Source organism: Leptinotarsa decemlineata, unplaced genomic scaffold, assembly GCF_025532065.1.
Source record: "Leptinotarsa decemlineata unplaced genomic scaffold, Ldec_3_MD MMD2_P_RNA_scaffold_2, whole genome shotgun sequence".
NCBI lineage: Eukaryota > Metazoa > Arthropoda > Insecta > Coleoptera > Chrysomelidae > Leptinotarsa > Leptinotarsa decemlineata.
Window position 1 is genome coordinate 7,830,571 of NW_027412529.1, and position 288,358 is coordinate 8,118,928.

Genomic DNA, 288,358 nt, shown 5'->3' on the forward strand with positions numbered 1-288,358 from the left:
CAAAGTCGGTGAAAATGCATAAAATAAATTTTGGCAAATATTAATGTACGGGAAAATCTGTTTTTCCACGCACTTACAACTTTTTCACCCTTACAGGGGGGCACCAGAGCGTTGCTTCCCAAAATTTAGAACGAAAGCTAATATCGATATGTACATTTTGATGAACTTGAAGAAAAAAATATTTCTGTACAAACTATAGGTCTGTACGATAATCCGTTTCCAAATGAAAACAATTTCAAGTAGTCCAACGAAAAATGTTTCTTTATCGAACGTGACAGAAGAAAATATAATTTTCATATGGTTTTTTTCATTATCTCGATTTGAGTCTCTAGCCTACTCGTTGATTCATTTTTTTGGTGATATACATTTTGTGATTTCATTCCTTTCGATATCCAAGGGACTACTCCTTTGACTACTCATTCTAAGGATATTTTGTCTTTTGATGATTTTTGATAGGACGCTTTGTTTCGAAGATAAGAAGCGAAAAAAAATTTCATCAATAACAATTTATTGCCAGAAATTACATGTAATGTTTTTTAATCTACTAAAACTGTTGAAAATGACTACTCCCTGCTCGAATGCGAGAATTCAATTTTGTCCTCATCGACTAACGAAATCTTTCAAAAACACCAGGATCGTTTCTGATTGCAAATTGAATGTCTGCAGCCGTTTGTAGTAATCGGAATGTTGTTGATAGGTACCAAGGAAATTGTTAGATTTTTTATTACTTGGTATATCCAGTGTTACCTATACTTTTATTTCGGCTACATTAAGGTTAGGTGGGATAAAAGCAACCCCATTTTCGATAAATTGAAGTTTTTGGTTATCTCCAAAATTAGTAAAAATTAAGATCAAATTCTCACTATGATTTTATAAGTACCTGATACCTTTGGCAATATATCAGAGTATTTGGGAAGCAAAATATTTCAATTTGGTTAAAATATTTGAGTTTTTTTAAAACAATGTGTAGGTATGCTCTCACCCCATTGAATTGGGACAAGTGCATACTTTTGTGCGATTAATGACTGCATTCTTATTATAGGATTTTGTGGGTAAGTGCGTTTTATTCCATTTTTCACGAACATTTTTATATAAGCAAGATTGAATTTAGATAATTTTCAAGGGAGTTACAAGCTTTTTTGGATAAGATGTCGGTAAAGTGAAAAGTCAGAAGATGTTAAATTTTATGCCAGACACTTTTATTTGGCTTTAAACAACTTAAAACTTGAACAAATCAACACATATGATCTTCCTGAACTAACATAAGAAAATATTAACCTCTAATGAGAAATTGTACTTTTTGGCACGCAGTCACATCAAATTTTTGATTCCACTGAACTTTATTGAAAAAATAAGTCTTCCACGTCGATCAGTTGTGGGTTGAGGCAGAATTCTAACGATGTTCTCCTCTGCGATTGTATCAATGTCTTCTCCTTGAGGCCATATAAATGCCCCCTTGTATGACCTGAGAAATTTTATCGTCCATTCTTCCCCAGATTTTTCAATGATTTGTCCAATATAATGTCTTTCTTTGGGAAAGAAAGTTTTTGGCTTTCTACTACTCCATCTGATACAAAAAAAGGGGATGAGAGAATCTTCCAAAGAAAGGAAGGAAGTAATCAATTTGAAACTCTATACATGAATGTGTAGATCATGCAAAGAAGTAACTTTCAGATACAAACTGAAAGAAAGTCCTCCTGAAACAGCTACTTCCATATAAACATTGAATTACACGAAAGAAAATAATTCTTTCGAAACAAAGAATCAGATATCATTCACATGAGTTCTACTTTGAATGAATGGTAGAACTCATGTGAATGATATCTGATTCTTATTCCACAACAAATGTTTGAAATACAAACTGAGTAGAGAAAAGTATCTTCTGTATAATTCAGTGTTCATATAGAAGTATTTGTTTCGAAAGAATTATTTTCTTTCGTGTAATTCAATGTTTATATGAAAGTAGCTGTTTCAGGAGGACTTTCTTTCAGTTTGTATCTGAAAGTTACTTCTTTGCATGATCTACACATTCATGTATAGAGTTTCAAATTGATTACTTCCTTCCTTTCTTTGGAAGACTCTCTCATCCCCTTTTTTTGTATCAGATGGAGTAGTAGACAGCCAAAAACTTTCTTTCCCAAAAAATTTATCACTCCTAAAAATATAACCCCTTCAATTCAATGTCTTTGTGTTTTTTAGTATTATATTGTACTAGCACCCATTTACCTATTGCTAAGAAACAGTCTTGCTCCTCGTCAGAAACATCAGAAAAGACTTCCGCATCCAGATCGTCCTCGGAATCAATATAATCTATGGAGGCTTCATCAGATTCGCTTGTTTCAGGTGCCACCTCGGTTTTCTTTTTACATGACTTCTTTGCCACCTCTTCCATTTTTGTTTTAGCCTGTTTGGAGGTAATGAACCGGGGGCGATACGCTTACGTTTAGTGATCGGGTCTTTTTTGGATTGTTTGATAGTTTCCAACAAAAGCTGCTCAAATGAAACGTTTGGTGGTTGATGAACTTTACCGTTTGGAAGATTTGGCTCTGCAGAAGTACTCGCTACAGGCTCAATATTTTCTACTCGAGGAGGGGTTTCTTGAGTTGTTTCTTGTTTCGTTTCTTGAGGTGTTTCCTCCTGCGTTTCTTGAGGTGTTTCCTCCTGCGTCCTTTTTCAACGTTTAAGGCTTTCGGGATCAAACACGTTTTCAGATATCACGTTCGGATTGTACGGGAAAATACCTGCCTTTTAAAAACCATTTGAGATTGTTTCCAAGGAGTTCTAGCCATGAGCTTTGGACCATGGTGGAAAATGTAGCCTTTGGTACCTTAACACCTATATTGTGTCTCTGCCATGTAACTAATTTTGCGTCCCATTTATCTTTCAAAGGTTTAAACACTGATAGATCTAGCGGTTGTAATAAATGGGACGTATAGGGAGGCAATTTAAGGATTGTAATATTTTCTTGAATGGCAAGTTCGATCACTTTCCCAGTCACATATGTGCTGTGGCCATCGTATATCAGTAGTTGAGGTCTTTCCGCGCCTATTGTTGGAATAAGTGTTTTTGCTAAATAATTGTAAAAAACATCAGCTTCCATCCATCCGTTTTTGGTAGCGCCATGAGCGGTACCAGGAAAAATTTCATTTTCGGGAATCCAAGAATTCCAAAGATGTTTTGCTTAAAATAATATCAATGGCGGTGCTTTTTTTCCTGCAGCATTTACAGCTGCCAATATGGTTGTATTCTACCTTCCAGGACTGCTCACAGTTCTCGAAGCAGTCTTTCCAATTCCACCCACTACTTTAGTTTTGCTGGGATCAAGACATAAACTTGACTCGTCCAGATTCCAGATTTTATCTGTCTGATTCATTAACTCGAGATCTTGATGCGTTTGTTTAAGCAAGTTGAAGTAGGGATATATAATAAAAGGATCTGTCATATTTTTCCGTGCATATTCGATACTCTGAGGTTTTTTATCGATAGTGAATGCCGCTTTTTAAAGTTAATAAACCAGTCTTCTCCAGGCTTGTTGAATTTAAATGGTGTTTTTAGATTATTTTTGTCAACATATTGGTTTACAATATCAAGCAACTCCAACCGGCTCAAGCCAAATCCCCACGTCTCCATTTGTTTTAAACAATTTGCCAATTTTCGTTCATGTTCTTCTGGAAGTGCAGGCGGTCTACCAAATGATGAAATTTTTGTTCCACGTCTTCCTTTTAGGTGATCTCGAATGGTTGATAATGGAATTCTGTATAACGCTGCAGCTCGTTTTGGTCTTATTACACCATTACGAATTTCTTCCACGGCACGTCTCAAGGTTTCTTGGGTGTACGATTGTCCTCGCTGTGAAGTTCTCACGTAAACTCGTGGCATTTAAAAAAAAAACTACAAAATGAAATAAAGAAAATGTAATGGGGTGAGAGCACACTCCATGTGCTCCAGTAGTCCATCCAGCCTCTCTCTCCACGAAAATGTAAAAAAGAGGTTGATCTAAAGGGAACTCAATGACTGCTGACAGTGTGGCAGTGACAAACCTGTCTCTGTAAGCTCTGTAAGCTCTGTAAGCTGTTTCGTTTTCTGCTAATAGGCAATTGCTCCATGAGTGATCATTGGTATGACAATCATAACACAAATCCAATGATTGGGACCTAATCCCTAAGTTTTACCACAAATCCTTGGACATGTTGATAGGGGCAGTTAAAATTTGTCTGAAACTTTTTTAAAGTGAACGTTCCAGATGATTTTTTCATCAAGGACACTTCCAAGATATTTCACCTCCATTCTAAATAAAATGATCCCACCATTGAGAAAAAGCGACGTTGAATCGTTCAATGTTCTCCTCCTGATGAAGGGGATCATCACAGTATTGCTGGGGTTGACAGACATCTGCTTCCTCAGGCACCAACTGTGAACAACGTCCATCGTGCTCACAAGGTACCCTTCCCGACGTGGACCTTGCCAAGATAACGGGGTCATCTGCATAAGCTTGCAGATCTACTTTTCTTTCGTCGAGGGCACCAAGCAGACTATCCATCACGAGCGACCACTGTAGAGGAGATAGTTCCGCACCTTGAGGGCAGCTCCTGGTGATCCTGAACCTAATGCCCTCACCTTGAAGAGTCGTAGTTGCAGTTTTGTTTCCAATTATGGAATATATTCAGCCAGTTATGGTCGATTCTATACCAAACTGGGAGTTTGAAAATGTAGAAACTCTAGTTTGATATTTTTATGAAATATTCAACAAAAATTTCAACAGAATGTTGACTGTAGCCTATTAGTAGCCTGGCAGATAATGTATTGAAGAAATGGAAAATACGTTTTGGGATGTTTCATTTTTTTATTGCATAAATACGGCCCCCATACGTGAAAAAGACAGGAGAGATTCATTGTTACAAATTGAATGAGAAATTCAAAAATGATCATAAGTTTGAAATATCTCAGTAGCGTATCACTTTTATCTTTGAAAACTTTGAGATTACCCGTATGCGCACCAATGATGAACAAGAAATTTCGATTGCGTTTCGTTTTCTAAGAAGATGTGATTATTACGAAATGTTGAACTTCATAGTGATATTTTCACTAAAAAGTTACACATAAATGCAACACGTATTTCGCCATACAATGGCTTCTGCAGGTGTGTCTCCACTAACTGAATCTTCATATTCAATACTTTATATGTATTTTTAATTGAAGAGGTTATATTTTTTAGGAGTGAATAATTTTTGGGAAAGAAAGTTTTTGGCTTTCTACTACTCCATCTTGATACAAAAAAAGGAGGATGAGGGAGTCTTCCAAAGAAAGGAAGGAAGTAACTCTATACATGGATGTGTAGATCATGCAAAGAAGTAACTTTCAGACACAAACTGAAAGAAAATCCTTCTGAAACAGCTACTTTCATATAAACATTGAATTAAACGAAAGAAACAAATACTTCTATATGAACACTGAATTAAACAGAAGATACTTTTCTCTACTCAGTTTGTATTTCAAACATTCATTGTGGAATGAAAATCAAATATCATTCACATGAGTTCTACTTTAAATGAATGGTAAAAATTGCACTTACATAGAACACTGCCATCCTCACTGGTATACACCGTGTTTCGCCTTGAGACACTTACCCTAAGGCTCTTCAGTACCAAGTTGGATAACATTATAGAAAATACACACACTTCATTCATGAATTACGATTTTTTAATGTCACGGAATAAGCTTGATCTGCTTATGTCATCGATGACATCGTAATGACATTCATTCACCTATTTGATTTAATCCCAGCCAAGAGGAATCTTATTTGAATTGAAGGGGTTATATTTTGGGAGAGAAAGTTTTTGGCTTTCTACTACTCCATCTTGATACAAAAAAAAAGGATGAGGGAGTCTTCCAAAGAAAGGAAGAAAGTAACTCTATACATGGATGTGTAGATCATGCAGTTTGTGTCTGAAAGTTACTTCTTTGCATGATCTACACATCCATGTATGGAGTTACTTCCTTCCTTTCTTTGGAAGACTCCCTCATCCTTCTTTTTTTATATCAAGATGGAGTAGTAGAAAGCCAAAAACTTTCTTTCCCAAAAATGTATTTTTACAATTTGAAGTACGTTAATTTCAAGTACCTGACTTTTATCTAACCAGATTTTGTTGGATGTGTACCTTAATTTGTACAGTTTCTTGTACTGGTACATATACGTAGATTTCTTATTATGTTTTACCGGTACAGCTAGGCAATTGAGTGAATTTGTCGAATATATAAATTCCATTCCCGTCAATAAAATTCACCACTGAAAGTGAAGTAAATAATTGAATGAACTACCTTACTTGATTATCACTTGGGACAATAAATGCTGAGTGAATTTACAGTTACATCAAAAAAAGACGCAATTTATAGTAGATTTATTTCTTTTTCAGCTATAGACACATTTAAGGGCGCCCTTGAATGTTTCGACTGGAGTATTTTCGAAAACACGGATCGTTCTCCGGATGCTTGGGGCGAACTTCTTGTGAAGGTCTTGACTGGCTATGTGGTCGAGATGTTTTCTTTGAGGAAAGCGAGACATCATCGCGATCAAAGACCTCCAGTCAGTTGGTTCGGTCATGAATTGCGCTATAAGAGGGAAATCCTCTCGAACATTAGGGTTGTCCAAAACGCCAGGAAAGATTTGGTAACCGAAAAAACTTCAAAACATTACGCAAAGATTACAAAAAGTCTATACAACTGGCAAAACGAGAATCGTATGAAAGTTTTTTGGCATATTCTCCAAATATCAGTAGAGATACTTGGAGAATCATCAATTATGAATGTAATAGGAGACCTTCAAGGGAGGTTGATACACCGCATTCGGAGAACGGCTTCTATGATTATTTTGTTGACATTGTAGACTGTCTTATTTCATCTCTTCCTGAAGTGAATTATGAAGCGACAGATTTCTTGAAAAATTTTAAAACACCAGTTAACTCCTTCGTATTGTTCCCCACGACACCGAGGGAAGTAATGGAAAGTATCCAGTCTCTCAAGGACTCCAATTGTTCGGACTATTTTGAGCTTAACAGTGGGATCATCAAAAGTATTGCCAATATGATTGCGTACCCATTATCCCTATTAATAAATGAATGTTTTTCACATGAAGTTTTTCCTGCAATATTAAAAAAATCTGTAGTCCTACCTTTTTTTAAAAAAGGAGACCCTCATATTATTGACAACTTTCGACCTATTTCGACCTATACTTGGAAAAGTTAATGAGGTAATTGTCAAAAGCAGATTAATAGCATACTTAGAAACTGAGAAGCTAATTATTCCTTCTGCCCTGGACAATTTGTGTATAGAAAGGGTAAGTCCACAATCGATGCTCTTTTGAATATCATATCCAGTATAGTGATAGGTTTTGAGGAGGGCAGACATTCATTCATAACGTTGTGCGATCTATCGAAGGCATTTGATTGTGTTTCGCATAATATTCTGCTTGAAAAAATTTCCTATTATGGTATCCGTGGACTGTCCCTTAAATTCTTTGAATCCTATTTGCACAATAGATCACAGTGTGTATCATACATGGGATTGAATAGAATGTGAAATCTGTCAAACATGGTGTGTCCCAGGGTTCTGTACTGGGACCAGTCTTATTTATACTATATATAAATGACCTATACTACCATATACTTCCTAAAAAAATTTTTCTTTTTGCGTATGATACCACTTTGATGGACTGTCACGTTAGTGTTGATGATTTGAGTGTTTCTGCCAACGCCACCATGAAGTCTGCAAGTAACTGGTTTGTTTCAAATAGACTTGTCCTCAATGAGGCTAAAAATCAAAATCTTTTAATTTCCACAAATACGTATTTAACCTCGTGTAAAAGTGTTAAGCTACTGGGGATTCATATAGACAACAGATTTTACTGGTCATGTCTTGTTGACAAACTGGCCAAGAAATTATCAAGTGTAATATTTATGATTCGTAAACTGAAGGAATTCGCCGGTATCAGAGCGGTCAAATCTTCGTACTTCGGACTCTTCCATAGTCACATGGTATATGGCATAGTGTTGGGGGAGATTCTTGTCATTCCAAAAAAAAATTATATTGCAAAAAAGAGTTATACGTCTAATATCTAATGCCAACTTTAAAGATAATTGTCGCCCACTTTTTATTCATCTCAAAATTATGCCGCTTCCTACAGTTTTTGTATGTGAAACATTGGTTGAAATTCATAAAAATAAATCAAAATACATTTTACAATCGCAACAACATGAATATCCTACAAGATCAGAAAATCTGATAAGAACTGAGAGATTCAGACTGAGCACCTCACAAAATAAGTCATTGAATTTGAAATTCTATAATAAGTTACCATGTCACATAAAACAACTCAGTTTCTACTGTTTCAAGCAAAAACTGAAATAATTTTTTTTGAATCACTGTTTTTATTCTACAGATGAATACATGCTATGAAACATAGATAATTCATGTGACTTTTGGTCAGTAACAATTGTTCTCATTTTTAACATTAGTTGATTGATTGTTTTTATTATTATGTGCACTGTTCTATTATAGAAGCATTGTGATAGTTCTATTTGTATATATAACGTCATATTCATAAATTTTGACTTGCTAAAAATCATTGTTCAAATGTATCACGTAGCCAATACTTAAACTATCTATTTTATTCTAATCTATTCTATTCTGTTCTGTTCTGTTCTGTTCTGTCCTATCCTATCCTGCCCTGCCCTGCCCTGCCCTGCCCTGCCCTGCCCTGCCCTGCCCTGCCCTGCCCTGCCCTGCCCTGTCCTGCCCTGCCCTGCCCTGCCCTGCCCTGCCCTGCCCTGCCCTGCCCTGCCCTGCCCTGCCCTGCCCTGCCCTGCCCTGCCCTGCCCTGCCCTGCCCTGCCCTGCCCTGCCCTGCCCTGCCCTGCCCTGCCCTGCCCTGCCCTGCCCTGCCCTGCCCTGCCCTGCCCTGCCCTGCCCTGCCCTGCCCTGCCCTGCCCTGCCCTGCCCTGCCCTGCCCTGCCCTGCCCTGCCCTGCCCTGCCCTGCCCTGCCCTGCCCTGCCCTGCCCTGCCCTGCCCTGCCCTGCCCTGCCCTGCCCTGCCCTGCCCTGCCCTGCCCTGCCCTGCCCTGCCCTGCCCTGCCCTGCCCTGCCCTGCCCTGCCCTGCCCTGCCCTGCCCTGCCCTGCCCTGCCCTGTCCTATCCTATCCTATCCTATCCTATCCTATCCTATCCTATCCTATCCTATTCTATTATATTCTATTACGAATTGCAATTATCCACAAAACATCTTATACAGTCATTTTCTTATATAATTCCTCCACACCCCCCTACCAGTCTGAAGTAGATGCATTGAATAGTATATTATGTTTCAAATAATATACTAGCACTCTCGGGAAGTGATTTCCAGATAGAGCTGAGTTTCATCAAAGAAATCGCTGTCAACAACAGTTTTGAGACAAATATTATCGACTCCATTCTTTCCAAACAACTACAAAAACAACCCATGAACCAGGTCTGCCCAAATTCAAGAAACCCCCAATAATAATGCTTGGACGTGGCTTACACAACGAACAATAGTTTAGATAAATTCATTGAAAACAATCAGGACATAACTTCAGTGTCGGATAGATCAGGAGTCTATGAGTTGACTTGTGGTTTTTGTCCAACAGAAAGAACTTTTTTCCAAAGAATTGAAGGGTATTGAAATAATTTTTTGAATGGAAAGACCAATTCTAAATTTGTAAACCATCTTCCAGTAGAAGCATGTGAGTTCAATCATGAATATGTCACAAATCATATTTGAATATTTGATTTTATTGGTTCAAGTTAATTAGGATAGTGACATTAGATTGAAATTGTGGGACTAATGCATAAGTAGGGCCTGAGCGTCTCGTATAATTCGAGAGTGATGACAACTAGATGTAAATTTCATGGTTATCAGTGTTTTTGCTGCCAGTTTCATCGCTGTTGGAAAATAGTGCTTTTTTCATCGATTTCCAGAAAATAATTAAAGTAGTAGTAGTTTCATTTCATTATTATATTACGTTTAGTTTCCAATTGATATTTTGTGACTTGTTATTCTAATTGGGAGCTGACACATTCCTGGAGGTAACTATTAGTGAAACTGGAAATAGTGATATATTCCATTGAAAAAATGGTGCATTGTTACGAGAAGGTGACTCACACATATTATTATTTTGAACAGTAGTTAATCAAAAATCTACCTATTTTTGGGTTTTCAACCTATCATATTTCTTTTTAATGATTCATGCGATATGGTGTTGGTTTATATGGTAGTAGAATCAATTATTTATTTGATCGTTTATTCGAAATATTCCTCAAACGTTTCATAGTTCTTGTTTCATTTCATTATTCAACTAGATCTCATTAGGGAAATGAATAGATTCCTTTCCATCTACCTAATGGAGCTGACGTGGCTTTTGAGACAATCGTTCAATAAAATTCAGGTGTCGAAAAGAAGTTTCGTACCCCAACACTTCATTATTCAGTCAGTTCCATCATGTTGAAGACTAATATGCCATATGTTAAATCAAGTTTCGCACTATGCTGTTTCTTGTTCATATTTCCACCTAATAGAAATATAAACATCTTTCGGATATACGTCGTGTTTTTGAGTTTATTGTGGTTATGTATAGCGATTTATTCATTTCATAAAAAGATAACGACTTTCACCACAGGAAAATATTTGATTCTCAAAACTATAGAGATATCAAAATACTTATTCCAAGTTATCGCTAATGTTGGTGTAACTATAAAATTTGTTTTCGTTTTTCCAAGAAGAATGAATCACATTTACAGTTCTCTAGCAGACTTCGACAAAAAAAGTCCTGGAAGTTTGAAGAATGTAAAAAAGTACTTTTGGTTTGGATTTTTCTTCAGTAACATCACCTGTTTAGCTTTTATAGCCCTGAAGCGAATATACTGGTTCTTTAATCCATTCGATCCACTTTATTATGAAGACGACTTTCTCCAATATCGATTCGATGTTGGTATATTTTTTTACTTTTGGCTTGCACTAGAACTTGCGCGAAGACATGGAGTTCTGAATGAATCTCTGAGAAAACTATTTGGAGACTTGCTCAGAGATTCGTTAGAGAATGTAACTCCCGTTGAAATAAACACAATTCAGAGGACCAAAAAAATCGCTAATCTCCAACATTACCTCGTAGATATTGTGCAAGATGTTAATGATTCCTTCGGATTCTTCATCCTATTATATTTGCTTTTTGCTGGCAGCTTTGTTATTGAAGATCTCATCTTGGCCATCTGGTACACCGACTCTCATGTGACTTCATTTGAATGGATGGACGTTGCTGTTTTACGTTGGGTGTATTTTTATGGAATTCTGGAAGTTACCGTGAGTTTTGTTTGTTTGATTCCTTATCAAGTATCGATGTTTGTGATGAACAGCAAACTGAAAGTGACTATTATTATTCGGGTTTAAAGGTCATCAATTTTTGTATTTTTTTCCTGACATATCTCAGAGGTTTTTACATCCAGAGTTAATAGCTTCGATGACTGGATATTACGGCTGCGAACCACGTATTTGAGTTGACTCCTCAGGTAGTTTGTTGTGCTAATTACTTTATATGGATTTGTCAGAAAGGGATTCTATATTCGATTAAGGTTTACAGCTCCTTCTTTCCTCTTGAAATTATCCGGGTGTTGGTGGATTTCAATTGCCTCCCGTAATATTCGACCAAGGTGTTCCTGGATGGGGGTAATGTGTTACGTGTTTTCAAAAAGAATCCTTCGGTTTCATTCATTGAGTGCGTGTTCCGACACAGCTGACTTGTTCGTTTGGTCTAGTCTGCAGTTGCTTCATTACTGCTTCAGCCTTGTTCCCGTGGATCTTTTAGTGGTTCCGATGTATACCTCCCCACAAGTACAAATCTGCTGCTGATACTGGATCTCTTTTGTCTTCAGTCGACAAGAAGCTTTTTAGTATTTTCTTAGTTGGTTCAAAACTACCAGCAAGGAACAGTAATTATCACAGTGGCACCTACGGCCTGACGACTTCGACAACTATATGTACTGAAACTACTTTTCATTCATACGAATTTTCATTCATTTGGAGTTGGATGCTTGAACACAATATCGTTGTAACTGTCTTTCAATGAAAATATACTGCTCATTTTTGGTAATGATTTTGATATGTTTCACATATGCAAATTCTTGTTGAGTGATGAAATAGGTTAGGTTAGGTCAAAAGTGAGTGGGTCTATTCGACCTTCCACCGTAACCCGCAAGGGTTCATTGTGGCTAACACCTATTCATATTCGACAAATAAACCCAGCGATTAGTTCATATGGTAGTGATTTATCAAATCAGATAGTGAGAGTGAGGCTCTGAAAATCTGGTTCAGTCCACAGCGGGGCAGGCACAAATTATGTGCTCTGTTGTTCCATCATTTTCCAAACAGAGGCGACAAACACTGTCTTTCGAGAGTCCGAGTCTCTACATATGATGATTCAGACGACAGTGACCTGAGAAAAGGCCTGTTGGACATCGTAGTTCATCCCTACTGTAGTCCAACAACTGTTCAGTTTTGAGCTTCAAAGGGTGAATGAATGTCTTTGTGTGAGCCAATGCTGGAATATTGCCATCCAGGTGTTCAATGTTTGCTTGATAAAGGTTAAAGCGATGCCATTGACATATTTTAGCCAATGAAGCTGCTTGTAGCACCCTCCTTTGCAAAGGAGAGAGCAGCCTCATTGCCTTCCAGACCAGTTTGACCAGGAATCCAGACCGCAGCTAATTCAGCTGAAATGTTTAGTCAGCATGTTAGCAATCATCTATCGCGATTCCTAAGTCAACCCTAGAGTGTTAGTCGAAGCTTCATATTCGAGTTCCTTTCTCATATTTTCTTGGGAAATATCATACAAGGTGGGATGAAAAAACTGATTGCATAAGTGCAGCATATCACCCTCTCATTAGATATCTGTTCTGCACTTGTTAGCCTTCAGTGGCTGACATTTTTTGGGCTCCTGGATAGTTACGAGACCAGAGAATATGAATTGGATATGATCCGAAGCTGTGAACTTTCATTATTTCTCACGATTGTGTTAGGTACATCAGAAACCCACACATATTGAATTCTGAATTCTATCTATTCTGAATAGATTATCTCGATATAAAACTTTGGTATGGTATAAATTGCTTCTCATTTCCACTTTTGGAGTGTTTCACATTCGAATATTGAAGCTAATTTAATTGAGAGAAAAAGTTCAAATGAAAGACTTTCATGTCATATTTGCAATTTATCGACCCCCATCTACAGACCCTTACGACTTCAGTAGGGACTTATATACATATTTACAAACTTGTTCTTCTGATACAGCTTCTTATTCCATATTTTTAGGCGACATCAACATTGATATTTTGAGAAATAACGATGTGACTGATGAATATTTGAATATCCTGAGTGAGTTTGGCTATGTTTCCGCTATCAATAACCCGACTCGAATGCAAGGAGATAACGGATCTTGTATCGATCACATCTTTATCAGAGCAGTTCCCCTACTGCTTGAAAGAGTTATTGCTATGGTAATTCGAACTGATATCACCGATCATTTTTCAACTGCAATTCGAATGATATTTGATACTCCTCAATGCAATAAAAAAATCAGTCAAAAGACGATGACGCACATTAAACAATCCGAGTTAAGAAAAAATATGGAAAACATATCATGGGAGGTTGTCTTTAATGCACCCTCAGCAGATTATGCTATGAACAGTTTCCTCAATATCATCAATAATGCCATAAAACTATGTACAGTTCAAATAAGACCTAATAGAAAAAACACAAAGAACGCCATGGATTACAAATGGTTTAGTGAAATCGGTTAATACAAAAAATGAACTTTTCAAACGCGTACGTTCGAATCCGATGAATATGCAGTTGAGGAATGATCTTATAGTATATCAGAATAAACCAACAAATTTAATAAGAAGAGCAAAGTATGACTATTATCAGAAAAAAATTTAAATGAACTCGACAGACTCTAAAAGCTTATGGGAAGTTGTAAAAGAAGTAAGCAACACACATAAAACGAAACGCCCCATTACTCAAATAAAAACTGAAGAGGATGGTACTGTAACAGATAAACATGCAATCGTCAACGAATTCAACTTTATATATTCCACCTTAGGAAAAAAAATGGCAGATAAGATAAAAAAAAACCCAAATTTCCTATATTTCCCTGAAACTGTACCAAATTCTTTTGTTCTTCTTCCTACCAACAGAAATGAGATCAAAGAGGTTATCAAAGATCTAAAGCCAAAAAAAATCCATTGGAATTGACGGTATCAGTTCTGAAACGTTGAAATCCATTTCCTTGTATATCGAGGAGCCTTTGGCATTCATTTTCAATATGTGTATGGATACAGGTTTCTGGCCAACAGCACTAAAAAAAACAATAGTTATTCCTTTATTCAAGAACGGCGATGAGACAGTGGTTACAAATTACAGACCCATTTCCCTTACTACACACCTGAACTAAGTTTTTGAAAAAATCCTTAGAAAAAGGTTAACATCGTACGTCTCGAAATATAACATAATATCTAATCGTCAGTTTGGGTTTCGCGAAAAAGTATCCACTCAGGACGCAATCATAGCTCTCATCACAGATATATCATCAGCTCTTAATGAAAATAAACCATGCCTATGCGTATTCATCGACTTGTCGAAGGCATTCGACACAGTTGACTATGACCTTCTATTGAAATCCTTGGAGGATATTGGTATAAGAGGCAAAACTTTGAATTTGTTCAGAAGTTACCTCACTGATAGATTCCAGTGTGTGAGAATTGATGACGTGTTGAGTGACACACGAAAAACTGTTATTGGGGTTCCCCAAGGCACGGTTTTAGGACCAATCCTTTTCAACATATATGTGAATGGACTGTACTCTATCGAAAGCAAAGGTAAATATTAGGTTTTGCAGACGATACGGCTATTTTCTACAAGGCGAATGGCTGGTAGGAACTGAAAAATATTGTTGAAACTGATCTCGGATCAATAAAAAATTGGCTTGAACATCGATTGTTGACAGTAAATTTCGATAAAACTCATTATCTACCCTTCAGTTGCAATAATTTCAGTAATCCTTCTTTTTCACAATTGAAGATTGGACAACATGTTATACTTCCCGAATCAAAAGTGAAATATCTAGGTGTGATAATTGACTCACATCTCAAGTGGAAGGAACATATTCAATATACCTGTAATAAGTTACGTTGTATACTATACAAATTCAAATATTTGTTGAAAATACTGACATACTCTGATCTCAAAATTCTATATCACGCACTCGTGGCGAGTCATCTGAGCTATGGAATCGCTTGCTGGGGTGGAACATTCCATATACACCTTCGTCCACTTGAGGTGCTCCAAAACAGGTTCCTGAAATTGATGCTATCAAAACCACCACATTATTCAACAGAATCATTGTATTCCGAAGCTAAAGTTTTCGATATCCGCCAACTGTTTTACTATAATATTGTCATAGCTTACTACAAGAACAGATGTTTCACTCTTCCGACTCACTTATACAACACCCGTAAAAAAAATAACCACGTTATTCCTCAAACGCAAAAATCAATTTTTCAGCATTCATACAATTACCTTGCTCCTAAGCTGTTCAATAGTATTCCCGACGAAATGCGCAGTGTCACAATTATTCATTTGTTCAAGAAAAAATTAAGATTATTCATATTATCTCAACCAAGAAATTTTTTTGCTGAACTTGTTGACAAAAAAAATATTTGAAATTTGTGTGTTATGTTTGTTATATACCTGAACCCATATGATGCATATGTTTGCATGTACATCATTAACATCAATTCATTTAAGTATAAAGCAGTTTCATAATATAATGTATAATGCGCGTTATTATTTTTTGAATTTTTTTACAACGGTACCTATTATGAAATGAAAAATATCACCCTTCTGATCGTTCACCTTCTAGGTTTACAATTTGGTCATTTTATAGCCCTAATACTATTTTAAAAAAAGTGTCTGTATGTATTTGTGTGTGTATGTGTTAAGTTTTCTTTTTTAGGCGAAACAAGTGCTTCTGCACTTATTGCCATTTTACTTTATTCAACATAGCTATTATTTGTTTGTATGATTATAATTATTCTTTTCTATGAATAAAGTCATTATTATTATTTATATTATTATATTTGTATTCAATTGCATATGATTGAAAAATCACCTACAATATCATATCTATTCATATTGTTCCACAAGGTACCGTCCTTAGACCTACCCTCTTCAACATATATTTGAACGACCAATTCGAATTGAATTCAGTAGGAAATGTGATGAGCTTTGCTGATGACACAGCAGTATTCTACAAAGTCAAAACTTGGAAAGAATTGAAAACTATAGTAGAACGGAACTTCCTAGAATTGTTTTTTTTAGGCAGCTACTAACAGTAAATACAGACAAACCATACTTGATTCTGCCTCATTTTGACACCATAAAGCGTACTGATGAAGTTGTTAGTATCAAAAGAGCATATAGCTTCAGATACTCACCTCGATTGTGATTTAAAATGGATAGTACACATGAATTATGTAGTGAAGAAATTCAGAAGTAGGTATTCTATACCTATATTCCAAAATACTCACCACAAGTCAAATGCAATAACTATATTATGCGCTGATCTAGAGTCATTTCAATCATAAAAAATCTCAGATATTCGATAATTATATTTTATGAGCGCTATAGTCGCCAACTTACATACTAAGTAAATTCAGAAACCAGAATCTAAACCTTTCCAAACGGAAAATCAAGTTATTGGTTCTCCGAATCCCCCACCTCCAAATCCATCGATATGTTGACGTAAAAAATATTTATTACTTCTGAAAATTATTCAGTTTTTTAAGACGTTTCACTCTGATACATAAATTTCAATCTGATTGAGAAAAGTATTATTCCTTTTGTGTTTATTGCATATGTGTATAAATGTCTAGCTTGTAGTTAAGCATTTCACGCTTAAGGTACCTTTTGTGAGTTACCTGAACTTATTTGCAACACATTACTTTTCATAACACTCTTGTGAATGAATTATTATTATTTCAGGTGAGAATTTTAGCTATTGCTGCTGTGGGAAGTTACATGACCAAGGAATCCAATAACACTATAGCGATTTGCTACAACATCATCCATTCCTTGGAACATGACACAACAATCAACGCGCAATTACTCAAAGAAGAATTGAGACATCTGGCAAATCAGGTGATGCACAGAAGGCCATATTTATCAGCAGCAGGATTTTTTGATATCGATTTCACCATGATGGGCTCCATTGCATACAGTATCACCTCGTACATCATTGTTGCTATACAATTTTTACGAGAATGATGATTATATTTGAGTACAGTAGGATATATATTGAATGTAAAAATAATACTAGCCAACAGATAACAAAAAAAAAGTGCGACTAATATTATAATCGCTATACCTACATGAGAGTTTAAAGCATTCTGACTGCGACTTCAACATCAAAAATTTTCCATCACGTGAAGATTTTGAATTATTGTTAATTTTTATTTTATACAAAAATGTTCACATATTATAGGGGAATATAAGATGGAACCAAGAAAAAAACAATATATTTTGAGGATGACGGACTTTACTTACAATGTATATGAAAAAACATTCAAATGAAGTCTTTTGTGCATCACCTTTTTGCAAATGTTGAATTTCGTTTATATGTTTCTCCGTTTTGCCTCATGAGGAACCAATAATAATCCCCCATCATTGCTGCATCCCATCTGCCTTGGTAACGTTGCTCGTCAGTAAGTATGTCTTGGTGAAACCTTTCCTCTTGTTCGTCACTGACAGCACCCAAATTTTCTGGGAAAAAATTCAAATGAGAGTGCAAGAAATGGATTTTGAGAGACATGCGACATCCCATTCTGCTGTAATTTTCAAGTAGTTCTTCTACAAGTGTTTCGTAATTTTCTACTTTTTCGTTCCCTAAAAACTCCGAAACAATTCTTTTGAAAAAACTCCACGCAGCTAATTCAACATTACTTAACTTTTTATCAAACTGTTGATCACTTATCCAAAATACCTTTGGTAAGCTACTTTAGTCATTTGATTAATTGGCCGTTTCTGCGATTTTGAAGTGAACTGATCACATATATAGTAAAACTATCTGCGGGATTAACGCAGCCACGTTCGTGTACCTACTTTGGACATTTTTGTACTGGTGCGTAAGTCGAGTTCAAATATGTGATACTGCGTTTACAGGAGTCAACTTATTTTTTTCACAAAGATAATACTCGCGTGTTTGCTCACCTCGCTTCTCTAAAGCCGGTCCCAGACGCTATGTCCTACACTTCGCATAGGGTCTGGGAAGGTCACTTCGGCCAACGTTCGTACTTCGCTATAGTACATACCCAACTAGCAATTTCGTATTTTATAATAGTTGCGGAAATGTTTCGGAGAAACAAATTATAAAACGACATTTCTCCCAGAAATGTTTTCAATGTGTTTATAAAACTGCTATAAATAGGAAATTGGCACCATTTTATGAAACATTGTAGTTATTATCAATATTTTGTAAGGCTTTTCACAAACACTACAAAACAGTTTTATAAACATTTTGGCAGTTACTATAAAATTTGTCTAACACTCTTAAAAAATAGTTTTGTAAAGACTGCTCTTACTGCACTTGTGCAACATATTCAAGCGATACTTATAAAATAATCAGAAGACAGTTTTATAAGAGTTTTTTAGTAGTTCCAAGTAGGCGTTATAAGATATAATACAGACGAAAACGATAACAATAAAATAAAAAACTGTTGAAAATGTTTTATTGAAGGCACAAGAAGTAATTTTGTATTGGAAAATATAATAGATATGTCACCAACTGAAAAATAACAAATAGGAAGGTTGAAGCCATTTTACAATTTCACTTTTGCACACATTAAACTGTTAAAGACATTGTGTTTCGAAGATTGATATTTTTACTGCAAATGAAATTTTATTGACAAATATATATTATTAGCAAAATTTAAACGCGCGCCACTCATTTGTAAATATTTTCGGTAAAATTTTTAATTATACAGAAATTCAAGCTGTCGACATATTAATTTTCTAGTCGCAAATTTAACTCACTTTATTCTAAATAATATAATGTTATAATATTCATGAACTTTTCAGCTGTAAATATCACTATATGTGCGGTATTTCATATTTTCAACTCATCTAATTTCAGTATCCCGGATCGCTATCATTTAAAATGGCGTCGTTCTATAAAATAAATTGGTATCAGTAGCAAGCATTTCAACGTATTTCAGCTACTATGTTACCCCTTTGAAACTGTTAAGAAAACACTTAGTTCTGGGAGAGTTGGTATTGCGGCAGAGTCGGACTACTTTTAAATCTGTTTCTACAAAAGTGTTTGTATGAATAAAGGATTTCTCACACATAATTTGGATAAATATTATCTGTCGGGATGTTTTGGCTAAAAAGTTCCTCACATCGATTATAAAGGCTAAACGACGGGCTTTAACCATTATAATAACCTTTTCCTGTTTTTCGCAAAAACAAATTGAAGCACTAGGTTAGGTGGGATAGTTCAAAGTGTTTTTTTAGTATTTACAATATACAGGGCGACTTAAAGCTTCCAGAAAGTTTTTTTTATGGAACACCAAGTCATTTCTTCGTCTATTTGAAGCACCTCGAACTGAATCTAAAACTATTATATACCCCTCAATAAATGTTCAAAATGGCCGCCATTGAGTTATTATTTATAGTTTTATAACTATCATAAAAATCACGCAGAAAAGTATTATAAAACTGCCACATAACAATTTACTTTTATAGGAAAATAAGTTTTATGAGTTAGTTGCAAAAACGTTTCTGTAATAATTTGTTGACTATTTTATAATGGTTTTTTAATTTTATTTCATAAACGTTTCTATGACACTTTTATTGCCTACAACTGTATTGTGTTCACCGATCATCTAATATAATCAATTAGCATTTTGGAAGTAATTATAAAATACTAATAAAATAAAACTGTTGCAACACCATGGAAATATAAAACAACTTTGCTGGTTGGGAAGTGGTACGTAGGTGCAAAATAGTTGGGAACCCCTACTGTATACCATATGGTGAACATGTTACACGATTTTTGTTAAAAATGAAAGAGCTGAATGTGAGGTACAGAGTACAATATTTGATAAAAATGTTTTCGTTAAGTTAAGTAAAACACCTAGTTATCTATATAGTTTATTGAGCAGGCATTCTGACATATATATGGTCAATTTAAGAATTAACTCATTCAACATACCTAGGCACCGTACTTCCAAATTTCAAGAATGTTTTTCTCATACAGCCCCTTCTCATCTGTATGAAATTTTACCCCTTTCAAATCATAATATTCATCAATTTAAGAAAGAAATAAAATCACAGATGCTTACTGCTCAGTGATAATTTAAAAAATTCAATGTATGTTAGTGTAATGAAATTGTTAAATTGACCGAAATGATTTTAAGAATATTAAGATTCATTAGCAACTATGAGATTTTTTTTCTTTTCTCTATCAATGTTATGATAGTAAATAAGTATTTTTATAATTATTTCCTTACACTTACTGTATCTTTTTGGGAGAGGTGGAAGATGGCTTTCGGCTAACCCTTTTCCTTTTATATATAAATGTATTTTTTAAGCATAATAAACGATATTATCATTATCATTATAAATAAATTTCTTTTTATGAACAAAGTGAAATATTTTTGATTTGAGTGGACATTTCGTAATGATGTAATAAAGAAATATACAGGTGATGTGTTAACATTTCTTGTGTTAACATAACTTGTTAACATTTCAGAGTTTCCGCCCGGATCACTCATATAAATGGATTACCAAGAATATAATTGATTGTTGTTTATCAATCTTGTGATGAAGTTTTCCAGGAAACCTTGGATACGTGTTGGTATACACACATACCACCCTTTAATAATCTTAGATGAGTATTGTTGTGCCCAGCAGTTGACACTTCACATCACGCTGCCATAATGTCGATTGCAGAAAATCTGCTTCACCTTAAATTCACCTTGCGAGTTTGTTACATTCTGGGAATCGCTGTTCCACAAGAGAAAACTAGGATTTTAAAGATATACGCATTTTTTCTACAACTCGTCTCGCTGATAGGTTATATACTTTCATCTTACGGAAAACTGTCCTATTTCAGTAACATTGGAAATTTCTACGTGATCCGGATAACAGAAAATATATCCGATTTGTGCTTAACATTGACGTGTGTGATATCTTGTGTTCAATGTGTTTTTCTGCACCCACAGAAAATCCAAAAATTCATGGCTTCCATAAGCGAATTTGATAAGGAAACGGAAAACCCTTGCGGGACGATAAAAAAGTCTTTTTGGTTTTCACTAGTGCTGCTCTCATTCACCACTATTTTTTCACCAGCGCTGAATGTCTGGACTTGGTCAAAAACTCAGTCATATTCCAAAAACTACTATGTAAAGTTTCTTCAGTACCCCCAACATTCTGCGATGATATTTTTGTGGTTTTGGATCGTCTTCGAGATTTACCGGAGGTTCAAATTTCTTAACCACTTGTTGCTGGAGATCGTATACGCCAAAAAACAGACCATAAAGACTACTCCACGAAGCTTTGAAGTTGGAATTACACCAACGAAAGTGACTACCAGTCAGAAATTGAAAACAATTTCAACACATTACGACTACTTGTGCGATTTGGTGGATGAAGTCAACAAATTATTTGGGGGTATTTTATTGTTTCATGTTCTCTTTGCTAAAGCTTGTATTATCTACAAAATGAGTGTCCTCATTCATTTAACCATTTTGAATGCAACAGTTGACGGAGTTCCGTATAACGGAGACGCAAGGTTCTCCTTTTCTTTTGTCACTTTGGATGTACTGGTGAGTATTTTGATAGTAAATTTCAATTATGTGATTACAATAAGTATATTTTTTTCCTAATAGTGGATGGTAATACATGCTTATTATAAATACAGAACCCTAACAGAGTAGTCAAACAAAATTTTGTGATTTGGTTATAATTTGCCAAGTATCAGTTTATGATACTTAACCAGATTCACCCTATTTTTGTTAACCAAAAGGATAACAATAATAATAATAATAATGCTATCGGTATGAAATTCGGGATAGACAAATGTGCAATGGTCCATCTCAAAAGAGGACGATGCGGGGACTACAGAGAGGATGTGCAGCTCGTAGATGGGAGCATCCTACACCATTTGCATGCCGGAGAGACGTATACTAACCTCGGGGTGGAACAACGTCACTCACAAGAGGTAACAGCAGTGAAAAACTCTCTCCGCGGCAAGTATCAGCACAAACTTCGACAGATCTGGTCATCGGAACTGTCGGGAAAGAACAAAGTTGCTGCAACAAATATGCTTGCCGTTCCAATCTTACTCTACTCGTTTGGAGTAGTGAAGTGGACTCGGGAGGAGCTGTATCAACTCGACGTGGAAACCCGAAAAATGATGCATCTCTATAGGAGTTTGCATCCCAAATCATCTGTTCCACGGTTGTACTTCTCCCGACAACAGGGAGGCCGTGGACTTTTGAGTCTGGAGTGTCTACATGACAGAATGGTACTGGATACAGGCTGTAAAGTCGTTATGAGTTCGGATCCCCTTCTCTGCATGGTCTGTACCATGTGAGAGCAGAAATTGGAGCATTTCTCCTTAGGGAGAGGTGACTCCTTAGGGTGACTCCTTAGGGCTCTGAACGAGGTGACCACAACTCTGTCACCGAGTTGGAACCCGTTCAGCAATAAGCTCAGATAAAAAGCGCAAAGATCACCCTACTTCTGCAGAGACACAAGCTTAAGCCACTGCATGGGGTCTTCTTCAATAACATTGGAGACCTTGGCTTATCAAAGCGCCTGACGTTTGCTTTTCTCAGGTCGAGTGGGCTGAAGTCGAAAATTGGTGGGTTCATCATGGCTTGCCAGGATGGTGTCTTCAACACCTTAGTCTACCGCAGTCGCGTATTGAGGTTCCTGACACAAGGTGCAGGGCCTGCCGCGAGGCGCCCGAGACTCTAATGCACTTGCTGTCAGCATGTCCAGCATATGCGGTCTCGGCCTATATCCATCGACATAACGCGGCCTCAAGAGTGCTATATTACCATCTACGGCACTCCTACGGTATTGACGAGACACCGGTATTGCCCTACGCTCCGGGGGATATTGAATCCGTTGTGGGAAACGAGAAGTGCCAAATTTATTGGAACTATTCGTTCCCCACCCTCAGGCTCATACAAGCTAATGAGCCTGATGTAGTCCTTCTCGATCACCAGAGCAAAACGATATTTGTCGTGGAGTTTTCAGCTCCTGGCGAGACGAATATCGTCAGAAAAGAGGAGGAAAAACGGATAAAATATCGAGATCTTTCCTGCGAACTCCGCAGACATACCGGCTTGCCGCACTAAGGCAGAAATCTTAGCCGCACAGATGCAGAAGGCTGTCATTCTTGGCTCACTGCGTTTGCTCAGGTCACATGATTCTCGGCCCAATGATCACTTACCCCACGGTGTGGGGAGTGGTCATTGGTTGATAATGCTGGCGCGCCCACCCGAATATATCGGGGCTTCAGGGGATAGGTCCTGACCAGCGCATACTACGTTGAAAAAAAAATAATAATCTTTATTTTACATTAGACATATACATGTATAGGAATCTTTCACATATAGTCAGTGGGCATACTTGAAGACTGGCTATAAATCAAATTATCTAAGAACAATTCGTTCAGGCCAGTCTCAACTTCCTAGACAGTAGGTTAATGGAGTGACACCTATCAGAAAATAACTACTCCCCTGGCTAATACCTCGAAGTGCGTTGGATTATATCCGACAGGTGTCAGTACAGGATTCTTCACAGAAGATATTGACTGCATATGCTGTTGGCGATACAACTGCCGCAATTTCAGTTATTGAACACACTTGCGGACTGATTTTGGGCTGTTTGGCCACTGACGAGTGGCCAGTCCAGTGTATATCATCATGCAGTAGTGTATATCATCAACATAAAGTCGATGATTTCCGATAATTGAAAATCGAATTCCGTTCAGAGTATCATTCCTCGAACTAAGCTGCAGCATACAACAAACAACAGATTTGTCGTCGCCCCATCTGCCTGTGCCTATTGAGGCAGTTGTATCGCCAACAGCATATGCAGGAATATCTTCTGTGAAGAATCCTGCACTGACACCTGTCGGATATAGTCCAATCCTTCGTGGTATTAGCCAGGGGAGTAGTTGTTTTCTGATAGGTGTCACTCCATTAACCTACTGTGTAGGAAGTTGAGACTAGCCTGAACGAATTGTTCTTGAATAATTTGATGTATAGGAATCGTCAAATTTCACACATTAAATCATAAGCACATAAATGTACATTGATACATATAAATTATCAATAAAATAAGGATACATAAACAAGATCATAAGTAACAACAGATCATGAGTGAAAAGTATCAATCGTAAAAATACATTTACAATCGTCATAAATTAAAAAAAAAAAAAACTTTGCCAAACTATAATAATATTCTTGAATTGAAAATCTTTTCGACTCTCTATTGAATTCATCAACGGTGCGTGCCTCCTTTATGTATTCTGGCAGCTTATTAAAAATAATTTTCCACATCACAGATGGCGAGTCTGATGAAATTTTGTACTTGCAGTACGGAATATGAAAATTTGATTTTTGCCTCGTATTCACATTATGGACATTTGAGTTCAGTAAGAACTTATCTTCATACTTAAAAGTATATAAAGATAATTAAAAAATATGAAGACTTGCAAGAGTCATAACCCTGAACTGCCTGAATAAACTCCTACAAGAAAAAGTGCTGTTAACTTCAGCCAGTATTCGCAAAATCCGTTTCTGTACTATGAATACTTCAGATGCCAATGTAGAGTTACCCCACATGCATATGCCGTATATCAGCCTGTATGTAACTTGTGAGTGATATAAAGAAAGTAGTTGTTGTTTCGTCAAGAAATTCCTTATATTTCTGAAAAGATAATACAAGGAATTCAATTTACCAATTAGGAATTCCCAGTGTTTCCTCCAATTCAGGCACGAATCGATAGTGACACCTGAAAATTTTGTTTCTTCTGAATTTTCGAGTATTTTCTGATTCACATATTAGGGCATTGTTTTTGGCGATTGTGGAATCTTATCAATTGCGTTTCATCGGCGTTGAGAAATAAAGAATTCATTCCACACCAATTGGTAATTTTCTGTACCACATTTTCACATTTGTCAGCTAAAACTTCTTCTGACTCGTCGCACACGATCAGTGAAGTATCGTCAGCATACATCTTCACAAAAGTATCTCTCATGACTGTGTCCATTTCATTTATGTACAGCAAAAACAGTACTGGATCTAATACCGATCCTTGTGGCATACCCATGAAAATCTCCGCATAATCGGAGTAATGTATAAGAGTTGTATTTTCATTGTTATGTGTTATACTCACATATTGTTTTCTGCTTTCTTAAAACGATTGAATCCAATAATATGCTACCCCTCTTATACCATAAGGATACAATTTCGATAAGAGATTTATTTGGTTAACATTATCGAAGCCCTGCTTAGGTCGCAAAAAATGCCTACAGGATATTCTCCTGCCTCTATATAATATATAAAACGCTTGACAAAATTAATTACTGCTGTATTCGTAGATTTATCTAATCGAAAACCATGTTGCTGGTCAGTTAGAATTTTATTCTTACTCAAAAAGTTAATGAGCCTATCCAAGTAAGAATATTCGAATATTTTTGAAAAACTAGAAGTTATTGTTACTGGTTTATAATTTTCCAGTTTTTCTTGCTTCTGCTTTTTATGTATTAGAACTACCTTTCCAATTCTTTCGGAAATAATCCTGTTACAAATGATAGATTGATCAAGTACATTAGAGGTTGTATTATACTGGTAAGACATTTACTTATGAGGAAAGAAGGAACCTCATCATGACCAGAAAAATGTTTGTTCATGAGCTTTTTTCTCAATAGAGGGAGTAGTTCTTCCGGTCGAAAATAAAGGATTATATAAGCGTTTAGGTCATCTTTTTCCCACAGTGGTGTGCTTGTGGCTATTCAATCGAAAATAGATGATATGTTCATTCATTCATATACAATTATGAATGTTATAACATTTCGATCCAAAATATTTGCATAATGATAGATAAGTATGCTCATTTAAGAAGATATTGGTTATAAGTAAAAATGATGGAGTGTCATCATCAGGTAAATCCGATAAATCTTCTTTGAATGTTATGTTTGAACACCAAGTGAGCACTTGGTGATCAAAACACGTGTCCAACACCAAATAACGTTTTGGTGTTGGACTATGAAACCTGATAAACTTTAGGTAGTTTTTCTAGAATATTCTGAAAATTATAAATTAGAATGAACGGACAACCGATTTATGATATTATCAATTAAAAGTATTCAAAACTCATTGGTGAAAACTGCCATTTGTGACAGTTGTCTGTTTACGGCATTTTTTAAATGGAGTTAGTTTACCAGAATAAATCTCACTCAATCGAAAATTTCAACAGTATTTGAAAAACTGGTGGGTGAAACGTGTTCAGAAATGCTTTGCTAGTAGGATATCATTCCAAAATAGTTATTTTTGAAATCAGTCAATATTAGTTACTAAGTTGACAAAAGGTTAATATCCGTGCTTGCCTCCTTTCAGTATTATTATTCTCTACCTCACGCAAAAGTAGGGAAACTGAAGTTGTATCATACTATGATTATTATAATTGGAAAGTGTTCATCAGTCTTTTCCCGGAATTCTTGGATACTTATTGGTATATTCTAGGCCACCCGTTAATTATCTTAAGTGGTGTTGCTAATGTAAACACTCCTAATATTCCATTACACGTTTGCTTGAAAGTGCTGACAATGTTCATAGATGGATGTTACGAGTTTGAACTCCAAATGTTCAAAAAAGAAATATATGGAGAAAAAAAATTAAAAAGAAATGAATAAAATGCTACAACTGATTGAAAATACCAAAAGTTACTGTAGCAAAATATTTGTATGAGTAAATTTAGGTAGAGAAAAATGAGCAGTACTGATTTCACTCATTTTGCAATTGTCATTACATCATATTTGATTGTACTATGGAGATGAAACTTATTGTTTTTGAGGTTGACCATGTCACAATTGATGTTGAAAGGTATTTGATGAAGGTGAAGCCTCAAGATAAAATTCGTTGAAATAAAACCATATACATGGAACGTGCCCTAAGGTATATATTGGTCAAACGGGCAGAACATTTAGGAATCGAATCCAGGATCATCATACGTGTTATGTAAATAATAAAACAAATTCAACATATTCAAATCATCTTCTAGAAGAAAATCATATCTTTGATGAAGAGTTTTAAATTTGGCACATAGAAAATAAAGGTTTGAGACTGAATCATTTGGAAGCAATGGAAATTATTAAACTAAAAATTCAAACATTCTAATGAATGACCAACTGGATTTGAATAGATCACCATTATCAAACTTGTTTTCTCAAAATCCGAGAAAAAATTATTATTGATGTAGATGTTAGGTGATATGCTTTAGGTAATCATAATTCAACAGGTACCTTAGGTAGAGGTACAGAGGATAATTTTTTGGAGGTAGTCTCAATTATGGTTACCTGTACTATGTAAATATTAATGTAAGAATAATTTAAAGTATTCATACACTTGAAAAAGCTACTGTGTTTGCCAAACATGTTGTGATTATATATTTTTTCAAATAAAGTTTGTGGAGATCAAATCGTGAGGTGTAGTTTTAAAAAAAGCATATATTTCACTGAGGTCCTTCTGTTAAGGCAATCCTTAGTCATGAACCCATACTGGAACGTCATATATGAATGCAGTTGGAAAAACATGTGTTTCATTCAATAAAACAGAATTATTAGGAGTAATCAAGTTGCTTTGGAACTTTGTTGAAATACTACTTGTCAAATATTCTCAAGATAATGTCAAGAATTATTGTAACTCTCAACTACTTTTCGAATATTTTTTGAAATGCCGTTTTCCCATCAAGAAAATTGTGGTTTGTTAGAATCCTACTTGGTTAGCCAGAAAAATAGCGTAAGACACTACAGTAATTACCAAATCGGCGTTTTTTTTTGTGCTTCATCGTTGATTCAGGAATAATGAAAAAGTTTTTGAGAAGAGGAGAACTAAAAGAATGTTTTTTAATATCTGAAGATATAGAAATTGAAGTTTTAGCCTTCTTTGAGGTAAATCCAAATAATTCCATCAGAGATTTATCTAGAAAATAGCTGTTCTACCGTCTGTGAAGTAGTGCAAATACTTGAACCTGGTGACCCTGAAAGACGATTGGAGTTTTGTCGGTGATTTATAATAATAGGGGAGCCCAAGCGGGAATTTCGGGATTTACTGAAGCGCGGCAGATTAATATTCAGGGGGATACCTTGTACCCGGTAAAGAACCTCCATCAAATATGAGCCCCATATATAAGGCAGCCCGTGAAGGATAAAGGATCAGATTAGTAAAAAAAAATTGATCATCAGAAATTCTCGAGCGCGTCAGATTGAGGAAGGATGAGTTAATTACCTGCTAAAAAGTGTATATTCCAGTAATCTGACAATTTGAGAGTGACGTAAAGAAATGGGAGGGCAGCAAAGTTGTAAAAACAAAGTCATTCCGACATTCTCGAGCGTAGCTTCTTTTTCATTTTGAAGGGAGTAATTCAAGGATAACGAAAAATATATAATCTGACGATTTCCGCAAGCCGAAATAACAAAAATTCGTCGATAAAGTTTAATGCTTGCAGCTGTATGATACCTATATTTCCCTCTTCATGTTTCTATTCCTCTTTCACTTTCTCTCTATATATTACTGATTCACTCCGTCCCCACTCTGAATTCTGTTGCCATGACGCCATCACAGCTGATCACAGAGACTCGTTCGTGATGAAAATGAAGATGATGATCAATCAATCAATTGATTATGAAAATTTGAATTTTTTGAGCATTTTTTAAATATTACGTTCTTATAAATACAAGTACCTATTCTACTTAAGAAACATACACTTATTTATTTGCATGCTATTTCCTGGGCTTTTCAATTATTTAAGTTCAATGATTCGAAAATAATTAGGCGAATCCCTCGAGATAATCGTCAGATTATGAGACAGCACGTCCAGAACATAAAGATGAACCATTTATATTTTAATCTGACGTTCTTGAGTATTTCAAAATGGCGAATTTTTTTCGAACATTACAATAATGGCCGCAAGTTTGCGTCAGATCGAAATCGTCAGATTATTGAGTGAGAGCTTTTTTTTTTGTTGCACTCAACACCCCCTTAGAAAATCTGAAGCGCTCGATTGAATTTTTTTTCTTTTCACTTCAAACCCTTACATACAACCACCTGCATCATGCAAACGATTAGATTAACATACGAACATTATTAAAAATACACTGACGCGCTCGAGTATCTCCATGCAACAGTATTTTCTTACATATTAAAAAATCTATAGCCGCTTCTTCCACCGATAAAAAGTTATATATTATTTAACATTTTTTTCTTATTATCATCTAAGCTTTGCAACCTGATATGTCTCTATGACGCTTCAGTAAATCCCCATTTTGCATCGTGGGCTCCCCTACTATAAATAAATGCACACAAGATCCAACCTCTAATAGAAATATTATATGGAGCGAAAATGCTAATTTTTTAAATTGTGTGATGTATAATAAGAAGAATGTTCATTATTGGAGTAGACATAATCCATTTCTAGTCCATCCGCACAATACGCAAAGACGAGTTAATATCAATTTTTGCTGCGTTCTATTTAGAGGCAGAATTATCAGTCCATTTTTCTATCATGGCTATTTGAACGGACCCACTTACATTAATTCATTAAGAGTGGAAGAGTTTTTCAATGATCTTGATCTGAAGGCTCGTCAGATGATCTGTTTTCAGCAGGATGGAGCACCAGCACATAATTTCAGTGGCGTGAAAATATTGTTGCGAGACTTGGAAACAGACGAATTGCTATAAATTGTCATGTTAAGTAGCCACCAGAAAGTTCAACAGACAAGACACCTCTAGATTTTCTTTTTTGGTCATTTCTGAAAAATGAGGTGTACAAAATGAAACATAATAATGTAGATGAACTGAAAAATTATATTGAAACTATAATTATTGGAATTGATGACAAAATTGTGTTGAAAGCAACAGGTAGTGTCAAGAGAAAGGCCCGAATATGTGTTCAATAAGAAGGCGGTGCTTTTGAATATTCACTCGATATTTTATAGCTCTTTATTCACCAAACAATAGAAATTTTTTGTACTAGTGAAAGAAATAAATATTTCCACACGACCAAATTCGTAGCATCAAAATAACGGAGTTAGCCGTACAAGGTTTCAAGCTACAGTTGACTATCCTATTCAACCATAGGTAATAGCTTATGTTTCAAGAATATGAAATAATTCAAAATAATAAGTGATTTACAATGTATGATTGAGGAAGGCTATTGTATAAATGAAATGATGAAATGAAATGAAATGCTTTATTCAAATAGGACACATCCTAATATATACAACAATGATAGTAATGTTAACATTAATATACAATAAATACAATAATACAAAAAAACCTGAATTACTATTTTGTTACCCTGCATAGTAAAAATCACACAGTGAATCGTGTTTATTATAATCTTTCTCCTTGAAGAATTGAAAATCACGAAAATACGGAAATATATCAATTTATTTCAGTTCAGCGTTTTTGCAATGGCAACCATAGGACACCTGTTATCGAAAGAAGCACAACACACTATCACAATATGCCACAGAATCATCGATGAATCGGACATCGAAAACCATTTGGGAACAATCGCTCTCAAGAAAAATCTAGCTCATTTCATCCAAAAAATTGCCAACCGGAAACCAACAATATCAGCGGTAGGATTTTTTGTCGTTGACCTGAATATGGTAGGCTTCATTATATCCAGCATCACTTCGTATATGATAGTGGCTGTTCAGTTTTTGAAAGATCATTAAGCAGGTGGGTATCATTAATTCATGTTTGAATTCAATTTATTAGGATAAATATTTTTTTATCATTTTCGTATATTAAAAAAATACAGAGCAAATAATTCCATTCAACAATATAAAAATGCAGCGGACAGTGCACTTTGTGAAAGCTATTTTCCGAGTTTTTTGACCATGGTCTGCAGATGTTTATGCCTAAAGTTTCGTCTACTACTGCAGTACACATTATCCAAGGCGATGTGCTAACAGTCGCAGTGCCCAAGATGGTGCTTGAGTTACTGTTCTTGTTGTTTCGAACGCAGTAACTACTACAATCTAAAGGTATCTGTATCAGTAGAGTAGGGAGGGTAAGTGTAGGCCCACAGCACCTAGGCCACATGTGACTCATTGTACATTCTCCCGAGGAGTTGCCCTCCTAGGTCATCGTCCATCCTGTCCTTTCCAGGAAGGTGGACAGGTCGCTGGGAGACATTTCCTTTATATCGGCAGGTGTAGGCCAAGACTCGCCGAACACACACTCTCTTATTGACGATAACTCCGGGCACTCGCTTAGGACATACCTGACAGTCTCATCTTCCTATTCACACATTCTGCATAGAGGTGTTTCCACTAGCCCTATATCGTGGAGGCGTTTCCTTAGTTGACAGTGGCCAGTCAGAAATCCTACTGTAAAGCGTAGATTTTTCCTGGTCATCGCCAGATATTTCTTTGGCGCCAGCTTCCCAGGGTCGCCCAGGGTGATCCTGGCAAGATTGCATCCTTTGAACCCACCCCATCTCTTTAGGAATCGATCATGGGTGTAACATTTGGCTAGTTCCGCAATTTTCGAAGTCATCAGGCCGTAGGTATCACTGGGTCCTGAAATTCTCAGTCCAGCCGCTTCCTTGGCTAAAGAGTAGGCAATGCAATTACCTTTACTACTGTCGTGGCCTTTAACCCACCTCAGAATAACGTTATTATCTACCGAGGCTTTGGATAAATCTTGGTGGCACTCTAGTACTAGCCCTGAGGTAATACGTTGTCTGTTCAAGGCTAATAGGGCTTATCTGCTGTCAGTGCAAATTCCTTTCCCGGTTATTTTTTTTGTGGTGATTGAGATAGCAGCCAGTTCTGTTTTTCTGGTATTTTTTCCCATGCCCCACTTAATCCTTGAGCTTAGTGATCGGGAGTACGATCCACATCCTGAGCATTCTTTGATTATTGAGCTGTCATTATATATGCATATTGCATTTGTAGCATCTGCCTCTGTGTTCTGTACCATTTGTATTTTGTAGGGTTTATTAAACACAAACCTGGGTTCGATTGCATCACTGGTTCCCTGCAGCAGAAGTTGCGCAGTAAGCGCTCCTCGCCATAGGCTCAGCCTCAATTGACCGATTCCTACTTCGAGGTTTACACCAGGCGTGCGCAATCGTAACATGGGCATTAACGCAACCTCCTTAATGTACAGGTCCAGAGGGGTCAGACCTGTAATTAATTCCGTTGCCGCGGTTGGTGTTGTTCTCATGGCTCCTGTGATGTTTAAACAACCCAGTAGCTGTATTTGATATAATTTTTGCATATTATTGAAGTGTAGATCCAGGTGACCACACGGGGTGAAAGACCCCATGTGCGTTTCACTGTCCTCCGACATTGCTCATAAGCCACATATGCTCTTTTTGCTCTACTCTGTAAGTGAGAGTTCCATGTTAGCTTTCTGTCGAGGATGGTACCAATGTATTTCACCTCTTCAGAGAAGTTTAATTTGCTTTTAAAGATTTCGGGAGGTTTTGAGCCCGATAAACTTCTTTTCCTAGTGAAAAGGACCATCCCAGTCTTCTTGGGAATTATTGACAGTGAGTGTTCCTCACACCATGTTTCTATTAATTTGAGCTCATCCCGCGCTCTATCGCACGATCTATTCAAACGTTTTGAAACTATCTTACTTCTCTTCATTTCTTCTTTTTTATTTCTCTTTATTTCATGTCGATATTTCAGCAAATGTAGGATACATAGATTACTGTCATCAACACTTAATTCCCCTCGGTACTTAAATTTGTATAATATTCTCGATAAATCAGTGAAACTATTGGAATTTAACAAATTCAAAACAGTTATCAAAAAGTGTCTCCTCTAGAAATGGTTCCACAATACAGTGAGTTTCGAAAAGTTTGCACCATATGGGAAAAATTTTTGATTATCCATTCGTCAGAAAATTCTATTCCTCATGAAAATTGGTATATTGCGGGAAACCTGGATCTGAGTTGTGAAAATATTAAATTTTCGAACGGTGTACAGGGGAGAACAAAAATTGAAATTTTGATCACGAGTAAACTACCCATATTTTCGACATTATCACAAAAGTTTATGCAGAAAAGTTTTTTAAATTTGGAAACAATATTCAGATTCAAAATCACTTAAAAAACAAAAAAAAACATTTTTTTTATGGTTTTAGCCTCATAAAGAGTACTGTTATCTCATATACACCTGGCGCCTCCCTCATATTACTATAATAATATTTCAATGCGAAATTCAGTCCCTTTTTTTATTCGAATTAGTATATCGATGTTTGTTGAAAATGGTTTGAATTTTGACTAGTTCAAAATTGATATTTCACTCTGTATAAAATACCCATAATATATTATCTGTGAGCATCAAATGATTATTTGGTCATCCAATAATTAATTTTCAAATAATTATTTTGATGTATTATTCACATGTATTCCTTTCATGTGTTTAACAATTTATTATTATTGCAATAGTTTTTATGTATTGTGAACTGTCATAAATTTATTCAATTGTTAACTCTAATGTTATTTTGTGAAATTCTTCCAGTCTTTTTGAAAATCATTGAAAAAATGTTGTGGTTGATAAAATCTGACTACCTCATTATACACCATCAACATTCAAAACCTGAAATTATGTTATAACTTGACTTGTTAAAGATAGTTCTGAATTTTGACAGCAGTTTTAGGTCGATGCAAATAGTGTAAACAATACATTCAGTCCAAAAAGTATTTGATAATTACACCTATAAAGAGAAATAATTGTTAGACAAAAATTAATTGCTGAGTGGGCATCAGACTTTCCATTTCTTCAAATGTCAAAAATGCCGAATGTTTGGAGACTGATATTCTTCTAATAAAGTTGACGTTTTTCTCATATAAAATTCGAATCATATTCACCTTGGTTATCGGTTTTGAAAAAAATATCACTAGAAGTTGTTCTCAAGGTGAACCAATTAAAATTCAGTTAACATCTAGGTAACATCTAACACAGAAAAATCTTACAGATGAGAGAAATACAACTTATACAGAAGCATGTCCAGGGCTCGACTGATTTCATTATCACCGACAGCATAAACGAAATCTCTGTCTGAGACAAAATCTATTCAATTTGCAGTGAAGTAGTAGCACTTTCATCTCATGAATGAAGCCCCAAGCAAAACAAAAAACATTCCGTGTCTGATCTATAGCTCATAAATCTATTGATTCCAGAGAGATACTACTGCAGAATGAACAACAATCAACTGCAAAAATTCCATGTGTGAGAAAACCTACATGAGTGTATATAGTTTGTATTTCAATGTGCGTCAGTTACTAGTCAGGGTATTAGTTGATTTCCGACAGACATTTTTCATATACTGTTGAAACGTTCAGACAGATACAGATGAATGTTTCGAATTTTGAATTCGACTTTATTCACGTTGTTTTTTTTCAGATATCAGTTCTCTCTATTGCTGCTGTTGACGACTCCTTCAAAAAGGAAACCAATGACTCCGATGGAAATAAAGCCAACCTATTGAAGATAGAACTCAGATAATATGTGGTGTTCAAATAACACATATCAGTCTCACTTCGTTGGCAGCAGGATTTTTTGCCGTAAATTTTACTATCAGGGGTTTCATTATGCAAAGGCCCACAAACTCAATTTTTTTGTGTATCTTCAGTTTTCACAGCCAATATAATGTATAAAATTTATTTGAAACGAATTAGTGAACGTTTTCTCCTTGAACAAGGTTTTAACAGTTAAATTCACACGAGGAAAGAAGAATATCACAATGTGACTTGACATTTGAATATTAAATATTTCAAATATTTTTTAGTAGTACTTCTGACTTCAGTTAACTAGTTTAGTGATCCAATAATTTTTCTGAAAAAAGGTTGGTTGGGTAACAGGATCAATTTTTTTTTTAAAACAATTGTTTTTTGCCGACATTCCGAATTTCATTGACTTCTTCTTCAGGGCTCTGTTACAATGAATTTTCATAAACATACCTTCCATAAAACTTACACGATTATTTTTGTTCAATTTCACAAGAAATAATGAGTAATTCAATTAAGAACTTCCGGAGTCCTAAAAGGCTCCATCAGGGACCTCTCCTCTTCAACATTTATATCAACGATATATCTAGTTGTTCCTTTTACTGGGATTTCTTAACGTATGCTGACGATTCGAAAGTATTCCATACTGTGACATGTTCCCACGATTTACTCTTCATTCAGAACGACATCAATAATCTTGTGAAATTCTGAGAGGAAACCTCTTCATTCCTCAATCCTAAAAAATGCCCGTCTATCACATTCACAAGAAACAAAATACCACCACCAATATCACATAAACAGACAGCAACTAAAAAAATATCTGGGAGTAGCATATAACTCTAAGCTATTATTTGACTCGCATATTAACTATATTGCAAAAAAAGCCAGCAAAGCTCGTTGATTTCTGATCAAGACTTGTCACGACTTCCGTAATACTAACTCTGTTCGTACACTTTACATGACTTATGTAGATAGCCAGCTCAGTTCTGCTTCAGTTATTTGAAACCCCCTGTATATCACGTATATTGAAAGACTTGAATGTATACAAATCAAATTCGTCACCTAGATCAATAGAAAATTATTTTATGATTTCAAAGATTCATTAAAAATCAAAATACAACTCAGTCTGATATCTTTGGCGAATAGACGCCAAATAGCTGATATTAACTTCCTGTATAAAATAATGAATAATTGTTTCGACAGCAGTTCTATATTGAACCAACTTTTGATTCTTGTACCTCTGTATAATACCACAGGATTATGTTCATTTCAAACAAATCGAAGTAACCATTTGAATTCTCCCCTAAAGAGGTGTTGTAAATCCTACAACTCTATATATCCAAATCAATAGAAATTGACATCTTTTTAAATTTTCTCGCAACTTTCACCACGTCTCTCAAACGTTCATACAATTCCCATTTTCATATCTAACTATTGTAATTTGCACTGCACTGCACTGTTCACAACACGATATTGCATATTATTTATAAACATCGAATCAGTTATTGTTATTTCCACCTCATCATTTGTGAATACTCTTTTTGGATTGGTCCTGTTTTGTATTTTACTGAAAATAAATAAATAAATCAGAACTCACCAGAAACTCTCCAGAAGTTCACGAATTCAGCAACAAAAGAAATGGATTACATAACAAAAACACTGGACAATATTGAAGAAAATACGCCTGAATTTGTAAGTCATATAATCAATTTCATAGTTTAATTTTTATTTTTTCGTTCATCAACTGTTTTACTTATCAGCTGGAAAAAACCAAACAAGAATGATAAATTACTCACTACAGCATTCAATGGAACAGTTTGAAAAAAGCATCTTTCAAGTTTTTCATGTCGCTTGCAAATGGATATTATCTCACTCGAGATTCTTCTCAAAAGATGAGGCTGGACATCCAAAATATCCACGATTTTTCCCGTACCGTACAGTATTCCATTGGAACTGTTGAACTTTTGGCATTTGTTTTTTTCACCTATCGATTTCATATTTCAACAGTCATGTTTGAGATAACTCCTTGTTTGACCTACGCAGCACTTTGGGCAGAAACCACTTCAAGGGAACCAATTATCTTTACATACTTTACATTTACAGGATGGCCCAAATGCAGAAATCCAAAAATGCTCTTAAATAGGACACCTCAAGGCCTACCAGAATCATCTCCGTGTATATTTTAAGATTTTTAATAGTTTCAGGGCTATGAATTTTTCAATATTTTTGTTTGTGTCAACGGCATCGACTACTCTGGTCATTAGACTCGTATCCTGGTTATGCAATGGTAATAGCTACCCAAGCCACCTAGGGAGCATTGCGGTTATTCGCAGTTCGTCGGCCATATAACGTTCTCGTTGTTTTATTTTTGATTGGTTGTTTTTTTCTCGATTCAGGGTTGATCAACAACATTGAAAGTGAGTACTGAGAGTGATAGAACATATTGAAAAAACAGTAATCGAGAATATTTTTTATTCACATCACCACACAGCACAGCATCACCAAAGCATCATGACACTCTTAGATATAGATGCACCATTTGTTACTTACAGAACCACCAAACCATATGCCCCTTGGTTCACAGATACAACTAAACTCATGATGAAGGATAGAGATAAGGCACAAGTGTTGTTGAAAAAATCAGGAAAGTCAACTGACTTCAATCATTACAAGCAAATGAGGAATATGGTAACCTTAGCTGTAAAAAGAGATAAAGAGGCTTATTTTTCCAACAAACTGAGTACCTCCCAGACAAATAAAATTTGGCCCACCCTCAGAAATTTGATGGGTTTTGCACAAAATGATATGTGTTTACCGGAACAGTTGAATGATATTGATACCATAAATGATCATTTCATTAACAATATTCCCAATCTCGAACCTGATGAGGATACTATTAAATATTATGAAAATAATCTGAAAAATTCAATATTTTCCTCTTTGGATTTTGAACAAGTCAATGAAACAGAAATATTTAATATAATAAAAAATTTGAAAAGCAGAGCAACAGGTACGGATGGCGTTAATATTCTAACGTTACATCTTTGTACTCCATTTCTACTGCCACACGTTACCCATCTTATAAATTACTGTCTGAAAAATTCTGTTTTTCCAAAAGCATGGAAACAAGCTCACATTATACCTCTGCCCAAGAATTCTAATCCTACCAGCTTAAATGGTATACTTCCCACTTTATCAAAAATTTTGGAGAATGTCATTGAAAACCAACCATCGAAAACATTTATCGAAAAACGATATTATTCAAAATAACCAATCTGGTTTTAGGCCAGGTCATAGCTGCACTTCGGCTGCACTTCGGTCATTGCTGATGATATAATTGAGGCTACGGATAAAGGAAAAGTATCCGTTTTGATATTACTAGATTATTACAAGCCATTTATATCTTTGTAGGGATCAGCAGAAAAGCTACCAAACTTCTATCCTGCTATTTGAGCGATAGAACTTAGGCAGTACTATATGGTGGAAAAGTTTCGGAATTTTTAAAAATTGATAAAGGAGTACCACAAGGATGAGGGGAGTAGGGGACCCAATCCCCTACTCTTCAGTCTATATACTTGCAATCTTCCTAAGTTCTTCCTATCATGCACGCATCACTATTATGCTGATGATACACAATTATATTTGTCATTCAAACCTGAGGAATACTCTCAGGCTATTAGTGCTTTGAATTTTGATCTATATAATCTTGAGCAATTTTCTAATAATCATTGCCTGAAACTGAATTCAAATAAAACTGTTGCAATCGTTTTTGGTAGAAAGAATGCAAGAAAAGAATTTACTGCAAACCACTTCAGATTGAAGGGGGGCCTTTGACACTTTCTAATAAAGTTAAGAATCTGGGTTTGTGTATCGACGAAGATATGAGATTTTCTTATGATATCAGTTCAAGTATACAAAAAGCATTCTGTAATCCCAAACTGATTTATCAAAGTAGACCGTTATTTAATAAGAAATTTAAAAGTTTGCTATGTGACTCTTTAGTGTTATCTGAGTTAAATTACTGCGATGTTATTTACGCTCCTTGTATAAACTCCATTGATATCAAATAAATCCAAAAGCTCCAAACGAGTTGCTTGAGGTTAATCTATGTCATCGAAAAATATGATAGTATTTCATACACGTTGAAAACAAACAAATGGCTTAATATGAGTGATCGAAGGTTCCTTCACTCTGCCTGCTTCTTTTACAAAGTTTTGAAATACCGAAACCCCCCCCTATTTGTACAATAAGATAACATTTCGCTCAGATGTACATAATATTTACATTAGACGAAAAAGTTCGCTTTCTTCCCCAATGTTTCACACATAATTTTACAGACGTTCATTTTCCTATCACATCACCAAATGTATGAATAAAAAACCACCAGAGTTGAAAGAACTATTTATTTTTTAAATTCTGTTCATTTTTCCCACTCTTCATCTTCAGTGCGATCTGAGAATTATTAATTAGTTCGATCTGAGAATTATTAGTATACCACTTACAATGTTTAAAAAAAAAATGTATGTTTCTTTGACTAATCTTTATCTTCAATTTGAACTGTGATTCATTTATTAATTTAGCAATGGCAATGTTTATATTTCTTGTAAAGTAGGTACATTTGAAAGTAATCACTGTTTTTTTTTGTATTTGTTCTGATTTGCCATTTAGTAGTCTGTTTTGGGTTAGGTGAAAGAACATGTCAGTCTGTACCTTCCGGTGCCGATTGCCATACTGAATCTCGCCCGTTTACTTTTTTTAGTTCACATGTATGAATATAACTGAGAATTAATAAAAGACCTTTATTATTATTATTATTATTTTTTCACCGTAGTGTGCGCTGGTCAGGCCCAGCCCCAATACATTCGGGAGGGCGCGCCAGTATTATCAACCAATGACCACTCCCCACACCGTGGGATGAGTGATCATTGGGCCGAGAATCATGTGACCTGAGCAAGCGCAGTGAGCCAAGAATGACAGCTTTCTGCATCTGTGCGGCTAAGATTTCTGCCTTAGTGCAGCAAGCCGGTATGATTTCGAGATTTGAGAGTAGAGAGGACATCATTCCACCAAGGACTCCAATAATCAGAACAACCATCTTATTATTATTATTATCATTATTGTTATATTTCAAAGAGCCCCAAAAATCGAATATACTTCGAAATGTGTTTCCAATTATACCTCCTAATGAAAATTATCAATTGGATCACCAGTCCATGTAAACACGGATGAATATTGTATGTGGTATGATATGAAAAATTTTGAGAATTCTCTCAATATTTTCAGTCGATGAATAGTATTCATATCACGTGCAAGTTTTGATGCCAAAAATATTTGACATCGAAACATTATCATCAAAATCATCAATGAAAATCAAACTATAGTTATATTCTGGAAATCATAGAATGAAATTCTGTGAAATTCACCTGATGAAAAAAATTGAATCACATTTCACTCGTGAGTTTGTCTTGTTTTTTCCCTTTTATCTAAAATTTTGGTTTGGCAACAAAATTTTAAAACGAGGTATTTATTTTGTAATATCATAATATCAAAGAGTTTGTCATTGGTTATTTTTGAGATGCTACAAGAATTTCAGTTCGAATAATTCAACTTTGTCCACTCATAATGAGTTTTTGGTTTATTTTTTGTTCTTATGAAATCATTCCCATTTTTCTGCTCAACATTGGTCCCCCTCATCTGTGGTTCTAATGGTTAACGATTTTTCTTCAACTATTATCATTCACGGGTAGGGGTGGTAATAAACACGATATCATTTTGGAAGAAGAGAAGATCATGAATGAATGTCGGTTAACTTTGAGAACTATTGAAAATGATTCATCTCAGAATTGAAATTTTGTTTCTATAGTAATCTATTTTATGGTTCATTTACCACCTTTTATTAGAATTACAAAATACTTTATACCGAATGCTGCTTCAGGTCAGTGCATTGAAAAAACATTAGAAAAATGTGTTCATATAACTCACTTTGAATATCCTCAAGACTCAAGTCTTCAATCGGGGAAGTAGGGGTACCGCCCATGACTCTTATTTCTGCTCCTCCATAGCACCCTTCGATCGGCGATAGGATTATTTGTACCTGAAAATATTCGATGGTTAATTGGTATGTAGAAATATAATTCGATTAAAACTTTCGACATGAATTGATTACGCAGACGGTTCATCTGAAAAGAGTAGTGCAACAAGTTTGAGTGGTGGTGAGACTAGATTTTTGAACCAGGAGTGTCAGGATTATCTTTTCATGAGGTGGGAGCATGAAAGTTGTGGTATCAGTTCAAAAATGGTATGTTATTCTACCAGCCAGTAAGTCGTAATTCACATCAGATTTGAAACGCTGGAGATTGAATCCATTTGGAAAAACGTACACGGGAAATTTATTCCACATAAACACCGTTTTCCAATGAAGTTCGAGGTTTAGGGAGTTGAATCTCAAAACGATGAGCAGCCACAGTCCGTCACGTATTTCTGATATGTACCACTCTTTGTGGAATAAAATGTGCCAAGTCACTTGAACACACACACATTTCCAACTTTTATTCGATGTTTCGATGTTCCAGACTATATGCACGTGATGTTCGCGTCTCCAATCAGGTAGACGGATCTTTTCTGGATCAGTTTCAGGGTATGTTTGGGGGCGGAGCTGCATACATGAGAAAAACAATCCAAAGAGAGTCCCGACGTTATTGTATACCGTTCGAAAACGTTTATTTCTCTGGAGAAAACCAATGCCTGGGTGTTTGTGACATTGAATTGAACTTGGTTGATTTCACCCCTATTCGAAATTACTTCTAGATTCTCATCAATATATTCAACCTCCTACTGCAGCTGAAGATGTCCATCCGCAGCCAATGTCTTGGAATCCAAATGTTATTTATTTATTCACGGATAACTCCCATTTAATATAAGTTATACAAATATCAGATTGTTAACACTAATCTTATCTAATTTAATTATAATTAATAACAATTTGATCAGTTATAGTAGAGAATTGAAATGAAGCGAGAATAAAAGTAAATGACAGATACTTGCAATTTAAGAATAAGTATATCTTAACTTATTTCTAAGAATATCCTCGGAAATATGAAAGAGATCGAATTTTGTATTATTCCCGTTTGTGACTAATCTTGATAAAGGAGAATGCATTCCATAGTTACACCTATGATAATCTATTGCAAAGGTTAGATTATTTCGTGTTTTTCTAGAGGGAACATGAAGATTTACTTGGACAAGAAGAGTTGAACAATTAATTCTAAAATCAAGCAATTTATGAAGGAATATAATATCTATATGACCTCTGCGTGAAATAAGTTTCGGTAAACTAGTTACAGACCGTATTTCTAAAAAAGAGTGATCACTGAGAGGTATAGACAACTTAAAGGCAATATATTTTATAAATTTGTTTCGTACTTTTTCTATAGTGTACTTATGAATTTCATAAGTTGGTGACCAAACACAGCTACAATATTCTGTAATCGATCTAATCAAAGCGAAATACAATAACTTATTAGAATTCATGTTGGTGAAGTCTTTTGTAGTCCTGCATACAAAGCTTAACATTTTCATTGCTTTGCTAGAGATCTGTTCATACTGCAGGTGAAAATACATTTTGTCATCCACCACCACACCAAGATCTCGTATGGATTTTACCGATTCTAATAGTGTGCCTGCTATAGTATACATATTGTTGTAATGAATAAGTGATCTAGAAAAAGACATACGTTTGCATTTAGACACATTCACATCCATATCATTATCTACACACCATTCAGTAACAGATGTAATGTCATTCTGAATATGTTCGTAGTCAACTGTGGATACAATGATTTTGAATATTTTCAAGTCATCAGCAAACATTAATACTTTCGAATGACTAATTTTGGTTTTGATATCGTTGACAAAGATATTAAATAGAAATGGCCCTAAATGGCTTCCTTGTGGAACTCCTGGGCTAACAGAACTCCTACAACTTGTGTTCTGTTACATAGATAATTTGTGAGCCATTTCAATAAATTCCCAAAGAAACCGATTGCCTCCAATTTTGCACAGAGAATCCTGTGATTAACTGTGTCAAATGCTTTGGAAAAATCTGTGTATATCACATACACTTGCTGTTTTTTCTCCAAAGCATTTAAGATATACTAAGAGTAGAGCAACAAATTAGTATTGGTCGATTTGCCCTGGCAAAAACCATGTTGCTCGTCGATTATAACCTGATTCAGAGGGGTCTTTATATTATCGCATATGATGCTTTCCATCAATTTAGGTATATCACTCAATATGCTAACGGGGCGAAAAATTTTTATGTTTGCTCTGTCTCCAGATTTATATATAGGCGTTATGTAACTCGATTTTCATACAAGAGGGACCTCACCTAGACTGAGTGAAGCTGTAAAAAGCAAAAATAGTGGTTTTGTCAGAGTAAATCTACAATTTTTCAATAACATTGTTGTGACACCGTCAGGTCCTGGACCTTTATATGGATTCAATTGCGATAGTTTATTACAAATAATTTCCAAACTAATTGCACAACTATTCATTTCCACAGTCTTATCAGTGGTGAAGGTTGGAATTTCATCAACAGTATCAGGCTTATCACAATACATAGTGTCAGGTGAGCCATTATTTTTCCGTTTGGTATTCACAAAGTTCCAAAAATATTTAGTGCTGGATGCTATGTTATTTTCAACTGTTTTAATGTAATTTTCATAACCTACTTTGCATGCTGATTTGCACTGAGCTCTAATATTGGAAAATATCAGATAGTCATCCCAACTTTTGCTAGTTTCGTATGCTTTCTGGGCTTTTTTCTTCTCCATAGTAAGCACCTTCAAATCAATGTCAAACCAACGGGGAAATCTTGGCTTTGAGAGGCGGATGGCAGGAACAAAATTATGTATCCCGTTATACAAAATATCATGAAAACTTTCAGTAACTTGGTTAATGTCAGTTATGTTGCCAAGATATGAGTCCCAATCAATGGCAGCTAGATAGTAATTCAAGCCAACATAATTCGCATTTTTGAAGTCAAAAAGAAAATCTTCATATTCTAACTCTTTAAAATCATTAGGATTTGATATTGTTATTGCTAGCGCTGGATGGTGGGTATCACATGACAACAAACAGTCAGTAGACCCTTCTACAATACAGTCATTGAGTTCATTTGAAAATAAAAGATGTAACATAACACCATAACAATTGTTAATATTATTTAATTGAAAGAGATTATGAAAAAAAACAGTCTACCATTGTTTGAGCTGCAATATTGTTATTGTTAAGGGCAGATATACCCAGCTCATCATTAAACCAGTCAATATTCGGCAAGTTATAATCTCATAATGAAAAAAATTCATGCTGAGGAAACCTATCTAATACACTTTCAACACTAGCACAGTGGTTTATGTACAAATCAAGATTGGAAGCTGGAGGTAAGTAAACAGCACCGATGATGATTTCCAAGCCATGGACCGTTGTACAGACAAAGATTTGTTCTACATTCTGCACTTCAACAACAATGGATCTTGAGGAATGATTTTTTTTATTGCCACAAGGACTATCCTCCACCTCTAGATTTGGAACTGGTTTGAGGCGATCGATCTTTCCTAAATACCGTATGAATTGATAACCCTATTTCTTCAGTTTCAATGTCATCATTCAACCAAGTTTCTGTAAGTACTAAGATGTCATGGTTACTATTTAATACATTTTGTTCAAGATTTTTGAGTTTAGTTCTGATACCACGAACATTTTGATAATACAACTCTACTTCTTTCATTGTTTCAACTGGAGAGTTACCCTCAGTTAGTTTTTTTTGTACAATTTCAGGTATCCCATCGATATACCTTATCGTGAGATTGGTATCTCCCTTGGCAACTCTGGTGTTGAGTTGTTCTCTCAGATCTCTCAAATAATTGCGCTGAGTTATGGTTAAGTCAGAACTAACTTTTATATTATGTTGAATTTTATTTTTGTTTTTCAAGATATTCACAACATCATCACTATTTTTTAGCAAAACTTCAATTGGTCTAGCAGTGTTACTAGATTTGCCGACCCGGATTACTTTTATGACTTCAATATTGAAGCCCAATTCTTCAATAAATTCTCAAACTTTATTAGTATCGTGAACTATTTTCTCCTTAACAATGGTTGAAGAGGATTCTGGGATATTATACACCATTAAATTGTTAGCCCTTCTGCGACGTTCTTCCAGTTCGAATATCATCGTTTCCAAGTTTATAGAAGAGTTTTCAGAGGTTCGGATTAGAATTTATTTTAGTGACCAAGTCATTGACCTTTTTCTCCAGGACCTCAATCTGTCTTTTCATTACTGGAACCAATTTGATACCTTCCAAGCATTCATCATAGAAAAACTTGAGAACTGAAAGAAAAGTATGCTGTCATCAGCAATATATTGGATTCTTGTTTTTTTCCAATAAATCGTTGATATACAATACAAAGAGGGTTGGAGGCAATGTGGATCCCTGTGTAACACCAGCGTTTATGATGAAAGTATTCGAGAGGTATCCATCGACGGCCACTTGCAGGGAACGTTTTTCAGGAAGCTGAAGAGCCATACACAAAAGTGATCCGAAAAGCCATAGCATCGAAGTTTGACTAGCAAATCCTCATGTCACAAGGTCAAAGGCCTTAAAAATATCAAGAGCAATAGCTCTTGACTCTCCATATTCAATGAGTGCGTTATTCCAAATATGGGTGACATAACACAGAAGGTCGCCTGTTGATCGCTTAAGATGTTAAAGCCTTCCAAATATCTGAGGATATGGTGGTTTCGGCATTCCCTACGATTGTTGATATCAGTGATAGCAGAGCGACTAGTCTATAGTTATTTGGAAGGGTTTTTTGCCCTGTTTGGGAATATACTGAACTCTTTGTTACCTCTGTTGATACATCAAGAAGAGTACTTCGACCACGCTACTGAAGATGAATGCCGCAGTTGGAATGTTTCTAGATTGTAACTGAAGAAGATCACGGCCAATCCCGGAAACTAACCAAAACATAGGCGTTAACCGTTAAAAACTACATTCCAATATAACAGGAACATATCAGAATGATATTTATTTGTGAAAGTTATCTAGAATCAGAGCAATTCTGATGAATTCCATAGCATGAAAAAGCAACCCAAAAAGAACATTCGAGTATATTTTGTTTTTTTTAATTATTTTAAAATGGGAAAATGGGAAATACTGCAGTTGATGGGACTTGAACCTACGACTACTGTCAATCACATCTGCTGTGCAACTAAGTACTTCTGACTCACGAATTGAAGTTACCAAGATTCATAAAATATCACTTGTCTGAAGTATTTTTCAAAAAAAAAAATAATGAAAGAAGTACTCAGCTCCTCTTTCACAGAGGCGTGCTTTTTTGGAATTGGTTTTCCTTGGCTCTCCCATTGAGAATTTGGACTCTAGTTCAATGTCATAACCATATACCCATAATTTGTTATCAATTAGGAACCTTTTGAGTAAATCTGGTTCGCAGTTATTCAATAATTTCTGAGCGATGCTCATGCGACGATTTTTTGGTCAAAATTTTGCAATTTTGGAACGAACTCCACTGCCACACGCTTCATGCCCAAAATTTCCAAAAAAAAAATGAATGGAATGAGCCAACCGATATGCCGACATCGAACTTTGACGAATCTCCCCAACAATTTTCATCGGTTGTTGATGCGTTGGGGCTTAGAAAGCAGACGTCATCACTCACATCTTCTCTCTTTTCTGTGAAAAGCTTGTACCACTTGTAAACATTTCTCTGACTCAGAGCACAATCACCGTATGCCTCTGTCAAAATTTCGAGTGAGTTTGAGTACTTAAGTCTAACTCTCACCAACAAAATGAACATGCTAAATAGCTGAAATTGTGAATATGTTCGAGACCAGTGTACCAACGTAAAATTTAAAAAAAACAGCTAATCGAATGTCAGTAGCCCGTGAAATTTGAACAACAATCCACATAATGAAATGATCTCACTCAGTTGTAAGGATTCAGCTCTGGTCATCTCCTGATGATTGTACGTTGGTTAGCGAAACGCACGTCGATAGGCAATACTTTAGTTCTAGTGTAAGAAGAGAGTTTTACCGAATTCTACTGATCACCATGTTCTCACTCTTCACAAATTAACGAAAAAATGACTTCGAGTTCCCCCAATGGCCTGCAGTTATTCACACGCAAACTTTCTTACTTGAAATGGAGGATCCGCGTCACTTGAACGGTGGCCGCCTTCTCCATCGACATCAGACGGAACGTGGGAACGGTTCGGAGTGCACATTTCTTCGCCTCTTTGGATTACACTGTTTGCCTATTCAATTATTACTCATTTCTTGAGGATTGTTCGTGACAGCAGTAATTGTGTCCTCGATCATAAAGAAAATTGGCGGATATGTATGCAATTTGTTATAGTTGGGGTGATGCAAATTGTTCTAAATTGTTGCAATTGTTTCTGGCTTGCTTTCGGAAAACGTAGTTTGTAAGTATGTGAGAACATATTTTCTCCGGATTCCATGCTTTTGTTTTGTGATAATTAGTTATATGTTCATTGAGACAGCAACAATTAGTCACATTCTGTAGCACAAGAAATGTGCGGTGTGTCGCTTTGAAGATGAATAAAAATGATAATGTTCATTTTCACACATACAAACAATTTATAAACGAACCCATACAGTCTGCTTTTTTCATTCATTTATGCCTCAAGCGTTTTCTGGTGCTTCACTGTCTAAAAATATTACTAATAATCATCGATGTATCAGGAAAGGATACTTTTGTATCACGAAATTTATTTTAGCCAGAATGACCTGAAGGAAATACCCGAGAAAGTTAATAATAGCACCTGGAAATCTTATCTTGGCGATCATATCAATTCTCACTCCTTATAACAACACAATCGTTCTATTAGGGCAGTTCGTTAATAATAGCGACACATTCAAACCCAGAAGAGGGAGATTGATCACGATGTTAATACGTTTACTGATATCATCTGCTGTTTTGGCAGTCAAAAAGCAATTTACTTCGTTTCCAATTAGAATAAAACTTTTGAGGCAACACGGATTTTCATGCCACGAAAAATATTTTTCTTTATATAAGAAAATAAGTTTCTCGAAATAATATCTCGGACTATTTATTTCTCTCAACTACACATTAGGTTCTGGTAAATGCCTGCTGAAAAACAACTACTTCCCCACCCACCCAGCACCAGATATTCATGGAATATCCCATCAATATCATAAAACAAACGTATTATTATTATTATTATTATTTATTAACTTCAGGTACAATATAAAATATAGAATATAGACATAGAAAAAACAAGTTAAGTTGATAAACTAAGAAGTCACATAAACTGTTTCCAGTTTGTGTGTGACTGTGAAAATTACAATCAAAGTTAAAATCACTTAAAGAAAACTAATAATATAATAAAAATACAACATTCATATTCAACCCTAGATATATCCTTACTTACACTTACATTAGCTGAAATACATATATACTCATATATATATACACATACATATACACACATATACACATATACATACATACATACACATATACACATACATATGGTATATACTATACTATTTGAGGTTAATAACTATATATGTATAAACACAGAAATATTATCAATACACTATTTTATGTATCTCTGTACGTGGCAAACTGGTAATGTAGTCATTTAATCGTTTTTTAAATTCATTTTGGTTTTTTGAACTTTTTACTTGATTGGGTAGCGAATTAAAAAATTTGAGGTTGAGCTATCTGTAGCTTTTTTGTCCTACAACTTTGTTCATAAACGGCATTTTGAAGTTAAGTTGTTTTGTTCGAGTGTTTATTCGTGTTCTATTCTGGGGTGTTTTTGTTTCGATTTGAAGCATTTTATATTAGTAATCAGAAAGAAGAGCTGCACGGGATCAAATATATTTGTTTCGTGATAAAGGACATCTGTTGGGTGATTCCTCTTTTTTTGAAAATTATTTTAAGGATTCTTTTTTGTGTTATTATCAGTTTATTCATAGTAGTCTTTCCAGCTGATCCCCATGCCAGTATCCCGTAAGTTATATGCGTTTGGATGAGAGCGAAATATAACGTTTTGAGTGTTTTGTTGTCTAATATGTCTCTTAGGACCTTGAAACGGTGCATTAGAAATTGGACTTTTTTTATTAGGTACATAGATTATGTGGGATTCCCATTTGAGTTGGTTATCTATAACAATCCCGAGATATTTAAACTGTTTAACAGGATAGAATATATCCTCAGATATATTCTAAACGCTGTAAAATAAGAAGAAATCCAGGTTTTCTAAGTCGAATATTGTTTACAGATGAAGCTTGCTTTTCTCGCAATTCAATTATTAACTTCCACAACAATCACATTTGGGCCGAAAACAATCCACACGCCTTGATAGAAAATAATTTTCAAGAACAGTTTTCTTTTAATATTTGGGTTGGAATTGTCGGTGACCATCTCATTGGGCCTCACTTCCTTCCACCTAGATTTAATGGGGAAGAATACCGAAGCTTTCTAGAATTTGTTTTACCTGGACTTTTAGAAGAAATTCCAGTCATGGGAAGATTCCGTATGAGGTACATGCACGATGGTGCTCCACCACACTTTAGTGTAGTAGCATGGCAATTTTTGGATGAAAATTACCATAATCGCTGGATTGGGAGAGCAGGCCCACACCCATGGCCACCTCGCTCGCCCGCAATGAATCCCTTAGATTATTTTCTCTGGGGACACCTTAAAGTGTTGGTATACAAAACTGTTATTGAAAGTGAAGAGGATTTACGGAATAAAATCATTAATTCATGTGAAATAATGAAAAATATGCCAGATATTTTCAGAAGACTGCGAAATTCAATGATTAGACGTATAGACGGTTGTATTGAAGCCGAAGGAGGCCATTTCCAACCCTCAATTTAGTGCAATTCGTTAGTCTAGATGTTATTGTTATTTAATATTTGTTGTTATTGTTACATAAGTAATTAGTAATGAAAAATTGTAAAAATAATAATTTCCAAAAGAAACATTTAATTCCCCATATTATTTCTTTTGAGGTCTAGGGATATGCAATCAGGTCGACTTTTTTTCTTGAAACCTAAGCAATATACGAAAAAAAATTAGGATGCTAAAACGTTGTATTTCTAATTGCTGAATCCAAAGAAATAATAAAAATTGCACAAAAGTCAGTGGCGTACATTTTTGAGTCAAAAATATTCGTTCAAATCCCGCTCGAGACGCCACTGGACTCAATAAATTGAATCACGTTCGGGCTAAATTAGCTCCCTGATGTTATAAATACCATTGCCAAATTACAACAAAATTACGTAAAGGATATTTAAGATACATACGAATAATTTTTTTTTATTTCAACACCCAGTATCTTGAGAACGAAGGATTTGCGGACCCTTGTTTATATGAACATTTCGTCTTAAAATTACCTAAAGAATCGTCTGTTGAATATATGGTACATACTCAATTAACACCCTGTATATTTATGTGTATAGATAAAACAAATTCTAGTTATATTAATGTATTACATAAGTTTTTAGTATATTAATACATATAGAGATCATAACATGGAATACTAGACAAATGAAACCCTATGAGCAATCTATGATTCTAGTGGGTAACTCGTTTATTCTACACCAACAATGGAAGTAACTGTTGTAATATGTATTTGTATATTTTCTCAGTGTAAATAAACGTTTATAAACTCAATTATTTAGAATCCTTGGAAATTCACAAGCATGAACATTGCGGGTGCAACCTGTTAAATGATTAAATCGATTCAGTTTACTCACCGGTTTTCAAATTGGCACATCCGCATTTTGAATTGTAAATTCAGGTACTCAATCAAGCCAAGTACCTCTATTATTACCTACAAAGTGGTATATGAGGGCTAATGTAATGTACTATTGTTAGTTTAATGTATAAATTTGAAAATGTCTTTATAGGACGAAACTGCAGTAACGTTAGTTACAAATAAAAGTGGTAACAAACATAGAAAGTTTCAATTCTTTTTTCTTCACTATTACATAGTGTTATTAGAACGTTCGAAAGACAAAAACTACAGTGCTGGTTACTCAAGACGATGCACCGTGTCACAAACATATGAAAACGAGGGCAAAATTACATGATTGGGCTTCGATTTGCTTCCGCATCCACCGTACTCTCCAGACTTGGCCCCCAGTGACTTTTTTTTCTCAGACCCCAAAGGAGTGCTCTCTGGGAAAAAATTCTGCCCCGATGAAAAAGTAATGATGGCCTATTTTGAGGCTACAGACAAATCTTAGTATAAAAATGGGATCGAAAAAATGTATGAACGCTGCTATAATCATTGTAAAGCCCTTAAAGGCAACTGATCAATTTTTATCGAATTTTTTTTATGTTATCGTACGAACATTCCAGCCCAACTCATTTCATCAACCATTTGTGTAAATCTGAAACTACGAGTTGAAAGTCAAAATCTCGATATTAGATTCGAAATATCGAGACCGAAATTTCCAAATCATAGTGGAAATTTTGATTTCTCAGTCGAAATTCCCAACAACCAAGTAAACACAATAATATGTGGCATTCTGCGCTTCCAACCTGCCAAAGAATGACAGCCTGTCAAAGCGTTTTCTAATGATCTCTGACCACGTGCGAAGCGTAAAGCCCATCGCGCCGGATCAATAAAAACACGCTTTTCAAGGAGGAGCGGCTCGTTCTCTTTCGATTCGGATCGTAACCGCGTGCTGATTTCACGGCGCGACCTTATATAAGTGTTTACCGCTATTCTGTACATTAGTCACAGCATATCGTGAATATTCGCTGCCAGGCAGTGCGTCTCTATCGAATAACAACGTGCGAAAGATCGTCTCCTCCTGGGAGGTAACCGGGTAGCGACTTCGAGGTGACAAACTTTTTCTTTTACTTGTGACAGGATGTGACATTTGTGTGTTTTTCGTGTGATGGGAAATGACAGCGGCAACTAGAACTATGTCGCCGATTCGCAAACGAAACTGCTTTCTAGTCTTCACCCTTTTTATTCTTTTACCATTTTGTTTGTTTGTGCTTCTGTCGCAACCAGGTGAGACCTTATCATAGTTCTTTGTAGTAGTGGGTTGTTGAAATGTTGCGTTTTCAAATTGTCATGAGTCGCGTATTTATCTAATTAGAGAGAATTGCTGCCTTGAAACCGATAGTGGTCAGGAAATTACAATGAATATACCTGCGGAATATTCCCCGTATTACGAGTTCAATTGAAAAAATACCAGTGTTTTACTCTAATATCCATTCAAAAGTGACACTAAAGTTTTTCCAACTTCCTGGCCGTTTTATTCATTAACATTGAATTCTAATTTCAGATCAGAATACTAATGACGCGAATCATTCACTTTAATCTAATCTACATATCACATCCACTCGAAAGATAATACAGTGATTTCACATATAGTATGGGAGCATACTTGAAGACTGGCTCAAAATCAAAATATCTAAATGAACAATGCGTTAATGTCGGTCTCAACTGACCTACACTGTAGTTTAATAGACTGACACCAGTCAAAAAACAACTACACCCCTGGCTAATACCACGAATAGGGTTGGATTATATCTGACAGGTGTCAGTTCTGGATTATTCACAGAAGTAATTCCTACATATGCTGTTGGCAGTTGTATCGCAAACGGCACATGCAGGAATTACTTATGTGAAGAATCCTGCACTGACACCTATCGGATATAATCTAACGTCCTTCGTGGTATTACAGCCATTACAACTACAGTGGGTAAAAACATAATGGCTATTACCTGAATATTGTTTATCTGTGACAATGTGGATTAGGTTAGGTTAGGTCCAGAGTAAGTGGGTCTATTCAACTCTCCACTGCAACCCGCAAGGGTTTACTGTGGCTTACACCTATTCACATTCGACCAAATAAACCCAGCTTCTTAACAAAGCCGATTAGTTTGTATGGTGAGTGGTCTTTCAGGTCAGATGGTAAGTGTACGGCTCTGCCGAACTCCAAAAACCTGATTCGGTCCCCAGCGGGGCAGGCACAAAGTATATGCTCTGCTGTTTCATCGTTAATGAGGTAGTTGGATAGTCAAGGTGTAAGATTCGCACTTTGATACCCGCGACAACCTTCTCATATGAGGGTTTTTGCATGTTAGCTACACCTGACGATGCCTTCGATTCAACCGTGCAGGGCTTTTCCGCCTCTGGTTTTGGTGAATCATCATCATGCTACGACGAGAGGGCGCCCGGTATCTCGAAGGTTCCGTTAGAGACAGCTGATAGTCGCAGTGTCATTCATCCTCTCGGCACGGATACACACACCTTAGGATTAAGCCATCGTTGGGATGCGATTCTGTTAGGGAATAACAGAACCACAAGTGATTCTGTCATTCCCGTATCCAGCGGGGGTACGTGGAAGCAGGCATCCTATGGACGCTGGGTACGCCAATTTGAAAACCGGCGGGTACACCAGGTCAATTTGGTCATTTAGTAGGTTACATGCAATGCTTATGTTTATGAATTTTCAAGTATTCCGATGGTGCAAAATTTCTTTATCGCTTAGACTCGGGAACTTGTGGTTGCATCTTCCTTTTTTGAAGTCGGAAACCTTTTGGGACGGAATTATTATATTGCTCAAACAACATATATGATATTTATATGAAATAATTGATGTTTTTTATGACTACTGAAAAGAACATCAGTCATAAGATTGTTATACAGGGCCCGGTATATATATTTGTAAATGTCATACTTGACAGTTCTCTCTAAGAAGAAAAGAGATGAATTATTCCTTTGTTTTGTAAAAAAGAAGAATGAAACATTTTCAATTCTATTTTCAATTAAGTATTTAATTTCATTACAATATGACGCAGTCGGAAAAGCAGATTCTTCAAATCGATTATAGTAAAAACAGTGGAGAAGCACAAAGTAATTCGAGAAATACTGAACGAAAATTATTGATAAGAAATAGTGAACAGTGTCAAAATTGCGACTCAATATTCTGATGAATCCGTTAAGATACATCCTTTTGACATCGAGATTGATAATCCTCATACATGTATGAGAAATTTGGAAACTTTGACAATATCCTATGAATGGACTTTAGATTCAAAGAAAATTCAATTTATCTGGTATCGCTTTGTAATGGTATGACCAAAACAAGGGTAAGTCGAGTACATTGTTATGGTCAGATTGGAAGGACTCATTCATAGAAACATTCGATGAAGACAATATTACTAAATGGGAGAAAAATGCCCTTTCTTTCATAGAATAGAATGTAGGGTGTCTCCAGAGGCTCCAGAAGCTTCAAGATATCGCCAGAATACTGAATGACACGACTATCGTCAAACTTGAACCAGTCCGTTTCGTCTTCGAACAATGCGTAATAATGATCAGATTCAATGCCAGAACTACAGTGAACAATAGCTGCATGAAGATTATTATAGTGGTCTGCTAGATTGAAGTGTTCATCTATTTCGAAATCTCGTAAGAGTTTGGTGCTTCCGTCAGAGGTTGTCATGTTTGAAGTTCATCGGTGTTATTATCAGATTGACTGGAGCCTCAGCTATACTTGTTGTCTTATAATAGTCATTTAGTTTGGCGCATGTTTGGCAATACATTTGATCATCATTTGTCAAAAGTTCTATTTATAGATGATTCAACAATAAGCTTTGCACGGATTGATTATGAACCATATTAGGAAACACTTATTGAAGTTCCGAAAAATCACATACGTTTTGCTACCTCTTGAACATGTACTACAGAGTGAACTAGTGGGAATTTTCCAGCAAAAGATCAACAAGCACAAGACTAGATAGATCCAGAGCGGTCAGGAGTATTGGTTCTGCTATTCCTCAATTCTGAAGTACAACTATACATATAAAATAATTCATATTATGTAATTCATTCTGAATGAGTAAATGACACCTAAGCATACAAATGTTAGTATTGTGCTTATTCACTCATTCATAATCAAAATTTGAAGTGTACAGTAAATATTAATTTGACATTTTCTGATTAGTACACGCTAGTAGAAAATAGATGAATACATAAAAAACATGTGTATTCAACAAGAAACCTAAGAAGTCGGAAGTCCTCTAGGAAATCGGTTGGTGGAAAAGGTGATACATTCTTACGAAACTGCAGCTGCATGAACAGGTGTTCGAGTTTGGTAAATAAGTAGGAAACATTCACGTTCTTGTTCATCGTTAAAACCTCATTCATGAAATTATCCGTCATGAACAACACTTGTAAAATGGTATTCATGTAGCAAGTGTTTCCTAAATTATCTAATCCAATTTTATTCGCAAGATTCTCAGTACAACTGTCTTCTGTTTCGTAAGGTAGAACATGTTCCACTGCATCTGCATCAGAACCATTTTCCAAGTGATGAAGGGTTTTGTTGAAGGATGGATTCGTCTCTTGCTCCATGAAGCTCTTCCACTGAAAGGGAACCAGAACCACGAGGACTGCATCTCATATTTGGGGGCCAAGAATGACTTATGTCCATTGACCACACTGAAAAAGAAGAAGGTGGATCAATCTCTTGCGAATTAACTTCGATAGGAGACTGAGGAATATACACATGTTTCGACTTGTTTTGAAGAGATTTTAGTTCCGTACTGAAATAAGGGCAATGCATGATCTTATCAAAATTATGTGAAGAAGGAATAGTTCCAAAGATCGAAGCAGAATTACCACGTTGGATAGTAATACTAATTCTTTCTATAAAAAAAGAGGTAGAACGGAAATCTTTTGTTGCTTGGCCTAATCTCCTTCCGAGTTCATGAAAGAATAACAGAGACTCCATGCCATAAACATCAGAAGTTTCAACCGCTACTGGATGGAACAAATAGTTGTTACCAAGAGATTGGTATTTTTTTCGTTTAAATTTTTCGGCAGACAATGCTGAAGTTCCAACAGAATTCAAACTCAAGGCTAGATGACAAGCCGCGACCATGTCAAAATATATCTCTTTCAATTTGAATGTTTAGGAATCAACCAATCCAGCTAAAAAATTGAATCTAAATTTTTAACTTATTTTCGTGCAGTTTTTTTGGTTTATGCTACTCACTATTCTATAGAAAGAAGTTATGATCATGCCATTATGATTTTGAAATTGAATGCAATTAGATTGAAATAAATTATGAGACTTTCTATAAAACTGAAATACAACTTTTCATCAGATGTGAGGAACTTAAAATCTCTGATATATCGATATGAAATGTAATAAAAACTGTATACCTCTCATAATCCAAAGCTCATCATTGTATTCCCACTGCCACATAATGCCATATCAACTTTCTGTTCAAAGCCGGGTACACCAGCTAGTTAAAAAATGAAATTTGAAGCAGAAATTTCAGCAAACCGAGCAACCGAGCAAGTTATCCAGATGTTCTCATACATGTATTATTGAATGAAAAGGGTGAAGAGTGAAACAGGCTCCAACGGTGTTCTTTTATTCATGAAGGATTGGCCTGCTGTAATATTAAACCAAAAAACCCGGTATCACGAATTGTAAACCGATATGTCCGGAAGTGACGTAGTCCAGTCATTACAACACCTTCTTTAATATCATGTAACAACACTACAGCCTATACGTTACCGATTTCATTTGTTATATCAAGGTCTTGAAAACAATTATAGGATCACTTTTTTATCAGCTTGCGATTTTTCAACAGTGAAAAAAACTCATTATATGTTATATTATTTTGAAAGGCTAAGAAATCCATGCAGAATTATTGAATGATTTTTTGTGTTGGTTAAACGTAGGAAAAGTAACGAACTATCAAAATCTAAATGAAAACCCTTCAATTATTGAAATCAAAAGTAAACAAAAAGTCGTTTTTGTGGCCCGATATCTTGTGTTTTCTCCTCGGACGAAAGTCACAACTGGGATTTGCCGGGGCATGGTTCTCAAGAGCCTCGTGAGGTTTTCTTGAGGCAAACAATCCCACTCTTCTCGAAGACCGATTTCCAGCTCATCCGGAGTATTGGGTTGGTTTTTACGGTTTCGGATACTTCTTCTCAGTTGATCCCAGACATGTTTGATGAGATTCAGGTCCGGGCTGCAAGCGGGCCACCCAAAGTGGTGATTTTGCGGACTTGTAAGAACTGACGTACGATCCCTGCAGCGTGGTGACGGGCCCCGTCGTACGTAAATATGAAATTGTGCCCTCCTGCTGCTGCTAGGTGACGTATTTGAACATCCATCCATCACCTCATTAACATATCTTTGAGCGGTCAGGGATCCGTTGCGGATGACTACAGGGTATGTAAGATATTGTGTGTTATTCCACCCCACACCATTATTGATCCATATCCAAATGGGACCCTTGAAGATGAACAACAGGCAATAAAATGTTCATTCCTGGGACTCTTAAGCTGCAGAATATGGATTTTTTTTTTACTGAGTGTCATAAAATTCTGCCCTATCACAAGTGCTAGCATTATTGTTCCTGATACGCCTGACATTATGAGGAAAGAATAAGAATAGTTCCCATTCACTAATAGGGGTGTGGAAGTCAATTGTATCGAATTTTTACCAAATTCTTAGCATCACATCAAAACTATACTCATTTGTTGACTCCTGTGTAAACGAGTTTTCAGAATTCCAAAACTCAGAATTGATTGTAAAAGTTAGATTATGAACAAATATTGTTTTTACCGATGGGACCCTTGAAGATAAACAGCAGGAAATAAAACATTCATTCGTCCTTTTGTATACTCTGGCCCGACCCTCATTATCGAAAATAGTAAATGCCAAAGGTCACATTATTATATTCATCATAAAACCCATTCTTGTACACGGTCGTTACAAAGTAGTGATCCTTATATTCCTTTGAGTAGTATACATTCTATGTCGGTTCTAGGTCGGTCGGTAACCACCGCAGGCTAAACGCTCGATTATCACTTGCTATCGTCCAACCCGTGTTAGGAATCACATGTTAAAAAGTAAGACCTCGTTGAACAGATTTTAAGTGTTGAACATATATTAACCGAAAGCATTCTATACCATTATAGTTTAATATTGCTCGTTTACTCAAAGAGAAAATTTTAATACTGTTACATGTTACACCTAATATAGCACTATCATACTTGTAACACTGAACCTACGCTAATAACCCTACGTGATTGAAGCGTATTTGTTTAAATGAAACAAATCTTTCGAGAAAACCTAATAATAATGGTCAATTCGTTGTTCATGAACATATCGCTTGACTTGAAATGTTTGTTTCAAAAATGTTATTCATGTAAAATTGGAACAAAGTGTAAAAAATTTCTTATCTCGGAAATTACCATATCTATGAAATTGTTTATTAGGTAGGTATGGAATGGAATTAAAAACTAATGGTCTGATAATCTCAAACGTAACATATCACAACTAGTGCATGAAAATATTGCTTCATATGATTGTACTGAGTGGAGATTATGAATTATATGGAAGAATTAACCGTTGAATTTCTTCAATCAAATAGTGATACGCGATTCATTGCATGTGAATAATGTTGCCGTATCAACGGAAGACAGGTTATTATTTTGTTTTATATACTATAGCAGGGGAGCCCACGATGCAGAATGGCGATTTACTCGAGCGTCATTGAGACATATTAGGTTGAAATGCTCAAATGATAAGAAGAAGAAAATGTTATATAATATTCAGTGTGTCCAAGATAAGGATCCTAAGCATGGGAATCTCAGTACCTGTTGGAGATACAGCTTAGGTTAAATTAAAAAGTTGTGTTCTTTAAAGCTTATTTACATGCCGTTTAGAAACTTGAAGAATTTTCATGGCCTGCTGAGATATTTGGGAAAAACGAGAATTTGACAATATCAATTTTATTTTTTTCTGACTTTATTTGAAAAGATATCAAAAAACGAATAACACTTTTTCATTGGCACCTTCAAGGTACTACACGATGGTATTTTTAGTTTTTATATCCGACGTTTCGTTTTCAAAAAACCATCATCAACTTTATTTTTTTAAATAGCCCGAAAAAAAAGTACACCCTGTATCTGATTCCATTTTTTTGTTACGAATTCAACGATTTAACACATGCCATTGTTTTCTTTTTAGTTTAAGGGAAAATTGCATTTTTTCTATTTTTAAAAAGTATTTTTAAGTAGGTTAATTATGATTTTTTTAAAGTAATGAAAACAACAAAGAAATTAACGCATTTTTTATTTAATTCAAAGGAGGTGTTCAAACAGGTTTCCGTTATTTTCCAAACATAAGTATGATCTTCTAACTGTAGAACTTAAAACATCACGTAACATCTCTGGTGTAATACTGTTAAATGCGACAGTTACACATTCTCGTAACTGCTGTTCAGTTTCAAAAGAATGTTGGTGAACCCGGTTTTTAACAAAACCCCATATGAAGAAGTCCAGAGGAGTTAAGTCAGGGGATCGCGCTGGCCAAGACACTTCACTAAAAGTTCCAATCCACCTTCCAATTTCCAATTTCCTTCCAGGAAATCGCTGCGAAAGATACTCTCGAACTTGTCTAGAATTATGTGCAGGAGCACCGTCTTGTTGAAACCAACCGTTATTGACCTGTGCCAGAGGTAAATTATCTAAACAGTCTTCTACATAGTTTTGCAATAAATGATGGTATCGTTCGGCGGTCAAAGAATTATAGTAAAAAAACTGACCTAGTATTTTAGTTCCTAAAATTGCACACCACATATTAAACCCAAAACGTTCTTGATGTCTTGATATTTTCTTAACACGCGGATTTTGCTGAGCCCAGTAATGCGTATTGCGGCGGTTGAAGATACCATTATTAGTGACCATACTTTCGTAGGACCATATTATTTTTGAAGGGAAATTATAATCTTCTTCACACGCGCGTGTATACCATTCGCAAAAATTTCGGCGCCGTTCGAAATCCCTTGGTTTAAGTCCTTGGCAAATCCTAAATTTATAGGGGTGATATCTATTTTTACGCAAAATAAATTGAGCTGTGGATTTGGCTACTGCTACATTATTTTCAATTTGCCTAGTTGATATTTCAGGGTTCTCAACAACTGCTTGTAAAACATTATTTTGGGCTTCTTCTGAAAATTCCTTTTTTCGAGATAAAACAGGCTTTTTAAATGAACCACATTCTTTTAAATTTCGAGCCAGCTCTAAGAAAATGGACTTACATGGCTGCTTTCTTTCTGGATATGTATTAAGATACATTGCTGCTATATTTACAGTATTTTTGTGGCACAAAATGTAGCACGTTAGCATGTCAAACTTTTCTTCATGGCTATAATGCTCACCCGGCATATTCGACGATAATAACACAATATTATCTATTCAACAATAAACAATAATAACGACAACAGTAACAATAATTCTAAAAACAACAACTCGACAAACAGGCTAACAACAACGACAATTACTATTTTATCGTGTAATTAAATAATATTTGACAGGCTCGGTGACAGGTATTTACGTCAAAGCATTTGTTTGCAACGCCTACTTAAAGATTTTTTTAAAAATAGAAAACATGTAATTTTCCTTTAAACTGAAAAGAAAACAATGGCTTGTGATACATCGTTGAATTCGTAATAAAAAATGGAATCAGATATAGGGTGTACTTTTGTTTCGGGTCATATAAAAAAATAAAGTTGATGATGGTTTCTTGAAAACGAAACGTCGGATATAAAATCTAAAAATACCATCGTGTAGTACCTTAAAAGTGCCAAGGAAAAAGTGTTATTTGTTTTTTAATATCTTTTCAAATAAAGTCAGAAAAAAATTAAATTGATATTGTCAAATTCTCGTTTTTCCCAAATATCTCAGCAGGCCATGAAAATTCTTCAAGTTTCTAAACGGCATGTAAATAAGCTTTGAAGAACACAACTTTTTCCTAATTTAACCTAAGCTGTATCTCCAACAGGTACTGAGATTCCCATGCTTAGGATCCTTATCTTGGACACACTGTATACCTTTTCATCGGTGGGGGACGCGGCTATAGATTTTGTAAATATGTAAAAAAATACTGTTGCATGAACATACTCGAGCGCGTCAGATATTGATAGCATCAATGTCCTACGTATTTTTAATGATGTTGGTATGTTAATCTGATCGTTTGCATGATGTGGGTGGTTGTACGTAAGGGTTAAAAGTGAAAAGAAAACAAATTGAATCAGTCAGATTTTCTAAGGGGGTGTTAAGTGCAACAAAAAAAAGTTCTCATTCAATAATCTGACTGTTTCGATCTGACGCAAACCCGCGGCCATTATTATAATATGCAAATAAAATGCCATTTTGAAGTGCCATAAGTAAGCGCGTCAGATTAAGATATGGTTCATCTTTATGTTTCAGACGGATAATCTGACAATTATCTAGAGGGATTCGCTTAATCTGACAAAAACATTTTTTTTTTTATTTTTTTTAATTCATTGAACTTAATTCATTGAAAAGCTCAGGAAATATCATGCAAATAAATAAGTATGTTTTTCAAGTAGAATACTTGTATTTGTAAGAAAATACATTTTAAAACATGCTCAAAAAAATTAAATTTTTTATGATCAATTGATTACTTAATGAAGAAGAGAGAAATTGAACTTTCTATCTTTTCTACCACTTTTATTTGTAAATAACATTACAACATATGAGGACATTTTCAAACTTATGCAATATATAAGTTTGAAAATTTCCTTATAGGACGAAACTGCAGTAAAGTTAGTTACAAATGAAAGTGGTAAAAATCATAGAAAGTTTAATTTCTCTTCTCTTCATTATGATTTCCTACCACGTAGTAACGGCTACATCCATCAATTAATTGATTAATAAATCATCATCTTCATCACGAACGAGTCTCTGTGATCAGCTGTGATGGCGTCATGGCAACATAATTCAGAGTGGGGACGGAGTGAGAGAGTAATAGATAGAGAAAAAGTGAATAGAGAATAGAGGAATAGAAACTCGGAGAGGGAAATATAGGTATCACACAGCTGCACGCATTAAAATTTATCGACGAATTTTTGTAATTTCGGCTTGCGAAAATTGTCAGATTATATATTTTTCGTTATCCTTGAATTATTTCCTTCAAAATGAAAAAAAAATTGCTACAGTCGAGAATGTCGAAATGACGTTATTTTTTTACAACTTTGCTGCTCTCCTATTTACGTCACTCTCAAATTGTCAGATTACTGGAATATACACTTTTCATCAGGTAATTAACTCACCCTATCTTAATCTGACGCGCTCGAGAATTTCTGATGATCATTTTTTTTATTAATCTGATCCTTTATATATGGGGCTCATATTTGGTGGAGGTACTTAACCGGGTACAAGGTATCTCCCTGTATATTAATCTGCTGCGCTTTAGTAAATCCCGAAATCCCTGCTTGGGCTCCCCTATTACTAGGCTGTTCCTTTTGATATATCGCTAATATAATAATAATTAATTTCATTTTCTTTTCTGGCAAACATATTTTGTTTCATGGTAAATTTTACTAGTTCGTACTTCCATTGTCTAATATCAAATCAAATCAATGTGTACTTTATTGTCGAAGATGAAATCTCATTGACAAAGTGTTACTATTCTAAGAAATATAAGATGCACAACTTGAAAGATATTGTCGAAGATAAAATAACATTGTCAAAGTGTTATTATTTCATAGAATATAATTTCTACAAATTAAAAGTAATATTTGAACATTTGGTGATTTCAGAATTTTGGGGTGAAAAAGTAGTCATAAAGTAATAATATATGTGCTACATATTGAAATAAATAATAATAATGATGAATATTATCATGCAACAGATAAATGTAAGGATAAGAATATAAAAACTATAAAGCATAAAAATATAAAAGTGAATGCATAGAAAATAAAAGTGAGTATCAACTCCGTAATAGGATTCTAATCTGATTTGAAATCTCTGAAAGAACAAATAAAATAAAATTCAAATGAATTGCTGAATATATCAATTATATTAGGCAATAAAATGTGGAATGAACTAACACAAAAATAAAAATAGGGGTCAATAAAAGTTCTCATTGCCGAGCACAAGAGAAACACACAGCGAAGAGAAACCATCAAATCGGGAATGGCAGAGCATATTTTCACTCATCAACGTACCTCAAGTGGCCCCAAGCAGAGGTGAAACACCGCTTGGAAGCCCAGTTCTACCGTCATCTCAAGTATCCTTTGTGATGGGTCACTCTCCATCAAGGTCGTCAAATCCTCATCCAAATTACCTAGGTCGACCACTTGGGGGCTTATCTTCGAAGCTAACATCCTCGGAAATTTCGCAAACCAACGTCTAATCCCTGTTTCATTTTTGGGCTGTTTCTGCAGCGCTTTGGTTCAATTCAAATTAAAGGGCAAAACACAAGCACTACAGAAAATTTCTCGAGGCGCTCTAACAGTGGTGCGTGTGCGAAAGTAGCTATTCACATTGGATTTGAATCGCTGGAGATCAAATCGATTTGGGAAAACGTTCTCAGGAAGTTTATTTCACAGAAACACAGTTCTCCAAATGAAAGAATTGTTGAACAGTTTGAGGTGTCCTGAGTTGAACTTCCAAACGATGAGCAGCCATCGTCCATCGCGTATTTTTGATATGTACCGCTCTTGGTGGAATCAAATGTGCCAAGTCACTTGAACACTTTCCGTGAAAGTATCAATAGAAGAGAGACACATCTCCAACCTTTCTTCGATGTTCCAGACTATCAAGGTTGCAAGTGATGTTGGTTGGTGTCTCCAATCAGGCGGATAGCTCTTTCCTGCTGTTCCAAACTTTTAAGAAGCAGCCTTTTCAATTCCAGCGACATGATTATGCCAAGACATATTGGTGTTCATTTTAACCCCCCAACAAACTTATCGTAGTAAAAAGGAGAATTGTCTACCTGGATATTATTGAATCCGGTTCGGGGATATATATCTTTTTGAAGAAAATCGATGCCTAGGTATTTGTGGCATTGATATCAACAGAGGACAAAATTTGTGCAGCTTCACAAGAAAATCCCAGTTATCCCAAAATGAGCCATAGCACAGTTTGGAAAATTTCAAAACGAGTGGGTTTCAAATTTATTTATTTATTTATTTATTTCATAATGGATGAATCATCGAAATGTTTGGCTGTTTTTCTTGATTTAGCAAAATCTTTTGACACCGTGTCACATGATGTCTTGTTGGAAAACTTTTTGGGTACGGAATACAAGAGTAAAATTTGAAATTGATTCAGAATTATTTGTCACAGAGAACACAGAAGGTTAAGATAGGGAAAGAACTCAGCAGATCAGCGAATATATCTGTTGGTGTACTCCAGGGTACAGTTCTGGACCCAATTCTGTTCTTGATATACATCAACAGTGTATCACAAATCAGTGGTTTTCATGGGCACATTATTTGTTATGCAGATGACACAGCGTTGATTTTCAGAGGCGAAACCTGGAATACGTCTATAAAACTGCTGAAAACGAACTTGGAAAAATACTAATTTGGCTGAATAATAACCTGCTGAGCTTGAATATTAGTAAGACCAAATTCATGATATTCTCACTAAGTACTCGAGATAATCCTCAGATCGATACCCTAAAAATACACAAGTCACTATGCAATGATAAAACTACATGTAGCTGTTCGTCAATAGATGAAACATCATCGGTTAAGTATTTGGGAGTTATTATCGACCAATACATCAGATAGGACGACCACGTTGCAAATGTCATGAAAAGACTGAGGCTTCTAATGTATAAGTTTTATATGCTCAGAGACATTCTGTCACAGAAAAACCTGTTCCTGGTATACACCTCACTGGCAGAAAGTATATTACGTTACTGTATAACTGTATGGGGGAAACTTTGATAAAGCCATGCAGAATTCCTTCCTTAAAATAATATTAAAGAAAGGTTAACGATTTTCGACCCAAAAACTGTATGAAGTAACCAAATTACTGAATATTAGAGCACACTACTGCTATTAGTGTTTGATTTGGATGTTTTCAAATTAAAAAAAATATACAACGACAACTTTTAAAAAAACTAGATTTACTGATAATCAAAATGTTAGAACCCCCCATTGCCGAAAATCCCATACGCAAATATTCGTCTTTTTTTCGGGCCAAAATTATATGGATTTTAAAACAATATGAAAAATTGAAAAATTCAAATCTGCTATCAAAAATTATATATCAGAAAATTCTAAAGTACTTGACATATTCTGAAAATATATTGGAATGAATTACCAACAACTCATTATTTAGTGCATTGTAATTTCAATTTACTGCCACTTTTATGTTTCTTTTGTTGTAAATTGACAATAAAAAATAAATAATTTTTGTTTGAATTATGTAAGCATGTACTGTTAAATGATATTCCAATTATGAATGGAATGAAACAGCACAAACAGGCATTCTGATGCCTAGGTGTATTTCACCTATTTGTGACTAAATTTCACATATTTGTACTGAAAAATTGAAATGATTTTGATTTGAAAAAAAAAATAATACAGTATTCTACAGGATGAACCCAATTACAGAATAGGGAGTAACAGTGGCATTCACAAATATGCACTTACATACTTAATATAATTTGTGAATCTATATATAAAAAATAAAAATAAAAACAGAACTGTCAGATAGCTAAGAAATGTCTTTTGATTTGTATAATCTGGCAGTTGAATATATCTAGGACATGACTAACAGAATTAGAGGTATCGTACATTGTATGAATGTGAGATTTTTTCATTATATTTGTACGCGGAGTGTTGAGATAAAGTGTGACACAAAATTCCAACATGTGTAACGGTTGAGAGCAGATGATGATATTGTTTATGACCTTGAATATAAAATGAAATGAATAATATTTACGCCTTACCTCGAGACTACAAAAATTGTGAGTTACAAGCAATTCATTATAGGGTATTCCTGCAGTAGGATACATGCCTTCAAGTTTAAAAGACATATATTTTAGAAAGCGCCTCTGTAGGGCTTCTAGTTGATTTATATGAACCTGATAGTAGGGACTCCACACGACAGATGCATATTCCAGCCTACATCGAACAAAAGTGAAATAATGTAATTTCAATGTTGAAGCTTTTTCGAAGTCTTTTGTATTTCTAACTAACAATCCATACATGCGATAAGCTGCTGTTAGAGTAGTGCTGTTAGTGTTTATTGAAAGAGAGGGATGAATCAAAAGTTACACCTAGATCAGTGAGTGTGTCAGGACGCTCCAGAACTTGATTGTTTATGACGTAGTTGTGTGAATTCAGGTTGGTTTTCAGTGAGTAAGACATTACATTACATTTGGATATGTTGAGAGATAGATTATTCTTTCGACACCATGTAGCAACGCGATTTAAATTCAGGACGAGACGTTCGCAATCATTAGAACATGTTATATTGTGACAGAGTTTCAAGTCGTCTGCGTATAAAACGAAATTGACATCAATCTCAGCTCCGATATCATTATTGAACATGTTGAATAGTAGGGGTCCTAGATTTGATCCTTATAGTACACCAGATGTGGCTATATATTCGATAGACTTGAGGCCATTGAGTTGGACGTACTGCTTACGGTTGTAAAAATACGATTTGAAGAGGGTAATTAATTCATTGGATAATCCAAAAGTCGAAAGCTTGTTGAGCAGGATACTATGGTCAAGTCTGTCAAACGTGTAGATGACATCAGTCTGAGACTGACAATCAATACCCTCTGCGATCCGCTGAGTGATTGTTACAAGATTCGTGGTGGTTGAACGTCCTTTCATGAAACCATGTTGATTGGAGCTAATAATGTTGCTGACATGACAATTGATTGTTGGATGTAGCCGTTACTACGGTAGGAGATCACGATGAAAAGAGAAATGAAAATTTCTATGTTTTTTACCACTTTTATTTGTAACTAACGTTACTGCAGTTTCGTCCTATATGGACATTTTCAAACTTGAACAATAAACTAACAATGATTCGTGATATTCGCTAATATATACCATTCAGGTACTTGATTGAGTACCTGAATTTACAGTTCACAATGCGCATGTGCCAATAGTGTTTATGTGGGACAATGCGGACGAAATTTCCATGAAAGGTCTTTCAGACTAGGAAAAAATTATTCGACGTTTTCAAATAATTCCTTGGCATGCAACCACAAGTTTCCGAATCTAAACGATACGGAAATTCTGCACTATGCAAGGAAGGGTTGCAAACTCAACTGGTTTTACTACTACACTCTCAGGGAAAAAAATGACCATATAATCATGCATATGGAAAATTTTTGAGGATTTATTGAAGGTGACCTCTTTACTTTGATTTTCAAGTGAAGATAAGACTACCATGAAGACATTACTGCCAACGCTTCGATGAATGTATCTCGAATTGAATCCAAGAGATTGTGAAAAACAAAGCATTTTTCTACCATTTTTTTACAGGAGAAACTGTCAAAAATAGTCAGCGCCAAAATGACAATTTCATTTTAAAAAGATACTAGTTCCAGACAACTTGTCTAAAAAAAATTGACAGATTTGAATTATATGGAAAAAAATAAAAATGCATAAAATATAAAATTGATTAAATTGCAGGAAATGACCAGAATATTCAGATGAGTTATTCAAGAATGAATAATATCAAAATTGAACGAAATAAAAAATTTATTACAACGTGAAAATAAATTGATAAATGGGTTGAATATCAATTATAATAAAACAATAAACATAAACCTATCGATACATCAATGCACAATAATCGAGAATCATGACGAAAAAATGCAAAAAATTAAAAGTTTTAAAAAATAGAGGAAATATTTGAACCAAACTACTTTTTGAGGTTAATGATGTTAGTGATAACTAATGACAGTGATCACTAACATTGAAAACATTTATCACTAACAAGATTGTGAATACTAACAATCAAAACATCTTCAATTAGTTCATTTTTCAATTATTTCGTTTTCATTGTTTAATCAAAAGTTCACCTAAGTTCAACCCATTCTTCAACTTTTTTCATTTCAAGTCACAATTATTTGTTTTACATAATTAGCGTTCTCATATATATTTTTTGAATTCTATAATAATTGTATATATATTGTTTAAAATTTATTATTTATTCAATTGCTTCTTTCAAACAGCTAATCCGATTATTTTGATCCTATCAATTTTAGTATTAGTATTATTTAGTTTCACACTGTTTTCTGGGTATACAGTAACATAAGTACAATAAAATATTCAGGTGACATATTCCTGAGACAATTAATAAAAAATCTATACAAACTTGTGTTCGGAAATTCTTTGTTTCGGAAATACAAGGTGTTGAAATTGTATTTTCTGTTCGTTTTGAAAAAAATAACTTTTGCAGAAAATAAGTTATTTGACGAAATTTGGTACCGGGGTTTTTTTGATGTAAGAAATTTCGTATTAATTTTCTAGAGGGCACTGCTTATATAAGCTGTTCAAATTTCCCCAGCTTTTTTGAGAGTACTTCTTATGAAAAACCCCAATTCCCACATCTTTTTCAAGTAAAAAAGGTACACTTCCTCAAAAACGCTGGAGGTGATCGTTTTCGAGATATTTACAATTTTCTATATCGATACATATTACTGAGCTCCTAGGGCGCTAAATGAAGTGATTGAGAACATTACAAAAATTAAGTATGTGGTGAATCTCGTCAAAATAAACAACTTTTTTTTCTACTTTTTGAGATACACGTTGTTGAAATTTTTCAAAACATGGTTGGTTTTGGTTATTTGCAATTTTAATTATTTGTATCCCAAAAGCGAATGATTTTTCGATAAACATTTTATCGGAAAAATTTGTTTATTGTGACGATATCCAACACATACTTAGTTTTTGAAATGTTTTCAGCAACTTCATTCAACACCCTAGGAGCCAAGTAATATGCATGAATATTGAGGAAGTGCACCTGTTTTTGCTTGGGAGAGGTGTGGGAATTGAGTTTTTTCATGAAAAGTGTCAAAAGTTTACTGTGAAAAAATTTAGGGCATTTTGAAATAAAAAATTCTATTTCAACACCCTGTAGGTACATCTGAAACAGATCATTTTTTTTTCTCAAAATTGTCTCAGGAATACGTCACTTGAATATTTTAACGTACTTATCTCACAACCTGTATATATAAAAATGAACAAAGCTAAATCAGTAGAGAATCTACTGAAGTGTAAGAAAGAACAAACTGAAAAGTTCACGTTAGTCATATTCCCTATCGATTCAGCTTTGTTTATTTTTCAGATTTTGGAAGGTTGTATACCCAAAAAACAGTGAGAAATATTGATTCTTCCACAAAAAATATTCATTAATATTTCCTTAATTTTAATTTCATTTTTTAGTAGATTCCAAACCTTTCCATACAATTGAATTGCATACCTTAGACATTCATAAATTATATTTTACGAATGGGCGAGTATGTCTTTATATATTTCTTTACTGACAAAGAAGTTTCAATAGTGAATTCTGAACATTTTGAAAAACTTGTTCAATCAATTTCCAATTTTTTATGAGCTACTAGAAGAGCTAATCACCATCATATAACAGAAAATTGTCTCTCTCCCATTATTTTGTTAGATGTTTCATTTTCACTTGATATTTGAGTTTTTATGACTACGTTGGATTCGATTTTCACGTATTGCCATGTTGTCTAAGATGCCAACAACAATTCTTTCGTTTCCTCTGAAAGAAGACTACACCACTGAATACTTTGTGAATCACATTCAGACAAATATGATTCCATAATTGCACTTTCAGCATTTTGTCCATCTTTTCAAGATGAAATGGAATTATTAACATTATTACCCAACTTCCGATGAATAATGCAATACATTTATTCATCCAACCGTGTAGCTAGCTCAAAGCTATAAATAAAATAGTGTAAGGATTTAATATAATGCTGGTCACATTTCACGAACGATCAGCATTCTAAATATATCCTGTTTGTGTATAGTAGAAAGACTGTCGACAATATCGAACTTGAGTCTATATTATCGAAATACGTGGAAAACAAACAATTCAGTTTTCTTGGAAGTTTCTATGTGACGGATGTCAACTGAACGAGTTGGTAGGAAATGGACAGACACATCGTCCGGTACTGAAAAGAAAATAATGTCTGTTAATTAAAGAGAAATATCGTAATCACGAAGTAACGGTAATGGTTCCTTTAAAAAAACCTTATAATTTCCTGAATCAACAGTGGAGGATCACTTACAGTTCATATATGTGTGACTGAAAATGGTTCTTATTAATTCTGATACGTGGTTTGTCTCACGAAAGTTAATTGTTAAGTTAATTGATGAATCCGCAAATTAGAAAAAATATTCGTCTACGAAATTTCCAATGGACATACATTTTTTTTTGTTTATTTACACACAGTAAAAATCTCAAAGTGAAGAACATTATCTCGATTTAAAGAAATTTTGCTCTCCTATATTCATGAAGAAATATTTTTTTAAACTGAGAAACATTCTCTCAAGTTGAATTTGAATCCAATGGACTGAATAAACGCTTCTTTTAAGTAAAAAAAATATACCACCAAGATTGTGCATACATTTCAATAGAAATCATCACATTAGCGAAGTAAGTATGCATTCTTTAGTCTGAGCAAAATTAATCTCGAAGCAAAACTGTTTTGGGTTTTGAAAGAATGATAAGTTTACTTGGAACATTATTTGAATGTCTCCGAATGAGAAATTAATTGTTTTCCTTTAAAGCATTTTTCATTGAAACGCTTCTATTTGTATAAATCAAAGATGAACTTATGCTTCTGTTTATAAATTGTACCTCTCATTTGAATGTATTCAGTTACTTGAATCTAAAGTATCTCATCTGTAATATGAACAGCTATAAGTGGTAAGGAAAGAAACTAAATAATACATTACATATTATGATTGGTTTATTTGAAGCAATAGTAAATCATAAATATTATCCTGAAAAAGCATGTGATAAAAAACAAAACTTAATAGAGAACTAAAATTTCTTTGTTAATCTTTGCTTAAATATCATATTCCAACTGCACACTTTTGAGAGATCATACAGTTTTACAAATAACATAAAAAAATATTCAATACGAAAACATATATAAAAAAGGGACATAAAATGAAATCGAAGCCTATAAACAACATTACAACTCGGACAAGAAAATTAATTTATTAGTAATTTTATACAAATGAATTTTTTAAAACTAGATGCCATTCTGGTAAATAACATTAAAGAGATCACTATCTCGATCAAGTTCTGCATTCTGCTTTTGTTTATCCACAATTGCCGGAAGATCACTTGGATTCAGAAACGAAAGAAGAAATCAGCCACTATTTCAAATATATAGAAATATATAGAAATAAAACACTGTTTAAGTGGGTTTATTCCGTTAACCAACCCAATTGTTGTTCGGTTGTTGACCCATTAAGAGAGTCATAGTTACGACCGCAACGGGGGGCCTGGGGGGCCGGTTAGGCCCCCCAGACGCACCCTGGCGTTGAATGCGATCGGGTGTGGAGGGGTGTATTTTCGGGAAATCCTTGCGGGTACCGCCCCTCACCCCACACCAACAGGATTTCGCAGGGCTTCCTCCCGCTCACCGAACTCGGAATTGCTTCCTTACATCTACTTAGTGTGGCTAACCAAGAGACAGGACCATCGGCAGCGTTCGACCGAACGTTCGTACAAGTTAACTAAGCTCTTCTTTCGCCAGAGAGTGCTCGCGTCGCACACCTGCCCCCGCCAACCATGCCAAATCAATTGGGAATATGGTCCCGGAAGTGGCCGGTCGGGGTACTAAGCTCGGATACTAGTAGCTCCGTCCAACCGGGGTCCGACACCTCAAGCGTCTGCCTCGGTGCCCTCCAAGACTAGACTCGGATACTAGAGCCCGGAAGGACCGCGATCCCCGACACCTCGAACGCTCGGATCCGTACAGAAGCAGGCGAGGATCACGGAACAGCATAAGCCGTCCAGTGCCTCAGTATGGGGCTGCAATACACCCATGAATGGATTACCGCAACCCTGTATCCCTTTACCCGCTAGCGGAGCCGCTGCCCCTAAGAGGCCTCCCCCCTAGAACTTATGTTAGGAAAGTTCCCTTTCCAACGTTTGATGAGTAACCGTCGAGGACTCTTTCGAGCATCCTCTACCACACATCATATGTCGAAGATGTCGCGCCTATTACCCGTGTAGGTGCGGGATAGGGCGGTTCATCAACAACTTTTGGGTGTACGCCGTGTGGTCTGCACCGCATACCCTTACGTTACCCCGAGGGGCACTCATGTTAGGAAAGTTACCTTTCCAGCGTTGGATGAGTAACCGCCGAGGGCTCTTGCGAGACACCTCTCCCACACATCTAACTTGAAACCGGCCAACGCCTGTTACCCGCAGGTGCGGGATTGGGTGGTTGACCGATAACTTTACTGGGTGAGTGCCGTGTGGTCTGCACCGGGGGACTGTCAAACACCCATAAGAGAGAGACAGTGATCCCCCGCCACTCACCCCTCAAAATTTTGAACTTGTCTGAGGTCTTATTATTCAACATACGATTCTTAGCAAGTTAAAACGTGCTTAAACATTATTTGATCAGAAATAAATAATCAAGTCAAAAGATGTACATCAAATCCCTCTGGAACAGAAGTCTATACAGAAAAACTACCTTTCAAAATAATAGTTTTGGAACCGTTATAGGAATTCAAAGTATCGAGTGAGTATTATTAGAGGATCAATGAAAAATATAAAATGTTTCATCGAAAAAATGTAACTCATGATCATACAAACATACCTAAAGGAATATGTTTCGCTATTCAAATAACAGCATTCACTGTTTTCACGATTTTGGAAATTCATATTTCATCTCTAGTGAGTTTGGTGATATTTCTACCTATTTTTTTACATTCCTAAAGGAAATCTATCAAATAATTCCAATGAATAACATAAAAACATTCCTGAAGTGATTACAGAAATCAAAGATGTTTCGGAATTCAACAAACATTTACATGTTGAAATCAGAAGGTGGCTGTCACATATAGAAGCTTTTTATACCTACTGGTGCCTATTTTGGTATTTTTTATTGTCGTATAATTTATTGTCGAAACTATAAGTACCTCTTTCAATATAAAATGAATTTGGTCTAAGAGAAAATCAAATTTTATTTAAAGAAAATGCTCTTATTTGAAACAAGATAAAATTTTTGTTCAAAACAAGAGATTGGCAAATTTGAATCAACGTGGAGGATTTTCCAGTTCAAATTAATATACACTTGCAGAGCTCGGCAAATGTAATAATGCATGTGTGAAAAATTACGGAGCATTGGTATAATTTTCGCAAAATGAAGGCAAAATTGAGAGTTGCCGTCAAAGTGTACCACTTTCTCTTCGTTACTACGTATACAACGCGGTACTTACTGATATAGCGGAGTTTTATCCAATTATAATACTATGAAAATATCTTTCAACTGTGCAAGACCCCAGTCTTATAAAATTTGTTCCATTATGGTAGATACAAAATAATCGGAAAGAAATTGCACTGCCTACAGACACGTAAAACACCTCATCAAAATCGCAACATACCAACATCACTTTCCAACACATACTGGCGCGTACGCGATGCTTACAACAGAATTCCCCGCTCCCCTCTCACTTAAGAGGGTCATAGAAAGACCAGAGCACCACAGGTTTTTTCAAACTGAAATGAATGAAATACTTCTTTAAAAGAAACTCTGTTCATTCTATACAAAATTCCTGTTATTTTCAGTCGATCATAATATAGTTTTGTATGTAGATTCACAAAACTCTTGTTATGAACGAATAGAGTTATTTGAAGAGATACAGTATTAAATTCAAAAAAACATTGTGTGTTCAGATCAAGTTGATGTTTCTCTCCATTTGAAACAGTTTATTTTTACCTTCAAATAGGTAGTGGATTTTGAGATGATACTATACTTTCTTGATTCAAAATAGTTCATCTTCGCAAGTATATAATCAAACATCAATGATGTCGTTGAAAGGCCAAGAAATTTGTTGAAAAAAGTGTGATTTTCTGGTGGAACATGGCGATGTTGGCATAAAGTAATAGTTTTTGCAATAGAGATGAAAATTTCAAAGCAACCTATGATCTCCTTTTAAAGAAATTTACTGTGCATCTTTCGATATTTTTTCTTCAAATAAGTTTAAATAAGATCTGATTATTTTTTTCACATGATTCGCTAATTTCAACAACACTTTCATAGGTATAAATTGAATTACCCTTGTCGTTAACCCATGTTAAAGAATAGTTAGAGTTGGTTTCATCAGAAAGCAAGCTTCCAATGCACTGATGACAATGTAAGGGTTTTGAAAGACTTTTATTGCAAATTCCACTATGTAATTAATAACTTGCCAATTTCAGACAAACTGTCAAGAACGGGCAATTCAAATCAACTAGATTCTTTTGTGTCTAAATCATATTTGATATTATCTGTAGGTTTTATTTATTCGTTGAATGGCAGATGAACAATTCAATGAAGCATTTTGTTGAAAAGTTTTTTTCAAGGGCAAAACACAAGCACTACAGAGCGGTGCCTGTGCGAAAGACTATATTAATTTGGAAAAACGTTCTCTGGAAGATTATTTCACATAAACGCAGTGAATAAAATGTGCCAAGTCACTTGAACCCGTCCCGTGAAAGTATCTGTAGAAGAGAGATAAATCTCCAACATTTCTTCGATGTTCCAGGCTATCAAGGTTGTACGCAACTTCAGGGTAAGTTTGGGGGCAGAGAACGTTCTTTTAGGAAGCTGAAGAGCCATACACAAAAATGATTCGACAAGACATAGCATCGAAGTTTGACCTGCAAACTCTCATGTCACACACGGTCGAAGGCCTTAGAAATATCAAGCGCAACAGCTTTTTATTCTTCATGTTTCACGATTGCGTTATTCCAAACATGAGTGACATACGATAGAAGGTCGCATGTTGATCTTTGTTCCCAAAAGCCATATTGATGATCGCTCAAGTTGTTAAAGCCTTCTGAGTATTCGAGAATATGGTGGTTTACGACTTTCTTCATGATTTTTTATATCACTGATAACAAAACGACTCGTCTATAGTTATTTGAAAGATTTGTCTTGCGCTTTTTGGGAACAGCTTGAACGCGAGCAATCTTTCTAGCTCCTTTCTTGTATCTTGATTTTCACCCCTCCAGACGACCCGGAGAACTGAGAGGTGAAGTTCATATTGTTCAATTGATCAACAGGAATAACATGTCTCAATCTTGTAGATGTATAAGGTCAATTTTTTATGCTACGAATTTTCAAAATGTTTCCACTCTATTTTCAATCCTTCACACTTTTCCCCTAATTTTACCCCGACGTACGCCTGTACTGTGCCAGTACCGCGTTTCTGGGTCGCAAACACTGTTGCCAATGCATAATAATTGATGTCAAATCGGAATTATCATCGTTTTGATGCAGTGTCCTGAATCTCTATTTCGTTTACTACCTACTGTGTCCACTGTAAAGCCTGACACGTACCTGAAATTTTCCCAGATTGGCTTTCTAATGAAATAAACCCACATATCTCTAATCAATATTTAGATGTAAACATGAGATCGAGCGGCAACATCGTAAGGAAGTTTACGTCGTTCGTTCTGCAATTCTCGTTTCGTGATTGTTCGTTGTTCTATCGTTATAAACAGTAACTTTCCGAGTGAGAATGAATAGTGTAATTTTAGTTAGGTTATGTGGGAAATATCAGAGAAAGAAATTGTGTTGATGGATTTGTTTCTTGATGAGAACTTGAATAATCACTTTTATGAACCAGGAAAATACTGACTCACTGTTCGTGTTCAGTATTAATATCCATAATAGTTTTCTATTATCAGCAAAGGTAAGTCGGACTCTTATGAATAACAAATAACATAGGCGTACTTAGAATTTTTATGTAGGTGAAGGAAGTGTAACATACGTTTCAGTAGGAATTGTGAAAGATTAGTTGAAGCTGCACATTTTTTTGAAAAGAGTCTTTCGACAAGGCAGTAAAAATTTTCAATTGAATTTAATCATTATATAAAAATATAAATGATTTTACATTCATGGATGCTTTTCTTGGATTATTTGTTTGGAAACAGTTTGATTTTATTGAAATTAGTAGGAGACGTTTGCAAATTTCATAAAAAATACAATTTTTGTTGTCCATGAGCTGACGACGAATTTATATAAAGTGTTTTAGGCAACCCTAAAAAACATGCTACCTATATCAATTTCATTACATCGTAAAATCAGGTTCTGAAAGGAGACGCTTGCGGTTATTGTGCAGCAAATATTTCGAAAAATACCTGTTGTGATACCCATTATATTTTTTGACCAAATAAGTAACGTATTATTGTAAAATTTTCACTGAAAAGTTTGCAATACCCCCACACGTGTTTTAATATACAGTAGGTCCTTCAGGCGTATTCAATAACACTAAGTAAACAACTTTATTCAATTCGAATTGTTTCTGCATTCAATAATGATTTCTTATGTATTTCTTGGTACCAAGTATTATTTTGAATGTTTCTTCATAGGATTGCTTTGGTATTCCATCGTCTAAAAAAGTATTAACAAATTTGAAATCTCAGAGAAGACTAATTAATGAAATATTAAAAATGCTGGGATCGGCACTTAGTAAAGTAGTTCAAAAAAATTTAAATGATATCCAAAAAGAGTTTGAAATATGAAAGTATAAAAACTTTAATTGTTAAAGACAGCAAATTTTTGACACCTGAAATGAAAAATTATTATCAAAATGTGTTATATTATTATTAACGGAAAAACAGACAGACATATTTCTCAATGAAATGTTTCTGAACCAATCAGGCATGACCTCAAGTGTGTTTCAGTAATTTTGGGAAAAGTGAAATTAATTAAAACCGTCGATTCATTTTGGAACACGTTCGTTTTCGCCTCATCAAATAATTTTTTAATAAATTTTCAGGATCTGAATTATCTAATCAGTTTTAAATATGTTGTTCATGTCAATATCTGTATCTGTACCATATCATTTGTATTACTAGTTGCACTAGAATAACTCTTTGTCAATCCAAATTGTGTAATGTATTGTTATAGGAATATTCTGATCAGGAATTACGATGGATGACTTGAATAAGAAATCTTTTCCGTCGTCCCTCATCAAAGTAAGCCGTGAGAGTACCCGGGACAATACAAAGAAACTAGTTTCGACAAGTGAAGACGTAAATGAAACAATAGATATCACATTCAAGGAAGAAGTAATTCACAGAACTGATTCTGAGACTGATACGAATAGTGAAAATGAGCAAGGATCTGCAAAACGTAGTACACGGTAAATATATAAATATAGGATGACTTGTATTTTAGAATTATTAAAAACATTTCAATTTGACGATATTGGAATCCAAAGTAAAATAATGATGGGCAATACTGTTTACAGTAGCACTACAATTTGAGATTTTTCAAGTTATGAACTCTATTATTGCCTACTGTGAACATGTTTGAACTTGATTTCGCTTGACAGTGTTACAGTACTGAACACAACTGTTTCCTTTTCTTTCATTCATGCCCGTCATCATACTTTGTTATAGCCAACTTTTAAAGTACACATTTTGGTATGCATATAAAAAATAGTTCGAATATTTCGAATCATCTAAAAGAACAATTCGTTCAGGCCAGTCTCAACACCCTACACAGTAGGTTAATGGACTGACACCTATCAGAAAACAACTACTCCCCTGGCTAATACCACGAAGGGCGTTGGATTATATCCGACAGGTGTCAGTGCAGGATTCTTCACTGAAGTTATTCGTGCATATGCTGTTGGCGATATAACTGCCGCAATAGATTTTCAATTATTGGAACACACTTGCAGACCGGTTTCGGGCTGTTTGGCCACTCGTCAGTGCAAGGTAGTGTATATCATCGACATAAAGTCGATGATTTCCGATAATTGAAAATCGAATTCCGTCAGAGTATCATTCCCCGAACTAAGATGAAGACTACAACAAACAACAGGTTTGTCGTCGCCCCATCTGCCTGTGAACGAGGTAACCAACTGTATTTCCGAAATTTTCCCAATTTCTCGTATAAGGAAAGAAATCTTTCACGTATAGTCAGTGGCTATACTATACTACTGACTATACGTGAAAGATTTCTACATCTACACATTATATATGGACGTACAAAACTACGCTCAGTAGAATATGACGAACATCCAACACGGAACCTGTACAAACTAGTACAGGGAACGAGACTGATGGAATGGATGTCAAGAGAAGATGGGAGTATAAACGCAACAAGCCCAAGAGGCTGCAGTGTTTTCTGAAGACTTGGACTAAATGGACATGTCAGACAGCTCCCAAGATACAAACAAAAATTATTTGGAGTATACGTATTCCCTACAAACATTCATTTCATAAATTGATCATATGATCGGCTTACCACCACAATAATTCCTGTTCTTCGAATCCTCGTCTACGGATTTGTCTTTTTCTTTCATTGTGGAATGTCGAGTTTCCATGTTATTGATATTGTCATTGACGATAGTATATACTTTCTATCAATTCCTAGTGTTTAACGAAAATATGTTTCGAAGCTAAAAAAAACTACTGTTGTCTGGATAACACTTTGTTGCGTTTTGAATACCACTTTTGATAGCACTTCCTAGGTATCCACTCATAACTAATACAAATCGTATATATATATATATATATATATATATATATATATATATATATATATATATATATATATACATATTTTGAAGTTTCTAAGAAGAGTTCATTAGACAAACTGGTTTCCATAGAACTGTTTATAACATAAGAGAGTCTAATCATTCCTGGATGCCTAAGCGTCCTTTGACATGGGGATCTTTACGTCTCTCGCTCCCGATAGAGAGGAAGGCTCGAGCCACGGCGCCACGTCTCCTCCTCAACATGCAAATGGTGAATGGAAGTTTCCACACGAGGCGTGATAACGGCTCTCTCTTGATGACGCTTCACATTTTTTATCGTGGCGGATTACGATGTGGAGCTGTTAAATAGTGGTTTCCAACCGACTCGCTCTTTGGGCTAAAAGTCTCGACATTTATAAGGACCCAAATGAAGTCGTGAAAAGTTGGATGAAAGTCTGTAAGGTGCTCAACATAGATTTTGCAACTTTATCCATCCTATTCTTGATCGTTGACGTTTCTGTCGACGAGATTTGTGTCGACCTCAAGGGACCAGGAGCTAAAAAGGCTCCCGGTCTGAATGGGCGATAGGTAGGAGTGATAAACGCTCCCATATTGGATCGAGAGACGCGAAGCTCTCCGTGTGAAAGAGTCCCAACTGGCACCCGATATTTTTTTGTTGTTTTTATTTTTTCCCAGATAAATGAAGTGTAAAAAGTAAAAAAGGTTGAACTAATAAATTTCGCTCAGAAAGTATTATAATCACTCTGTAACTGTTAGAATTCATAAATGTAGCTCTCAAAATGAGATGAAACTAATGAAAAAATAATTTCACTCAGCTTTTGTCTGAAAATTGGTTGACGTTTTGGAAAGCTGAAATCATGCTTATTGGAAAGTTTCAGAATATTTTTTACAATTTTTGAAGAATGTAAATTTCTGTAAACACTGAATTTAGGTTCAGAAAGAATTCAGTATATATAGTTTGTTTTCATTACATCGAGATCCTCAGTTGATTTGTTTGCCTTTGCTTTTTTTTAGGGGTTTTCTAGATGGAGTGAATAGTCCTGAAATTGAACCCTACTCTATTGAAACTGTTTCTCAGACGCAGCTGGTTGAGTTGGAGTCGACGAATCATGTATAATACACATATCAGTTTCTTATTTTATGTGATTCCAGAGTGTTCTCACATCCAGTATACAGGAGTCTCCTTTAGTACACTTATCCTTTCAAACCTTCATATTTCAAAGGCATTCTCGATATCACTTATTTTTTCAAGCCCCTAAATTATTGTTTCTTAGATTATTGCAGGATTACGACTACTTCCGTTCGAAAGATAATTATATTTCGAAACTTTCGGCCCATATTCAATTTTTATCTGTTTGTATTTCTGGTATACAATTTCTCTGGATCTCACTTCACTGTTTGGGATTTTGGCCGTCAAGTTTGGATCGCAAGCATACTTCAGTATCAAGTGAACCTCCATAGCCTGAATTACCCATTTTTTTACATTCAGGTATATTCAAGATTGTCTTCATGCGGCTATTGGTGAAATCTCTATGCTACTGTTACTCGAAAATGAAAAGTGTTCGCACTCCTACTTAGTTTGTTGATAAGAAGTCATTCATTTACCTTTGCTCTCCAAACCAAAGATACATGAGTGATCATGGGGTCAACCACCAACCAGACATGTAGCTTGCCACTCGATATTTTTTTATCAATTCTAGATATTGGCTACAGGTCAGTCTGGGATGTTAAGGCATTTTCATATATTTGATCTCGCCAATTGTAACTCTCCGCCTGGAAGTTCCCAGGTCTCCCGTTAAGCTCTTCTTCCTTTGCCTGTCTTGTTGAAATGTTCAAGATCTGCTGCATGCCGCTGAATTTGCCCAACACTAGAATTACTAGATCTACATATGTTGGTATTTTGTGCCCAATCATTTCTCGTTCCTCAATCAATTATAAAAAGTTAGAAGCACAATGCTGTTCAGAAAATATCAAATCCTCTATAGGAAAATTTGAATTGACGGTTCTAGATATTGTTCATAGCTTAAATCAGTCAATTTAATTTTTTTTTCTTCAGGGATATTTCTGGAATGAGACGTTACATTGGAGATTTTCAAATAAAGGATATGGAAGATCCCGCCAAAGCTAAACAATATTGGTTCATTTCTCGTAAACGTATGAAAGAATATAGGAAAAAAGTTCGAATGCTAAGTCAGTACTCTAGAAGACTCAGCAACAAAATTGCTTACCAAAAAACTCTGCTGGATATGGCGAAAGACGAGGACGAAAGCAATTTGCCTTATTTGCTTCCTGAGGCAATGGAAGCGGCGAAAAAGAAGACGATATGGGTGATTAAAAGTGGAGTTTGATTTTGAAGAATTGTAGAATAGTCATACACAATACGAATGTAAATTTTGAAACAGTGTTTTAAATAAATTAAAAAACTTCTAAGAATTTTATTTTCTGTTGGAGGATACTAAAGTGTTTACTATATGGTTCTTTATTCTTGAGAATAATTTTCTTGGAGGAAACAAGATATTCACTTAGTGATTGAGTTTAAATACTTAAATACTTTCTTTACTTGAGCTTTAGGTCAGTTTAGCAGATGCTCAAAATGGTTGCCTTGAACTCATTGACATATGAACAGCCTATCTGAGATTTCACATTTTCAAACGGAGAACCCTGAATATCTCTACAAATATTTATTATTCTCTGCCGTAAATCCAATTTTGAAGCAGGTTCAGTTTCGTACACCTTTTGCTTCAACCAGCCCCATAAAAAAGTCCAAAGGTGTCAAATCTGGCGAGTGGGCTGGCCATACTGTAGGTCCTCGACGGCCAATCCAACGACCGGGAAAAGTAGTATCCAAATTGTTTCTTACTTGTCTGGAGTAATGTGGTGGTGCTCCATCTTTTTGGAATACAATATCCATATCGAATTCATTGGGAGCCTCTTCGAGTGTGAGTCCGTCACTAAAAAATAAATATAAATTTGGAAAGGCAGTAGTCATAAGGACTGGCGTTGCATTTCCTCAACGCTCTTAACTGCGCAACAAAATCACATGACTATTGAATTTTGAAGTTTTTAAATGATCACTAATGAATAATTGAATCAATTGCCTATTGAATACAAATGAAAGATCATTAATTCTTATTAAAAACAATGGAAAAATTCTACTTACACAAAATGGAAGTCCATAGCGAGAAGACAAATTTAGAACACTAACACAGAACGATCAACTGTCTGAGAAAAACTCCAGTTCTAGACCAAACATTCATACCAACCTACAATTAGTGCATTTACCACCTACACTGTTGCCATTTTTCGAAACAATATTGATATATTAGGTTACAATATTCCTTTGAACTATTACAGTTATGAGTTGCGTTTTCGCAACGCTAGTTGCAGAATTTATGTAAAGTTTCATCGAAATTCGTTCAGTGGCTTTATCCAATTGTCTTACGGATTCGTGCTTTCTTGGTGCTTATTGTTCTCATGATATTCCTAAATAACAAATTTTTGTTAAGAAATACAAAATTATCGAAGAATATTGAGATCTTGCGGTATAAATTTCGAATGAACTTGGTTCACTTGGAATATAACCCATGATAAAATTAAGCAAAAGCCTTCTGAATCACTTTTGTTTACAACCTTTGATGTTTACTCGAATCAGTTTGAACTTTATCTCCACGAAAATGGGAATATTAATACCAGGCACAACCTTATTTGAATTGTTTCAGCAACGAAGTGGTAAAAGAATTTAAATTGCAAATAGGACTATTGTAATTTTGTAGGTAGAGAACAGGTTTAAACACTTTTATATAACGGAAGTAAACAATAAGGAGTTTATGTTTGTTGACTTTTGCTGTGTTGTTTGCTGTGATAATATTTCCGTACAAGGAAAATTTATTCAGTTTCAACATAGCTTTGTGATGTTTCCATACTGAAAATTAGTGGAAACAGTTTTTAACAAAAACTGTGTTATTTAGCAATATCATGAGAACAACAAGCATGATAAAAGGCTGAATCCGTAAAACGAGTGAATAAAACGACTGAACGGATTTTAATGAAACTTTACATAAATACGGCTTACAGTGGCGTAGCCTGGGTATCGGCTGCTCGCTCTCTCAATTAGAATTAGATATTTTAACTCTGAATACTACACATTATATATATTAATTCTAGAGAACTTTTTGGCAAGAATAGTCATCATTATTTTGCATTATACTGGTTAGATTTTAAATAAAAATTTTTATTTGTTTCACAATCACGTTTATTAATACAAAAATTTTTACTTCAACCATTGATATAACAGGCACATAGGTATTATTTAATCGACATAATTAAATAATTAGCGAATTGAATATAAAACAAAAAAAAATTTAATTAGAACTAGGATAATATTATTGAGTAATATTTATATCTTTTTGAAAAATAATATGAGTAGGTACTTGTTAGAGTTGAAAACAAAACCTTCGACTTTAGTTAAAAATGTATACGTCCACTTTTTTTTAAGAGCAAAGTCTTTCATTGCACCATCAATGTCTATAGCATCACACACCTCTTGTTCAATAGACAAGATAGCCAAATTTGTTATTCTTAGAGTAGTCATTGTCGACCTTAAATAATTTTTAAATAATTTCAATTTTGAAAAACTTCTCTCACATATGGCATTGCTTATGGCAACTGTAAAAAATATTCCCAGCTTATATTTTACAATGAACTTCAATGATTCAAGTGAGTCTGCATTAATTGATTCATTTTCGTTGCCTATAACGAAAGTCCGCAGTCAAAGTTGTTCCAGCTTGAAATCCTGCTCGTCAATTCCAACAGATGCGTCGTCTAGATTACATTTAGTGCTGTCTGAATTGTCAAAGCATCACGTACTTTCTTAAAGTGACGTAATAAACAATATTGAACTTAATATACAGGGCCATTCAAATTCGTTTATGTACATTGGGATCTCGTAAACGATAAGAGATAGAGTGTCGGTTAACTTGTGGCAAAGTTGCGTATTTTGGAGACCTATTGAATAATGTAAAAAAATCGAATATAGCTCTTTTGGTTCTAGAGATATACAGGAAAAACCAAAAAATCCCAAATTATTTTTTTGCCTATCTCTTCTTTATTGAGAAGATATAGACATATTGAAAATCTGTCCACATTTTGCTATTGGCACTTGATGTGGGCTCTCAGAATACATCCATGAATCTCTTATACAGGGTGTCATCTAACTTGGGCCACCCCCATCTTTGAATTTTTAAATACGGACCTGTATTTTTTGTTGTAGTTTTTGGATCATAGACGTTTACTTCATACTGAGAAATTAAATTCAATTTTATATTTCGGGATTTTTCGGTAATATTTGATTATAATTGTGTGAGTTATTCCCTTTTAAATTACGGCCTTGGAAATATGTTGACTGAGTTGAATAAAAACACTATAGCAACTTTCACGTCTCCCTATGTACCGTAGAGTTTTTCGAAAGTTTTTTTCCATCTTTGAGTACCTATTAATATTTCTTCCATTGCTCTGAGCGTTTTCTACAATGAACTTCGAATAAGAAAACCTTTTATGATTATTTGAAACATATCTACATCAAAAATATATTATATGTGTTTCAATAAGCAGAAAAAGAAATGATAGCAATAATAACATCCGAAACGAACACTATAATTGTAATGAAAATAGAAATGAAGTAATTTATGTAGGTACCCAAAACATTTTTTGTCACAATAAATGTTCGAATTGGAGTCCTTCCATTTCGAGACTTTTTCAAACTCGGTTTTTCATATTATTTATTGCCCTTATAACACTTATTTACTCGAAATGGAAGGACTTCAATTCGAACATTTATTGCACAATTAATATTTTTCTGTATATAAATTACACTTACTTCATTTTTCTTCTGCTCATCAAAACACATAATATATTTTTGTTGTAGATATATTTCAGATAATCATAAAAGGTTTTCTTATTCGCAGTTCATTGTAGAAAACGCTCAGAGCAATGGAAAAAATATGAATAGGTACCTAAAAATAAAAAAAAATCGAAAAACTCTACGGTACATAGGGAGACGTGAAAGTTGCTATTGCGTTTTTATTAAACTCAGTTGACCAATTTCCAAGGCCGTAATTCAAAAGGGAATAATTCACACAATTATAATCGAATATTACCGAAAAATCCCGAAATATAAAATTGAATTTAGTTTCTCAGTATGAAATGAACGTCTATGATCCAAAAACTACAATAAAAAATACAGGTCCGAATTTAAAAATTCAAAGATAGGGGTGGCCCAAGTCAGATGACACCCTGTATAAAATATTCATGGATATATTCTGAGAGCCTACATCAAGTCCCAATAGAAAAATGTGAACATATTTTTAATATGTCTGCGAATAAAGAAGATATAGGCAAAGAAATAATTTGGGATTTTTTGGTTTTTCCTGTATATCTCCAGAACCAAAAGAGCTATATTAGATTTCTTTTCATCATTGACTAGGTCTTTAAAATACGTAACTTTGCCATAATTCAACCGACACTCTTTCTCTTATCGTTTACGAGATCCCCATGTACAGACACGAATTTGAATAGCCCTGTATATGTAATAGATCATTCTCGCTGATTATTTCTCGCCGTTGAACATTTTTTTTTGGGTCTGCGAATAGAAAAAAGTCGCTGGAGGCCAGACCAAATCTGGATAACATTATAAAATGAAGCACTCAATTAATTCATAAAATTACGACTTCATTTCAGTTCTACCTTAAAAGTTATTGGTCTATTCGCAGGCGTCTCACAAACATGTTCATATGATCGATATTTTGTATATACAATGTTAACCGGGTAAATATTCAAAATATTTTTCTTTGCAGATGTTACTTCAGAGGAACTTCTCGCTCAACGTCTTGCGGAACTTCAAGCACGGACCCAGTACTTGGATTCAATGTACCGATCCCGTCAAGAAGAAATTCAGCAACTTGTGCAACATTTCGACCAAATATACTACTCAGATAACACGTCTGCTGCATCATCTTCAGATATTACCCTTAAGCCTGAGATCAAACAGATGATAAAGAACATGTCAGGTAAGTATTCGATAAGTACTATTTCACCTGAACTTCCTACAAAATCATATGTTTTATACGAATTGAATGACTTTGGTCTCCAAGGAACATGTTCATGATGATTTTGTGAAGTACATTTCCCAATTTACATAGCTGAAGTTGAAAGCCTTCTTCTTGTTGATTGATTGATAGGTTTGGAGTAGCTTTTTGAAAAGAAAATCATCTGTGAAAATGAGACGCTTCAGTGTGACTTAACTACTCATTGGCTGAATAGACCCGTTCCTTCAATCATACAATTGATCTATTTCAACTTCCAATTCATCTCAGTTATAAATTTCTCTCGTTCCTGTTTAAATTGTGACCATTATAATCATTTTATATGTGGGTGCTTACCTTCACCTGTTTCACCAGGTTTCTTGTGTGAGCCATATTTTCGTCCATTTTGAATTGGTATATTTGCATATAGTTTGGATCTCACAGGTCAGTTACTCAGTTATAGTTGGCTTCAGTTCATTGGTCGTTGTCAACATTTTCTTGCTATCTTTTTGCTCGTTTTCTTATTCATTACCCATTTTCCTTCATGCTTCACTCTCACCAATATTTTTGCAGATTTTCGTGACCTGTGGTGAGATGGGTGTCCCTTCAGTTCTGGTGTATCGGAAAAGTATTTTCTCAAGTCAATCGATCTAAATCTATACCCTGTGAGGAATTAATTTAATTTATCTCTTGATGCTAACTCAGCGAAGCGCGCGTCAAAAAAAAGTACTTTAGTTCTGCTCTGAATAAATATGTGGAAATGTTACGCACTTTCGAATTGTCCCCACACTGACCCTTGACCTGGAAACTATTTCTTCATATTTTGTCGGGTTCAATCAATATCTGATCAGGCTTCTGTTATCATCTTCATGAAAACATTTCTGGGGATTTTGTTGAAACAAATTCAGTATTGAAAGTTCCAAATTATTGGGTATGATTATATTCCTGAAAGCCAATGGTTCTGCTCTGAATGAATACATAAAAATAATATCCATTTTTGAATTGTTACAACAGTGACTCTCAACTCATCGCTTGATGTTTCGTCATGTTCAACCAGAATCTGATCAGGCTTATCATCTACATGAGATCTAAACTTCTCACTGGCTACATCATCTTATGTTATTTCTTCAATTATTCTCCAATTCATCTCTATTTTGAATTTTTCTTATTTCTGGGATCGATCTGTAAAGACGTTATTTATCTAATTTGTGTTTGTTATAATCATTTCAAGTTTTTATTCTCAGTTTCAACTGTTCCATCAGAAACAGGATGCATTCTTTTTCTTTTTAATACCCATCACTCAGTTTATTGGTGTGAACCATATTATCTTCTATCTTTCAGTTCGGTACTCTGTTATGGTTGTTTTTAGTCACTTGGTCTTCGTCAACGTTTTCTCGATATCTTCTTCCCTAATTCAGTTGCCTTTTTTATCACCCACTTTTATTTCTTGCCCACTGTTAATCATATTTTTGTGAGTCTCTGTGACCTGACCTGTAGGGAGACTTGTAACCGTGTGTGAGAGAGTAAATCTTTCCCCAGATACATTTACATTATGTTCTTGTGTTCTTTTTTTTCTGCATATCTATATTGTAGGCCATGGTAATGCTTAGTCACTTTTTTTTGGAACCAGTGGATAAATGATTCATTTTTCTCGCATCAACTGCTTCATTGCTAATTACATTGCATTTATTCGACAAAATGCCCTTTCTAGTACTTGTTTCATCATTACCGTCAGGACGGTGATTACATTTTTCATTCAAATCCAGCGGTTTTTGGTTCATCTATCCTTCCACCATATTGTTTTTCTATCTTCAAAGTTATTCGAATCTTCTCTTTTATTCCACTTATATGAAATGAAAAACCCTGTAATGTCTGAACACCTACCAACTACTCAGAAATTCTGGAGATCCGCACAACTTGTGTTGTAACTATCTGTTAGACGAAAACTTTGTCAAATCATTACACCAATTTCCATGTTACAATTTTCCAACCAAACTATTTAAACTATTTATGAACACTTATTCACTCTCCAGGTTTGCATGCAGCAGCGGGAGTTAACCCTTCAGAGAGCGTGAAGTTTCCGTCGACCTACTACTTCCTTCCTCACTTGCTGGACGACCCGAATAGCTTAAAGTTGGGTTACTTGATGTCCAGAAACCGAAACGGAGTTTCCCTAGTGATGGGTGTTCCTACGGTTCGAAGGGAGAAGCAAAGTTACCTCATGGACACACTGCAGAATCTCGTAGATGGTCTCACTGAAGAAGAAGCTAATGATTCTCTCATAGTTGTTTTTGTTGGAGAGGTAGGACTCATTTTCAGACTTAACAACTTCATGATATCTCACATTGTCCTATGAAAAGTATCTGCAGCTATTTTGAGATTCCAGTAGAAGTTTTCCAAACATACAATGTAATCGGAATCCAACACTAGGCAGCACTGTTTCAACTAACCATAGATCTTACTAGTAGTAATGCATTGCAATGGTAGTCTCAAATATCCTTGAAAGGAAAGCTCGAGTAAATGAAGGCCACAAAAATGCTACCTATAGAATCGACAGAAGCTTCATTTCACGAATGTCTAAGGTAAACGAGGCTCTCCAAGACGATCCATTTGAAGAGCCTCCTTAATTTTTGACATTTGTCACCTCAGGAATGCTTTGTTTCTTGGTCCTTCTTCGAACTGGTTGCCTTGCAATGGAAGCTGCACCGAAGGACAAAGGAATAATCTTGTTCGACAGTTGATGTCGAAGTTCGTAGATTGAGTCTTTTGTCGATCCTATAAATGACGGATCACCTTCATTTGTTTTTCTTAATCAGTATACATTCATTCGACGTCAATTTTATGTAACTCTATTCATGTTAATTATCATAAATGTTCACAGTATAGTTTATATTCCTGAAACGCGTGTCAGTTCAACAGAGGAAACTATAGAGTCTTCCAATAGACACTTCCGAACTTTGACATTTGATAACGGCCCTCTTGTTGAAGTTACATCTGTTAAATTGGTTGTCACTAATTCAGTCTATTTTGTCGAATCACCATGAATGAATATATCATTCAGCAACTCGTGCATATAAAAAAATTTTCACATATAGTCAGTGGGCATACTTGAAGACTGGCTATAAATCAAATTATCTATGAACGATTCGTTCAGGCCAGTCTCAACTCTCTACACAGTAGGTTAATGGACTGACACACCTACTCCCCTGGCTAATACCAGGAAGGGCGTTCGATTATATCCGACAGGTGTCACTTCTGTGAAGAGATTCTTCACAGAAGTTATTCCTGCATACTGTTGGCGATACAACTACCGCAATAGATTTTTAATTATTGGAACACACTTGCAGACCGGTTTCGGGCTGTTTGGCCACTCGTCAGTGCAAGGTAGTGTATATCATCAACATAAAATCGATGATTTCCGATAATTGAAAATCCTGCATATGCAGGAATAACTTTTGTGAAGAATCCTGGCCTAAACGAATTGTTCATAGATAATTTGATTTATAGCCAGTCTTCAAGTATGCCCACTGACTATATGTGAAAGTTTTCTTTCCTTATACGAGGAATTGGGCAAATTTCGGATATGCAGTTGGTTACCTCGTTCACAGGCAGATGGGGCGACGACAAACCTGTTGTTTGTTGTAACCTTCAGTTTAGTTCGAGGAATGATACTCTGAAAGAATTCCAATTTTCAATTATGGAATATCATTGGCACATTGACCTTAAGTCGAGTGGCTAATGAGCCCGAAACCGGTCTGCAACTGTGCCCGTTCCAAAACTGAAGGTCGGTTCTTTCAGTTGTTTTGCCAATTGCATATGCAGGAAATTTTCTGTGAAGATTCCTGCACTGACGCCTGTCGGATATAATCCAACGCCCTTCGTGGTATTAGCCAGGGGAGTAGTTCTTTTCTGATAGGTGTCAGTCCAATAACCTACTGTGTAGGGAGTTGAGACTGACCTGAACGAATTGTTCATAGATAATTTGGTATAATAAAATTGTTTTATCTAAATGGGTGTTTTGTTCGGGCAACGTCCGCGCGCATTTTATATTCGATATAATCGTCCTACCAAAAGGGCTACGATTACCTTTTATATTTCGGGATTAGAGAACAAAAAACAAATATTAATCATCGAATATTACTTTATTGTTTTTCAAAATATTCCCCATGAAGATCTATACACTTTTGCATGCGTTTGAACCAATTGTTGAAGCATCTTAGCCACTCTGATTGAGGTATCTCCAAAACATGCATTCTGAATGCATTCTTCAGGTGTCGAAAAACGTTGACCTCTCAGTTTGTTTTTTACGTGCGGGAATAAAAAGAAGTTTATACGTTTAGCTTATACGTGCAGTTGTTTGAGCCAATGTGTGAGAGCTCTCATTGTCGTGGTGAAGCGTGATCCGTTTTCTGCGGTTGGTTTTCCTGATTTCTTGGAAGACAATTGGCAAACAAATGGTTGTGTACTACTCAGAATTGACAGTTCTGCGCTGTTCTAGTGGTACGGTTGCGACATGTCTAGTTTTTCCGAAAAAACGTGCGCGAAAAACTTTTGTTGCATTTTGTTTCGAAGCACCGCGATCGTATTTTTTGAGCATTTCCTTCGACCAATCGACACGAGGCATTTTTTGAGCGATTGACAAATTGTGTGGGATCCAACGCGATCAAATTTTTTTGACAGTCAAATATTCATGCAATATTGAATGTATGCTGCTTCCACTAAAACATAACACTTTGAGAAACATAACAAAAAATGAAATCGAAGAAGTTTGCTGCTCATTCAGAATGAAACCTTTAACTGAATTTCGAAAAGTAATTGAGAATACATTCAATTTATGTTGAGGTCAGAATGAAAGATTGCCTGTTTTTCCAACAAAAATCGTTATTACTTTGATTTAACAACATTTTCATACTTCCTTCAAGAAATAGATACATTCTGGTAGGTCCTTGTTCACAGTGTGTTCTATATGGAAAAACTTATTCCTTGAATTAAAACTCATTATTCTTTCAATTATTTTATCTGTTTTTTTAATTTTGACATTCACAAACGTATCAAATGAGATTGTTTAATAAAAATATTATATTATAAACCTTAAATGAGCTGATTTCGATCGGGACAACCAGTTGATTTCAAATAATATTTAATCTGCGCTCACGCTGCCCTCTATCTTAAAAACGATACAACGTATGAAAAAATGTTCGAAACAAAATTTGTAGAGAATTTAATTCTCTACAATATTGATAACAAATACAATTAGCTTAAAACCCATTGGAAACGAGATATTGGCAAAAAACTTGCAAAAAGTCGTTTTTTTTTTTTTATTTTTGATGCCCAATTTTTGAAGTTGCGGCCGTCGAATCATATGTGAATTTTGAGAATACTTTTATGATGCATAATACAAAGTGTATACAAATTTACAGCTGGGTATGTCAACTTTCCGAAATACAGGCCTAAATCGACCTAAAATGACTGGACAATTACGATATATCTCGCGCTACACAAAGTTCGGATATCTATACTGTATACAGTTGTGTTCACTACAGTATACATAACCTGTGTTTTACTAAATGAATAATTGAAAAAAATAAATGAAAATAAAATATGTGTGGCAGTGATAATTTAGAAAGCAAAATAACACAACGACATTCTATCAAGTCATCAGTAAGTAATTATATTTTCATATTTTATAATTAAATTGTGCATTCATCTGTGTTAGGAATCACACGCTAAAAGATATTATCTCGTTAGTCCTTGGCTCGCACAAGTTTCGACTTCTGCGACTTCTGTCTCAAGGGTCAGTAAATGGGAAATCTAATATCTTGGTGGATTGAAATTTACACAATTTTAATGGCGTATAATAGTTTTAAATTCATTAATCAATAATTTTGATTTCATTTTTATAAAAAATAATGGACTGAATCAGGTGCTTGAAAAATAAATGTCATAAAGACTGACAAAATTATATTTGAAAATTAGCTGATAGCAAGTAGAGTAGGAATATTTTTCACAGGAATTCATATTGAAATGTTTATTATTGATATTTATAATTCAAGATCATCAGTAATATATTGCAATAACTAGTTAAAATTCTTGAGTTTCCCTACTAGTTTATTGAAGCCACATTACATTTTTTTATGTATGTTGATTACATATTTTTTATAAATATTTCAGTACCTAACAGTCACCACAGGGGCCACAAAATATTATTATTGATGTTTCACATCTGCCAGGCGTCCCGTGACGGCTCACAATTTTTAAAAGAAACCAGAAAGTTTTTTTTCCTCATATATTATTTCTTTCTTGATTTGGTTGTTCTAGAAGAGAGTATATTTTCCTAAAACTAGTTTTTATTCCTATCGGTGTAAACCGGATTTTTTTAAAGTATAAAACGAAGTATGTCCACATTGAAATTTTCATATACACGTTATAAACAACGTAAACAAATTAAGCGTGTAAAATATTCAAATGGTAGTCTCAATGGGTCACGTAAAAGCAATTTCGACCTTAATACAAGGTTACCTCAGTTTTAACACCTCCGCCATAATTGGATGATTTTCAAGGAACTATTTATTACCTCATTTGACTAAATCAGCAATTATTAAGTCGCAGTTCAGTGATGTAAATCAGCACGAATTGTTTTTTTGTTGATTGAAACAGTAATTGAACGAAAATAAGTTATTTGTTGTTGTTATTCATAATAATTGGGATCTTTGTAGTGAATGTTGGATTTAGAATACTGAGAAATTTCACAAATGAGAATGGAATGTGTTCTCGTGAAAGGGTATCTTTCGAATATTTGTTGAAGGGCATTTTTTGTGTTGAAGTCAATTTTTCCTACTGTTGTTTGGGTTTATAACCTTCCACAATCCGAAAAATGAAGAAAGCTTAATCAATAGAGTATTTAACTTTGTTCATTTTTGAGATTGTGGAAAATTATAAACATAAAAAACTGTGAGAACCGGTTTCTTTCAATGTTTAAAATTATTATTATTTTATGACCCTTGCTATGTGTCAAAACAATGTATGAGGGCGATAGCTGATTAATGGAAAAACATATTTTAAACAGATTAAACAGAATGTAGCAAAAAATCGAATCTCTTTCCCAAAAATGTCAAAAATGTTCCATTCAAGTTTTTGAGTGAAAATTTCATTCCTTCAACTGAGTGGAAGGGATAACTTTCAAAAAATAAGCAAACAAAAGAAAACAAAAGTCTACCAAACAGAAGTCTACGAAACGGAGGTTTTTTATAATCGGGAGCTATGAAGATTAGCTTTATTTCTTTCCAACTGTCTAACTCTATATTTTTCTATCAAAGTTTTCACCTTTTGAACTGAACAAGACATCAACATCAGACAAAACTTATGTACAAAGGTATTATTTTTAGCTTTCGATTAAAAAAAATATAGTTCAGGGTCACTCGCAAGATGGCACTATATATTTTTTCAAATAAGGGGTCTATAAATGTTTCTATATAACCCTGGTAAGTAACTGAAAATCGACGTAAGGCATTTGGCTGTGTCGATCAATCACTTCTAATGACAAAGCTAAAGAAATACGGAGTAAGAGGTATCCCACACCAGTGGCTGTCAAGTTTCCAATACGTCGCTCTTTAAGACTTCCTCGGTACATAAGGTTACAATTGGAATTCCGCAAGGGTCGGTTTTAGAACCGATGTTTTTTATTTTATACATGAATGATTTGGACAAATTTAAAGTTCAGTCCTGTTTTACTATGTACTCTGATGACACTTCTATCATTATTTCTGATAATTCCGACGGAACAGCTGTTCTACTATCATTTCGAATGTCAATGACTGGTTCAGAGCAAATCACGTAAATTTGAACTTCGTGAAAACTTGTTCACTTCGATTCCACAAATGTCAGAAACACTATGAACACATAATCATTTCTAATCACCTTAATAAAAATATCAATACTGTCTCTCAAGTCAAGTTCTTAGGTCTCCACGTGGATGAGTGTCTTACATGACGTTGTTCACTATCATATGCTACAGTCCAAACAGAATAGCTACTCGAATCAATTCAGAAATCTTAGACTGGCTTTGAACATCAATCAACTTTTGAAATTATGCGCAGATAGACTCCAGACTGAGATATGTTTCTGGGGCTTATCTAGTTCATCAGCAAGTGTTTTCATTACCCAGAAGCGAGTTATTCGTATTTCAGCATGGTATATCAAAAAGGTCATCTTACAGGTTTCATTTCAAGAATCTAAGGATTTTAACTTTACCGTCATTGGTTATTTTGAGTTATGTTTGTATTTATTTAAAAATTAGAGTGATTCCGCTGAAATTAATTGTTTTCATAGATTCGACACACGCCAAAAATGACTTTCATATTCCACTCAGTAAAACACAATTACATTATAATTCATATACAGATATGGCTCCTCAACTGTTCAATTTACTTCCGAAAGAGATAAAAAGTTCTGAAACAACTTACAGTTTCAAAAAACATTCAAAAGAATTTCTAGTGAACATACATGTTTCTATACCATAGATGAATTTTTCTGAAACTGATTTTTTATTTAGGTCGGTTTTTTTGCACAATGTATTTGTTTGTTTGTCGAGTCCTAGTGTTTAGCTTTCTTAATTCTGCTTTCAGTTTGCCTCTTTAGACAAATCCTATACAAATCATCTAAAAGAACAATTCGTTCAGGCCAGTCTCATCTCCCTACATTGTAGGTTAATGGACTGACACCTATCAGAAAACAACTACTCCCCTGGCTAATACCACGAAGGGCGTTGAATTATATCCGACAGGTGTCAGTGCAGGATTCTTCACAGAAGTTATTCCGGCATATGCTGTTGGTGATACAACTGCCGCAATAGATTTTCAATTATTGGAACACACTTGCAGACCGGTTTCGGGCTGTTTAGCCACTCGTTAGTGCAAGGTAGTGTATATCATCAACATAAAGTCGATGATTTCCGATAATTGAAAATCAAATTCCTTCAGAGTATCATTCCTCGAACTAAGCTGAAGCATACAACAAACAACAGGTTTGTCGCTGCCCCATCTGCCTGTGAACGAGGTAACCAACTGCATATCCAAAATTTGCCCAATTCCTCGTACAAGGAAAGAACACTTTTCACCTTCAGGAATGATTCTAGATGATGGTAGGAATTGGTAGGATGATGGTAGGAATTCAGAACACTTTTTATTTTTTGTCGGATTCAATTAGTTTTTGAGATGTAGCCTGTCAAAGTTTGTATGACGTCAAGCAATAAACGATTGCAATTCACATATTTTTTTATTCAACACAACTTTTTCCATATCATCGCACCTTTTTCTAACCCGTTTCAATCACTTATTGCCGAGTTTCCTGAAATTAGAATAAAATTCCATAATTTGTCAGGTGCACACATCGACATAACCTTATAGTAATGTCGGTGTGTGCACACAAATCACTTTTTATAAATTACATTAAGTTTCACTATTCGAAAATATGTTTAGAATTCGGAGGTCAGGTTAGATGTTGAGAAAACATAGTTTTTACAAAAATAAATATTCGAAAATACGTTCCTTTTAGAGTTTGGAGGTCAGGTTAAATGTTGAGGATATATAATTTTTTTTAAATTCTAAAGTAAGGTCAGACTGAGTTAGGTTAGGTCGAGTTAGGTTAGGTTGAGTTAGCATGTGACAAATTATGGAATTTCAATCTAATTTCAAGAAACTTGGCAATAAGTGAATGAAAAGGGATAGGAAAAAGTGTGATGATATGGATGTGTTGAATAAAAAAAAAAGTGAATTGCAATCGTTAATTGCTCAATAAAAAAAGGTAAAATATGACATCACACTTTGACAGGCTATATCTCGAAAACTAATTGGGTCCGACAAAAAATAAAAAGTGTGCTGTATTCCTACAATCACGTAGTATCATCACAGAAAAAATCGCGAAAATCCGTAAGTATTGCATAAAGTAAAATTTTCCCAATATTTGCTTGTATTAATACCATTTTCAACGAGCGCACTTGACTCATTGAAAACTTGCTCCACAAAGAAGACGAGTCTGAGCCAATTTTTTGGTAACAATTCAATTGAAGCTCTTTTTGCTCTTCAATATCGTCAAGAACACACAATTCCTCACTTGTTCTTCATTATGCAAGACATTAAACATCGGCAAAAGCTTTAAATGTTATTTTAAATAAAACACCTGAGCTGTGAACAATACTGTTTGTTGGTAACCAAGTGATTCGGCGTCACCTGACACGGCCACGGCAAATACAATAACATGAAAATAGTTAACTGATATATTTTATTATGAAAACAGGACAATTTCACGAAAAACTTTGTATGATATTTGTGTTGAAAGTAATTTTTATTTCGTTCGTGAAAACCTTTTCACTCACAAAATAAAACCTTACTTTTAACACTAATAGGTATCATAAATAGCTATTTCTCGGCGCGTCTTACTGAGTTTAATTATTATTTGAATTTCAAAGTTTATAAACACGTTCTGTGAGAAATTTCGTCTACTTTGATTCCGTCCAAAACGTGATTCTTCAAACTTGCCAAGTTCAATGGTCGGAAAACTTAAAAATTGCCACCATTCTAAAGTCATTCTGATTTTCGAAGTGAGGCCGATATTTTGCAACAGCACAAAGCTGAAAATTGGATTTGGCATACCAGGAAACAAAGATCGGATGAGAAATCTACTACTATAGTTTTTCCTGCTAACACCGTTTTCGAACCTTGGTTGATTGGACCTCTGCACGAGTATGCAGATACTTCCTGAACAAACCGGCAGAATATATTAATGATTTATTTGCATCATGTAGGATTTTGTCTCTTCCCAGACTAGTCTCGTCGTCCACGCTAGATCAATTTTACCCGAATAAAAGTTGGCGTATATACTGTTACTATAAATTACTTAATGATCGACGATTGCGGAGCTAAAAATAACCTCAACGAGTGATATCCGTTATAGTTAGGTAGCTAGTGATATACACGTATTCTATTAATTATGTCATTATGGATATTTCACGGTCGGGCAGTCAAAATTCATCCCTTCAGTCCCATTCTTAGATCGTGACCCCTTTCAAATAAATCTCACTCAATTTTTCTTTTCAATGTGGAATATCATCATTTGAAAAAACTCCTGAGTCAAAATTTCAAAGAGGCATTGTTGTTATCGATTATGTTATTTTGAAGTTCATGTTAACGAAGGTTTTTGCAAATTGCAGTTTATCCAAAATTGCAATTTGCGATGTTTTACCAGCAATTTAGTGCAACTTATGACTACGAGATGTGAATTCCATTTATAAGCTCATTCATAAAGTGATTCTAAGCATTGGATTCCATATGGTACCCTGCAAGATTGTCCTAGAAATCGGTTTCCAGGTGAAAAAAATGTGTTAGGAAGAAAACTAGTTTTAATATAATTGAATAATAATAGGGGAGTCCAAGCGGGGATTTCGGGATTTACTTAAGCGCGGCAGATTATTATACAGGGGGATAACTTGTACCCGGTTAAGTACCTCCACCAAATATGAGCCCCATATACACTGTGTCCGTAAAGTATGGAACAAATTCATTTTTAGCTAAACAGGTCATTTTAAGAAATAATCCTGAAACAAGTCGATTTTTTATGTTAATTTACCGTATTTTAAAATAATAATCTAATATACAGGGTGAATTACGTTCGAGTAATGACGTCACCGTCATTTTTTTTAAAGGAACACCCCCATTTTGTCTCAATTTTCGGATTACTCTAGCTGAGCTGATTCCAAAAAGGTATCACATGTTGATTCCAATTGGTACAGGGTGGACAAAACTACAGTAGTTGTGTGTGTGCTAATAAAGTAACGCGTAACATTCTTTATTAGGTAAATTAACAATATTATCAAAAATACTTATTGTCTAGCGGCAATTGGTTTAAATGTAACACCCCGTAGTTTGCAACATGTTTAGAATAATAAAAATGAGCTGTTTCCAAACATGTTTGGTACTTGTGGTCTAGCAGACAGAATATGAAAGAAATTATTTCTTATCTACATTTATAAAAAACATAGTCGTCTAGTTTTTTGAGAGATATTATTTGTTTAGTAATTTATTGATGTTCAGTGACAGTTTAGTACTACAATATTTCTGGTATTCGTGAATATTCGAATGATTGCTTAGATTTAATTGGAAGTAGAAATGGAGTTAAGTGTAAAACAAAGAATTGAAATACTTATGATGATTTGGTATGGAGACAGGTCGCGAACTCAGATGGAAGTGTGCAATTTGTTTAATGATAAATATCCAGAAAGACCTATAACGCATTCAACAGTCAGTAAGCTGGAAACGAAATTTCGAGAAACTGGTACGGTTGCAAATGTACGCAAATCAGGTCGTCCCCCTGCAAATGCTGATACAGCATTAGATGTTTTACTTAGTTTTGAAGAAGATGTGCACACTTCTGTTCGTAAAGTTAGTCGCGAAATCGGTGTTGGCAAAACAACGGTACACAAACTATTGAAGCTTGAAAAAAGGCATCCTTATAAAATCAAACTTGTGCAAAAATTAAACCAATATGATCCCGATAGACGACTCCAATTTTGCGAAGAAATGATGGATAAATGTCACCGAGACCCTCTATTGATACAAAACATTATTTTTTCTGATGAGTCCACTTTCACGTTAAATGGTGAGGTTAACCGTCCGAATTGTAGATACTGGGCAAAAGAAAACCCCCACTGGATGCGTGAGCATCATACACAATACTTTCAAAAGGTAAATGTATGGGCTGGAATTGTACGAAATCGAATCATTGGACCCTACTTTATCGAAGGTAATTTAAACGGGGCAAAGTACCTTGAGTTTTTAAGGGGGTATCTCGTACCTACTTTACGTAATTTATTTCCCAGCAGACGTAATCCTGGAGGTTTTGATGAAAGTTTATGGTTTCAACAGGATGGTGCACCTGTAGATGTTAGAAGGTACGTAGATGAAATTTTTCCGAACAGGTGTATTGGTAGACGTGGACCCACTGAATGGCCAGCGAGGTCGCCAGATTCAAATCCTTTGGATTATTTTCTGTGGGGCCATCTGAAGAATGTTATTTATAAAACGAAACCAGCAAATATTGAAGATGTACAAGTGAAAATTCGAACAGAAATAAACAATATTACGCAAGAAACCATACACAAGGTTCAACAAAAATTTGTTCACCGTTTGGGTTACTGTCAAATACAGCAAGGGCTGCAGTTCGAACATTTAATATAAAGTCATGTATTCCAGCATATTCTGTCCGCTAGACAATAAGTACTTTTGATAATATTGTTAATTTACCTAATAAAGAATGTTACGCGTTACTTTATTAGCACACACACAACTACTGTATTTTTGTCCACCCTGTACCAATTGGAATCAACATGTGATACATTTTTGGAATCAGCTCAGCTAGAGTAATCCGAAAATTGAGACAAAATTGGGGTGTTCCATTAAAAAATAATGACGGTGACGTCATTACTCGAACGTAATTCACCCTGTATATTAGATTATTATTTTAAAATACGGTAAATTAACATCAAAAATCGACGTGTTTCAGGATTATTTCTCAAAATGACCTGTTTAGCTAAAAATGAATTTGTTCCATACTTTACGGACACAGTGTATAAGGCCGCCTGTGAGGGATAAAGGATCAGATTAGTAAAAAAAAAATTGATCATCAGAAATTCTCGAGCGCGTCAGATTAAGGTAGGGTTAGTTAATTACCTGCTAAAAAGTGTATATTACGGTAATCTGACAATTTGAAAGTGACATAAAGAAAGAGGAGGGCAGCAAAGTTGTAAAAAAATAAGTGAGGAACTACACTAATGTCATTCATATGCATATGCAATACCAATATCCAATGCTTTTCAACAGTCAATTGTCAGGAAACAAAATTTCATTGTATTTTGCTATTCATTATTTGAGTATAAAACCAAATAAGATTTACTGAAATCTCACTGAAACTCTTTTTTATCGAATTTTTTTATCATAATTGGTATTTCATTTCAATCAAAGAATATCTTGTTCTCATGGAAAATTGCAATAAAAATTTTTTTTGTGGAAGAACATACAAATCTTCACCTCCACCTTAAATATTTGTGAAAAGTCAACAAACAAACAAAATCATTTCCCGAGTTACATCATATGCGTCGATTTGATATAATGGCTCCTTGACTAGCGTCGATTAAAGTTGATTTGATATAGTGGAGGCCGATAAAAACATTTTCTTTAGTTCGATTAATAAGCCCGTTCAGATTTATCGCAAATTCTTCAACTACCAATGGCAATAACAATAAATAAACTCATTATCTTCAACCAATTACAATCATGGTTGCCAGGCATATATCAGATAAACATTCTTCCGGTTTGCGGAAGATAGAGAATCGTTTGAACCAATGAAAAAATAAATATTTGTTGTATAACAAGCGTTCAACTTCATTAATGGAAAGGAAATGCCTATGAATTCTTGTATTGCGAGAATAGATAGTTGACGAGCATGTATTGTATATATCACTAGTTCATCGCCCATGATATGCCCAGACAAAGATATATTCAGTGTTGGGCTATTTATCTCAAATATTCATTCCAATTATTCTGAAAACATTGTATCGTTCAGGTTATCATACTATTATTTTCTTTAAATCCTTTGAATGAATTCTAATGTTATAGGCCAGGCGTACTATATTTTTTTGAGGAAAAAATTCCTTACAGGGCAAACTTAACGGGAATGGGTTGGAAAGATAGTCAGTAATATTGAGGCAAAAATTCAACAGCTGAATGTTTGCAGGGGCAGAGGGGTAGGGGTGAAACGGGGTGAAAAACGGTTTTTCGCGGTTTGCGGCCAAAGTAATTGTTTTAGAGAAAAAACTCAAATAGGAAAGTTGTAAATAATAAAAAAATCTATAACTTCAGTATCGATACTTGTTTCACATAACCTCAAAATTTTCGAATAAAACGTGAAAAACCACTTTTTTCGTTTTTCATTTTTCGTTTCACGAAAAAAAAAGCGTATCACTATGAAAATTTGAGCAATTGTACTATTTTTCATCACAAATAAGTAACATTTTTTTTGCGGTAAGTTAATTATTTTCTGGGAAATTCGCGTTTTTCGAAAAAAAAAAGCATTTTTTTTTCAAGTTAGTCAAAAAGGTTTTTTTTTGGCCTAGACAACTTTAACACCGCTGATTTTTTTCGTAATTACATCAGCTTTCAGATGGAAAAATGAAAATATACTACTTTAAGCAAAAAAATCGTTTAAAATGCAAAAAACTGAAAAATTGTGCTTTTTTTCTTGATTTGTTTCATATTATGTAATTAAACGGTTTTTAAACTGAAATACAGTTGAAACATTTTCATTATAGAATATTTAGGATGCTTTGAATTAATTATCAAGGTTTTATAGTGGCAAATTGAACAAATAAAGCTTCAAATGAAATGTTTATTCAACAAAGATGCAGGTAACCATACATTATACATAAGATAATAAGATAAAAATTGTCCTAATTTAATTAATTCTCGCTCTTTTACTTTGCGGCCCTGGTTGTTGATCTTGTTGTTATTGTTGTTCTTCTTCTTCTTCTCCTTCGTCTTGTACATTTTTATCGGATTCTTCTTGAAGATAAGTTGCTCAGCAAAAACATCATCCGTGCCGTCAATTTGGGTACTTTGCATCTCAATATTAGAACACTCATTCGAACTGTCAGGAATCAACTGTTCATCAGTGTAGTTTGGCAGGAGGATGCCGTCGCTAGACATCTTCCAACCCCAATCCGCTGCATTAATTGAATTTCCGAACCATGAGTGAAGCTGGTGATACACACGTAAAATGTGCTGCTTTGCAGCTCCTTCCGTCGGTGGTAATTTTTCCAATTTGAATGTAGATTTGACCGATGCTGTTTGGTACAGATCAAATCCTAATTCGTTCAACGACATACTTTTTTTTCTGTACATTGCTGCAATCAATTTGCAGCCATTTTTATCAACAAATCTCTATCAGCATTTACATTATAAAAATATCAGCCAAATCCATAAAATTTGTTATTGCTAACAAAGACTTTATCGCAGTTCTTCTACCTTTTCCAGTGAAACCGGAGGTTATGTATATATATGTATATATATATATATATATATATATATATATATATATATATATATATATATATATATATATATATATATATATATATATATATATATATATATACGAAAATGAAAGTTATTGAGTGTCTTGATATAGAAACAGAAGTTAATATCGGACATAGCACTCAACAAAGTGGCAAACCATAGACACGTGTTTCGGGCTTTTGGCCCATCATCAGTACGGTGCAGCCAAGCCATATGTATATGTATAAATGTATATGTATATATATATATATATGTATATATATATATATATATATATATATATATATATATATATATATATATACATATATATATATACAAATTAACATTTGTAGGTAAAGGAGAGTGAATTAAAACCAACGACAGTTTAATCGTGTACATTAGGTAGTGTACATACATTAACAAGCACAATTTTTCAGTTTTTTGCATTTTAAACGATTTTTTTTTGCTTAAAGTAGTATATTTTTATTTTTTCATCTGAAAGCTGATGTAATTACGAAAGAAATGAGCGGTGTGAAAATTGTCTAGGCCAAAAAAAAAACCTTTTTGACTAAATTGAAAGAAATGGTTTTTTTTTTTTCGAAAAACGCGAATTTCTCAGAAACTAATTAACTTATTGCTGTTCAATTGTGATAAAAAATAGTACAATTACTTAAATTTTCATAGTGATACGCCTTTTTTTTCGTCAAATGAAAAATAAAAATCGAAAAAAGTGTTTTTTTTGCATTTTACTCGAAAATTTTGAGGTTATGTGAAAAAAGTATGAATACAAAAGTTATAGATTTTTTCATTATCTACAACTTTCTCATTCAACTTTTTTTTTCTAAAACAATTATTTTGTCCGCAGACCCCGAAAAATTGAATTTTTGCCCCAACATTACTGACTACCTTCCCAACTCATTCTCGTTGAGTTTACCCTGCAAGGAATTTTTCTGAAAAATCAGTATTTTTCAACATAGTACGCCTGGCCTATTAACCTCATACAGGATACCATTCCAACACTTTTGTGTATCGTTTGTTTGAAGGTGGTTGACAATGTTTCATGGTGCATTTCATTAGTTTGGACTTTCATTGTCTAATATCATATTAATGCTTTGAAATTTTTCTTAGTCAGTGGGCTATGGTTGAAGACAGGAAGTAAACAAATCTAAAGAAATGAACTTTCAATGTTCAAGCCTGTCTCAGATATACCTACACTGAATGGACAGACGCCTATCAGAAAACAACTACTCCACTGGCTAATATCACAAATGGCGTTGGATTATATCCGACAAGCGTCAATGCAGGAATCTTGACAGAAAATTTCCTGCATATGCAATTGACAATACAACTGAAAGAGTTGACCTTCAATTTTGGAACGGGCACACTTGCAGACCGGTTTCAGGCTTCTTAGCCACTCGTCAGTGCAAGATAGTGACCATCATCGACCTGAAGTCAATAATAATATTCCATAATTGAAAATCGAAATTCTTCCAGGGTATTTCATTCCACGTCCGAAGTTGGAGCGAACAACAAAAATGTCACCCCATCTACTGGACGAGGTATTAACCAACTGCATATCCGAAATTTGTCCGATTCGTCTGAATAAGGAAGAAAAACTTTCTTATTAGTCAGTGGGCTATGTTTGAAGACAGGCAGTAAACAAATCTAAAGAAATGAACTATAAATGTTCAAGCCTGTCTCAGATATATCTACACAGTAGATTGAATAGACTGACGCCTATCAGAAAACAACTACTCCACTGGGTAATACCACGAATACCAGGAATCTTCACAGAAAATTTTCTGCCTGTCGGATATAATCCAACGCCATTCGTGATATTAGCCAGTGGAGTAGTTGTTTCCTGATAGGCATCAGTCCATTCAACCTACTGTTTAGGTATATCTGAAACAGGCTTAAATATTTAAAGTTCATTTCTTTACATATGATTTGAAATCCCTGAAAGAATCAATTAAATTTAAAAGAATAACTGAAAATAACAAGCCAAAATATCAAGCCAAAAAACAACGCTGAACTGAAACTGCAATAAAATGAAATGCAAGCAACAATTGAAAATCAAAAGATTTCAAGCCAAGTTTCTTCACGACGTTTCGATTGTTGGTATCCAAAATCATCTTCGGGTGATGACTGAACTTATTCGTCCAATGGATGACTATTTGGAGGTCATTCGGGTGCCTCCACCTATCCCCTCTTCCCTCCCACCGCTTCAACGGTTTAGCGGGAGCTGCCCGTCTGGCGGGAATTTTATTATCCTCTAGATAGTTCTTGTTATGCCAGGTTCGCTTTTATTAAAACATATTTTCAGGGTTGTAGAATGACATCAGATGAATAGGGAGTTTATTTTGGAGAAAGTAAAACTATTCACCTCACTATCGCATAGGCTAATAATTCCAACTCGCCTAGAAGTACAGATTAAGAAACATCTTTGGTTGTATTCAGCTGGATAGTATAACACGTGGGCTGAAAAGTTCCGGAAGAAAACGCGTTTTTTTTTGTTCAATGTCGGCTTTATTCATCAACGCAATCTCCATCAAGAGCCACACATTTTTTTGAGGTCTGCAATTAGCCAGTAGTCTCTGGAAGCCAAGTCTGGCGAATACGTTGGATGTGGAAGGAATTTGAAGTTCAATTAATGTATGTTTTAATTGACTTGTGAAACGATGCGTTGTCTTGATGAAACAAAATTTTTCCCTTTGCCATCTGCGGTTGTTTCTTTGCTATTTCGGCCTTTGATTGATCCAATAACGCTATATGATATTCACTGTTGATGGTATTTCTCTTGTCAAGATAATTGATGATTATTTCACCACGCACATTTCAAAATATCGAGGCCATTACCTATCCAGCCGATTGATGTGCTTTCGAGCACTTTGGACGAGGTTCACCAGTTGCTCTCCACTCAGATGACGATCGTTTTGATTCCGGAGTGAAGTGATGAGTCCATGTTTTATCCATTGTTATGATATATCGACTCAAAAATTCCGATTTGTCATGTTTAATCTTGGCCAAACACTGGCCAAACATCAAGACGTTGTTATTGGTCAATAGTGAGTTCGCGCGACACCCACTTTGAACAGAGCTTTCTCATAACCAAATGCCTATGCAATACAGAGTCAACACGCTATTGACTAAGTCTTAGGCATCTCCTGATGATGTTCACTTGGTTATTATCATGAACATAGTAGACTAAGAATAAGATTGAGTCCTAGTCATCAGGAGATTACTGAGACTAAAACTAAGTCTAAGCCTCAGTAATCACTAAGGTCAAGTCTTAGTCTTGCTAAAGACTCCTGGTGAAGCCTACTTGCTTAGCGTTGAAGACAGCATTTTTGTCTGCTATGGAAAAATAGTGTCCTATAGATTCATTTCAGAGGTTTCAATCATAACTATCAAACCAGCTTCCAGTACTAATCTTCATCATCAAGAAAAGGTTGTATATCCTAACGAGGATCTGGAAAAATTTTTGATTCAGGCTAACATAACCAAGTGAAATTCAATGCTGTGTAAACCCATAAATCAGTTTTCTCTAATAGGGGAGCCCAAGCGGGGATTTCGGGATTTACTAAAGCGCGGCAGATTAATATACAGGGGGATACCTTGTACCCGGTTAAGTACCTCCACCAAATATGACCCCCATATATAAGGTCGCCTGTGAGAGATAAAGGATCAGATTAGTAAAAAAAGTTGATCATCAGAAATTCTCGAGCGCTTCAGATTAAGATAGGGTGAGTTGATTACCTGCTAAAAAGTGTATATTTCAGTAATCTGACAATTTGAGAGTGACGTAAGGAAAGGGGAGGGCAGCAAAGTTGTAAAAAATAACGTCATTTCGATATTTTCGAGCGTAGATTTTTTTTTTATTTTGAAGGAAATAATTCAAGGATAACGAAAAATATATAATCTGACGATTTCCGCAAGCCGAAATAACAAAAATTCTTCAAAAAAGTTCAATGCATGCAGCTGTGTGATATCTATATTTTCCTCTCCGACTTTCTATTCCTCTATTCTCTATTCAATTTTTCCCTATCATTACTCTCTCACTACGTTCCCACTCTGAATTCTGTTGCCATGACGCCATCACAGCTGATCACAGAGACTCGTTCGTAACGAAGATGAAGATTATGATCAATTGATCAATCAGTTGATTGAGGTAGCCGTTACTTAGTCGATTGATCATAAAAAATTATTTTATTTAAATATTTTTTCAAAATTATTCCCTCATAAATACAAGTATATTCTACTTAAAAAACATACACTTATTTACTTGCATGCTATTTCCTGAGCTTTTCAACTAATTGAGTTCAATGAATTGAAAAAACTAAAAAAAAAAGTATTGTTTTTGTCAGATTAAGCAAATCCTTCTAGCAAATCGTCAGATTATGAGACAGCACGTCTAAAACATGAAGATGATCCATATATATCTTAATCTGATGCGCTTGAGCATTTCAAAATGGCGAATTTTTTTGCACATTATAATAATGGCCGCGAGTTTGCGTCAGATCGAAATCGTCAGATTATTGAATGCGAGCTTTTTTTGTTGCAATCAACACCCCTTTAGAAAATCTGACGCGCTTGATTAATTTTTTTCATTTCACTTTCAACACTTACGTACAACCACCCACACCATGCAAACGATCAGAATAACATACCAACATTATTAAAAATACGTAGGACATTGATGGTATCAATATCTGATGCGCTCGAGTATGTCCATGCAATAGTATTTTTTTACATTTCTAAAAATCTATAGCCGCTTTCCCCACCGATGAAAAGGTATATATTATATAACATTTTTTCTTCTTATTATTTGAGCTTTGAAACCTAATATGTCTGAATGACGCTCGAGTAAATCCCCATTTTGCATCGTGGACTTCCCTGCTATGAGAAGATGAATGGTGGAACCGGACATCATATTGGGAGGGTAACAATTTCGCTAGTTGCGTCGATTGTCTTGTACAATTGGTTACCAATAGGGTTTGGAACAATTCCATTACTGGATAGAGGAATCGGCACCGAAAATTGTGCACCAAACTATATCCATCCCACAAAAAAGCAACTCAAACAAGGATAGATGCATGATCAAAGCTTGATCACGACGCACACTGCATCTATTGGGTAAAATCAACAGGCCTACCTATGCTGGCCAATCAGATCCAACTGCAATCGGCTGGTGGAATTCATTGTTAGAGAGTCGGAGTGGTCAGTTACGTTTAAACGCCTGTGGTGTGTACATTTACGGTACGCACAAGTTTCTCAACTTCTGAGAGTTGTCGTTCGTATGGGGGTGACAGCTGATTAACGGAAAAACAAATTTAACAGATAGATTTTGAAGTTTGAAATTTTCAAAAGTTCAAGTACTTATACGGCTGGAGAAACTGCTAATTCGCATATTATTGAAACAAAAAAATTCGGTCGTTCCTCTATGCGACACTGTACAAGCAGCCTTGTCTGGGAGATCACGTACACTAAGCATGATAATGTTTTGAAGCACGCTGTTGCTTGGTTAGACAGAGTATACAAAGTTGTAATTCAGCAAATGATTTGAATTGAAGGGGTTATATTTTTAGGAGTGATTAATTTTTTTGGGAAAGAAAGTTTTTGGCTTTCTACTACTCCATAGAAAGCCAAAAACTTTCTTTCTCAGCAAATGATCTTCAAAGCTCAATTCAGATCTTCTATGAAATATTGCTCTGCGCATCAGCATAGCCTTCACATACTTCACAAGTGCGTCCTATACTTACATACTAAGGACGTATTTAAAAAAGTATTGTAAATACTAAAGACGTACGGATTAGATCGAATGTACGTCTTATGGACACAATGAGTATGTCCTGATTCTTCACAGTACTTCCACATCGTACCTGTCTAATTTTCCGATAACCATCTGTCGCCCCCTTATGAACGACAACTCTCAGAAGTTGAAACTTGTGTGAGCTAAGGAATAACGAAGTCTTACCTTTTAACGTGTGATTCTTAACGCCTGGAATTAAGACTTATGGGATATATTCAGGATGTAGCCCAAAAAGCAGTTTCGTGAGTGATGAGCTTTAATATGGTGGAATTGAAACCTCTGGCGTAAAATGGATTGAAAAAACACTACTCACATTCGCGATTTGATAATCTAGTTAGCATGATTAGAAAAAAATTCAATTGAGAAGGAAATATTTCCAAGGGAGATTTGCTGTTAACAAAAATATTGTTAGGCTGATAAACAAGAATTTTTGCTACTATTGTTGAATAACAAATGCGTATAGCTCATATTTTCATTTGTTATGTTCTCAAACTGGAAAAATATATTTTTTCAAAATGTAAGTATTGTATAACTACATTATCTAGTATGAAATTTTTTCATAATAATAATAAAAATAATAATAATAAATGATTTTATTGAAAGGTTACTCAGTACAAAAGTACAATCTAACCTAACAAATGGCAGAATTCAACGTCTGCGCATGATAAATCAAGGCAGAAATTGCTCTTCCATCCAACCAGTAATGGATAACTTATATTAATACACATTATTTGCTATCGAACTTAATGAAAAATAGAAAAAAAAGGAGGGAGAGAAGCACCATAAATATCGTTGAAATCTGATAAAGTAATTTTTGTGTATTCAAAAATTTTGCAAAATAATTTGTTTCGAGGCGAATGAATTTGAAACATTATTTATGATACCCTAAAAACCAATAATTTTTTCTGTTTTATGCAAAATCTCTCATTGCAATGGTTTGACAATCACTTTATCCAATGTAACAAACATTACATCTATGGTCCTCAAATATTTCAACAGAAAATTTTTCGATTTAAAAAAAAATTCAAGCAGTCAATTTGAAAATGATTCAATTCAATCACCGTTTTCCTGGCTTACTTCTTCGCATTGTCTGAAAATTAATGATCTAATAAAAAAATATCATTGCTAATTTTTAATATTTCAACACGTGGGTATTTTAGGATGAAAATGCTGTATATATTTTTTGAGTATATATAAAAATAACAGTATTCTCAGGAGTCTAAAAGTATTAATCTATGAAATATCGTCAAAAACGAATCATTTTTTCAGAAGAAAAAATTAAAAAGGAAACATTTCGATTTTCAAAAATTGTCTGCAAAATTTCAGGAGGGTAATGTGGAAAATGTTCCATACAAAACAAAAATAGATCTTATTATGTATCCTACAGATTTTATATTCAACTGTTTTCATCAGGAAATCTAGTTTCGGTGGAAATCACGAAAATTCAATTTTCCACCCTTGAAATACATCCCATTTCATCCCCCGTACCTTGTATGTACTCTACTTTATTGTTTCCATGAATTTCTATCTACATTTTCACAAGAACAAGCATATGTATGACACAAAGTAATAAACCTTTCACACAGAATTGGTTTTTATGTTTTAATTTCTCTCAAATACTTTTTTTTCAGACTGACTTGGAGCAAGTCCTTCAAATTGCCAAAGATGTTGAAATGAAGTGAGTATGTAGCAACTTAATTAAACATACAGCGAGAGCATTGACCTACGTAAACTGGCAAAGAAACAATTACGTAATCATTGTTAAAATATTCAACCTTACAGAACGGCGATTTGTTTTCTCAGCACATTAACAGGTTGATATGGATCACTCAAAATAGAATAAACGTTTTTTTTTTGTGAACAGAATATATGGCACACATTGGTCTAAGTTCTGTTAAATATATTGTCAACCATATGATAGCAGAAAAATTTCAAAATATATCATTCAAAGTCTAGAACAACTTATCAATCAAAAACATATAGAAATTCAAACAATCGCAAAAAAATATTCACTCAAACATCTGCTCATCGATGATTGGCCTAGAGGTTATGCGTTATGAACCTGGTCAATAGTCATTGGTTGAAAGGTGTGATTTATGAAACATTTTCGCCACTTAACAATAACGGTAGAATAATTCATACTTTCAACAGACAAATTGAAAAATCAATTTGTTTCATAGGCGTAGTAAACAAAACTGCATATATCTGTGTGTTTTATTTTTTGTTTTCTGACAAGCATGTCTAGGGTCAGTTAAGATGAAATTATATAACACATGTACGATCAAGTTTATCACAGAAGTGGTTTGGTCATCATGAATCAGCATTGTTGTCTAATATAACTACTATACATGTTATATCTCATTTTGGAAATATAAGTTTTGAAAAAAAATTTTTTTTGGAAAAAAAGAAAACAGTACTGTATTCCGTTGAGTTGAAGAATGTAAACTATAATGTACTTTAATGTGACCTACAACTCATTCCGCCACGTAGAACGTTATTTATAGAAAATAACTAATCACTTATTCTAAAATGGAACAAGTGGTGAAGAACAGCGTATTGCCGGATGTCGATTCAGTATAAGTCAGCATTGACATTGATCTCGTTTTATTAACGTGACCTTGGGTATGAATAGAGAAGGTCAATAAACAACATAACATACCAATATCACTTCATTGAATATTTTTTCATTTTTTCATACGCACAAAATAATGCAATCATCATTTGACATTTTCAGGTTTCCTGTACAAGTTGATTCTGGTTTGATTGAGGTGGTTGCTCCCTCTCCAGGTTACTACCCAAATTTCGATAAACTTCAGCCGTCACTAGGAGATCCTCCAGAAAGAGTGCGTTGGAGATCGAAACAAAATTTGGATTTTGCCTTTCTGATGTCTTATTGCCAACCAAAAGGTCAGTATGCATTTTTTAAAGTCACCCAAATGACTGCAAATGAGTTTTGAGAACATTTCACTTGTTTGTTGTCTTGTACTGAAAGGTTTGCCAGTCAATATAAATGCAAGTTGTTATGCAGTGTGGATGTAAAAAATTCCTAATTTTCGAAAGGGGCAAGATATCAAAGTCGTATAAAGTTTATGTTTAAAGGTATGTACTTTTTGGAAAAGGGCGTTGTAGTTTTTTCTGCCAAATGGAAAGAGTTTTAATGATCGACGTTTCTGGGAATTTTCATCTCAGATCATCTGAAAAAAGTTTAAATTGTCATGGAGAACTTCATAAAGGTGTAGCTAGCGTAAACTGTTCAGTTTCCTTCGATTAATCACTACGTTAATTCAAAGTGCACACATCGCCAAAATTCTTGGACCCCCTTTTTGTTGTCTAAGTGAGACACTATTAGCATAAGTCAAGAAGTGTATTACAAAGTACATTTAATCTGGTTATGTAACCAACGCAAATTGCCTGAATTTAATTTTAACTGAACAAGAACAAAAATACAAACAAAAAGTAGTGCATAATAAAATGATTTCCAGAATCTGAAATGTAGAAGAAAACCAGTTTAGAGCGAAATCAAAAGTGCATTAATATTTGGTGTGTCCTCCCCTATTCTGTACTGAGGTATTAACTCGCCTGTGCATGGAAACAATAATGGCGTTATTGGTATCCATTGGGATGTTGTTCCATTCTTCTTGTGCCACAAGTGTGAGTTCCGGGAGGGTGCTAGGAGGATTGATTCTGTTTGAGATTGTTCGTTCAATGAAATTTCACATGTGCTCAATGGGATTCATGTCTGGTGAATTTGCTGGCCACGTTAATGTTTGAATATTCTCAATATCTAGTGCATTTTGTACTATTCTCGTGTGATGGGGCCTAGCATTGTCATCCATGACAATGAAATTAGCTCCAATTTCATTTCAGAGAGAATATATAATGAGTTCAATATGGTTTCGAACATATATATCCCCTCATAGTATGTGGAATGTGAATAAGATGCGTACGACGACCATGCACTGTGCCTCCCCAAAACATTACTGATCCCCCTTGGTATGAAATTACTTGTCTAGCAATAGATAGTATTTCTTGTCGCCCTGGTCCTCTCCAAACTCTGTGTCGCCGACTATGATTAACTATACCATATCTGGTTTCGTTCGAAATAAAAGGACATTTTTCCACTGAGCTAGAATCCAGTCTCTGTGTTCCTGTGCCCACTGTAGACGAATGGCTATGTGTCAGGAAAATAGCCTAGGTACTCTTAATGACCTCCTGGATTGAAAATTGGCTCTAGCAAGTCTTCGCTGCATTGTGGTACTGAAAATTAATCGACCAAACGTTCTTCCCAAATGAGTTCCGACTGCAGAGACTGTTATGGTTCGATTCCGACGTACATATCCTGCTAGATAGTTAGTTACCGTAGGACGCCCAGTTTAAGTCTCCAGTCAACGCTGTATGCGGTCTCGGCCTATATCCATCGACATAACGCGGCCCTAAGAGTGCTATATTAACATCTACGGCACTCTCACGGTATTGACGAGACACTGGTGTTGCCCTACGCTCCGGGGGATATTGAATCTGTTGGGGGGAACGAGAAGTGCAGAATTTATTGGAACTATTCGTTCCCCACCCTCAGGCCCAAGCTAATAAGCCTGATGTAGTTCTTCTCGACCACCAGACCAAAACGATATTTGTCGTGGAGTTTTCAGCTCCTGGCGAGACGAATATCGTCAGAAAAGAGGAAGGAAAACGGATAAAAAATCGAGATTTTCTCTTCGAACTCCGCAGACTCTATCCGGATCACTCTGTCAAGATGGTTGTTCTGATTATTGGAGTCCTTAGTGGAATGATGTCCTCTCTACTCTCGAATCTTAAAATCACACCGGCTTGCCGCATTAAGGCAGAAATCTTATCCGCACAGATGCAGAAGGCTGTCATTCTTGGCTCACTGTTATGGTTCGATTCCGACGTACATATCCTGCTAGATAGTTAGTTACCGTAGGACGCCCAGTTTAAGTCTCCAGTCAACGCTGTTAGTTTCCTGGTACAAATGCACTATTCGGATAACTGAAGCGCAGGGAATCCTCAGTCTATCCGCGATTTGATGATTCGGCAGATCCTCATCATGCAAAACCACTATTCTTGCTCTATGGAACACTGAAATTTTATTGCCAGGCATAATTGCATAAGGAACTCAACAATCATTTAATCACGCTAAATCGATATGAACCACTTTTTAAACAATGGCATCTAAAATTAGAGGTAATTGTTTTTGTAAACATTTTTGCATGCCCAGCTAGCACAGGTGAAAGAAATAAAGATGAAATGTAGAAAAAACCAGCCATAATAGATATTTTGTTTTACAATTTACGAGGGGGGTTCAAGAATTTTGGCGATGTGTGTATTTTCCGTCTCTGTTCTCTTGCTCAGAATTCAAAGAAATGAAATGAATCTTGCAATGTTCATCTTTAATTTATTTTCTTTCCGAACAGATGTCAAAGAAGTTATGCAATGTGTCAATATTTTTAATAAACTTTTGAAACATTCAATGTAGAAGGTTCAAGGTGTTTTCTGATAGTTAACCTTTCGCCACTATTTCCATACCTTTTTTCGAGTTGGGTAGCCAAGTACCAAGTAGGTACGAATAATTTCTAAAAAACTATTTCAGATATACGTCTCTCCAGATTCTCGTCGTGTTACATTTCACTCGTTGTCCACCGTTTGATTTCGAAATGTGTTCTGACAATTCTGATGCTATTAATTGTCTACTTCTGATGTAATCTCGATGTTCATTCTCTCTCACTTTTAATGGTGTACGGTTGATTTATGTTCATGAATAAACGCTCCGGCAGTATATTAAATTATTCTCAGATAAATATTTATTTCATGAATAAACAGTCCAATAGTATAACTCACTAAATTATCCCAGAATAAGTCTGAAATTTATGAATTTGTAAACATATTCCATTATTATCAGGATGTAGACGGTGAATATTTTAAAAATTTATTGGGATGAAATGCAGAAGGCTCAACAAAGTTTTATTGAGATTGTTATTTGTTGTTTGTTTGCAAACTTTTGAAAAATACGACTGCAGGAACGTGAGATTTGTTTTTCAAAAATGAAACTGCATTGGATAGGGAACTGGAAGGGAATTCCTTTGTGTAATCACTATAAATGTTGAGTATCAATGTAAGTGGCCTGTATTTCCTGTCACATGAATTCAAGTATGGTCCTTTTGCGTGATTTTGGTAAATGGAGTTATCAAATATTTCAAATTGAACCGAACTATTAGGTTAGGCTGGTGAATGGGTTTATTTGACCCTCCATCGCAACCTGCAAGGGTTTTTTGTGGCTCACACCTATTCACACTCGAACAAATAAACTCATTTTCTCAAAGTAGCCGATTTATTTGTATGTTGAGTGGTCTTTCAGGTCAGATGGTAAAAGAACGGCTCTGTCGAACTCTAAAAACCTGATTGGGCCCCAGCGGAGCAGGCACGAAATATGTGCTTTGATGTTTCATCATTTTCCACACAGACAGTGCGAGTCTCTGTATAAGATGATTCAAATGACAGTGACCTGTAAAAAGGCCTGTTAGACATCTGCACCAGAACCGGAAGTTGTTTTTGATCCATCTGTGAACCAACAACTATTTGCTCCTAATATTTCCTTCTCCCGAAGGATTCAGTCCTCTACTCGGGAACAATACTTCATAAGGCACTTCGTAGTTTACAGTTGGAGGCATGAAGTCAGAGGTCATTTCTAGAATGCTGTGACTTCCAGTGTCAACCAACAGTCTGTTGCACTCTGCATTGAATTGATTCGTGCAATTGGCAATGTGCACAAGTCTATATGCATTCCATATAGCCTCTCTCTTCCGAAAAATGTGGAGAGGAGATAGATCTAGAAGGATCTTCATTGCCGCTGGCGGTGTGGTACTGATGGCACCACTAATGGCCAGACAAGCCTGTTTCTGTAAGCCATAGATCTTCGCCTGGGCCGTTTTCTGTATAGCCTTCGGCCACCAGGCAATTGCACCGTAAGTGATTATTGATCTAACAATCATAACATAGATCCAATGGATTTGTTTGGGACCTCAACTACAAGTTCAACCACAAATCCTTCGACATGTCCATAGGAACAGACTAGCTTTTTGTAAAAATTTTCTCAAATGGGCGTTCCAGGTGAGTTTTTTATCAAAGACAATGCCAAGATATTTCACCTCCATTCCAAAAGGAATGATCTCACCATTGAGGGAAAGTGGCGTTAGATCGTCCTCCCTGATGAAGGAGATTATCATAGTTTTATTGGGGTTAACAGATCTGCTCCCTCAGGTACCAACTGTGAACAACGTCCATCGAGCTTTGGAGGATATTACCGAGCTGTGCTCACCTTGAGAAATTCGAATATCGTATGTTTTCTAGTCACACATCCTGCTAGGCAATAATGTTACTCTCAAGACATTTCACAGCAACCGCCATCTCATGCATCACTTGGACCGTTTGCCGGAATATTGTATACGAGGGGTGCGCGATATAGTCACAAATGGAGGCGAGCACAGTAATATCGCGATCCGGATATTGTTAATCGAATACAAAGAAAAAATCTTTCAGAAAACACCGTGGTGAGGAAATGACTATGATGATGATAAATAATTGAAATTAAATTCAAAACAGGGGTGAAGACGGAGAAAAATGTTGCTTTGACAAAATTTTTGTCTAATTAAAATAGAAAAAAATTTTCACGTCCGCACTGTATGAGAACACTAGTCCCAAATAGCAGAATTGTAACACTCTTCTCGACGTGTGTTTCTCTACGAACGCCAAAAGTTAGACAGTCACTCAAAAGCCACGTTCAGTTACCGAAAGTTTGTTTTAAGGTACGTTCTACGTTCAGCTAGAGGATGATATTTTAGCCAAACCGTCTTATGTTACCATCATGAAGAAGTTCGCAATCGAGAAAATTGCTAGACAAGAGCCATGGTTTGTTTTGGATTTTTGTCAGCTTGGATTCATTGGTAAGTTCATAGAATCAGCGCTTGCTATATGTTTGACGCTCCGCAGCTATTTGAAAAAATGTTTGGGAAAAGAAGTTTTTGGCCTTCTTCTTCTCTATCTTGATACACAACATGTGGGAATCTTTCAAAGGAAAAAAGAACGCAATTAATCTCAAAATACACTCTTTACAAAGATGTGTGGATCATGCAAAGCAGTAACTTTCAGACACAAACTGAAAAAAAAAGCCTTTCGAAACAGCTATTTCTAAACAAATATTGAATTATACGAAAAAAAAACTTTCGAAACAAATACTTCTATATGAACGCTCAATTATACGAAAGACACTTTTCTCCAATCATTTTGTATTACAAACATTTGTGGAATCGAATCAGATATCATTGACATATATCATTCACATATATCAAGATGGAGAAGTAGAAAGCCAAAAACTTTCCCAATAATTATCTCTCCTATAAAATATACCCTTTCAAGTGAAAACTAAATGTTGAAATGTGTCGTTGTGTATTTGAGGATTTGGTTCAATTCACTATGTCTATATAGTTAGTTTTCTTCACTGAGTGCATTTTTTGCCACAGCTGACTTCTCTGTTCGACCCAGTCTGCTATTTCTTTCAGCCTTGTTCCCATGGATAATTTGGTGGTTTCGATGTATACCTTCCCACAAGTGCACGGTATGAGATAAACCCCTGCTGCTGATAGTGGGTCCCTTTTGTCTTCAGCCGACCTGAGGCTTTGTTGTATCTTCTTGGTATGTTTGAAAACAGTTTTAATGTTGTGTTTTTCCAAGAGTTTTCCAATTCTCTTTGTGACCCTGGCGATATAAGGTAGAACACGCATGCAACCATCTGAGCCTTCTCCTCGTTTTAAGCCGTAGGACTCTTCAGTTTCAAGGCTTTGTTGATCTTGGGTACACTATTCGATCTCAAGGTCACTTGAAGACATTCCAGTTCTTCCTCTAGATTCTCTGGTCCACATATTATTTGAGCTCGTTCCGTTAGAGTGGAGCTGACTCCAAAAATCCACGGCCTTCAAACCCGAAGAATAGTGACAATGAAAACTTCGGCTGTCTTAACCATTTTGTTAATACTTACAAATGATTTCTTTGAGTATGAAATCCTCATGATGCTAGGAATCCTCACACATGATAACACTGCGACTAACGCAATGAAAATTCCGAAGAAAATATATATTCAACTTCAATGATACATAGTATTCAAAATAAAATTTCAGACAGTAGTGGCAAGTAAAATAATATTATATAAAAATATATTTTGTGCTAACTGTAAAGTGACCGACAATAAAATTCATTTAGTCTGAATAATACAGGTGTTTTTTATGAAAGATTTGCCACAATAATGTTATTATTCCACACAAATAACTTTTTCGATAATTATTGAATATGTGCTGGACTTGACCGATAATGGATAAGATTGCATAACGTATTCAATAAATACTTCAGTTTACAAAACCGTCACACGTGTTTCTCAATACAACAGCTTTCTCAGTTGTATTAATTACCTCAGGCATGTTCATACAATTACAAACATGCCTGAAAAAGCTATTGTATGGCAAAACACGCGTTGCGGTTTTGTCCAAAGAACTGTCCAAAGAAAATCTCACAATGAAGTGTTACTTGATTATGAAAAATGAGAAATATAACTTTCTATGTTTTTTTACCACTTTTATTTGTAACTGTAAATGTTCTTTAAGGACATTTTCAAACTTATACAATAGTTTATTGTACATCATTCAATTTATTGTTACTTGATTTGTTATTAAATGAAAATTGTGTTTTCCATCAATATATTTATGGTAAATAACTAGTTTATCTGAACTATTTTGCTTCATGTATCATCAACAGATGTCATTATTTGTTGGTGTTCCATAAAAAATTCAAAGATTGAAATGTTATTTGAAATTGAGTTATATAATTTTCAGGAAAAATGTTTAAAAGTGCAGAATTACCGTGGCTGATTCAATTCTTCCAAATGTTTTTCAACGATAAACCAGTGGACTGGCTGTTGGACCATTTGATCACCACAAAAATTTGCAACTGGAATAAGAAGGTGAGTATATTAATTTTTATACATTTTTGAAGATCTGTATCATTGTATTCAGAATTTGGGATGAACAAAGTCGGTTGTCGAAAAACTGCCTTTTCATGAAGACTCGCCAATCAATTAGAATCCCAACATTTTCCCAAATGGTGCACAATCTAAAAACATCACTTTATTTCGATAATTTTTCTAGGACAACTGTAAAGCAGATAAGGCAAAAGTATGGATCCATTTTAAGCCTTCCCTCTTCCAACATATAGGTACACATTCATCTTTGAAGGGCAAAGTTCAAAAACTCAAGGTAAGTTGCACGATATTAAAAATGTATCGTTCAGTGGTTTATTGTTAGTTAGTAGCTGGAAATATCCACATCTGCAAATACTAAATGGTTTTTCAATAAGTATATATACATTCGTTTAACACGTTTCAACTTTATGTCTGCATTTCAAAAAATCCCTTTGCAGCAAAAATGTTTTCAAGTTTTTAATAAATACCAATAAAAAACCTATGTAAGTCACTTCTTCAACATTTTATTCCTAGCATTAATCGGTTGAATGAAGAAGTTCACTTTTCCACCATCGATGTATGAATCCCTCTATTCACTTCAAGACTTCTGATATAGTATCAATCAATGTTACATCTTCAAGTACGTTGGACTCAGAACATACCTCAAACATAATTTTATCATTTTGAAAGATTTAGTGCAAGAATAATCACCTGTAGGTATTACAAATATTAACTCCACTTGTCATATGCGAGTTCCTTCCAGCTGAAGAGACTGATTTATCTATTAATGTTTTATATACACAGGTCCGGCATCGGGTTCCGAGCGTTAAATACGGATCCTTCTGCGAAACATCCTGTTTTTCTTTGACTTTGCCCAGTTTTATGCATCTTTGAAACAGCAGTTGAATTTGAAAGATACTACCAGTATCTTAGAAGGTCTAGGTTCTTTTCAGATGGGTTGATAACATCCTCTATAGAAAACTTCGAAAATATTGAATATTTGGTTTGAAAAGTTTGTGAATTTTTTGAACTCCTCAGTTGTTTTTCTTTTCTTATACTTGGGAGCCGTCTAACTTGTCCATATCTCCCAGGGCTCATGTGCTCATTGCGTTTTTCTCCCATCCTTCTCATTCCAATAATAGTGTGCCTTATAGTAGTATATACAGGTCCCTTGCTGGATGTATTCAATATCTTCTGGGTAGTCCATAAATTGTTTGTTTCCTGAGAGCCACTGCCTCGCATTCGCATAAAATATGACGAACTGTCTTTGTCCTTTTGTTACATTGCCTGCAGTTTATATTTTCGTTGTGAAGTCTCATTTTGTTCACATGCTCTCTCAATGGACAGTACCCAGTAAGTAGCGCTATATTCGTTTCAAGCTGATCCCTGCTCTGTTGAAGCAGTTCTTTGGTTTTGTCTCGGGCAGACTCGTTATCAGGGTTTTTCCACATGAGTTTTTGGGTGTGTTTTGTCAATACTCCTAATATTTCTTGTAGATCCATTTATCGATCTGGTTCCGTACCATAGAATTTGGTACACCTAAAGTCGATTCGGGGCCCATACATAAAGTTGATGACCCGTGTCTGGCAAACTCGTCAGCTCTTTCGTCGCCTAAGTGTCGGTACCCAGTATATTATCAATATATTTCTGTCCCTCAGTTCCCTCAGTTATTCACGACATTCCTAGACCAGTGTCGATGTCATTTTTGGTTCCGTCAGTGCCTCAAGTGCAACCTGGTTGTCTGTGATAATATTGTTCCACTCATTTGGTTGAGGCCTCAAATTGAGGCTGTTCCAGAGTTGCAAGATTGCAAATACTTCAGCCTGGAAGCGTATTCCCAGGATCGCTACTGATTTTCCACTCTTCGCGGTTTGAATCTACAACTGCGAATTTTATGTCGAACATGTATTTGAATGACATGTGGTCTGAGATCATGTTGAAAATTCGTTCCCCCACATATTCCAAAATTTTTTTTGCCCGATCCCATTAAACTGAGCTTTCCAGTCTGAATTGGCTCATCTCCACCTGACAAAATCATCGATTATATTTTATTTCATATTCGTTGTGAAACAAACAATAAGACGTTTTTTTGAAGGTATTCGACAATGTTTTGTGGTGTATTTCATTTGTTCGGACTTCCATTGTCTGATATTATATAAATTAATTTGAAATCCTTGAAAGAATAAAAAAGGCATTTTGTCGAACTACTAGGGGCAATCGAAGTCAAAGAGCAGGATCAACTGATCAGTTTCTTCATATAGAAGAAGCTATCCGAAAATAGGAACCTGAAAGATAGAACTTACTTACAAGTAATCATGGAATTACTAGGATGCTGTATACGAAACTGCCACTTCCAACTGAAGGACGAATTCTTTACGAAAGATGAGGGACTGCCAATGGGATCGCCACTTTCACCGGTTATAGCCTATATGAAGTGGTTTGAAACTCTGGCCATTGAAGAAGCCCACAAGAAGCCTCGAGTCTGGTTGTGATATGTGGACCACATCTTCATAATATGGAACCATGGGAATGCAGAACTAGACACCTTCCTGAAGCACATCAACAACGTAAGTCCATCACATTCACAATGGAGAAGGAAGTCCACAACGAATTGCCATTCTTAAACGTATTGGTGAAGAGGACACTAAATGGGAAACATATGTATACGGAAACCCCACTCACATGGGATAGTATCTGAACCAGGAATCCAACTACCATCAATCGACTAAGAGAAGAATCGCTCGAAAATGACCTTCAACGGAATGGTTACTCCAAGGTGATGGTAGAATAGACTTTGGCTAAAAGAGAGCAAGAGCCTCACAAGGAAGAGAAGCCGCCACAATCAATACATGTACTTCCCTACATCAAAACCTGCTTCACATCTGGGAACAATATCCGCAGGAGCCTCACGAAAACTTGACCACCGGATACCCTGCGAGTGCGGAGAATCATACATCGGTGAAACTAAGAGGCCATTGAAAGTTCATATTGCCGAGGACAAGAAACACACACAGCAAATCAGGAATAGCAAAGCATGTTAATTTTTATTTCCTGTTGATAGTTCTTTTTTTATTGTTGCTTGTATTTTATTTCATTGTAATTCCAGTTTTCTTTGCTTAATATAATAGTTTTTTTTATAGAATCTTTCAGGGATTTCGAATAAATTAATATCATAATAGACAATGGTCTGAACCAATAAATAAATAATAAGACGTTATCTGCAAGAAGCATAGATTCTAAATGGTTCATATGGAAATCTATCATGCAGGCTTTCGAAAAACGCCAAGCTCAAGTCATGTTCATTCTGGTTGTACAAGTGAATTTCAATTATTGAAACGTAAATAATATTTCACAGTTGTTTGTCTCAGAAAAAAATTGTCCATTTTTCCTTAATTTCCTTATAGATGAGTTCTATTACTGACATGATGGAGTTGAAGTAAAATTTGCTTTTGTCGGATTTCGAATGAGATGAAAACCCTGTAAGTAGACTCATCACTATTCATTGAGGACAGATTATGTCACTATCTAGTTACCAAGTAGTTACATTTTATCGATAGAATCGATTTACATTTTTTTAGAGCGGAATATGGAAACTGAGGAAAATTCAATATTTTTATAGGTTTATTTCTTATACCTCCTCACTTGAACTCTACACATAAAACCCTTCCACCGATCCTGTGTACAATAAATCATTTCGAATAATTCATTTGGATTAATTGGTTATATAATCTCTCAGACAGCTGTTTAATGAATCAATGTTCTTCCTTGAGAACAAGTTATTGCCATTAAACATATTCCTGTCTATTCAATGAAATTATTATAACGGTCATCTGCAAACGAACTTGCTTCGATTAGAGAAAATAATTTAATTCATAGGAATGTTTGTAATATATGTTTTTAGGAATTTGTTTGAACTTTTTGGATGATTTGGGGTTTTAAGACTTACAAATGATAATGTTTCCTTATTACTTTGAGACAACAACTAATTTTCAGTAATATGATTAGCTGTTTTTCCTGGTTTCGCTCCGTATTCTATATTTTTCATCCTCAAGGATTATTTCCACAACATTTCGGCAAAGTTTCATTTGCCATCTGACAGTCTGGAATTTGGAAATAGTGTAGTTCCAATCTCCAGACATCACCAGAAGACGGCAAATGAGACTTTGCCGAAACGTTATGGAACTAAACTGGCTCCAAACTCAAGACATCACCAGAAGATGGCAAATGGGACTTTGCCGAAACGTTCTGGAAATAATCTATGTGAGGACCGAAAACCCATAACACGGAGCAAGTATTTTAGGTGGATATTTTTTTCCAAAAGAAAAGGATTATCGTGTACCTATAATGTATTAAACCTTCAATTGAAGATATATCACGGTAGTAATAAGTATACTTTTCCAATAACCTTCTTCATTTTCATTCTACTGAAATTCAACTATTTTTGTGGCAGACTTCAAATTCCAAATGAACCGATGAGAAAGTTTTCCGGATATTTTAAATGGATAGATTAAACTTCTCAGACATTATAAAATCTTTTGAACACAGAAATTTCAATCGATTTCATGAGGAGCACTAGTGTTATTTTCAGTGAGAACTAACTCCTGATATTCTGCAGAATGGAAAATAATTACGCATTTTATTGGGGATTGCATCAGTAGATACTATTCTGTGACAATCTACTACAGATTTCATATTTTTCCTATCCCACTCTACAATCTATTGGTCTTTATTCGTCAACAAGCCGATCAACTGCTACCTCCATCCCAATGACTTCCTATCTAATCATGTTTCTATCGAGTTTCTTCTTGATATGTTTTTTGTCAGTCTGTGTACTCAGGATTCTACGGAGCCAGAAAAGGCATCAACCTGAAACTTGCTCCAAAGATTAAATTACTTGATATCTGTTCATCAGTTTGTGATGTCCAAGCTCATATATGCTCATAGATATTCCCTATGATTCTTAGACAAAAAGTATTTTTCTTTTCGACATACATTGACGGTTTATTTCTGCACTATGATTGCCGCAGATATTATCAGTTGAAATGACAGCGAGGACGAAGGATATATCTCTGTCTCGACAACGACTGACTGTCGAGCGAAGTGTTCACACCTTTTTATAATGTCCGAATGAATGAATGAAAATCGTATATTACAAGTTTTACAGTTATTTACAATTTTTTGTGTGTGTATGTGTTTGTGTAGGACCCTGCTATAGGCTTATGCCTCTTCAGGGTGAGTGAGTTGTGTGTGTGAGTTGTGTTTTATGTTGGTGTTTGTGTTGTGTTGTTTTTGTGTTCCAGTTTTCTTCATTGTTTTCAAGTTAATCCATGTGGTAGTCCGAGTTCGTTGCGGTGGTCAATGGTCCAGATGTTGGGACTCGGTACGGGTTTTTTGGGCCGGGTTGTGTTTGTTTCGGTTCTTTCCGGGACTCTGCTGCAGGTATCCGCTATCTGTATCCCAGTGGAAAATCCTCTAGGATGTCCTGGATCGGCTTCGGTAGGTCTTCCATTGCTCCCAGGAGTCTGACTGGGGGAAAGGGGAGCTTTTTTCTGGGTTTCCTTCGGGATCCTCCACGGGGGATCCATGGCGATGTGAGCGTGTCGATGGCATCGGTGTTGTTGCTGCTCATCGTCCTGGTCGCATATCGTCCTCGGAGTTCCTGAAATCTTTGGTTGATTGGTGTAGTATTTATGAGGTTGTATGCGTGTAGGGAAGGGTATCGGTAGTGCAGGTTATGTATGTTGCGTAGTATCCTTCTTTCGGTCGTAAGGATGCGGTGGGACAGTCTCGGAGGAAGCGTACAGTATATCATTGCTTTGTAGTCGAGGACTGGTCTTATAAAGGTATTATAGGTATGAAGCAGAGTTCTACTTTCGCATTTTCAAGCTTTCCTCTCAGAGCTTTCAGAAGGTTAGCTCTCTTCCGGACTTTGTCCAGTGTCTCTCTCAGGTCGATTTCCCAGTTGAGAGTCCTCGTGAAGGTGACCCCCAAGTAGGAAACCGAGTCCTGGAGTATGAGGCTTTCCCCCAAAAGTCTGAGATTTAAGTTGTCCGGGTTTAGTTTGGGACGGGTAGAGGTGTTAGGATGTCGGAAGAGGATTGTTTGGGTTTTTGTGTGGTTGATTTTGATACGCCATTTGTTGCACCACTGCTCGAAATGGTCGATCATATTTTGAGCTTGAATTTGCAATCGGCGGGTGTTGGGGGCGGAGGAGTATAGGATGGTGTCATCGGCGTATTGGAGGATTTTATGGGTAGTGGGAACATCATGTACATAGATGAGGAATAGGGAAGGGGCGAGGACTGATCCCTGGGGGACTCCGGCTTTTGGGGAGAAAGGGGTGGATAAGGCTTCACCGACTTTGACGCGGATATGTCGGTTGGATAAGAAGGAAGCTACTAGTCGGATAAAATGATGAGGCAGATTGATTTGGATAAGCTTCCAGATCAGGCCCGCGTGCCAGACCTTGTCGAAAGCCTTTTGGATGTCTAGGAAGATTGCAATGGTGCAAAAAAATGCGTTGATATTTTGGGATATGTGGGTGTGTAGTTCGACTAGTGCGTTCTGAGTAGAATGTTCGGTCCTGAAAGCATGTTGATAGGGAGGGATAATGTTGTGGAGTGTGAGGAAGTCGTTCAAACGGTTAGTCATCAATCGTTCCAGCAGTTTTCCAAGGCAGCTAAGCAAGCTGATGGGTCTGTAGGAGTCGGGATTAGTAGGATCCTTGTGGGGTTTAGGGATTAGAATTGTGTTAGCCTGTTTCCAGGCGTTTGGAAAGTAGGCGTGTGCGAGAAACGCATCTAGGAAGTGTTTGATGAATGGGATTGCTGAGGCGGGGAGGTTTTTCAGAACACGGCGGGTAACCGAGTCTGGTCCAGGAGCGGTATTTCTACCACTGTGGATGGTGTTGAGGATGTCTTCCTCGCTGAATGGGGATCTTGAGGGACAGTTGGCGTCGAGGGGGATTTGACCTGGGCGCCTGCCCAACTGCGCTGGCACCTGTTGGTGAATGAGTTTAAGAAATAGGTTATCGAAGTGTGGGTCTTTAGGAAGACGGAAGGTTTTTTTCGAGATTTTCACGGAAGGCTTCGGCTTTGTCAGGAGGGGTGAAAATGATGTCACCGTCAATCACCAGGTGACTGTCGGTTTTCCGTTTTTGTCCTGTCAGGACTTTGAATTTGTTCCAGAAAGCCATTCCATCTCGGTAATATAGTTTTTTAGTCTCCTCTATCCACCTTTCTGGGTGAATTGGTTGATGAGGAGGCGTATACGAGCGTTAAGATGGTTCCACTCGGTTTTAAGGACAGGATCCCTGGTACGGACGAAAGTTCTATATAGTTTGCGTTTATTTTTGATGAGGTTAATGAGGTAAGGGGAAAGTGGGGATTGATCTATTCGTCGGGTGGTAGTAGGAGTGGATAGGTCGTCAGAATCTGAGATAATTTTTTGAATTGATTCAATTTGGGAGTCAATTTGTCTAGAGTGGTTCAGTGGAGGATTGTCAAAAGTAGATAGTTTTTGGTTAACGAGAAGTTGGAATTGTTTGACGTCTGTGTATCTATGGTTTTTGTATGAAATGGTTTCAGGAGTGGAGGGAGTAGGGAGTTTAAGGAGGTTTTGATTATCAGGGGGAGGTGATCCGACGTGATAGTGTCTCCGATATAGGCCAGCTCATCGACCATCTCTATCAGGCTCTCAGAGCACAAGATGTGGTCGATGATAGAGGCCCCACGGTGACTCAGAAACGTCGGGTTAGGGCAGGGAATTCTATAAAGGTTGTGTTCTAGAAGTAGGTTGGCTAGTAGACGGCCGTTGGCATTGGAGTTGGAATCTCCGAATTGGGTGTGGCGACAGTTGAAATCGCCTATTAGGAATGCTTTAGGGAGAGAAGATGCATATCGATATAATGTCCGAAAGTGTGGCCAAGCAAATACTCACTCCCGGTTGGTCCGCACTATTGCTGGATCGTTCTGATTGGTCCGTACTGTCACTAGTTTGTTTTTATTGATTCAGGTTGTTGACAGGTATTCTACTGGTGGGAAGTTGGTCGAAATTGTATTCTACTCCCTGGGTACTGAATACCACGTTCTGTTGACCAGTACACCTTCTTCTCTTCTGTTGAAATCTTCGAAATACTTATAGACCCCAATGGTAGACTATCAAGTGATAATATATAACTCTTTTGCAAAATTGAAGCTCATTTCAATTCAAAGTTATGACTCAAGTACTTACTTTCCCCTCATATCAGCAACGTTTCTAGAGGTGAATTCCCCCCTGGACACCTCTTTTCACAGACTTCAAAAATTTCTCAAATCTCTTTTCAAAAAAGTATAAAAATCATCTATAAATTCGATAACCAATGGTTTAAAATACAAGGTGTTAATAACTATTGATAAATAATGATGAGAATAAAATAACAATACTAGGGGCTAGCAAAGAGTGCATATAAGGTGGTATCCAAAAATTCGCAAACTTACTCTTTTTCAATAGACTATATTCTATTCAAAACACAAAAAATGTTATATTCATCAAATGAAAATTAAATTATTCATTGCTAATGAAACAACAACCATCTCTTAATCTCACCATTGAAAACTTGATCATTGTATAACATATTTTCATCTGGTCAATAAAAATTCCCTGGATTTAATGAAAAAAATCTTCAGATTTTATACCAGCTAGGTACTATGTTCCAATGGTGTTTACACTAGTTATATAAAACTAGTAAAAACAATTCTATCATTCCTATGGAAATACCTAAAACATACAGTGTGTTTATGCTTGACCGAGTTCTTTAACAAATGACACCTGTAATTGAAATCAATAACATTATGATGTCAGGACACACAATTCCGAAAACATTAATAACATAAGTAGAGTCTTAAACACTATTCTAATCCAGGATGTTGTACATACCAAAGTAATTTCGATTACTTCACAAGGGCCAACCTATATCTGTATAATATTGCTCACATATGTGAAGTATTGCTCTTAGGTAAACATATCCTGAGGATGATACCCAAAAAATACCATCGGGCTGGTAGCAAAAAACATTTGTATTCCAAAGGTATTTGACAAGCTCTAGCGCCATCAATTTGAGACCCAACTCAAACCATTTCATTAAAAACAGCTCTAACATGAGGTAGAACATGTTACTGTCAATATGGAATCATTTTGGATTATATTCAATCATATTTTATTTTTAATACAAAAAAAAAAAAATATTTTTTCCAACGTTTTTAGTACCAAGCTACTCTCATGAATGATAATTTGATGGATTTAGGTGAAAACCGTTTTTCAAATTCAACACGAACTAAATGAATGACGGGTTTGGAATCAAGTTCTACAAACAGTTTGGAATTCCATAAAAATTACTGTGTATAGTGTACAGTGCACAGGGTAGACCAAATTGGACTCTTTTTAAATGAAACTCCTGTTTTTAAACTAGATAGATGAAAACTGATGGCTGTGTCTGCGTGTCAAATTTTATAAGAAACGTAATGGTGAAAACAGCATATTGATTTCTATCATCGTTTACAGCATTTTTTGTGAAAATGTGCATTTTCGAAAAGTTGTTATTTTTTCTTATCAAAAATATATTGTTTCTATGAAAAACTTTCCAAAGCACTTTTGACGTGAGATATCAATAGTTGTTGATATACAACTATCTTTGAAATTCATCTTTGAAATACAGATCTTTTAGGTTTTTTCATGTCGACTATGAAACGCACACTTTGATGATTATAAAACAGAATGCAAATCTTTATTGATATCTGTCAAATTTTGATTAAAGCAATAATGACGCCCTTCAATTAGTTGTTTCTCTTCATTTTCCAAACACATTCGCAATGAAGTATGAGAAAATAATGAAAAAAACGGGGAAATGCGGAAGCAGCAAGCAATTTGTATCTCGAAAGGTATCTGGAGAGAAGACAACCTATTAGAGACATCATCGCAAGATTGCGACATAACCTTATTGATGATGGCCAGTTTGAAAAGAAAAGGCTAAAATTATATGAATTAAATAGTGATGAGGAAGGAGTTGGAAAAAATTGTCGTTTTAGGAGCTGTTGAAAATAATCCCCAAACGTCAACGCGAAATTTGAAAATATCAACAGCCCTACCAAGAACTAACGTTAGGAGGAAGATTTTGATAAAACACAAATTCAAGCCATGCGGGACCAGAAGAGTTCATCAACTCAGACCAGGAAATGTTGAACGCTACATGACTTTTTGTCATGTAGGAAGATTTGCATATAGTGTATGGGTAGGCGTTTTCAGGAGTAGAATTAATTATGTTCATTTATAATGGCACTTTCACATCTCAGAGGGATTTAGAAATTTCAAGGCAAAATATTGAATTGCCACAAATGTAGCTCAGAATAATATATTTTCAACAAAAGGGTACTTCGTCTCAGAACACTGCAATTGTCACCAATTTTTTTGCTGCTAATTTTGGTAATAATTGAATAGCAAACTAAGGACCCAACAGTTGGCCGGGCAAGTCGCCGGACCTAATGCCTATGGAGTTTCATCTCTGGAGAACGTTGAAAAATTTTATTTTTGAATTGCCGACCAATTCTAGATACGAATTGGAAGCGGTAGTGATTCAAAGTTTTGCTTCTCTCACTCCTATTGAACTAATAAATTCAAAAAAATGTACAAAAAAGGTATCGGCTGTGTGACGAGGAAGATGATAGACATTTCAAACACCTTTATTGTTTGTTCTTCATCATTATTATTATTATTTAAGTTTCATTTATTGGTAATAAATATGGTATGAATTTTCATTAGTTTTATTGAAACTATGCATTTTTATCACTGCTATGAAAAACTTTCTCAACATCTGATAGCTACTACTGAATGATTTCTTTCTGTTTTATCGCCTCGTCTTCCAAAGCCTACTTGATCAAAGTGTGCGTTTCAAAGTCTACATGAAAAAACCTAAAACCTCTGTATTTCAAAACATCGAGTGTGCTACATATTTCGAAAGGTAATTTCAAGCTTTATTGAAATATGCAGAAATATACAGGGTGTCTGATTAAAAAATAGTTTTCCATCAATAACTGTTGATGTCTCATTTGACAAAATAAGTTTTTCACACCATCGAATTCTACGTAAAAAAGTACTTTGGAAATGTTTTCATATAAATAAGAAATATTTGGCAGCAAAAACAACTTTTCAAAAATGCACATTTTGAAAAACAAACTGTAACTCAGAAACGATGATAGATATCGATATGCGGTTTTTACCATTGAGTCTGTTATAAAAAAGTTTTCATGTATCTAGTTAGAAAACTAGAGTTTCCCTTTGAAAGTGTTCAACTTGGCTCACTCTGTATTTATACCTCGTAGAATCAGAGATAATATGATTATAACCCACAAACATTTATTGAATGGGTGGGGAACATTCCAAGCACTGATATATTTCAAATGGTCCCATTTCTTGAATTGCTGAGTCGATTTCAAACTGGTTTTGAATAGGTAATTGAATGAGATTCACAATTTAGTAACCAAGGTTGTTGAAGAAACTGGTTCCTTCATTCCTCCTTCCTTCATTCACTCAAAAGCTGTACTATACTGTACTGTATGTTTGTCCATCAAAGTATTTACATCCAAAAAAATATCTACTTGTGATGCACTGTTTGGAACCTTTGCTGTAGTAATGATCACTGAAGTTTTTTCCAACACGAAACCGTTATTTTAACACCTCGACACGTGTTTCGATCACCAAGTGATCATCTTCAAGAGGAAGATCAAACTGTTTGATCTTCCTGTTGAATATGATCACTTGGTGATCGAAAGACGTGTCGAGGTGTTGAAATAACGGTTTGGTGTTGGAAAAAAACTCCAATAATTTTTATATTTAAAAAGATAACTGGTTGTTCAAAATTGAATATCAAGTAATTGCACTTTTTGCTAGCTGCCCTGCCTAACAAAATTAAACCTGAATCTGAATAATTCAATTTCCAGGATAAACAATTCGGCAAAGTTGCTCTTTTCTTCCCACATAGTAACCCAGAAGCGGAAGTCACGTCAGGAATCAAGCATTACAAGCAATACACACTGAAACATGCTTATCTCGGAGAAAACTTCTTCTGGGGCCTCCTACCGCAGCCCGGTGATCAGCTGGTATTTAATTTCATGACGCCTATTATCGTCAAGAGGTAATTACCTTTTAGTCCGGGGGTCAACCGCATACTCATTTGCAACATCTAGAATCAGACACGATTTTCTTTTGGATAGAAAAAAATTTTCACAATAACTTTTCCATTAACCTCTTTCGACCTCAGTCACCACATATTTGATAACATTTCATTCTATCAATAACGATTATTGAAGTAACTGACAGAACTAACATGCAGGCTGGTCAAATGAAAATGAAAGGAAGCGTTACCAAGAAAACATTTCTGAAAAATGAAGAAATCCTTGTCTGGTACTCACTGACTGCTATTAACAAGCGAGGGTGAAAATCAACAAAAAAATGTAATAACGTTGAGGGTCATGTGCAAAAGATGATGCAGTTCATTCATTCATCTCCTCTATGGAGACACCATTAATTGGGCCAGCAGAAGATTCAATCAACGTTAAAGTTGGCTACTGAAGTCAAACAGTTGCAAAGCCAAATTGAAATCATACCTGGTGAGGCGAATTTTAAAACAGCTCAATATCAACAAGGCGTCTGTCTGGCATGAATGTAGTGACCGACATCGTACTTGAAAAATGCGTCAATGAACTCGCACCAGTATTTTACCGACTTTTCAACCTGTCTCACAAGAAAGGGGATATTTCACTTCTTGTTTGTGAGATTGCTCGTGTTGTTTAGACTATTCTCAAGAAGGGTAGGAAAAACCATCCAAATAACTATAGACCAGTCGCTTTGCTATCAGTGATATAAAAAATCATAGAGAAAGCACTAAGCCACCATATCATTAAATATTTGGAAGGCTTCAACATCTTGAGAGATCATCAATATGGCTTTCTGAAACAAAAATCAAAAGGCAACCTTCTTTCGTATGTCACCCTCATTTGGAATAACGCAATCGAGAAACATGAGGAGTCAAGAGTTGTTGTGCTTGATATTTCTAAGGCCTTTGCTCGTATGTGGCATGAGGGTTTGCTGAACAAACTTCGATGCTATGGTATGTCGGATCATTTTTGTGTATGGCTCTCCAGCTTCCTGTAAGAAAGTTTCCTGCAAGTGATCGTCGATGGATACCTCTCGAATAACCTTACCATCAACGCTGGTATTACCCAGGGACCCATATTGTCTCCAACCTTTTTTTTATATCAACGACTCATTGAAAAAACCAAGAATCTAATATACTGCTTTGCTGACGGCACCACACGCCATTCCATTTGGATTCCGGGACATAAGCTGCAGATACACATCTTCTCCGGCAGCAGAAGGTTGCATATCTTAAGGCGCCCCTACACGAGCCACATTTTGCTGTCGGATCGACCACACAATTGCAGTCGTGTTCCATCTAACTCAAGCCGCCCATAAGAAATACTGTACTACATGCACACGGGCGTTCACAAAAGTCAAAACGGACGTCTGCAGTCAACTTGCTGCTGATCTCCGCCGAGATGTCATCGCTGCATCCTCCGTACACTAACCACAAACTTGCAGTAGTACCCAACCGCGTACATCGTGACTTACTTTTTCTCATATTGGTCTCACAGTATTCAATTTTTGATGTCAGTTGCCTCAACTGCAAGTGCGGTTTATATGACCGCAAGTCGACCACAAAAATGTGGTTGGGTCAACCGCGAAGTGCAGTCAACGTGACCACAATGTTGTGGTTGCCTCAACTGCAAATATGTGGTCTGTGTACGGCCGGACTTAATGAGGATCAAGAAATGATTTCGAATTGGGGTGAAAGTAATCAGGTCCAATTCAATGCCATGAAAACCCAAGCATCGGTTTTCTCCAAAAAGATAAATGACTCCGAACCGGATATAATAATGTCAGGACAAACAATTCCGCTTTCTGCTTCGATAAGTTTGTTGGGAATCAAAATGGACACCAATATGTATTGGGACAATCATATCGCTGGAAATGCAAAGGCTGCTTCTCAAAAGATTGGAACACTGTTCCGAAACAGAAAACTGTACACACCTAAGCCACTCTTGATGCTTCATAATGCTCAGATCAGACCTTCTTTGGAGTAGTGTTCTCATGTATGGAACTTCGGTCGTAAGCATACCCTGAACCTGAACCTAGATTCCATCCAGAAAAGAGCCATCCGCCTGATTGGAGACACGAACATCACTTGCAACCTTGATAGTCTGCAACATTTCATGGAAGGTGTTCAAGTGACTTGGCAAATTAAATTCCACTAAGAACGGTACATATCAGAAATACACAACGGACTGTGGCTGCTCATCGTTTTGAAGTTCAACTCAGTACATCTCGAACTTCACTGTTTAAAAACTCTTTCATATGGAGAACTGCGTTTGTGAGGAATACATTTACTGATTACGTTTTACCAAATGAATTTAATCTTCAGCGATTCAAATCCAATGTAAATTGTTTTTTTTCGCACGGTCACCGCTCTCAGAGAGGATGTTTCTGTAGTGCTTGTGTTTTATCGTCAAAAAATAATTCATATTTCATATGATTTTATTCTCCAAGGATGAACAGTTGCAAAATCTGAAGTGAATATTGTGAATGAAATGAACACAATTACGAATTTTTATTCTGGTCAGGGGAACAAAATTTGTATTGTCTTCATTATCATCCCAAGTAATATTGAATGTTCATGAATGGGAATTAACTGAATTGACTAGAGATACAAATTTAACGAAATAATGAAATATTGAACAAGAAAACACAAATAATTAGTATGAGCGGTGAACATTAAGTTTCATAGGTATTAAAAAGTTAAATATTTTTTTCAATCATAAATTATTGAATAAGAAAACACGAGTAGAATAATCACTGTGACCAAACAATCAATGTGAAATTATCCATATTTAATATAAAAATATATAGATAATTCTGGCTATATGAAAATCAAATAATCATGTATTTCCAATTCAATTTTGAATTTGAGGGCAGTTTTTTTTTCATTTCTTCAGTAATTGTATTATATATTATAATTCCATCATGATAAATTGATTTCTGTCCAAAATCAGATTTGAAATTTCTAACTGATATTTGTTTTGTTTGTATTATTTCTATGAGTATTATTGATTTATATGAAATTTATGTTCGAAATTTTTTTGATTCGTTATTGAATCAATGAAACAACAAATTTTTTGGTTATGTAGTATGTTCAAATCCATAAATTTGTTGGTTATTACAAATGCACTGTTGGTTCTGAATGCGATAATAGTTTTATTTTGTAATGATTTCAAAGGTTTCATACTGACTAAAGACTGGAATAAATATTTTTTTTTAATTTAAGAGGAATATAGTTCCTGATTTTGAATAGAATACCAATGAGGAGTGCTACTTTTTTCGAATATTCTCAATATGTTTTGTCCACAATGAATTTTCATCAATATGTCATCCTAGGAAGTGTTTTTTATACTGAAGTGTTTTTTGTACTATCTGTTATACATTAAAACGATAGGCAGGCTCCAGAAAAGGGATTTTGCGTATCCACTAAAATAATTCCCATTTCTGAAAAGATCTTGAAGCTGTTAGTAACTGTTTCATACAAAATGTTTCTCAAAGCCAACTGATGATTTTTATTATAGGTTTTATTTCCGAAGTGGTAATGCAGAACATCCATCTGATAAATTCTATAACACGACTGTGGAAGTCTTACCAGTTGCTGAAGTCAGTCAGAGGGGTAATTCTCCGAATATTACAAGTGATGGGTATATTATTGTGGGTGAGTAGAAATACCTCAGCTCCTACTGTGTTCACATTAGCATTCATTTATTTCAACAAAACTATTCATCAAATGAGAATGTTAATCGACCACATATATTTCCTCATCTGAAGAGAAAATAGTAATGAATGCAATAATGATAATCCAATTTGCTGATTGACTCGGCCTATTCTTTATGAAGATCCATAGTGATTTCACAAATTACTCCGGAAACAATATGATCTCCACAAACTTTATATCCAAAAATATATCACATGCATCGCTCTCACACTAGCTTTTTCTTAGTGGATAACAAGCTCTATATATGTTCTTGTAATGCACTGTTTGGAACCTTTGGTGTAGTAATGAATATTACTGGAGTTTTTTCCCAACAGCAAACCGTTATTTCAATACCTTGACACGTATTTAAATCACCAAGTGATTAGCTTCAAGAAAAAGATCAGTTTGATCTTTCTCTTGAAGATGTCTCTGCATATGATGATTCAAATGACAGTGACCTGTAAGAAGGCCTGTTAGACATCGTTCATCCCTACTGTAGTCCAACAACTGTTTGGTATCAAGCTTCGAAGGGTGAATTAACGCCTTGGAATGAGCCAATCCTGGAAGATTCTGCTAGAAGTCCATAAATCTTCTTGCCATCCAGGTGTTAAATCTTTGTTTGACAAAGCCTAAAGCGATGTCAATGACAGGTTCTGGTCTGATAAAGCGGCTTGCAGCACCCTCCTTTGCAAGAGAGTCAGCAGCCTCATTGCCTTCCAGGCCATTATGGCCAGGAATCCAGATGAGAGACAATCTGTTAAATCTTCCTATCAAGGAGAGTCGTTTTTGGCAATGTGCTACCAATGTAGACGTTGTTCGGTAGGAGCCAAGAGCTGCCAACACCCTTGGCTGTTCGATAATATTTTTATTGACTTGTGTATGAGGTTGGATTCTTCCAATCATTCTGCACACAATTTAATAGCGTAAATTTTTGCTTGAAATACAGTCGCATAGGTTCCTAGACAGGTTAGTATATTCATCCTGGTCTGAGACTGAAAACACCTACACCAGAACCGGAAGGTGTTTTTGATTCATCTGTGAACCAACAACTATCTGCTCCTAAATATTTCCTTCGCCCGGAGAATTCAGTCCTCTCTAGCCGGGAACAGTACTTTATAAGGCAGTTCGTAGTTGACAGTTGGAGACATAAAGTCAGAAGTCATTTCCAGAATGCTGTGACTTTCAGTGCCCCAACAGTCTGTTGCACTCTGCATTAAATTATTTTGGGCAATTGGCAATGTGCACAAGTCTATATGCAGTCCATCTAATCTCTCTCCAGAAAAATGTGGAGAGGAGGTAGATCTAGAAGGATGTCCATGGCCACTGACGGTGTGCTACTGATGGCCAGACAAGCCTGTCTCTGTAAGCCAGAGAATTTAGCCTGGGCCATTTTCTCCTATTCAGGGGAAATCGACGAAATGTACCGAAAATTGTATCAGCAGCAGCCGATACTGGTTAACAGAAGTGGTCCGATCTTACTCCACGACAAAGGCCGTCCGTACGTTTCACGAATCATCCACCATACTCCCCAAACCTCTCACCAACCGACCACCAAGCACTTCGATAACTTTCTACACTGTAGAAACTTCGCCAATCAGGTGCAGGCATGAATGGCCGTAATCGACTTTATGTAATCTAGAGCATACATTTTTTATGCTGACGGAATTAGTCGACTTGTGGTACGTTAGCAAAAGTACATAGATTCAAATGGCGCTTATTTCGATTGAATCGAGTTGTTAGTATTCATTGAGTTTGAATCAGTCTCATGAAAATGCACAAGACTGTGGAAACAACCTAATATTTTTCAATTTGTCAGTGAGCGCAGAAATTATGTTACACTATTGAGTGTTTCCTTATTGCGTTAAAAATATACAGGCGTATACAGGAATCAAAGTTTGGTGATTTCGTCAGATTTTGGTGAAATTTGGCAGTATTATTTTCAGTGTTACGAGGTTTACTCAACCTGACAAAATAAATTCAGTCGAAAAAGATTTTTTAAAAAAGTTCAACACCCTGTATTTCGGAAAAAAGCATTTTCTGACCTACGTTCATGTGAACTTTTTTCATAGGATCATCCAGAACACGCCATTATATTTTTCACTGCAATCGGGAAACACCCTGTATAAAATATCTGTTGCATCATTTCCGTTAAAAAACAACTTTCAGGAGATATCTGTTCAGCTAATAGAAAAAATAAACTATGGAATGAGACAAAAAACGGAAAATATTTTTATTCTTCACTCATACTAGTAATATTCCACTTTTCTGTAACAAGTAATGAACCACACGCCAAAGAATATTTCTGTTGTCATTAGCATTACTGTTAAAGATGAAAGTATATTTTCCAACGTCAAAGTAGGAAACTGAATGAATACCGTATAGTAGACTGTTCCTAATGTCACCAATGTCATGAAGACTACTGCCGTCGTTACCAGTTCTGCAAATATTGAACATAATGAGTTTACACTGATAATTTTTTGGAATTTCAAATATATCGAATTACTCGCTTGTCTTTTTCTTATTAAAAAACAATTTTTCAAGTTTGTATTCCTCTCATTTCCAAAACAATAGTTTGAAGAAAATATATGATGAACTTGAGAATGAAGGAAATATTTCTGAATCCATTTTTGAAAAGGCCCATCCTGCAAGACAAGTAATAGGGAAAATGGTTTATTCATACTTTTGAAAACATGACATTCCTTCTGAAGAAAATACTTGTCTCACACTAGAACAAAAACCCTGTGCCCCAACTCGCGTTTTATTAACCAAGTCAGCATCATCAGGAAATGAGAAAACTGAATTTTACATCCGAGTTAGATCTAATTATATATCATCAGTACAGGTAATGAGGGAGATCAAATTAGGTTCATCAAATGAGTTTTTAGTATTTTGTTAGTTTGTAATAACATCTTGATTTCACATATTTTCCTGGTTTATATTTTCATTCTATTCGTATAAGAGTAAGCTACGGGCTGTTTGAAATAAGACCTCTATCGTAGATTACACATTTTTTTATTTCGAAATTTTCAAAGGCTTTTGAAAGCCTGTTGTTATGGACCTATAGGTTTCAAAGACTCCAAACATTTCTAATCTGATATCTCTGGTCTACGAAACTAATTACATGAAGCATGTTCCTTGAAACGACTTATTCTAGTGCGATCACTTTGAATATACTTTTTGTCGCATATTTTACAGTTCGATTTCGCGTCGCTCATAAGAACTCGGCCTTTAGCAGACGACAACTTGGCAAATTTCGCGTCGTGACTTGGGCCTGCACCCGTACAGTTTGTCAGGAATAGAAAAAAGTTCCAAAATCTCAATTTGAGACCGCCTTAGCTGTGCGCTGAAGACAGGAGTGGAAACGCCCACAGGCCAGTCAGTCGAATTTGTCTGTTGTGAAATGAGCATCGCGGGTTAATGGAGTATTCACTCCGAGCACAAATAAAGCGTAAAGGGTACAATTTGAGTATTGTAACTTAAGCACGATGGAGTTTAAATCAAACCTAAATCGTAAAATGCTGACAAGTCAAACGAGGAAAGTTCTAGCCAATGTAATTTTTTTATGCAACGAGAAGCGGCAGAAAATAAACCTATAAAGGACTTTGAATAAGTTCAAGAAAGATTTGCTATGGCTACTGGCGTAAGTTTAAGCAGTATACAAAACATTTCAAAGGAAATGGAATTGATTGAGAATGGAGAAGCCGCTGCTTTTTTTAACACCAAATATGAAAAGAAAGAAAGCCGCAGCTAAAACTAACTCAGATGGTTTTGATAAAGAATTGCTTTGAAGATTTCTTATTGATTATCACACTGTCGATAAAAAGGTTCCAACTCTTCGGCGCATACATCATAAATTTAAATCCGAAAATAAATATGTTGGTTCCCACCAAAGCTTGGGAAAAGTTATGCATGACATGGGATTTCGTTGGAGGAAAACGAAAAATAATCGGAAATTATGGAAATTATTAATGATAAAGCCAGATATCGTTCAGTTGAGAACAAATTCTTTGCGTAGTATGAAAAAATTTCGAGAAGAAAAGCGACCCATAATTTTCATGGACGAAACCTATATTCTTTTCTCGCATACCCACATAAAAACCTGGAATGACAACACTAGTGGAGGTTTACATAAACCAGTATTAAAAGAACAAAGAGTATTAATAGTGAATGCGGGCAGTGAAAATGGTTTTGTGAAAAATGTTCATTCAAAATTTAGATCAAATACGAAGTCAGGTGATTATCATAACGAGATGAACTTCTCGAAATATATAAAATGGCTACAAGAGATGCTTATTCCTAGTTTACCACCAAAGAGTGTCTTAGTGGTAGACAAGCTCCCTGTCACAATGTGCAGGTAAATAAGTCTCCTACCTTATGTAATAGAAAGATCGAAATGATGGAATGGCTAAAGCAACGAAATATACCTTTTACAGATATGTTAAGAATTGATTTGTATAGTCTAATCAAAATTCATAAACAGCGATGTGAAATCTATAAAATTGATGAAATTATGAGCACCCACGGGCATACCGTTATAAGGCTTCCTCCATACCACCCTGACTTGAATCTTATAGAGTTGGTATGGGCGTCTTTGAAGCAATATGTTGCACAAAAACATGTAGATTTCAGCTTAAAGACCGTGGAAAGATTATGCGATGAATTTTTTAGTACGTTTCCTGAAACTGAGTCCGTCTATTTGTCTGTTTTTCCGTTAACCAGCTGTCGCACCCCTACGAACGACAACCCTCAGAAGTCTAAACTTGTGCGAGCTGAGGATTAACGAGGTCTTACCTTTCAACGTGTGATTCCTAACACGGGTTGGACGATAGCAAGATCGATCGATCGTTCAGACTAGGGCTTGAACCACCAACCTACACGGCAGTCAATTCGAGTGAGTGAACAAAGCACCCACGCCGAACCGCTTGGCTACCGGCCGAGTGGAAAAAACGATGTGAGCATGCTCAAAGTTTTGAACAGTTTTTCTTGGAAATGGAACCAACATTGGATTTCATGGTAGACGACCTGATAATCAACTTGCAAGAAAATAGTGACACTGAACCAAATCACATCAGTTCAGACCTTAGCGAAGATTCATCCTCCGAAGATTAAGAATTTTTTTTTATTCAACCTTCCGGCAGGCGCGGCCCTAAACTCAACAAAACCGGGCGCGGTGTATCAAAATGGTCACGCCCTTGTTGAACTCTAATACTTTGTAAATAACTACAATAAATTTTAATTTTAGGTATATTATATACGTATATATATTTCGTAAGTACATTTTTATATGACTTTACTGTAATATAAAAAATAAAAAAAACTTTTAAATCATTAAACCATCTCCTCATCTATAGTATCTTGTGGTATTTCTATTAATGTTTCTGCAAACATTGCAAAAGCTTTCTATGTGCATGAAACAAATGGGGTTTTTGCATTTTTTTCAATTATATTTTGTTAATCGCCTTTGTCCTATGCAAATATGCCTTTTTGCGTTTTCTTATATTTTCGTTTTCTTCTTCTTGTTGTTTTTGCATTACTGGCGTAATACTTTTCAGGCGTTGTTGCAGGCTGGTATGAATCCCTGATATCTGTAAACTTTGTTGAGCCATATGCGGTGAAACTAATGCGTGTGATAAAGTTTTCAAAAATTTTCTTCTTCGAATAACATCTTGACCATTGCCAAAGTATAGCACCTGAGCATTGATTCCGCTAATATTTAACATACTACCATGGGCCAACGGCGAGTATTTCTAGCCACATTGAATGAGGCACACAATTTGCAAGATCGATAGAGTTATCTTCATGTTAACTTGAAGCCAAAATCACACATTATCTTTTTTTAGGATACCAAAGTACACCCTTTCTTGAAACCAAACAAGCTATACTATTAACAGCTCTTTTATTATTTGGCAGAAACTCAGGTGGAATTGCGACCTTATTTTTTTACTGTTCCAACGTAAGAGAGGTTTTTACTTCGCAACTCATCTATCAATGGAAAACTGGTAAACCAGTTATCTGCAGTTACATTTCCTCCGGTCTGATATATAGGTTGGCAAAGTCGTAGAACAACATCCGATGGTGAATTGCTCAATCGGAATGGGCCTTCAGGTTGTAATCCTGTATATATTTCTAAATTATATAGATAGTAAACTTGAGAATCAACCAGTGCGTATATCTTAATTCCATACTTATTGGGCTTATTCGGGATGTATTGTACAAAACCGCATCTTCCCCGGAATCCTTCTAGTTTTTCATCAATGGTTACATTCTGTCCCAGACTATAGGACTTCTGTGAATTTTGTAACAGCATTGTAAAGAGTTCTCGAACTGCTGCGATTTTATCGGTTTTTCTTCTTTCATCAATCGTGATGATCGTCAAATCGCATACAACGCATAATAAATTCAAATCTTTTGATGTTCATGACAAGTCGAAATTTTTCAATGCCGTCCCCGTCGGATCTCCAAAGGTCTTCCTTCCAAAGTTAGATCCATTATCATCATATTCATCGTCGTCAATAGCCTCCTGCTCCGTATCTGAGTCGCTTTCACGAGATTCGACAGCATATTCACCATCTGTATCCTCTTCATCGTCAATAGCTCGGCTTCGTCATCTTCAAACATCATTCTTTGTAGCTCTTCAACATCTTTAGGATCCGTTAGATCATATTTTTCACTACAGCTTTCCATGATCAACGTATTTCCAACCTGAAACACATAATTATATTAACAAATAAAAAATCTTCAATCGGGCGCAGTGCATCAATTTGATATTTATAGAGTACGTATGTGAAAAATAGAATACGTGAATAATAAAATGTGAACAATAGTAGTATAAATCGATAACACTTACCAAAATAATTGACAAAGTAACAAATTTGCAAAATTTATTTTGTAACGGGTATAGGCGCGGTGTATCAAATCCTCGTACAAAAGATTATTTAGAACTGACGGGTCTCATTGCGTAGATGGGTGAGATGTAGGAAGCTACTAGTGACGGTAACTGCCGACTGTTTACGAGTCGAAAGTACCAGCACAAAACATTGGCGTTGTATCAATCTGATCGGCCGCGCCCGACGGTAGGTTGAATTTTTGCGTTTTGTGCCTTTTATAGTTTTCTGCTCCGTATTATTTTATTTGTAAGAATAAAAAATGTACATATTCAAAAATAAAATAAAAGCAACCTTTCAATTCAAAGCAAGTTTTATTTATTTATTCCAAACATTCCTCCGATTAATGGCATATCCTTTATTCATAATTTTCTAACTCAAAAGAATACTGATCCTATAATTAAACAAGTTATCTTCATATCCCAAATTTCCTGTCTTGACCAAAATTATGTTGAATTCAATAATGAGATGGACTAATACTGGGGACTTTGTACGTTGGTTTCACAGTTTATTCAGCAGACTGTACATCTACACTAAGCAAAGACAACTAATGTGCATCTTTGTTCCTCCGAATGCTTTCTAGATCTTCGTTTCGCGCAGGCCGCAAAAATTTCACCCTTTTTCCTATTCTTGACAAACTGTACACTATTTAACTGACCCAGGAACTGAAGGTAAATGGCCACAGACAACGACCTGTGTTCGCTCAATGGACTCTGGAGCAGTTGACAACTGACCATAATTTTCATAAAAAAATCATCTTCAGCGATGGGACCCATTTCTAGATGAATAAGTTCGCGAAATTTGAGTAAAAACTAAAGATATATTTGCTGATTCAAATAACCGCTTTCTAGGATTCCATAAATTCAAACAAATGTTTTCGAAAAGAGGAGAGTTTCATATTCTTGAAATCATTTGGCATAGCATTGTAGGTGGTCGATATATTATAGGAAAAACTTCTCTCAAACAATGATGATTCGTGGATTAGTGGTGTTATAGTACCTTTCGATCTATTATTAAGATTGTGAACGTCAGTGCCAAACACAAAGGTAGCAGGGAGTTTGGGTAGTAATGGGCTTGTTTTATGCAATGGAAAATGATACTGGTTTGCTTATAGACTGATCGAGACAGGAGTATATTATACTTATAAAGCCTAATCGGTTCCAAGATCTCTTTATATTTGCAAAAAGCAAGAATTTAAATTGGCCGCGTGTCTGTTGACCAATGAAATTGATCGTGTCTAGAGCGGAGTTGCAAAGTGTATTAGTTTTCAATATCCAATCACAGATCTAATGATACAATTTGACAGACGCCGTTTTTGTTGTTATTGTTGTCAACTCGGTGTGAATACAACTGTTACAATTATCTAATTAAAAAACGTTTTTTTTTTGTAAAAGGTAGGTTTCGGCGGTTTCCTATTTTGCTGCATATTCCGTATCATTAGTTTACATTCCGAAAAATATTTTTTCAGGTTATTTTTGGATTGAATTTTACCATTACTACCTTAGCCGAGCTAAAATGAAAATTAAATCACAACTTTCCATCCTTCGATGTAATACAAAGTGTAATACAAAATGTAATATAAATAAAAGGGACCTACTAAATATTCCACCTACTGTTTCAATGTTTCATTCTTCATTTCGGTACCAAAGTATTGCAAATTTTTCAAGTAAAATTCATCGATCACTTCAAAATACACTCTTGCTAAGTTGTCGGAGTCAGCTTCAACAAAACTAGGCTCAACATTCATTTTGAAATTATTTTCGCATACAGTGCAGAGGGCGCTGGCTGACTGGATGGCAATATGGCTAATATACCAGTAACGTTGAATTTCTTATTTTTGGTGGGTAGCATGAATGCTTAATTGATTTAAATCATAAGGGTTCATGAACATTCGAAAATCGTTTGAAAATACAGCTTCTTAAATTCTATTTAGATATTACTTGTACTATATCAGTTATCAAGGCAAATATTATTGTCCATTTTTATGCTTAATTCGTAGATTCGTGCGATCTTATTATTGTATATTTATTTGTTTGCTGGCTTCATTCCTGAAAAAATGAATGAATAATTACAGGAAATTTTAATCGATCGTTCATTTTCTCAGGAAAATGGAGTACCCATATTACAGTTTATTGGTTTATTCGGCATTAAAAATGTATGTCATATCGGATCCAGTCTGCTTGTTTTTGCAACATTGAGTTTCAACTTTTTCTTAGCTGACAGCTCGCGTAGAAAGAATTCGTTTTTTCATCGAGTTTGTGTGTGTTTTAAAGGTGTTTTAGAGATATATTTGAGTATTTATATGGTGTATTCTTGTGCTGAGCAGAAAGCGCATTGGTTTATAGATGAGTTATTTCATATAATGAGTTTATGTTCCCAAAGGATAAAATGATGAGAAAAAAAATGGGTGAAAGTATTGAAAAAAAAAGAACTACAATGCTACTCTTCCAAGACTTTATAGAAATCATTTAAAAAGTGACTATAAATGAAAGTGGGACGGAAATATTGAATTTGATGACACATTTTTTTATTCCAACTTCAAGTATTATCCACAGAAAGAATTATCTGGAGTTATTACTATTGCTGAAAGTATGTAACATTTTACTTCATTAAATTTTATCATATGATTAATGGTATTACCTCAGAAGCTTTGGTTGGATCAGTTCGAGTCCAATCAATTCTGTCTGTACTTGACCTCATTCAACATTCCTCTCAAGTTTTGGAAGATTCAACAGATTACCCAAGCGAGCCTATAATGCTTGAATTTAGTAGCACTATTAAAAAGAGATATGCATGTAGGAATCTTTTTTTTATAATAAATTGTAGTTTTACAGATTGAGGATTGTAGAATGAATTGAATATTTGAAATGATTCTTCAATCCAGTTTGCTATATATTTTGATTTTCATAACTGTATATTATTAAATAATGCATAAAATCATAGTTTAGGTAAATATTTTGTGATCTTTCGATTTTGTGTACTGATTTTAGATGTACAACTCATTTACAAACATGATTTTTCGTGTACATTTCATTCCATGTGGAAAATTTTTCATTAATTGAAACGTTAACGGGTTCATATACACTTCCATAATTGATTTGATAATTGGTTTTGTAAATTTGATAATATGGCAATGTTGATTATTTCTAGGCCGTGACGTCACCGCCCTACCACATCCGATTTTTAATAACAAATTACGGGAAAACTACGGTACTTACAAAGCTAAAACAATGTGCACTGTTTTTCAATTTGAAATTTCTATCAAGTGAACTATAAATCCAAAATCATGAAACGAGCCCATATTCAGCCACCCGGCTTCTCGTAGCTTATGACTGATAGGTTGACGCCTACGAATACCATAGATGAAGCGGAGACAGTAGTTTTGTATTTTCTGGATTTTATGCGTAGATGTTGCCGTAAGACAAGAGCTATAGACCGTATCGCAATAAGAAAAGGGAGAAAGAACTAGAGACTCGCAAAGTATTTTTTTAAGTTTCAAATTGAAAGTTGCTCGAGATCCAAACAAAATTTTCAGTTTCCAGATACTTTTACGAATGCATTCCGATATATGCTTTTCGAACCGTAAGGAGTAATCTATCCAGAGCCCAAGATTCCCCACCACATCACAAAACAGTACAGGCATGTTATTGGTAGTAACAAAATATTTTTTTGGTGTAGAAGTCTGTCATTTCGCCTCCCGAACAGCATTGCTTCAGATTTGTTTGGATTCAGTGAGAGAGAATGATCTTTGAATATTTGGAAAATTCTATCAAGGTCTTCGCTAATTTTCTGAAAACCATTCACTATGTCTGAAGGGTGGAAGGTATACGTCACCTGAGTATCATCCGCATTCATTTGTAGATAACTATACGAGACAACATTTTTGAAAAACGCTGTGAAAATTACATAGAGAATTGGTCCCAAAATGGATCCCTGTGGAACCCCACATATCAGTTCTCTTGTTTGAGAAACCCTAGTATTGAGTACAACTCGTTCATGAATTTCATGTGTATACAAAAACCAAAGCAGTTGATAAGAAAAGGGTATCTTTTTTCGTAGTACAATTAGACGGAAATACTCACTTCTATGCTTCTCTTTGTACCTTTGGAACAGAATGAGCTTGAGTAGTTCGAATATATGTCTCGTAGAACACATCATGGCATCAATGTCGATTTGAGGAGTACCAAGTTTCACGCTCATGTGCTTTGCCACGGTCATGGAGACCTCGCTGATGACCAAAACTGGAAAATAGTGTGCGTTGAGATACATCAAACATTCGAACATCAATTCCACGTCAACCTTCATCTTTTATTCGAAATGTACTCGTCGAATGTTCTGCGCTGTCTGAAATTATTTCGAGGATATTATAAATTTGGCAATTGGTGTGATTTATAAATATATTAATAGGAGTTGCTTGGAAGTTCATTAGTGTGATTTAATATCGTCAAAATGACTGTGGAATTTGGCTTGGTCAGGTTTGATAATTTTAGCAGAATCGTGCTAACTTGATTAAGGAACAGTTGAAGATTCTCACCCAGAAATATTTGATTTGTTATCGTTTCTTCTCCTCTACAGCTGACACGTTTTCACCAAAATATGAATCTATAAAATTTCTTTTTCAATGACGGTGTGGAGTATTTATATGATCAGTTTGATTTCCTAACATGAGCATCGTTTGATCATAATTTATCAATTATTAATACGAATTCGATGTGTTGAAGTGGGTAACGAAACAAGGAATGATTAAATTATGACACATTAACAGTATAAAGAAAATACTTTGTTATGCTGTTATATTTTCACAATATCTACAGAGCGCGGTAACAAAATGAACACAGAGACAAATATAGAGGAAATATTCACGGAGTTGAACAAGGACATGTTTTCAATGTAACAGATCATTTATAACTCATTAATACAGTTTATTTATTGTATGATATTCACTATAAAAGGTTTTACTAAAACCGCGACACGTGTTTCGCTATCGAATGGCTTTCTCAAGCGGAAAAGGATATGTTACTTCGTTTACCGAATAACACCAGAACACCCACGATTGAATTAGTCTTTGTCTATTGGTCTCTAGAAAATCTACGTTTATTCGATTTATTAATTCGTACTAAGTTTTTGGGATCTCAACATAAATTTTCATATTAAACAGTTGTCTCACGTTATGTATGTTATTGTTATTGACCAGTGTGACAAACTATTACCCTGAAGGAGATTTGAATAGCACCAAAGTTGAAGATCTAAAATAAATCTGGGTAAGAAATAGCTATTTCTATAACAAGGGAGGAAAGTGTTTTCCTCCCGAGAATGAAGTTATAGTGAATATCATACATTCAAGGGAGGAAAACTCACTTTACCCCCATGTTATACATATGATTTTTCCGCCTCCCTCAAATTTTTAAATAATTCATTTATGAAACTCCAAAAAAAAAATTTATTTATGAAACTTACAAACAAAATTTATTAAAGAACTAAAACTGAGAAGTAGGTACAGTATAACTCATAGGGACGGTATTTTCATACTTGCATCCTACATATTTTTAATTTCTGCTAGAGTAATTATTTATAGTGATGTTAAACGTGCAGTTTTGAGCAGTGGTTATTTGAATACCACTAGAACTGAGAGCTGGATCCAACGCAGTTTTCGTGATATTTTTACTAACTATATTATTATACAGCTGGTATCCCTCAGAAATACTCGTACTTGGCTGATTACAATCAGTTTCGTTAACTTTAGTGACTCCCATAATTAGGTTCGAATTTTTTTGCTTTTTTGCAAGAGATTGCTGCACATATCCTTCAGCGATATTCGTAGACTTCCAACCTCCGTGTTGCTTTAAAGTAAGAATGTCTCCTCCAGAATTTGCAAGTAAACTTGCCGAGGTTCTTCTGAAACTATGCCCGGTATAATTTATGGCATTAGGCAGTTTTAAAAATTCTAAAATTTTTGTAGGAATTTTAGCTATAGTATTTTTCCCAACCATTTGGTTGATACATTTTTCTGCTCTATAGCAGACAAATAAACGTGTCTGATCTATTTTAGGGCGTAACGATATATATTTTCTATAAATATCAATATAACTAGGGCCATTCCCCAGTGAAGCATTGATTACAAACGTTCTCTGAATATTTGTTTTAGAATTTGGTATATTTACTATTAATATTGAACGTTTATCTTCAATATCTGTAGTGGCCATTTTAAGGAGCTCGTCACACCTGCATGCTCCTGAAATTCCGAAAATGAGGAGAACCTACAAAACAAAGGATAATAATAAAAAAAAAACTGTCGACGCTGGAATTCGAACCAAAAACTACAAGGTCGTCATGAATAATGAGCGGTGCACCAACTCACTGCGCTACTGAGCCTAATAAACTACTTTTCCGGAATCATAAACATAGCATAAAGCTTTAGCTCTATTATAATCTTTAACTTTTATTTTTTAAATATATTTACTTCTCGAAAATATCTTACCTTCATTAATAAATAATTATTATCGGGGGCTTCTAATAAAAATTTATTTAGTTCCTCTTTCGAGAAGGTTTTTTTTTGCCTTATTAGGTTTATATCCTTGGTTTTGCCTTTTCAAGAAAGCAATTAATTTTGGGTATTTAATATCCATATTTTCTTTCATTTGAAGCATGGTACGTAGCATTGAATACTTGGACCACAATGTAGAGGCTTTTAGTGTATTTGCTAATATCGAAAAATATCCCAACATAACATTTTCTGAGTAAATACGAATATGCTTTTCTTCGGCCCATCGCTTGAAATGTAAATATTTTTATTCGTATTTATCTTTAGATTTTTGGGGCAATAAAGATTGTACCGTTATATTAACTTGTTCCAAAATATCCGGTGGTGTATTATTTATATCTTCAAAATCGCTTGAATCACTCATTTTTAAAATATTCTTAATATTTTACAGATATACCTATTATGTATGGTGATTCACACTTTGAAACTGTCAAACGACCATAGCATGCTATAAAATTTGTCATAAATTCGAAAACCGGATGGATCTATGAATCTAACAAATTATCATTGAAAAAATCGTTAAATTGAAATACCTACTAATTTATACCATATTGCAAAATACAGGTTGTTCTATAAATAAACGGTAAACTTTATATTTATATAATAGAATATAGTTTAGGTTGTCAATGCCGTATAAATTATTTCATTGATTATGTAACATGACGTCACTTTTACTTTTCCTCCCTAGTGAGGCAAAGTACGACTTTGCTCCCTACAATGAGGCCAGGTAATGTATACTTTGGATAGAGGTAGGCGGAAATAATGCTTTTTTATGGAAAATTCGGTGTCGAACAACTGCCATTTCATTTCAGTTAAAGAAAAACAAAGCTCAAGGCCCTGGCAAAAACTATATATTCACTGGTATTCATTGATTTTCAGAGAACCCTCCTTCCATGAAAAGAGGTAATGTAGTTTTTTTACATTTCCAATTCTTGGGTAATGAATACACGAATTGTTTTCCATTCAAATTTTTAGGGTTCTGGGGTAAAGTTCTAGCATTGGGTCATAGGTTTTCCAAGTCATCTGAATCTAGAATTGTTATTATACAATCACTGAACCGTGCTTGCCAGAAGGAGAGCAAATCCAGAATAAAGGATAGGGAAAAGGGTTACCAATATCCAGCAAATAACCCAATCCAAAAACAGATAAGATTTGATACATAAGTTTCTGTTATTTCCATTTGAATTTTGATTTCGTAGATTTTAATATACGAGTTTATTACCCATCAAATATTGAGAAATCATATGATTATTTTGTTGTGAACCACGCGCATGTACATGTTACTGGGAGGAAGTTGTTGAGAATAATAATTACGTACCTTTTTCTTTTTTTTGCTTTTCAAGCGTGATACGTGTTGTGGGATATTTTTGTTCTTATCATTAAATTATTTGATATACTCAGAAGCTAAGTTTCAATATATACACATATAATCAATACCTCCCTCAATTATTCAATGGTGATCATTTTACGACAATTACCTGTTGGTTCCTCAAGATCTGGAAGTCCTTTGGCTTGGGCTGCTTGCGAGCCAGTGACGCCCTTTTTTTTATAATAAAACCTACCCCCAAACTCTACGACTGAAGCCGTGCATCCCCTTTGTACGCGTGTACTCAAGCATCGGCAGGGTGAAGTGAATTGTTTTTGTTTTTCCTACTTTTTTTTTTTTTTCATTCGTTTGAGTTACTTTTAGTTTGAAAAGATCGAACACGCGTTACAACACTTTCGTCTAAATACCACTTGTAGATTTTATTTATACGACCGGTTTCGGGTTTGACCCCTTTATCAAGTATGAAACTTTATCAAGTACAAAACTATATACTTGATAAGGGGGTCAAACCCGAAACCGGTCGTATAAATAAAATCTACCAGTGGTATTTAGACAAAAGTGTTTTTAATTAATTTCATTCAAGTGGTCATGAATTACCATAAAGTGAGCAAGTCATCGATCACACATATTCTAACATATTACACACTTGCATGCCCACTTTGTAATGAATGAATTTACCTGTAAAGGTCAGGTGTGAATTCATTAACTATATAAATGAATTGAATTTCGGAAAGTACCGTAATTATACTTAACTTTTCGTACCTGGAAATTCAACAGATTCAGTGATAGCGAATTATTCATTTCCGCTTGATCGAACAAAATATATTGAGAGTTTTTAAATTTGTTTATTTCCATACTCTCCAATCTCCAATAGGTTGAACTACTTCTGTGATTGAATGAGTTGCATATCTGGAATTTATTTTTCCATTTTGGAAACTAGTTCTGTGTTCCTTCATGCGGGCTTTAAATGTTCTTCCAGTTTGACCTATATAAAACATCGGACATGACCCGCATGCTAATTAAAACACTGCCGATTTTTCTGAAACTGAATTTTTATCTTCGTTATCCTTAATGTGCATGCCTAAGTTGTGCCTGCTCCGCTGCGGACCGAATCAGGTTTTCAGAGTTTGGTAGAGCCACACTCTTATCATCTGACCTGAAAAACTACTCACCATATAAACTATTCGGCAATAAACCGTTGTGGGTTGCGGTGGAGGGTCGAATAAACCCACTAACTTCTTATCTAACCTAACCTAACCACGTCTTCATTCCTGTTTTTCGTAAGGAACTATATATTTCGAAACAAAATGTCGTTGAAGAACATATTTTGAAGAGGTAAATATTCAAGATTAATATGCTATTGAAGATAATCGAAACTCAACTAAATCTACACATCTGTGGTTGGTAGTAAGTTATGAATCTAGTCGACTGCAATTTGTGCTACTTACTCAACCAGACACTAAAATACACCTCAAAATCCGATATCAAAAGGTCTCACCTACTAACGTGTGAATCGTGACACGGACTGAGTCTTAGTCGTCTCCTGATCGCAGGGCTGCTACTGGCTATACAATTGTACGAATTGCTATACAATTCAATATTTTTTCGTACATGCATACCACATTGACGAAAAGCATACATTTTGACTTCATTTGGTTTTGCATTATGTCATTAATTCAAACGAGGCCGCGGTTATATATTCACAAAGTTCAATCACTTCGCCTTCGATAGTCGAATAATATGTCTTCTGTCTTCCTTCTAATTATGATAGGCGTGTCCCGCGTGTCCGTCTGCCATAGAACTCAGAAATCATAGATCACGTCCTCAGAGTAATTTTGTTACTCTGAGATCACGTCGATCACAGAGCACAAAACACTCAATTTTTAGATCAGTCAAATGTCAAATCTGTCGAAAACCGCTGGCGCTGAAAGAAAAATAAATCCACAGTAAGAAAAGAGAAAACACGAATTTATATTTCTGGATGGCAGTTGGTAGTTTAAACTGTTTAAAGCCTGAAATGAAATGAATGGACCGGTATGTAATCAGTTATCATGCATTTTAGAAACTGTTTTTATTTTTGAATATGTTCTTTATTTTTGTTTATGCAATAAAAAAGTTATGTTTTATTTACCACCTCTTTTTTTATTAGCGGTAGCAGTTTCAACTGCCGAGGTCATTCACCTCACCCCTCATGATTTTTGTTTTAGGAGACGCTTTAATCCGTCTTTGCATCATGCGGGAAGCTGTCACTTGTCAATTATTCTGATGACAGTATTGGCGACCATTGATGCTATACAAAAATAGCGAAAAGCATACATTTTCATCCGTCATTTTCGTACAATTTTTTTTGCCTTGGAGCAGCACTGCCTGATGGTGACGTGCGTAAAAAGCCAGTTTTTTTCTGGTGAAATTCATTTTAATAAGATTCATTTTACGCCAGAGGTTCCAAATTATTCTGCTTATCTGAAGTGTTTTTTATCCATTGCAGATTTGCAATGGTTAGATTTTTTGATATATTACAGCGATTATATTCTCCATAGTTTCTGAAAAAATATCCTGATAGATTCAGGTTCAGATTCAGATTCAGATTTTGGTGGTTGTAAATTTTCTTCGTAATTTTTTCAATACTTTGCGATCGGTCGTAACAAATATTTTATTTTCAGGTAAATTTGATAGCACCGGAATTGCTACTGGCACTCCAAACGAGAGTATTGGAAAAGTTAAAACGTTACGGCTCAACGTTCATAGTGAGAGCGAGAATTGGGCCATCTTGAGTGAGGTAATGTATTTTTCATCGACATTGAACAACAGTTGTGAAGAATATTAGATAATTATTTCTTGTTGTCAACTTGTGTACGTTCGATATTTCTTCACCTCCATTACAGAAATGACCAATTTATACTACTATTTTTTGCAGATACATATTCAGGACGAATTGAGCGCCAGGTGACCAACTTCCAAAGTACGAGCAGTGTCATCGACATTTTTGTACCAGCATTTACCTCGGCGCATACTAGATCGCTCATCTGCGCATCATCTGTGATATATACCCAACTGTTGATAATTAACAACGACTTCCGGGTCGAACTGTGTTCGGAATTGATCGCGAGGTTATTAACACAACGGAAATAGTACTAATTATTAAAGATATAAATATCATAATTGGAACAGTTGCTTCAAACAACATAATGATTACCTTTCATCATAATGCATTGTTATGTATATCAATTGAAATGAAAGTTGTTCAAAACAAATCTCAGGATCACCAACAGATTCTTTTTGAACGGATATTCTGAAATATCTTGTGAATAGTAGGAAACTTGCATGAAATCTATTCCACGTCTATACCTATTATTCATTTTTCCATTCATTCATTCATTAAATCTAAAGAAATGAACTTTTAACGTTCAAGCCAGTCTCGGATAAACCTACACAATAGGTTGAATGAACGCCTACCAGAAAACAACTACTCCCCTGGCTGATACCACGAAGGGCGTTGGATTATATCCGACAGGCGTCAGTGCAAGAATCTTCACAGAAAATTTCCTGCATATGCAATTGGCAATGCAACTGAAAGAATCGACCTTCAGTTTTGGAACGGGCACAGTTGCAGGCCGGTTTCGGGCTCATTATCCACTCGACCTCAAGTCGAGTGGCTAATGAGCCACTCATTGACCTCAAGTCAATGATATTCCATAATTGAAAATCGGAATTCTTTCAGAGTATTTCATTCCTCTTCCTAAGCTGGAGCGAACAACAAAATGTCACTCCATCTATTGGACGAGGTACTAACCAACTGCATATCCGAAATTTGACCGATTCCTCTGAATGAGGAAGAAAAACTTTTTTATTAGTTAGTGGGCTATGCTTGAAGACTGGCAGTAAACAAATCTAAAGAAATAAACTTTAAACGTTCAAGGCTTGAACTGACAAGGCCCACTATAAGACACATTCATTCAATATTCACAGACTAGTTCAATTCGCATCAACATTGAGGAGTTGTTAAACAATATCAATGTTTATATACATGGTGACCCATTAAAAAACACATCAAGATTGTTTGTAAGTGATTCAAATTTCGAGTTGTAAACCATTGCAGAATTTTCAACACTTTGAGGGTGGATGTCATCTCCCACATTTTTTTAACGGTGCTAACAATAATTTTTTTGGAAATAGAAAAAATTAAATTGATTTCATTCAAAAATTCGACGTAATAATCAAGTAAACGCTGGAATCACCTCTAAGGCAACATCATTACACATTATTATAATACGCGAATGACCTCCAACCAAGCAATTACAATACCACGCTGTTGATTGAGTCATAACCAGAAATTTGTAACTTATTTTGGTCCGAAATTGTGCAATAAGCTGCCACTTCATATAAAGAATAATTACTGTAAATTAAAGAAGGAATTGAAAGTTTTCATCAGAAATCATTATGATCAATTGCAGGATATCTTTGAAAATGTTTGAGATAAATTACCTGCTCTATCTCTCTTCTCAATACCTCCCTCTAGCAACCATTCTCCAACTGCGATTTCAAACCTAGTAGGGTAGACAGTAATATACAGTGTGTAACAACGAAAACTTAACAGAGCCGTTTTTGAATAAAAAAGTAAGATATTTAAAAAAAAACTCGGACACGTCGATTTCTAATTGAAGGGGGACACCTTTCAGACTAATCAGATTTTTTGTAGTACGCACCCCCTCGGAGGGGTGCGTCCGACGACCCTTATTTAGTTAGGGAAAGTAGGTCGAGTGGCACCTTGTTTTAAAGGTCTTTCGAATGTCTTTACATCTCTATTGAAAGAAAATTTTTGTAACGATTAGTTTTCGAGATAATTTGAAGATTTAAAGGTATTTTAAATGAGTTAAATTTTTTTTAAAGGTACAATTTACGTTCAGAACTTTCATAAAAAAAATAATTTTTGATTTTTGTGACAACCTGCTAATACGTGTCCATTTGATTTCGTAAAAAAGTAAGAATTATTTGTTTATTACGAGAAGATTTTTTCGGAGGATGGGGTTGGTTACCACCTTATGAAGGTTGCCTTTTGACGTGGAAATTTTATTCTTCTGATAAAAAAGTGAATCATACTAAAAACTTGAATTTCACTAGTTCGGACTTCCATTGTCTACTATATAAAATGATTTGAAATCCTTGAAACAAGTAAAAAAGAATAGTTGAAAATAACAATTATATTAAGCAACAATAAACCTGAAATGAAATGATAGTGAAATAACCTACAAGTAAAAATATAATAATTGAATAAATAAAAATTAAAGGAATGAAAAAAGAAAATAATAAAAAAAAAAAGTGTAGAGATTCCAAGTCACGTTAGTTCACGACGTTTCGATTGTTGGTATCTACAATCGTCTTCGGGTGATGACTGGACTGATTCCTCCAAGAGATGACTATTTTATAGTCCCATTTTCCGCTTCACTGATTCCGTGAGAGATGACCGTTTTGGCGGGAGTTGGTCATTTTTCGTTTGATGATGGGTTTCCATATGTTTCGTATATCTACGCTGGCCTGGCTGAATACATTGTTGAACAACATGTATGCGGCTTCCTTAAATTTTCTCCTGAACCAATGTTCCTCTCTGTGCAAGATCTCAGCTTGGGACCACTCGATGTTGTGTTGATGGGTCCATGGGACAATGGACGTCCGAACTAGTGAAATTCATCACGAAACATTGTCAATCACCTTCAAACAAATACTAAAAACTTACTTACACGACGAATACAACCTGCTGATTTCCTTAAATGCTGATGACACAGAAAAGTTTAAAGAACTGTTTTAGGGTTAATAAATCCTAATAATTGTTTTTTAAGCACACACAAAAAAAGTAACACCTAATGAGGGTAACTCACATTTAGAGTAAATGTTCAAAATGAGCGCCATTTTGTTCCATGCACCAATAAAGATCTCAGGAGTTATAGCTCGGTATTCATCAATAATTCTACGGCGTAATTCATCCAAATTGACTGGCTGTGTAGCATAAACTTCAGACTTTAGATATCCCCACAAAAAGTAGTCCAGTGGTGTTAAATCTGGTAATCGGGCTGGCCATTCAATTGTACCTCTTCTGTCAATCCATTGTCTTTCAAAATGATTATTCAAAACATTTCGAACCTGCTGGGCATAATGGGGTGGTGCACCGTCTTGTTGAAAATGGATAAATTCATCTTGACATCTTTTATCCTGTTCAATTATTTCAACTATACGAGGTTGTATTGCCTCTTCAAGAAGTTGTAAATAAGAATCACCGGTTACATTTCCATCAATGAAAAATGGACCTATGATATGATTGCCTAATATTCCGGCCGAGACATCAACTTTTGGGGATGTTGGGTATGTATTTCTGCATATTGTCTTGGGTTTTCATCCGACCAATAACGGCAATTGTGACGGTTCACGCAACCATTTAAATAAAATGAGGTTTCGTTCGAAAAACAGATGTTATAAAGCAGCTCGGGATTTTGCATTAATCTCTCACTTATGCCCTCACAAAACTCCTGTCTTCGCTCAAAATCATCCTAATTGAGTTCATGAACAAGTTTAATTTTGTAAGGGTGGAATTTGTGGTTTTTAAAGATTCTCCATGCGCTCATATGGCTTATTCCGGCCATTGCTGATAAACCTGTGGTACTTAACCTGGGATTGGCGATGACTTGGCCATTCACTCCAATCGCATTGTCGTCATTCATTAACCTTCTCTGAACATTTCTCTTCTTATTTAAAACCGAAGCTGTCTCCCTGAATTTTGTGACCAAATCCAGAACGTGATTTCTCCTTAGGTGTTAACCAAAATCAAAATGTTCTTTATTAACTATTCTCCATACAATTTTAAGGTATTTTTTTGTGGTGTTTATAAAATATATACAATAAAAAATATATATACAAATATACAAAATGTACACAAGGGTTTCCCCAATGGAGTGGAACAGTGGGAAGGATTGGGATGGGTAGTGAATGGGGTAGAGGGAGTGGCAGGAAAAGACCCCGATACATTTGCGCTCTCAAGAATTCCGCACGGAAGAGAAAAGCGCCTCCACACAGTCCCCCGATGGGACAGTGGGAGACGCCCCCGCTGGTGTTGGCGGTTGGCTCTCCACTCAAAAACGCCTTATATCAGCCTCATCTATAGTTTTCCGCTTCCTGCCGAGGCTTACGCGGAAGTTGTCATTCTGTCGCGTTTCGGTACTTCTCAGAGAATCATTCGTCTGTTTGTTGGTAGCAGTTGTCGATATCCCCCTGGAAAAAGTTCATTAAAAAACCAGGTAAGAGTATTTCTGCTATCACGTCATCATGTGTGCGTGAATACTCTTATCCATTTTTTCCATGAACTAAGCGCGATCGCATTCGCGCCGTTCACGGTATATCTCCAGTTCTTCATAGACTAGCCCGTGCTCACGGCGCTGTCCATGATAGCTTCTAACTGCCGTGACGTCCCTCGTCAGCGGGCTCTTCGGTAGAAAGAACTTGAAGAATTTCTGAGCCAGTCTCCTGATATGGTCGGTGACTGACTCCACTCCTGCCAGATCTAACAGATTGTTCAATGAAATGTATCTGTCACTGTTAGTGCAAATACGGAGCACCTTATTCTGCATTCTCTCGAGTCTCATTAAAGGGGACTTCTTGAGACTGCAGAACACAGGACTCGCGTACAACATAGCCGGCCTAATTATTTGTTTATAAATAAGCAACTTGTTGTCAACACTGAGCTTAGAGTTCCGTGCAATGAGCGGATACGTGCGTTTTATCGCCGCACCTGCTCGTTGGATCGCCATACTCAAGTGTTCCTGGAAGTTCAGGTGCTTGTCCAGGATCACTCCCAGATATCTCGCACTCTTCTGCTCGTCAATGCACTTATCCTTAACTCGCAACTTCTTGAAGATTTTCACATTCGTGAATTTCCTCGTGAAGTTTACGAGTTCAGTTTTATCGGGATTTATTTCGATTTTATTTTGTTCGAAATATGGCACGACTAGCCTATCGAGGTGGATCTGAAGCTGCTGCTTCGCCACCTCGCTCGAGAAAGAGTGCGCGTAAATCGCGGTGTCATCCGCGAAAATACCCACCTCCGTCCTCGAGAACATAGGGAAGTCATGCGTATATAATGAATATAAGTGCGGTGACAAACAGGACCCCTGCGGGACACCTGCTTTGATTGAATAATTTGCAGATGTGGTTTGGTCCACTCTTACACGAAAAGTTCGGTTGCTCAAGTAGGATTCTAGAATCCTAATCACGAATAAAGGCATGCCTGCCGACCACATTTTGGCGACAAACCCCTCTATCCAAACTTTATCGAATGCTTTCTTGACATCTAACAGGACCATAACTGTATTCTTCCCCTGGTTGAAGGACTCCCTCACCCCGTGAACAACCCGGACCAGTTGCGATGTCGTATTCCGACCTCGCCGGAACCCGAATTGCTCCTCGGGGATGAGTTTCATCCTATCTTCCAGGCGGAGAAGACTGATGATTTTATCGATAACCTTCGCGACCGAACTGAGAAGCGAGATCGGTCGGTAGCTATCAATACGTGTTTTGATTTTTCCTGGTTTCGGAACGGGCACTACCACCGCATGTTTCAGACAATCTGGGTAATGCTGGTGCTTGATTATTGCGTTCACAATATGCACCAGTTGTACGATACCCTTTCGCGGTAGGTTGCGGAGCAGAACTGCATCAATTCCATCAATGCCTGGGGCTTTATTTTTTCCCAGGCGCTTGATGTTCAAAATGATTTCTTCTACGTCTGTGATCCACTTTATCAATGTTTGCTCCGGTATAATTGGAGCCGGCCTATTTCTGACTTCATTAGCCAGTCTGGTTTTATTGGTGTGTTCTTCACAGACATCCGGTTCAACTCGGTGCACGCTGGAAAAATATTCCCCGAACAACTGAGCCTTTTGATGGTCCGTCACCGCGTGCACTTGCCCGCTCTCTATGGTAGGAGTAGCCTCAGACCGATTGCTCAGTTTTTTGGCCATCCTCCACACAGAGTGGTCGTGCACGTTCAGGCTTTCGAGGGTTTTGCTCGTTAAATGAAATTGATGTTTTATCAGCATTTTGGTCGTAGCCAAAAAATAAAGCGATAACTGAAACCCTTTCAGCAGTACTGTAAGGCATTTTTAAACAAATAACAATACACGACCCGTTTAAACAAAACAATCGAACGATGTACTAATGAAGAGGAGGAGTGGGTATTGATTTTAAAAAAGGGATTTTATTTAACAAAAAACTGATAGGAAGAACTGCTCGAAATTATTTTTATTTAGGCATACAAGTTACCGAGTGGTCTGTCTAATGTATTATTGACATGGCAATTTCAACTTCAAATTATCTCGAAAACTAATCGTTACAAAAATTTTCTTTTGACAGAGTTGTAAAGGTATTCGAAAGACCTTTAAAACAAGGCAAGTTTCGACTTCTAAGGGTTGTCGTTCGTAGGGGTACGACTGCTGGTTAACGAAAAAACAGATTTTAAACAGATTTTTTCTAACAGAATTTCATCATCTGCCTTGGAACTTAGTTTTTTCATATTTTGTTTTATTGACATTTTCTCAGCACCAACTTTTCTAGGTTTATTTTTCTCCTCTTTTTCCTCTTTTTATTCATTTTAGAAGCTGGAATAGGTCTGTCTGTTACATATGATGCAAGGAACGCATCTTCAGAAAATATGTTAGAATTTAAGGGGTGTATGCCAGTTTTCATGAATCCTTGAGTAACGTTTTGTAGGCTGAAAACTGCTAAATAGGCATCTCTAACAAACTGCGCAATTTGGTAGTTTGTAATGTATTGATAGAGTCAAAATGTTTTTAAACAGCCACGACAAGTGGCAGTACATTTTTCTTTGTTAAACAAATTAAGTCACAACGCAAACATACTTTTTTGTCCTAAAATCTTTGATGTGGTCTACCGACGTCATTCGTGAACTGTCAAATGTTTGTGGATGACAGCTATTCAGTATTGCCATACAAACATTAAAATCAAATTATGGTAGAATTTTGGTAAGTGGTAGAAAATCACTTCGGCTCTTCCAAAGCCTGGTTCTTTCATACACACTCTCCTATTCGTTTCCAGTTAATTTTTCTTTCGGATGAACAAAAAATTGTGGTTCTCGATGTTCTGACCACTTATTCAAGTAATAGTGCAGTTAGAGATTCATGCAAGTTTCATTACATATTTTTTAAATATCTTATGTTTTCAAGGTGGAAGAGACATTTTTCAAATACTGTGTTCTAATGAAGAGATGATATTTTTCAAATGATATTGAATAGAAGATCAAAGAGGTTCAGTGTTGTTTGGGATTATCAATAGCCTGCAACTAATTCAATGCTGGTTTGTACGTCTTCATATCTCTTTGATGATTCCAGTTGCTGTCAAGCAAAGAATCACTGATAAAATAAATCTGGAAGTGCAGAAACAAATTTGTTATTTTACTATCTCTTCAGAATGCATCTTCAGAATGCATCTGCATATCTCCTCTCATTCATACAGAAAATGATTTATTGTTCATCTTTACTGAATACTTTTCTTCACTGGTTTTGAAAGCCGTTTTCATTCATGATGAATTATTATTAATAATTACTGTTGGCTACCTTCATATTAGAACATATTTTACATCATTCCACGTCTTTAACAAATTCCAAAAATCATATATTCACATGTCTTCTCTATTTAAAATTCTCTAAAAATCGTAAGACTGTTTTTGAGACACACAGTTATGTGTTTTATGAAAGAGTAAATCAAATGTAATATTGTATACAAGGTCCTTCAGCTGTTGAATAATAACCATAACACACCAGTCAAAATAATATACCTACCATATTAATATATTGCAGATATGACCAATTTTCTCTCTATAATTTTCATTTGCAAAGTTGTGTTCTTCAGGTCTGTCCAATGTCATATCACAAGTATAATGGTAAAGTTTTTCTAGCATTATATTTGTGGTCATATCAGACGTTTTCTGATTTGCAGCTCATTAGAGAACACAACTTATGTAAATACTTCTCTATAGTTTCCGAAAGCTTGAAGATATTGTTTAACTATTCAAAACAGGATTATTCCAAAAAAAACATATTTTTTGGATAATATGATAATGAACTAGTTCAGCGTACTATTTTGCAGAATTAAGTGTATCCAAAACTTTTATCTCGTATTGTGAATTTTTCTATTATTTAATTTTCATTGATGAAATTATAACGAATTGAACTGACATTTTTCAGCAATGGATATATTTTAATTGTTAATTTGGCCATAAAATCAAGTACAAGCAGTATTTTCCCAAGCTTTCATGAATATTTAACAATTTTCTATTTACTTTTATAAGTGTTGACAAAATAAAGATATTTATGTAGTTCGTTGAGATTTTCATTTCTTGTCCCGATACAATTACTTAATACACCACCTTCTTCAGTGATATGTTACTGATAGAAATTCAAACTGAACACATTCCTCAATCACCAAAACTGCAATAGGCTTCTCGACCAAGTAAGCGTCTTCAAGATATGAAATTTGTTTTCAAGAATGAATTCTGCAGTATCATTATTTTCTCTTTTATTGTCATTTTTGATACCAATGGAACATATTCAGATGAACTGCTGTTAGTCATAATTTTGCTTCTCTCTTCGTTCGAATGTTTTCGTTTCAACAACAATTCCTCTCAATTGCCAGGATGTATATATTATAAAATTTTTACAATTATAGTTTCGATTAATTATGAAATCTAGTGAAAAATGTGGTATCTCAGATTATTCAGAACTTTTGATCACTCATATAAACAAATGAGTTCAACTTTTAACTATTGAATATTCAAATCAAGTAAAAGTTTTCACTCTCCTGACTGCGGCCGGCAGTTTCTATGTACTACCTCTGACTTCTGAGAAACAAGCTAGTGTTGCTTCGCTTTCATACAGTCGGCTATATCCTCCACAGTTCTATTGGGAGTTCTCACCAGACTTTCCTCATTCTTCTCTACCACCACTACGGCAGAATAAATTCCTTAGGGACCGTCAGATTAAGTACCCAATCATAGCATATGTTCCACAATGTGGGACCAATTACGGAGCCTTGTGGATCCCCCGAGTTGATGTTCATTTCTCCCTTGAATCCTATCAGTAGCACTCCCTCTTCAAGGGAGTACATGCATGCAGGTACATTTCTTCTTTCAGGATCCCTTCATATGGTGCGGAATTGATGGCGTTTGGTACATCCAACGTTATTATAGCGCATCTTTTTCTGCTAATCCTTTCGTCTGCGATGTTTTATACCTTTGCCAGTGCAACAGGTCACCTCTTCTTCGTATTTCTCTTGAGAGTCTCTCCTTGATCAATTGCTCGAGAAGTTTCCCAATGATTTTAAGGATGTATATGGGCCTTTATCAATAAGAACGAATCTTCGAAAAATTGTCCTGTTGATTATAGGAGGTCCTAGATTCTCAGACGCCGTTCTGGGTGTGCCTTAACGACAACTTTGATGGTTTCAGCTGGAAGTTCATCCGGACCGAGGGCTTTCTTCTCTTTCAGTCTTTCGTTGGCTTCCATGAGTTTTTCCATTGTGAAAAGTGGTATCTCCCCCAGTACAAAGTTAATTTGTTTCTGTTCGCAAGTTCATTCACTTCTTCATGGCATTCCCAGACCAGTTTTGATGTCACGTTCGGGTTTGACAGAGCCCCTAGTGCGCTCTTGCTGTCTGTAAAAATATTGATCCGCTCATTTCTTTGTGGTCTCAATTCAATAAGCCTTGCACACTTCAAGATAGTATACACTTCCGCCTGAAAGATGGATGTGTATAGTCCTAGCGGATAACTGTAGTTTAAATTTCTATCCACTCGGTATATTCCAGCTTCCGTTCTATGTTTGGTCTTCAATCCATCTGTATACCAGGCGTTTTTCCAAACATGTTTTCGGGATGACTAATGGTCTTCCACTCTTCACGGGTTATGATTTTGGCCGTGAAGTTTGTGTTAAAGGTGTAGTTCGGTGTCATGTGGTCCATGAACATATTCAACATGTGCTTCCCACTTGTTCCGAAATTTCTGTTCGGTCCGATCTTTTATAGTTCGATGAGTTTTACAGTCTGATTTGGCCGATCCTGGCCTCCCCCATTATCACAAGGTGTAAAGGAGGTAGATTCAGGAGTGTCTCCAATGCAGCTGTTGGAGTAGTTCTCATTGCTCCCGTCATTCCCGAACATGCAAGTCTTTGCACCTTGCCTAGTTTGTTGATGGCGGTCGCCTGCTTCATCTTTGGCCACCAGACTAGAGATGCGTATGTTATCATGGGTTTAACCACCATCGTGTATAGCCAATATACCATGTCTGGTTTTAGCCCCCATATTTTTCCATAGGTGTGCTGGCGAGCATCAGTGCTAGCTCCGCTTTCCTCTCTATCCTGTCCAAGTGTTGGTTCCAGGTCAGTTTGGAATCTAGGATTACTCCCAGATATTTAGCCTCCCCCGACACTTGTATTTCTTCACCTCGAAGTTTTAGAGGTCCGAGACCCTCCGTTTTAGTCCTCTTGGTGAATGCTACTATGGTCGATTTTGATGGGCTTATGTTAAGCCCTTCTTCTTCGATCCATCTCGTTATAATATTCAGGGCCTGCTGCATGCATCCCTTCACTACATTATTGTATTTACCCTGGACTAAGACGATTAAGTCGTCTGCATAGCCCAGTGCTTTATATCCATTGCGGTCCAGGAGACATAATAGCTCGTCCATTACAAGTTTCCATAACAGAGGAGATAGAACTCCCCCTGAGGACAGCCTCTTGCTACCCGTGCCACGACTGTTTCCCCATAATGGTTGTATATACCAATCTTCCCCTGAGCATGCAGTCTATCCACCTACAGCTTGTCTTGTCGATCCCTCTTCTCCTCGACGCCTGGATGATTGATTCTAACGACGAAGTATCAATCTAAAAGTACTTCCTTGTTTTTGTAAGTATATTCTACTTTTTCTGTTACCCGACATAAAGCCGTTTCTGTTGACATACCTGACCTGTATGCATATTAGTCTCGATGTAATGGTCTGATAGCCAGTGATGCGTCCCTGATATGCCTGTCAAGTAGTTTTTCTAGCGTTTTCAACGCAAATGACATAAGACTAATTGGTCTCAAGGCCTTCGCCGAGTCCTGTCCGATTTTCACAGGTTTCGGAATGATAAGCCTCCAAATTTTTGGTATGTATTCCAGTGCTAAACTTGCCCTGAGTATTATACACAATTTTTTGAAAAGTACTTCCGGTGCCTTTTGAAGCATTACTGGAATATGCCATCAGGTCCCGGCGACTTATAGGGTTGAAATGAGCTTACATCCCATTTAATTTTCGCCAGATCTATCACCTTTGTCATTTGCCAGTCCTCCCTGGATGCCCTTTTCGGGGTCTCCAGTTCTGAATTCGTCCAGGACTCCGGTGTTAGATTTGTAATTTCTGACCCGGGAAAGTGTACCCAGAAAAGCTCTCTAATAGTCACTTCTCCGGTTTTTGTATACTCCCCCGTATTATTTATTGAGACCTGAGGTTCCTTCGAGAGTATTTTGTAGAGCCTGGCACATGCTTGGGTCTGTTCGACTTCCTCACATTGCCTTCTCCACTTATCTTTCTTGGATTTTCTCAGGACTTTGTTATACTCAGTTAGGGACCTTCTGTATTGGTCCCATGAACCTGATTTCCTTGCACATCTGAAGGCTTTTCTAGTTTTTTTTCTCATCCTCGCTAGATCTTCATTCCACCAGGGCACATTCTTGTTTGATCTCTGGTTTACTATGGGACAATGTTCGTTGTACGTAGGGATGATAGCTCCCTGTAATCGATCTGCTGCCAGCTCTAGGTCTATGCAATCTCTGATGTCAAAATCCATGCGGTCTAAACAGGTTTCCAGGTCCACCATATAGGCTTCCCAGTTAGTTTTCCGGGGATTTTGATATGTTAGGATCGAGGTCTGAATCCTTCCGATTTCAAAGTTTATGTGTCGATGGTCTGAACAACTTTCCTCATCGGACACATTCCATTTCCGAATATAGTTACTCACAAATGTAGTTCCTATCGTTACGTCTATCACTTCACTACGTCTCGCATTTACGAAAGTAGGTTTGTTGCCTATGTTCAAAATGTCCAAGTTATTTGCCATGATAAACTGTAGTAAGTGCTGACCTCTTTCGTTGGTGTTGGTGCTTCCCCAGGTTAGGTGGTGTGCATTGGCATCACAGCCAATTATCACTTGTAGTTCCTCTGCTTGGCAGGTCCTAACCAACTCTTCCACTTTCCTGGTTGGTGGTGGTTCCGGACTGTCCTAAGGGAGGTATACTGATCCAATGATTTCCTCAGGTCCGCCCCCGCCAGCTGTCTTCATTTTGACTGCCGTCAAGTCTCTGGAACACAAATTACTCAACGGCAGTACCTATATTTATTCCTTTAGGGATAATTATGCATGTTTTTGGGTTACTATTTGGTAGCCCTTTACTCAGATATCCGGATCTACTTCTCCTATTAGTGTTTTCCACGCTTTCTGTTCGGTTCTATTATTGTTGTCATCAGATTATTTCTACTTTGTTTGTATTCGTTTCGACTTAGTATTTTTTGTAGTTTATCAATTCCTTTGTTCGACCTTACCAATTTCCATCTAGCTTGAGCACATGACATGTTTTTCAGTAACCTCTTTGAACCACCAGTATACAGGTGGTAGAATAGTAATAACCTATGGAAACTTTACACAAACTACCACTACTAGTTTACTTATGATTACAAAAATTCAATGTACGAAAGTACCTTCAAGTAACTACAAAAACTACAGATATCTTCAGACAAACAATATGAGAAAAAGTTTTGGCTTTCTCCTTCCCTATTCTCATACAAAAGTTGTAAATATCTTTCGAAGAAAAGAGAAAAAGCAATTCGGTTCAAAATGAATTCTTTACCAAGATGTTGTAGCATTTCAAATGCTAGATCATGCATTGAAGTTACCTTCATATAGGAAGAATTACCATATGAAATTTTACTCACATGAAACACTATCGATTGGTGGAACTAGAAGTTTGGGAATAAGGAACGTGTCTTATCACCCTCACATTATATATCACAATATCTGATTGAAGCTGGCGGAGTATGTATCTGTCATGATGACTTGATGGAACAAAACAAATTTTCCACCTATCAGAACCTTAAAATTTCCATGAATATTTTCAAATATTCATGGAAATTTTAAAAGACGAAGCACCCACTCACTTCATAGCCTAGTATCTTCATGATAGAGAATGCCATAAAGCTTGTTTTTTTCTGTTCAAATAATCGTAAATTACTTAAATACTTCTCGCAAAATGAAAATACAGAGTTTTTCTATATAATTTATTGTTCGACAACGAATATTTAGTAGTAGTATTCCACTTTTTCGTTACATGGAATGATGAACCATATTCCAAAAACTAGTTCCACTATCATCAACATGATCGTCAGGCACGAGAAGACGTTTTCCAGTTTCAGCGTAGGATCCTGAACGAATACTGTGTAATAAACTGTACCCACTGTTATCATCGTCATAAAAACTACTACGGCCGTTACTATTTCTGAAAATAAAAAATTATTTTGCAAAAAAATTAAAGAAAGAAAAATAATATAACAAAGTTCAATCATCAACGATATCACAGACATTACACGCACTAGGTGATATGAAAAATTCATCGTATAACACTATATTACGAATAAAATAAGCAGAATCCCTCTGAAATTGTGAAAAGTTATGAATTTCAATTCGGGAGCCACCGGTAGAAGGCTGTTTGAGTCTATTGGGCATCTTCAGTAACGAAGAAAAGTACTTGATAAAAATTACTGCGTAAACGCAAGCGAGACGTAAGTGGAAGCACCTATTGGTGTGACACCCAAGTCAACTTGCCAAGTTTTTATGTCAGTGTTGGTAGTATGACCAATCAACCGACAACTGGGTTAGCAAAAATTTGGGAAGCTATCCTGGAATGTCATCGGAAAACTATTGCATTAACCTTTGTCAATTACATACCATTTTTAGAAACATGTGGATTCGTTTTTCGGTAGCATTCCAAGGTAGCACCCCAAATTTCTGCTACCGCAGTTGTCGGTTGACTGGTCAAACCACCAATACTGACATAAAAACTTGGCATGTTGACTTGGGTGTCATACCAATAGGTAGTTCTACTCATGTCTCGCTTGCGTTTACGCAGTTATTTTTATCAAGTATTTTTCTTCGTTATTCACATTCTGTCTTCAATCGAGGACCGCCTACCCGGTACTGACGATGCCCAACAGGCTGAAACAGCTGTCTACCGGTGGCTCTCAAATTGAAATCAATATGGAAATGATCAGAATAGTACTTGTGTATTTATCTTTTGATTTTTATAGCATTATTTTCTAGCAGCTCGACTGCACTAACTTTTCTCGATTTTATTTACATATATTATACATAGATATTTTTCTGAATAGAGTTACATCAAGTACTAGCGAGCGACCCGGTTTTGTAGAAGTAGCGAAACATATACTTTATACAATGTCAATTTGAATGGCATGAAAACAGAATAGTTACCGAAAGTCGGCAGTTTCTTTGTATGACATGGGCGGCGTGGTATAATCACGAGTTCTAATGTTTTTTTTTATGTGGGATGTTTTATATGGGATTAACTAGTGAATTCATCAATCTCAGTACATTAGTATTTCATTTAGCTGATCGGATGGATTGAATTCATATAGACTATACATGCCCACATTTGCCACTCAATTCGAAGTATATTTCCGACTACCAGTTTGACATCTACGTGAAAACAATACAAAAACTAAATTTTGACTTCAACCTCCAATGTTAAAAAAACTCTATTACAAACTTTTTCAACACGTATCGCATCAGTTTGTCAGGTTGTGTGAATTTATTTTCCCGCGAGATGAATTTTGCGACAACATTGAAATGGTATTTTCGAAAGGAATAAGTAAATAGTTGGAGGATTCAATCATAGATGTCAATTTGTGAACTGCATTTGCAACCCGTAAAAACTCATCACATTTTGAACATTCACGGGAAGAAGGGCCAAAACAAGCAGGCCTGTTTCAAGGTGAAACGGGCCACACAATTAGCATCGGAAACATCAAAATTGAAATTGAAAAACTTCCCGACTGTCTGAATAAACAAGATGTTCCACAGAAACTACCTCAATCATGGAGGTCACTACTGTCTCGCCACACATCTCAAGCCGAAACGTCGAAAATATGAAAATTACAGACGCGGTCCAACCCGGACGATAGTACATCAATTTGCTGACCGCGAAGACCAATCTCATTTGCTTTCTACTGGTGATTTTTCCTTTGATGCTCGGAATAAGATTGACCTTATTCGAGTCTAATTCTTACTATATTGGTATGGGTGTTAATGTTTACCTGAGGTCAGACCTCAACATCCATACCTTAGTTAGGTCAGTCTAATTCCGAACACCAAAGGAAACATCACCAAATGCGACTTTGCCGAAACGTCGTGAAAGTAGTCCCAGTGAGGATAAAAACACAGACAAGGTTATCGATGAGTGATATTGTGATAATTCCCGTATTGATTTAAGAGTCACCTTTAGACAGCTGTTTCAGCCTGTTGGGCATCGTCTGACTAGTTCAGAAAAAAACTTGGAAAATATCTTTGAATGATCAGCAGAACGGATGTAGGTACTCTACATCCGTTCTCTAATACAAGTTTTTCCAATATTTCGTACAAATGTATTATCATCTTCAAGGAGGAGCTACAAAATTTGTACGATGATAGTACAATATGGAATCAATACAAAGGGCTCAAACCGACTGTCAGTGAGGATTGCCGTGTCGAAAAGAATGTTACATTGAAACACTTGAGATAAGTCAATACAATAGAACAAGTCACTACAAAAGAGGATGGCTCCTCACTGATTTAAAGAGGATTATTGAAATAATCTAAAATTCGTTATTTGTTTTTTTAAATTATAGATTACCGGTGAAAGCCATGTGGTTGAAGTTCAGTTTGAAAAGAGTGTGTTTGTTTGTCTATATTGAAACTATGGAACAATTGAGAACTGTGATGGCGCAAGTGTGATCAGAGACATCTGCTGTTATACAAGCAAATCAATGAAAAAACCCAATATCAATGGCATCAAATTGAAATCAATTAATCATTCCATTTGGAACGGCATTGTCCTTGATAAAAGACCCACCTGGAACGCTCACTTGGAAAAAGTTTTACACGAAACCAGACTGTCTCTTTGGACATGTCGAAGGATTTGTGGTAAAACTTGGGGTTTAGGTTCCAAACAAATCCATTGGATTCATGTGATGTTTGTCAGACCAATGATCACTTATGGTGCAGTTGCTTGGTGGCCGAAGGCTTTACAGAAAACGGCCCAAGCGAAGCTCTCTGGCTTACAGAGACAGGCTTGTCCGGCTATCACTGGTTCGTTCTAGATCTACCTCCTCTCCACATTTTTCTGGAGAGAGAGGCCAGATGGACTGCATACAGACTTGTGCATATTGCCAATTGCACAAATCAATTAAATGCAGAGTGCAACAGACTGTTGTTTGACACTGAAAGTCACAGCATTCTGGAAATGTCCTCTGACTTTATGCCTCCAACTGCCAACTACGAACTGCCTCTTGAAGTACTATTCCCGAGTAGAAAGGACTGGGTCCTCCGGGAGAAGGAAATATTGAGAGCAGGTAGTTGTTGGTTCACAGATGGATCAAAAACACCTTCCGGCTCTGGTGCAGGTGTTTTCAGTCGTAGATCCAGGACAGAGATATCTACCTGACTAGGAACTTATGCGACTGTATTTCAAGCGGAAATTTACGCTATTGAATTGTGTGCGGAGATATTGGATAAATCCAACCTCACACACGAGTCAATAAAAATATTCTCGGACAGTCAAGCGGCGTTGGAAGCTATTGGCTCCTACCAAGCAACGTCTGAATTGGTAGCAAATTGCCAAAAACAACTCTCTTCGATAGAAAGACTTAACAGATTGTCTCTGGTCTGGATTCCTGGCCATACTGGCCTGGAAGGTAATGGAGCTGCTGACTCTCTTGCAAAGGAGGGTGCTGCAAGCAGCTTCATCAGACCAGTCGGACAGCTTCATCGGACATTGGCATCGCTTTGGGCTTTGCCAAACAAACATTGAACACATGGATGGCAAAGAGATTCATGGATTTCTGTCAGAATCTTCCAGGATTGACTCACTCCAAGGCGTTTATCCACCCTTCGAAACTTGATACCAAACAGTTGTTGGACTACTGTAGGGATGAACTACGATGTCTAACAGGTATTCTTGCAGGTCACTATCATTTGAATCATCATATGCAGATACTGGGACTATCGAGAGACAGTGTGTGTCGCCTGTTTGGAAAATGATGAAACAGCAGAGTATATACTTTGTGCCTGCCCCGCTGGGGACCGAATCAGGTTCTTAGAGTTCGGCATATCCGTACTCTTACCATCTGACCTGAAAGACCACTAACCTTACAAACTAATCGGCTTCGTTAAGAAGCTGGGTTTGTTTGGGCGAGTGTGAATAGTTGTGAGCCACAATAAACCCTTGCGGGTTACGGTGGAGGGTCGAATAGACCCACTCACTTTAGACCCAACCTAACCTAACCATTCTGATCATTCCCATATTGATTCCAATTTACGAATCACCAGTATACAGCTGTTTCAGCCTGATAGGCATCATCAGTACGGGGCAGGTACTGACTAGTTGAGAAAAAAAAACTTGGAAAATATCTTTTAGTGATCAGCAGAACGGATGTACTCTCATAATACAAGTTATTCCAATATTTCGATCAAATTTATCATCATCTTCAAGGAAGAGCTACAAAATTTGTATGATGATAGTACAATATGAAATCAATACAAAGGGCTCAAACTGACTGTCAGTGAGGATAGCCGTGTCGAAAAAAATGTAACATTGAAACAATTGAAATATGTCAATACAATTGACTTAAAAGAGGATGGCTCCTCACTGATATAAAGAGGATTATTGGAATCTAATATATAAAAATGGATGTTTATTAGTTGGTTGGTTGGTTGGTTGGTAAGTGATAAACTTCTACATGGCTCAACCGATCCTGATGAACCTTGACATGTATGAGTAATTTTTCATAGAGAAGGTTTTTAGGCTATCAATATTTCTGTAACTCGCCACTAGATGGCGCTGTAGAACAATTTTTTGAGAGCACTGTTCTATAATGCTGTGCACGCCTAAGTTCGTTGTTTCTGATTTTGTCAAAACATTGGAGCAGCAGCGATATCGCAACATAGTACTACAACTACCAAATTCTAAGTGGGCGAAGCCGCGGCAACAACTAGTAATTTACTAAAAATCGTTATTTTTTTTAATTATAGATTACCGGTAAAAGTCATGTGGTTGAAGTTCAGTTTGAAAAGAGTCTGTTTGTTTGTCTATGTTGAAACTATGGAACAAATGAGAACTGTTATGGTGCAAGTGTGATCAGAGACATCTGCTGTTATACAAGCAAATCAATGAGAAAACCCAATATCAGTGGCATCAAATTGAAATCAATTAATCATTTCATTTGGAACGGAGGTGAAATATCTTGGCATTGTCCTTGATGAAAGACTCACCTGGAACGCTCACTTGGAAAAAGTTTTACACAAAGCCATGGACATGTCGAAGGATTTGTGGTGAAACTTGGGGTTTGGGTCCCAAACAAATCCTTTGGATTTATGTGATGATTGTCAGACCAATGATCACTTATGGTGCAGTTGCTTGGTGGCCGAAGGCTTTACAGAAAACGGCCCAAGCGAAGCTCTCTGGCTTACAGAGACAGGCTTGTCTGACTATCACTGGTTCGTTCTAGATCTACCTCCCCTCCACATTTTTCTGGAGAGAGAGGCTAGATGGACTGCATACAGACTTGTGCACATTGCCAATTGCACAAATCAATCAAATGCAGAGTGCAACAGGCTGTTGGTTGACACTGGAAGTCACAGCATTCTGGAAATGTCCTTTGACTTTATGCATCCAGCTGTCAACTACGAACTGCCTTATAAAGTATCATTCCCGAGTAGAGAGGACTGGGTCCTCCGGGAGAAGGAAATATTAAGAGCAGGTAGTTGTTGGTTCACAGATGGATCAAAAACACCTTCCTGTTCTGGTGCAGGTGTTTTTAGTCGGAGATCCAGGACAGAAATATCTACCTGCCTAGGAACTTATGCTACTGTATTTCGGAAATTTACGCTATTGAATTGTGTGCGGAAAGATTGGATAAATCCAACCTCACACACATGTCAATAAAAATATTCTCGGGCAGTCAAGCGGCGTTGGAAGCTCTTGGCTCCTACCGAGCAACGTCTAAATTGGTAGCAAATTGCCAAAAACGACTCTCCTCGATACAAAGACTTAACAGATTGTCTCTGGTTTGGATTCCTGGCCATAATGGCCTGTAAGGTAATGAAGCTGCTGACTCTCTTGCAAAGGAGGGTGCTGCAAGCAGCTTCATCGGACCAGAACCTGTCATTTGCATCACTTTGGACTTTGCCAAACAAACATTGAACACATGGATGGCAAAGAGATTCATGGATTTCTGTCAGAATCTTCCAGGATTGACTCACTCCAAGGCGTTTATCCACCCTTCGAAACTTGATACCAAACAGTTGTTGGACTACTGTAGGGATGAACTACGATGTCTAACTGGCCTTCTTGCAGGTCACTGTCATTTGAATCACCATATGCAGAGACTGGGACTGTCGGTAGACAGTGTGTGTCGCCTCTATTTGGAAAATGATGGAATAGCAGAGTATATACTTTGTGCCTGCCTCGCTGGGGACCGAATCAGGTTCTTAGAGTTCGGCAGATCCGTACTCTCACCATCTGACCTGAAAGACCACAAACCTTACAAACTAATCGGCTTCGTTGAGAAGCTGGGTTGATTTGGCCGAGTGTGAATAGGTGTGAGCCACAATAAACCCTTGCGGGTTACGGTGGAGAGTCGAATAGACCCACTCACTGTAGACCTAACCTAACCTAACAATTCTGTTCATTCCCATATTGATTTCAATTTAAGAGTCACCAGTATACAGCTGTTTCAGCCTGATAGGCATCGTCAGTACGGGGCAGGTACTGACTAGTTGAGGAAAAAACTTGGAAAATATCTTTGAGTGATCAGCAGAACGGATGTACTCTCATAATACCAGTTATTACAATATTTCGATCAAATTCATTATTATCTTTAAGGAAGAGCTACAAAATTAGTATGATGATAGTACGATGTGAAATCGATACAAAGGGCTCAAACTGACTATCAGTGAGGATGGCCGTGTCGAAAAGAATGTTACATTGAAACAATTGGAATATGTCAACGCGAAGATTCTGATGAATTGCTCCAACTGCAACTGTTGGAAACGACAAAAAAAATCGAATGGGCCAATAAATGAACCAATTGCATCAATAAATCGGTTTATTCTCATCCTATTTGTCTTTTTGTATTTTAAATTATTCAATTCACCAAGTGACAAATCCTGGCAACAGAGGAATGGGGAAGTGAAATATTGAGAACTGTTATGGTGCAAGTGTGATCCTAGACATCTGCTGTTATATAAGTAAATCAATGAGAAAACCCAATATCAATGGCATCAAATTGAAATTAATTAATCGACAACACCCTTATTAGTTTCGGGTAAAAAGTTAATGAAGAAGTGTTATTAATTGAAAGTGGAATCCTGCCATGAGGAGGTTGTTTCAGAATATTGAAAAAATGTTATGAATTATATTAATGAAAATCCAGAATTACCTCTGGTTTGAAAATCATGTAAATTTTCATCAATATCTAGGAGAAAGGCATAGATTTCACTGAGGTGATCAATGTCTGATTTTCTATTACGGCAATTATTCGATTGTTGAATAAATGAAATATCCAAAAGCAATCTTTTAGGTGTATTTCTTTCAGTTGATAAGATTGATAATTTGAGATGCATTATCTTCTGTCAAACTCAAGAATAGCGGTTCAGGTAGAACCTACCTTACGGAGAAATTAAGACCTCTAGGCATTGGAAACGAAAAATCTGATTCCACAAATTACAGTCGAAATATAAGTAAGAAAATTCATTGAAAACATCAGACTTCAAATCACAAGACACCCTTTCGCAAACTCCAAATACTCACTTACTTCTGTGGTCGTCTTTGTACCTTTTGAATAAAATGAGCTTAGCCAGTTCAATGAAAAGCCTCAACGAACACACCATAGCATCTCTGTCTAGGTTCGGAGTGTGTTTTTTTTCGCTGATGTGTTTTGCGATGGTCATGGATGCTTCGCTTATGGCAAAAACTGGATAGTAGTGAGCGTTGAGGTACATCAAACATTCGAACATCAACTCTACGTCCACCTTCATTTTTATTTGGATAGATACTGTTCGATATTGTTATTGTGGTGTCTTCGCCTATTTTTAGGATGCGTAAATCTAATAATATGGAAATAGGCCAGTTCCATTTGGCATCGCGGGTTCTGAATGGAGACTAATATAAATGATCTGGAAGTGTTAAAGATGCATTTCTTGAATGAAATACAATAAATGACACGAAAAAATTCAATAACGAATATATATGGTGAATGTACTCCATAAATTTTCTGATTGATTCGGTCGTTACTTGATGAAGATCCATAGTAATTTCAAAAATTGAAAAAATATTCCACAAAAACTGCCGATGTTGTTATGGTTTCATAGTAAGAAGTTGCAGTAACTTTCGAAGTAATATAAATAATAATATGTATTTATTCACTTTCTTAAGATTGTTTACAGTAAATATATATGTACTTATAGAAATGAACAGTGAACAAATAAAATACAACTTACGAGGCAAAATGATCTACCTGTGTGTAAGGAATGAGAATATTGAATGAGATTCATGCATTAAATTAAGTACTAAGATACTAAATTGAGTTTTAACTGTACATATTTGAACCGAATATGAAGAATCAAAATAAAATAATGTATTGAATGGGTACTAAGTATGGATAAAAACATAATTTTGAACTGGATACATTTGGATATAATATAAATAAATCAAACAATCAATGGATATAGAGATTTTATTCATAAGGGTTCCATACTACAAACAAATCAATACACAATATATATCCACAATCGTGGAAGTGAATATTTGAATTTATATTTGTCTATGTATCTCTGCTCGTGTTATATTCTTGACAAATAATTCATTCTTTGTCATAATTTTTTTAAGATTTGATTCGCATCTTAAATTTTCAGGAAGAAAACTGTATAGTTTTTGTCCTAAATACCGAAAGGACTTCTACCCAACTGATTGAAGAGTTAATTCATTTTTGTTTTTATGCTGTACAGCAGTAATATTTATAAAAAACAGCTGTCTGGGATCAAATATTCCAGATTCTGAATAAAGTAGACTACTAGGGTAGCCGTAACCTTTTCGTAGGATACATCTGATAAATCTCGTCTGCATAACCTCAAGGGAATCTAGATGAGTTTTCGACACTCCACCCAATCAATTTTACCATATCTCAGACAGGGCTCTACTAAACTCTTATATAACATAATTTTTTGTTTTTGATTGAGTATGTTTGCTATCCATTTGAATTTGTGAAGTATGCAACGTAATTTTTCAACTATGTGGTCTATGTGCTGGTTCCATCTGAGATTGCTGTCTAAAATTATTCCAAGATATTTTATTTTCTTTGTGGGTTTGATGACTTCCGTATTGGATATTTTGATGTCATATTCTGATTGAGAGTTGTCATAACTACTGAATGGTACGTAATGGGTTTTCTCAAAGTTAATAGTTCTTTGCATTCTCGAGTGAATAAATATTGTGCGTAATGGATCCATGGTAAGTTTAACAATGTTTACGTATTTTTAAACGATATCTTATCATTATTTATATCTTGTATTGCATCAGTCTGCCGGCACAGTGCTGCCGTCCTAACAAGAAAGGTCCTAACTGCAATATTTAATTTTTGAGAAAATTGGGTTTTTGTTTTATTTTATTGTAAAACACATGGTTTCGTGAGAAAATTTTTCATATTCTATTTTATTTATTATGTCAGAAAACAGAACATAATTGCTAGTAATAATTTTGATTTACCTCTTTCCGATTAGGAGATATTTGATATTATTGGTATTTAGGACAATGCAGGTTAGTATATGCAATTGAGTTTTTTCCAATTGTTCTAACCGAATCATAGGAAAAGAAGAAAAGAGATAATCGGGGTATTAATCATTTTCTTCATCAAAACCATTTTCGTTCACCGACAAGTCTTCCCAAAATTTCAAACGATTTTGAGAAATATGCGCTTCCAATTTTGATATAAGATTATTTTTTCGATCTAAAGACACACCGCGACATGTGTTACGAGCCTGCGGCTTAGTTAGCATGCCCTTAACGTAGTTCATTATAAAATTATCTTTCAACTCAATAAATTCATTTTTTGAATTCGGTTTTATAAGAAAAAAAAATCCCTATTTTAAAATAAAGACAAACCATGTGTTTTTAATAAACACGGGATGAAAGTTTTTGTAACTTTCTTCTGAACTGTTGACTAGATACATAAAGAAACTAAAAAGTGACTAATTTTTATTTTGGCTTAAATAATTATTGTCAAGCCAAATTGTTAAGTGTCCCTATTTTCCTTGAAAAAAGCATAAAACGTCGAAATAATGCAACTCCCTCATGCCCCAACACAGCCTAAGCGTAGGTTTTAGATGTTTTTCCAAGCGAGACGAAACTCTCATTTTATGCTACGATACGTGGTGTGGATATAATTTATTTAAATGTTTCTAAAGGAGGCAGCATAATCACCTAAAATCAAAGGAAATAGATTTATATGATGAGTAAAAGTTTCATCGATCTATCTTTTACCTTTTTTAAATCAGCGGCTACAAAAATCTCATCATCTTTTTTTATTTTCTCTGCATCTTCCTGATAATTTTTCCTGGCAATAATTACTTCTAGCTTATGAATTTTCCATTTTTTACATACATCTCAGTTAGCAAAATTTTCTATATCAGCTTCATGAAACGTGGCTTTTTTGTGTATTTCAAACTCTTCGCATTTGTTAAAATTTTTCTGTATAATTCGTAAGAAAAGTTTGAATTTGGGTATTTTATTAAAAAACTCTTATACATAAGTGTTATGTTTATATCACTGGGTAGGTATTTTCTATTAGGAGCGTGTTCTCTTCTGTAATGGTATATCATAGGGTTAAATGAATTAACATGATCAATAATTGTGTTTCTGTCTATTTCGCGTGGTTATTAACACCTTCTTTCATCTTTTTCAGGATCTATCAATCTCGGATCCATGTTACACTCTATTTTTCAATATTCTGTCATTTTCTTTTTCATACCCCAATGTTGCTAAAAAAAATCTTACAAACGAGTATCTCTTTGACTTTTTCAGATGTTAAATAGTATTTATAGGAATATACTCTTTATGATGTTTGGTTTTTGTTTGTACTTCTATGTTTTTTACTCTGTTTTACTTTATACAAAACAAACTGTTTTTGTTGCTCCTTCGGTAATAGCCAGTACTGTTCATTCATACGAAATTTTTTGGGTGCAATTGAGTTTGCATTTACAAGGTTTTTTAACTTCATGAGCTTTTATGTAACTCTCAATCTTTTGTTTCTTCCTTTCAACAAGTGGTTCCTCAAATATTTTTCTTAATCCTCCAGTTTTTGTATGAAGTTCACTTAGTGCTTTTTCAACAGATCTATCTACAATTTCTTGTAGAATATTTTCTTGAATGAAGACCTGAACTGTGTTAAACTCATTTTCTTCTGGTTCTATATCACCTAAATTCTCCTGAAAATTCTTCCTGTTCCATAATCGAATAATTTGAATTATTGTGGGGTGCCTGATTAACACTTTCAGGGACTAATAGGGGAAGGGGAGCATGATGGGGGTATCTAAGGAAAATACCAAAAATACAGTATGATCATTACGTTTATCATTCTTATTTATTTATCACACAATGTCTTATTTATCTAACTACAATTTGGCATAGTCTTTGGGAGATGAACTTTTAGCATTTGAAAAAAATAAATGATTTAATGGGAACTTGCGAAAAACCATCTTGCCCCTTACCATGGGGTAAAATGGGGTAGTGAAAATGGGGCAAAATGGGGTAAGCTAATTATTATCACAATAAATACACATATGAATTTCTTCGGTGTTATCATCATCCACACCAGCACAAGCATTGTGAGCCCAACGTCCACAAAGCTGGCAGCCTACCCAACCTTCGGATGATTTCAGAAAAGGATGATTTTCATCCTTACAATAGAGACAAATTGCATCTTCATCATCATTATTTTTCGTTTCGGCTGCAACTGTAGTCTTTTCTTTCTTCTTAGCGTTTTTTTGAGCCGGGGATCATTAGGATTGGATACTTCCTTCAGTTTTTTTAAATTCTCCAGCTCATTTTTATAAGGAGTTGAAGTAATGACGGCTGTTTTTCCTCTCCGGTATTGCTTCCTCTTTTCAGTCCGTTGGACCGAAGGGATCGGCAAAATATCACCAGGGGATACATTTTCAAAGTTAGATGTAAGATCGCGGCACACTGCACGGATGGGAGATTTAGAAGCAAAAGAACATCCAGGTTCAGGTTCGGGAGCAGGTGTTTTACTCGTCTCAGGTGTGACTTGCTCGTTACGATCGGTGATAAAATCTATTCTTACTGGAGTGCATGATTCTGTTTTAACTTCAGGTCTTGTTGTAACTGCTCCAGGATGGGATGTTGTGGCCGTTGAAGATACAGTCGTGGCTACTGTGGATGAAGGCACAGATGGAACTACCTCATACTGAGGCCCTTCGGCTTCTGAAACTCTCTGTTGCTCTACACAAGACGAGTTTTCAATATTTTGTATATCAGTAGTTGCAGCAGATATGAAATCGGCATCCGTAAAATTATTTTGATTATACGGCCATATGCCACACTTTCTGAATGCGTTAATTGCTGTAGACATTGTAGCTGCCTGAATGTATGCATTTCCAAATATTTCACTTATCTGAAATACAGTTACCACACGCCCTGGGTGTGATCTCAACCAGGCCGAAACAGCATGGTCATAATATTTACTTAGTGGCCTCATGAATGCAACATCTGCTGGCTGCATTTTATGTGTGCAGTGAGGTGGAAAGCAAAGAATTATAACTCCATTTTTACGTGCCAGATCAATTACTTCCAAATTTTGAGTGTGACTTACATGCCCATCCAGAAGCAGCAACACATGATTAGTACGAGTAGCTCCAGAGAATCTGATGAACTTTTTGAACCAAGTCAAAAATATTTCAGTAGCTATCCAGCCTCGAGCATTACAAACACCTTCAGTACCTGGTGGGGCGTGATCTAACAATTCTGGTTTCATTCGTTGTCTCGGGAAAATCATCAGTGGAGGCATGTAGGTTCCAGCAGCGTTAAAACATATTTCTACTGTTATAGTCTGGCCGCGTTCTACAGATGATAACGAGCCTACTTGTTTTCGCCCTTTCAGGGCCAATATTTTGCTTTCGGTTTTAGATACAACAGAGATACCAGTTTCATCACAATTATATATTTTGTCAGGAGTTAACTTATACTTATACTTATATCAGATCGAGAGTTGTAAGTCCAAAAAGACGTTCTTCCATATGTTTTAGATATGCCACCATTTCGTCTTCTTCTTTTGTTGTAAATATAGGTTGTTTAGGGCCCAAAGGTACACCAATCGTAACTTCACCACCTTCTTTCATTTTCTTAACATATCGCTCTAAAGTAGTCTGAGGCACTCCGTATTCAGAAGCGGCTTTTCTGTAGCCCATATCTTTACTTAATACTTTATCTATAGCTGTTTTCATAGAAATTTTTGACCACTCTCCTCTTTCAGTTTTTTTCTTGTATGTACGTACCATTGTTTTACCTGAAAAGTAAAACCACGTTAGTCACGTACCTATTTATCAACATAGGTATCAACATAGGTATGTTGCCCCTATACCCCATCTTACCCCATACCCAATGCCCCGTGTTGCCCCAAAAGCTGAATTAGTAAAAAAATATTTCTCAAAAGAAAAATAATAACTGAACATTTATCCAACTATACCGCAACAAAGTATACAACCCTAACAACCATATACGAGAAAAGTCATAAATTGGGTAGTCATAATTACCTTTCAGTAAAGACGTTTTTAACTGCGTAAAATTAGATCGAGAAGACACTCAACGTGATGTTCGTTTGTCAACAAAAAACGCGTGCACTCCCACTCACTGTTTCTGTCGCACTGACGGTTGATCGAGTATGGCTTCCTATTGGCTTATTGCTTTCTATTCGCAAAAGTCTAGTTTCTTGCATGTGTGCGTGATCCCGTCATACCTCGCATCCCCGTCATACCCCCCTTCCCCTATTACATTGGACAATATGTGTATTTGTTTACTAGGTGGAGTAATTTGGCTATATTCGTAACTAGAATTAGACTCACTTCCACTTATATTGCTTAATTCATTAGACATCCCTGATACATAATCCGGATCTTTATTACGTTTGGCTTTATTAATTTTGTTAGAGCTCCAAATAATTTTCAGTTTTTCTTTGAGTTGTAGGTTTAGAGCGATAAATACCATACGTTTGCCTCGACTACCACTATAGTAATGTAGTTTTTACACCATCAGGAAGTAGAGATTGCAACGAACAAAAAGCACACCGACTCTTTGAAAAAAGCTGATATTTTGAGGCGAGAATTTTTGATTGAAAATTAGGGTATCAAAATAAGGTGAAAAAATAAATATTTCAACTCAAATAAATTACAGTGTATTTGGGACATAAAAAGGTAAGATTTCACCAAATTTCGTAAGAATTTTTTTCAAGATAAAAATAAAAAATCAAAAACATTTCTTCACGTAAATTTTGAGGTTATGTGAAAAAAGTGTAGATACAAAAGTTGTAGATGTTCTTATCACATACAACTTTACCATCCAACTTTTTTCCATAGGATTTGTAGTTTTGCCGGAAATCGAAATGAAATATTTTTTACCCTATACTCACCCCTCCCACTGTCCGAACTCAGATCGCCCGTAATTTATTTTTCCTTTCAGTTTCATCATATTCCCTTCCTTTTCTAATGCGTTTCATCCTATTATTATTTTTTTTCACATTTTACCATTTTTGAAGGCTTCAGCCCTGGTTTACTAAATCATAAGCGACCTACAGTTTTTTGACATATTTGTACTGTTTTCAATATCTCATTTCGTTTATTGCCTTCTTGGATACTCATAATCCATTAATTTGATCTGGGTTCTATTTGAAATAATGTGATTATTGGGTGAAAAAAGAATTGCCCGGTATCGAAACACTTTGTATATCATCGTAGAGGGCCTCCGTTGAATGGGTATAGTATACCCACTAAACAGATATTGATGGGAAATAAGATGGTGGGGCATCCAGCTTCCAAAGGGGGACATATATCAGGAAATAATATCGATAGAATCTGAAACGTTGGTCTCATTCGTTGATCAATTATTGAATATAGTAGTTTCCTAGTGATCCTTATAAACTTGGTGTGTGAACGAATCTATCAAAGTAGAAAGGTGTGATTGACCTGACGGTTATTTGAAGTATAAAGGTTTGTTGATTTCATTTGAACTAGCTGAGGTGCATACCATTTCATTGTCATAAACGAAGCGCTATAAAGTTGAATTCAAATTTGAAGAAATGATAATTATATATTGTGACTTTAGAAAATACATCTGAAAGACGTTGCAGTCTCTGTTAATTGCAATGGAATAAGTTTGATTTTATTCAAATAATTGAATAGGTAACAAAATATTCAAGTAAAAATTATGCTTCTTCTTCAGTTCGATATTGTGTTATTGTTAATTTTTTTTTTACTATTTCAAGGAGAGTTATTCCCAATTTCGTTATGAATGTTTGTTATTCGAATCCATCTACTAGTAATTTAGAAAAGAGTATTTGGTGAAAATACGCTGAAAAAGGTTGTATTGGGTGTTAGCAAAGCCATATATCTTCAAACATCGTACTTCCTTTATGATTTTGATAGGAGAAGCTAAAAAAAATGTGTTCTGCGAATCTCTCTAGATTCAATGGCAGATACTAGTTCGTCATGAGGATATTTTTGGTGTACCATTTTATCCTTGTCAAATGATAATCTAGGAGAAATCCTTTCTTTAGGATTCCAGAATAATTTTTTGATCTGTTTTTCACCATTCTATATATTTATAACTCCCTCTTGGAGACATTTTTTGATCAACACGCTTTTATTAGCTTCACTTGTATGTTTGTTTGTTACCGACTCGTTTGAACTCGATTTTGACTAACTTTGAAAGAACGGGGATGTATCTTACTTACACCAGAATAATATTACTTTTAGCACTGATGTGCATAATATTAATGTGAGGACTAACTTCACCATCCTTCAGCACAGAGTTCTTTAGAAGGAGTTTCAGCTACCAGATCTGTGCAATGTATAATGACATTTCCGAGCTCATGAAACGAGATGACTTCAATCATTAAAATACCAATTTCAAACGATTCTTATTATCTTCAAACTATTAACGACCCAATAGCTACCTACCTATTACAAATCTATAAATAGTCATAATATTTTAAGATAAATAAAAACCCTTTGCGTACTTTGAGGTTAAGTGGAAGAGCAATTGATATAATAAATGATCTGATTAGTTTGCTCTAAATGTATTAGAAGATAATGAAGACGATATTATTATTATTATTATTTTAAATTTTGTACATTTATCAAGAATCGTGACAATACAATAATTTCATTAGTTTATCTCATTATCCTCATCAGGATCGCCAGGATTAAATAATTGCCTGACACAGTCTCTAAGTGAGAGCAAGTAAGATAAACACACTGCCTGCGCATGCGTATACATTTTATGTTGAAATAAATTGGCCTTGAAGTAGCAAGCCAAACTCGAAAGTGGAAATAAAATAGTTTAAAACAGGGAAAACACGCTTAAATGGCAACAGCAAACTAAAAAATTATTCGAAATTAATTTGAAATCATGTTCAACATTAATAATGAGTCCTATGGCTTGATGTAACTAATGACTTTCAATAAGTCTGAAATCAGAATGAATCTATTCACAAAAAAATTTATTTTGTTGTTAAAAAGCCTGGGATGTTAATATCCATTGTTATAAATACTTAGTTAGGAGCTGTTTGCACGATTGGAGCCATAATGAATATTCAGAAAGTACAGAACGTCTGCATTAGACTAATATTCAGCTTGTAGTACAGAGATCATATGACCCTCCTTCAATCAATCAATTGAATTGGTTAAAAATGCAAAATAGAAGAGAATTGCATTTCGCATTCACAAACTGATAAAAACCCAACAATCCACTTATTTGGTGAAGAAACTCCTTCCCAGACATCAGATACATTCAAGAAACATTAGATTTGATAATGATTTCGACATTCCGAATCGTAACAGCACTATGAACAATCCTTCACGTATCATGCTGTTATAATGTATAATTTATTCAGTGAATCTTTGAAAAATTCATTACTACCTCTATTCAAAAGTAAACCTAAAATTGAATTGCTCAGTCAACAGTGATACAAACAAACATTTGTATTTCATTTCACTATTTTTCTGAAACTGTCATTCATTTTCTGTAATGTTTCTTTTTTTCAATCATGGTTGAGTGGAAGAATAGCGCTTTGCTGAACTGAAATAAACGTGACCATTTATTATTATTATAATTTTTATATACGACATTGTGTAGCAATCCTATGAATGATATCTGATTCAATTCCATAACTAATGTTTGGAGTACAAAGTGAGTGAGAAAAAGTGTTTTCCGTATAATTCAATATACAAATGAAAGTAGTTGTTCCGAGATGGCTTTTTCTTCCAGTTTGTGTCTGAAAGTTACTTCTTCGCATGACCTACTCATCTTTGTTAAGAGTTCATTGTGAAATCAAATACTTTCTTCCTCTCTTTGGATGGAGAATTTATGTATAATAGCATATTTTCTTCATATATGATTTTCATAATGTCAATGTGATATTGTAGCATACACAAAATTTCCGTCACATTTTGTATGTATTTCTCGAAACATAAATGGTTATGTTATGTCTATATAAATGACTCCAGAAATGTGCATTTTAACCCAAAGAAAAAGTATTATTATTATAAATGTTTTCCAGCATGTTCAAAACGAAAAACAGGCTTTACTTTTACACACACAGAAAAAATTATTACCAAGCCAGTATTAGAAATGGGAATTTTGAGTCACTGATAGGAAATAATTTGAAAAAATCAGTTGACAATCAAATAGATCTACTTTCTGACATGTTTTCTCTCATAATTTGAAAAATGTTCTCGAAGATCAATTCCATGTTTTACACAGACAATGATTTCCAAATGGTACTGTTTTAATGACACGAAAAATAACAACAATTATTTGATTCTCATCTTGTTTGTCTTTTCTGTTCTTTTCATATGTAATTGAGTCTCCGCCTTCATAAATTTGCAAACTCACAAAAGAGTAACATCATTATTGTTATTACGCTGCGTTGCAGATCTAATGATACTTTCTCTCATTCGGAAGTCGTGCAGTGATCGCATAATACAGCGGAAAACATTAGATAAGACATGCACTTTTCGCTTGGTTCATGTTTATCTACTTTCTCCTAGTCACATCAAATTCTCAGCTGCATTTGCAACTGCAGTTACGTAATTGAGTGGACCGAAATAGTTGTTCCAGGTGGACTAACTGAAAGAAAATTCATAATTATGAAAATGAGAAATGGAAATTTCTATGTTTTTACCTCTTTTCTTCTGAAGTATCTTGGGGTGATTTTTCGTCTAAGGCACTCCTGGTTGAACCATAACTTCTGCGTTGGTACTTCATTTTCAGTTCAAAGTAGTATGTGGCTTGTCTAGCTGCACTTGCTCCTTTCAATAAATTGATAGATGGAGATCATCATGAAAAATGAGACATAAAAATGTTTTTTCATTTCTCATTTTTACACGCTTTATATAATAATAATAATAATAATGATAATGTATTTGACAGAATAATCGACAGCTGGTTATTATACAGGGTCCTGCAACAGTGGCGCGGTGTTCCATATCTCAATTTAGGAAACAGATAGGAATCCCAATTTCTATAATATTACCTCATTGCATGAGCTCGACAAAATAAAAATATTGGCGGTCACACAGGGTGTTCAATTTTTTCTGGACGGATCCCAAATGTGTTTTTTTAAATAGCAACCTATATTTTTTATTGCTTTTTCGGTTTATACATAGAAAATAAAAGACACTTTATGTATTTCTCCACTTCGAAAATATTGACGGTTTTCGAGATATCTAGTATGACAGGTTTTTTTTTCCAATATTCGTCACTCAGAATATTTGAAACTATAAAGTTGTGCCAAGTGAAATTGTATTTTATTTTTTTGTCGAATATTATACATTGGTAACTCTCTCAAACGATGTAACTGAAGTCGACCTGTGATATACAGGGTATGAAAAACCGCTTGCCGCATATTGTAAATAAAAATTTGCAGAATCTTCCTTATTTCAAATGAAACACCCTGTATATTATCGATACATAAAGAGCGCCAACGAAACATCTTCAAATTTCATTGAGTATTCCCTATGGCTAGGTTCAATGGTTTTTCTTAAAAAAGCATTTATTTCGAAAAATGGTCTTTCTTCCTATTTCTACGCCATAAACTCGATGAAAGACTTTTTTCAAAGAGAAATCCATTTGACGTCTAATAAGAATGTACAAAAGATATCTTGTTTCAATTTTGTACATTATAGCGTGTCCAATAGTTTTTCTTATTTTTTTTTCTTTTTTCTAAAAATGACAACTCTCTATTGTATCGCCATAATATCAATGATTTTTTTACTGTGAAATCCATATGTTACGGCGTGATTGAGATATATGTAATGTGTATAACACATTTATTCTCTAAATAGAACACCGTGCAATTTCTTCATTTGATGCATAGCTTTTGTCCAAGCCTTTCCTTAAAATATCGCCCCATGCCTAAAATTACCTGTTGCTAGATAAACAAGTTTTGAATGTACGAAAGATATTTTGTTTCAATTTTGTACATTATAGCGTGTCCAAACAAATATTTTTTAACGAAATAAATGTATGTACCTATCACATTTTTCTAAACGGAAAATTATTTTTTTCATTGGATGCAGAATTTTTCCCATAAATCGTGCAATATCAAATCAAACAGGATTAAATGAAAAAACATTGTGAATATTACTAATTTTTTTTTTCATGTGATGGTGTATATTCATGAATTCATGGCTCAAGTTCTAGATATTTAAATTTGTCAACTTACAAATTACAAAACTAAAAAAGGAAGAGTTTAATGAAGGTTGCTAATAAAACTTTCATAAAATATGTTCGACATGTCTTTCATTTTCTTGAATGCAGAGCTGGAGTCTATGTTTGAAAGACTGTTCTATCCTGCGCAAGACAGCTGGTGTAATGCTACCAAAAGCATTCGTTATTCTAAGTCGCATATTTTCGGAAGAAGCTGGTGGCTTGGTGGCTCGACGTGAACCATATTTTTCATGTATCCCCATAAGAAAAAATCCAGTTTTGTTAAATCTGGTGATCTAGCGGGCCACCGTACAGGCCCATTACGTCCTATACATTCATTGGGAAATACTTCATTTAGATTATCTCTCACTTTTGCCGATCAGTGAGCAGGCGCACATACATTGTTCCATTCATACGTCCCTGAAAAAAGTATGGACCAGTTACATATTCTCCAATGAGACATTCTCCAGACATTTATCGACCACCTATATTGATAGTCCACCTGTCTCAATAAGTGGGGATTTTCTGTCGAATAATAAATAATAATAAAAAACCTGTCATGCTAGATATCTCGAAAACCGTCAATATTTTTGAAGTGAAGATATACATAAAGTGTCTTTTATTTTCTATGTAGAAACCGAAAAAACGATGAAAAATATAGGTTGCGTTTTGAAAAAAAACAGTTGGGATCCGCCCAGAAAAAATTGAACACCCTGTGTGACCGCCAAAATTTTTATTTTGTCGAGCTCGAGTAATAAGGTGATATTACAGAAATTCAGATTCCTATCTGTTTCCTAAATAGAGATATGGAACACCGCGCCACTGTTGCAGGACCCTGTATATCAGTAATATAGACATATTCTGCAGTAGGTTAGGTCCAAAGTGATTTGGTCTATTCGACTCCCCACCGCAACCCACAAGGATTTATTGTGGCTCACACCTATTCACACTCGGACAAATAAACCCAGCTTCTCAACGAAGCCGATTAGTTTGTATGGTGAGTGGTCTTTCAGGTCAGATGGTTAGAGTACGGCTCTGACGAACTCTAAAAACCTGATTCGGTCCCCAGCGGGGCAGGCACCAAGTATATACTCTGCTGTTTCATCGTTAATGAGGTAATCGGATAGTTGAGCTGCAAGATTCCCACCTTGATACCCGCGACAACCTTCCCATATGAGGGTTTCTGAACGTCAGCTACACCTGACGATGAAGGGCTTTTTGGCCGCTCAAGAATTTGGTGCAAGATGGTTTCATAAGGTACCCGCTCTCAAGGAGATGACTCTGTCGTTTCCTGGCTGCACCACCAAACTTTTTTTCAGATTCAGTTATTGGATCGGGAGTAGGGGAGTTGAGAAGCTCTCGCTCCTGATTAAAAATTTACAGGGAGGTCAGTTGGAGTCGTAAGCTCGACATTCATCTCCTCTGTAGACTCGCTCCTGATCTAAATTTTCAGAGAGTTCAGTTGGAGTCGTGAGCTCGACATCCATCTCCTCTGTAGATTCGCTCCTGATCCAAATTCACAGTGAGGTCACTTGGAGTAGTGAGCTCGACATCCATCTCTTCTGTAGACTCGCTCCTGATCTAAATTTACAGGGAGTTCAGTCGGAGTCATAAGCTCGACATCCATCTTCTCTGTAGACTCAGCGTCAGAAAGAATTTTTAAGTTCTCTCTGTCCATAAACGTCCCACGAAGAGGTAGGGAAAGAAGGTCAATCACGGAAGAGCCCCGCGTTACCGTGACAAGGCGATGCTACAACAAGAGGGCGCCCAGTATCTCGAAGATTCCCTCCAAAATTTGTCTATTCAATTCTGAGGTCTTGTGGTATTACTTTCAATAAAAAAATGAAAAATGATTTGAAAATTTGAAAGAAAAATATTTCCGGTTTGTAATATTACAATTCCTTTTTTCAGCTGGGAGATGTGGCTGGCCATCATTCTCTTCAGTATTCTGCTATGTATCCTAGCATTCCTGGACACGAGAAAACCCAAAAATTTTCCCCCTGGTCCAAAGTGGTGGCCAATTTTTGGAAGTGCCCCGCAAATAGCTCAATTACAGAAGAAGACTGGTCATCTGTTATATGCCACTTCTGAAATGTCTAAGAAGTACGGACCTATTCTTGGCATCAAAGTAGGAAGAGAAACCATAGTTGTAGTCCATGGGACTCGAGCTAACAAAGAATTCTTGTTTTCGGATGATATGGCTGGAAGACCGCTTGGCGATTTTTATGATTTAAGAACGTGGGGAAAACGAAAAGGTATTTTAATTTTTTGTTTGACTTTCTTCAACGGATATTTTAATGTTTGACATCGAAAGGAGATCGATAATAGATAAAATGAATATGGCATCTACAAAAACATTCAAGAGTGCCACCCTGTGTAGTATTGGAGTTTCGAAAAAGGGGCCCGATCTGGCCCAATCCGTCTGAGCATGAACATTTACTTTAATGATGATACAAGCCAACTTGGAGTTGGTTATAAATTCCGAATTATCACCCATAACCCATGTGGATTGTTGATCAACTAAGTACATCGTTTCTGTTTATAGGGATTCTTTTGGTGGACGGAAAATTCTGGCAAGATCAACGAAGATTTTTCGTGAAGCAATTGCGAGAATTCGGTTTCGGAACAAAAAACATGTCCACCTTGGTAGAAGAAGAGGCTCAGGAGTTGGTAGAATACATCTTCAGGACAATACGTTACAACGATTCCACACTGTTCAACATTCAGTCACTGTTGACCGTGCACATTTTGAACAGTCTTTGGAAAATGCTAGCCGGGGTCAGATACAGCGCTGAGGATGAAAAAATGCGTGAACTGCAAGATATTCTTAGTGAGTTATTCCGCTCCCTCTCTATGGTGGGAACCACCTTTAGCCATTTCCCGATATTGAGGTACTTAGCACCGGAAAGGTCTGGATATAACCTTTATGTGAACTCCCACAATCGAATTTGGGAATTTCTCAGCAAAGAGATAGCTCATCACAAACAAACTCATAATACTCACGAACCGAGAGATGTTATTGATGTATACCTGAATGTTCTCGAATCACTAGATAATACAAATGATGAGTTCAGTGAGGAGCAGTTGCTCGCTACTTGCATGGACATGTTTATGGCTGGTTCAGAAACCACAAGTAATACGCTCAGTTTCTGCTTCCTTTACCTAATACTAAACCAAGATGTACAAAGAAAAGCACAAGAAGAGATCGACAGGGTTATTGGCAAATATAGAAATCCTCGTTTAGATGATAGACCCAAGTGAGTATAATTTATAACAAATAATAATAGTAAGTTGAAGAGATGGCATCTCCCATCCTTTTCATGAATGTCAGAGATGAACGATGCTTCAATTGTAGTCCTAACCTCTGACATTAACTGCTCAACTTTTACTGCAGCTTTCGCTATAAGGCAACTAGAGCTTGGCACCCGAATAGGTGAAGGCAATGACATCTATTCTCATAAAGACTAATTATACTTACTCAGGTTTGTCCTTCAAGGATACTTGAGTTCAGGAAAGCATTCGCCGGATGAAATGGCGCTGTCTGTTTGGGAACACAATTTTTTTCTCAGAAGGTTAAAGTGAGATCCCAATACGATAGCGAATAGTGTTTCACGCAAAATATTCTGTTGAGGCAAAATTTTCTCCTGTTTTCTCAGAAGTAATCATTAACTCGACCAAAATAATATTTCGTTATATCCGATAATGATCTATTCCTTATTCCACAGTACTGCTACTGCTATGATTCGAAAGCGACCTGGCAGGCTTCGCAAGGGTAGCAAAAACTTACTCGTATATGCCTACATTTTTTCTGTGTGTCACATGAGTTTATCCATGGCGAAGATGCCCATTTCAACCTGAAGAGCGTCTTTTTGAAGATGTAAATGCTGGATGTTTTATTCTCTAGGAAGTTTAGAACAAACCAGAACTTTCCTAAGTCCTTGACTTCAGATGTTTTTTTTTTAGTTGCTGTCTGTTTATGTGATATTGGTGGTGGTAAATATTCGTGTTTTTTGTAAATGTAATAGAGTGGCATTTTCTAAGATTAAGTGATGAAGAGTTTTTCTCGCAGAATTTCACAAGATTATTGATGGCGTTCTGAATGAGGAGTGAATCATTGGAACAACTAGATATATCGTTAATATAAATGTTGAAAAGGTGAGGCCCCAGATGGGAGCCTTGAGGAAATCCGGAAGTAATATTGATGAATCTAGAACTGAATTTTCCCAGAGTGACTGCCTGGGACCTATTTGTAATATACGACTGAAACCATCTTAGCCGTGTATACCGATTTCCGCCAGCTTGTCGAGTAAAGTTGCATGATCTATATCGTCGAATGCCTTGCTGAAATCGGTGTAGATGGCACCAATCTGGTAGCCTTTAACCATGGTCTTCAAGAGATATTCAGTATAAATAAATAAATTGGTTTCAATTAAGCGATGTTTTAAATCCATGCTGTTCATTATTGATTGAGGATCCAACATCAAAGTATATATAGTCACAAATGATTGATTCGAAAAGTTTGGAAATCAAGCAGAGTTTCGATATAGGGCGATAGCTTTCAAACTGATTACCACTTTTGAAGATGGGAACTACAAGTGCAGTTTTCAATATTTTTGGGAAGCCTTCTTCGATAGACTTATTGAATAAAATAAATAGGATAAGAGACATTTCTTAAGGGCATTATTTTAAAAAGCAAGTGGGTATACGATCCACGCCAGGTGATTTCTGAGGAAGATTCAGCATCTTTCTCAAAATGGAATTTTGAGGGATGTGATAAGGACTAAATGTTAATCTACCTGGTGGATTCATACCTATTGCCGGGTTCAATGAAGAAGCGAAAAACTTTGAAAAAACGTCACATATCTTCTGTCTGTCTGTTAAAAGTATTTTGTCTGCATTCTTTATAGCATTTATCGTGGTGTGATCGCCCTTTTTCGACTACAAACTGCCAGATTTCTTTGGGATCGAAACGTATTCTGATTTCTATTTGGTTTATATAGGTGTTGTAGCCGGAGTCAATCAGAAATGTTGACCTACCTCTCTAAAGTTTGAATGTTAAGTAGTCTGTCATCTATCGGAGTTATAGACGAAAGATGGGCAAAAAACTAGCAGAATTCGTCCAACAAAACCGGAAACCAGTTTTTGTACGTTTGTTGGGTGTCAAAATTTCCATATCATTCATATCATTCGAATGGGAAGTCATTTAACAAAAAATACATCTGAGCAATTGATATTGTGGAAAATAAAATTTGTGCTGGTAGGCCGTGCCAAATGGAACTTGAATTTTCAACCGTTTCATCTTTTCATCTGCTACTGCGGCAGGCTAAATCAACTTCCATCATTAATGAAAATATTACCTCTAACGATTTTGATGATCATTTTGCCCAAGTAGCCGAATCTATCATAAAATCTCTACCTGGTATTCCTGAAAAGGAATTACCACAGTATATAGCTATATTAGAACCAGTAGGATCACTTCGATGTCGGCACTTTGATGTTGATGGTATGAAGTTTTTACTGCGCTGGATCCCCCGCGCAACTGGCTGAGTCGTGTTCAGTGTATATACACTGCTCGACACATGAATCTTTTATATACTGCTCCACATAAACTCGGATACGATTTTTATTAAGTCAATTCCAAAAAAGGTGATAAAATAGAAGTGACATTTGAAGAGAAAATGAGAAAAACGATGAATGTCTAACAACCCTAAATCTTATTCAATAAAGCATTTTTTACTTTAAATTCGGGTTTTTATCAAATCAGTTACATATGTATTTTTAGCAAGTATGAAATATCCACATATCATAATAAATAAAATAAATTAATTTTTGTTACCGCTCTCACTTACTGTCACTGCTTCTACGTAAGTAGAACTGTGACTGTTGAATTCACTCACTTCTCACTTGTATAAAGAAAACTTCGAACTTTGAACAAAATGGCAGAAAGGTCAAAAGATAGGTTAAAACATGAAATTGAAACTTGAGACTCTGAATGGCATGGGGCACACTGTTGCCAAGTGCCAAATTGAACAATCCTGTGATATATCAATACACCGAAAATTTTTGTTAAAAAACCTATATGGATGATTATACATGATATATCTGAAGTATCAATTGATGTTATGAGAGTTATCGTTGGTCAGATATTATGGATGCGTGAAATTATCCACTGAAAATTTTGTTAAAGAAAGTAAATTGTAGAAATCACATATTTGGCGATGCGCCGGCAACTCTGCATAATATCTGTCAATTCACTGTCGATCTACTGCGCCGCTTGAAATGTTGATCCCAGGAGCAGGTCACGCCCCAAAATGCAAAAAATGAAATCTTGACTAACATTTTCATGGAAGTGATCCTACTGGTTCTTATAGCAATTATTCTGTGGAATCACTACATTTCTCAAATATTCTTCCAGCACCTTCATCTTCTTTCTTTCTGCTTCCTGTTACCGACTCTGAAGTGGATACCATAAAATCGTTGAAAATTCTTCATGTGTTGACGTTCACGACTTAAATAGTAGAATTATTAAAGAAACATCAGATATAATTCTGATACTGTTTACCGAGCATATTAATCTTATATTTATCACAGGAATTTTTCCAGATATTATCAAAGTTTCGAAGGTTATTCCCTTATACAAAAAAGGAGATGCTTCACTGATTGAAAACTATCGTCCGATATCCATCATTTGCATTTTTACCAAGATCATTGAAAAAATTCTGAAACAAAGATTAGCAAATTATTTCGAAACTAACAGATATTTTAGTGATTCGCATTTTGGTTTTAGAGCTGGTAGCTCAACCACAGCAGCGGTAATGGATATAATCAGTGGCATAGTCGAAAGCCTTGAACATTGGAAGTATAGAGCTATCACGTTGTGTGACCTCTCAAAAGCCTTCGACTGTGTCGATCATAACATCCTACCGAAAAAATTTGATTTTTATGGAATAAGAGAAGTTGCATTTTCACTTTCTGAAAATGCAACTCCTCTCATGCAGACGAAACATTTCATACTTCAGGTTCAATTCAACCATGGCGTCCGGCCCAAATTTTGTTCTCTTTCATCATGACTCCGAAATCGTGCAATTATTTTTTGTTACTTTTCAGTATGCCTTATGTGGAGTGTGTTGTAATGGAATCTTTGCGGATGTTCGGTGGCCGCTGTTTCACTGTTCCGCACAGGGCCCTCAAAGACACTGAATTGTTCGGATACTCAATACCAAAGGTAAATATTTTAGAAACTTAATTAGTGGAGGGTACTTTATCCTGAAAGAGTTTATGGGAAACGGTTTCAATTGATATATTATCTGACTCCTATAAGGGTATGGTCAATCGTTCATTTTCCTAGTCTAAATATGTTTTCTTCTCAAACTGTATTGATTTTATGTACCTATCTGGTACATAAGGAAGAGTTTCTTTCTCATTCATGAAATTGTATAGACTGTATCTAGGAGGGATAAATACGTGTGACCTTCCTACGTGGTGGCCTACCGGAAAACAACGATTCACCCGGCTAATACCACGATGGACATTGAATTGAATCCAACAGATATTTATGAAAGGCATTCATGCAGAGAAGTGTAAAAATGATTCGAAATGTTTTCCTACAAGTCAGATTGGTCATAATCTGAATGGAATGTTGTTGTGCAATGATCACGGAATGAGCTGCTGCAGAAAATGTAAGCGTTTCAAAAATGCGCATAGAAAATTCTTGGTTAAATTAACAGCTGCGATGACCTGTCTGTAATTTTCTACTTTTATAATCATCAGATCTTCCGGAAAGTTTCCAGTCAGAAAGGACGAATTCATCAGAGAATTCAATGATTTGACATATAATGAGGGGCATGTTTGAAAAAAATCGTTCAGGCCAGTATCTATGAGAAAACAACTACTTCCCTGGTTGAAACCATGGAAGGCATTGGATTAAATCCGACAGGTGTCAGTTCCTTCTTAGAAAAAATTCCTGCATATTCTGTTGGCGATACAACTGCCGAAATCGATTAAAGCGAACGACAAAGAACATATTTGTCATCGTACCATTTGCCCCATATGCCCTCGTGAAGATTTTTTCCTTTCACGAGGAATTGGGTGATTTTGATATGCGGTTGAATAATGCCTCGTTTACGGGCAGAAGGGACGATGACAAATATGTTTGTCGATCGCCTCAGTCTAGTTCGAGGAATGATACTCTGAAAGGATTTTCAATCATGGAAAACAATCGACTCCATGTTGATGATGGACACCACCGTGCACTGACGAGAGGCCAAATAGCTCGAAACTGGTCTGCAACCCGTTCCAATAATTGAAAATCGATTTTGGCAGTTGTATCTCTAACAGCATATGTAAGAATTGCTTCTGTATAGAATCCTGCCCTAACAGCTGCCAAATATAACCCAACACCCTTCGGAGTATTAGCTAGGGGAGAAGTTGTTTTCTGATAGGTGTCAGTCCATCAACCTACAGTGTAGGTGACTTGAAACTGAGATTAACGAATTGTTCTTTTAGATGATTAACTGTTTGACCATTTGATGATGAAAAACAGCACATTTTTCAGAAATAACTGTGGAGTTTCATGAAAGACGGCAGAGTTTTCTATTTATCAAGCTGAATAACTGGTCTATCCACGATAATAATCATATAATATTCACAATATAAATTTTATGTTGGACGCATTTGGATTTACGTTAGATTCATCAGTTGTTGTGTTATCATTTCAACATATAAGGTGCCGTATACAGAAACGCGTCTTGAATGAAATCTTGAGGCAAAATGCACTTTCGAACCACCATCCAAGTCAAAAGCAGAGAATTATAAATACCCTGATCGAACGTGTCCGTAGAATATGTGAAACAGAACACCTACAAGAAGAATTGGAGCATCTTCAAGTGGTTTTAAGATCGATTGGAGACAGTGTAACCGAGATTGACAAGGCCATAAAACCAGAGACTTCCACAATTCATAATAGGGATGAAACTCGAACAGTTGCGCGTGCATTTCTATCGTACATTCTTAGGGTTAAAGATAGAATCAAAAAAAATTTGGAAGCATAAAATAAAAACAGTGTTTGAGCCCACTAGGAAAATACAACAGAGCCTTAGATCTGCGAAAGACAAAGGAGATCCACTGTCAGCTACGGGGGTATATCGTATTTCATGCACCTGTGGAAAAGTTTATATCAGTCCCACCAAAAGATCCGTGGGTACGAGGCTGAATGAACATCGGAAAAACTAGAGTTTAGTCAAATAGACGAATCGACAGTAGCGGAACACGCGCTTAGTGAAATTCACACGATACTGTTTGAAGATATGAAAATACTTGCCCCCGATCATGGATACCACAGTCAGCTTGTACAGGGAGCCATTAAAATTCATTAACATACGGAGAAGTACAACAGAAAAGAGGAGACGATAACGGTTAACCGGATTTGGAATCCCATACCCAAAGATGCTAAAGTGGTAACAGCGTAATGCAATGTTACGGCTCTTAGAGATGATAGGTCAATCATCAATAAGTATTAATACCGTAACTCCCCCATGTCCCCTCCCGGGTTGAGTGCCCTGAGTTGAAATCTTCTCCACACGGTTAATGTGTGCAGAACATCCCATCTCGTCCATCCACCCCCGCTCCTCCGTAGCAGTCTTGAACTTACTGATGAGCACTTCAGCAAGATTGACATCTGACCTTCTTTGGTCGAAAGTCAGCCTCTAGGCACTTTTACTTTCTGATCTGTTGTATTGTTTCATCTTGACTTTCATAACTGAATTTTTGCATGGAGTTCCCAAAAACTAACCGGAGACTATTGTTTGAAAAGAGATCGCGGTCGAGCCAATTCCCGTAACCATACCATAACCAATAACAACCCGCTAACAGGTACGGCGGGAATAGATACGTCATTAATAGGTAATAACACTTCGGACAACACCCGAATGAAGATAGTAACACTGAAAAACGAAATCCTTAACCAATTTATAGTGTGCAAAAGTTCTATAATCATAATTATGGATAGTGTTATCCATTTTCATCAAGTAACGGGTTACCGTTTTCATAATTCAAATAATTGCTACTCAGTACAAGGCATTAAAGAAAGACTTACAATAATGGTGCATGTGTAAGAGGTTAATAATATGTCTTTCCACCACTAACATTATTATTCATATTCTTTGAGATCATTTAAAAGAATCTTTGTTGAGTTTCGATGCGATGCAAATACATCATCTATCACGTTACCGCAAACCTCTATTTCGAATTCCCATACTTTGTTATGTAATGCTTCACTTAGTTCTGAAATGATTTTCCACAAGGCATAAGAGTCATTTCCAGTATTCCCAATCTCAAATCTTATTTTGATAGTGGATCTTCTTTGCTTTTGTAACAAGTACTATCAATATGAAAATAGTGTCTTACTTTTGTCGCTATAGTTAAAACAAATCAACTTGTTTTTATTAAAGTTATGTGATGTATTTTTGCAGGACGTTTTGGTCATTGGCAACCTCTACGGAGCAATGTTGGAAGAAGGAGGATCCTTCGAAGAACCGGCAATGTTCAAACCGGAACGGTTTCTCAAAAACGGCAAGATATCTCTCCCGGAAGATTTTTTGCCTTTTGGTATCGGAAAGCGCAGATGTCTGGGGGAATCCCTAGCAAGAGCCAACGTTTTTTTATTCATAGCTGCTCTTCTGCAGAAGTTCACGTTCAGTATTTCACCTGAGCATCCTCCGACTACCGAGTGGAAAGACGGAATCACACCCAGTCCAAATTCGTTCAAGGCCCTTGTGAAGCCTAGAATATAAGTAGAACACTAGCAATGATAATGATGATTATAATTATTTATAGGTGGTTCTCTCACGAGCAAACATACACTATTCTGTATCCACAATTTTCAATGCCAACGTTTTGGTTATTCTCGCTTTCGTCAGGGCTCCAACAAATATGATCTTTCAAATATAAAAACACCACTAAAGTAAAAATGACCAGATTTTAAAACCTACAGTATGATATAGTTTTGATCAGCAAACTCACCACAACTGCAACGGAAGGTGATGATGTCAGCTAAATGACTTTCAGAGGATTTGTTCATAAAAATCTTGAAAAAATCTTGGAGAATATATAGGATATAACACTGAACGATTTTCATTCACATATTCAGATAACAATAACAATTACAATTTATCCCCAATGAAGTTTATGTTAACGAGGGATCAGCTTGATAAGTTATCTAATACTTTCATTCCAACAAATAGATACCAAAAGAGATATAAGAAATCAATGTAAGAGTCCATGTATGAAAAATGTATTGATAAAAAAATTTCAAAATAGAGATATTAACGTAGCGCCAAATGATTCATGGGGTTGAAATTGTAATATAAAATGATATAATATGATCATACACGAACAGCTAGCTATACGTGTCTCCACAATGTCAGTTACAAAAACAAGTGCTAAGGTTGCGCAGTTCATTGAGCTCAGGCTGTCGAAATTCTCTGTTGAAATCTTCGAACTGCGCTGGGAGTAGATTGTTCGAGTTGAGTGGCTGCGGGTGTTCATAGATATCCTTCCAGAAGGATTCCACCTGATCAGCGGTCGGCGGATTACCCACAACACGTGGAGGTTCTTGGAATAAGCTACACTTCTCGCTTGCCTCACTAATGACTTCCTAGCAGCCACTAGCATTTGTATCATATCAAGGCGGTGCTGTTTGGTGGTCAGCAGCACGCCTGGACTCAAAGTGTGTTGGGTACATCGTAGTTTGGCGGATATTCGCCACCCTGCGGGCGTGGAAAGCCTGTTGGGCGCCCTGTAATCGATCAAACATTGGATACGAGACGCGTGTTGTCTCGCCGACGTAATATTAACCTTCATCTTGTGTACACGTCATTCAATTCTCCGAACTGCAAGGCCGAGATTTTGTCCTTCCGATTCGGAAAGCGACTGGACTACGCTATTGCCAGACATCAGCCTCTTCAGTTAGAACACTATGAACCTCTGCATCCAAACAAGCTTGTGGTTTCAGGGGCTTAATTCTGTGGAGCGCCCTGCATGTTCTGATTGACTCCATCGGTGACATGATGCGAGTCTCCTCTCCAGCCGTGCCAATGGGTGTTAGAACTGTCACTTCTACCACTTCGTTAGCAGGCTGGGAAGGAGCTATAAAGCTTGCCGCCGAAGATAAGATACTCAATCCCTAAGATCGTGGTCGGAAAAGGCGGCATGCTCAGGATGTGTTTCACACCACAGAACATACATTTTTGCCATGTAACCTATTCGCGCGGGCTCACTACTCTCGTAGCAATGCATAAGGTTTTCAATTAGCTCATGCGTCCACTTAAAGTGTCCGTTGTCATTGCCAGGGTATTCATTGGTAGGAAAATAGTCATTATGGGCCTCACCACCTTGCCTCAGACCCCTCCGAACGGGTCGATTGTAGGGGCCTCTTTCTCGATTACAAGAAACCAAATTTCGGGTCTACCCGGTGGTTAGCCCTGAGGACCCACTGCCGGAGGGAAAATATCGTTCTCCTTCCTGGTTGCGCCTGGGCTGCCAGTCCGCTTTTGTACCAGTTGCTTGGGTAAATGGTGGCATAAATCACCAAAGGCCAAGGGTGTTAGTGACCATCCCTTCTCATTATAATAATAATTATTATTATCATTCATAAAACTTTTTCTGTTGTAGTGAAACTTGTCTATCAGGCAATGGTTTCACTCGAACGCAACATTTGCATTGGTCATAAAAATAACAAAGTTGTTGAAATGTTTGTTCAAGTAACATAGGACATCCATTAGATGTGCAATATTATTTTTCAAAATAATATCCAGTGGACATTCATGGCATACAATACATAATATTAATAATAATGATAATAATAATCGTCTTTATTGTTTCCCAGCTGTAGTTACATACAAATATTAAATAAATCACAGAGCCAGTTGCTGACATAACAAAAGGCGAAGTTCAACTCAGTTAGCACAAGTGCTACTGAGTTGTTCTCCAACTCAACCTCAAAAAGATTCTACCTAAGCTAAGACAAAAAAAAAGTAATACATAAAAAAAATTGGAATTGTTCAAATATCTATCAAGATGCTGGAGAAGACGTCCATTTCTGAGACTTATTCTGGTCTCATAATGTATAGGGTCGGGCAGTTTATACTTAAAGTTGGCTTTCGAACAGAAGGAGTTCGAATCTTTTTCGTAAAACAGAAAGTTCTGAATTTCTTATTTCTTTTGGTAACAGGTTGATCACTTGGCATATATTATAGCTGAAAGATCGCTTGAAAAATTCAGTTTCAATACTAGGTGGGGTAAGAGTACCCTTAAATCTGATGTTCAGATTGTGAACATCAGTACGAAAAGTGATTTTTCTGTACAGATAAGGCAGCGTTTTGGTTTGTATGATTTTGTTATATAAATTAGCAGCATTCAATATCCGTCTATTTTCCATTGTGATCCACCCCGTATCCCGTAACTTATGGGATATTCTTTGATATTTCCTAATTCCATGAATGAGCCGTAGACACGAGTTTTGTACTTTCTGTATTTTCTGAGCATACTGTTTGGTTAAACATGGCCCATATAAAGTATCCGAGTAGTTGAAGCGCGATAAAACCAGTGCATCACAGATAGTTGTTTTCGTCTGCTTCGTGAGTATGTGTCTGTCCATAAATAAGTTTCAACGAAGAATATGCCAGTTGTATTTGTTTGTTTATATGTTTCTCAAACCGCAAGTCAGAGTCGATTATAACTCCAAGTGAATATTACTGGAGTTTTTTCCCAACACCAAATCGTTATTTTTAACACCTCGACACGTGTTTCGAGCACCAAGTGATCATCTTCAAAGAGGAAGATTAAAACTAGAAACTGATGCGAGCTAACCCTATTTATGCTATAAAGGTAACCATACAGGTAAACCATCCAGGCGTACCAACCATACAGGTATACCAACCTAAATTAATTTTACAATTTTGCCTTATCTATTATATTACAATATATGTTCATATAAAATAATTCTCAGCTATATAAAAATTAATTTCACAATATTGCCTATCGAAATTTATTTTTGCAATGTAGGTAGTAATTAGTAAACCCAACAATATTATTTTATTTTATTTTAACAAGCTATATAGTATACTCTTTGGTATAGGTCCGTCATCGTTATTCATAATATTATTGTGTTTACTTATTTCTACACTCTCATAGGCATCTAGTTGCCTGTTGTTGTTAACTTGTCTAACTAATCTTAATGAACTGAAGTCTATGGAATGGTTTTGTTGCAAAATATGATGGGCGACTGCTGATTTTTCAGGTCTTCCAGCATAGCAAGTGTGCTATGTGTTCCTTATATCTTACTTTAATAGATCTTTTCGTCTGTCCATAATATTTTGCATCGCAGTCCTTACATTCAATTTCGTAAATTCCAGACTTTTCCGAATTCTCGACTTTGCCTTTTAGACTTCCCAAAAGGCTCTGTAGTGTATGACTTGTTTTAAAAACCACCTTCATACCTAGTTCCTTGAAAATCTTTCCAAAGTTCCTCGTATATTGGTGGTATGGAACTGAGATGTATTTATCTTGGTTTTTGTCCTTTCTAACTCCAAGATTTTTGCATTCATTTGTGGGTTGTAAAGGAACATTATCAATCGTGATTGTTAGAGATTCACTTGTTTTCTGGCGATTCTTTTTTGATCCGAAAAGTATGATATTCGATTTAGTGGCATTTAGTAGTAGACAGTGCTCTCTTGCCAACTCAACAAATGACTCGAGATCATTGTTGATAAGCGTACATGCGTGTTCTACACCTTGAGGGAGGAAGCTGTGATAGAGTTGAGTGTCATCAGCATAAAGGTGAAATTTACAGTGTTCTAGACTACGCAACATGTTTGATGAATGAATTGTAAACAATAGTGGACCCAATATTGAACCCTGTGGCACACCTGACTTGAGTTTTAGATAGTTTGAATAGATTCCACCCTAGCACACTTTTTGTTCCCTGTTTTTGATGTAACATTCAAGAAGTCTGATAGCACTACCCGATAATCCCATATAGTTTAAAATGGCGAGAAGTAGATTATAGTTTAGAGTGTCGAAAGTTAGACTAAAGTCAAGAAGCACAAGTACAGAACAAAGACCCTCATCTGTAGCCCTAATAATGTCGTCCACGATGTGCAGCAGAGCAGTGGCGCAGCTATGCCCTTTGCGAAACCCAGATTGTACTTCCGGAAGTAGAGAAAACCGAGAGAGATGATTTCTCAGCTGTTCTTCAACTGCTCGTTCAAAAATTTTTGATAAAGTGGGTAAGACACTAATTGCATGCAGATCCTTATATTCAGTTAGATTTGTTAGATCCTCCCTGATGATAAGCCCAGTGTTTTTCAGAGATTTCTTCTTATGGTAAACATCATTTTTAAGATTGTCTATTGAAAATACTTTTGCACCTTTATATCTAGCAGACAATCCATGGATATCCGTCAATTGAAATATGGACATCCAAACTGACATTTCACATTTCACAGTAGTCGAATAACCACATCATTTGTGATGATCAGAGTGATCAGTCTGTTTTATCAGCAAAATGAAAATCAAGCAAATATGACATGAATAGAATTAATTTAAATTTCATTCATGAGTATTTCTTTTTACATCAAATTGAGCCATTCTTTTGGCCAGTAGCAAAATAGCTCATAAGAATTGTGAAAAACGGTGTAGGTAAGGGAACTATAAGAAATAAAAACAGCTCTGTCAGGAGTATTTCTTTCACATGATTTTTCCATTTTATTAACATTTTCATATCAGCTCGCAATTTAACTTTGCTCAACTAAATCAGTATAACCTAATTGTTTTCTTAAATTCAGAACTTAATTTCTTACTTGAGGATGTTACTTATTGACCAAATAATTGATCCTCAAGATCCACAGGATCGTTGCGGTTGTGCTTTTTGACCTTTTCAATACGTTTTAGACCACCAAATACTGCAGCATGGAAGCTAACGCCCATTTTTTCCCATCACACGCACCGATTGTGATGGGTCAGTCCCCACCAGGGTCCTCAAATCCTCGTCCTGGGTTACTGTAGTTCAACCACTTCGAAACTCATCATCATGGCTAAATTTTCCGGAACAAAATTTCGCAAACCATCGTTGAACACGACACAGCAGAATGCATATTTATTGAGATACAGGGCTTCAGAAACATAAGACATTGAATCGGACAAATTTTTTGAAACAACCTTATACAGGCTCTTTCAAATTCGATGCTCACCATTGGGATATTGGAAACTATGGGAGATACAAAGATGGTTGAATTGGGGCAAAGTTGCGCATTTACATGACTAACAATATGCCGTTGAGAAAGTTCTGAAATTCTGAGTTTATCCAGAGATATCAGGAAAAAAGGGAAATTCCAGAAAATGATTTTTATTATTTTCTGACTATATTTTTCGAAAGATTAGGATTAGGATTTCGAAGGATAGCAAATCTGGAAACACCATTATGTGGCAAAAAAAGTGGTAATATGGAAGTAAAATTTATTTTCGAATTCTTCGAAAAATGAAGCCAGAAAAAAAAACATTCTTCGAAATTTCTGTTTTTTCCGGATATCTCCGGATATACTCGGAATTTCAGAACTTTCTCAACGGCATATTATTAGTCAGATAAATGCACAACTTTGCCCTAATTTAACCATATTCGTATCTCTCATAGTTTCCGAGATCCCAATGATAAGGATCGAATTTGAATAACCCTGTATGCGGGTGTATATATTTTTACTTATTGAGAGTCGAATTTTCAATAAAATCCATTATTAATAATAATAATCGATTTTATTGCCAGAAAATCACAACATATACGTATAGATACTTATACATATGATAACGTGAAAGAAAAGTAGATATATATACATACATATATATACACCTATATATACAACATTTACATTTCTGACAAAAGGCAGAGTTCGTGCTTTCTCGACAGGAGTTGAGAAGCAGCGCTCTTCCACTCAACCTGTAATTTCATTGTTAATCATAATTGATTATGAGCAATAAATCATGTGTCTAGTTTCAATTCCCTAGAAGTGGTTTTCTTTGCCAAAGTTTCCAACTCCATTTCGGATTCATTTCAATAAGAATCAAACAAATTGTCTTGTGCTCACTTATCTTTTTTGGTGTGTTCATTGCTTTGGATTCTAAATAATCTGTCATCATTACATTTCAATTTTTAATAGTACATTTTGAAAAATCATTCAACCTACGGTTAGAACATGAATTGAAGAAAGCATTCATAAAATTTTTTCACTTCATAATTTTGGCAATCCAGCAACTATACCACTTTCGAAACCACATTCATTTTTCCCTCTGAGTATCTTGAAAAAGCCTTTGTCACCCCAGTCTTCATTCCAGGAATTTGCAACTAACCAGTACTTTGATCCATTTTCAACTCCCCAACCTAAGAGTCTCACAGCATGTCCACCTTGATAGGAGCCAGCAACGTGATGATAAACACCTAAATATGAAAAAAAATTACATATTCGTCGTATAAATCATGGAGTTCAGAAACAATAATTTTTACTTTCACATCAATATACAGGGTGTTAATTTTAAGTATGTACCATAAATTCAACAGACGATGCTCTAGGTAATTTTGAAACGAAATGTTTGAATAAACATGGGTCCGCAAATCTTTCGTTCTCAAGATACGGGGTGTTAAAATAAAAATTAAAAAAAAGTTATTCGTAAATATCTTAAATATCCTTTACCTCATTTTGTTGTAATTTGGCGATGGTATTTATAACATTAAGGAGCTAATTTAGCCCGAACGTGATTCAATTTATTAGGTCCAGTGGCGTCTCGAGCGGGATTTGAACTAATATTTTTTACTTGGAAATGTACGGCACTGACTTTTGTGCAATTTTCATTATTTCTTTGGATTGAACAATTAGAAATACAAATTTTTTTGTCTTTTGAATTTTTTCCGTATCTTGCTTAATTTTTAAGAAAAAAAAGTCGACCTACTTGCATATCCCTGGACCTCTCAAGGAATAATATGGGGAATTAAATGTTTCTTTTGGAAATTATTATTTTTACAGTTTGTCATTACTGATTATGTAACAATACCAACAAATATTAAATAACATTAACATCTAGACCAAGGAATTGCACTAAATTAAGTGTTGGAAATGGCCTCCTTCGGCTAGCCGCCGCCGCATCATTGAATTTCGCACTCTTCTGAAAATATCATAAATAATAATCAAGGGTTGCTTTTAATTTATAATTGTTATAAAAAGTGTGTTTAGCGGTTATTTTTGTAAAACATGGTTCAATTTACTAACAGTGAAATGACAGATTTGCATTTCTGTAATGGAATAGCTCAAGGAAACTCGAATGCTGCAAGACGCATTTACCATGAAAGATTTCCTCATCGTTTAGTGCCTAATAGAAGAACTTTTGTACGTCTCCATGCACGACTTTCTGAAACAGGCAGCTTTAAAAGATCGACGGTTGTCATTGGGGAGGCCTGCAACGGTACGAACAGTTCAAATTGAAGAAGCTGTTTTAATTGAGATTGAAGTAAATTCTCATACCAATACTCGAAAAATAGCTGAAGAAATGAATATTACCCATGTCAGAGTGTGGCAGATTTTAAGAGCCCAGCAGCTATATCCCTATCACATACAACGTGTGCAAGCTCTATTGCCCAGAGATTTGCCTGTAAGACTAGCTTTTTCTAATTGGTTACGCGGTGAAATAAGAAAAAATCCAGGTTTCCTAAGTCGAATATTGTGTACAAATTGTAACGGTCTAAATTTACTTGTAAATATTGTAGATATTGTTCGTTTATTTACTATGGAATCGACAGAATTGTCATTTATTGATGACGAACTTTTCGTCACAGACTGCTCTTATGTGACCTTTCAAAAACACTACCTTACCTTTTAAGATCTTTATTCAGAGGATATTAACAATGTAATTCAGTTACAAGTTCATTTTATTCATTTAACATCATAGTAATGGGAATCTTCCGTTCCATAGAAAACCATACCTGAAATGTATAAGAATAAATGTATGCTCCCTGACTAACTGCTTTGACCAGTACTTACGCGTTCTCCTATTGCCAATCGACATTGGAGATCCGAAATTCCTCGCTAAGTTGAAATAGTTGTTATTGTTTGTTTCTCAGTTTACTTCGCCTATCATTTTTCAGCCGTTGCCTGCCTTATTCTCTATACCTTTCCGAGAATATTTCTTGCATAGATTGTTATTCATCACTTCCAGAAGGATTACTACATATTAGAGCCATATCGCCTGAAAAACAATATTAGTTAGCTCTGGTTTCTGAATACTGTTTGATATTTTCGGTAAATATTCTGCATAATATGAATGCTCTAATATTTGTACTGAAAGGGAAGGTTATGGCGACTTACCTTATATGTTTCTATTCCATCGCATGAATAAGGATTGGTAAATAGTTGAAAATAGGTTGGAACAATATATTTTGTAAATATTCGTAAACAAGGTTAAGAGACAGCTGTTGGTTGACATCTGCCGAACTTTCGTAGTGTCGTTCCGTCGACTTACACCGAACTAGTTCTACAGTTGTTCACGGGTGAGGGATTGATCGGTTACTCAAGTTGTCAAGGGTTGTTTTAGGGTTGCATTGCTTTGAGAAGGAGTTTTGATGGGTCATGGACTTGTTGATGATGTATCAAGTGGCTGTGGAGGAATTGTTAGATTTATGATGTTGTGCACAGCGCCCCCTTGGTGCTTGTAGTGTAGATTGGATGCACTGTGGCAACAACTGGTTAGCTGTCAGATGTGGCATTCTCTTAGTATTTGGAAGTTAACCTTCGGTGAGCTTGGTTCGGAGTTCAAAGGGTACCATCAGACTGATTGTAGGGTATATTTGGTTGTATTTGTGCCATCCTTCACGGGGATTATTTCTACAAGTCAGGATTGTATAGTGGAAGACTGATTGGTCATTTTGGTGTGGATATTTGCAGTCGGAAACTTAAGCTCTTTTGAGGATTTGTGGTGGTTACCGAACTCGTGCCAGGTGGAAGGATTTCCGAAATTAGGTATGTCTGAATCACTGTCGCATCTCTCATGTGATCTTAGCTATGATATCACTTCTTCAATTCTACAACCTTCGTTTCTCGTCTCTAGATTCATAAGAAACAGAAGGCCCTCAGTCACTCATCAAGTCCCAGCAGGACTTCCGTGCAGAACACCGCACACGAAGAAACGTATAGAAAACCCCTTGGCCAGGGTAAGAATTTTACCATTAAATGTGTTTTTGATGAGTTTAGTAATTTCTGATTCCATCGTTATATCTCAAATGAATATTAGTATTGAAGAGAGGTTTCAACACTCATTCAATTTTCTTGATTTTTACGGATCATATGGTTATACAGGGCACCCAAAAATATACTCTTGTTATCTTGCTACTTTGCTTAAATGAAAATATACCAGGGGTATTGATTAGTCAAATAGTCCTATTGAATGGGGGTTGAATCTCACCTTGTTTCATCTGATTCTGATTGAGAATTTTCTTCCGTAGGGTTTTTCTTCCTGTTTTTCTTCCTGTTTTTCTTCCTGTTTTTCTTCCTGTTTTTCTTCCTGTTTTTCTTCCTGTTTTTCTTCCTGTTTTTCTTCTTGCTTTTCTTTTCCTGTTTTTTTTGTCTTCGTTCCTGTTTCCTTTTTCTTTTCCTGTCTTTTTTTTCCCCTATTTTCTTTCTGGATCTTATTTGGTGATCCATTACTGGTCCAGCTTGTCGTGCCCTACAGGGTGATCTATCTTGGTGTGCTACAGGGTGATCCATCTCCGCCGTACTACAGGGTGATCCATCTCAGCAGTACTACAGGGTGATCCACTTCCGCCATACTACAGGGTAGCCTAACACCATATACCGGGTGGCCCAAAAGGAGCACGCAAGTTATAACTGATTTATTTGAAAATTTGTGCAATACTGAGATATTTAAATAATTGTTGCCCTTATGTTTATTGATACCTGTTGATATAGTGTTGTTTATCGTTTATTGATTAAGAGTTGTTTATTGATACCCGATCGATATAGATATTTGTGAAACGGAAATTGAGGTACATTCTTCCTTTCACGATTGCTGATTGACACCGATGCGCCTACGCCTGAGCTCACGCGACGCAAACGAGTTTGTCTTACCATCCGATACTAGTATTTACGATTTCACCTACTCAATTTTCGTGGTAGTTTTACTCGACGTATTGTAGTTTTTTTTTTTGAGCGTCGTTACTACCGTAATTTATGGCTGATTGAATTCGTGGTTAGATACACCGCGCTCTTGTATGGACATTTGAACATCGCGTAGTAGTGTGAATATTGCATTGTTGTCTTAGAAGCGTTGTTGGTTAATCCATGTAAGTTAGGATTACTGAATAAATCATATTGGGGATTTTTATCTTTTATTTCCAATATTAATTGGTAAGTTATTGGTATTGTGAGTTACTTAGGGTATCTGGAGGATTAAATTTACCTGGCGCCCATTAAGATCTATTTGAAATTTGCTAAGTTGTTTAACCCACTCCCGTCTCCACTGTTTAGCTTAGCCGCGGATACCCATCTGTCTTATTTGTTACCGACAGATGATTTAGTCCCCTCTTGTGGTTTGTGAGGTGACATTTTTGGCGCCCAACGTGGGGCCAACGTCACCTCACAAACCACAAGAGGGGACTAAATCATCTGTCGGTAACAAATAAGACAGATGGGTATCCGCGGCTAAGCTAAACAGTGGAGACGGGAGTGGGTTAAACAACTTAGCAAATTTCAAATAGATCTTAATGGGCGCCAGGTAAATTTAATCCTCCAGATACCCTAAGTAACTCACAATACCAATAACTTACCAATTAATATTGGAAATAAAAGATAAAAATCCCCAATATGATTTATTCAGTAATCCTAACTTACATGGATTAACCAACAACGCTTCTAAGACAACAATGCAATATTCACACTACTACGCGATGTTCAAATGTCCATACAAGAGCGCGGTGTATCTAACCACGAATTCAATCAGCCATAAATTACGGTAGTAACGACGCTCAAAAAAAAAAAACTACAATACGTCGAGTAAAACTACTACGAAAATTGAGTAGGTGAAATCGTAAATACTAGTATCGGATGGTAAGACAAACTCGTTTGCGTCGCGTGAGCTCAGGCGTAGGCGCATCGGTGTCAATCAGCAATCGTGAAAGGAAGAATGTACCTCAATTTCCGTTTCACAAATATCTATATCGATCGGGTATCAATAAACAACTCTTAATCAATAAACGATAAACAACACTATATCAACAGGTATCAATAAACATAAGGGCAACAATTATTTAAATATCTCAGTATTGCACAAATTTTCAAATAAATCAGTTATAACTTGCGTGCTCCTTTTGGGCCACCCGGTATATGGTGTTAGGCTACCCTGTAGTATGGCGGAAGTGGATCACCCTGTAGTACTGCTGAGATGGATCACCCTGTAGTACGGCGGAGATGGATCACCCTGTAGCACCACCAAGATAGATCACCCTGTAGGGCACGACAAGCTGGACCAGTAATGGATCACCAAATAAGATCCAGAAAGAAAATAGGGGAAAAAAAAGACAGGAAAAGAAAAAGGAAACAGGAACGAAGACAAAAAAAACAGGAAAAGAAAAGCAAGAAGAAAAACAGGAAGAAAAACAGGAAGAAAAACAGGAAGAAAAACAGGAAGAAAAACAGGAAGAAAAACAGGAAGAAAAACAGGAAGAAAAACCCTACGGAAGAAAATTCTCAATCAGAATCAGATGAAACAAGGTGAGATTCAACCCCCATTCAATAGGACTATTTGACTAATCAATACCCCTGGTATATTTTCATTTAAGCAAAGTAGCAAGATAACAAGAGTATATTTTTGGGTGCCCTGTATAACCATATGATCCGTAAAAATCAAGAAAATTGAATGAGTGTTGAAACCTCTCTTCAATACTAATATTCATTTGAGATATAACGATGGAATCAGAAATTACTAAACTCATCAAAAACACATTTAATGGTAAAATTCTTACCCTGGCCAAGGGGTTTTCTATACGTTTCTTCGTGTGCGGTGTTCTGCACGGAAGTCCTGCTGGGACTTGATGAGTGACTGAGGGCCTTCTGTTTCTTATGAATCTAGAGACGAGAAACGAAGGTTGTAGAATTGAAGAAGTGATATCATAGCTAAGATCACATGAGAGATGCGACAGTGATTCAGACATACCTAATTTCGGAAATCCTTCCACCTGGCACGAGTTCGGTAACCACCACAAATCCTCAAAAGAGCTTAAGTTTCCGACTGCAAATATCCACACCAAAATGACCAATCAGTCTTCCACTATACAATCCTGACTTGTAGAAATAATCCCCGTGAAGGATGGCACAAATACAACCAAATATACCCTACAATCAGTCTGATGGTACCCTTTGAACTCCGAACCAAGCTCACCGAAGGTTAACTTCCAAATACTAAGAGAATGCCACATCTGACAGCTAACCAGTTGTTGCCACAGTGCATCCAATCTACACTACAAGCACCAAGGGGGCGCTGTGCACAACATCATAAATCTAACAATTCCTCCACAGCCACTTGATACATCATCAACAAGTCCATGACCCATCAAAACTCCTTCTCAAAGCAATGCAACCCTAAAACAACCCTTGACAACTTGAGTAACCGATCAATCCCTCACCCGTGAACAACTGTAGAACTAGTTCGGTGTAAGTCGACGGAACGACACTACGAAAGTTCGGCAGATGTCAACCAACAGCTGTCTCTTAACCTTGTTTACGAATATTTACAAAATATATTGTTCCAACCTATTTTCAACTATTTACCAATCCTTATTCATGCGATGGAATAGAAACATATAAGGTAAGTCGCCATAACCTTCCCTTTCAGTACAAATATTAGAGCATTCATATTATGCAGAATATTTACCGAAAATATCAAACAGTATTCAGAAACCAGAGCTAACTAATATTGTTTTTCAGGCGATATGGCTCTAATATGTAGTAATCCTTCTGGAAGTGATGAATAACAATCTATGCAAGAAATATTCTCGGAAAGGTATAGAGAATAAGGCAGGCAACGGCTGAAAAATGATAGGCGAAGTAAACTGAGAAACAAACAATAACAACTATTTCAACTTAGCGAGGAATTTCGGATCTCCAATGTCGATTGGCAATAGGAGAACGCGTAAGTACTGGTCAAAGCAGTTAGTCAGGGAGCATACATTTATTCTTATACATTTCAGGTATGGTTTTCTATGGAACGGAAGATTCCCATTACTATGATGTTAAATGAATAAAATGAACTTGTAACTGAATTACATTGTTAATATCCTCTGAATAAAGATCTTAAAAGGTAAGGTAGTGTTTTTGAAAGGTCACATAAGAGCAGTCTGTGACGAAAAGTTCGTCATCAATAAATGACAATTCTGTCGATTCCATAGTAAATAAACGAACAATATCTACAATATTTACAAGTAAATTTAGACCGTTACAATTCCCCCCTTGCCTCAAGAAAATTTACTAGCGTAAATTTTCATCAGCGCTAGCTGACTTTAGGTCTTTCGCATTCCATATCCCCTTATAATTACCGTCTTCATCTCTTAATTCATATGTCCACGGGGATACCCTTTTTTTTTTTCAATATCAATGTTCCGTAGTGGTATCAATAGAATGCACAAAGATTACATACATTATCAAAAACGTCAATATTACAGTTACACTTAACAAGGACATGTCAACAATCACAAATTCACGTTTTCATGTATATATAAAAACATCAATACTATAGTTCAATAAAATAATGATAAAAACTTTAAAAACAAGCTTTTACTTAAGTGCCCTTCTCATCTAATTTGATTGCCATCGTCAGAGAATGCCGCATCTCTTGAACAGTTCCTGTAGCAATTTCTCTAACCCTAACCTCATACACGAGCTCATCTTGACTCAAACGGTTCACTAGCATTTTGCGGGACATGATAACAATTCCAATGAGACACAAAAAAAATATTAAAAAAAATGATCAAAAATTTTTTCCAAATTTATCAAAAAATTTTTCCAAATTTATAAAAAAAAAAAAACTATGAAACGTTGTTTTAACGCGGCCCCACGTTGGGCGCCAAAAATGTCACCTCACAAACCACAAGAGGGGACTAAATCATCTGTCGGTAACAAATAAGACAGATGGGTATCCGCGGCTAAGCTAAACAGTGGAGACGGGAGTGGGTTAAACAACTTAGCAAATTTCAAATAGATCTTAATGGGCGCCAGGTAAATTTAATCCTCCAGATACCCTAAGTAACTCACAATACCAATAACTTACCAATTAATATTGGAAATAAAAGATAAAAATCCCCAATATGATTTATTCAGTAATCCTAACTTACATGGATTAACCAACAACGCTTCTAAGACAACAATGCAATATTCACACTACTACGCGATGTTCAAATGTCCATACAAGAGCGCGGTGTATCTAACCACGAATTCAATCAGCCATAAATTACGGTAGTAACGACGCTCAAAAAAAAAAACTACAATACGTCGAGTAAAACTACCACGAAAATTGAGTAGGTGAAATCGTAAATACTAGTATCGGATGGTAAGACAAACTCGTTTGCGTCGCGTGAGCTCAGGCGTAGGCGCATCGGTGTCAATCAGCAATCGTGAAAGGAAGAATGTACCTCAATTTCCGTTTCACAAATATCTATATCGATCGGGTATCAATAAACAACTCTTAATCAATAAACGATAAACAACACTATATCAACAGGTATCAATAAACATAAGGGCAACAATTATTTAAATATCTCAGTATTGCACAAATTTTCAAATAAATCAGTTATAACTTGCGTGCTCCTTTTGGGCCACCCGGTATATGGTGTTAGGCTACCCTGTAGTATGGCGGAAGTGGATCACCCTGTAGTACTGCTGAGATGGATCACCCTGTAGTACGGCGGAGATGGATCACCCTGTAGCACCACCAAGATAGATCACCCTGTAGGGCACGACAAGCTGGACCAGTAATGGATCACCAAATAAGATCCAGAAAGAAAATAGGGGAAAAAAAAGACAGGAAAAGAAAAAGGAAACAGGAACGAAGACAAAAAAAACAGGAAAAGAAAAGCAAGAAGAAAAACAGGAAGAAAAACAGGAAGAAAAACAGGAAGAAAAACAGGAAGAAAAACAGGAAGAAAAACAGGAAGAAAAACAGGAAGAAAAACCCTACGGAAGAAAATTCTCAATCAGAATCAGATGAAACAAGGTGAGATTCAACCCCCATTCAATAGGACTATTTGACTAATCAATACCCCTGGTATATTTTCATTTAAGCAAAGTAGCAAGATAACAAGAGTATATTTTTGGGTGCCCTGTATAACCATATGATCCGTAAAAATCAAGAAAATTGAATGAGTGTTGAAACCTCTCTTCAATACTAATATTCATTTGAGATATAACGATGGAATCAGAAATTACTAAACTCATCAAAAACACATTTAATGGTAAAATTCTTACCCTGGCCAAGGGGTTTTCTATACGTTTCTTCGTGTGCGGTGTTCTGCACGGAAGTCCTGCTGGGACTTGATGAGTGACTGAGGGCCTTCTGTTTCTTATGAATCTAGAGACGAGAAACGAAGGTTGTAGAATTGAAGAAGTGATATCATAGCTAAGATCACATGAGAGATGCGACAGTGATTCAGACATACCTAATTTCGGAAATCCTTCCACCTGGCACGAGTTCGGTAACCACCACAAATCCTCAAAAGAGCTTAAGTTTCCGACTGCAAATATCCACACCAAAATGACCAATCAGTCTTCCACTATACAATCCTGACTTGTAGAAATAATCCCCGTGAAGGATGGCACAAATACAACCAAATATACCCTACAATCAGTCTGATGGTACCCTTTGAACTCCGAACCAAGCTCACCGAAGGTTAACTTCCAAATACTAAGAGAATGCCACATCTGACAGCTAACCAGTTGTTGCCACAGTGCATCCAATCTACACTACAAGCACCAAGGGGGCGCTGTGCACAACATCATAAATCTAACAATTCCTCCACAGCCACTTGATACATCATCAACAAGTCCATGACCCATCAAAACTCCTTCTCAAAGCAATGCAACCCTAAAACAACCCTTGACAACTTGAGTAACCGATCAATCCCTCACCCGTGAACAACTGTAGAACTAGTTCGGTGTAAGTCGACGGAACGACACTACGAAAGTTCGGCAGATGTCAACCAACAGCTGTCTCTTAACCTTGTTTACGAATATTTACAAAATATATTGTTCCAACCTATTTTCAACTATTTACCAATCCTTATTCATGCGATGGAATAGAAACATATAAGGTAAGTCGCCATAACCTTCCCTTTCAGTACAAATATTAGAGCATTCATATTATGCAGAATATTTACCGAAAATATCAAACAGTATTCAGAAACCAGAGCTAACTAATATTGTTTTTCAGGCGATATGGCTCTAATATGTAGTAATCCTTCTGGAAGTGATGAATAACAATCTATGCAAGAAATATTCTCGGAAAGGTATAGAGAATAAGGCAGGCAACGGCTGAAAAATGATAGGCGAAGTAAACTGAGAAACAAACAATAACAACTATTTCAACTTAGCGAGGAATTTCGGATCTCCAATGTCGATTGGCAATAGGAGAACGCGTAAGTACTGGTCAAAGCAGTTAGTCAGGGAGCATACATTTATTCTTATACATTTCAGGTATGGTTTTCTATGGAACGGAAGATTCCCATTACTATGATGTTAAATGAATAAAATGAACTTGTAACTGAATTACATTGTTAATATCCTCTGAATAAAGATCTTAAAAGGTAAGGTAGTGTTTTTGAAAGGTCACATAAGAGCAGTCTGTGACGAAAAGTTCGTCATCAATAAATGACAATTCTGTCGATTCCATAGTAAATAAACGAACAATATCTACAATATTTACAAGTAAATTTAGACCGTTACAAAATGAAGCTTGTTTTTCTCGCAATTCAATTATTAACTTCCACAATAATCACATTTAGGCCGAAAACAATCCACATACCTTGATAGAAAATAATTTTCAAGAACAGTTTTTTTTTAACACTTGGGTTGGAATTATCGGTGACCATACAATTGGGCCACACTTCCTTCCACCTAGACTCAATGGAGAAGAATACCGAAGGTTTTTAGAACTCATTTTACCTGGACTTTTAGAAGAAATTCCGGTCATGGAGAGATCCCGTATGTGGTACATGCACGATGGTGCTCCACCACACTTTAGTGTAGTGGCATGGCAATTTTTGGATGAAAATTACCATAACCGTTTGAATGGGAGAGCAGGCCCATACCCATGGTCACCTCGCTCGCCAGAAATGAATCCCTTGAATTATTTTCTCTGGGGACACCTTGAAGCGTTGGTAAACAAAACTGCTATTCAAAGCGAAGAGGATTTACGAAATAAAATCATTAATTCATGTGACATAATAAAAAATACGCCTGGTATTTTCAGAAGAGTGCGAAATTCAATGATGCGGCGGCTAGACGGTTGTATTGAAGCTGAAGAAGGCCATTTCCAACACTTAATTTAGTGCAATTCGTTAGTCTAGATGCTAATGTTATTTAATATTTGTTATTGTTACATAATTGATAATGAAAAATTGTAAAAATAATAATTTCCAAAAAAAACATTCAATTCCCCGTATTATTCCTTGTGAGGTCCAGGGATATGCAATTAGATCGACTTTTTTTTCTTAAAAATTAAGCAAGATACGAAAAAAATCAAGAGGCAAAAAAGTTGTATTTCTAATTGCACAATCCAAAGAAATAATAAAAATTGCACAAAAGTCAGTGGCGTACATTCTTAAGTCAAAAATATTCTTTCAAATCCCGCTCGAGACGCCACTGGACTTGATAAATTGAATCACGTTCGGGCTAAATTAGCTCCATAATGTCATAAATACCATTGACAAATTACAACAAAATTAGACAAAGGATATTTAAGATATTTACGAATAACTTTTTTTTAACACCCTGTATTTTGAGAACGAAGGATTTTGGGACCCATGTATATATGAACATTTCGTCTTAAAATTACTTAAAAAATCGTCTGATAAATTTATGGTACTTAATTAACACCCTGTATTATGTTCCAGAATGAGTGCGCAAAATAGCCACATGTCGACCAGCAACGGATTTGTCGCTTACTTCTGACATACAGGGTGTCACATAAAGTTTTTCAAAACAATATTTTTGTTATTTGATGAGATGGAAAGATATTTGAAAAATAGTTGTAAACTAGGACAATTTTTCTATTCAAGAGCCACCGGTAGACAGCTGTTTTAGCCTGTTGGGCATCGTCAGTACCGGGCGGGCGGTTCTCGTTTGAAGACAAAATGTGAATAACCAGGAAAAGTACTTGATGAAAATAACTGCGTAAACCCAAGCGAGACATAAGTGGAACCACCTATTGGTGTGACACCCAAGTCAACTTGCCAAGTTTTCATGTCAATGTTGGTGGCTTGACCAATTAACCGACAACTGCGGTAGCAGAAATTTGGGAAGCTATCCTGGAATGCCATCGGAAAACGAATCCACGTGTTTCTAGAAATGATAAGACATCGAGAAAGCTTAATGCAGTCAATCAAGCTGCTGGAAAATAATTCCATGAAAATAAAAAATTTATAAATAAAATAATATGGTACCAAAATTTGGTTTGGAGTTAGGTGATATTTGGAGGCTTCCCACACTTCAGCGTAATCTCTGTTACTTCAATACAGGGTGGTAAATAAATACAGTTTTTTCGTTTGCTTGAGAAAGTGACTGAAAGTTGATTATTTCAAACACAACATCCTGTGTGATATCACAAATCCAGAAAGTTGTTAAAATTTGCTTCTTTCCTATGTGATATCATACATATACGTAACTAGTCCCTATGTATCGTAGAGTTTTTCGAGAGTTTTTTTTTCATTTTTAGATACCTATTCATATTTTTTCCATTGCTCTGAGCGTTTTCTAAAATGAACTTCGAATGAGAGAACCTTTTATGATTATTTGAAACATATCTACCTACTTCAAAAATATATTATATGTTTTCTTATTAGTCAGTGGGCTATGCTTGAAGACTGGCCGTAAACAAATCTAAAGTGAATGGAACTTCAAACGTTCCAGCCAGTCTCTATATACCTACACAGTAGGTTTAATGGACTGACACCTATCAGAAAACAACTACTCCCCTGGCTAATACCACGAAGGGCGTTGGATTATATCCGACAGGCGTCAGTGCAGGAATTTTCACAGAAAATGTCCTGCATATGCAATTGGCAATACAACTGAAAGCGTCGACCTTCAATTATGGAACGGGCACACTTGCAGACCGGTTTCGGGCTTATTAGCCACTCATCAGTGCAAGATAGTGACCATCATCGACCTAAAGTCAATGATATTCCACAATTGGAAATCGGAATTCTCTCAGAGTATTTCATTCCTCTTCCGAAGTTGGAGCAAACATCACAAATGTCACTCCATCTAGTGGACGAGGTACTAACCAACTGCATATCCGTAATTTGCCCGATTCCTCTGAATAAGGAAAAAAAACTTTCTTATTAGTCAGTGGGCTATGCTTGAAGACTGGCCGTAAACAAACCTCGTCCACTAGATGGAGTGACATTTGTGATGTTTGCTCCAACTTCGGAAGAGGAATGAAATACTCTGAGAGAATTCCGATTTTCAATTGTGGAATATCATTGACTTTAGGTCGATGATGGTCACTATCTTGCACTGATGAGTGGCTAATAAACCCGAAACCGGTCTGCAAGTGTGCCCGTTCCATAATTGAAGGTCGACGCTTTCAGTTGTATTGCCAATTGCATATGCAGGACATTTTCTGTGAAAATTCCTGCACTGACGCCTGTCGGATATAATCCAACGCCCTTCGTGGTATTAGCCAGGGGAGTAGTTGTTTTCTGATAGGTGTCAGTCCATTAAACCTACTGTGTACGTATATAGAGACTGGCTGGAACGTTTGAAGTTCCATTTACTTTAGATTTATATTATATGTGTTTTAATAAGCAGAAAAAGAAATGATAGCAATAATAACACCCGAAACGAACACTATAATTGTAATGAAAATTGAAATGAAGTAATTCATATAAGTACCCAAAAAAATTATTGGCGCAATAAATGTTCGAATTGGAGTCCTTCCATTTCGAGGCAGACATTTTTAAACTCGGTTTATGATATTATTTATTGCCCTCAATACACTTATTTGCTGCATTGTTGCGAAATCATTCAAAATCCTCAATCTCGAGTCTTCCACATTTTCTATTTCTTTGCCAGCATAAATCCTATTTTTCAATGTCCCCCATAGAAAATAGTATAAAATAGTAGGATCTGGTGATCTTGCAGACCATCTTATTGTCCCATTATTTGTCTCGAAATGGAAGGATTCCAATTCGAACATTTATTGCACAATTAATTTTTTTGTGTATATAAATTACTTACTTCATTTCAATTTTCATTATAATAATAGTGTTCGTTTCGGATGTTATTATTGCTACCATTTTTTCTGCTCATCAGATTACATATGATATATTTTAGTTGTAGATATGTTTCAGATATTCATAAAAGGTTTTCTTATTCGGAGAAAAAAAATATGAAATTATGAATAGGTACCTAAAAATGGAAAAACACTCTCGAAAAACTCTACGGTACATAAGGAGACGTGAAAGATGCTATTGAGTTTTTATTCAACCCAGTCAACCAATTTTCAGGGCCGTAATTTAAAAGGGAATAAGTCACACAATTATAATCGAATATTACCGAAACATCCCGAAATATAAAATTTAATTCAATTTCTCAGTATGAAGTGAACGTCTACGATCCAAAAACTACAACAAAAAATACAGGTTCGTATTTAAAATCTAAAAATGGGGGTAGCCCAAGTCAGATGACACCCTGTATAAAAGATTCATGGATATATTCTGAGAGCCCACATCAAGTGTCAATAGCAAAATGTGGACAGGTTTTCAATATGTCTCCGAATAAAGAAGATATAGGCAAAAAAATAATTTGGGATTGTTTGGTTTTTACTGTATATCTTCAGAACCAAAAGAGCTATATTCGATTTCTTTTCATTATTGAATAGGTCTCTAAAATACGCAACTTTGCCATAATTTAACACACACAAACAAATTTGAATAGCCCTGTATATATATATATATATATATATATATATATATATATATATATATATATATATATATATATATATATATATATATATATATATATATATATATATATATATATATATATATATATATATATATATATATATATATATATATATACATCGTAAAAGTATAGGGATATTTTTAAAAATGACAATAATTTTTTTTTAGATCGCTTTAGGGAAAAAAAGTTGACGGGTGATTATTAAACGAATATAACTTACAACAAAATTTATTAAATGGTCAAAAATACTGAGTGCGCATATAAGCAAAACTAAAAAAAAAATATGGCTCTTCTTTGGCACCCCGACAGAAAATCATAATACAAAAAAATTGGAATCAGTACAAAGTATGGCCTCCACGCTGGTTTATTACGGCCCTACATCTATCGTGCATCGACAAAATGAGATTGTCAATGTCTTGTTGAGGTACATTTGCCCATTCAGCGATTAAAAGCTCTCTCAATTGAAACGTTGTGTGAATGTTCGCCATATGCGGAGTAACTCTTCGTTGAAGCATGTCCCACACATGCTCGATGGGATTCAGGTCCGGTGATTGTGCTGACCATGGCAATACATCAACTCCTTCGTTGGTGAGCCAGTCAGTCACTAGACGCGCGACATGTGGACGAGCATTATCGTGCATTAGGTGGAAGTTTTCACCAACAGCACCAGCAAACGGACGGACGATAGGTAGAAGAATGGTGTCGAGGTACTGTCGAGCTGTGAGGGAGCGATTTGGAAAAACGAGATCGGTTCTGCCGCCGATCATGATTCCGCCCCATAGAATTACTGTACCACCTCTGTATGTGTGGACTTCCTGGACGTTTCTCAAACGTTCATCATTTCCAGATCGTCTCCACAGTCTTACTCGACGAGAATCTGGATGAAATCCAAATCTGGATTCGTCTGTAAACAAAACAGTGGCCCAATCATTTGCATCCCAGTTTTGATGTTCTTGACACCACTCTAATCTTCTACTGCGATTGCCTCTCGACAAAGGTGGACATCTAAGTGGCCTTCTGTTGTGGAGATCTGCTTCATGCTGTCGATTTCTGACAGTATCACGACCAATGGTTACCTGGTGCGTCTGCTGCAACACGTTAACCAACTCAGATGCTGTGATTGTCGGTTGTCTTCTTGCGGTTAAGACCAAAAATCGGTCTTGAACTGCAGTTGTAGCGCGTCCTCGCCCTGGATGTTGTTCGGCTGGACTGCCAGTTTCACGGAAACGCCGCCACAATCGACTGATAACACTTTGGGAGACCCCCAAACGAAGAGCTACATCATTTTGTCGCATGCCACCTTGAAGAAGCCCTACAGCTCTATTCATCTCAGCCAATGGTAAGTGATGGCGTTCCATGTTAAAGCACAATATTTCCAGTTTGCTAAGCAAGAACTGCATAGAATGTACAAACTCGACACTTTCAGATTATTCATTTTAGCCGAAAACCTACAGTTTGTAAAAAACTTGATAAAAGATTAGTTACCGTTTTCGCAGGCTTTGTTCAACCCATAGAAATCTACAGGGTGGTCGAGTGTACCAATTTAATCGAAATATATATATATATATATATGTTTTTCCGGGTGTTCATCCGTTGTGTACTATTCGATAGTCGACGTTTCGCCATCATCTCAGATGGCATTATCAAGACAAGTTACTGCTTCGCTTCGCTTTATATATATATGAAGTTATAACAAAAAAATTGTTTTGTGTCGATGAAACCTCTACTATTAATACCTAATATACAAGATATTTCTGGAATAATTGAAAATCACATTTTTTCATTCGTACAATAATTTTTTTTTTAATACGTACCACTCTTGTATGAGGGGAAATCTTCGTATACAGTAAATGAAGCCTCAACCGGACCGTTTTTCAAAATTTCCAATTGTATTTGTTGTTCTCTGGAACTAACGTGATAAGAACTTTGTCCATATGATTTGTCAGAGGCATAGGAGAGAGAAGAATGCGCATCACATTGTTTATGGCATCTTGGTGTTGGATACAGATCTTTAGGACATGGAGGTTTGCTTCCGGTTGTATGGTGCTCGCATGATGCCATCGAGTAAGCTTTACAACCCTGAAACATTTAATAAAATAACACTTAAAATACATACACTCAAAGACAAATATAATGCATATTCTATTTTGAGCCTTGCTTTCATGTTCATTTCTATTTGTCTGATGCTGTTTTCATCACTAAAATGTATATGCTGAAGTATTTAACGTATATTGATTGCCAAATAATCCAGACGTTGAAACTTTATAACACACTTGTAGAAGAATTAATGGAATATAATAGTTTTGGTAATGATATTTAATAAGATCAAGCAACAATGACGACAAAATGAAATTTCTTTGAAGCAACATTACAGTTCAATGTTTTCCCCCCTAGCGCTAACGATAGCCTGTTAAGTGTTAAGAGCTGGATTTCATAGCCGTATATGTATTTTTAAGATGTCCCAAATATGTTCTATGGGATATGCGTCAGGGCTTTTTTGGTGGTCATTTCACTGCCTCAAGTCCAACAGCGTCAAGATACTGAGTGACTGTTCTTGCAGCAAGTGCACGAGCATTATCATGCGTCAGCACGAAACTGTTATGACCAATGAAGCCGCCGTAAGGTAAAACATGCTCTTCAAGAATGTTGCGTTTGTACCAGTCAGCATTCATTCTTAAATTCACCTCTATAAGCTCGGTGCGACTGTCCCAACTGATGCCGCCCCACAACATAATGGAACCACCACCAAAGCTATCGTTATTAGTCATCTTTTGGCATTGTAAATCTCTTACGTCCTTGACTAAGCCGCCTTTTGTACTCCCCAGTCTCATTGTATTGCTTTACAATACGAGAAATAGTCGATTGATGGATATGCAATATTCGCTTAACATCCTCTTGTCTGCTTAAATGCGGCATCTCACTAAGAAAACTACAGAATCAAGACATAAAGTACTCGAAATGTCATTTTTACAACAATAAACAAAACAATAGACATTAATAGTGGCAAAGGCCCACTATTCAAAGTCTGTAATCTGTACCATTATTTCACTTATTCAGCAATACTGACTAGGTCCAAATGTTCTTTCATCTATACCGAATGGAAATTTACGTAAAATACTTTGGGCTTCGAACATTTATCAATAAAACAAATAACCTTTTCAGGGAAAAGAAATCAACATGAAAAATAATCTTGAAACAAAATATGCAATACTTTTGTTCGAGAGTGTATATTTGCAACGATGAAAGGGAGGTACGGTATTGCAAATGGGTCGTGAACATGACTGGATATCTGCGGTTGTAATGAAAATACTTTTCACAGATCAGTGCACTCTCACTACGCACGATTCACAAACTAACTTGGAATCATCAGAAGACGAGTATTACTAACTCGTTACAAGTCAGTTAATAATAATAATAATTCATTCAATAATCAATAATTCATTCAATCTTAGCCGCACAGATGCAGAAGGCTGTCATTGTTGGCTCACTGCGCTTGCTCAGGGCACATGATTTTCGGACCCAATGATCACTTACCCCACGGTGTGGGGAGTGGTCATTGGTTGATAATGCTGGCGCGCCCTCTCGAATGCATCGGGGCTTCGGTGGATAGGGCCTGACCAGCGCACACTACGGTGAAAAAAAAATCATTCACAGCAATATAAGGGTACAGATTGTGAATAAAGTAATACCACGGAAACAGTACTGCTTGTGTGTGGATATACATACATATATGAGGCTAATATAAAGTAATATAATATTCAGAGTGATATTAGAAGTCAAAATTCAAAAAGAAAAATCTATAATTAATTAATATGTGAAATATACAGGGTGTCCCTGGACTTCCTCTTTTCCTCTCGGGAATGTATAGATGAGGTCAAAATATCACCAGTACTTCATATAACTTTTTTTCCTAAAAGTCTTCGTAACCAAGTTACGGGCCCTCGAAGTTACAAAATGAAAAATGTTTTTCTTTGATAACTTTTCAAGTGAATATTCAAAATCATCCAAATTTTGGTAATCGACTAAACAAATGAATTCCGTCGATGAGCTTTCATGCAGGAGTCAGTTGTTTTGCTACAAAGTCAGGAACGGACTACCCCCGATGGTCCACACCCCAAAACTTTGAAATGACAGATATTTTTCAATATTCTTCAACAAAATAAGGTTACTTGGACAATTTTATGAATAAAAGTACTCGTGTGGAAAGTCGATCGCAGCAACGAGTCTTGATAAAAATGTAGTTCTACTCGACGACATCAAACCTGCTCGTCCACCATTATTTGAAATGAATAATTATCAAAGCAGAAATAATAATGATAACGTTAATTCAACAACATTTATAACAGGAATAATACAAAGTATGCTAAAATGAAGTCGTAAACAAAAAGTACAGTACCTATATGGAAGTTTAAGTCACAATTGTGATAGCAGATATTTTTACAAAAGAAATATCAAGTTCTGTAGATTCGTGGTGTTTTTGAACTAACAAGCTACTCTACTATGAAATATCGAATTCATTCCATATTTTGTATGTACATAATACGTGTGGAATAATCACGTTTCGTGTTGATCAGTTATCTGAATCTCATGAAACTCAACATTCGAATGTTTCAAATTCTTCTTCACAGCTAAACTGTTGAGGAGTTTCACTGATAATTATAATTTTATGGGAGAAATTCTTTAACACGAATCTAAATTTAGCTGAAAAAACGCACATCGGAAAAAATATTTACTATACTAATAAAAAGCAAACGAATGAACTACAAAAACGGCTGCACATGATCAGGTGAACAATATCCAGGGAATAATTATGTTCCATTTCTTTCACAGATGTTGACAAAAAAACCTTTTAGAAAGTTTTGATAAAAAATGAGAAACTGGAATGCGATTTTGTTTTGTTGAGTGGTGCGTTGTCATATGACTATCATTGTATTGTCAATATTCTATAGGATATTTTGAATTTTTTTGATATGGCCGAACAGTTTACATTCAATGAATATGCAGATATGCATGTATTTTATGGACGAGCATTTTGTAATGCTGCAGAAGCTCGTCGTCTGTATTCCGAGCATTTTCCCAATCGAACGGTACCGTCAAGAGAAACATTCGAGCGTGTCGATCGCAGCTTGAGGGAGACAGGTATGTAATAATTGATAATTAATTTGAATACGTTGTTTTATTTCGATATTATTGTAGGTACAGTTTTGCCAAAACGAGGTGGTGAGGGCGCTCCTAGGACTGTACGTACCGTATTGGAGAAAAATATTTTGGAAGCCGTCGCTGATGATCCTTCAATGAGCATCAGAAATCTATCAGAACAGTTCCATACATCCAAGTCCACTATTCATAGAATAATTAGGGAACAACTGCTCCACCCATTTCACATCCAGAAGGTACATGCCATGACACCTCAAGATTTTCCAGCACGACTGGAATATGCCAATTGGTTCATGGATAGGCAAAGAGAGGATATGACTTTTATTAATCGAGTTTTATTCACTGATGAAGCAGGTTTCAGTAGAGATGGAGTTATCAACTCTCATAATCTCCATATATGGGCCGAAGAAAATCCCCATGGGATATTGCAAACCAAACACCAACGGAAATTCAACGTGAATGTTTGGGCTGGTATCATAGGAAACCATCTTATAGGACCATTCGTTCTACAGGACCGATTGAATGGAGAACGTTATTTGGAGTTCATTCAGAACGATTTGAGTGGACTTTTGGAACATGTTCCATTGCATACCCGAAGACATATGTGGTTCATGCATGATGGCGCTCCTCCTCATTTCAGTTTGATTGTGCGTGACCATCTGAACCATATTTTCCACAATAGATGGATTGGTAGAGGTGGGCCATATTCATGGCCATCGCGGTCTCCGGATTTAAATCCATTGGATTTCTTTCTGTGGGGGCATCTAAAAAGCCTTGTTTACGCTACACCTATTCACACAAGAGATGCATTGTTGAATAGAATAACATTACATTGTGAAGCCATACGAAACGACCCTGGAATGCTATTTAAAGTACAGAGAGGGTGTCTTCGCAGACTAAGAAAATGTATAGAGAGAGAAGGTGGTCATATCGAGCAGTTTCTGTAGCGGATTTTTCATTTCTGTTTGCTCTTGAGGCTCTTGAGTTTCGTTAGTAGAACGTGTTTGCATTATAAAAATTCGTTATGAACATTTTACCTATCATTTCCATTTTCCTTAAAAACTAATATTTTCGAATAATGGTAGACATCTCAGGATAAATGTTGTTGAATTAACGTTATCATTATTATTTCTGCTTTGATAATTATTCATTTCAAATAATGGTGGACGAGCGGGTTTGATGTCGTCGAGTGAAACTACATTTTTATCAAGACTCGTTGCTCCGATCGACTTTCCACACGAGTACTTTTATTCATAAAATTGTCCAAGTAACCTTAATTTGTTGAAAAATATTGAAAAATATCTGTCATTTCAAAGTTTTGGGGTGTGGACCATCGGGGGTAGTCCGTTCCTGACTTTGTAGCAAAACAACTGACTCCTGCATGAAAGCTCATCGAAGGAATTCATTTGTTTAGTCAATTACCAAAATTCAAAAATATTCACTTGAAAAGTTATCAAAGAAAAACATTTTTCATTTTGTAACTTCGAGGGCCCGTTACCTGGTAACAAAGGATTTTAGGAAAAAAAGTTATATGAAGTACTGGTGATATTTTGACCCCATCTATACATTCCCGAGAGGAAAAGAGGAAGTCCAGGGACACCCTGTATATTATACATACATGTATAAGTTACAATATAAAATAACTATTAAAATTCCAATCAAAGAATTTATATATAAATTCAAGGAGTAGTAGAGAACTTGGTGATTATTGAAAGTGTCAGAAGCATATTTGAAATTGAAAATAACAGAGCTTATACAGTGTCATCCCCAAAGTATGCACCATATGGGAAACTTATTTATTAAGGGTTTTTTGAGAAAAAGTTATTTCTGATAAAGGTTTGTGCACTCCTTAGAACTAAACATGCACCAACAATATACAGTAAAACACACGTAATATACAAGGAGCCTTCAAATATTGAGACAAGAGTAAAGTACTCTAATTTTGAAAAATTTTGGGAAATGATATTTGAAACATTTGTTCAGCATTAAAAAATAAATCCAGATTTGAAGTCATGACCATCTAAGTGAAATTTTATTTTTCTACTCTTTTTTTTTAATGGGGACTACGAAATAAAATTGCTGAAACGATAAATAGACAGCATTCTGCATACGACGGTTCATTCAAAAGCCTGTGATATTACTAATTACACAACTATGGTGTTAACCACGGTCAATTTTTTTGAAGAGTAAAATAATTTTCAAAGTTTTTGGTGCAAAATTATTTTTATTTTTTGTTTACATCGACAATTACTCAGAATTATACAGTTCTGTAACAAGAACTTAATCTCAATAACATTTAGTCACAAAACATCAAAATAAAATAGGTATTTCCGAACAAACTCATTGATTTTCTGGAGACTTTCTTGTTCTAAATAAATGTTTTCAAGTTGAATCTCCAGAAAATCAATGAGTTCAGTTCGAAATACCTATTTCATTTTGATGTTTTGTGATCTGATATCATTGAATATTAAGTTCTTGTTATAATACTGTATGATTTTGAGTAATTTTCGATATTAACAAAAAACTAAGATAACTTTGCACCAAAAACTTTCAATGCTGAAAAACTTTTTCAAATAAAAATTTGGAGGAACTTTCCTATTAATTAGCTTGGTAAAACTCAGATACTTGGAATTTATGTACTTCAAACTGTAAAAACATATATAAAGCATTGCATATGTAGATTCAAGTTAATAAAGACACTGTGTAGTTGAAATCTCACAATGAAGTTCATTTTGATTAGTGATGGTGTTATTGATTCGATTCAAGTAACTGATCAATGTATTCATAATTCACTACTTCGTCCACTTGTTCAGAAATCAATCACAAAAGGTGAAATGATGGAAGATATTTCTTCATAAATACTCGTTTGGTATCTTACCGTCGTTGAATTATAAGGACCTCCGGAAACAAGACCTTGTAGATGCCAATAGTTCCACGCCTGTACAGGATATCCTCCTCCACATCCCATACCACAAAGTATGCCGCAACATGATATCAAGTCTTCCTCCGAAACAAATATTTGCTTTTCTCCATTCGAGTGAATGCAAATCCTGTCACTCATTGCGGAAGTTGCTGCAACAGCCTGCAAAATTAATTGATAAAATTTGGTGATTGCATTTGTATTGAATGAATGAAATCAGTTGGGATTTCATCAAATTGTTTCAGTAGAGCGTTTGTGTGTAAACAAGCATGCTGCATTGATTATGAGCTCCTTTATTATACCTCAGAGCTGAAAGGACCAGGACATCTCATACTCCAAGAATACATCAGTCGAAGAAGTTTGAGAATGACACGAAGCGAAGAAAGAAACAATTGTAACTTATTCAGTTTTTTTTTAATTCTAAGGAGAGTAGTAGAATTAGGCTTCAGAAACGGTTAGATAAGTATCTGTATGATTTTTGATGTGAAACATCTTTATGCGCTCTTGACTTGGGAAGTCAGCCGATGAATAAGTTGTAGAACAGGAAATTGAAAATTTTCAATCTAGCACTGTGAAGTTGACAAATTGTTATTTATGAACTATTCAGTGAATGAGTATAAACTTCAATGCACAAATGTACTGTTTGGAACCTTTGGTGTAATGATTAATATAACTGCAGTTTTATCCCAACGACAAACCATTATTTCAACACCTCGACCCGTCTTTCGATCACCAAGTGATCATCTTAAAGAAAGGGTTTTTTTTCTTGTTGTAAGATTTCTCGCGTTCAACCACGAAAAATAAATATAGACCAGTCGCTTCGCTATCAGTGATATAAAAAATCATGAAGAAAGCCGTAAATACTCAAAGGGCTTCAGCATCTTGAGCAATCATGAATATGGCTTTCGAAACAAAAATCAACAGGCGACCTACCGTATGTCACCCATATTTATAATAACGCCATCGACAAACATGAAGACTCAAGAGCCATTGTGCTTGATATTTCTAAGTACCTTGTGTGCGGCATGAGGGTTGCTGGCAAAACATCAATTCCTATGACTTGCCGGATAATTTTCGTGTATGACTCTCCAGATTCCTAAAAGAACGTTCCCTGCAAGTGGCCGTCGATGATTCTGTATCTGTAGAGTAGTGAGGGTGAGTGTAGGCCCACAGCATTTGGCCACATGTGACCCATTGTACATCCTCCCGAAGAGTTGTCCTCCTAAGTCATCGTCCACCCTGTCCTTTTCAGGAAGGTGGACAGGTCTCTGGGAGACATCTCCTTTATATCGGCCAAGACGGTGTAGGCCAAGACTAGCCGAACACACACTCTCTTATTGTCGATAACTCCGAACATTCGCATAGGATATGCTTGACAGTTTCATCTTCCTGTTCACACATCCTGCATAGAGGTGTGTCCACTAGCCCCATATTGTGGGGGTTTTTCCCCAGTTGACAGTAGCCAGTCAGAAATCCTACTGTAAATTTTCCTAACATAAATCCTAAATCCTAGCGTAAATTTTCCCTGGTCATCGCCAGATATGTTTTCGACGACAGCTTCCTAGGGTCGCCATGGATGATCCTGGCAAGATTGCATCCTTTGATTTCATCCCATCTGTTAAGGGATTGAGAATGGGTGTGATGTTTGGCTATATCCGCAATTGTCGAAGTCATCAGGCCGTAGGTGCCACTGGGTCTGAAAATTTTTATGCCAGCCGCTTCCTTGGCTAAAGAGTCAGCAATGCGATCACCTTTACTCCTGTCGTACCCTTCAATCCACTTCAGGATAATGTTATCATCTACCGAAGCTTTGGCTAAATCTAACTGGCACTCTAGTACTAGCCCTTAGGAAACATGTTGTCAGTTCAAGGATGATAGGTCTTGTCTGCTAGGAGTGCAGATTGTTATGTTTTTGCCAGAAATTTGTTTCCTGGTTATTTCTTTCGTGACGATTGAGATACCAGCCAGTGTTGTTTGAACCACGCTGTTATTTTTTCTCGTCGATGGATATCTCTGGAACACTTCAACCATCAACGCTGGTTTTCCCAAGGAATCCATATTGTCTACAACCCTTTTTTCATTGTATATCAATGACTCATTGAAAAAGAATCAAATATATTGCTGACGTCATTCCATTTGCATTCCAGGACATCGGCAGCAGATGCACATCTTTACCGGCAGCAGGAAGTTGCATACCTTTATGAGGATCTAGAGGTGGTACCGAATAGGAGTTAAAGTACCTACGTTCAATTCAATGCCACGAAAATCCAGGCATTGGTTCTCGCCAGAAAAATAAATGTCTTCAAACCGGATATATTAATATCAGGATAGACGAATCCACTTTCTGCTTTGATGAGTTTGTCTGGGGTTGAAATAGACACCAATATGTATTCGCACAATCATGTCGCTGGAATTGCAAAAGCTGTTTCTCAAAAGCTTGAAACACTGTTCAAAAAAACTGTTCACACCTCAGCCACTTTTGATGTTGTATAAAGCTCAGATCAGATCTTCATTGGGGTTTTGTTCTCATGTATGGAGCTCTGATCCTAAGCATACTCTCAATCTGCTGGATTCCAGCCAGAAAAGAGCCATTCGCCTGATTGGAGACGCGAACATCACTTGCAACCTTGATAGTCTAGAACAGGGGTCTCCAAACTTTGAAGCCTTCGGGCCATAATGATTTTTTCAGTTTGTTCCAAGGGCCAATTTCTGCCCTTACCTATATTTCTAAACTAGGATAGTCGCAAAGTGCGTGATCTAAGCAAACTTACGCTTTTTTGAATTTCAATTATTATTGTGTATTGTGGCACTTAACGACATCTAATGGCGAGTAGTGGTACTATGTACTATCTTTTTCAACTACCCGCTAGGTGGCACTAGGGGTATTTAAATATTTTGAATCACCGCGTTGGTTCGAGAAAGTTCTGGTTCTAGCTAGTGTATTCCGATCACTTCGAGATGACAGTAATAATTGCATATAAAAAGGGTAGCGGCGCAACTGCGAGTTAGTCTGCGTAGGAAAGGCGAAGGAAGCGAAACTGTCACTAACACTTGTCACTTGACTTATTGTTTTTATGTGTGATTTGTTAGCATGGAAAAGAAGCGAAAAATCGACAGTGAATGCAGAACGTTCCAAGAAAAATGGAACTTTCAGTATTTTGTGATTGAGTCCAGTAATGAGGCGCTATGTTTAATTTGTAATGAAACCATAGCTGTTCTCAAAGACTATAACAATTAACGTCACTACCAAAGCGAATACTGAACTGCAACTCGCGCCAGCTTTCGTGTGGCTCTTGAAATCGGAAAACGTGACAAACCATTCATCGATGGAGAAATGATAAAAGAATGCTTGATTGCAGTAGGCGAAGAAATATGCCCCGAAAAGGTAAAGTTATTTAAAAGTGTCAGTTTGTCAGCAAAATGATTTATCATATCATACTGCCGTACGCTGGCTTAGTTGCGGAAAAGTCCTTGAGCGTTTTTTTAACCTTCGAGCAGAGATCGAAAATTTTGTTAAATGCGAAGCAGCATCCTTTTGCCGATTTAGAACATAGTGAATGGATGTAGAAGTTAGCCTTCTATGTCGATTTGACAAATCATATGAACGAACTGAATTTGAGATTGCAAGGAGAAAATCAGCTTCTCCCTGATTTATACACCAATATCAAATCCTTCAGGCAGAAAATAATACTATTTCAATCGCAATTACGTAAAAAATGTTTCACACATTTTGAAACATGTGAAATATTCAGCCACACTACATAGACTGAATTTCCCGTCAATTTTGCAATCGAAACTTTGAGTGCTCTGAAGGTAAATTTTGATACTCGTTTTTCAGATTTTGATTTCAGCTTTTTCAAATTCCTTTTGATTCTGACATTGAAACCCTGGCTCCGGAAGTCCAAATGGAAATTATTGATTTACTATGCAGTGATATGCTTAAGAACAAATATCAAAATTCATCTTTGTTGGAATATTATAAGAGTCTTCCACTGGAACAATTTGATAATTTGCATAAATTTGCTCATGGGTTGTTTTCTGTTTTTAGTACTACTTACTTGTATGAGAAAACGTTTTCCAAGATGAAGTACACAAATAATGTTTACAGATCTCAATTAACCGATGAACATCTTAAATCTCTTTTGATAATTGGTACAAGTAAAACTGATCCACAACTACAAAGTATCGTCGGTGGAAAATCCCAATTACATTAATCTCATTAGTGTTTTTGTTTTGCTGTGATTCATTTCAATTATTTCTCAGTTAATAATATGCTTAAACTTAGATACTTAAGTTAAGTTTTCTTTGTCATCATTTCTTGCAAGTAAATAAAACCGATTAATTATCAATCTGTGTTTTCTTCTTCAACTTATCACAGCAATAGTAACAACAATTAGGTAATCATTGGCTGTCGCGGGCCAGATTGATGACAGTAAATCATTTGCTATCGCGGGCCGGATTGATGACACTGGCGGGCCGGATTTGGCCCGCGGGCCGTAGTTTGGAGACCCCTGGTATAGAACATGGAAGAAAGGTTGGAGATTTGTTATTCTTTCAAAGATACTTTCACGGGAGGTGTTCAAATGACTTGGCACATCAGATTCCACTAAGAGCGGTAGATATCATAAATACGCGACAGATTTTAACTGCGCATTGTTTTGAGGTTCTATGTGGAATAAACTTCCTGAGAACGTTTTTCAAAACGAATTTGATCTTCAGCGATTCAAATCTAACGTGATTCGCTACTTTCAAATAGGCACGGCTCTCAGAGCATCTCGAGAATTTTCCTGTGGTGCTGTTCCAACAAAAAAAACAATAGAAAATATAACTCTATCAGTGAAATAAACAGCCTATATTTCTCCATCCACTCAAAATTCATCCACATATTAGTTTACTGAAAAATCGTCAGCATTCCAATAATTAGAGTTATCAAAATATCTATGTTTGAAGTAGAGGACCTTAGAAAAATATTTCAAGGACCTCTGCGAGAGGCTTGAAACCAGATGATAATATACCGAAAAATACCCGAAATCAAAATACGAAATTATATACGAGTAGTATTATAAACTCTTACCCAGCATGAACCACATGCAGACTGATCCCTGATGACGTTGATAATTTCGCATTTGGACCACTGTTCCCGGGCATCGAAGGATTCTGGAATTGGGGTGTCTTCGCTGTGGACAACGACGTCATTCATTGATCTGGGTTCGGGGGATTCAAGGGCACCAAGCAAACTACGAATGTGAGACAGTGGAGTGTCTTTGTCAAAATTCCTGCCAGCTTTCCATGAGCTTTGTTGGCTGTTGATGTAGTTTATGAATTCATCGGAAAATGGATTTGAGTCAATACCGTAGGAGAGAGCTCCCGAAACGGCAATAACTACAAAACAGAAGGCTATCCTCATCTTGGGTATTCCTGTAAGTGATTTTATAATTCAAATATTAGATGTGTTGCAATTAACTTATGGAAGTAAGATTATATTTGGAATCGAGATTCAAACAGAAACTTGACCCCACCTGTTACTCAGAAAGAGATGTAGCTACCGTTCACTTATTCTGATGGCATAGGAAGTTTTGTGATACATCTCTCTATCAAGTTTGAGTTGATAGGAAAGTAATCTTGGCATTTCTTATACCTACATGATACAAACGTTTATAATGTTGAAGAGAATCAGTACTGCCATGAATCTACTATTGAGAGTCTATGAATATTTGAATTGAAGGGGTTTTATTTTTAGGAGTGATTAATTTTTGGGAAAGAAAGTGTTTGGCTTTTTGGCTACTCCATCTTGATATATGAATATCATCCTCAATTGCTGGTGGAAAGCTTTGTTTTGTAATAATGAAATGCAATACTCTTCTAGAAGCGCGTTTTAGTTGTTTCCGATGCATCAAAAGAGATGAGAAATGGTCCTTTCACATTATAATTAGTAATTATTCTCACTTCTGAAATGATCTACATCCTATCGATTCATCAAATATTTTAGATAAGTTGATAGTTGAAGATGTAATCAACTTTCCTGATTGAAACCTGCAATGAATATGGTCTTTTCGAATTTATCAGAACGACTAAAAATCTCGCCCCTTGGCTATTTAATAATACAGAATTTGTTTTAGTGGGTTTCCGTGATTTTTTTGGTTACAATTTCCAAACTTTTCAACTGCATCTGTGTAGTCGAAGTTCTTTCCGTCACGTATCAACAGAAACTGAAGCTCTCATTTCTTTCACTAATGGTGAGTTTGCACAAACTTCCCGCGCGATTTGGCTTCGTTTTGGCGCTTTTCAATGTTGTGTATCAGATCTTTGGTAGATATGTTCTCTATTCCTTTCTGTTGAAGTTCTCTTGGTGCTTGTGTATTTCTATGGCTAAATACATTCTTGTTGAATAATGATTCGATGTTGCTAGCCTCTCGGTATTTTCGAACAGAATCGTGTGTTTCCCTTCTGACAGTGCATGTTTAGCTACTGCAGACTTCTCGGTCTGTTCCAATCGGTAACTCCGCTTGTGCTCGACTAACCGGAGAGATTTAAAGAATCTAACCTCATACGCAAGTCAATAAAAATATTCTCGGGCAGTCAAGCGGTGTTGGAAGCTCTTGGTTCCTACTGAGCAACGTCTAAATTGGTAGCAAATTGCCAAAGACGACTTTCTTCAAATAGAAGACTCAACAGATTGTCCCTGGTCTGGATTCCTGGCCATACTGTCCTGAAAGGCAATGAGGCTGCTGACTCCCTTGCAAAGGAGGGTGCTTCAAGCAGCTTCGTCTGACCATAACCTGTCATTGGCATCGCTTTAGGCTTTGCCAAATAAAGATTGAACATCTGGATGACAAAAGGATTTATGGACTTCTGGCAGAATCATCCAGAATTGGCTCATTCCAAGGCGTCTTCTCATCCTTCGAATTTTGATACCAAACAGTTGTTGAACTACAACAGGCCTTCTTACAGGTCACTGTCATTTGAATCATCATATGCAGAGACTCGGACAGTGTGTGTCGCCTCTGTTTGGAAAATAATGAAACAGCCTCGCTGGGGACCGAATCAGGTTTTTAGAGTTCGGCACAGCCTTACTCTTGCTATCAGACCTGAAAGACCACTCACCATACAAACTAATCGGCTTCGTTAAGAAGCTGGGTTTATTTGGTCGAGTGTGAATAGATATGAGCCGCAATAAAACCCTGCTAGTTGCGGTAGAGGGTCGAATAGAGCCACTCACTTTGAACCTAATCTAACCCTAAACAATGCTTCTTTTCGTCTGACCGATAAAGACTTCACCACAGTTACATGAAGTTCTGTAAACTCCCGCTGATTTGCTGATATCAGATACTCCGATATTTACGTCGTTGGTTTGAAAACGATGTTGATTTTCTTCTTCTTTGAAATTACCTTTCTTGATGACTTGGTATTTTATTTAGTCATCAACTAACTCCATCCACCCGTCAATAAAATTCACCACTGAGAGGGAGGTAAATAATTCAATAAATTACCTGGACTTAACCATTACGACAAATAACAATAAACATGAGTTTGCAATTTTCCACAAACCATCGTACACGGACATTATCATACATAATTCCTCCACACACCCGTACCAGCATAAAGTTGCTGCATTCAATAGTATGATTCACAGATTATTGAATATTCCACTGTCTGATAGGGATTTCCAGAAAGAGCTGAATTTGATCAAACAAATCGCGATTAATAACGGTTATAAGGTAGATATTGTAAGCTCCATTCTTTCGAAAAACGACAAAAGCAAGCCGTGGATCTGGTCTACCCATATTCAAGATGCAATAACGTGAGTTATAAGACATTGACATATGTGGGGGAATCAAACAGGAATATTGCCCGTTTTTTGAAGAAAGAAGGCGTAAACGTAGCTTATAGAACGAATAATAACCTAAGTAAATTTATTAAAAACAATAAGGACAAAACTTTGGTGTCGGATAGATCAGGAGTATATAAGCTGACTTGTGGCTCTTGTCCAAAACTGTATATTGGGCAAACAGGAAGAACATTTTCCCAACGAATTAAAGAACATAGGAGTAGTTTTGTAAATAGGAAGACCAATTCCACATTTGCAAACCATCTTTTAGCAGAAGGACACGAGTTCAATCATTAGTACGAGGTGTTACATTTAGAAGAGAAGAGTTTGAAACTTAATCATCTAGAATGTTTAGAAATCAATAGATTCAGGAATTCGGGTAATTTACTGAATGATCAATTAGAACTCAATAACTCTCCGTTACTGAATATATTTTTTCAAATGTGAAAATGGATCATAAGTGCAGGTAATTTAATTCGTTAGAAACTCAGGTAAAATATCAGCTACTTAAAATTCAGGTACTTCGTTTACAGGTACTTTGATTTCAGGTACTCCATAAACTATATATATATTTAGTATTGAATGTGTAGAATGAACGTATTCCAAAAACACAATAAAGTGTTTTTGGAATACGTTCATCAAGGAAGATAAACAACTAGGCCATGAGGTGTACAGGAAGAATACACACACAGATCGATACTTACATAATGGATCCAAGCATCATCCAAAACAGAAACGAATCGTCAACAACCTAGTGAACAGAACTTCGAGATGATGTGAAGAAAAGTACGTCGACGACGAAATAAAACTGTGTTACAAGCGAACGGCTACGACAGAAAAGATATAATTGGCGCTACGCGTCCAAGGAAAAAGAATAGGAACACCAGTGAAGAGCAACCCCAAGGCACTGTCTTTCTGTCATACATAGAAGGTGTCACCAACCGAATCGGGAGAATTCTAAAGAAGGAGAATCAACACTGTCTTCAATTCAACGAAAAGAATATCGGAGCAGAGATCCACTCAAATCAGCAGGAGTTTAAGTTAAGTTAGGTTAGGTCCAAAGTGACTGAGTCTATTTGATCCTCCACCGCAACCTGCAAGGGTTTATTGTGGCTCACACCTCTTCACACTCGACCAGGATTCCACGATACTGTGTGAAGTTTATATCGGTCAAACGAAAGGAAGCATAAGTACTCGCCTAGTAGAGCACAAGCGGAGTTGCCGATTGGAACAGACCTAGAAGTATGAAGTACTTCTTGAATATGCACTGTCCGACGGGGAACGCAAGATCCTTTCCGAAAATGCCGAGAATCAATATTCAACATTATTTATTATTCAACAATAATGTATTCAGAAGCCACAGAAATACACAAACACCAAGAGAACTCCAACAGAAAGGAATATAGAACATATCCGCCAGAGATCAGCACTATAAATGACAGGACATAAATGAGAACTTTAGCTTTAGTTGATACTTCGAGAAGAGTAATTCGACTACGCCACTGAAAATGACTGTCGCAGTTGCAGTTGAAACGTCTGGAGTTTGTAACCAAAGAAGACCACGGCAAAACCCGGAAACTAACCAAAACATTGACGCCAGACATAAAAGCGTACATTCCTATAATGAAGAATTTATGATGAAGTTGAAGGATAAATCTTTCCCGAATATGAAAGAAATGAATCTGAAACGTGATGGGCTTGGGGTTGGAGGGGGTCAAAAGTGAGTGGATCTATTCGACCCTCCACCGCAATTGCAAGGGTTCATTGTGGCTCCACATGATGGGCTCACTGGATATCAACGAAATGAAGTTAGTTCCCTTCTATGAATATGATGAACATAATTCGCCGAATAATTAGTATTTCAACAGCATACCTTCTTGTAGTACTAATGAATAAGCCCATTTTCTGTATAAATATTCAGAAGAAAGCAACCATCTGTAGATCATAATTTGCTGTGTAAGGAACTTTGGTATTTTGTAATGGGAGAATCAGTAATTGAATTTGTTGAAAACCATCTGAATAATTTCAAATAATCAGCAAACCATCGTATAAACGGAAGGGTATGCAAGAACAGAATTGTATGAAAAATATTTCCCGTGAGTGGTGAGTGGGATCTGTTTTTCTTTTCAATAGATGAAGATGGTTTTTCCATATTTTTTTTGATTTATATGAGATACATCAATGAACCCAAATCGATGAATCATTTCATCTGACCTGAATATATACATTTTGTGATGCAATCAATTTCGCCATCTTGATTTTTTCTTCAAACTTTTGAAAGCTCATAGCTTTCTATTAAATGATACCACAACTGAATTGTTAATAATTGCATATGAAAACAATGAAGTAATGAAGAGCAATGACTCAAATGTCGATTTGTAACTCAAACCCCCATTAATATCATATCTGGTATAGCTTTTCAAGTTCTGTACAACCACATCGAAGTACCAATATGTTTGAAAGAAAATTTAACTAAACCTCCATATCTGGATATACTGCAAAGTAAAAGTTCTATAATTGATAAAATAGATCTGACGAACCCAAAAGAGTTTTTAAATGTTGTTATATTTGGGTAAGTTTAGCCATCTTCTCATTAGGACTGGCTTGTTTGAAAGTTCGGTGGATAGGCAGATGTATAATAAAACGGACCGCTTGATTACCTGATATGACACCTTTAGATTTTTTTACCATAGAAACGTGTGAAAAATTGATCTGTAAACATTCTTCCTCATTGTCAGGCGGTAAATGATAACCAATTTAAACACTTATTGAAGTACACTGTGTTTTGAATGAACTGTTTATTTAATTCATGTTATTCATTGTTTAAATATACACGTTGAAATCAGTAATATAGTGTTATAACAGTTCACTTTTCGTGCTTGTTGCTTTTCCCAAGACGTTTTATCGAATGAGGTATGTTTTGTGATAGAACACATTTGTAAGATAATCATTATTTATTTGCTGTAATTATGCATCGAGAATAATATTTTGACAGTGTTAACAAAACAAATGAAATATATTTTACTGATCTCAAGAAAATAAATAAGATTGTAATCATGAAGTATATGTCGCTGCCTATGTACTTTGAAAAATAATAACAAAAATGTTGATGATTTGATAGCAGTTATCAAATCTTTATATTTTCTCAGCTTAAGTAATGAATTTATATAAATGTATGAGCATCAGTTCCCTCACACCCCCATATGACTGAGAGGAGAGATATTTGAACTGGCTTACCCAATAACCATTGAAGGTTATCCGGATATACATCCAGTGGGGTCCAATGACTAATGGACCAATTAAATATACCGGGTGTCCCACATTTTATGTGACAGGCAATATCTGGTTTGTTGAAGGGGATACACAAAAATGTTTCATACAAAAGTTTTAGGAGTTTATGAGAGCTATATTTTGATATAATTTTTAAATATACAGGGTGTTTCCTTTAGGTGCTACAGACCAAAATTCCATTTTTTAAAATAGAACGCCCTGTATATCATTACATATTCAGATGCTACGCTAAATTCTGATATCATTTCATGTTTGGTTTTTGAAATTCGGTTACGGCGTTGTTGAGTTATTGCTGAAAATGTAAAGTCTTGAGAACGACTATTATTTTTAAAAATATCTCATACAATTATTCTCTCTGCATCAGATCACATGGAAATTAGTCAAAATTTTGGGTGTTCGAAGTAATGGTTTCAATTTTGAGTTGTGGAATTCAGTCAGGAATCATTTTGAATATGAAACAATTGCGAAATTGAAAGAGGTGTATTCGAAATCTTTAATTAATAACAATGTAAATAATATAACTTGATAAATCATTTCATAAGAATGGTAGGTACCTAGAAATAAGTCATAAAAATTGTTCAAAGTGATGCCCATTAGATATTATACAGGCTTCGAAACGTCGAATCACTTCTCTCGTACAAGTCGCTCTCATAATATCAGGCGTAATATCACTGCACGCTAGTCGTATTTTCATTTTCAGATCATCCACATTCAAAGGGGGAGTAGTGGAAACAATATCTTTTAAATAACCCTATAGGAAAAAATCAAGCGGTGATAAATCTGGGGAACGAGCCGGCCACCGAATTGGACCCTTATTACCAATCCGTCTATTTGGGTACGTTCTATCCAGATATTCAGTGACAACCTGTGAATTGTGGGGAGGAGCACCATCTTGTTGCCACCAAATTCCTTGTCGTTCTGCTATGGGAATATCTTCCATCAACTGGATCAAATCATTTTCTAGAAAATGTAAATATCGCAATCCATTGAGATTTTCATTGAAAAAGTAAGGTCCTATGATGCGGCCATTGAACAATCTACACTATACATTAATACCCCAAGTTTGAAAATTACTTTCGCGGACCTAGTGGGGATTTTCTTGAGACCAATAGTGACTGTTATGTCGATTCACAACTCCATTATTGTGGAATCGCGATTCATCGCTCCACAAAATTTGACTGAATATGTTAGGACTTTCATGTAATATTACCTGAATACAAGCAATGAATTCAAGTCGTCGTTCGAAGTCCGTGGGTTTCAAACCTTGTACCAACTGAATTTTGAATGGGTGGTATTTATTTTCTTACAGAATTCTCTGTACATTAGATTTACTCACACCGACTTCTTCTGCAAGAGTACGGATAGAAACATGTGGATGAATAATAATATAAGCCAACACATTGATCTCTAAATCTTCAGTTCTAACAGATCTCGTATGATGACGATGCTTTATAGTAGAAGGAAATGACCCAGTTCGCAATTTTTCTACAACTCTCGAAAAAGTCATTCGTGACGGAATGGGTCTGTCTGGAAAACGTTCTTGGTATAGACGTTGTGCTTGACGGCAGTTTTTCTGACATTCCCCAAAAATTAATAAAATATCAATGCAATTACTTGGACTAAACGCGAAAGGCATACTGGAGTTTTCGCACAAAGAACACAGTTACTGTTTTGCAAAGAATCATTGAATCGAACTGACAAGTAGATACAATTCAACAACATTTGTTACTATGGCATCATAGGTGAGAATAATGGTTTGTATTCAGTAGTAGTCTAGTTCAATTTAATAAAAGATATAGACTGGATTCGTGTACGAGTAAATAAGTTTTTTTGAAACTTTATATTTAAGGAAAAGTGCAATAACTCAACAACGCCGTAACCGAATTTCAAAAACCAAACATGAAATGAAGCCATTAACGTAGCATCTGAATATGTAATGATATACAGGGCGTTCTATTTTGAAAAATGGAATTTTGGTCTGTAGCACCTACACCAAACACCCTGTATATTTAAAATTTATATCAAAATATAGCTCTCATGAACTCCTAAAACTTTTGTATGAAACATTTTTGTGTATCTCCTTCAACAAACCAGATATTGCCTGTCACATAAAATGTGGGACACCCGGTATATGTTGAATTTATATGTTCTAATAATTAGATGGAATTTTATAAGACATATTATTTCATTCAAGGCATCGTATAAACTGAAAATAATTAATCAATTCGAATACTTTCCAGCATGGAAATGGAAAAAAATACAATGAAACTTCGACAGAATTTCTCGGTGTGATTTCAAATATTGCACCTAACAGTGGCGTGCATTATGACACATATCGTGTCACAACGTAATGCATAATTTAATCAAAATATTCAATGATATTAATAATGATGATCATGGATGGATAGAAAAATGAAAAAACTGTTAAAAAAGTAATCGAGGAAGCAATAGACTGTCTTACAATTTGAAGAAAGAGGAACTACATATGTTTTTGTTAATAAATCGTGACCAAGAAAATTCTGCAAGGGCATACGAGTACAAAATATATTAAGAGATGATGAGAGGTATATACCAATGAATCACAAATCGGAATTTCTATTCTAGAGAGATTGCACTTGGAGAGATCAAACAACCTATTCTGGAGTTTTGAGAAATAGCGAATTATTTTCATTTTCTATATAATAGTAATTGAATTCATTGAAAAAAGTATTATAATCATGCATGAAGCAAACTAACGGGTGTGCTAGTACGAAAGGTTGCCTTTTATGTTTTGGGATTTGGCAACCCTAGTGTTGCAATCTGGCATCTGACAGCTCTTTCATATAGTTGGACATTTTTGAGCTTATACGTACTCAGAACTTTTTGACATACACACGCTATCTTTGTTGTTAACAGTAACTTAAAAGTTTCATCTCGGCCCAAAAATGGAATTGAATCGTGAACATTATCGTGCGATTATTTTTTACAGCTTTCAAAGTGGATTAACTCAGTTACAGTGCATGGATGAACTTAATTCAATTTTTGGCGATGAAGCTCCCTCAAGGACCAGTGTTTATCGATGGTATGGAGAATTCAATCGTGGTCGTATTTCAGTCCATGACGAATTTCGTGAAGGTCGTCCAAAATCAGTTGTTGTTCCGGAAACCATTGATGCTGTGCGCGAACTGATATTGTAAGATCGTCATGTGACCTATCGTAAGATTGAGACAACCTTAGGCATTAGTGGGACCAGTATACATTCAATATTGTATGAACATTTGACTGTCCAACAATTTTTTCCCGTTGGATCCCACACAACTTGTCAATCGCTCAAAAAAGGCTCATGTCGATTGGTCGAAGGAAATGCTAAAAAATACGATCGCGGTGGTTCGAATCACGTCTACAACATCGTGACAGGTGATGAATCGTGAATTTACGCGTATGAGCCCGAAAGTAAATAGCAGTCGACTGTATGGGTGTTTCAAGAGGAGCCAAATCCAACAAAAGTTGTTCGCGCACGAAGCACTTCCAAGCAAATGGTCGCCTGTTTTTTGGGAAAAACTTGAGATGTCGCAACCGTACCACTAGAACAACGCAGAACAGTCAATTCTGAGTGGTACAAAACCATTTGTTTGCCAGTTGTCTTCCGAGAAATCAGAAAAACCAACCGCCGAAGACGGATAACTCTTCACCACGACAATGCCAGCTCTCACACATCAGCTCAAACAACTGCATTTTTGAGCACCCAAAACATTCATTTGCCGAGTCATCCACCGTATAGTCCTAACTGGGCACCGAATGACTTCTTTTTATTTCCGCACGTAAGAACCAAACGGAGAGGTCAACGTTTTTCGACCTGAAAAAGCGGGTGCTGCATTCAGAATGCATGTTTTGGAGATACCTCAATCAGAATGGCAAAAGTGCTTCGACAATTGGTTCAAACGCATGCAGATCTTCATGGGGAATATTTTGAAAAATAATATAGTGATTTTCGATGAATAATATTTGTTTTTGTTCTCTAATTCCGAAATATAAAAGTCAACCCTCATAGTCCAAGCGTTGAGTTAAAAATAAAGGGGTATATTCACAAAAAGGTTGGGAGGTAATTAAATTTGGTGGGATGATAGACATAGGTTCCCTGATGATACACCTGGGTTTGTGACCTCTGGGGGTTGCCACACGAAGGCTGGGGGATGAGAACTCTGCATCGCGATACTTTAAGAGGAAATTGAGCTTTATTGTGAGTCCTATCGATAAGAACCAAACATACAACGCCGAGTTTGACAGATAAACCCAAATAGGTATCATCGACTGTGGACTAGGCTTCTTGGGAATACCACTTTAAAAAAACGCGCCGACCAACTCTACCTCAAGGGTGGTGAATACTTTTCTGTATCTTGTATACACAAAAATAATAAATGTCATCATTTTATGTCATTATTTTATGTATAGGGCCAACTATATCAAAATATATCAAATCGGACATCTGCAGATTCAGAAATCATTACTCTTTCAGAAAACATAGAAACATAATTGTTTCACAGCGCTGAAATTCTCATATTGTTGAACATTGCAAATTAATCCCCAACTTTGAGGCATCCTAGAGCGTAAACTGTTGGTTGTAGACAAAAAATTATGGAAGATTTTATCCTGTGGATATTTTATCTGAACTTTTTTCTGATAGGATTCACCACAAAGCTCAATTTCCTCTCAAGGTATCGCGATGCAGAGTTTTCATCCACCCACCCCTCGAGCGGCAACCCCCTGAGGTCGCAAACTCTGGTGTACTATCAAGGGATGTATGTCTACCATTCCACCAAATTTAATTTCCTCCTGACCTTTTGCATATAGAAACTACCCACCTCTTGGACGATATAATAATGATATAACAATTTGCAAGTGATGCATCAACATGGAAATAAAGCCAACCGATTTTTTCAAGTCTCAACCAACCAGACCCCCCAAATTCAACAAAAATTTTGCCAAAATTGAGAGTTTCATCGACTTGTATTCGATCAGGGCCATAATTAATGTCACCATAAGAGAATTCAGATGATAATGATGTTTCACAATGTTAATGATTGGACGATTGAAATGTTCATCATTGCATCATCAGACTAGGACGGCTTTATCATTGAAAGAGATCAACTATGAAACAAAATGTGTCATCGACCTGTATATTATTCAAACAATTTTTTCAATTCGAAATAGACTGACAATAGTAATCGACACACAATCAATTCTATTCATGTATTTAGAAGTATATACTCTGTTTACTTACCTTCCTTTGAAATTATGTGACAAGTGGAAAAACTGATGAAAATATTTGTCTTCACCTATTTATATACTGATTTATCCACTCGAACTTTATCACAAAATCACGGATAATACGAAATGGGATCGACAACAAACTACGTATAATATTTTTTTATTTTCAAAACAGCGTATCTTGTGCAAACCAAAACCAGAAAAAGAGAAATAAGTATCCTCACTACTAAGTTGAAAAGTAATACAAAGATAAATATTCACCGTGTGTAATAATAGTTACAAATCAAATAGAGAGTTTTACCAGAAAAAGCAAACCTTTCACATGTGTTTCGGGCTAGATGGCTTTCATCAGTATGCTATATTCGAGTGTAGACAGAAACATAAGTCTGCAGAGTATACAATAGAAACAAGCCGCACATATTATGATTTTGGTTAAAAGATTTTGTTTACGGAAAAATTTCTGAATTTAATATTAAGGCAGTCATGGCCACATGGGCGATAATCTGACAAAATATTTGAGCATATGAGTATCATTATTCTATGGTTCATGAATGAGATTGATACTTGTGATGCACTGTTTGGAACATTTGATGTAGTAATGAATATTACTGGATTTCATTAGTTCACACTTCCATTGTCTGATATTATATAAAATGATTTGAAATCCATAAAAGAACTAAAAAATAAATAAAAAAGAATAGCTGACAATAACAGTTATATTGAACAAAAAACCTGTGATGAAATAACAGTGAAATGAAATACAAGTGAAGATAGAGCAATTGAACAAAAAACAAAAATTAAAAATTAACAAATTGCAAGCCAAGCTACTTCACGAAGTTTCGATTTTTAGTATCTACAATCATTTTCGGGTGATGACTGGACTAATTCCTCCGAGAGATGACTATTTGTGGGTCATTCGAGTACTTTTACTTATCTCCCCTTCGCCGGTTTAGTGGGAGATGACCGTTTGGCGGGAGTTAACCATTTTTCGCTTGATTATGGCTTTCCATATGTTGCGAATTTCTACGCTAGCTTTGCTGAATAACTTGTTAGACAACATGTATGCGGCTTCTTTGAATTTCCTTCTGAACCAATGTTCCTTCTATGTATGATCTCTGCTTGAAATCACTCGATGTTATGTTGATTAGTCCAAACATGCTCTGCTATTCCTGATTTGCTGCTTTCCTCTCGCCGTATGTGTTTCTTGTGCTCGGCAATGCGAACATTCAATGGCCTCTTAGTTTCACCGATATTGGATTTTCCGCACTCACAAGGTATCCGATAAATGCAATTCTTGCAATCGCAGTACGCGTTTGGTGGCGTAGTTTTTGTGAGGTTGCTACGGATAGTGTTTCCGGATCTGGAGCAGGTTCAGATGTTGTACTTGGAACCAATTCTTCTTATCCTCTCCGATAAACCTCTGATGTAGGAAAGTGGAAGCATTGGTTGTGACCGCTTCTATTCCTTGCGAGGCTCTTGCTGTCTTTTAGCCAAAGTTTGTTTCACCATCGCTTTGGAGTAGCCATTTTGTTTAAAGATCATTTTTGATGATGTCTAGTTCCTTCTTGAGACCTTCCTTCGTATTACAGAGCCCTAAAGCACGGTCTAATAGAGTCTTGATAATTCCTCTTTGAGTCGATTGATGATGATTGGATTCGTGGTTCAGATACTGTCCTGTGAAAGTGGGCTTTCGGTATACAGATGTTTCCCACTTAGTGTTGGTCCTCTTCACCAAAACGTCTGAGAATGGCAATTCGTTGTGGACTTCCCTCTCTTATGCTGTTGATGTGTTTCAGGAAGGCGTTTAGTTCATAATTACCATGGTTCCATATTATGAAGGTGTCGTCAACGTATCTTAACCAGACACGAGGTTTCTTGTGGGCTTCTTCGATGGCCAGATATCCAAACCACTCTATATATATGTTGGCTATGACTGATGAAAGTGGCGATCCCATCGGCACTCCCACATCTTGTGTAGAAAATTCGTCCTTCAGTCCAACTGAAGGGCAACGGTACAATGGTGCAAGACGACCACTGTATTAAGGTGAGAGAGATAGCAGATGTTATAAATATGTCGGAAGAACGTGTTTGTCACATATCAAATCAACATTTATCCGTGAGAAATATGTCGCGTTTGCTCACGTTAGGCCAAAAACTTGTTTCAATGAACATTTCCAACGCTCTGTTGGCGCATAATTTAGACTCAATAAATCCGAGTTTTGGGGTCGATTCATTACTGTAGATGAAACTTGGATACCCCGTTATACGCCCGAAACAAACATACAGTCCTAATAGTGAGGTGCGAAAGGGAAACCGACTTCAAATAAAAAGTTTTTTCGGCTGAAAAAGTGATGGCGACTGTTTTTTGGGATGTGTAGTCATTTTAATTGATTACCTTCGAAAAGTGAAAACCATAACAGGAGCATACTAAGCATCGTGGAGCTCATCATCGGATATATGGATTGAAGAATCATTTGAGATTAATTTGATTGATGACGCACGCATATTATCTCTTTATTCAATTTCGATCAAAAGATAAGCGACCATAATCTTTTAAAAAATTCGAATGGAAGTACAGCTGAACCAACTTGATTTATTAATGATAATAATAATAATGATAATAATAACATAAGCAGGGATAGCCACTAACACCTTTGGCCTTTGGTGAGTTAGGACACCACTTACCCGAACAACTAGTGCAAAACCAGACCGGCAGCCCAGGCGCAACCGAGAAGGAGAACTCTATTCTCCCTCCGGTGCCGGCCATGGTTCCAAAAGGCTAACTACCCGGTGGACCCAACACTTGGTTCCCAATAATCAAGGAAAGGCCCCCCCCACAATCTACCCACTCGGAGGGGTCAGAGGCAAGGTGGTGGGGCCCATAACGATGATTTTCCTACTGATGACAACCCTGGCAATGAAAACGGACATTTTGAGTGGACGCATGAGCTGAGAGATTGCTTAATTCATCGCTACGAGAGTAGTGAGCCTGCGCGAAGAGAACACATGGCGAGATTGCATGCTCTGTGGTGTGAAACACATCCGGAGCATGCCGCCTTTTCTGCCCAAAACCTTAGGGATTACGTATCGTATCTTCGGCACCAGGGCTATTTAGCTCCTTCCCAGCCTACTAACGAAGTGGTAGAAGTGACAGTTCTACCACCCATTGGCACGGTTGGAGAGGAAACTCGCACCATACCACCAATGGAGACGACAATCAGAACACGCAGGGCGCTCCACAGAATTAGGCTCCTGAAGCCACAAGAACTGGCTTGTTTGGATGCGTAGGTTCATAGTGTTCTAACAGAAGAGGCTGACATCTGGCCAACTCCCCCGTGAATAGCGTCGTCCAATCGGTTTCGGAATCGGAAGGACGAAATTCCGGCCTTGCAAGTTGAAAGATTGAACAGCATGTACTCAAAATGGAGGCTAAGATCACGTCGGCGAGACAACACGCGTCTTGTATCCATTGTGTGATGGATTACAGGGCGGCCAACAGGCCTTTCACGCCCGCAGTGAGGCGAATAGCCGCCAAACTACGACGTATCCATCACACTTTTAGTCAAGGCGTGCTGATGACCACCAAACAGCACTGCCTTGATAGGATACGAATGCTAGTGGTTGGTAAGAAGTCACTAGTGAGACGAGCGAGAAGTATCGCGGAAAACCTTAGGTTCCGCGAGAAATCTTCTCGCTCATTCCAAGAGCCTCCACGTGTTGTGGATAATCCGCCGATCCCTGATCAGGTGGAATCCTTCTGGAAGGATATCTATAAACACCCGCAGCCACTCAACTTAGACACTCCAGCCCTAGCGCAGTTCGAAGCTTTCAACAGAGAACTTCGACAGCCTGAGCTCAATGAAATGCGCAACCCGATAACCCCGGATGACGTTCGAAGAGCCCTTGTTGGTTCCAAGAACTTTGCTGCTCCAGGCCGAGATGGGCTGAACACTTATTGGTGGAGAAAACTACCAAGCACCCACCGCCATCTGGCCAGAGTTTTCAACTTATGGCTGGACGGAGAGCGGCCGATTCCGGATTGGTTTGTCGACGAACGGACCGTTCTTATCCCCAAAAGCGGAGTTTTGTCGAATCCTCAGAATTACAGATCGATAACATGCTTGAATTCGTGTTATAAGTTGTTCACAAGCATCTTATACAAACGAATACTCACCGCAGTTGACCGAGTGTTCGAACGGATATATGAGCAGAGAGGGTCAAAGAGAAGAGTCGCAGGATGTAAAGAGAACCTGCTCATCGATAGATGTGTAACGCAGGACTCGATACAAGGCATTTCATACAATTTTGCATGAGCTCATCTTGCATTTGCTCAGATGCCTTGCGGTAATTGACAAAATATTGAGATGCATTGAACAAGTGATATCACTTTGGCAAACTCGCTTTACCATAACATCTGGTCAAGCAAGAGTCCAAACAGGGTGGGTAATTTTCAGAAAGGGTGTATTTCATGGTGATTACCTCAGTCCCCTTCTCTTCTGTATCTCACTATTGCCATTATCCGTTGCGCTCAGAAACTCTCGAGGGTATAAGTGTGGCACCCCCGGAACCGGAGGCACACCATTTGTCACCCATTTGTTTTATATGGATTATCTTAAACTTCATGCCTCTGGAGAGAAGGATGTCCATCAGTCCTTGAGGGTGGTGGAAGAGTACACGCATGCTATCGGTATGAAATTCGAGATAGACAAATGTGCAATGGTCTATCTCAAAAGAGGACGATGCGGGGACTACGAAGAGGATATGCAGCTCGTAGATGGAAGCATGTTACACCATCTGGATGCTGGAGAGACGTATACTTACCTCGGGATGGAACAACGCCACTCATGAGAGGTAACAGCAGTGAAAAACTCTCTCCGCGGCAAGTATCAGCACAAACTTCGACAGATCTGGTCATCGTAACTGTCGGGGAAGAACAAAGTTGCTGCAACAAATATGCTTACTCTACTCGATTAGACTAGTGAAGTGAACTCGGGGGAATTGGAGCATTTCTCTTTAGGGCAGCTGCCCAAGTAGCTGATGAACTCGGTATAGTTTTCGACACTGAACGAGGTGACCACAACTCTGTCACCGAGTTGGAACCTGTTCAGCAAAAACCTAAGATGAAAGCCGCAGAGATCACCTTACTACTGCGGAAACACAAGGATAAGCCAATGCATGGGGTCTTCTACAATAACATTGGAGACCTTGGCTTATCAAAGCGCCTGACGTTTGCTTTTCACAGGTCGAATGGGCTGAAGTCGAAAACTGAGGGGTTCATCATGGCTTGCCAGGATGGTGTCTTCAACACCTTAGTCTACCGCAGTCGCGTGATGGGTATAGAGGTTCCCGACACAAGGTGCAGAACCTGCCGCTAGGCGCACGAAACCCAAATGCACTTGATATCAGCATGTCCAGCATATGCGGTCTCGGCCTATATCCATCGACATAACGCGGCCCTAAGAGTGCTATACTACCATCTACGGCACTCTTACGGTATTGACGAGACACCGGTGTTGCCCTACGCTCCGGGGGATATTGAATCCATTGTGTGGAACGAGAAGTGCCGAATTTATTGGAACTATTCGTTCTCCACCCTCAGGCTCATACAAGCTAATAAGCCTGATGTAGTCCTTCTCGACCACCAGAGCAAAACGATATTTCTCGTGGAGTTTTCAGCTCCTGTTTAATTTTGTAGAGTTGCAGCTGTATCAATTTACACGGATTTCTTAGAAATGCTTATTCGGCAAAATAACCAGAATACCATGTCTTGGGCAAGAAAACGAAAATAGTACACATGCCTCTACTGTTTGGACTATATATATAATATTGATATAATCATTAGATAAACAAATGATGTACTTACGATATAATCTAATGAGTTAGTCCACAAAAAAAACACGTAAACGCTCGCTGCGGATTGTCACTCCGCATTTCCTAATATCTTGGACTGACCTCAACTCACCAAGAAAATGGTAATGACTAGTTAATTTACACGCTATTGGCGGAAGGTACTGAAGCGCGGACGGCCGAAGGAATCGTAATGACTGAATTATCACGATTACCAGGTACCTGCGGAGTGAGACTCCGCGCGCGACCTCTGTAGGGTTAATTTGAGAAAAAATATCTGCAGTGTATAACAAACATAGGATAGGACCAAGAATTGAGCCTTGAGGTACTCCGTATCTAACACTTTCAAGGAATTAACTTCTATCATCAACAAGTACCTTTTGATATCTGTTGTTCAAATGATAACTGAAAAATGTTATGACATCAACTGAACATCCATAGTATTTAAGCTTGAAAGGAAGGAGTTTGTGGCTAATGGTATCATCTGCATAGATAATAATTTTGTTATGAGATGTACATGAATATATAATATCATTAATGAAAGCAATAAATATTGAAGGACCTAAAATAGAGCCTTGTGGTACACCAGTTGTTACTTTTAATCGGTTAGATTTCACTTTGTCTACAACCACTATCTGTGACCTATTCTTTAAATAGGATTCTATCCAAGTGTTGGCCACTCCTCGAATACCTATCCTATAAAGTTTCTCTATTAATAATATGTGATCTATAGTATTAAAAGCCCTACTAAGGTCATAAAAGATGGCTATTGGATTTTGTTTTTCATTCAAGGAGTAATAAATATGGTTACATAATTCTTTTATAGCAGTTTCTGTAGATTTTTTATGCCTGAAGCCATGCTGACAATTTAGAATAAGATTATTTTGTTCTATAAAATTGCTTAACCGTGTATTGTAACTGCTTTCGAAGACTTTCGCGAATTGAGATTGTATACACACGTTTCTATAACTTCCGACGTCATTTCTAGATCCCTTACCCTTAAATATTGGCACAGACTTTGAGGTTTTGAGAACTTCTGGATATTTTCCTTTTTCATAGGATTTATTAATTATGAAAGATAGTGCATTACATATTATATCACTGTCAAATTTAAGAGTAACCCCAGAAATATCATCAATTCCTGCAGAAGGTTTCTTAGTTGTTTTTTTTATAATGTCTTCGATTTCAGGTGGACTTGTCGGATACAGAAACATTATGTTATAAGAAAAGGGAGAGAATTTATGGTTGTTCAGATCTGGTTTTGTATTTACCACATTCATGAAAAGCTCATTGAAGTAATTACCTATTTTGAATTTATCATTTTCAAGTTTATCTTCTATATTTATTTGCAATGGTGTAACAGATATTGTGTTGTCTTTTGCTTCATTAATTATTTGTCAGCTTTCTTTAGATATATTACTGATATAGATATATATTATATATTCCATTCCAACAACTTACTGTTTTCAACTACATTCCAAGCACTTCTCAAATATAATGTTCATTTGTATATTAGAAGGAATTATTGAAAACATAGCAATCGATTCTAAACAAATCAAAATTCTGTATGCAACACTTCATGTTGAGGTCGGGTTAGTTTAGGTTACTTCCAAAGTGAGTGGGTCTATTCGACCCTCCACCGCAACCCGCAAGGATTTACTGTACCGCACACCTATTCACACTCGACCAAATAAAGTCAGCTTTTCAACGGAGCCGATTAGTTTGTATGGTGAGTGGTCTTTCTGCCGAACTCTAAAACTGTCGCATATGATGATTCAGTTAGAATTATAGATTATACAATTCAAGAATAATGACAGTGACCTGTAAGAAGGCCTGTAAGTTCATCCCTACTGTAGTCCAACAACTGTTTGGTATCAAGATTCGAAAGCTTAATAAACTCCTTGGAGTTAGCCAATCCTGGAAGATTCTGCCAGGAGACCATAAATATTCTTACTATCCAGGTGTTTAACCTTTGTTTGGCAAAGCATAAAGCGATGCCAATGACAGCTAAAAAAATACAGAATTTTTGCTATTACACTTTTTGGGATACTGTGACTGAACACTTCAGTTTGATGTTTTGACCAATGTTATCACTTTTATTCAAAACTTTTTTATTTTTCCGCTAACGATGCCCTGTTTGGACCAACTTGTATAATTTCTCATCATTATCGCTCTCCGAAAAAGTATATATTTGGTATGGTAATGGTAATAGTATATTTCAACAAATTACATAATATTCCATTTATTTATTATCTGCTAGTTGAGAAAAATGTAAATTGAATATGTTGTGTGGCAACATCGATAGGAGCATCCACGAGTCATCTGAAACTCATAACTTTGGTAATCCAGCTACTATAGCCTGTTCGAAATAACATTCATTTGTCCCTCTGATTATCTTGAATAAACCATTGTCACCCCAGTCTTCATTCCAGGAGTTTGCGACCAACCAGTAAGGTGTACCGTTTTCAACTCCCCATCCCAAGACTCTCACGGCATGTCCACCTTCGTATTGGCCAGCAACATATTGGTAGACACCTAGAAATCAAAATAAGCATTGGCGATGATAATATTACCTGTATTCATCAAAACGGCGCATTACAACACTGATGTTGAGAATGTTCGTACCACTTATGAATCTAGACATCTCATTATGAATATCGCGTTTCATTTTTTCAAAGAAACCACAAAAAAATAGTTTTAGTTAATGTACATCTTTTTGAATTCATTTCCTTTGGATAGAATATAAAATAATCAGAATTGTATATAATAAACGTGTTTCATTTATTGAGAAAAACAAAGAAATTTTGTGATATTGAGATGATTTCTAGTAGGCTGTGTTGTTACCTTCAGCTCGATAAACTCTCCGAATTTACAGAGGTAAATTTTTGACAACAGCTATATAAATTAAAATTGAAAGGGTAACATTTTTAGGAGTGACAAATTTTTTGGAAAAAAAAGTTTTTGGCTTTCTACTACTCCATCTTGATACAAAAAAAGTGGGAATCCACTAAATCAAGGAAGGAAGCAATCAATTTTGAAAGAAATAACTCTATACATAGATGTGTAGATCATGCAAAGAAGTAACTTTCAGACACAAACTGAAAGAAAAAAACTCTCCTGAAACAGCTACTCTCAAATAAACATTGAGTTACACGAAAGAAGAATTCTTTCGATATAAATACTTTTATACGAATACTGAATTATACAAATACACAGTAATGGATGAGGACAAAATAAGATGGGCTATATCGGGCTTTTCCTCTTTCAAGTCACCAGGACCTGACGGTATACGACCAGCCCTACTTCAGTGGGGACTGGACACTCTTATGCCGCACCTGGTTGGAATATTCAGAGCTTCTCTAGCTCTGAGGTATATTCCCAGTAAGTGGAGAGAAGTAAGAGTAGTATTTATACCCAAACCAGGTAGGATGGACTACACCCTACCAAAAGCATTCCGACCAATTAGTCTCACATCGTTTTTCTTAAAAACCATGGAGAGGCTATGTGAGCGGTACATAAGAAATGAAGTACTAGTTCACAACCCACTTCATTCAAATCAGCATGCATATACTCCGGGAAGGTCTACTGATTCTGCCCTCCACCATGTGGTTGGCAGAATCGAGAGATCATTGGTCAATTAAAAATTCACCCTGGGTATATTCACAGATATTGAGGGAGTGTTCAATAGAACAACCTTTTCAACAATTACCCAGCAACTACACTCCAGAAATGTACCCCTGGAAGTAGGAGAATGGATACCTAAGAATTAAGTGGGGAATGGGAAGAAATACCAGCGTGGTCCAAATACAACTGGCTGGTATCTCAATCGCCACAAAAGAATTAACCAAGAAAGGAATTTCTAGCAAAAACATAACTGCAGTGACAGCAGACAAGCCCTATTAGCCTTGAACAGACAATGTATAACCTCAGGGCTAGTACTAGAGTGTCACCAAGATTTAGCCAAAGCCTCGGTAGATAATAACATTAACCGACATTAAAGGGCACGACAGGAGTAACTGTAATCGCATTGCCGACTTTTCAGCCAAGTAAGCGGCTGGACTAGGAATTTCAGGACCCAGTAGCACCTACGGCCTGATGACTTCGACAATTGCGGAACTAGTCAAGTGTTACACCCATGACACAACACAACAAAGTTTTTGTTTCGGGGTTGAAATTAGATGATTTTAATGTATTTCCACGTGTTAAAACCGAAAGTGACCATAAAAATTATATATTAGCTCTTGTTTTCAAGATATAGTATCATTATATTATATATATGTATATTGAGTTTTCAATAAATGAAATATTTCATCACCAACAGTTGGTACACATGTTTGTTTACATAACACCCCTCTCATCAGCTGTTCTTAAGTAGTAAACATAACCTATGTGAGTTTGTCAATTGTACGCACGTGGTTGCTATTGAAATTATCGTGTGAAGTTGATTTTTAAATTAATTTAAGTGCTGATCTGAAATGCCTCGAAAGTGTGTGAATTCTGTCGATAGCTTTTGCTATATATGTGGTGAAATAACATTTAAGGCTCAGAAACGTAAAATGACACCTATCGTTAAGACAGCCTATGAACATTATTTTGGTGTGAAAGTTGGGGACCAAGATAAATCATGGGCTCCTCATATATGTTGTAATTCTTGTTCCGTCATATTGCGAGAGTGGCTGAAAAATAAAAACCGGGCAATGGCTTTTGCAGTACCTATGGTTTGGCGTGAGCCTACCAATCATACAGACGACTGTTATTTCTGCTTAACTCCTCCCATTAAGCAAGGTTTATCTATGAAGAAAAGAGGAACGGTTAAATACCCTAATCTCCCATCTGCTCTTCGGCCTGTACCACACTCAGACAATTTGCCAGTCCCTTCACCACCCCAAAACTATGAAATTTCAGAGGAAGGTGATGAAGACTGTTTAGAAGGAGCAACCCATCCTTCTACATCCTATGACCCTGATTTTGAGGTAAGCGATAGGTCTAGTGATCCGCACAGAATTAGTCAAGCAGAGTTGAGTGACCTTATAAGAGATCTTCGCTTGTCTAAGGAAAAGGCTGAGCTGTTAGGGTCAAGACTACAACAGTGGGATCTTCTAAAACATGATGTGAAAATATCTCAGTACAGACAGCGTCAAAAAGATTTGCTTCCTTTTTTTGAGAAAAAAGAAAACCTCGTAGTTTGTTCTGATGTTAATGGTTTGATGGACTGCTTGAATTTGGATCACACTCCATCTGAATGGAGACTGTTTATAGACTCTTCAAAACTAAGCTTAAAAGCTGTATTTCTGCATAATGGAAATCAGCTACCCTCTATTCCTATAGGTCATGCAGTTCACATGAAGGAAACGTATATAAATATGAAAACACTTCTCCAATCAATCAAATATGAACAACACAAGTGGCACATCTGTGGTGATCTGAAAGTCATTGCTATACTCCTAGGAATGCAATTAGGGTTCACCAAGTACTGTTGTTTTTTGTGTCTGTGGGACAGTCGGGATAGAAAATCTCACTATAAAAAAATGAACTGGCCTACACGAGACCTAAACCCTAATGAGAAAAATGTAGTTTACGAGCCTCTTGTAGATCCTAAGGATGTTCTCCATCCCCCATTACATATTAAGTTGGGACTAATGAAAAACTTTGTGAAGGCCATGGACCAGGAAGGACAAGCTTTTAAGTACTTGAGAGCAAAGTTTCCCAGGTTGAGTGATGCTAAAGTCAAGGAAGGCATCTTTATTGGGCCTCAAATCCGTGAAATCGTAAATGATCCTGCTTTTGACATGATTTTAACAGGAAATGAAAAAAGAGCCTGGGAAGCTTTTAAGGGGGTTGTACATGGGTTTTTAGGTAACAAAAGAGATGATAACTTCACAGCATTGGTTAAAGAGCTTCTTCAAGCTTACCACCAACTTGGATGCAACATGTCCTTAAAAATTCATTTTCTTCAGTCTCATCTTAATTTCTTTCCACAAAACTGTGGAGCTGTGAGTGACGAACATGGAGAAAGATTCCATCAAGACATTGCCTTAATGGAACAGAGATATCAGAGCCGTTGGAATGAAGCAATGCTTGCAGACTACTGCTGGTCTGTGTGTAGGGATGCTCCAGAAGTGTTTTATAAAAGACAAGCTAAACGACAGCGATCTTACAATGAATCGGATGGACTCAATTGAAATTTGGTGGTACAAACTTCTTTTATTTGTCAAAACACTAAGAATAATGTTTTTTTTTATTAATTTTGTACTTAAAATATTCTAAAAGAAACATAACAATATTGTTTTATGTACTTTCACTTTTCACGTATAGTATAACTACTCTTCAAGATTAAGTACTGTGTATCTCAAAAACCAGAGCTAATGAAAATTTTTTATTGTTATTTTCGTTTTTATCACCCCAAAATTAGTAGAAATTGACTAATTTAGTGTAGGAAACATTCAAAAAATATTTTTTTGTTGTGTTGTGTGATCAATCCTTAAAGAGATGGGACGAAACCAAAGGATGTAATCTTGCCAGGATCACCTTGGGTGACCCTGGGAAGCTGGCGCCGAAGAAATATTTTTGTAATGACTAGGAAAATCTACGCCTAACAGGATTTCTGACTGGTCACTGTCAACTAAGGAAACACCTCCATAATATGGGGCTGGTGGACACACCTCTATGCAGGATGTGTGAACAGGAAGATGAGACTGTCGGGCATGTCCTGTGCGAGTGCCCGAAGTTGGCCTACACCTGCCAATATAAAGAAGTGACCTGTCCACCTTCCTGGAAAGGACAGGATGGACGATGTCCTAGGAGGACAACTCTTCGGGAGGATGTACAATGGGTAACATGTGGCCTAAGTACTGTGGGCTTACCCTCCCTACCACAGATATAGAGATACACGAAAGAATAATTCTTTCGATATAAATACTTCCATGCGAACACTGAATCATACAAAAACACCTTTCTCTACTCAGTTTACATTCCAAACATTCCTTATGGAATTAATTCAGATAACATTCTCAGGATTTCTACACAATAAATGGAATGAACGTTTGTTTGAAGGTGATTGACAATGTTTCATGATGAATTTCATTAGTTCGGACTTCCATTGTCTGATATTATATGAAATGATTTGAAATCCCCGAAAGAAATAAAAAAGAAGAAATAAAAATTGAAGAAGAAGACGACGAAGACGATTGTGGATACTAACAATCAAAAAGTTGTTAAGTAACTTGTCTTGGAATCTCTTAACCGTTTCAATTTTATTTTATTTTCTGTTCGAGGTTTTTTGCTTAATATAATTGTTTTTTTCGGCTATACAAAGCCAAAAACTTACTTTCCCAAAAAATTTATATGAACGTTTTTCTATTCATATGGAACATCTGTTGCAGGTTCTGTGGACCTGAAAAATGTTGCCTCACTACATTTTCAGTAGTGTTTCGTAGATCATCAATGAGATTTAAAACTGAAATTCAAACTGGCCAGTTCATAAACTCAATATGAACTTCATTCATTCATTCAAGCAAAGTTTTATCGCGTACTAACTTGCATGTACATGCACCAATCAATGGATTATAATACATTTCAAGTATGAATTCCTCAAATATCAACTGCCTGCAACTGTTCATTATTTCACATCTGAGAAGTCGATTATTGCAAACAAAATCTCTTCACTTTGCAAATGTAACATTTTCTCTCGAAAATAACGTCACAAATATAGCGGTTGTATATACACTTCAGATGTCACATATTACCTCAAAACGATCTAGTGGCCATATCAGGTGATATAGTGGAATCACTCACGTTCGCCTGTCTTATGTTTCTGATAAAAAACTGTCAAAGCTGAATGAGTTTTCAAGTAAAATTAGGTTTCAGCAAGATGGAGTACCACTTCTTTACGACAAGCTGGTTTAGGTTCGGTTAGGTTAGGTTAGGTTATGTTAGGTTGGGTTGTCGTTTGTAGGACGATAACAGACGTATGAACTTGTCTGTTATCAAATAAATACATACCACTCTTATAACTTAGAAAATCTGTGAATACATCAAATGTAGCTTCAACGGGACCATTTTTCATGATTTCCAATTGTATTTGTTTTTCTGAAGTACTAACATGATAAATTTTTTGTCCATATGATTTGTCAGATTCATACGAGAGGGAAGATTTTTCATCACACTGTTTATTGCATCTAGGAGTCGGAGAATAACCTTTAGGACATGCAGGTTTGGAACCGGTTATATGATGTTCACATGGTGAAAAGGAATAAGCTCTGCATCCCTAGAACATTGAATAAAATGAAAGATAATGAACATGACGAAATTGAATTTAGGTATCGTGAGGTAAAAATCTGTAAGGGAATGTTGACTGAATTTCAATCATGAATGGACTGATCCATTACATAACACAAAATAGTAACACAATTTTCACAAACATTTTCCTTTCTAGACGCGTTTATACTGACACCTTAGCTTCCTTGGTGGAAATGAATGAATTCTACCAAGAAAGCTACGGTATTAGCGAAACGCATCTAGAAATTTGAATGTTTGTGAAAATTGTGTAATTTTTATCACGGATGAACTTTGGGCATTCATGTCATTTTTGGTATTCAAGCATTTAATTTTTCTAAAATCAATTGCATCTATCATTGAACTAAAATTCAGTGGGAGACTCATCCATTCTGCCAGTAGTACTTCAATATATTGTTTCAAGTATATTTCAAAATGAAGAATGTGAATTACAATAATTATGAAAGCTATCACCACCAATAAACTGTAAGTCAACCTAGTGGTAATTCTGAAAAGATAAGAATAATCGTTTCAAAATACAACAGTGATATTGAACTGATGAATTATGAGTTACTGAAATGAATATTTCTTTTAGTTACTAGCAAGTTGAGTAAATTCATATATAGAAACTTTCCACTCCTAAATATGTTTCTCTTTTTTTATAATGAAGAAAGAGGATGCTACTTAACAATTTCTGACAAGTGTCAAATCATTACGTCCAATATCCTTTGAATATACATTGAATAATATAGCTCCTAAAAGATAAACATTTATTCGCGATTTTAAACTTCAAGTATCTGAAATTGTAGCAAAAAGTCTTGAAAAGCTGGGATTTGTGTTGAGAATTTCTACTGATTCTTCAATAAAAACAAAAAAGATTTTATATTGTGGTTTCGTAAGATCCATTCTTGAATATTGTTCGGTTATATGGGACCCATACTATAATGTAAATATCAATATGATTGAGAATGTTCAAAAAAAATTCTCAAGGATTTGTGCTTTTCACTTTGGTATTCAACAAAATGAATTTGAGTACAGTCAACTCTTGACCAAATTGAATATGAAATCATTGAAAGATAGGAGAATTTCTATCAACTTGAGATTCCTCTTCAAAATAATAAATAGTGGCATAAACTGCCCAGAACTACTTCAACTAATATATTTTGCATATCAAACAAAAAGATACGTGACATCCTGACATTTTTCATATACATTTTTTCCATACCAATTATGCTTCAATCCAATTATGCCGATTCCTTGTATTCTTAAGCTGAAATATCAATATCGTAATAAGTCAAATCTGTTTAATATACAGAATTATTTCATCTTTTAGTAATGTAGTCACTAGACATAAGGATTTATTAATATTTTGGTTTTCATACTTGGCTAAATGTTTTGTAAAATTGTAAATTGTAATGTAGACCTCAGACATGAGCATTCAAAAATACTTTGTAGTCTCTCACACTTTTTTTAATATATTTTTGTAAATTGGCTTTATCGTTGAATGAATAAATAATTAAATGAATAAATAATGTTACTCTAAAAAAAACTAGATCCATCAATGTCCCAAACTTCAAATTCAATAAAGTATAGTATATGAAAAATTCATATTGTTTGCACATTTTCATGAAAAGATTTCACTGATGTAGCTTTTTGTATATTTTTTTTGGAAGTTTCCCGATATCTCCATAATGACGGAGAAATTGGAAGCTGAAACATTTTTTTCCAAGAATTAATCCAAATGTTGTTGAAACACGTATAATCATTAACGAAATACATTTTCCTGGCATACTTTCTCAAGTAGTATATCTGATTCTGGAGGAAACTGGAAATGAATATTTCAGAACTAGTTTCCGTAGAAATCTCTTTGAAATTCCTCCAGAGAAATGAGACCTTGAAATGTACAATGAAAAATTCCGCAAATTTTACTCCAGTTTTTATTTCCTCATTGAACACCTACATCAGACTAACGAAATCTAGTGAACTGAATATCTATTACACAACCCGGATTATAAATTTGAAAAAAATTATGACAATGTCATACATGGAGAAAAAAGTTATAACTGAAGGATGGAGATGAAAAATGATTAATGAAATAGAAAAGAAATATTCGTTTCATGATCAACCTAATACGAATTTCCATTAGTTCTAATATTTAATAAAATGATTTGAAATCCCTAAAAGAACCAATACAAATGAAAATAGCTGAAAAATAACAATAATATTAATCAAAAAACCCTTAAATGAAATTACAATGAAATAAATTACAAGTAAAACAGAAAAATTGAACAAAAAATAAAAAATTAACATATTCCAAACCAAGTTACTTTACGACGTTTCGATTGTTAGTATCTTCGGGTGAAGACTAGACTAATTTCTAATTATGGGACATGGGTTAATTTTTCATTTGTATTGATTCCTTTAGGGATTTCAAATCAATAATATTAGACAACGGAAGTCAGAACTAATGAAATTCATCATGAAACATTGTCAATCACCTTCAAACAAACTTAATACGAGTATGGTATTTGCGAACGATTGAGGATTACCAAAAAATATTCCATCTTTTTCTGAACAATAACTATATACAGCGTGACTCACGGTCGATGGTAGGTTAGACGTTTCTGGAAAACGCAAAGCATGATTTTTCTGAAAATTTCACCTCTCACATTTCCGTACCTGTTCTATCGATCGAAAATATTTTCAGCATTGCGGCGTTGCCACTTCTATCAAAAAGTCCTAGCAATTATATTTTTTTAAATGGAACACCCCGTATATTAATACATTTTTGGAATCGCTCTAGTATTTCAATACTTTTTTGTTGTATCTGTATCTGTTTTCGAGATAAAAAATAAATTGTGCTAAATATGGTCCAAAACATAGCCTTAATTGAAATTAAGTAAATCAGTACTCTCAATTAATGAAAAGTTGATATTTTGATGATACTTTGGACAAACTTGAATTATTCAAATAACACCATATCATACAGGGCGTGCTAAAATTACTATTATTTCCATTGTGCATAAAAGTAGTCGAAAGTTCATTTTTTCAAATGAAACTCCCTGTATATTACTCAATAAATTGATAGATGGTGGAAAATGCTTCAAGATGATATACATGTCCCTATACCTAAATCGTCAAGTTTTCTTAATAAAGCCGTTTTTGTGGAAAAATAGTTATTCACGTTTTACCTACAAGTGTTGAAAGTGGCATTTTATTTTGTGAGTGGGGATTATTGCAAAACGAGCGTCAGCAAGTGGAGCAAACTCACGAGCAAAATAAAATCACTTTTAACAAATGTATCATACACATTTTTTTGTATAACGTTAATGCTGATAATAAAAAAAATTATAGGGTCCATGGGATTTGAACACACGATCTTTGGATTACAAGGCATATGTTACAACTACATACGCCAACTCACGTTATTTTAAGGAGGATTATTGGTTAGTCATGAAGGACTTTGTCGTGAAACAAAACTAGTTTGGAATTTCAGGAGCTCCAGTACAAGGACCGCCCACTCAGAATAAACATTGAGAAAATGTGGAAAAACATTGGTTTTCCCAAAATATTTCAGCTTAGTTTTGAAAATTAAGATGTGAAATGTCGTTTCCTAAGCGATAGAAAAATCTTTTGCAAGATTATTAGCCTTCGCCAAATGTTTAAATAGGGAAAAAGCTGATTTTATGGAAAATGGCTTTTTCAGCTGTCTAGATAGGAAAATCGTGCTTTCTTCAAAAAAGCATCGATTGACATTCTTAGTAGCTTTTGTTTGACACCTCGATCACGTTTCTAGTGCCCGTGGTTCAATTTTTATTAGCATTCGAGTTTTGAAAAATGTAACATTTTTCAAATGCATTCTTTTTGCAAGAAGGAATGGGAATATCGAGACGCGGCATAAGACTTTTTGTCTTAGGATGCTGAGTTCTATATGAAACCGAGGAAAACGAAAATTTTGAATTTTCGTGTAAGGCCGAAGACTGTTTCATTTATCGAAGAACGCAAATTGAGGAAGCGAAACGATACACGGAAAGAATGAGACAGAAACAGCGGCATATAGACGTCAATGGAAAGTAGCAGAGCGGTGTTCCTACTTCAAAGCCCAACGCCTGAAGAAAAACAGGTCGTAAATGCTGGCAAATACATACGAAATGAGTTTTTTTCGTTATGTAAATATTGAATCTAGGTCAGGCAGGATCGCACGGCGTTTGCGATCGCCGATTGGCTGAAAGTGACGCGGAAGAGAGCCCGTTTATTTAGCATAAATATACAGATTTCCAAGCTACGATAGTTGGTCGCCCCCATGGCGAAAGACAGTTTAAAGGGTACGGGAAGAGATTTTCAACCTGATCAAAGTCAAGACGAATCATTCTACGATAGTTAGTTGAAGTTTGAACATCGAGCGAGGAGCAGTCATCTTAAAAATCCGAAGATTTTTCGAAAGTTTGCTGCTGCGGTTGGGATTTATTAAATGAATTCGAGTCTCTGGTTCTTTTCAGAACTTTATAGAGACAAAGCAAAGCACAGGAGTCTTTAGGGATCTGCGGTTATCATTAATCAGTGGAATTGGAGAAATTTTTACCGGAATCAGGAATCTCTAGGACCAATAGAGATTAAATCGGAGCAGACCAGTGGCCGGATACTTTTTCGAGGAACTGTAGGATTGTGGAAACTCTGGAATTTAACAGAGCTTATACTGGAGCAGATTACTGGTTGGATAACTTATTGAAGTGCTCAATCATATCTTACGTTTGTCCAGGTTCCTTTTGGCACTCCGCCAGAGGAAAGCAGCCCAAATCCTGCAAAGGAAGAGCAGGTCCCTACTAAAGTTGCCCGGTCTCACTTCACCCGATCACCTTGCAGTGTTAAACGATCGAGGTGTTTCGAGATTAAACTCGAGAGGGTCAAAACATCATCAGTTACGTCCTTCGGGCGAACGACTCAGCCTAACCGTTGGGACCTTCCAGGATTACGATACCTCTCTACCTTATCCTGCGAGCGGCCCTCATCCTAGGGTGCTCGTCAACCGTTAGGCTCCTTGTTCCTAAATCACTAGCTCAGTTCACCCTGTAGGCCTTGGATAGGAAAGTAGCTTTCGCGATCCAAGGGTGAACTTAAAAATATTAGATTTCCGTGAATCCTTCCCTCTGACTATTTCCTTGTCAGAGTCATTTTAGAAAAACACGCGCTAGCGTAACTTGCAGAAAATACATCAGTGCCAAATCGTGAGACCACAATTTTCGGTCAAACAAATTTCTTGTCAGATATTTTTAGCCGCCTGAGTGCCGACTAGGAACTTCCCTGGAATCTAGTTTCACAGGAAATAGCATTCCGAGAACTCCGGTAGGATCAGTTAGTCTGAGGTTAGGTTCTACTCAGCCTATTCTTTCTACGAACGAGGACATCAGTACCTCTCCCTTGGTCGCAGGGAGCTATCCTCAAACCGCGATAAAACAACGCGAAATAGCATGTTTGAATTAAATCGCATTAGATAAAATAAAACCTCGGAGATGATAAGGATTGATTTACTACATGCAAAAGTGGAACGTCAGGCGACGACTTTACAAGAAACTGGACATCATCTCCGAGGAGATGCACCAGCCAGACCGCAAAGCGAACCCCAATTAGGGCTTCGCGCTATGTTATCAATGCGATTACGATCTCCTATGCTGAGATCGACTTCGAAATCAAGAAAATCGCAATTTTGTTTCCAACCGGAACAAAATGCAGAAATCAAGGATTTTTGCCGACGGCGACAACCGAAAGGATTTTTCCCTCCAAAACCGATAGTTCTACCTGAATGCGAGCCATTAAGGCACACTATGGAGGAGCTACTCATTTATGTGGTAACCCCGAGTCCAAGGATCACAGGGTGTACAGTCATCTTGCGGAAACAGAAATTGTACAAGAAACATTGCCATTGTCAAACCCGACAAGAGGATCATGCCAAAGCGGACAAGACTTTCGAAACAGCGAATGTTTCGAAAGAAGAACCACCGGACAGAACTTTCGCAACAAGGAAAGTTCCGAGAGGCGCGGTGAAGGCCAGCGTTTCCAAAGCAAAGAAGGCTTCCTCCATAAGGAGTTTCAATTCCCAGCAGAGCTAACTGAAGCAAACCAACCTCCCGTCGTACCCAGACAGGAACTGAGTCCTAAAATCCCTGGGGCTCAGGTCTGGGAGGCCAGCCGGCCGTTTCGGCGAAAGGTAAATGTGGTCGATGGGGGCGGAGTCGCGGGACACGCCCCCTCAACGGAACCCTATTACCTCTTTGGAGGACAACTTTCTACAGATGGACTGAATACTACTTCGTCATCGTCAGTAACTTCACAGGGATTTAATATTACTAACAGCACGAACTGCATGTGTGAACTTTTCTAAATGAGTTTTTGGTAGGTGTTCTGATTGAAGTGTTTCTATCAAAGAGATTTTCAATAACAGTTGTACAAAAAATAATTTTTAAGGAATTTGATTTCTAGGTAGCCGTGGAAATATCAAGCTTATGACAGTTTGGTGACTTTTATAAGTAAATGATAAATGATTATTGACGGTGTTTCAAAAAATCGCCAAAAATGAATGCAAATATTGATTATTCAAACGAAGTTCTTAAGAAATTATTTGTTATACACGGATAGTGTGATCAAATCATTGCCAGAACTCATAGAAAATTCAACCAAATGTATCCTTAATTAACATCAATGAACGAGAGGAAGTTTGTAAGATTTCAAAATAATTTCCTTAACTATGGCTCCATGTTAAAAGCGCCTTCAATATTACCAAAACCTGTTACTTCAAAAGAGGACAAAACTGTTAACGTTTTGGCATATTTTTATTCATATGCAGAAAAAGATTTAGGTGTATCACATGCTTCAGTACAACGAATTTTGAAAAATCACGGAATGCATTCATATAAATTTACCAAAGTTCAAGCTCTAAAAGCAGAAGACTTCGAACGTAGAATGCATTTTTGTGAATCCCTTTTGATTCATACACAGAAAGATCGGGAATTTTTGTCAAAAATAATTTGGAGCGACGAATCAAAATTTACGAGGGATGGTATTTTCAATAGAAGGAATGAACATTGAACATTTTTGGGCTGATCATAATCCTCATGTTACAAAAGAAATGGGTTTTCAAGAAAAATTTGACCTGAATGTTTTCTGTATTCTGAAGAACAATAAAATTAGCTTTTTTATTTATGAACACACACTGAATGCAGAGAGATATCTCCAAATAGTAAGGACGACTGTAACCGATTTTCTTGAAAATTTGCCTTTAGAGGAATATAGGAATTCGTGGTTTCAACTGGACGGAGCGCCAGCTCATTCCACCCAGGAAGTTTCCAGGAAACTTGACGAACTCTTCGACGATCGTTGGTTTGGGCGTTTAGGGCCGTGAGATTGGTCACCGAGATCACCCGATCTCACGCCACTTGACTTTTTTCATGGGGTGATTCAAAAGAAAGGGTATACAGTACTCCAGTGCCTACCAAAGAAGAATTGCGACGGCGAATAGTGCGGAGTATTGATGATCTGGATCCCAGGATTGTAAAAACATTTTGAAGTGTTTAGAATGTAATGGACAACATTTTCAGCATTTATTGTGAAAATGTGATATTTTGTTTCCATTTTTGTTGTTTTGAATCATTCTATTCTGTTATTGTCTGTATTTTCACATGTTTCAGCCCACAAAATCTTACTTTTTACCTATAAATGATTGATTTTTGGTACAGTTGTTCCCTGGAAACTTTGAGCCATAGTTAAGGAAATTATTTTGTAACCTTACAAACTTTCTCTCGTTCATTGGTGTTAATTCAGAATACATTTGGTTGAATTTTTTACACGTTCTGACAATGTTTTGATCACTTAGTTCATGTGAATAATAAATGATTTCATAAGAACTTCGTTTGAATAATCGATATTTGCATTCATTTTGGAAGATGATTCGAAACACCGTCGATAACTCTTTGTAAATTACTTATAAAATTAACCGAACTGCTATAAGTTTGATAATTCCACTGCTACCTAAATCCAAATTCTAAAAAAAAAAATGTTTCTAGAAGAAGCGATTTTATTGAGAAAACTTGACGATTTAGGTATAGGGACATGATATATCATCTTAAAGCATTTTTCACCATCTTTCAATTCACCGAGTAATATATAGGGGGTTTCATTTGAAAAAATGAACTTTTGACTACTTTTATGCACAATGGAAATAATAGTAATTTCAGCACGCCCTGTATGATATGGAGTCGATTTCTTGGTGTTATTTGAATATTTCGAGTTTGTCCATACTATCGTCAAAATATCAACTTTTCATGAATTGAGAGTACTGATGCACCTAATTTCACTTAAGGCTATGTTTTGGACCATATTTAGCACAATTTATTTTTTATCTCGAAAACAGATAGAGATAGGTATAGGACATTATGAACAAAAAAGTATTAAAATACTAGAGCGATTCCAAAAATGTAATAATATACGGGGTGTTCCATTTAAAAAAATAAAGTTGCTAGGACTTTTTGATGGAAATGGCAACTCCGCAATGCTGAAAATATTTTAGATTGATAGAACAGGTAAGGAAATGTGAGAGGTGAAATTTTCAGAAGAATCATGCTTTGCGTTTTCCAGAAACGTCTAACCTACCATCGACCGTGAGTCACGCTGTATAACAATTACTTCCCTTTAACAAAATGTTCAACTTATAGCTACTTCCACCAATGAAATTGACTGAATGAATTATGACACCAGCAACAAGGTACACGACAGGGATTGAAGTTGATTATAGTAAATACCGCCGCATTCATAGGTGTGAACATGATAAAAATAACACAGGTCAACAGTGTTTTTGTCACAAGATCTTTGTAATGTGTTTTGTTTATGTTGGCCTACCCCCATTATGAATATATAATAATTTTGTTTCAATCACATCCAGTTATTTTGTGACAGCTATATATTCATTTCTGACCTAATATACGTCATTTAGGCGGCTATTGCATCAGCTAACATACATTTTAATTTCGTTAGATACATCGCAAATGTGCAACTAAAGCGTTCTACTAACCCTGACAGTTTTGTTATGTGTGTGAAGAATCAGCTTCTACATTCCAGCGTCGAAATTTCACCCCATTAATTGAACAGTGCTTTCAAGAATATTTAGGATTTACTGTGCAGCATCAAGATAAATTCTGGGTCCCAGATAAATGTTGTGTAACGTGTGTGAGACTCCTATTAGGTTGGACTTTTATTTGAGTCGAACAAACATAAAAGGCATTACAACGGAGTTACTATCCAGTATCTAACTAGTCTTCGGCCAACAGACCCATCCTACATAGTCCCGAACTGCTTGTGCCGAAGTCTCCAAATCGATCAGAAAGTCGGGATTCCAGTCCGGAAAAACTTGTTCGAATAAGGAATATGAAGATAATGATTCAAGTTATGAACCGCAAACGCAAAGTGATTTAAACGATTTAGTACGTGATTTGAATTTGTCTAAAAACAGGCTGAGCTTTTGGGGTCTGGATTAAAAGACTGCAATTTACTTTCAAAAGTTTCTCATTTTCGACACTGTGACGATGAAATAAAAGCTTACTTTTCTACAGTAAATGATTTAGTCCATTATCATAATATTTATGTTGTGATAAATTTATTGAACTTGGAATATGATCCAAGTCACTTGCGATTGTTCATTGACTTCTCAAAAACTAGTTTGAAAGCAGTGTTGCTGCATAACAGAAACGAACACCCTTCAGTGCCGGTTGCTCATGGTTCTGCTATGGAAGAGACTTACGAAAATATGAGATTTCTTCTTGAAAAAACTAAATACAGTGAACACGCTTGGAAAATTTGTGGCGATTTAAAAGTTATTTATTATTTGCTTGGATTGATTACACAAAATGTTGCTGTTTTATTTGCGAATGGGACAGCAGAGACAGAAAAAGTCACTATTAAAATAAAATGTGGCTCAAGCGTGTCACTTACTCCAGGCCGTAAAAATGTTAAAAATAAGCCTTTAGTGAACTCTGATGACAGACTTTTACCACCGTTGCACTCGGTCTGATAAAAACATTTGTAAAAGCTATGCGCAAAGATGTCAGTGGATTTTTATATCTGAAAGAGAAATTCTCCAAACTCAGCGACGCGAAAATTGAAGGGAGAATATTTGTAGGCTAACAAATACGACACCTCATGAATAAGATAAGGATAAGAGCCCTGAAGGAGAACTAAATGATCAGGAAAAAATCGCCTGGAAAGGTTTTGTGAGTGTTGTGCAAAATTTCCCAGGGAATCATAAAGCGGAAAACACAAAGACCTAATAGAGGAACTAATAATGTCACATAAAGCTTTGGTGTGTAATGTGTCCTAAAAAATACGTATGTTTGACTCTCATCTAGATTTGGGTGCTGTGAGTGACGAACAAGGAAAGATATTCCATCAGGACATTTACTTAATAGAGAAGCGTTAATAATGGAAATGAAGCCCAGGAATGCTAGCTGATTATTATTGGAAACTCATGAGGGACCTACCAGAAGACAAATATTCACGAAAATCATTAATATTTATTATACAGTGAGTAATAATTTCTCTGAGTATAGTTGATTTTTGTAATTTTCACCATAATATATGCTTTGATGTCAAAAACCTGTTGTATACATTTTTTTTTTCATTGAAACAATATTGGTTAGTGACCCTAGTAGTTTCAAAATTTGATATAAGTTTTCATGTAACAAAAAATAGTTAAAATTTTGTTGACCAGTGTAATTCACTTTTATCCCTATTGAGTGATTACCTACAGGTTTCATCATTCAGGGTCAAATTCAATATGTTCGAACGACTACGCCGTGGAATATCCATAATGACAATGATAATGAGTAAGGCTGTGTCTTTTACGAAAAGTTCATAGTTTGAATGAATACCTATACGGAAATGAGTTTCACGATGGAAAATAGCTTTCTCATATAATTCTGCGAATCTATTTTTTTAATATACTGTTACGTTTTCCTAGTGGGTTTGCCAATAATCGACTACACTGTGTAATACCTAGCGAAACCTATATATGGTAATATAATTTCTAACTTCGGGAAGAGAGAGATTTCTTTTATTGATAATTTTTTCAAACGCCGGATCTGTCTCCCATACAATGTATATTACTGCAAGACCGGGAGTTTTTATATAAAACACTATTCACCGGAGTCTTTTGAAAAGTAAGATATATCTGTCACGTAGCTCAAGATTGTCAATACGGGCATATCATTATCCCAGCATTGATAGTTTTGTCAACTCATCAAAATATGTGTTCTGATGATCTCTATTGCACCTGGGTGAGTGAGGGTTAGAAAGAACGAGCCGGAGGGGACAATGACTCCGTGATTTCTTCCTGGTTTTTGAAAGAAGAAAAGACAGAGAGTTCTGGCAGCTCTTTGCCTAGAGCAGCGGTCTTGGAGTGGTGCGAAAGTTTTTCGGGAAGTGAGTCTGCGTGAATTTTGAGGAGGTTTGAAAACTTGGGAGTTTGAAGGGTTCTCTTGACGGTCAATCAAGGGCGGTATTTTGTTTTGGGAGATAGTTTTCCTGGGTAGAATCTTCAATTTAATTTATTCCTGAAAACAGGCGGTTAGCTCGATTTTGAGTAGTCTTTTATTCTGAAGCGAAAATCGAGCAGTGTAGTGCAAAAGTTTTAAATAAGGGACGAGCAGGAAAAAGGCAGCAGTGAGTTTAATATACATGTGTACCTACTAACCATTTTATATTTTTGGGAAGGATTCAGCTATAATAAATTTATATATAGAGTGGACCCAATAATTGCCTTATATATATTTAGCGGTCAGGAGTCATCGGCCAAGTAAGAGTATTTCGTCACTTTCGTATATTATAGTAATTTCCGGCGAAGGCACAAATTATTGGGTTTTATTTTTTTTGGGATTTGGTTGTGGTTATTGTTTTTTAATTTTTTTTGGTATTTTTATTCTTTAACTATGTTGTTATATATTTTTCCTTTATTTCCTTTATTGATGAATATAGTTTCTTCTGAAGATTTTAAGCAGGCTTTTATTTGAAAATCTACCATAGTAACCTCTTGGAAGAAAGTGATTGAGACACGCCCGAGGAAGCCATTGTATGGCGAAACACGTGTTGCATTTTTGTAAAACTATTTAGTGAAAGTCACACAATAAAGTGTTTTAGAATACATTAGTTATGGATTTTCATCAAGTATCGACCGATTCCATCATTTACCAAGAGTTGATGGATAGTAAATGATGTATTATTTTACTGGTGATTCTGCTATAAACCCGAAGATGTTTAAGTGGGATACGTATATATAATAATAATAGTGAAACGGTTCCGAATTTACTACACTGTAAAATTAAACTGAACTTCATTTCACTATGGCCTTATTAGAACATTTCACACCACACTTCTCACTAGACTTCTCCATGTGCAACTGGGTAGTATTGTGAATCATCCCCTGAAATAATAATCACGCCGGCCGTTGCTGGTCGTTGTAAATCAGTTCCATTGGAATATATAAATACATATCGAGGAGTCTAGTGAACAGTGCGGTGCGAAGTGTTCTGATGAGACGATAGACTTTTGAATATCAGTTTGAAGTGTTTGGTTGTGTTATCATTGTGACAGCGGAGAGAGTTTAATTGAAGTAACTCAATTATTGGCAAAACCAGGGAAAAAACGTAATACTACTGTATTTTATTACTCGTAGTGTTTCAGTGTGAGCTATAAGTTTCAATTCCATGGAAGAGCCCAATTATTGTATATTTGATTCATATAAAAATAAATGATGAATCAAATGTTACTATCATTATTACCGTCGTCGAATTAAAAGGTCCCCCTGAAACAAGACCTGATTCCTGCCAATAATTCCACGCTGCCATAGGAATTCCTCCATAACATCCATTTCCGCATTCTAAACAACATGATACCAAGTCTTCGTCTGAAACGGATATTTGTTTTTTTCCATTAGAATGAATGCATATCCTGTCACTCATTGCAGAAGTTGCTGCAACAGCCTGCAAAATAAATATTTTTCATCGGAAATCAATCATTCCTTCCATCAATCCAGAAATAAAAATATTTTTCTATTTGCATCTCAGTTTTGAAGCACCCTTATAATTCAGAAGGTCATAGTTCCATGAAAAATTATTTCTACTTGTTGGTGTTCGAATCAGATCGATGATTCTCACTTTAATTGAAAATATGATTGAGTGGAATCTATTTTCAGGGTATTTCTGGTTATGCAAAAATGATTATGTAACAGATTAAAAATTGCATCAGGCCATTTTGGCCTATCGGATGTATTTGATTCGTCAAAGCGTTCTTGATTCTGAAAATTGTTTTTGTTTCTATAAACCTGAAGAACTATAAAATCTACCATTTTCCTTATAAACTTTCACGATAAACAAAACATTTCTATAGTATTCAATAGAAAAAGGACTGTACATTTCTTTACATTCACTTTCTATCTGTACATAATTTGAGTTATCTTTTGATAATAAAAAAGTCTGCCGGATATGTCATTTTATTGGTATGTATAGAAAATGGATATACAGTAACGAGTTGAATAACCTACCCCCTTTCGAAAAGAACAAAACAAATTTTTTGTAAAAAAAGTGTGACATCAAGATTTTTCAAATGGAAAGGGCATCCTGAGGCATTTTTAATTGAGAGCATTTCAATTCTTTATACAATAAGTTTTTCGAAGTTCAATAACCGGTTGGAGTTGATTTTTTAATTTGGAACCAGAACTTCCCCAATCCATGTCAGATTTTTTTTAAATAAATATTCATTGGAAAGAAAAATGAACCAATTACATTTTTTCATTAGATAGCATTTCATGTATTCCTAGTAATTATTTATCTTATACAAAAGAAAACCAATTGATTGATTGATAGCAATGTCTTATTTCAATTACTCTTCTTCTTTCACAATAAGCATTCATTATACTAAAGACAATTTAAAATCTATGAGTGAGAAGGCAAAGGCTTGTTATAATATACAGAAAAAACCTAGATGTGGTAATGTGAAGAATATAATCCCAAAATGCTGCAATATACTAGTATATAATATGAAAAATAGATTGGTGCGATTTTTAAATTCCCAACGAAATTATTTTCCCAAAGAATCTCGTTTCTCAAACATCTAAAATCTTACCCAGCATGAACCACAGGAGGACTGATCCTTGATTACTCTGATAATCTGGCAGTTGGGCCAGTTTTCACGAGAGTCGAAGGATTCAGGAATTGGAGTATCTTCACTGTGTAAGAAAACATTTCTGGCAGACCTGGGTACCGGTGATTTGATTGCTCCAAGTAAATTACGAATGTGAGACACTGGAGTGTTTTTGTCGAAATTTCTGCCCGCAGTCCAAGTGGTTTGTTGGCTGTTGATGTAATCTATGAACTCATCGCTGAAGGGATTTGAGTCTATTCCATATGAAACAGCCCCAGAAATGGCGACAACAATAAAACAGAAGGCTATCCTCATACTGAATACTCCTGTAGATGAAAAAGAAATCAAAACGATGTTGACAAACATTCCACCACATTAAATCAGTAACATCTTTTATATCAAAGATTATTGGAATAATCGTTAATGTAACCAAAATTTCCCAAAACCATCATGCAGTGTGTCCGCAAAGTATGGAATAAATTTGATATTTCCAAAACCAAAGGTCGTTTTACAATAACCTGAAACACGTCTATTTTTGATTCCAATATTCTACATTTTACAGCAAAATTACATTATACAAAGTGATCCATGTTAATGTGATGACGTTGTCGGTGATTTTTTTAAAAGCAACACCCTGTATTTTGTGTCAGTTTTAGATAATCCGTAACGAGCTGATTCCGAAAAGGTGATACTTGGGGTCTAACGGACAGAATTTGAAAGATGTACGCTTAGAAAATGAATTTTATTGATATCTAATAAAAGTAGAAATCAATTAATTGTTTTATATTTTTTTCTAATGAATAATTCAACAATGGGAAAGTAATACAGTAATAAATACATGAATTTATTTTAAACGTTCGAACTGTAGTCCTTGCTGTCTTTGACAAAAACCTAAACGTTGAATAAATTCTTGTTGAACCTTGTTTATGGTTTCTTGAGAAATATTGTTTATTTCTGTTCGAATTCTGTTAATTCTTGAAAATTTTCCGGTTTCGTTTTATAAACAACATTCTTCAGATTGCCCCACATAAAGTAATCCAACGGATTTAAGTCATATTGAATGGCTAGCGACCTCACTAGCCATTCAATATGTCCACGTCTACCAATCCATCGGTTCGTAAACATTTGGTCGAGATATCTTCGAATATCTGTAGCATAATGTGGAGGCGCACCATCCTGTTGAAACCATAAACTTTCATCAAAACTTTCAGGATTAATCCTACTGGTGAATCTGTTTAAAAAAAATATGTTTGACGAGGTCTTACCTTCTAACGTGTGATTCCTAACACGTTAAAAGGTAAGACTTCGTTAAAGTAGGTACAAGATATCCCCTTAAAAACTTAAGGTATGTTGGCTCGTCTAAAGTACCGTCGAAAAAGTAGGGTCCGATGATCCTGTTCATCACAATGCAGCCCATACATTTACTTTTTGCGGGTATTGTGTATGATGCTCACGCATCCAGTGGGGGTTTTCTTTGGCCCAGTACCTACGATTCTGACGGTTGACCCCACCATTTGATGTAAAATTTGCTTCATCAGAAAAAATTATATTATTTACGAGAAGACGGTCTCGGTGACAGTTATCTATCCTTTCTTCACAAAATTCTATTCTTCTATCTGGATCATCCTCGTTTAATTCCTGTAGATGTTCCATTTTGAGTGGCTGCCATTTTTCCAATTTTAATACTTTGTGTACAGATGTTTTACTGACATCGAAAAATCACGACTAACCTTACGAACACAAGTGTGCACATCTCCTTCAAAAGCAAGTAGAACATCTAGTTTTGTACCAACTTTTACAGAAGGACGACCTGATTTGCGTGCATTTTCAACTGTACTAGATTCTCGAAATTTCTTTTCAATCTTACTTACTGCTGACTGCGTTACGCTACTTTCTGGATATTTTCCATTGAATAAGTTACACACTTTCGTCTGAGTTCGCGATCTGTCTCCATAGCCAATCATCAAAAGTATTTCAATTCTTTGCTTTACACTTAAATTCGTTAATATAGTATTTCCAATACCAATTGGAACAGCACAGAGAAGGAATCCCCGCCTCGACATAGGCGTCGGCATATTATTTTTCAGTGGTAGTTTTTCAGTTACTTATCCTTACAATCATAGCAATTGATCACCCCATGAAAAAGTTATCTCAACTAATTTTTCCACCATGGGTAATTATGAAAAACTTTGAAATTTAAGGTAATTGATTTCCGAGTCGAAGACTGTAAAATACAATGAAAACACGAATAATCACACCGAATTCTCGTCAAACATATATTTACAAAATAATAGAGGCCAACAAAATTGCTAGAAAAATCAAAATTCTTCTTCGCTATTCGGATGAGGTGAAATCATCATCGGGTTGAATAACGATCGGATTTATGGAACTTTGCACATAATATTTGTTCTCTTTTTTTAAAACGTTGACTACACAGTTCTTCCACACATCACTATTACCTACTTCATTCACCACTCGCCTTATATTGTCAAGCACTACAGCATTCAAAGTCGGTGACTGATTACATTTCCGCAAGCTTTCTTTTATTGTGGCCCAAATACACAATATGGATGCAAACGTAAGATAATATTACCACGTGTTTCACACATCGAATCAATAATATACGTTGAAATTACGTTGTTTTATGGTCACCAGCAATACCTTTTTCGTTGGAATATTTTCGGGTATTTCCATATCATGATTTCGCATGAAATCAACAATATCTGCTTTTTTGTGTTATTGTTTGGTATTGTAGTCAATAACTGAGAATGATACAAAGCGTTATCCATAACAATAACCGAGTTCAGAGAAATATTTGGGAGAAGCTGCTTACTGAACCAGGTTTCAAATAAAGCCGCGGTCATATCTTCGTGGTAATCAGCAGACGAATCTTTTATATTTTTGTTCAAAGCACATTACTTGGTTTCGTCTACCCAGCCATATTTGACAACATCATTGGTGTCAAAACAAGTTTCGTCGAGGTAGATTATATATCTGCTGGATTCTCGGTAGCTTTTCATTCGCCTCAAATATTCTTGTCGGAGTTGAACAATGCGCATCGATTCCATTATGACCATCCAATTTTTCAATTTTTTTTATTCAACACAAGACAATAAGACAACTCGTAGAGTTTCTAAAGATTTGTAATTGTAATCGGGATAGTCGAGTAATTTATACCAAATCATTTCCAAGGTTGGTACTTCATTTTTTTGGTATATACCATAAATTGTTCGCCGAATCACATCTTATGTAGCACCATCAACGTTTGCGAATTTTTTTTCTTTGTTTTCGTTTCATTGCATGGCCAATGACATGCCCTATTTCAGTGACTCGAAGAACTGTCGAACGAGATAGTTTCGTTAACTCGCATATTCTACACAATAGCATTCTGCGAAGTGTGACAGTTTTCCTTCTTCAAGCATTCATGAATATTTAAAATCACTCGCTGAACTTGAACATGTAAGTCCTAATTTTCAAATTCCGTGTCGGTTGACACAGATTCCGCACACGTAATGTTATCATTTGTTTCAAAAGGTCTCCAGAAAACCATATTGATGAAAGTACCCAAAAACACTAAGTATTTCACCAAAATCGGTTTAAACGATGATATTGGAACCTTTGGTGTGAAAGTTGACAATTTTTCTAGAGATCAATTACCCTAACACCAAACTGATATTTTTGCATTCGACGCGCGTTTCGCTAACAAGGTTAGCATCTTCAGGAGAAGCAACTTGATACTGAATCTAAAGACAAGGGTTAGCTGTTTATATACCTGAAGTTTTTTGGTCCGATATGGACTTCGTTTTTTGAATGATGATTATCCTAATTGATTTTTCGGTGATTAACTAGTGGAACCACTAGAAGAAGACTAATATGTCATCTACATATCTAAACCAGAACACAATATGTTTATGGGAAAGACAGTTATTCAAAATTAGATTAGTCTCTAAATTGTTTAGGAATATATCTGCTAGTAACGGACTTATCGGTGATCCCATCGGTAGGCCTGAGTTCTGTATATAAAAAGTATTATTGAATTTAAAATAGTTTTGTTTTAAACACGTGTTGAAGAACAAGATATTCAACCTTCGGAATATGAATTCTACCCAAGATTCATCAATCTGTCAAATAGTAAGTTCACCAAAGATGAAACAGAATTACTAGAGAATCCAAAGTTCACTCCTCCAATTAGTAATAATTTTAATAGAACCAAAGAAATCATAAGAGTACAAACGGAACTAATCATTTCGAATAACCTCAATATCATTAATAACCCAACATTATAGAGACACAAGCTAACAACTATGATAAAGAAAGCAGAACATCCAGCCACAAATAATAAGTCCTGAAGACAGTGAAAACCATATCCAAGAAGGCAAAAAAAGAAGAACTAATTTTCCCCAGAGCAGACAAAGGTAACAGCATAGTATGTCTGAGTAAACAACAATACGATTCAAAAATGCAAGATATTATAGAACAATTGGACACCATAGGGTTGAAAAAAAGACCCCACAAAACCCTTCACACTCCATCTGAAGAAAAATCTTGAACATTCTACGTTCCTTTTTCCCACAGCATGGGACAAGAAGAATACTACCTGCATGAACCCCCGTCCACCTGAGATGTATGGACTAATCAAACTACACAAAGAAGGTAACCCAGCCAGACCGGTAGTTTCAGATACCAATACCCCTAATTATAAGCTGTCAAAATTCTTAAATTGCGAATTCAGGGAGATCACTTATTTCAAACACGATACTAAATTCTATAGACTTGACAAACAAACTCAACAACATAAAAATTAACAACAACATTAAATTAGTATCATTTGACATCAAGAACATGTTTCCAAATATTTCAACAGATGAATGCCTTCCCCTGATTAAAAACATATTAGATAGACATAATACTAACCCATATGTCAACAGTGAACTCTGTGAACTGTTCAACACCTGTTTAAAACAGAACTATTTTAAATCAATAATACATTTTATATACAGAACTCAGGCCTACCGATGGGATCACCGATAAGTCCGTTACTAGCTGATATATTCCTAAACAATTTAGAGACTAATCTAATTTTGAATAACTGTCTTTCCCATAAACATATTGTGTTCTGGTTTAGATATGTAGATGAAATATTAGTAGGCTTCGATGGTTCAACTAGACAAATATCTCATTACTTGAAATTCCTCAATAGTCTACACGATAAGATCAAATTCACCGTAGAGATAGAAGAGAACAATGAAATGAATTTTTTAGATCTGACAATATCAAATAACAATGATAAACTCGACTTTAACATATTTCGAAAAAACACATTCACAGATTGCACAATACCTTTTGACTCTTTTAACCCGATTTCACAGAAATTGTCTGCATTCAGGTCAATGATACATAGGGCCCTCACAATACTCCTTTCTGATCAAAACCTCCGAAGTGAAATCGCAATCATTAAACAAACAGCAGTTAATAACAAAATACCTACCACTCTAGTTAACAACATAATAATGAAATATCAACAAAAATCAATAATGAAAGAACTATACTCAATTTCCACAAGACCAGAACACAAATATGTTAGTATCAATTATGCTGGTAGAATCTCCGAGAATATTAAAAATCATCTCTCAAAATTCAATTTACAAACATCCTACACATCCAACGGAAATTTAGGAAACATATTATTTAATGCCAAACCTAAATTAGAGAAAGGGAAGAGATCTGGTATATATCGAATAGAATGTGGTGAATGCCCCGCCATATATACAGGCCAAACTGGGAGAAATTTTGATACAAGGTATCACGAACATGTCATTTCGGATAAAAAATCATTAATGTACGAACATCTTCAAAATTCGAAACATAAAATCAATAAAGATAATTTAAAGATCCCACACACATGCGAAAAAGGGAAAATGATGAATCTGTTGGAATCTATAGAAATAAACAGATCAAAGAAAAATTCCAATTCTATTGTCCTCAACGAACAACTTGATTTAAATAATAGTTCTCTCCTGAACCTATAATCCAGATCCCAAAACCTACATTATATTGAAAGCTTTGTTATGTTCATGGATTTTACAGGTATATGAAACGCAGGTACCGGGTATCAGGTATATCAGGTATATCAAATCATTTATGATAGAATAAGCAACATAGGTATAAATTACTTAGATTTAAATGTAATCAGTTAGTTTTGAAAATGGTGTAATAGTCGAAACCGGTCAACAATAAAGAAATAAGTATAGTGGAAAATAGACAAAAGTGTGTTTTTGTTGTGTATCCTCAGTGATGAAGAAATATTGTGAAACGCACAAAAATTAGTATTCAGCCAGTCCAGCTAGCCGAGCCTTTATTCCTCAACTACATTTGAGAGCACGTTTACTAACTATCTGGGCGACTAGGGGCCCCAGGCAAGAAATGTTTATGACTGTTCTCTTATTTTTATTGCCGTTCCAATTGGTAATAGATAGACTATACTTCAAATTAATCCGAGGCAATACAGAATACAATACAGAAAATTCTCGAATTAATACAACAACTATAGTTACTGAACGTCAACCGAAGTAATGACATTTCACAATAACAAAAAAAACTAGCCGCCTAGTTTTTTGAAATTAATAAGAAATACTTGTTAGCACGGTTACTGTTACCTACAGTTCGAACATTTAAAATAAAGCCGTGTATTTATTACTGGATTACTTTCCCATTGTTAAATTAATCATTAGAAAAAATATAAAATAATTAATTAATTTCTACTTTCATTAGATATCAATACAATTTATTTTCTAAGCCCACATCTCTCAAATTCTGTCCGTTAGACCCCAAGTATCATACTTTTTCGAAATCAGCTCGTTATCAAAAACTGACACCAAATACAGGTTGTTGCATTTTGAAAAATTACCGATGGCGTCATTACATTATTATGGATCACCCTGTATAATGAAATTTCGTTGTTAAATGTAGAATATTATTATTATTATTATAAATTGAAAATCGACGTGTTTCAGGTTTTTGTAAAACGACCTTTGGTTTTGGAAGTATAGAATTTATTCCATACTTCGCAGACACTCTGTATATTTATTAAACTTATATAAAATTTCAATGAAATGAATTACCACAAAATAAACAAGCCATCGTATAACATAAAATTACAGTCCATCACAATGTCTAAGTATTTATTGTAAGCGTCTTCAGAGATTTCCCAATTTATTCCGAAACGTGATGTTTGGCAGTTTATTCGAGTGAAAGGTCAGTAAATTAAGGGGAATTCATTGTATATAAATCAATCAGTTATTTCGTCAACGTCGTCATTAGATTTCGTTTTCAAGTCATAAGATTACTGACACTTTCATCTATTTGAGTTGAGTTTTAATGTGATTCTGTCATGCTTTCAATTTATGGAAATGATTATTGGGTCCACCAAGTTTGCCGATCTACTCTTTTTTGTCAAGAATGTATTAAGAATATCGATGATCGTTTTATGTAATAGAATAATAGGATGACAGAATGGATCTTGCTTTCAATATTTTTTTAATAACTTTCGAAATGTTTGAAATGAGCATGAATTCAGAAAAATAGGAATATAAAGTATTGAAGCAGTTACTTATCGGGTGAAATGATGAGAAACCCATGTATAAGATCTCTCATTGCAGTTTATCTCTCTTGCCAATCGATAGGAAGTGAAAACGACCAAATGGATCACCGAAATCAATCACCAAATTTTATTTTATTGATCATTTTGAGAAACTTCACCTTCCCCAATCAAAATTAAATGAAAATTTGAATGTAGAGCTTCATAAAGGTGTGATTTCCTGAACGAAAAATTATTTTTGTCCAATAAATATTCTCATCTGATGAATATCATCATAAGGGTGGGGCCAAGTTGTTGACAGTAAACAACAAACAGAACAACGAGAAAAGAGGAATTTATTTTCTTCCATTACGCATTGGTAGAAATGAAATTTAAAAAAAATGATAATACAATTTTTGCTGAGGCGGGTTAGCACAATAGATTTAAAATTTGACTCACCTTCCTTTCAAGATAAATAACTAAAGAGTAAACCAATGAAAATATATTTGCGTCTATTCATTTATATACTGATTCAATCACTTGAAAATTATCTATCAATCACATAGCTCAGGTATTTCTTATTCAATTCATATGAGTACGTGAATGACTTTCTTGTTTTGTATAAAAAATCATGATTTTGATGAAGATTTTGCTAGTTGAGTTAGTTTCGTTTCTGAAACATTCAAAGTAGTAGCAACCACATCAAAACTTAATTGAAAATACTTCATTTGTTATAGAATATCTCTAAGTGATAACTCCAAATTCAGAGGACGAAAAAAGTTGATATATGGGATGTCCCAGAATCTTCTCAGAGAAGTAGAAAGATGTAAAGAAGGGGTATACGTGTGTCCAAGATAAGGATCCTAAGCATGGGAATCTCAGTACCTGTTGGAGATACAGCTTAGGTTAAATTAGGAAAAAGTTGTGTTCTTTGAAGGTTATTTACATGCCGTTTAGAAACTTGAAGAATTTTCATGGCCTGCTGAGATATTTGGGAAAAACGAGAATTTGACAATATCAATTTTATTTTTTTCTGACTTTATTTGAAAAGATATCAAAAAACGAATAACACTTTTTCATTGGCACTTTTAAGGTACTACACGATGGTATTTTTAGATTTTATATCCAACGTTTCGTTTTCAAGAAACCATCATCAACTTTATTTTTTTATATGACCCGAAACAAAAGTACACCCTGTATCTGATTCCATTTTTTATTACAAATTCAACGATGTATCACATGCCATTGTTTTCTTTTTAGTTTGAAGGAAAATTACATTTTTTCTATTTTTAAAAAAATCTTTAAGTAGGCGTTGCAAACAAATGCTTTGACGTAAATACCTGTCACCGAGCCTGTCAAATATTATTTAATTACACGATAAAATAGTAATTGTCGTTGTTGTTAGCCTGTTTGTGGAGTTGTTGTTTTTATAGTTATTGTTACTGTTGTCGTTATTATTGTTTATTGTTGAATAGATAATATTGTGTTATTATCGTCGAGTATGCCGGGTGAGCATTATAGCAATGAAGAAAAGTTTGACATGCTAACGTGCTACAGTTTGTGCCACAAAAATACTATAAATACAGCAGCAATGTATCTTAATACATATCCAGAAAGAAAGCAGCCATGTAAGTCCATTTTCTTAGAGCTGGCTCGAAATTTAAAAGAATATGGTTTATTTAAAAAGCCTGTTTTATCTCGAAAAAAGGAATCTTCAGAAGAAGCCCAAAATAATGTTTTACAAGCAGTTGTTGAGAACCCTGAATTATCAACAAGGCAAATCGAAAATAATGTAGGAGTAGCCAAATCCACAGCTCAATTTATTTTGCGTAAAAATAGATATCACCCCTATAAATTTAGGATTTGCCAAGGACTTAAACCAGGGGATTTCGAACGGCGCCGAAATTTTTGCGAATGGTATACACGCGCGTGTGAAGAAGATTATAATTTCCCTTCAAAAATAATATGGTCCGACGAAAGTATGGTCACTAATAATGGTATCTTCAACCGCCGCAATACGCATTACTGGGCTCAGCAAAATCCGCGTGTTAAGAAAATATCACGACATCAAGAACGTTTTGGGTTTAATATGTAGTGTGCAATTTCAGGAACTAAAATACCAAGTCCGTTTTTTTACTATAATTCTTTGACCGCCGAACGATACCATCATTTATTGCAAAACTATGTAGAAGACTGTTTAGATAATTTACCTCTGGCACAGGTCAATAACTGTTGGTTTCAACAAGACGGTGCTCCTGCACATAATTCTAGGCAAGTTCGAGAGTATCTTTCGCAGCGATTTCCTGGAAGGTGGATTGGAACCTTTAGTGAAGTGTCTTGGCCAGTGCGATCCTCTGACTTAACTCCTCTGGACTTCTTCATATGGGGTTTTGTTAAAAACTGGGTTTACCAACATTCTTTTGAAACTGAACAGCCGTTACGAGAATGTGTAACTGTCGCATTTAACAGTATTACACCAGAGATGTTACGTGATGATTTAAGTTCTACAGTTAGAAGATCATACTTATGTTTGGAAAATAACGGAAACCTGTTTGAACACCTTCTTTGAATTAAATAAAAAATGCGTTAATTTCTTTGTTGTTTTCATTACTTTGAAAAAATCATTATTAACCTTCTTAAAAATACATTTTAAAAATAGAAAAAATACAATTTTCCCTTAAACTCAAAATTCGTAATAAAAAATGAAATCAGATACAGGGTGTACTTTTTTTCGGGCTATTTAAAAAAATAAAGTTGATGATGGTTTTTTGAAAACGAAACGTCGGATATAAAAACTAAAAATACCATCGTATAGTACTTTGAAAGTGCCAATGAAAAAGTGTTATTCGTTTTTTGATATCTTTTCAAATAAAGTCAGAAAAAAAATAAAATTAATATTGTCAAATTCTCGTTTTTCCCAAATATCTCAGCAGGCCATGAAAATTCTTCAAGTTTCTAAACGGCATGTAAATAAGCTTTAAAGAGCACAACTTTTTCCTTATTTAACTTAAGCTGTATCTCCAACAGGTACTGAGATTCCCATGCTTAGGATCCTTATCTTGGACACACTGTATAGAGCCCTTTTGAGCTAACGGTTGAAATCGTTAACTTGATCTTTTCAAGTGGCAAAACCATATTCCTTCATCCCATGTTCCTTCATCAGTGAAATTATTTATACCACGTAAAAACACTATTGAAACCACCTACTAAAATGGGAACTAGTAAAGTGGGACATTTATTCGCCAAATATTTGTATAAGATTCTTTCCATCATTAATATTGTAAAATCATGACGAATAATGGCACATTTTACAGTCTAACAATTTTTGTACTCTTTAGGTGTTTGCATTTCCATTTTAACATTTATCATATTTACTTTTGTTGCATTTCATTTTTACATGTTACCTTTCTACATTCTTACATGATTGTAGTTTTACATTTTAACATTTCTAACATTCAAGATTTCCACATCTTTACATTTACAATGGTAATACCCACGCACAGAGTGTGGGTTTTCTGAGTTTGTTCAGATTATTCAAATTATTATTCACTGATCCTTGTACTGAAAATTGAATAAATTCATAATAATATTATTATTATATTGTATTATTATATTCAAAAGTACACTGACGCTTCAAAAACGGATGAGAGAGTGGGAGCAGCGATCATTGATCCTAATATCTATATGCCATATACCGTACCACTCTATACATCAATGCATCTACTCACAAATATGATATTATTCTAACGGATTCCTCAGCTCTCTGAGTAGCCTACGAAACCTACATAAATTTCATATGGATCCCAACGCACATAGGAATACGAGGTAATGAAGAAGTTGATGAACTAGCCAAAAGACCAGTAACCATCGCAATTTCTGAAATTATAACCAAAACGATGACAGGCGACATGCTGAATTCAATTAAAGAAACCATTCTATGTTAGGTTAGGTCCTAAGTGAGTGTAAATAGGTGTGAGCCACCAAAACCCGTAAGGGTTTATTGTGGCTCACACCTATGTTCACTCGCCCAAATAAACCCACTTAACGAAGCCGATTAGTTTGTATGGTGAGTGGTTTTTCAGGTCAGATGGTAAGAGTACGGCTCTGCCGAACTCTAAAAACCTGATTCGGTCCCCAGCGGGGCAGGCACAAAGTATATACACTGCTGTTTCATCCTTAATGAGGCAGTCGGATAGTCAAGGTACAAGATTCCTACCTTGATACCCGCGAAAACCTTCCCATATGAGGGTTTTTCCACGTCAGCTACATCTGAAGATGCCTTAGATTCGACCGTGCATCACTTGAGCGCAAACGTTCGCTAATCTGCTCATAGGGGGGTTTGTTCCTCCACCTGAGACAGATTCTGCGTACGCCGCTCAACAATTTGGTGCGAGACGGTTTTATAAGGTACCCCGCTCTTCAGGAGATGACTTAGTTGTTTCCTGGCTGCACCACTAAACCTTTTTTTTAGGTTCAGTCATTGGATCAAGAGTTGGGGAGTTGAGAAGCTCTCGCTCCTGAACTAAATTTACAGGGAGATCAGTTGAAGTCGTAAACTCGACATCCATCTCCTCAGTAGACTCGCTCCTGATCTAAATTTACAGGGAGGTCAGTTGAAGTCGTAAACTCGACATCCATCTCCTCTGTAGACCCGCTCCTGATCTAAATTTACAGGGAGATCAGTTGAAGTCGTAAACTCGACATCCATCTCCTCAGTAGACTCGCTCCTGATCTAAATTTACAGGGAGGTCAGTTGAAGTCGTAAACTCGACATCCATCTCCTCAGTAGACTCGCTCCTGATCTAAATTTACAGGGAGGTCAATTGGAGTCGTAAGCTCAACATCCATCTCTTCTATAGACTCAGCGTCAGAAAGAATTTTAGAAATTTACTCTGTCCTTAAAAGTCCCACGAGTAGCTAGGGGAAGAAGGTCAATCACGGCAGAGCCCCGCATTACCGTGACAAGGCGATGCTACGACGAGAGGGCGCCCGGTATCTCGAGGATTCCATTCTCTCGGCACGGATACACTCACCTTAGGATTAAGCCATTATTAGGATGTCATTCAGTCAGGGAATAACAGAACCACAATTGTTTCTGTCATTCCCGTATCCAGCGGGGCAACGTGGAAGCCGGCATCCTATGGCCGGTTTGCTTAACCCCCACATCCCAAGCCAATGCACTCGCCAAAAACAGCAAGCACAGTGGTTCAGACAGTGGAAGATGAACAAGGACAGCCAATCTGCTGAGAACAATGTTGTTCAATAATAGCAGTTATTGTTATGAGTTAAATACTTCAAAGTAATTTTATCCATTGTCTGGATAAGTTACTGCGTGAATTGAAATCATATTGGCAAATTTGCATCAGACTCGAATCAGAGAACACTTAGAACTACATCGAATATATCAGGAGTCGATCAAAACCATTTCCGAACTCTATCTATCAAAAATAACTGCAAGTGACATTATATTTTTCACAATTAGACGGGGGTAAAATCTAGCCTCTGAAACGTTGAGACACGTCTATACAGTTTTTCAGGTATTTTTGATGAGCAAAATCATTAAATACAATAAGTTACTGATGGAATTTGATTTTTTTTTAATATTGTAAATTTCGTGAATAATATTTTATTGTATTTCCGAAATAAGCAACCCTAAATTACACACATCGGAAAAGTCTAGGGATACTTTTATAACATACTAAATATCATAAAAATAAATGCATGAGGTCGTTTAATTTCGATTAAATTGGTACACTCGACCACCTTGTAGATTTCTATGGGTTGAACAAAGCCTGCAAAAACGGTAACTAATCTTTTATCAAGTTTCTTACAAATTGTAGGTATTCGGCTAAAATGAATAATCTGAAAGTGTCGAGTTTGTACATTCTATACAGTTCTTGCTCAGCAATTAAACTGTAAATATTGTGCTTTAACATGGAACGCCATCACTTACCATTGGCTGAGATGAATAGAGCTGTAGGGCTTCTTCAAGGTGGCATGCGAAAAAATGATGTAGCTCTCCGTTTGGGGGTCTCCCAAAGTGTTATCAGTCGATTGTGGCGGCGTTTCCGTGAAACTGGCAGTCCAGCCGAACAACATCCAGGGCGAGGACGCGCTACAACTGCAGTTCAAGACCGATTTTTGGTCTTAACCGCAAGAAGACAACCGACAATCACAACACCTGAGTTGGTTAACGTGTTGCAGCAGACGCACCAGGTAACCATTGGTCGTGATACTGTCAGAAATCGACTGCATGAAGCAGATCTCCACAACAGAAGGCCACTTAGATGTCCACCTTTGTCGAGAGGCAATCGCGGTAGAAGATTAGAGTGGTATCAAGAACATCAAAACTGGGATGCAAATGATTGGGCCACAGTTTTGTTTACAGACGAATCCAGATTTAGATTTCATCCAGATTCTCGTCGAGTAAGACTGTGGAGACGACTTGGAAATAATGAACGTTTGAGACACATCCAGGAAGTCCACACATACAGACGTGGTACAGTAATGCTATGGGGCGGAATCATGATCGGCGGCAGAACCGATCTCGTTTTTCCAAATCGCTCCCTCACAGCTCGACAGTACCTCGACGTCATTCTTCTACCTATCGTCCGTTCGTTTTGCTGGTGCTGTTGGTGAAAACTTCCACCAAATGCACGATAATGCTCGTCCACATGTCGCGCGTCTAGTGACTGACTGGCTCACCAACGAAGGAGTTGATGGATTGCCATGGCCAGCACAATCACCGGACCTGAATCCCATCGAGCATGTGTGGGACATGCTTCAACGAAGAATTACTCCGCATATGGGGAACATTCACACAACGTTTCAATTGAGAGAGCTTTTAATCGCTGAATGGGCAAATGTACCTCAACAAGACATTGACAATCTCATTTTGTCGATGCACGATAGATGTAGGGCCGTAATAAACCAGCGTGGAGGCCATACTTTGTACTGATCCCAATTTTTTTTGTATTATGATTTTTTTCGGGGTTCCAAAGAAGAGCCATATTTTTTTCGCACTCAGTATTTTTGACCATTTAATACATTTTGTTGTAAGTTACATTCGTTTAATAAATCACCCGTCAACTTTTTTTTCCCTAAAGCGATCTAAAAAAAATTATTGCCATTTTTAAAAATATCCCCAGACTTTTCCGATGTGTGTACTTTGAAATAGTTATTCAACATTCATGTTGTTATTAGAGCAATATCAAAACCATATTCAACTGTATACTAACGCTTCAAAAAAGGATGAGGAGTGGGAGCAGCGATAACTGGTCCTTATATCTCCATTTACATGAAACTTCCACAATGTAGCTCTGTTTCTACAGGGGAATTATATGCCATATAGCGTGGAGCGGTAACCAGCGCAATTTCTGAAATTGTAACCAAAACGATGACAGGCGACATGCAGAATTCAATTAACCCATTAACCGCCGGGTTATGAATAAAAGGTTGATTAAAGAAACAAATCACATTATTGGATTCATTAGGTCCTATTGAAAGTTATTTCATTAAAAAAATTATTCATACAGGGTTTGACGAAAAAAATATTGTTGCGTTTTCGTTACAATGGTCTAATCCGGTAAAAAAATATTTCAAATTTAAAAAAGTATAAGTTTTACAATAAGTAGGTACAAACTATATATTATGAAATGAAATGAAACAGATAGAATGTGTGGATAATGTATTTTTCACACATGAAAACTGTCTGACTTTTACACTGCCTGCAGCGCTTTCTTGCCGTATCTGGATGACGAGAAATGAATGTCTAACTCTGTCTCTTCTGATTTCACCTGGTAACTCAGTACGAGTTGGTCTTCCTTGACCTGTGCTCACACGGGTTATTTCAGATTTTTCATTACCATTTTTTGTGATTTCTTCAGTTTTCAGGAGATCCATAACCAAATACGATCTGACTTCAAGTTGTGTAATTTTGGTATGCGTCATTTTGTATAATTTCCTAACATTCCTAATGACGCTATCTACACTATTCATGAATAAAGGCCACCACCACTTTTTTTCGCGCACTCTAATGCGATAATTCGCGATTCCATTATCATGGAGATCAACGCCGCCCATGCATTTATTATATTCGTTCATCACCAATGGTTACGGTATATTTATTTCTTTTTTTAGTTTCCTGTCATGACGCTTTACAGGTTGAACTGGATTTATAGAAATATTGTTCGTGATGAGGGTCACAACGGAATTGTCGTTTCATAAGTGAGTATGGTTACCAGTCAACAATCAACACTCCAACAAGAAGTAAAAATAACTCAGAATTGTGTCTGGATCATATTTTCATTTATTGTAAAAATAACAACTATGAAACAATACTGCCTATTACAATAGATTCAGCCATAACAGATCATCACACAACTTTTTTACAAATTATAATTTCGAGTAAAATTAATAATACAAATCACAACAACAAAAAATACTTTGAAAAACTTGACGAGGATAAGTTGATCGAGTCAATCCAGAATGTCGATTGGGAGAAAATATTTTCACAGCATCCTGATCTTGACTCTGTAACAAATGAATTCATCAATATTTTGTGGGAATGTATTGAAAAGTCAAAAATATATATTAGATTGAAAAATAAAGACCGAAAAAGAAAAAAATGGATGACAAAATCACTCATCAAAATTGTTAATAAAAAGAATAATGTGTACCGCAAATGGAAACTTGATCCAAACAATGAAATTTTGAAAAATGAATACATGGAGATTAAGAAAAAAGTTGAACAATCAATTAATCAAGCGAAAATAAAATATTTTAAAAAACGCGTAGAAGAAGAGAATAATGCCTCTACTAGACTTTGGAATACAGTTAAAGAAATTCTAAAAATACCAAATTGCAGAAAAATAGGTGAAATTGAAAATGAAGACGGCGATTTGATTACGGAAACTGAATTCAAAGCTGAATTATTCAACGATTTTTTGTAGGCGTAGGAGAGAATTCATCAAAAAAAATTATTAAAAAGCAAAACTATAGAAGTAAAAAAAACATAACAGTAAATTCCATATTTTTTGAGCCAACAAGTGAAAATGAAGTCGAAAATATCATTCATCAATTGAAAAATAAAAAAGCACCTGGATATGATGGGATAAAAGGGGAAACATTAAAGTTACTCTCAAAATACATAAGCAAACCACTAACAAGCATCATAAATCAATCATTCGAATTAGGCTATTTTCCTGAAGCTTTCAAAATATCAATTGTTACTCCAATACACAAAAGTGGAGACAAACAAAAAATCACGAACTACAGACCTATCTCTCATTACATCTTTGACCAAAATAATAGAAAAAATAATGAAAATGCGACTCAATAGTTTTTTAAACAAATATAATCTTCTATCATCATCCCAATTTGGCTTCAGAGAGAAAAAATCCACACAAGATGCCATCCTGAAGCTGACAAACATCATTTATGAATGTGCAGATAATGACTTACCAGTCTTACCTCGATCTGAGGAAAGCTTTCGATACAGTTGACCATCATATACTACTTGAAACATTACATGAAATCGGTGTAAGGGGAATGGCATATAATTTACTCGAAAGCTACCTAACTAATAGAAAACAAAAAGTTAGAATTGAAAGCGATATAAGCTCAGAAAGAATAATTACCTATGGAGTTCCTCAAGGAACAGTAATGGAACCCTTATTATTCTCGATATATTTAAATAATCTATTTTTGCAAGAAAAAGAAGGGAAAATACTCAGCTTTGCAGATGACACAGTCATTATATATACTGCTGACAACTGGCATGACCTGAAAACAAAAACTGAAAATGACTTGAATAATTTGAAAGATTGGCTCGATAGTAGACTTTTGTCCATAAATTTTGAAAAAAACGTTTTACTTACCATTCAGTAGTCGAGAAGCATCTCTGCCGAATTATATCTTGAAAATACAGCAAGATCTTTCGATTCGACCTGAACACAAACTAAAATATCTGGGAATTATCCTTGACCCACACCTAAGATGGAACGAACATATCTCATATCTTGCTAAAAAGTTGCGTTGTATTCTATTTCGATTCAAACAAATCAAATCGTACTTTGATTACAAACAAAAAATAATTGTCTACCAAAGTTTGGTGGAAACGCACTTGAATTATGGAATAATCGGGTGGGGGGGTGTATCGCGAACTTACCTTAATATACTTGAAGTGTCTCAAAGAAAATTTCTCCGAATGATTTGTGATAAAGGACCAAGATACTCAAGTGACTCTCTCTACTCAGAAACAAAAATGCTAGATATTAGACAGCTTTATCTCAAACAAGTATGTATTAGACATCACATCAATGGAATCGAAACGAATGTGACGACTCACTCCCATTCTACAAGACAAAAAAATAAGTACATTGTTCCACGAATGAATAAAGCAATAGGACAAAAAGGTTATCATTACTTAGCTCCCAAAATTTACAATTTCATTCCGGGAATCTTGAAAACAATAACGGTGTTAAAACAATTTAAAATAGAACTTATAAATTTCCTAAGAACAATTGATAGAAAACAAATCCATAAACTCATTGAGACTCAATAATACTGACCATGAAAAAAAAAAACTCTGCAAAGAGGAGCCGTGGAAGACCGTCTGTGTTTACAGATACTGCAAAATATAACTATGTTCGTAATTGAAAATCAAATTGCCATTGTAGAAAACACATCTGATTCTTTCTACAAATCAATATGTTATCTTCTTGCTGTATATACCTAATTTTAGAAATGTTTTATGCAATGTTTTATACAATGACATTATTTATACATTATTTTTTATCTAACTGATTAGCTGAAAATTTTATTACCATAACATTATTTAATATTATGTGTTCGTGAAACTAATCTTATTGTGTATGTAAATTTAAATTTTTTGTTTAATTGTATTTTGTATTTTTAACCTATGTATTTTTTATTTCAACCACATACAGGGGTATACTCCTCAGTGGTATTGTGATTTATTCATCACTCCTGTAAATATTGTATCTTTTGCTGTACTTTACAAAGATGAATAAAAGTCGAACATTTCACAACACATGACTTTAAATTTGAATCAAATCTGTAGTAGAAACATCTTCTCTCTCTGTTTTCTCATGGTGCTTGTTGACTCAAGCTTACAATTCTAAATACGGTTGTCTCGTATCGTACTTGTTGCATATATATGTCTTTCGCCCAGAAATGAAAAAAGATTATGGGACGACAAGAAGTTATCAAAGAATACCCTGT

At 36.0% G+C, this 288,358-nt stretch overlaps 9 protein-coding genes and 2 long non-coding RNA genes across 12 annotated transcripts; 5 read left to right on the plus strand and 6 right to left on the minus strand.

Moving 5' to 3' along the window:
• The first annotated feature begins 21,289 nt into the window (after nt 1-21,289).
• Nucleotides 21,290-31,097, plus strand: LOC141487481 (uncharacterized). Its single transcript, XM_074186572.1, has 2 exons — nt 21,290-21,938; nt 30,744-31,097. The coding sequence occupies exons 1-2, from the start codon at nt 21,351-21,353 to the stop codon at nt 31,095-31,097; spliced, it is 942 nt and encodes a 313-aa protein (XP_074042673.1). The 5' UTR covers nt 21,290-21,350.
• A 20,470-nt stretch (nt 31,098-51,567) lies between these two features.
• Mgat4a (alpha-1,3-mannosyl-glycoprotein 4-beta-N-acetylglucosaminyltransferase a) lies at nt 51,568-159,564 on the plus strand. The gene is made up of 12 exons (XM_074182676.1): nt 51,568-51,994; nt 85,389-85,601; nt 87,650-87,918; nt 109,160-109,206; nt 110,263-110,435; nt 115,349-115,486; nt 117,425-117,552; nt 117,737-117,844; nt 129,522-129,715; nt 133,257-133,393; nt 150,848-150,963; nt 151,102-159,564. The coding sequence occupies exons 1-12, from the start codon at nt 51,883-51,885 to the stop codon at nt 151,132-151,134; spliced, it is 1,668 nt and encodes a 555-aa protein (XP_074038777.1). The 5' UTR covers nt 51,568-51,882; the 3' UTR covers nt 151,135-159,564.
• On the plus strand, nt 75,499-80,970 carry LOC111508102 (uncharacterized). Its single transcript, XM_023163524.2, has 3 exons — nt 75,499-75,717; nt 76,938-77,172; nt 80,594-80,970. Exons 2-3 carry the CDS (start codon nt 76,961-76,963, stop codon nt 80,883-80,885), a joined length of 504 nt encoding a protein of 167 aa, XP_023019292.2. The 5' UTR covers nt 75,499-75,717; nt 76,938-76,960; the 3' UTR covers nt 80,886-80,970.
• LOC111508103 (uncharacterized) lies at nt 135,639-144,757 on the minus strand. Its single transcript, XM_074182665.1, has 3 exons — nt 144,616-144,757; nt 144,399-144,557; nt 135,639-135,869 (listed from the first exon to the last, which is right to left on the minus strand). Exons 1-3 carry the CDS (start codon nt 144,740-144,742, stop codon nt 135,679-135,681), a joined length of 477 nt encoding a protein of 158 aa, XP_074038766.1. The 5' UTR covers nt 144,743-144,757; the 3' UTR covers nt 135,639-135,678.
• Nucleotides 159,565-162,463: 2,899 nt separating the features above from the next.
• On the minus strand, nt 162,464-163,336 carry LOC141487482 (uncharacterized). The gene has a single exon (XM_074186574.1). It carries the CDS (start codon nt 163,334-163,336, stop codon nt 162,464-162,466), a length of 873 nt encoding a protein of 290 aa, XP_074042675.1.
• A 1,206-nt stretch (nt 163,337-164,542) lies between these two features.
• Nucleotides 164,543-172,612, minus strand: LOC111508101 (uncharacterized). 2 transcript variants are annotated; one of them, XM_023163520.2, is made up of 2 exons: nt 172,354-172,612; nt 164,543-164,768 (listed from the first exon to the last, which is right to left on the minus strand). In XM_023163520.2, the coding sequence occupies exons 1-2, from the start codon at nt 172,574-172,576 to the stop codon at nt 164,572-164,574; spliced, it is 420 nt and encodes a 139-aa protein (XP_023019288.1). In that variant the 5' UTR covers nt 172,577-172,612; the 3' UTR covers nt 164,543-164,571. The 2 variants fall into 2 exon arrangements, with proteins under 2 accessions (XP_023019288.1, XP_023019289.1); XM_023163521.2 differs by having other exon boundaries at nt 172,350-172,612.
• A 13,505-nt stretch (nt 172,613-186,117) lies between these two features.
• On the plus strand, nt 186,118-195,818 carry Cyp303a1 (Probable cytochrome P450 303a1). Its single transcript, XM_074182694.1, has 4 exons — nt 186,118-186,787; nt 187,078-187,789; nt 191,640-191,757; nt 195,002-195,818. The coding sequence occupies exons 1-4, from the start codon at nt 186,451-186,453 to the stop codon at nt 195,320-195,322; spliced, it is 1,488 nt and encodes a 495-aa protein (XP_074038795.1). The 5' UTR covers nt 186,118-186,450; the 3' UTR covers nt 195,323-195,818.
• A 5,900-nt stretch (nt 195,819-201,718) lies between these two features.
• LOC111513390 (cathepsin B) lies at nt 201,719-241,400 on the minus strand. The gene is made up of 5 exons (XM_074182717.1): nt 241,253-241,400; nt 229,948-230,291; nt 224,832-225,035; nt 218,611-218,875; nt 201,719-202,017 (listed from the first exon to the last, which is right to left on the minus strand). The coding sequence occupies exons 2-5, from the start codon at nt 230,278-230,280 to the stop codon at nt 201,812-201,814; spliced, it is 1,008 nt and encodes a 335-aa protein (XP_074038818.1). The 5' UTR covers nt 230,281-230,291; nt 241,253-241,400; the 3' UTR covers nt 201,719-201,811.
• Nucleotides 204,456-205,769, plus strand: LOC141485650 (uncharacterized). Its single transcript, XR_012467326.1, has 2 exons — nt 204,456-204,586; nt 204,675-205,769. It is a non-coding gene; the product is annotated as an uncharacterized lncRNA (long non-coding RNA).
• LOC141485646 (uncharacterized) lies at nt 206,590-211,396 on the minus strand. The gene is made up of 3 exons (XR_012467325.1): nt 211,267-211,396; nt 207,774-211,178; nt 206,590-207,685 (listed from the first exon to the last, which is right to left on the minus strand). It is a non-coding gene; the product is annotated as an uncharacterized lncRNA (long non-coding RNA).
• A 7,886-nt stretch (nt 241,401-249,286) lies between the features above and the next one.
• LOC111511446 (cathepsin B-like) lies at nt 249,287-277,724 on the minus strand. The gene is made up of 5 exons (XM_074182746.1): nt 277,574-277,724; nt 269,521-269,864; nt 268,179-268,379; nt 255,088-255,352; nt 249,287-249,621 (listed from the first exon to the last, which is right to left on the minus strand). The coding sequence occupies exons 2-5, from the start codon at nt 269,851-269,853 to the stop codon at nt 249,416-249,418; spliced, it is 1,005 nt and encodes a 334-aa protein (XP_074038847.1). The 5' UTR covers nt 269,854-269,864; nt 277,574-277,724; the 3' UTR covers nt 249,287-249,415.
• Between the last annotated feature and the right edge of the window lie 10,634 nt (nt 277,725-288,358).

Excerpts from the sequence above, each read along its gene's own strand:
- Cyp303a1 (XM_074182694.1), top strand. The coding sequence starts at position 186,451 with ATGTGGCTGGCCATCATTCTCTTCAGTATTCTGCTATGTATCCTAGCA. Across the intron at positions 186,788-187,077 it reads AACGTGGGGAAAACGAAAAG|GGATTCTTTTGGTGGACGGA; the intron begins GTATTTTAATTT and ends TTCTGTTTATAG. Across the intron at positions 187,790-191,639 it reads CGTTTAGATGATAGACCCAA|TATGCCTTATGTGGAGTGTG; the intron begins GTGAGTATAATT and ends GTTACTTTTCAG.
- LOC141487481 (XM_074186572.1), top strand. The coding sequence starts at position 21,351 with ATGGCTTCCATAAGCGAATTTGATAAGGAAACGGAAAACCCTTGCGGG. Across the intron at positions 21,939-30,743 it reads TTGTCACTTTGGATGTACTG|TTTATTATAATCTTTCTCCT; the intron begins GTGAGTATTTTG and ends CAGTGAATCGTG.
- LOC111508103 (XM_074182665.1), bottom strand. The coding sequence starts at position 144,742 with ATGAACTTCCAAGCAACTCCTATTAATATATTTATAAATCACACCAAT. Across the intron at positions 144,558-144,615 it reads ATTTCGAATAAAAGATGAAG|TTTTGGTCATCAGCGAGGTC; the intron begins GTTGACGTGGAA and ends ACTATTTTCCAG. Across the intron at positions 135,870-144,398 it reads GTACAAAGAGAAGCATAGAA|AACTGGTAACGACGGCAGTA; the intron begins GTGAGTATTTCC and ends CAATATTTGCAG.
- LOC111508101 (XM_023163520.2), bottom strand. The coding sequence starts at position 172,576 with ATGAAGGTGGACGTAGAGTTGATGTTCGAATGTTTGATGTACCTCAAC. Across the intron at positions 164,769-172,353 it reads GTACAAAGACGACCACAGAA|AAATAGTAACGGCCGTAGTA; the intron begins GTAAGTGAGTAT and ends TTTTATTTTCAG.
- LOC141487482 (XM_074186574.1), bottom strand. The coding sequence starts at position 163,336 with ATGGCAAATAACTTGGACATTTTGAACATAGGCAACAAACCTACTTTC.
- Mgat4a (XM_074182676.1), top strand. The coding sequence starts at position 51,883 with ATGACAGCGGCAACTAGAACTATGTCGCCGATTCGCAAACGAAACTGC. Across the intron at positions 87,919-109,159 it reads TAGTTGTTTTTGTTGGAGAG|ACTGACTTGGAGCAAGTCCT; the intron begins GTAGGACTCATT and ends CTTTTTTTTCAG. Across the intron at positions 150,964-151,101 it reads ATTGGGCCATCTTGAGTGAG|ATACATATTCAGGACGAATT; the intron begins GTAATGTATTTT and ends TATTTTTTGCAG.
- LOC111508102 (XM_023163524.2), top strand. The coding sequence starts at position 76,961 with ATGGATGACTTGAATAAGAAATCTTTTCCGTCGTCCCTCATCAAAGTA. Across the intron at positions 77,173-80,593 it reads TCTGCAAAACGTAGTACACG|GGATATTTCTGGAATGAGAC; the intron begins GTAAATATATAA and ends TTTTTTCTTCAG.
- LOC111513390 (XM_074182717.1), bottom strand. The coding sequence starts at position 230,280 with ATGAGGATAGCCTTCTGTTTTGTAGTTATTGCCGTTTCGGGAGCTCTC. Across the intron at positions 218,876-224,831 it reads GTCCTTATAATTCAACGACG|GGTTGTAAAGCTTACTCGAT; the intron begins GTAAGATACCAA and ends TAAATGTTTCAG. Across the intron at positions 202,018-218,610 it reads TTTCCCCTCATACAAGAGTG|GTGTTTATCATCACGTTGCT; the intron begins GTACGTATTAAA and ends TTTCATATTTAG.
- LOC111511446 (XM_074182746.1), bottom strand. The coding sequence starts at position 269,853 with ATGAGGATAGCCTTCTGTTTTATTGTTGTCGCCATTTCTGGGGCTGTT. Across the intron at positions 268,380-269,520 it reads CCTCCTGTGGTTCATGCTGG|GCTGTTGCAGCAACTTCTGC; the intron begins GTAAGATTTTAG and ends TTTATTTTGCAG. Across the intron at positions 249,622-255,087 it reads TTTTCTAAGTTATAAGAGTG|GTGTCTACCAATATGTTGCT; the intron begins GTATGTATTTAT and ends TTTGATTTCTAG.